The sequence below is a fragment of the Pelophylax lessonae genome, assembly GCF_965119305.1.
Source record: "Pelophylax lessonae genome assembly, chromosome: 1".
Lineage (NCBI taxonomy): Eukaryota > Metazoa > Chordata > Amphibia > Anura > Ranidae > Pelophylax > Pelophylax lessonae.
The window spans coordinates 609,344,011-609,632,368 of record NC_138768.1 but is presented as its reverse complement, the minus strand read 5'-3'; the positions used below and the strand labels follow the sequence as shown (position 1 = coordinate 609,632,368).

The 288,358-nt window shown below is 41.1% G+C and overlaps 1 protein-coding gene across 6 annotated transcripts; it reads left to right on the top strand.

Moving 5' to 3' along the window:
* The first annotated feature begins 69,909 nt into the window (after positions 1-69,909).
* LEF1 (lymphoid enhancer binding factor 1) lies at positions 69,910-240,255 on the top strand. 6 transcript variants are annotated; one of them, XM_082247601.1, is made up of 12 exons: positions 69,910-70,232; positions 73,881-73,952; positions 101,477-101,534; positions 112,409-112,545; positions 175,087-175,219; positions 182,341-182,431; positions 190,202-190,324; positions 193,178-193,340; positions 203,248-203,355; positions 209,144-209,192; positions 214,466-214,509; positions 238,658-240,255. In XM_082247601.1, the coding sequence occupies exons 1-11, from the start codon at positions 70,017-70,019 to the stop codon at positions 214,501-214,503; spliced, it is 1,188 nt and encodes a 395-aa protein (XP_082103727.1). In that variant the 5' UTR covers positions 69,910-70,016; the 3' UTR covers positions 214,504-214,509; positions 238,658-240,255. The 6 variants fall into 6 exon arrangements, with proteins under 6 accessions (XP_082103727.1, XP_082103724.1, XP_082103729.1 ...); XM_082247598.1 differs by lacking the exon at positions 214,466-214,509 and adding an exon at positions 205,947-206,012; XM_082247603.1 differs by lacking the exon at positions 73,881-73,952.
* Positions 240,256-288,358: the final 48,103 nt, after the last annotated feature.

Genomic DNA, 288,358 nt, shown 5'->3' with positions numbered 1-288,358 from the left:
GCATCTGGTGGCAGGAGACAGTGGTACCCTGCATCTGGTGGCAAGCAACCATGGCACACTGCATCTGGTGGCAGGCGACAAGCTCAGGGTTCCCAATGATTCTGCATTATGGTGAGTTAGACTATTTCAATTATATGTTACAATGTAGTAATATAAATAATGTTGTGATTTGATCATCCTGACACCAAATCAAGGATAGTGTTGGGATGATTTAAGTGCTAACACCAGCCATTCACCCAACAAATCACCTACTGCTGAATACCCCGTCAACGGGGGGAGGGGTGCCAGATATAGGATCTGCCCCGGATGCCAAATGCTCTAGGTCCGCCTCTGCAGACAATACAGTTATGATACAGGAGGAATCAGAGGGCCCTGCTCGTTAGAGCTTAGGCCAGCCATACGCGGAGCAAATTTCTTTCCTGCAACCACAGGTTGCAAGAAAGAAATTTGCTTGATTTCCCCATCAACACATACAGTTTTGATGTGGGAATCCTTCCAGCCAGGCCATTGTCTTCTCTCAATGGGGGGGAGGGGGGGCAGAGGAAGCCGTCCCCGCTGGGAGAAGATAGCAGCCGCTAGCGATAATCTGGCAGGCTGCTCCTACCCAAGTCGATCAATCGACTTGGTACATTCAGCCTGCCCATTAATACTTTCAATTTTGTCTGGTTCCTGCTGAACCGACCGAGATTCAAACTTTGTATGGCTGCCCTTACAATCTAAAAGGGAGGGTCAGGTGATAGAAAAGATAATAACTGTGGGGGGTGAGCTGATGGAGAAAATATAAGTACAGGTGTTAGGTGGAGGCAGGATAGGCTTCTCTGAAGAGAAAAGTTTTCAGGGATCGTCTAAAAGTGGACAGAGTAGGAGATAGTAAGACAGATGGATGAGAGAGGCTTGGGAGAAGTCTTGGAGGTGAGCATGGGAGGAGGTGACAATCCTGTATTATAATAATAATAATTTATAGTTGTTAGTTGAACTGGATGGACAAGTTGCTAAATGATCAATTTATTTTCCGATTGATCTCCTCCAATACGAATAACTGATCTATAGCTGACAACGCATTTGATCGATATAAGCACACACAAAGTAGATTTCAGTCAATATTTAGGATACGATCATAATTTACAATTGTAATTTATTGATTGTATCTCCGTTTTCCAACATGTAATCTCATAATCTGATCAATCAAAATATAGAATGCATGAAGAAAGTATCTCAATGCTAAATGTTTAAAACATTTCTGTCCTAGTCAGTTTGATCACATCCGATCTAAATCAAGTTTAAATTGATCGGAAGGGAAGTTATAAAGGCTATTTGTTTGCCAGTTTGATCACTTTGATTGACTGGATAGTAAAATAAAAGTGCGTTTGGCCTCCCTAATAGAATTCTTCCCCTTGAGCGTTGTCAGGCTCTGGGAAGGACGTGACGATTCGCGGTTGGTAGCGGAGGCCCGTACAGATGAGAGCGTACAGCTCAGGCTGGTGTGGAAGTTGGGAAAATCCTGCGTACAGCTCTGCTCCAACCTTTCCCTACACCCTCCCTTCCTCTCTCTCCGCCTGGCTTGGCTTCTCATTGTTGGAAGCTGTCCAGTCTTGTCTTTTTTTTTTTTCTTCTTCTTCAATCCACAGTTCAGCAGATCCAACTTCAGCCTCTTTGATCTTCGTCTCAGTCTTCTTTACCCGGAAGAAAACCCCTTTGCCCGCTCAGCTGGGAGCTTTGAGCACACGTGGAAAAAAAAAAATCCTTGCACAAGCTCCAGGATTTTTTTTTTTTTTCCTCTTCTTCCAAATTTAGTCACACAAAGGGGGCCTAAGAAAAAAAAAAAAAAAAAAAAAAGAGAGTCATGGGAGGAGGGGGAGGGAGGAGAGCAGGGAGATGAAAGAGTCTGCCGCCTGGAGATGAAAGGCTCCAGTAAGAGCCCGCCCTGGTATATGTGTGCAGGACGGCCTCTCGCTGACTGCACTCACACTGCTTCTCACGCAAGTCTGTGCTGGAAATGTGCAAAGGCCTGTGTGTGTCTGTGTGTGTGTGTGTGTCACAGGCAGTGCTAGTGCAGGGAACCACACAGCTGTTTGTCAACACCCCATGGACACACACAGGATGGCACATGACTCTGGAGACAACATGTACCAGGCCCAGCCATCCCACATTTCACACAGCGGCCTTTAAAATGCTGCTCTGCAGGGAAAGTCCCTGGCTTAGAAACACCGGTGATGCATAACAAATCACCCCCCCCCCCCCCCCCACACACACACACACACACACACACACACTATGTTCAGTTTATGTCTGCTTACATAACTTGGGAATTCCCAGGTAATAGGAGATTTTACCTTAAGAAAAAAATATTATTTTAAAATGAAGAAAATGTATACACACAGAGCTGGTAAACATCAGCAAGGACCCCGTGCCAAGTAAGTGATAGAAATGGGGGTCAGTGTAAACACTTCCAGTACACTACAGGTGCTTGGTGAAACTCCCCCATTACATTGGTGGCCAGTGTAAAGCTGCCCATAGACCAAGAAAAGCAAACAGATTCCCCAATCCACACAAACAAGGTGCATTGTGAAATCCTTCCCTCCCTCCCCTTCCAGGACATTGTTTTCTGACAGCAGCTGCTGGTATAGGTGGCATCTGTCCGTCTTGTCCGTTTGATAAAAGTTGTTCTAAAAATCGACTTCTGTCCAACAGGGAAAGCCACACACTGATCTGTTAATTTGGAGGTCAATAAAATTCCCCTGTTACATTGGGGGTCAGTATAAATTCCCCCGTTACATTGGTAGTCAGTATAAATTCCCCTGTTACATTGCTAGTCAGTATAAATTCCCCTGTTACATTGGTGGTCAGTATAAACTCCCCTGTTACATTGCTAGCCAGTATAAATTCCCCTGTTACATTAGTGGTCAGTATCAATTCTCCTCTTCCATTGGTGGTCAGTATAAACTCCCCTGTTACATTGGTGGTCAGTATAAATTCCCCCGTTACATTGGTAGTCAGTATAAATTCCCCTGTTACATTGCTAGTCAGTATAAATTTCCCTGTTTCATTAGTGGTCAGTATCAATTCTCCTCTTCCATTGGTGGTCAGTATAAATGCCCTGTTACATTAGTGGTCAGTATAAAGTCTCCTCTTACACTGGTAGTCTGTATAAATCCCCCTGTTACATTGGTGGTCAGTATCAATTCTCCTCTTCCATTGGTGGTCAGTATAAATTCCCTGTTACATAAGTGGTCAGTATAAATTATCCTCTTACATTAGTGGTCAGTATAAATTCCACTGTTACATTAGTAGTTAGTAAAAAAAAATCCCCTGTTACATTAGTGGTCAGTATAAATTCTCCTCTTAAATTGGTAGTCTGTATAAATTCCCCTGTTACATTGGTGGTCATTATAAATTCTCCTCTTAAATTGGTAGTCTGTATAAATTCCCCTGTTACATTGCTGGTCAGTATAAATTCTCCTCTTACATTGGTGGTCAGTATAAATTCTCTTCTTACATTGGTGGTAAGTATAAATTCCCCTGTTACATTGGTGGTCAGTATAAATTCTCCTCTTACATTGGTGGTCAGTATAAATTCTCTTCTTACATTGGTGGTAAGTATAAATTCCCCTGTTACATTTAGTGGTCAGTATACATTCTCCTGTTGCATTAGTGGTCAGTATAAATTCCCCTGTTACATTGGTAGTCAGTAAAAAGAATTCCCCTGTTACATTAGTCATCAGTATAAATTCTCCTGTTACATTAGTGGTCAGTATAAATTCTGCTGTTACATTAGTGGTCAGTATAAATTCCCTGTTACATAAGTCGTCAGTATAAATTCTCCTGTTACATTAGTGGTCAGTATAAATTCCCCTGTTACATTGGTAGTCTGTATAAATTCCCCTGTTACATTGGTAGTCTGTATAAATTCCCCTGTTACATTGATAGTTAGTAAAAAAAATTCCTGTTACATTGGTGGTCAGTAAAAATTCTCCTCTTACATTGGTAGTCTGTATAAATTTCCCTGTTACATTGGTGGTCAGTATGAATTCTCCTCTTACATTGGTGGTCAGTATAAATTTTGCCGTTACATTGGTAGTCAGTATAAATTTCCCCATTACATTGATGGTCAGTATAAATTCTCCTCTTACATTGGTGGTCAGTATAAATTCTCCTCTTACATTGGTAGTCTGTATATATTCCCCTGTTACATTGGTGGTCAGTACACATTCTCCTCTTACATTGGTGGTCAGTATGAATTCTCCTGTTATATTGGTGGTCAGTATAAATTTCCCCATTACATTGGTGGTCAGTATAAATTCCCCTGTTACATTGGTGGCCAGTGTAAATTACCCTGTTGCATAGGCAGTCAGTATAAATTCCCCTGTTACATCGGTGGCCAGTGTAAATTCCCCTGTGTATAAATTTCCCAGGTAACTGCTTCCTATGAGGGCACTCGTGCATGCTCTATCCTGAGCCTGGCTGTTTGCATCTATGCAGACACACAGCCCGGCTCGGATTTGTGGCAGACCTGGAACAAGGCCAGTGTACTTTCATTCACTGAAAATACCCTGGCCCCTGAGATTCTGGGGTCCCATTACATCCAAGGGAAACCCCTTTCAGTAGAGGGCCCCAGGACCTTGGAAACCCCTGTTTGCTTGAATGGGCTGGAAATCAGAAAAACAGATATGCCTTCTAGTTTAAATGTAGTTTATTTGTGGGTCCTCCAGACAATAATTACATTAAGTCTCCGTTCACACTATGTCGGATCCGACTTCGGGGCGACCTGTGAAGTCGCGTGCAGCGTGACTTCGGCGCGACTTGCACGGACTTCATAAAATGAATGTCTATACAAGTTGCCTCCAGGTCGCCCCAAAGTAGTACAGGACCCTTTTTCTAAGTCGGAGCGACTTGTGTCGCTCCTATTAGAACGGCTCCTGTACTACACAATTGGAGCGTGACAGACCGTGACTTGTCAGGCTGACAAGTCGCGGTCCAAGTCGGATCAATGTGAATGCGGTCTAAGAGCTTGAGGAGAAACGAAACCGCAACTGTGTCCAGTGGGGACACTATGAAACAGTACTCACTAATGCCTGCATGGCAGGTGGCAGCTGCAGTCATGTGAATTCAGCATTAAGGCGGTATTCCAAACTAAGAAGCAAGCTCGACAACATGCAGTTAACACCTTGTAATCTGTGGCCATACCTTTTACACTCTTGACACTACTGCACTACAGACACAACTTTGATTAGACAGCATCTTTTCCCAGGTGTGCGGCACATTTGAGACGGTACCATGACGCATGTGTAGCGTTACCCCTGCAGGAGTCGCTGGATTTATAGGTCTCCCTTTCTATGCACAGCATAGAATTTTCAACAGGAATTTTCAGCATGCACTCAGTAGACAGAAACCAATCCAAGGGCTTTGTTTTTTCGTTTATTGGGGGAATAAACTTGGATGGTGATGGGATGATATGGGATGCCCAGAACTGTATTTGAACATGACTTGATGACTTGAAAACAAATTGTCTTCGGCTTTCATAAAGATCACAAAGGCTGTGTTCATGTGGGACAAAAAATGAGAAGCCCAACTGGCAAAAGGCAACTCCAACTTCTGACTGCAGGTACTCTATCTCCGTAGAATAATGCTAAGGAACCTGGCTTCTTTTTAGGATTCCCAGGAAAGAGGTGTAGAGTAGCGGTATGGGCTTTAGCTGGGTATTGAACCTGGCTACTTCTCCTCCTACAGGCTCAGGGATATAGAATTGAAGCTACTCACTCAGCCCCTTGTGCAGATCCTGTAGCTCATGTGACTGCTGAACAGACCTCTTGCTGGGCAGGTCTCAATGGCTCCCAGGGTGATTCAGCTAAGCCTAACTGAGCCTGAAAGGGTTTGAGGCTTCCTCTGCTGCTCTCACTTTCTCTTCCTCTCTGGCTTCTTCTTTCTGGAGGCAGAGCTCCCCAGCACAGGGATCCCCTCCTAGGCAACTGGACTCTGCTCTGCCACATGGCCAGGCTCCAGAAAATGTATTGGAAGAGACCCCATAAATATTTAGGCCTTATCTCTTCCCCTCTGCCCCCTAAGTTTTACAACTCTCAGGAAGCTTCTAGAAGCCAATGGGAGTCGACAGAGCCTCAACCCTTGGAGCTCTACCAACCTAACTCTCAACAAATTAACCCTGGCTCCTCTGGCTACAATAGGAGCCCAACTAAATGTACCTACTGTACACGTGTACCAGTCTCCACCAACCCAGCAGTCCTGTCACCTCACTTCCAGTGACAATGTCTGTATGTTACTATTGGATATAGGAAACACACTTCTTCATAGCTCCATGCTTCTCCTCCTCCTTTTATATCTCTCTCTCCACAACTCCAGGCTAGGTCCCTCAGGTGCTCTGAGCCACAAGACTGGTCCCAGTATGTGGGGATCTGGTCGCCAGTGATGGGGTCAAGCATATCATCCCTTCACTACCAGAATATCTGTAACTCCTGCCATGTCAACTGTTTCATGGCTGGTTGATTGCTTTAGCAAGTGATACATGATAGTCATTAGCAACGGCAATATAACCTTCTTTGGACAGTTTTTCTGCCTGTAAGACCCATGTACCGTATCTTCTCTAAATTCTCTTCAGTCCCCTGTTGTAAGCCCTGTTTTTTTCATGCGCTTTACATGCACCTCTTTAAAGACTTCATATCAGGAAATTTAGAAGAACAAAAAACGGAATTTTTGTAAAATCTTACCTGTAAAATTCCTTTCTCTGAGTCCTCCGACAGTCGCCGCCTCTTCATATTCGCCACATATGGGGTATTAGACTTTGCTCCGAAGGAGTAGCTAGGCAACAGAATATGTTAACATTAAAGCTTTTAACATATCCCACCCTCAAGGGGTGGTCCCCTCAGTCAATACCCTCCTACTTCCTGCAACCATATCTCAGTTTTAGTGGAATAGCAGTAGAGTATACAACCAAACCCCAAAAGAGGGGCGGGGGCGGCGACTGTCGGAGGACTCAGAGAAAGGAATTTTACAGGTAAGATTTTACAAAAATTCCGTTTTCTCTTACGTCCTCCGACAGTCGCCGCCTCTTCATATTCGTCACATATGGGGACGTCCCAAAGCAGTGCAAACATGAGGGGTGGGAAACGCATCCGCGCCGAAAAGGCAACGCAGTCTCCGCATCAAAGAAAGGAACCTTACCAAAGGAAGGAAACCAGCTGGGCAACAGTAAAAAACAAGTGCTCAACAGGAGCAACAACCCAGGAAAAGACAAAAAACCAGGGGATACAAAACTTATCCCAACAGCCAGGAGTCCCCAACAAGGGACCCTAGGGAACAGCCGCACTAAGAACCTTGCGGCCAAAGGAAGCATCCGCAGATGCCTGAACATCTACTTTGTAGAATTTTGTGAAAGTGTGCACGGTCGACCAAGTCGCCGCCTTACACACCTGGGCTACAGAAGCCCCATGACGACAGGCCCAAGACGTACTCAAAGATCTAGTAGAGTGCGCCTTCACAGGTACAGGAGGAACATTTCCCTGCAAAGCATAGGCCTGTTCAATGGTCTGCCTGATCCATTTGGCGATGGTAGAGGCCGAAGCCGCCATGCCCTTCCGAGGACCCTCTGGAAGAACAAACAAGGAGTCCGTCTTTCGAAAAGACTCAGTCGATTTAAGGTAAACCCTTATCGCCCGAACAACATCCAGAGAATGCAATCTCACCTCCTTTGGATGTTTAGGCTTCGCGCACAGCGAAGGCAAGACAATATCCTCATTAAGATGGAATTCCGAAATTCGTTTCGGAAGAAAAGAAGGATTAGGTCGCAAGACCACCTTATCCAAATGAATAACCAGGTACGGAGACTTGCAGGACAAAGCCGCCAGCTCCGACACTCTGCGAGCCGAAGTGATCGCCACCAAAAAGGCGACCTTTTTGGACAACATAGACAACGAGATCTCCCTGATCTGTTCAAAAGGAGCACGTTGTAACACAGATAGAACGAGATTCAAGTCCCAAGGGGGCAGAGGATCCCTCCTAGGGGGAACCAGATGCCGCACACCCTGAACAAAGGTGCCAACCAAGGAGTTGGAAGCCACGGGACGTTGAAACAGAACGGCCAGCGCAGACACCTGACCCTTTATCGTAGCCAGCGCCAAACGCTGATCAACACCCGTCTGAAGGAAAGACAGCACACGGGAAACCGAGTACGTGCGGGGGGAAAACCCCCTGGACTCACACCAGGCAAAATAGGCCTTCCAAGTACGGTAATAAACCTTCCCCGAGGAAGACTTCCTCGCGTTGATCAAAGTATGAACGACCTCTGGAGAGAGACCCTTCTCCTTCAGGACCTCGGTCTCAACAGCCAGGCCGTCAAAGCCAGCGACTGTAAAGCAGGATGGTAAATCGGTCCTTGAGACAGTAGATCGTCTCGAAGAGGCAGACGCCACGGGGCGTCGACCGCCAGATTCACGAGGTCTGCGTACCAGGACCGGCGAGGCCAGTCCGGTGCCACAAGAATCACCGTGCTGCGTTCCGAGTGTAACCTGCGAAGGAACCTGGACAGCAACTGAATCGGTGGAAACGCGTACATCAGCCTGTACTGATGCCACGGGGCCACTAACGCGTCCGACGCGTCCGCCCGAGGGTCGCGCGTCCTTGCCACGAACCTCCTCACCTTGTAGTTGAGACGAGACGCGAACAGGTCCACATCTGGAAGACCCCACTTCGCGCACAACATCTGGAAGACAGCCGGGTGGAGAGACCATTCCCCCTGATCCAGGGTCTGGCGACTCAGATTCCGCCTGCCAGTTCTCCACCCCCGGAATGTGAACCGTCGTTATCGCCGGGACATGAGTCTCGGCCCAAGACAGAATGTCGGCCACTTCTCGAGCCGCTCGGGCACTCCTGGTGCCCCCTTGGTGGTTGATGTAGGCCACCGCCGTGGCATTGTCCGTCTGCACCCGAACCGGGCAGCCCTGCAGCCGGTCCGTCCAGCGATGAAGACAGAGACTTATCGCACGCAACTCCAGAATGTTGATCGGAAGGGAAGACTCCCCCTCCGACCAAGTCCCCTGGGCGGACAGAACGCCCAGAACTCCACCCCAGCCCGACAGGCTGGCATCCGTGGTGATCACCGTCCACGAGACAGGACGAAACGACTTGCCCCCGGACACCAACGGGGACTGGAGCCACCACAGAAGGTTTCCTCTGGTGCGATGACTCAACGAGATGTGAAGATCCAGAGATTGAGGTCGCCCGTCCCACCTGGACAGGATCTCCGCCTGGAGACCCCGCGTGTGAAACTGGGCGAAGGGAATCGCCTCGAAGGCCGAGACCATCAATCCCAGACATCTCATGCACGTCCGCAGAGACGAGTGCGGAACGTCCCTGAGGGACCTGACTTCCTCCTGGAGAGTCCTGAGTTTGTCTTCCGGCAGGAAGACCTTCGCCTGCACCGAGTCCAGAATCATTCCCAGGTAGGGAAGACGAACCGACGGACTCAGTGTCGACTTTGGAAAATTTATCGTCCAACCAAACTCCTGCAGAGTTTGCATCGTGACAGACAGGTCCTTCTCCAGACCCTGGCTGGTCGCAGACCGAACCAGAATGTCGTCCAGATACCCCAGGACAGAAATGCCCTGGGCCCTCAATAGTGCCAGAACCGGTGCAAGCACCTTGGTGAAGACCCGCGGAGCCGAGGCGAGACCAAAAGGCAACGCCACGAACTGGTAGTGATCCTCCGCAATGGCAAATCGAAGGTACCTCTGGTGACCCTCGAAAATGGGGATGTGAAGATACGCATCCTTCAAATCGATGGAGGCCATGAATTCCCCCGGAACCAGGGCAGCCACCACCGACCGCAGGGATTCCATGCGGAACTTGCGAACCCGCACAGAGCGGTTTAGAGCCTTCAAGTCCAGAATTGGATGAACCTTGCCCTCCTTCCTGGGCACGGTGAACAGATTGGAATAAAACCCCCGAAATCTGTCCCGATGAGGCATCGGAACCACCACTCCCTGAGCCCTCAGGTCCCGCACCGCCAGGTGCAGGTCCCGCAAACGCTCTGGAGACAGTTGAAGATTTGAGAGAAAAAATCTGCTCTCCGGTCGAGAGAGAAACTCGATCTTGTAACCAGATCGAACGATTTCCTGAACCCATCTGTCCCGCACACGGGCCAACCAGGGCTGAAGAAAACCGAGCAAGCGTCCCCCCACCCCAAAACTGGGTGAGGGCGCCCCTTCAGGCCGAACTGTTATGGGCTGCAGATCCGGATTGGCCGGACTTCTGTTTACCAGACCAGGGCTTCTTCTGAGAGCCTTGACCTTTGAACGGCTTGCCCTTGTAGTGCGGCCGAAAGGCACGAAAGGACCCCTGAGGGGGCCGAAAATTAGCATGCTTCTTCCCAGAAGCTCCCTTAGCCTTGGGGAAATGGGGCAAGAGAGTGCTCTTACCCCCGGTGATCCCCTTAATCAACACATCCAGGGACTCCCCAAAAAGGCGAGACCCATCATAAGGTAGATTGGCTAAGGTCTTACGTGAAGACTGGTCCACCGACCAACATTTTAACCAAACCAGGCGGCGAGACAACACCGCCACGCTGTGCACACGTGCAGCCAACGGAACCAGGTCCAGGTCCGCATCACACAGATACATGACACCCTGGTGGATTTGATCCACCATATCCAGGGTCGCCGGCGAGGCCGAGTCGGCCACTAAGACGCGCCTAAGCATCTGCGTCCAACTTGCGATCGCCTGGGCCGCCATGAGAGAAGCAAACAGAGCCTTAAGCATAGAACCCATAACAGAATAAGTATGACGGGCAAGAGACTCCAGTCTCCTATCTGTGGCATCACGGAACACAGGGGAATCCTCTGCAGGAATCGCAGTGGCTTTGTTCAAAACCGCAATTGCGTGGTCCACTGGGGGAGGCACACACCACCTTTCATCAGTGGAAGGCGAAAAAGGATAACGCAGCTTGAATCTACTTGGTACCGCAAAAGGTTTGCGCAGATTGCGCCATTGTTCCTTAACAGCGCGCTGAAAATCATCATTGCAGGGAAAAACCTGCGGCGTCCTGCGTTTTCTCTGCGTCCCATAAGCCGCCAAGGCGGCGGGGGGACACACTTCGCCCTGCAAACGCAGCGTTTGCTTTATGGAAGCAATCAACTCATCCATGATAGCAAGCTCTTCAGGCGAGCCAGGGGGAGAATTATCAACCCCTTCAACTTCAGCCTCCACCTCGGACCCCACAAGATCCAGGGAGGAGCGGGACCCCGATAAGGAGGCCCCCGCCATAACAGCCCCATCACCTTCACCCTCAGAATTAGAGGAAAGAGCAACTCTGGGCCTTTTAGTAGATTGAGCAGCCACCAGCATCTGCACCTGAGCAGCAAGGCCAGCCACAATAGTGGCCAAATCCCCCCCTGGGGGGGAAACAGCGGTCCCCTGGCTTTCCACCAAGGCTGTAGGAAATTTGCCCTCCTGAGAATCCATTGCCCCTGTAATGCCAGACAACAAAGGGTTAACTGCCCCTTTTAAGCAAGCGCGGCAAGCGCAGCCCACCGCACCACACTCAAGCACAATAAGACCCCCACAGGGAATATGCAAACTGAACACAGGCAATGGATAGCAAGAACAGAAGGATAAAACCTGAGGAGATCCTCGCCGCTGCTGCTGCCTCGATCGGTGTTCCTGGAAAGAGGAAGTGATGCTGCCAGGGCGCTCTATGTAAGCCTATGGAGGCTACAAGAAAATGGCCGCCATGCATGTAAAACATGCGGCCGGAGCGAGTGTAGGCAAAATGGCGCCGTTTGGCGCCGAAACCGCCGCTCCACAGTGCATTAAAACACACATTACATTCCAGTATCAGAATACATGTCAGATCGCCGCAGCGATCACTGTATATGCCTAAACATGCCAAAAAAACATGCCCCACAGCACACAGCTTCACACACTGACCAGGCTGACACACACAGTGTCACACAGCTCCCCCCCCCCCTTTGCAGCCCACAGCATGCAGCCGAGAGATAGGGAGACAAGCAGTGTGAATAGAGGCAGGTTACACAGTCCCAGACTGACACCCCCCCAGACAGACAGGTCCCCACATAAATACACTTACCTCACATGGCGTGGGGGACCCGCACAGGCGAACAAGCCGCTGCACATGAGGCAGGGAGAGTTGCATTCAAGACGCACAAAATGGGGGTTAAGAAACCGCACAGCGTCCAGTGAGGTAGCCACCTCACCAATCATCCCTGCACCGAACAGGGATGGGTCGTTCACTGTGCCAGGAGCGTTACCTGGCTGAATGCTCGATGGCAGACTGGGAAGCCACTGACCCACGACCTGCGACCAGGGGGATCAGCCCGAGACCCAGTCCGCATTATCCTCTTCATCAGAAGAACTAACTAACGCTGACAAAAATAACAGCTAAGTAAAGGTAGAGAGAAAACTCAAACAAAATCTTAAAAAGAAGAAAGAGTCTGGGGCAGAAAGCCCCAGCACAGAGAGAGCCAGCCACTCCTGACAAGCTAGACATTAAAACTGAGATATGGTTGCAGGAAGTAGGAGGGTATTGACTGAGGGGACCACCCCTTGAGGGTGCGATATGTTAAAAGCTTTAATGTTAACATATTCTGTTGCCTAGCTACTCCTTCGGAGCAAAGTCTAATACCCCATATGTGACGAATATGAAGAGGCGGCGACTGTCGGAGGACGTAAGAGAAAAAATCTTTTACTAAAGTAGTTGAATGAGACATTTGAGCAGTACTTGATAGCATCTTCAACACATAAATAACAAAGTTCTTTAATTGCCCTTGAATAGTGCACCATGAGTTAATCATACCTTGTTCAGGTAGTAAGTCCATACAAGAGTTCTTTTAAGTGTTTAAACCATAACTGGCAGTAAATCCACACGGGAGAGCAATAATCGTCAAACAGCAGGTAGCATAAGTCCATGTATGTCCACAGGCACCTACCCCATTGGAAATCTACACTGGGCTTCCCCCCAAGGGTCTTAAACAGACTGTATAGCAAACAAGCTGCTCTAAAAACGCAGGTCCTATTTGCCCATTGGGGAAAACTTAAAGTTTCAATAAATAGGAGGGAGGGGTGCCAAAAAAAATTAATTGGTTAATTAGTTTTATGTAAATAATCAGTTTTAATCTTTATTAAAAGTTGATATCCTACGTGTTTCAGAGTTTCCAAATCCCCCCTCAGGGCTTTTAATACCCACCAGACACTGGACTGCTGCTTCTCTAAACTATTACTGCATGGTGTCAGAATCTGCCAGGGACAGAGTTTATCTTTGCAGTAACTTCTCTAGGCAGAATGTTATTAAAGAAGAACTAGACCTAGAATTAAAAATATTGCGAGAAGGCAGTTCTTTATTGCAGAAGAGACATGCTATACTATGCGCATGCCGGATCACAAATATCTTACGGAGTTAAATGAAGCCCCCAAAAAGAGGCATTTGGTAACAACCTGAAACACTATAAATACCAATCTTTAATAATTAGAAAGAGGATGCGTTTTTCTGAAGCGCCATTAGCCTGGGCACTGCATCCTGTGATTGAGCTGTTATCAAACAGGGCAGACCACAGTCGAAATTAAGACCCAATCAAAGTGGCTCAATCACTGACCACCAAAATGTTTGTGTGTGTGTCAGGGGGAGATTTGGTGCACAGGGTTTTATGGTTCAAGTTGCTGCCACTGACCACCGACAATTTTCGAGAGGGGGGAATTATATTGTTTATTGTTTTTGTATCATAATATATACACCTGCCCAGCCACTGCCAACCAGCTGTGACCTTCCCCAAGTCCGCCATTGCAAATACTGTGTCCCCCCTCCATCCGCTGTGGTTGGTTTCTGGTTTCTAGGACTGACAGCATCCTGGTATCCAGTGGCATGTTTGCCCTGCCCCAATCATATACAGGGGAATCATACTTTCCAGACCTGCTCCACCTCCCAGCTTCCATCTTGCTGCTCTATCCATCTTAAAAAAAAAAGATATATAATGTATTTGGGTCCATTGTTACATAGCCTAGTAATCAAACTATCACAACACTGGAATAATAGCTTGATAGGGAAGGGGCATATACAGGTGTGTACTGAAGTGGATAAAGATAAAATAAGGATTTTTTATTTTTTTTTTGCCTTACTTCTTTGGGATCCACTTTTCCTGGTGCTCTTCACCTGTTTTTATTGTATATTTTATTGCTGTCTGTGACACCATTAGGAAGATTTAATCTCACTTCCAGTCCCTTCCCTGTGACAGCAGGACAAGAAATGAGGGGAGCATACTGGAGAAATTGAGCCTTTCTCTCTGTTACTATAGGAAATAAGGGGAAATCACCCTATGGTTACACAGCCTGCAATAAAAAAATTTGGACAAGAAATGAGGGGAGCATACTGGAGAAATTGATCCTTACTCTCTGTTCCTATAGGAAGTAAGCGGAAATCACCCTATGGTTACACAAGAAACTTGCAGTTTCTATCCATTCCCCTCTATGTTGATGGCGCTATATAAGTACCTGAAATAAATAAATAAAAAAATAAATGTGTAAACCTAAATGATAAATGTGTCTAAAGTCGGTCATGAACGGCTCCAATCTTAGCCGGTTCCTACTGAACCGGCTGAGATTCTAACCATGTATGGGCAGGCGGGATGTACCCAAGTTGATTGATCAATCAGCTTGGGTACAACCAGCCAGCTGGATTTTACATGTGATTATCGCTAGTGGCTGTTATAGCTGCTAGCAATAATGACTGTTTTCTCCCACTGGGGGCCGCTTTCCCTGTCTCTCCATTGGGAGCACACAATGCCTTGGCAGGAGGGATTCCCCTGTCAACACCTGTGGTTGCAGGAAAGAAATTTGCTCCTTCTATGGCCAGCCTAACTCCTCTTATAAATGTGTTTAGCTTCACAGTGTCAAAATAGCAATCTGACATTCCTGAAAGCAGGCTTATCTGTACAGTAAAAAAAATTACTGATTCCCCCTGTCCACAAATTTAATGTGGATGAGGAAATCCCTCATGTTGAGCTACTGTGTTCTGTCAGGTTGGTTGTACACAAGTCAATTGATAGATCCCCCAAGGATCCTTTACTCTTAATTTTTGGTTATTGGGACAAACAATTACAAGTATGGTCGAGCTGCTCCTCCCCATTTTCACGTACTTGGACTCTGACGTGCCTTCTGATGGCAAGAAGAGCTATTCTTGTCAATTGGATACCTCCGACGCCTCCTTCTATCTCCCAAATCAAACGGGACCTTCAACAGGACCTTCTTTGTGATCAGCTCAATACTGACTTTAACCACAAAAATGCTACAAAGCGCTACTTTACGAAATGGCAGGACTTCCTCGACTCTATCCCCAAGGAAGGCAATTGGGACACGCTTCATGATACCTTCATCTATACTGACATTCACTAAATCTCTGGTAACATTAACGTTAAGTCTGGGAATTTTCCCCCTTCCCCCCAACTCCCCCCAGCTCCCCTTCTCCTTCAGGCTTTCCGCCAGACATAGGGCCAAATGTCAACAGATTCATCCCGAGAGACTTGGAGTTTTTCTGACACGTCCTATGACCCTTCAAGACCCTCCCCTCCATCCTTCTTATGTTTTCCCCAAACACGGTATTATGGTTTTTTTGTTGTTCTGTTTTCTCTGTTTACTACAAAATAAAAATTTTGTTAAAAAAAAAAAAAAATTGATAGATCAACAACCAGCTAGCCCATACATGGATCGAAATTCAGCTGGTCCCTGCTGAACTGGCTGAATTTTGATCCATTTATGGTCAGCTTAAGTTTCATGTACTTCACAGGTTGGCAGAAAATTGACAGGTCATCTTTAATTTGGGCCTGACATTAAAATGAACCAATATTCAATTCGTTTATCTAGCGCTAACATCTTTTCCACCTGTTTTGACAGAGAGCATTTAACCATTCACATCAGTCTCTGCCTGTCTCACAATGGAGCTCACAACTGAAGGACTTTAGAATACACATACATAATATCAGGTCAGTGACAACACTGAAGAAATGAGACTTTGCTACAATGTACACTAGTGAGTGTACAACCCTTTATAACAATGTAAATTTGCTGTCCCCTAAAAGTAACTCAACACACAGCCATTAATGTCTAAACTGCTGTCAACAAAAGTGAGTACACCCCTATGTGAAAATGTCCAAATTGGGCCCAGTTAGCCATTTTCCCTCCCAGGTGTCATTTGACTCCTTAGTGTTACAAGGTCTCAAGTGTGAATGGGGAGCAGGTGTGTTAAATTTGGTGTTATCGCTCTTACTCTCTCATACTGGTCACTGGAAGTTCAATATGGCACCTCATGGCAAAGAACTCTCTGAGGATCTGAAAAAATTGTTGCTCTACATAAAGACGGCCTAGGCTATAAGAAGATTGCCAAGACCCTGAAACTGAGCTGCAGCACAGTGGCCAAGACCATACAGCGGTTTAAAAGGACAGGTTCCACTCAGAACAGGCCTTGCCATGGTCGACCAAAGAAGTTGAGTGCACGTGCTCAGCGTCATATCCAGAGGTTGTCTTTTGGGAAATAGACGTATGAATTGCTGCCAGCATTGCTGCAGAGGTTGAAGGGGTGAGGGTCAATCTGTCAGTGCTCAGACCATATGGCGCACACTGCATCAAATTGGTCTGCATGGCTGTCGTCCCAGAAGGAAGCCTCTTCTAAAGATGATGCACAAGAAAGTCCGCAAACAGTTTGCTGAAGACAAGCACACTAAGGACATGGATTACTGGAACCATGTCCTGTTGTCTGATGAGACCAAGATAAACTTATTTGGTTCAGATGGTGTCAAGCGTGTGTGGCGGCAACCAGGGGAGGAGTACAAAGGCAAGTGTGTCTTGCCTACAGTCAAGCATGGTGGTGGGAGTGTTATGGTCTGGGGCTGCATGAGTGTTGCCGGCACTGGGGAGATACAGTTCATTCAGGGATGCCAACATGTACTGTGACATACTGAAGCAGAGCATGATCCCCACCCTTTGGAGACTGGGCTGCAGGGCAGTATTCCAACATGATAACGACCCCAAACACACATTCAAGACAGCCACTGTCTTGCTAAAGAAGCTGAGGGTAAAGGTGATGGACTGGCCAAGCATGTCTGCAGACCTAAACCATATTGAGCATGCGTTGGACATCCTCAAACAGAAGGTAGAGGAGCGCAAGGTTTCTAACATCCACCAGCTCCGTGATGTCGTCATGGAGGAGTGGAAGAGGACTCCAGCGATAACCTGTGAAGCTCTGGTGAACTCCATGCCCAAATATTGACACTTTGGACCCAATTTGGACATTTCCACTTAGGGGTGTACTCACTTTTGTTGCCAGGAGTTTAGACATTATTGGCTGTGTGTTGAGTTATTTAGAGGGGACAGAAAATTTACAGTTTTACAAGCTGTACACTCACTACTTTACATTGCAGCAAAGTGTAATTTCTTCAGCTTTGTCACATGAAAAGAAATAATAAAATATTTCCAAAAATGTGAGGGGTGTACTCTTCATCACTTACTCCTGATCTCTGCTCTCTGTGTAACTCACGAATAACCTGATCTTTATATTACTTAATCCTGACCTTACTTGTGCTCTCTCTGTATTATTTCCTCCTGACCTGACAGCTTTGTAATGTATTTCCGACCTGCTTTCTGCTCTTTCTTTTGTTACTCACTCCTGACTTGACCTTCACATGACGTCTTACACCTGACCTGCCTTCTGCTCTTCTTTTGTTACTCACTCCTGACCTGACCTTCACATGACGTCTTACACCTGACCTGATCTCTGCTCTTTCTGCCTTTATTAGGTCCTAACCTGACCTCTGCTCTCTCTGCATTACTTTATTCTGACCTTTGCTCTCTTCTTGCTTCCAACATGGCTCTACGTGATCCTCTCCTGACCTGACCTCTGCTCTCCCTGTCTTGACTTACTCCTGACCTGACCATTGCCCTCTAAGGGCTAAGGGTAGGTACAATCGTATAAATATGTACTGTAAATGCCCAATATAGAAAATTTTGTAAAATGATCTTCACTTTAATAACCACTTGCCGACTGCGGGGGCGCAAACCAATCAAAATACGCTTATTGTGATTTTTGTTACCAAACATATGTAGCAAAAAACAAATTGGCCTAAAATGTTAAAAAAATTTGATTTTTACATTTTTTTTGGGGGGGGGAACTTCATATAAAAAATGTGAAAAATATTGTTATTTTTTCAAAATTGTCGCTCTTTTTTTGTTTATAGCGCAAAAAGTAAAAATTGCACAGGTGATCAAATACCACCAAAAGAAAGCTCTGTTTGTGGGAAAAAAAGGACGTTAATTTCATTTGGGTACAGCGTCGCACGACCGCGCAATTGTCTATTAAAGTCATGCAGTGCCGAATTGCAAAATAGGGCCTGGTCAGGAAGGGGGTAAAATCTTCCGGGGCTTAAGTGGTTAAGGTCACCACATAAGACACAAGGACATTTTGCAACTGTAAACAGAGGTGAAATCTCAATATATGGAAAGGGTTCTTTATTGTAACAGCTATCTTCCAAAATAATGTGTTTCTAAAAAATGTTTGGGTGCATTTCTAAGAACACAAAATGTAAACTGTCAATAGTAATTATACAATGTTGATTCAGGGAATACCTAATTGCTGCTGGAGTGGGGATCAAGGAAAACATTTTTTTGCTTGTTAGAGTAAAATGGTCTATGTTTTGTAAGGTTTTTTTTTTTTTTCATTTTCTCTGGATCAACTGAGTGTTTAAGGTTTTGAAAAAGAAAGCTTTGTTTCATGGTGTGGTTGCAATTGATAGATACCTTTTTTTTTTTTCAACCTATGCAACCCTAGTAAATCAAAATGGTGCATATTTACACCCCTGATTGTCAGATGCCAGTTTAAAGTGGCACTAAGACAGCGATCAGACAGGCAGTGGCTCTAATTTTGCAATGAAACAAATTTGAGGGGCACCTCATCTTTTACAAAAAAAAAAAAAATATATATATATATATATATATATATATATATATATATACTGTACACAGTCGCCACATAATCCATTTTGTCATTCATATATATACTGTACACAGTCGCCACATAATCCATTTTGTCATTCGCTCCTATTAAACGTTACAATTTAATTTAAATCCTCTGTCAGCAAACTGCAGTATGATTTGTCTAAAACTGTCAAATGTCCTTTGCCTGTAAGCATGGCATCCAGTGAGTGTTCTGTACAAACTCTCTCACACAACATTCATTAAAGAGGAAGAGGCTGCATGAAGAAAAAATTTAGGTGAGTATTTCTACAAAATGATAAGCCTTCAATGTAGTTTACTAACATCTCTACGTGTACATAATACAACTTATATGAAACAAAATGTCTGTTTGGTTTTTTTTTTTTTTTGTGTGCTAATACAGGAGGTGTGTTAGTCCCCGTTCACACTGGGGCGACCTGTGAGGCGACCTGGTCGCCTCACAGGTCGCCGCAGGTCGCCTCCCATAGGGAAGCTGCGGACCCGTTCTAATAGGAGCTACACAAGTCGCTCCGACTTAGAAAAAGGGTCCGGAGCTTCTTTGGGGCAACCCGGAGCGACCGTCATAGACTTCAATGTTATGAAGTCCGTGGCGGCCGCTCCGAGGTCGCGGCGCGCTGCTCGCACCGCGACCTCGGAGGTCGCCCCCCCCCCCCCAAGTCGGATCGCCCCAGTGTGAACGGGGCCTTACTGGCCAGATCATCAGAATGAAAACCCGAGGTAAAAAAAAAAGCCTAAAAAAAAGAAAACTGATGCAGCCACTACATCTAATGATTGCTAAGCTGCAATATCTTACTTTTTTGGTTTTAGGTTTAATCCGCTTTTATGTGAGCCAAGTGACCTGTCATATGCACTCATCATGAGTGCCGACTATGCCTACTCTTTCCATTCCCCTCCCCCATTCAAAGAAGCTGTATTAAAGCTTTCATTAATGAAGAACGCTCTATGACTGGAGGAGGCTGGCCTATCATTCATCCACTCTTTCCCCTATTCAAAGAGCACTTTTCATTGATGGAAGCTATAGTACAGATTCTATTATATATATATATATATATATATATATATATATATATATATATATGCAATCCATACATACAAAGTAACCAAAACAAATAAGTTAAGAAATTAAGTTATGTGTAATAAAATGGAATGGCACAGGGAAGAAAAAGTATTGAACACATGAAGAAAGGGAGGTTCAAAAAGGCATGGAATCTATCAGTAATTAGAAAGTACTCCTTCACCTTGTAAGTGCAAATCATTATCAGCTGGTTTAGTCTCAACTGATGGCCTATAAAAAGGTGTCTCATTACCAAGGTGTCACACAGGAAACATCTCTTGATAGGTAAAAGCAAAGAGCTCTGTCAAGACCTTCCCAACCTTATTGTTGCAAAACATCTTGATGGCATTGGTTACAGAAGGATTTCTAAATTTCTATAATCCGGAAGTGGAAAGAACATAATTTCACTATAAACTAGCCACAACGAGGTGCTCCTTGCAAGATTTCTGACAGAGAAATGAAAAGAATTATCAGAAGAGTTGTCCAAGAGCCAATGACCACTTGTGGAGAGCTTCAGAAAAACCTGGAATTAGCAGTGCAATTGTTTCAAAGAAAAAATAAGTAATGCACTGACTTGCCATGGCCTGTATGCACGCTCTCCACGAAAGACACCATTCCCGAATAAAAAGCATGTCGAAACTTGTTTAAAGTTTGCTGCACAACACTTAGGCAAGCCTGTGAAATAATGGGAGAATATGGTCTGGTCAGATCAGAGCAAAATTGTACTCTTTGGATGCCATAATACACCATGTTTAGAGGTCAAATGGCACTGCACATCACACTGAAAACACCATACCAACAGTGAAATTTGAAGGTGGGAACATCATGGTTGTGGGGCTGTTTTTCAGCAAAAGGTACTGGCAAACTTCATATCATTGAATGTAGGATAAATAGAAAATGTACCAAGACATTTTTGCTAAAAATCTGCTGCCGTCTACCAGGCTGATGAAGATGAAACGAGGGTTCAGCAAGACAATGATCCCAAACACAAAGCCAAGGAAACTCTCAATTGGTTTCAAAGACGAAAATAAAGCTGCTAGAATGGCCCAGTCAAACACCTGACTTGAATCTAATAAAAAATCTATGGAAAGGACTAAAGATCAGAATTCATAGAAGACTGTCTGTGTAGAAAAATGGGCCAATATCACACCAGAGAAATGCATGGGACTAGTTTCTTCATACAGGAGGCGCCTTGAAGCTGTCATTACCAACAAAGGATTTTGGACAAAGTATTAAATAAATTTCAGTTCGCGTGTTCAATACTTTTTCCCTGTGTCATTTCTTTTTTATACACATAATCTAATCTCTGAACGTATTTGTTTTGGTTTCTTTGTATGGATGGCATGGGTTGTTACCGACATGTGGTGAAAATTTCATGTCAGTAGCACCTTTAGATATATACTTACTTAGAAAAATTGTGACGTGTTCAATACTTATTCCACCCGCTGTATATGGAGGAAGGGGACCGAAAGGGCAGGCATAGTCGTCACTCTAGATGAGTGCATATGACAAGTCCCTTGGCTTTATTAATGCCCGTGGTACCAGAAGATTACCACTACAGGGGTAAGAGAGAAAGAGGACCGAAGATTTCAACTAAATCCGTAGCCATCAGCTCAAGGGACCCTTTGCATTGTTGGTGCTTACTGTCCATTGTACTGATTTAAAAATGAAAATGGTTTGACTAAACTTAGGCTTTAGGGAATTACACCTTAACCACTTTCCGACCGCCGCAAGTACATATACTGCGGCGGTCAGCCCCTCACAGGCAAAGTGACGTAGGGGTACGTCACTAGCCTGTGAGGCTCTGGGGAGCGAGCGCGCGCCGCCGGAGGCGCGCTTCCGCTCGGTCACGGACCGCCCCGCGCGTGTGCCCGGCGGACCCGATGTCCGCCGGGCATTCGCGATCGTCCGTTACACCGGGAGAAAGGCAGGCGGCTAATGTAAACAAATTCGCCTGTCATTCTTCCCTGTGTAAGAATAGTGATCATACTGTTCTGCTACGTTGATCACTGTTCTTACACCTCAAGCCACAACCAATCACAGTTAGAAGCATGCCCCTAGGGACACACTTAACCCCTCCCTCTCAAAAAAAGTTAACCCCTTCACTGCCAGTGTAATTTTTACAGTAACAGTGCATATTTATAGCACTGATTACTGTAGTAATGTCACTGGTAACCCCAAAAGTGTCAAAAATGTCAGTCTAGGGTCCGATCTGTCCACCACAATGTCGCAGTCCCGCAAAAAAAATCGCAGATCGCCGCCATTACGCATTAAAAAAAAACAACAAAAATGACAAAAATCTTTCCCTTAGTTAGTAAACGCAATAACTTTTGCGCAAACCAATCAAAATACGCTTTTTGCAATTTTTTTTACCAAAAATATGTAGCATAAAACAAATTGGCCTAAAATTTAAAAAAAATTTTAATTTTTACATTTTTTTGGGGGGAATTTCATATAAAAAAATGTGAAAAATATTATTTTTGCAAAATTGACGCTCTTTTTTTGTTTATAGCGCATGATCAAAAAATCGCACAGGTGATCAAATACCACCAAAAGAAAGCTCTGTTTGTGGGGAAAAAAAGAACGTCAAATTAGTTTAGGTACAGCGTTGCCCGACCGCACAATTGTCCGTTAAAGTCACGCAGTGCCGAATCGCAAAATAGGCCCTGGTCAGGAAGGGGGGTTCTAAGTGGTTAATTATTATCCCCTTACCTTGGCACCTCAGATGTTTTGGAACTATGTTTCCCATGATGGTCAACTACACTGCAGAGTGCCTGAGCATCATGGGAAACATAGTTCCAAAACATCTGGGGTGCCAAGGTTCACCATCACTGCCCTAGGTTAAAGGAGCATTTAACCCATGCAAAATGTGGAGGGTCCCATTGCAGGGCTATTTGATTTTCTGTTCCAGAATTCAGCTTTAAAAAAATGTACCCTATTGCTATAATTTAAATATTACATCATCAATAATAAATTCTAGCCTCTTACCTTTGTTCTGACCTGAAGTTAGCTATATTTCCTTATTTATTTTGTAGGTGACACACTATATCAGTATATAGAATTCTATCTATTTATCCTTCTTCAATAAGAGAGAAAAATGACTATTTACTGAAATGCTCAGACATTGTGTCACTAGAGAGTCATGACTCATGTGGCAGTGAGTCCTACAACACTCTTTGAAGTGATAGGGTCCCCTGGCGTTGAGTCAGTGTCAGGTAATAAAAGCTTCAGAGATTGTAACCTGATGGTGACTCAACCCCTGTATGCCTGTTGCACTAATGTACACAAAGTAAATCTGTTCAGCAATGGCTGCAGGCATTTTGTTTTAGTATTGGTCTTGTTTGTCTCCTCTCATACTTTTCATTTCTTATGGCGTAACACTGGGTCTTCTCAAAGTAAGATCTTTGTTAAAAACATTGAATTAATTTGGGACTGGGATACACAGAGCTTACTAGAAAATCCAGTTTTGATAGATAATGTATTTCAAAACTGGCCTTTTGTCTTGCAAAGCGCTAAATAACTTATGTTGGCCTTACATTATACAATTTTTCCTGTACGAATTTTCTTTAAATTTACCAAAACTATATCATAATATGAGTTCAGAACTTAACGCTTTCACTTTATATGCAATCAGGCTGGCCCTTGCACTACACAGATGAAGGTCAGAGATGTATAGTAACTACTTCACTACTGTACTTAAGTACCGAAAGGCGGTATCTGTACTTTCCTAGAGTAGAATTTTTTTCTCCTACTTCCACTTTTACTTCACTACATTTTTTCGATGATTTAAATACTTCTACTCCGATATTTTTTTTTTGTGCTGCATAGTTACTCGTTACAATTATAAAAATTACCACTGCCAGAACAGTAGATGGCAGGTTTCATGAAGCTCAAAACATGTGTATTATCAGCGCATACGAAAATAAATATAAATAAATAAATACTACTGTATGTATAAATAAAAGCTGCATTTGAAATAATAAAAAACAATATGATGTTCAAACTTTTGACTTCTTTCTTTAATAACTACATAACACAGTACTTGTACTTTTACTTTCAATACTTGAGTAGCAATTTTTTTTTCAAAACTACTGGTACTTGTACTTTCAGTACTTGAGTAGCAAATTTTTTTTAAAAACTACTTGCAATACTTAAGTACAAAAAATGTTGAATACTTTAGTACTTCTACTCAAGTCACTTTTTGATCGAGCACTTCCACTTCTACTGAAGTCACTTTTTGATCTAGCACTTGTACTTTTACTCAAGTATGGGTTTCGAGTACTTTATACAACTCTGAGAAGGTAAATCTAAAGGAAATTGAATATGAAAACTGTATTCTGTATGGCCAGCTTAAGCCAAGGATACCCTGCAGTTTTGCATTTTCCTTCTGACTTCTGTCTCTTGCATCACTAGCCAATTGTTCCCATGATAAACATTGGATGTAATAAAACCAGTGTAAAGCTAACCATGCTGTACAGTGCTGGGCGAAAACAAAAAACAGATTCCTTCATCCATGCTATACAGCGTATGGGCAAATCTTCTTCTGCTCTTAGTGTATTCTGACTGCCACTGGCTGGATGCAGCCACTGCTTGACCAAAATGTTTCTATTCAGCTCTTTTGATGTTTCAATCAAAGGATTTTGGATGGAAGTGTTGCAACAGGGCTTCCCATGGAGCAAATTTTGCCTAGTTCGTCAGGAATTAATTTCAGCCAGGCCAACAGAATTCAGCCGAAATCTGAGAACAGTATGGTCAGCTTTATATTACTGCATCATCTACGAAAGGGTTTCTAAGACAGACATAGTCTGATGTTGCCTATCACCAAATACTAGTGCAGTGGGTTGAATACAGAGATGGTCAATGACCTCAGTACATTACTAAGAACTGTTATATGCCTTAAATTGACACTAACTTCTGGTTAAAAAAAAAAACAAATTCTGTTCAAAAATATACTTTTAACTCAAATAACACCTTCTATTGCTTTCAGCTACCTCCACCACAAGGTTTTATCACCCTGAACCTCACGTGTGAATGAGCCCTAATAGTGCAGCCAGTTACAGTTCTCCGATTACTGCCACACAAGTCCCAGTGTCACCAGACCAGCATATGGCAGCAACAGTGTTTTTTATCACAGAGACATCAGTCGCAGTGTCACCACACCAGTGTAATCCAGCAATGGTGTACCTGATTGTCGCCACACCAGCCCCACTGTCAATAGATCAGTGTAAGTCAGTAGCAGTGTTACTGATTGCTGCCACACCAGTCCCAGTGTCACCAGACAATTGTATGCTAGCAACAGTGATCCTTATCCCTGCTACATCAGTCGTAGTGTCACCACACCAGTTTAAGCAAGCAATAATGTCCTTGATTGTTGGCACAACAGCCTTAGTGACACCAGACCTGTGTAAGTCAGCAGGAGTGTTCCTGATAGCTGCCACACTAGTCCCCAGTGTCACCAGACCAGTGTAAGCCAGCAACAGTGTTCTTGATTGTGGCTATACAAGTCCCACTGTCACGAGACCACTGCAGCCAGTAAAAGTGTTCCTGATCACTGCCACCCCAGTGCAGAATTGCCTCTGCTTGCCGCATATACTAACCCTGGCTCAATTATTGAACACTTTTCTGCCTGCTGCCTGGACCCATTCTTTGACTGTTTGCTGGCCATGTTTCTGCCTGCTGCCTATACTGACCCATCTGCACATTCTGCATAACACCAGTCCCAGCCATCCCCTGTGGACAACTGCTTGGAACAACAGGAACTGTTTTGTGCTTCCTTTTTTCAGCCTCCTGTACTTTCTTGCCAGTGAACATGGAAATCCAGTACCAGTAGGCTAGGCTTGCTTGGCTTTTAGGAACTGAGACTGCCATAGGTGACGCTACACTAAGCTATATTCCCTGAACACTTATACAGAGATGACCGTTACAATACTTTTTTGTTTGACACAATTGGTTGATTTGTGTGATACACAAGATAATATGTCTGGTACATAATCAGTCCAAACACTGAAAAGTCTCACACTTGGGGTATCTCCATATTTGGGAGGAGTAGCAGAATGTGTTTTGGGTTGTAAGCCTAAATATCCTTATGCTGTGTGTGAGAAATATCTTAATACATTGACAAATTTGTGTAAAAAAAAATAATTTTTATTTTCATTCCTAATTTTCCCCCCCAAAAAAATGAAGTCTTCAAAATATTCACATTAACAGGGCAGAATCAAGTCTGGGGCTGGAAACAAGGGGAGCGGAGTAGGATATAGGGTACTGGATGCAGGGAATAGGATACTTGGTGCAGGGTACTAGGTACTGGTAAAAGGTCACAGGATACAAGGCACAGAACCAGGCAGGACACGACACTCAAGTAGAATACTGAAGCACTGATCTTCATTAAGGAAGGGATTAAATGCCTTCCCAACTGGCAGTATCAGGTGCAGCCCAATTACTAGGATAAGTTGGCTGCTGGCAGACACCCACTGGTGGCCACCGGAAATGTGTACTTTGGCTCCGGGAACAACAGTGCCACCAGTAGGTGACCTAGGTCCTGACATGAGTCCTGACAAGTAATCAGGAAATTTGATGTGTAATTTATACTTTGAAACGCCTGAAGGTGCTCCTTGGATTTTTAGTCTCTCCATACATCTACTAGGTTGTGAAAAAGTCTTACACATGTGGTATCTCCATACTCAGGAGGCATAGTAAAATGTTTTTTGGGATGTAATTGTAAAGTATGCCTATGCTGTGTGTAAGAAAGAACTTGTTATAATGTCAACTTTGTGAAAAAAAATGTAATTTTAGTTTACCTAATTTACAAAAAAATTACAACTTTAAAAAAACTCATCATGCTAAGTACCATGTCTACTTTCCAAAAAAAGGGCTTATATGGGGGTATTTGTGCTGTCCTGGCATTTTTATTATTAAGTGCGATAGTGCTGAATTCTGGAAAATTGCCTGGGCAGGATGGCAGAATAAGGATATATCATTAGGTATCACTTTAAAAGGTGATATTGATGCAATTTTGAGGAACCATGCTCATTGGTGGCCAAACACTTGTACTGTGTAATTCTAGGTTCCTTGAATCTGCACTTTCATCTGTTTTCCAGACACTCTTCTCCACATGAATATCTGCCTGTACCACAACATTTCATGTCACATTCTATACAGCCCAACCCTCTGTCCTTTTTTAATTTGCTAGTTTGTGTTAATATTTGTAACTCATAGTGTCCAAACTAGATTAGAGTTCTGTCAACATACAAACAATTTCCAGCTTGATTTTCCAAGCTGCACATATGTTTGGTGTTATTTGTGACTTCTTTCCAAGAAAGGGAGCTACCTCGCCAATGTTTTTTCTTACCGCTAGACAGATGTATTTTATTAAAATAATTTCATTGGTCCGCTTTGTAGGTCTGTCCAGGTTAAAATGAAATCTGGCAAAGACTTATTTTGTGTTTACTATGTTAGCCATATTCTAAGAAAAGTTCCATCCCAACTTTGGAGGCAACTTAATCCTGGCACTGCCCTCCTGCTATCTGGTCACAGGACAAACATGCACTATGATGAAAGATGTATCCTTTGACATTGTCATTCATTGTGCTGCAAGGATTCCTAAAAGCAATAGTGGTGATTTGTATCACACAGTACTCCTTTGAATTTGTCACAGGGCAGCTACTGGCTGGAACAAGGACACTAATGAAGGTGAGAACCTTTGCTTTGTTGTGCCTCTAACTTTGCTACTGAATAAATGTTCCTACTATGGTAGAATACAAGGGGTACTCTTTAGGTCTAGAGGAAAAAAATATTTTTTCAACAAATACAGAAAGGTTTCTTCACAGTTAGAGCTGAGAAAATGTGGAATCACCTTGTATAAAGACACACTGTGCCTGTCTATCCCTATTGGATTGGATTGGGGGGAGAGTTTTGCAGTGATGGTGAGGTTTTAGGCACCAGTGAAATGATCCTTGGATATGGGGGGGAGTACCACTTAAGTACTGACAGTTGGCTTATTATTGCCCCTTTTCTTTTTTCAGACCCCTACATGTGTCTTGATATATATTGGGTGAGAAACCGGAGGCCCCTACGCTTTATTTTACCGGTAGGCTCTCTGTGAACCAGTGGGATACCAGGCTCGACACCCCCTCTTTGGGATCAGCCACGGCAAATTCCATGGGCTGTGAGCCCCCTTCGCTTGGCTCCCTGTGGCCACATGTGGTGTCACATGCATGGTCAGCGACCGAAACTCATGGCAGTTTAATACCATCATCCATCATTTTTTGTAACCTGGTGAGCACAATATAAGGTTTTTCGTGTATAAATATGATTGAATAGTTATTTATGAAAAATATTAAAATGATGTTTAGTAAATTGTTATGTAATTTTGTACTTTAATGATATATTCTTTCTTTTGTAATAGTCTACCTGGGACATTACGTGGTCTTTGAGAAAGCCTCTGGGCGAAACGCGTCAACCCCGTTCCCCTCTTGGTTGAGACTACTATGGTTACTATACATGGATGTTTTGTATACTGTATTATGAGAATTACTCTCTTTTTTAAATCATTTCTTCTTCTTTTTATACTTCAATAAACTTATATATATTTTTTCAGCATGTTGTTTATTATTTGAAATTGTGCTCACCTATCAGGAGCCCTCCTCAACAATCCATCCCTTTTTATCTTAGGGGAACCAGTGTTCTGCTACCTTCGGGGTCTGAACCTGTATCCTCTGATATAACTTTTATCAAAATGTGGAATAGACTCCCTCATGAGGTGGTTCTGGCCAGCTCAGTAGATTGCTTTTAAAAAGGCCTGGATTCCATCCTAAATGTACACTATATAACTGGGTACTAACATTTATAGGTATATTTGATCCAGGGAATATCTGATTGCCTCTCGGGGGATCAGGAAGGAATTTTATTCCCCTGCTGGAGCCCATTGGATCATGATTTGCTGGGAATTTTTGCCTTCCCCTGGGACAACTGTGAGTATAGACTTGTGTATATATTGGATTGTATGATTTTTTTCCCTTTTATTGGTCGAACTAGAGGAACTTGGGTATTTTTTCAAAAACCAGACTAACTAGGTAATTATGTTCAGGTTATAAAAACCAATTATTAGACTGGCTTCACTGTCTTAGATAAGGGTAAGACCCTAACGCTTAGCTGAATCCTAATACCCCTGTGGTCCCCTTATTGAGGACTTCAAGTGGAAGTGTCTGTCCTTTCCTTTGTTCCTTTCTTTTGCCCACTTCTCTAGTATCTATCCCCTTCTCCTCCTGCCCCCCCCCCATTTTCCCTTTTGTACTGTGCAACCCTGATTGCTCCCTATTTTTATCTGACCCTCAATTGTATCTTGTTCCCTCCTATCTTTCTCCTGTTCAATCCCTATTTCCTCTTCCCTCCCTGTCCTCATCTACTCCATTTCTACATATCCCTACCATAAAATGGAAAATGCACTTCAGAATTATTTTAAGTTCTCCTAAAGGATAAGTTCACCTTTTAAAAAAAATATAAATGCATATCTTTTCGCAGGTAAAAAAATGTGCATTATTTTTTTTTTTTTATTGGAAGCCTGTAAAGCAGAGCTCTTGCAGACTGTCAGTGTAAGCTGTCTGTTTGTACCTCATACGAGGGCAGGCATTTACACACTGACAGGAAGAATCAATTAACTACTTAGAGCACTCAACAGCATCCTGGTTGTTCATTGAGAACTACAAGTAGACAGCCGCAAAGGCTGTCGGTACTTGTAGTTTCCCATTCACAGAATTCTATGAAAGAATGATGCGGCCAGACTGTTGGCGGCCCATACAGCCACATCTTTTTTAAATTGTGACAGCAGGCACAGGGATAGGATCCCCGGCCTGCTGTCACAGCAGGGACTCAGAGGGACTTAGGGGCAGCTGCAGCAGTAACATGTTACATGTTACACCCGGAATACCGGTGTAACATGTAAGAGGTTATAAAAGGTGAACTTATCCTTTAAAGCGGAGTTCCGCTCACGAAAACATTTTTTCACTAAACATACCCCCGGGACAGTCAGGGCTAGTACATTCCACAATGGCTAGCCTCTGATCTGTCCCGGTTCGCACTTACCTGCAAGAAGAAATACTCACTTATAAAATTTCTTCTCCAGCGTTGCCATCTCTGTTGTGGGCAGCTGAAGCCGGCGCGATCCTCTTCTGCGTTCTCTTCCGTGTCTTCTTCTCCCAGAATGCGCCTGCACCGGCCCTTCTCGTCACTTCCGATGCGGGCATGCCCAGAAGCTGTTTAGCAGGGAATGCGGTGTCGCCCCGGAAGTGACGAGCAGGGCCGGTGCCATCGCATTGATTCCTGGGAGCGATGACGTTCAGCTCCCAGGAATCATTGCAAGACAGGAAGTGACGGCGGAGCCGCGGCACAGAGGGAGGAAGTGCAGAATAGGTGAGTATTTTCTATCTACAATTACAAGGTGAGTAAAAAAAAAATATATATATACCTAACTATCCAATTCCTTTTCAGGTGAAGAAGATCCAGCGGATGGGCACAAAATTGATTAGGTCGATTTTGTGCCCGGAACTCCGCTTTAAGCTGGCCAGAAATAGATGGGAATGTGTCCGGTTCAGCAGGGGCTGGCTAAATTTTGATCCTTGTTTGACAGAAGTCTGTTGTTAGATTGACTTCTGTTGAAATGTAATGTTGGAAAACGTTTGATGAACAGCAGCTGGAGCCAAATGGGCTGCAGCTGCTAATAAGTGTATTCTGACAGCAGAATAGTCCTGTTGTCAGAATACAGTGTCCCATTGGGGAGGATTCCTCCATCTACCTCTCTTGTATGGATAGAGGAATCTGTTTGAGTCATTTATGGCCACCTTTACTCTCCTACTCCCTGCTACAAACATTCTAAACAGTACTGATTAGACACACATTTCCTTTATGCCCTTGGTAAACTGATAGGGGGTCAATCTGTTTCCTCAACAATACTTTAGTTGAGGTGTATTCACCAATTGTCATGTTTACTGTTGCTATGGTAAACTGCTACATGTACATTATTATATGACTCTGTACACTGACAGGTTGTACAACACAGCACATCTTTCTGCCATGTACTATAACTAACTCTGAAGGTTAAATAAATAAAGATTTTTCTAAAAAAAAAAAAAATCAATTATATGGATCAAAAAATTTTGGCAAATGTTGCAATCTAGACCTTACCCACTGGTTTACTAGCTTTTTAAAACCAAACTCCAAAAGATGATTCAGACATTTGTCACAATCAAGTTTCTTACAAATCATACAGGTCCCTTGTCTGCACTACTAAAACTTGCCATACACAGTTATTTTTTTCACTCAGCCTGATGGACAAATGTCCCGCTGCCGCTGTTGTGTTGTGACAGCATGCACCTGTGGCTGTCAAAACACCGGAGCAGTGTATGCATCTGATTGGATCGGATTGGATGTAGCCAGTGTCCAGCTGACAAATTTTCTGTCCGGCTCAATCAAAGGATGCCAAGCAACATCCTTCAATTTTAAATCCTGTCGATCTTGTCCCAGAGACACTAGGTGGGAGCCAGGTGCACTATCAGTGTTACTGGATTGGTGGATATGTGGCATCGTTTTTTTTTTAATATATAAAATATTTTTTATATACTATTATTAAATATATAAGTAAAATACTTTACTGTAGACTTCGGACGTACTCTTTAAGTCCCTCCCAATTTTAGTGCAGTTTGGCAACACCCACCATTTGGCATGATGCACACCATTCACCATCTCATCTCCATCTCATTATGATTTTCAAAAATTCCCAGGTAAGTCCATCTCTGGACAAGGAAAGAGGAAGAAGAGGACCTGTGACAGGGAAGAACCCCCGGGGAAAAAAAACATTTTAATGTGGGGGGTTCTCACCCCATCTGAAGTTTGGTTTAGGTAACAGATCTCACTTGCTCATTAGAATTAACCCAGAGCTTAGTGAATGTGATAACGTTCCAGGATAACCAATCACATGCAAGGAAAATAAAAAAAACAGCATTTTTTGCTTGCTCATGATTGGATGATGGAAGTCAGCGGAGCTTCACCCTTTTCACTAAGCTCTGTGGAAAATCCCCATGCAAAGTGCAACCTTACTTGCAAAGTGAACAGCCTATTTATCTTTAGTAAATCAACCCCCTTGTCTTTAATGTAGAACACATGCAGAACCTCTTCTAGGCCTTTGTCTAGGTTACAACATCCCACCTCCTCATTTACAGCACAATGTATGCTTTACAAGCGTTTAACTGTTCACAGTGGTTCTTTTATTTGCGGAAGAATAGATTGGTGACATTATAATAAAGCAGGCTGAAGTCTATAATGTATTGTGATGTCTTTCTATCAAACCGAAACATACGAGTGCATGGCCATTTGTGCACAAGTGACATTTTTATGTTTTGGAAGTGCTTATTATTATTATTATTAAAATTATATAGGATTTATATAGCGCCGACAGTTTACGCAGCTCTTTACAACTTGAGGTGGAACGTACAACTACAATACACTTTATTACAGTAGGAATCAGAGAGCCCTGCTCGTCAGAGCTTACAATCCATGGAGACTTTCCAACACGTTCCCTGACAAAAATGAATTTATCTCTTTACTGTACCTAGACAGAGTGTAGTCTAAACCATTGTTTATCAACCTTTTTCAGTCAAGGCACCCTTTAAAATTATGAACAATCTCGAGCCACCCTGCTAAATATGGACAGTCATGAAGCGGCCAATTCTAAAATGTAAAAACTATTCTGATAGTTTTACATAATGCAGCACACCCAACGTTAGAGGTGATTTATTCTTCCAAATCGAATACACTTTTGCAAACTGACTAGTATTCCAATGTTTCTCTTCTCCTTTAGTTTTTCTCCATCACTCAGCTAATGAGACCCCAAAGCTGATGGAGAGAGGCAAGGGAGGGTCAAACAAGGATGGTAGGGGGGCAACTGACATATCCTTCAACTGATAATTTCATTGGTCATTAGGAGGTTGTAAGCTAGAAGGTTGTAATGGTGTACAATGAAAATCTTTGGCTTTGTGAAACTAAAAGGCAGGTTACATCCACCTATTGGCTTGTATACTATTTTGGGGCAATTTTTAGGCATTTTGACAAGGCACCCCTGAAGAAACCTTCAGGCACCCCAGGGTGCTTGGCCACCCTGGTTGAAAAAGGCTGGTCTAAGGAGAAAAGTCAGGGAAGATCCCAGTTAAAGCTGAAATTGGGGCTTAACAAAATATTGTCTAAATACAAGTTCTCTGTGTTTTCTTACTTGAATCTTGGTGTCCTTTGGGTATTTTTTCCACATCATTGCAGTAATCCAAAGGGAAATAAGTCCTGCACATTGCCTCTGTGCAGGAGCTTTCTGTAACAACTGCCAATGGAGCTCTTTCTCCTTCTGCACGGTGACTGATCTTGTATCTGCCTCCTCATATTTTTCTGCAAAAAGCCTGTAGTTGGAGGACCTGCTGGGTCCTACTTTGATTCCTGCTTTATGTACAGGTGATGTACAGCACAGTGTTGATGTCACCTGTAATATTACACAGTAATATCTGGGTTTACAAAGGCATTTGTTGCACATAAAAAGTATTTTTATTCTTTGTGGCTAATAAGGAATATATTTAAAGGAAAGTTTTTGATGCTCAAGTTCAGGTTTAAACATTCTTGCCATTAAGGGCCCATAGAATTCTACTAAGGAAAATTTATATCTAAGGTGCCTATAGACACAGAGAGCCTGGTATCCTACATTACCCTAATCAGCAGATCCCACACAGGTTTTTTTTTTCCTGGTTTACAACCTATTTAAGCCCTGTGTCCTCTTCATACAATCTTCTCTGTTTCCTAATGCTGGGTGCCCCAGTGTGTATGCTTTATTTAACCACTTGCCGACCGCCGCAAGTAGATTTACTGCGGCGGTCAGCCCCTCACAGGCAAAGTGACGTAAATATACGTCACTAGCCTGTGAGGCTCTGAGGAGCGAGCGCGCGCCGCCGCCGGCGCGCTCCCGCACGGTCACGGACCCCCCCGCGCGTGTGACCGGCGGACTCGATGTCCGCCGCTCACTCTGCGATCGGCGGGGGAGAGGGAGAAAGTCAGGCAGCTTATGTAAACAAGCTGCCTGTCATTCTCCCCTGTGTAGAGACACCGATCATACGGTTCTACTATGTAGGACCGTTGATCAGTGTAACTACAGCTCAACAGATTGCCAATCTCAGTTAGAATCGCGCCCCTAGGGACACACACAGCCCCTCCCTCTCAAATAAAGTTAACCCCTTCACTGCCAGTGTATTTTTACAGTAACAGTGCATATATATAGCACTGATTACTGTAGAAATGTCACTGGTAACCCCAAAAGTGTAAAAAATGTCAGTCAAGGGTCCGATCTGTCCGCCGCAATGTCGCAGTACCGCAAAAAAAAACGCAGATCGCCGCCATTACGTGTTAAAAAAAAAAACAACAAAAATGACAAAAATCTTTCCCTTTGTTAGTAAACGCAATAACTTTTGTGCAAACCAATCAAAATACGATTTTTGCGATTTATTTTACCAAACATAGGTAGCAGAAAACAAATTGGCCGAAAATGTTAAAAAATTTTGATTTTTACTTTTTTTTTGGGGGAATTTCATATAAAAAATGTGAAAAATATTGTTATTTTTGCAAAATTGACGCTTTTTTTTTTGTTTATAGCGCGTGATCAAAAATCGCACAGGTGATCAAATACCACCAAAAGAAAGCTCTGTTTGTGGGAAAAAAAGGACGTCAAATTCGTTTAGGTACAGCGTCGCACGATCGCGCAATTGTCCGTTAAAGTCACGCAGTGCCGAATCGCAAAATGCCCCCTGGTCAGGAAGGGGGTAAAATCTTCCGGGGCTTAAGTGGTTAAAAAAAAGCCATCTAAACCTTATTTCAAAACGCCGCTTGGCGCTCACGTGACCACCCGCCTCTCCCCTCTCTTCAGCTGACAGCTACAGCCGGGGGGGCTAAAATTTCCCACTGACATCAGTAGGGGGGAGGGGAGGAGAGGAGGAGAAAGGCAGCCGGTCACATGAGCGCCGAGTGGCACTCCGAAACGGTATAGACAGCAATTTTATAATAAAGCACAAACACTGGGACACCTAGCCTTAGAAAACGGAAAGGATTGTATGAAAATGTAAAAGTAATTTTTGCAGCAGGAGGGGGAGGGGTGGGCAATGCCATGCCTGCCAAGCTGACAGGGAGGGGGAGGGGGGGGACAAAGGAGAGCTGCGGATGACAGAGGCACGTAAACTGACCATGGTGTCAGGGCTCAGCAACCATGATAAACCGTGGTTAGTTTACAGGGGGGAGGGCAGAACCTGGCAGGATCAGCCAGATATTTTAGGTTACACAATGGGCCAAATTACACAGCACAAGCATTGTGCTGCATAACATGCTTTAAAGGAACAGGATCCTTTTTTTTTTTTTTTTTTTTTAAAGGTAACAAATGCTTTAAACACTTTGAGGCCAGTGGAAGTAGAAAATGCCATGGTGTCGGTGAGAGTGAAAGAAAATGACAGTGCCTGTGCATACCTCCCAACTTTCTGAGAGGGACACCTATTAGCAAAAGTATGTACGCAAAGGGCACACCCCTTGCCATGCCTCCCTTAACCACTTCAATACAGGGCACTTTCACCCCCTTCCTGCCCAGACCAATTTTCAGCTTTTAGCGCTGTTGCATTTTGAATGACAATTGCGCGGTCATGCAGCACTGTACCTAAACAAAATTTATGTCATTTTTCTCCCACAAATAGAGCTTTCTTTTGGCGGTATTTGATCACCGCAAGGTTTTTCTTTTTTGCTAAACAAACAAACAAAAAAAAAATAAGAATTGCAAGTTTGCGCTCCACCTGCGTTCCAGGTGAACAGAAATGACGTACCAAGGGGGGTGTTTGAGATACATCATTTCTGGGCAGCTGGAACGCAGTTGGAGCGCAAACAGGCGATCCCTATACAATACATGCTGATTCCTGTCTTCTTTGATGTAAGTGCAATACAACCTTCTTATTTAAATAAATGATTTGAAATACTGCACCATGAGAGTGTTTCTTACTCTCCCTCTCTATATGGTAACACTGGAGCTTTGAATGTGCTGCTTATATACTTATCTTATCTTACCTATATACATATTGAATGGAAGACAGCAGTGGTTTGAATTTATTTCTGTGACCTCATGCATGACATCTTGGATTTTCCCATATGCCCATTTTTACTCCCTGTAATAGGGGTCAATTAGGTCTGTTGAGTGTATAGTGAGTCTGCATGTTGGTGGAGAGGAACCTTTCCTATACTCACTGAGGACATTATTCATGTGTGGGATTATATATGGACTTCACAATTTTTATGTATTTTCTATCATTTAAATGAAGATGTATTAATTTATTTGTCTATTCACTATTGTGTATTCACTATTATGATATGTATTTTATGATGTAAGAGTGTGGTTTCTTTGTTTCTTTTCATGGTAAAGGTGTTTTTTACACTTTACAACACGCAGCTCTTTATTGTATTTTTTTTTGTTTTTTGGTTATTGATTTGTGCAGGTTTAGAACATATTGGGTTCCTATATTTTCTTTTATTCCTTTACATTTGCTTTTGGAATTTACAAATACAGCAGTTTATAAATTGGATGAAAGTTTTAGCACTGGGAAACACTTTTTGATAGATAAGTAGTGCATTTTATATACATAAAGGAAAAAAGATTGGGACTTTAAATAAGGTGTGTGAGAACAACCGGCCCTAAGTAAAACATACTCACTGACCAGTCTGCTAACAAACCGAATCAACCTGTCTAACAATGTAGGTTAAAAACAGGGGCTTAGCTAACACACACTTGCAAACACGTGTGTAAGCTGCAAGGCCCCTTCACGGCACCCTGTATTACTTGCAGTCCTTTATATTGACTTTTGGAATTTACAAGTACAGCAATTTATGAATTGGATGAAAGTTTTAGCACTGGGAAACACTTTTTGATAGATAAGTAGTACATTTTATATACAACTATATAAATCAGACCAAATGAGGGACAAAATGAAGAGGAAAGAGGGACTTTGTTCCAAATCAGGGACAGTCCCTCCAAATCAGGGACAGTTGAGAGCTATGCCTGTGGTCAGTAGTTCAGTAGGAGGAAGAATAGTGTCCCATAATTGTTGTCGTTGGAAGGAATAGTGCCCCATTGTTGGTGTCAGTGGAAGAATTAGTTCCCAATTGTGGGTGTCAGTGGGAGGAATAGTGCCCCATCTCTAGTATCAGTTTGGGGAACAGTGCCCCATCATTGGTGTCAGTGCTGTCAGTGGAAGGAATGGTGCCTCATCATTGGTGTCAGTGGAAAAAATAGTGCACTAAGGGCCAGATAAAGGCAAGCAAAGGGCCACATTTAGCCCATGGGATGCAGTTTCGAGACCACTGATCTAGTCTAAAGGTGTTCACCTAAATAAAGTCACCATTACCTAGTTAAATATAATAGGAACACAAAATGATTACCTGTCAGCTTTGTGCCCTCTAAAGACACCCTATACCCAACTGATCTTGGAGAAAGAAGCTTTGGATTTTCCTGTTCCTTTGAGAGAAGGTCTATACCAAAAATGTTTGCTCAGTTAATAAACAAGCAGTCTTAAAGCGGAGTTCCACCCAAAAATGGAACTTCCGCTTTAGGTATTCTAACCCCCTGACATGCCACGTTTGGCATGTCATTTTTTTGGGGGGGCAGCGGGTACCTAGTTTTGACAGGTACCCGCTCCCACTTCTGCTCGGAGCGCCGCGGCGCCCTGAACGGAAGTTCTCCTCTCCCCCTCCCTCCCTGCAATCTTCTGGGACATGTCAGAGGTCCCAGAAGATTGCCGGCCAATCAAGACGCGCAGCGCAACTCGCGCATGCGCAGTGGGTACCCGGCTGTGAAGCAGCAAACTGTCACAGCCGGGTGCCCACAGCAGTGATGCCGGCGTCGAGGGAGAGGATCGAGGCTTCGGGCGGCCGCATCGCTGGACCATTGGACAGGTGAGTGAAATGGCTGGAACTCCGCTTTAAGCCTCGTACACACGCACCGATTGTTGGCCGTGAATTTTCTGCCAACGTCCGATCACCCGATTGTCGGCTTGTTAGTATGATGCTTCCGACAATGGACTGCGACTTTTCGGCCGAACAAAATCTGGTGTGCATGCTATAAAATTTTTGTTGGCCGTCACCAGAACGGCCAATTGTTCTTCAGTCAGTACAGATTTCGGCAGACAAAAATGTGATGAGCAAGACTGGGCATGCTCAGAGAAGAAAAAACACACGGAAAGTAAACCAGAACATGACATCACTTCTGAAGTTCTGAAGTTGGTTTTTGTTGGCCGAGAAAATTCGTGTGCAGTCTAGAGCACATTTCAACCAACACAACAACACTGGACAAAAGACGGCCGATCGGTCGGCCAACAATCGGTGCGTGTGTACGAGGCTTTAGTTAATACTAGAATGCACCTTTATGCGATACACATTACTAGTAGATGTGGCTGTTTGATGAATAAATTACAAATTCAAATTACAAACATTTGAACAGCAGCTTGCATACAGTTGACTTCTTGTATTCTTGTTAATTGTGTGAATAAAGTTAATTGTTGTAGAGATTTTATTGCTGATAAATTTGCAGTTAGAATGAAAGCACTTTTGTTCAGATCTCTTTTTATTGGTTTTACAGTGAACTTTCACTCCTGGCTTGTTATATTTCTTAAGGATAATTGTTCATTCTTTTTCACGTACTGTATACTCGTTTTGGTCTCAGGAGATATAATAAGATAAGAATAAGTTCAGTATGTGGCAGTGTTGTACAATGTGATGATCAAATCACAAGAATTACTAATTTGCTTAGTTCCCTAAATGTATATATGCAGATCAGTCTGATATATCGGTCTGAAGTTTGTTTCACAAACGATATGATAATAGACTGCATTGGCCAGTGTTGCTTGACACAGTCCCAACGCAAGAATACGGCAATTTGCCTTATATCTTATCTCTCCAGTTCCCACCAACATGCTGCATTACCAAGACCCCTCACAGACAGGTGTTTCTGGGTGCGCCATCTGTAGAAGCACAAATAAGGCAACATTAACCACTTGTACTACAGGCCTTTTCTGCCACTTTTTGTTTACATTTAACAATCTGTATATTTTGCTAGAAAATTATGTAGAACCCTCAAACGTTATATATGTTTTTAAGCAGAAGCCCTAGAGAATAAATTGGTGGGTTTTGCAATTTTTTTATGTCACTCGGTAGTTAGGCAGCGGTTTTTCAAATACTATTTTTTGGGAAAGAAATACATATTTTTGAATTTTAATGCAAAAACACACAATACATAACCCAATTTTTTTGTAAAATATAAAATATTATGTTACACGTGCAACGGTAACAAACTGTTGATTTTAATTTTTTAATTTTTATCATTTTTATTGCTGTCACAAACATCATTGTGACAGCAATAGGCATGTGACAGGTGCTCTTTATGGAGAAATCTGGGGTCTTTAGGATCCCAGATCCCTCCTCTGCCTTGAAAGCATTCAAAACACCAAGACTGGTGATTTTGAGTGCTTTTGTTTTTCTTTTAAACCATGGCAGTTGACATCTGGGTAAATCAAAAGAGATGTCAGGTCGTTGCTTCCGGGCTACCATAGCACAGAGCCAATCAAAGCTGATTCTGGCTTTGTTCAGCTGTCCGACCAGACATGCCAGCTGATCATTCGGGTCTCCCGCTGGAATGAGAGAGCCTGAGCAAGCTGCGGAAGGCAGCGGGGGGAGGGGGGTCCCCTCCCACTGCTTGTTAAAGCAATCCAGCAGTTGGTTAGCTGCTAGAATTACATTTACAAGAGAGCCGACCACCGTCCTCCCATTATAATCACTTGAAATCCAGCAATATACAGGTATGTCTCTGGTCAGTAAGTGTTTACAGGTGGAACACAGTAACTGGTGTTGTGCAAGAAGTCAAGACAAGCTGGTGGAGTTAAGTGAGTGCTTAGTGTCTTTGAAGTCACATGTAAGGACAGGTATGAGCAGATCATGTTGCCGGCTGAGGAGGAGGCGCAGTCCCTCCAAAATTGTGGCCTCTGGCTCGAGAGTGGCACGAACCCACACTAAAAATTAAGTCAATATTGAGTGGTCATGGCTTGCAGTACCCCCGATGTTCCCTTAGGGGGGGATTTGTTGTAACCCCCACTTTACAGAGAAGAACTATGTTTAGTTCACCTAAATATTTGGAACCATCTCCCTACCAATGCCCTGCATGCATTTTGACCTGTATTCACTTCATCTACCTGGGTTAGTTTTGTGAACACTTTTGCAAATCTTGCTAAAAATTTATAAACTTTGTATCGTGTGGGCAGGTAGAGGTTAATGCTGCCCCAGCCAAGAGACAGAAAGTTGACACAGTTTCTGTGCTTTACCTGAGCTCTGCCTCTCTCTCCCTGTGCTGTAAATAAAAGTGGGGAGGGCTCTGCACTCACTTTCACATAGTCTGCATGGGAAAAGACACAGACAGCCAGCAAGATGTAACCTCCAGCTTCTGCTTCTGCCAGGGCTTTCTGCCTTTCTGGGAGTCCCTGTTTCTGCCAGAAACTTGTGTCCTAGAGCCTTCCACATAGGGGAGGAGAGGGGAGACAGTCGGACAGGGATGCTATGCCTGGTTCCATTGCCAACATCTGAATGGCCCGTAACCTGCAAAAGCTGGAGTTAAGTTCCAGATATGGCCAACATTGGACTTTTGATAAACAGGTATGCTGGGGCAGCTACAAGCTTGAAATTAGGAGCTAGAAATGTTAAGGAATGTCTGCACTTTTTTAGGACTGTTGCTTGTCATTGTCATCGTGTTAACTTATTCTTCAGGTAAAATATTTGAAACTTTGCCTTAGCCTGGTCTGAAGACAAGTAACTGGCACATATAGTTAAAACTTGGGTCAATAGGTACGCAGGGGTATGAAGACAAGGAGTTCATACACTGTGAAGATACAGTGGTTACCAAGGGTAACAAAGGGTTCTCTAGCATCTTTTTATAAGCGTGTACATGTGACAGATGGAGAGCAGTGAGAGGGATGTTTTCGGCACTTCTTTGGCAGCGATACATCTCTTATAGCAACGGAGGCAGGTCTATACTGCAGAGGTCCTTAGCCTGTGCACAGGTGTAGCTGTCATTTGTTACCCACCAATAAACAAAGATGGCAGAGTATACACCGGAGTGCCGACTTTTCTTTGCTTAAATAGGCCTCTTATGTGACGCTTGCTTGATACCCAACAAGGAGGGAAACATGGAGAATGTGACGACCACCCCATCACCCTACCCCCCTTACAGGTGAATCCCCTTGACTTCCATCAGGAGTAAATCTTGGTATTTAATTCTGGTCATTTGTAGGCCTGTTAAGCAGAGCATTGTCAAACAAACGGGAAGCCGAGTGCTGGAAAGGGGTACAGGGGCATAGATAAGGGGGGTCAGGGGGGTCCAAACCCCCTCAGAGCATCAGTCAATGTCACAGCAGCTAGGCTAGTGTAGCCTATGAGCTGAGCGAGCTTCACTGCCACTGGGAAGACCATCTGTCTGCTCTACGCTGCTCACAGGCAGGGCTCGGTCGGGACGCTGAATACCAGAATAAAATACATTTGTTCCCGGCCTGCCCACATTGTAAAACAACATGATGTATAATGTCAGGGGGAAGGGAGGCACTTATGATGAGCTTCAGCTACCCATTGGCTAAGAAGGCAGCAGGGGCGGGGCTGCTGCTTTCTCAGCCAATGGGTACACAAAGTTCATTGTCCTTCCCTTCAAATTCATCCTGCAGCCTTTCTGTCTTAGTGGGTGCAGGATGAAGAGTCTCTGATGCAGGGAGTAGCCTAAACAGAAGCTGCAAAGCTGCATGCAATGATTGAACTTGCTGAAGTGATTGAGGTGAGAGAAGAGAAAGTGTTTTGCCCCAGCAGAAATAAGTGAAAAATAGGTTGCTGCTAGCAATGTCTGTGCCCTACTTTTTTAACACTCATTGTAATGCCACCCATATTCTTTTAACATGGTGACAGCAACCTGACCCTTATGTGATAAAAGTACAGGAATATGGGTGGTATTAAAATGAGTGTTACTAGACTAAATGGCTGCACTCCAGCAACCACCTCTATCTAATATGCAAAACATCCTTACAGCAATCACAGTGAAAGTAGCGGAAAAATACTGTTGATACGTTTCATGCTGAACTTGCACTTACTCATAACACAACGTGTTATAGTTACATTATGAGTAAGTGCTAGTTCAGCATGAAATGTATTAACAGTTTTTTTCCCCTACTTTCACTGTGATTGCTGTATTTATAAGGACTGTTTGTACAATAAAGCGGTGTTCATGTTTTGGTAATAGGCTTAGTCCAAAGCTCTGAAAAGTGATCCACAGTAGAAAGCTTTTCAGAATGCAGCTAAGCAGTGTTCAGGAGGTGATCCTATCGCCCACTGAATGCCTATTTTGCTTTGCCAAGTGGCAGTGTATCATGGTGCTAATGCACCGCAACCACAAGCTAAGTGTTTGACTCAGTTGTGTCATGGCTCCATTGACTTGAATGGCCAAGTATCATAGTCAACTCAATTTACAGCGTTACATTTTCTATTGCTGTGATGCATTTTAGACTTCAGGTGGGTGGCCAAGAGGCAGTAAAACTGGGGCTCAGTCGCAGTCTATTTTGTGCCCCATGATTTTTAATGGTGACCCTGCTAACAGGACAGTGGAGAGGATAACATTGAATCACTGCATCGGCAGCCTGATTTGGCCCTACCCAGTGGCAAGGAGAAAGCATGTGGGGGGGGGGGGGGGGCATTTTGGGAAAGTAGAAGTTATTGATGGGACCCACGAGTACGAGCATGTAAAGAGAGCCGGGACTGGGGAGCAAGCGGCCAGCAGTACAGGTGAAGCAGGGTGGAGAGAGAGGAGCAGCAACAAAGAGTAGAGACTGCCATGTACAAAACAGGGTGAGGCATGAGGAGTGTAAGCCAGGGGATAAAGTAGCCGTGCAGGGAAAACTACCTGGAAGCAGCAGCAAAGACTGGGGACACACAGAGGCAAAGCAGCTCTTTCTGTACACGGTTAGGACACCATAATTAGCCAGCAGATCAATCTTAAATATAAAGAAAAGGCCCTCTGTAAACAGCCTTACAGACTCGCCTTTTTAGAAACCAGACTTTGAAGCCTAACTCCATTTTTTCTATTTGCCTTACTAACAGATGTGCCTGCTGGGGGTGCTGTATACACTGTATATAGACCACAATTTGTCACAGCATGGCAGGCATGCTAATTATTGTCCTCTGGGTACTCAAGGCTGAACCCCCCCCCCCCCAAGAGAAAAAATGATCTAAGACCCTGATGGGGTACATTAACCTTTCTCAACCATTGTGCTGCGGCACACTAAGGTGCTGCCAGCGGTCCTCAAGTGTGTCCCAGGATCATGGTAGAGACAGACTTTCAGTTGAGCCTGATCTCCCAATCCCCTGCCGAACTGTACATCGGCACTGTGAGGGAGCTCCCTCAGCCTCCGCAAAGTAAAGGGAAGGGGAGTGTGCTGTGCACTCTGCTTCCACCTACAGTGCAGTACCTGGCTGTGTGAGGAAAGGTACTGTAGTAGAACTTTTAAAAGGACTTTATACGTGTGTGTGTGTGTGTTTACGTGTACATGTGTGTGTATATATGTGTATGTGTATGTATATATGTGTGTGTACATGTGTGTGTGTGTATGTATATTTGTGTGTGTACATGTGTGTATGTATGTGCGTACGTGTGTGTATGTATGTGTGTACATGAGTGTGTGTGTGTGTGTATGTATGTATGTGTGTACATGAGTGTGTGTGTGTGTGTGTACATGTGTGAGAATGTATTTGTATACATGTGTGTGTGTACTTGTGTGTGTGTGTGTATGTGTATACGTGTGTGTGTGTGTGTGTGTGTGTGTGTGTATGTAGGTGTGTACGTAGGTGTGTACTTGCATGTGTGTATACGTGTATGTATGTGTGTACACACACGCAAGTACACACCTACATACAAGGTGTGTATTTGCGTGTGTGTATGTGTATGTATGTGTGTACATTAGGGATCGACCGGTTATCAGCAAGGCCGATATATCGAGGGCCGATATGCACTTTCCCCGATATATCGGAATTGGCCCCGGAAGTTATCAATATTGCTGATATTTTTGTGACTTTATTCTGCCTTCTTAGGCCTCCTCCCTCGCCTTGGACAGACTCCTCTGGAGTCAGGACTAGTCTCGCGGGAGTGTATCCCAGCCAGCCACCCACACCCACAGGCCCTGTACCAGCCAGCCAGCCACTGTACCAATTAGCCACAGGTACTGTACCAGCCAGCCGCCCACAGGCCCTGTACTAGTCAGCCACCCACAGCCCCTATGCCAGCCACCCACCCACCACAGGGTGCCAGCCAGCCACCCCCCACAGGGTGATAGACAGCCAGCCACCCACCACCTCAAGGTGCCAGACAGCAAGCCACCCACCACAGGGTGCCAGCAAGCCAGCAACCCACTACACGGTGCCAGACTGCCAGTCACCCACCACAAGGTGCCAGACAGCCAGCCTCCCACCACAGGGTGCCAGCCAGCCACTCACCACAGGGTGCAGCCAGCCAGCCACCAACCACAGGGTGCCAGACAGCCTCCCACCCACCACAGCATGCCAGACAGCCAGCCACCCACCACAGGGTGCCAGACAGCCAGCCACTCACCACAGGGTGCCAGCCAGCCAGCCCTCCACCACATGGTGCCAGCAAGCCAGCCACCCACCACAGGGTGCCAGACAGCCAGCCACCCACCACAGGGTGCCAGACAGCCAGCCATCCACCACAGGTTGCCAGACAACCAGACACCCACCACAGGGTGCCAGCAAGCCAGCCACCCACCACAGGGTAACAGACAGGCAGCCCCCCACCACAGGGTGCCAGACAGCCACCACAGGGTGCCAGCAAGCCAGCTACCCACCACAGGGTGCCAGCCAGCCACCCATCACAGGGTGCCAGCCAGTCAGCCACCCATTGCAGGGTGCCAGCCAGCCATCCACCCACCACAGGGTGCCGGCAAGCCAGCTATTACACATTAAACAAAAATTAACATGTTCAGTACCAGATTGTGTCAAAAATTGTCTTCATTTTTCAAAACTTTAAATGTACAAAATATCGGCCCATATCGGCCGGTACCGATATGCGATGGACAAAATATCGGTATCGGCAACAAAAAAACGATATTGGTCGATCCCTAGTGTACCAATTAGCCACAGGCACTGTACCAGCCAGCCGCCCACAGGCCCTGTACTAGCCAGCCACCCACAGCCCCTATGCCAGCCACCCACCCACGACAGGGTGCCAGCCAGCTACCCCCCGCAGGGTGATAGACAGCCAGCCACCCACCACCTCAAGGTGCCAGACAGCAAGCCACCCACCACAGGGTGCCAGCAAGCCAGCAACCCACCACACTGTGCCAGACTGCCAGTCACCCACCACAAGGTGCCAGACAGCCAGCCTCCCACCACAGGGTGCCAGCCAGCCACTCACCACAGGGTGCAGCCAGCCAGCCACCAACCACAGGGTGCCAGAAAGCCTCCCACCCACCACAGCATGCCAGACAGCCAGCCACCCACCACAGGGTGCCAGACAGCCAGCCACTCACCACAGGGTGCCAGCCAGCCCTCCACCACATGGTGCCATCAAGCCAGTCACCCACCACAGGGTGCCAGCAAGCCAGCCATCCACCACAGGTAGCCAGACAGCCAGACACCCACCACAGGGTGCCAGCAAGCCAGCCACCCACCACAGGGTAACAGACAGGCAGCCACCCACCACAGGGTGCGAGACAGCCACCACAGGGTGCCAGCAAGCCAACTACCCACCACAGGGTGCCAGCCAGCCACCCACCACAGGGTGCCAGCCAGTCAGCCACCCATTGCAGGGTGCCAGCCAACCATCCACCCACCACAGGGTGCCGGCAAGCCAGCCATTACACATTAAACAAAAATTTGCATGTTCAGTACCAGATTGTGTCAAAAATTGTCTTCATTTTTCAAAACTTTAAATGTACAAAATATCGGCCCATATCGGCCGATACCGATATGCGATGGACAAAATATCAGTATCGGCAACAAAAAAACTATATTGGTCGATCCCTATTGTACATGAGTGTGTATGTATGTGTGTACGTGTGTGTACACATGTAAGTGTGTGTGTACATGTATGTGTTTTTACATGTTTTTGTATGTGTACATGTGTTTGTACTGTAAGTGTGTGTGTGTATATGTGTCTGTATTTGTGCGTGTTTACATTTTACGTGTATACATGTTTGTATGTGTGTGTGTGTGTGTGTGTGTGTGTTTGTACATGTGTTTGTATGTGTGTGTGTGTGCATGTGTGCTTGTATTCATGTATATGCATGTGTGTGCATTTGTATGTGTGTGTTTGTACACATGTGTGTATGTATGTGTGTGTGTTTGTATGTATATGTATGTATGTATATGTATGTTAATTTTAATCCTGACCCCCCCCCCCCATTCCTGTGCTGTCAGAACTGCTTTTTTAGGGCTTGTTTGTGATAGCAGCAAGGACTGCTGCTCCTCTGAAAAGCAATCCATGCCCAGATCACTTTTCAGAGGCATTTGACAGGCGGTAAAGAGGCAATATGTTGCCTCCTCATCACCAGTTTTAAGCCTGTAAATGCAGCACCACCACACTGCAACCATGCAATGCACACCGTTGCGGGGTAGTTGCAGTGCAGCCCCATTCACCCTGGGTATACCTCCAGCTGCAGCCACATGTGGTACCCCCAGCTGCTGCCTCTGCAGCTAAAGGGGGAGCAGTCGGGGGTGATAAAACAGCTAAACCGCCCCCTTACCCCATGATTGCCAAAGTGTGAGATGCCATTAATAATAATTAATTAAGAGCAGAGCATTTGTCTGTGTGTTAGGAACAAGCACGATTTTGCATGTGTTCCTCGATACACAGTAACATGAACCAAGTCTTGAACAGGGGCCTCAAGACTAAAAATACTTTTCAAGGGTGCCTAACTGAAAAAAGGCTGAGAAACTATGGGGTACACTTAGAAATCACAGGGCTCCGTACAGCCTACCTCAACCCCCCTCCAATTCTCCAATTTATAAAGACAATATTTTCACTAAAAATACACTAAAATCATTGTTAGCGGACACAAACAAAACAGAGAACCTGTGTGAAATTATTTTTTTTTTTTTTAAATGTAAAGTTTTTTTTTTTTTTTTTTTAATGTTAAACGTTTTTACAATTCTTTTATTTTAATTTTCTTTTATTTTTATTATTTATTACAAAGTAAATTCTTAATTTTACAATTTTTTTTACAGGACAGGGAAGCCTGCAGCGCTGCGGGGGGGGGGGGGGTGTTACAGTGAAAAGAGGGCACACGGGGGGATCAGAAGCCGGCAGAACAGGGAGGGGGATCAGTGTCAGGATTCCCCAACATAAGTAAATATCACATTTGACCAATTGAAAGCTTGGTTTGACCGGGATTCCAACAAATTATGGGTGCACATAGAGAAAGCGGTAGTTTCGCAAAAAGATTTGCCCTCACTCCTAATAGCAAAATTAACACGAAAACTACTATTTTACTCTACATTTCCATCAATTGAGGCCTCATTAACTGCCTGGGGGGCATTACATGAACAAACTACTCAGAACCCGCTCCTAGTCTATAAAGATCTTCCGCTACGCTCATACGAATACCCCATGCCCTCTTTGAGAGTGAAACACGAATCTTTCACACCAGACACTACATATGCAGACCTAAAGCTCACAAACAGCTTACATCACAAACCCGAGTCCTATGCCGATATACAACTATATCACTACCACACTAAAAATCCAAACCCCTGATATGCCTTACGAACTGATGTATGGGAATACTTTAAGTTTTCCTACATGAAACGGAAAGGCCTCTCGTCTCGTGGTTTTACTCGACAGTTGACACTACAAACTAGCCAAATATCATCAAAAACCACAAGCATATTGAATTGGGAAAAAGACCTAAAAGTAGCTTACCCCTTAACTACATGATATAAAGCAATCCAATCTAGCTACAGATTTTCTCACTGCGCTAGCCATTGGGAACTAGCTTTGAAACTTCTTCACATGAGCCACTTAATGCATGCAAGACTGGCAAATGTTTTTAAGGGTTCTGCTAACCTTTGCTGGAGGGAATGTGGTACTAAGGGTACACTAATACATTAATGTGGGATTGCAAGTGTTTGAGGAGCTTCTGGAGATCGGTGTTCTCTCTGATAGCAAAACTCACAGGAATCTTTGCCCCTCCAGAAGAACCCTCTTTAGCTTTGCTAAACCTCAATATTGACCATATACCTCCACTACATCGATGTATAACTACCCATGTGCTCATAGAAGCACGACTAACTATCACTTCAAAGTGGAGGTCCTCTAATGCGCCCAACCTCACGGATGTCATTACTAGAGTCAAAACCCTATACATCTACGAAAAATTCTTTGCATATTCCTCTAACTCAATATCTCGCTTTACTGATCCGTGGCAAACGTGGGTGACTAGGTTTCCAGAGGCTCCCTAATGAGAATAATGAATCCTACCTCAGCATTTTTATATAATGAAGATCTATGATAAATAAAGGAAAATATGGTGGAATGTTCGATCCTATTCTTTTTTTATTTCTCCTCCTTTTCTACACTATGTACCACTTTGGTTCTATTTCTAAACTATGAAGATTAAGAGTGCTTCAGATGCATCAACCTGTTCATGTTTGCACTAGCCTTGCTGCACTATATCCAGGAAGCTAGAACCATTGTTCCTCATTTTTTCTCTTCTTCTCCTACCGAGTACTTGATGTCCTGACTCTACTTTAATATTTGAGCTATATATAAATATATATGCTATATATATATACATATATATATATATATATATATATATATATATATATATATATATATATATGCATGGTAGTTCATAGCAATTTTCAAATGTTATTAATGTAACAGCACTGCCAGTTTACCTCTGTACTCTGATGTTTGTCAATGCTAAAATTGAAAGAAGAAATATAAACAAAGCATATCCTTCTATAGTGTGTACTTTTCTTAACTACCTGACGACCGCCCACTGCAGATTTACTGCGGCAGGTGGCCGCTCCTGGGCAAACCGACGTAGTACTACATTGTTCGCTCAGGAGACTCTAGGGGGCGAGCGCGCACCGCCGGCGGCACGCTCCCGCCCCTGCTCATCAGCCGGGGAGCCAGTGAGTGTGACAGGCGGCTCCGACGGCCGCCGGCCACTCGCAATTCCCCCCCGCTAACAGAGAAGGACGGATGGCTGATGTAAACACAGCCGTTCGTCATTCTCCCTGAAGTGATCACAGAGGCTATGTGATCCTGCTATATAGGCTCACATGTCTCTGTGATGATCCCACAATCCCAATTTGGGTACAGCATCGCAAGAATTGTCCGTTAAAGTAATTCAGTGCCAAATTACAAAATAGGGCCTGGTCATTAAGCAGCAAAATCTTCCGGTCCTTGAGTGGTTAATGAGGAGTTCTAAGTGTTATATCTGTCTGCTGCTTCATTCCTCTGCTATCAGCATTAATCACTTCTAGCAAGTTTTCCTGAGACCAAGAGAAAAAAGGTCACAGGGGAGTGACCGCCGGCAGATTGACAGCCTCAGCTCTGTTCCTGTGGGCTGTGAGGTAGGGGGTGTGTCCCTTTCTATCCAATCAGCTCTCCGAGCTCTCTTCACTGAGCTCTGCAGAGTGTAATTTCAGTTCTCCATCCCCTTTTTCTGAACTCTCAGACAAGCTTTGTAAATGAAGTATTTTGAACGGATGTAGAAAAGAGAAGACTGCAGATAGACAGGTACAGCTTATGTAAGGGGATTTATTTCATCTCTGTTTATCACCTGAGGCCAATTACTTCACTGGATATATGTAAGGGTTTACATCTACTTTAACTGTAATTTATTTTAAGATTGTACATGCAATATACACTTTAACATCATATGCATATAAAAGAATTGCCTTTCTATTCAGACATATAGCAGCTTTTCATTTGCCAAATTCTGACACCCCCGTTCTCCAAAATACAATTAATATTATACAGGATTTATATGGCGCCGCCAACCATTTGCGCAGCGCTTTACAATATAAAGGGAGACAATACAGCAACAATACAATTTAATGCAAGAGGGTTAGGAGGGCTCTGCTCCTGGGAGCATACAATCTAAGAGGGAGGGGCTGGCGGAACAAAAGGTAGTACCTTTGAGGGATGAATTGAAGAGGGAAGTAGAAGATTCAGTTGTTAGCTGAAGGCACGATAGGCCTCCCTGAAGAGATAAAAGTGGACAGAGTAGGAGATAACCGGACAGTTTGGGGTAGTGAGTTCCAGAGAGGCTCTGGAGAAGTCCTAGAGACGAGCACGGGAGGAGATGACAAGGAGAGCAGGGGGTCTTGGGAGGATCTTAGAAAATGGTGTGATGGAATCCGGACACCCCGACTGGGTATCTCCGCCAAGAAGCGGCTTCCTAAGCTCTGGAACACGGGATCCGTGAATCTGGCTATAGTTACCCCAAGAACTCGACAGTACAAGTTTTGCAGTGAACTAGAATCAAACTGTTATTCAAACACATGCACAAAGAGATATACACTCTGGGACAACCCCTCTCCCTTAGCAGCCAATCCACATACACATATACATCCCATAATAAGTTTATCTTAAGGCTACAGAAAACAATAAAAGAACAATGGGATGCACGTACTTAACAATAACAAACCCCACCCCACTAGCAAGGGTCTATGAGACACTCCTGCAATATTTTAGCAATCTGTTAAGTCAAACAGTTTATCTTTATATATTTCCTGAGGGATATTGTCCAGAAATATTATTGTCCCAAGTGAAAGAGCCCCTCACTCTTTCAACACAAACCACACATATAGAAGTCAGGATAACCGGGGTAATACCAAATGTTGAGCCCGGTGTGGTTGTACAGCGAGTCTGATTAGTGCAGACCTGACTGGGGTTCTTGGTCACCCTGTGCCCCTAGTAGACACAGGGTGACTTACACATAAGAGGGGCTGGGGAAGCTGGACAAGGAGTCTCCCAGCCTCCCTAAAGCAATCTGGGTTCCACAAGCCCCCCAACCAAAGTGACTCACGTCACAAATGGTTTGGGTGATATTTGGAGACAAGATTGAGGCAGAGTTGAAAAATGGCTTTGTATGTTATTGTTGTAGTGTTTTGAATTTTATACGTTGGGTAATGTGAAACCAGTGGAGAGATTGTCAGAGAGGGGTGGCGGACACTGAACGGTTGGTAAGATGGATGAGTCTGGCAGCAGTATTCATGATAGACTGAAGAGGCCAAACGAGTAGGGAGTTACAATAGTCAAGGCGAGTGATAACAAGGGAGTGAATAAGTTGCTTATTATGAAATGAATCATACATTGGACAAATATAAATCATTTGGTAATTGTTCTGTTTCTCATACTAAAGAGGCCTGAGAGGGCCAAAGGACCATTGCAAATCTTCCCTCATTCCCTCGTCATTACTTCAATAGACAAATATTTTTCATCCTCCTTATTTCCTTTCCCAGCCCTATTTAGTTGTACCCTGTTATGTTATTGCTCATTTTCTCTCACTACTTTTCCATCAGGTACACAGGTGATCCTCACTTTTTTGTAATAAATACTAAAATCACTGGTAACAATCACATGGCTAAAGTTTTTTTTTTTTTAGTTGTTAATGTTTAGCTTGTTCTGAGTATGTGCTATCATGTGGTTGCTGTTAGTACAACACATTTAGTGAATGGCAGTACTGCATGCACAGATCAGGGTCTTACATTCCCGGAGAGAAGTACATTTTTCCAAGTGGAATCTGTTATTTATTTGTGATTGCAACTTATTGTTGTTTAAGTATATTTTAGAATGTTTTTGTTGTCAAATTTGTATGAAATGTGTTGTAATAAAGACATTTTTTTTTTTACCAATTTGGTGGTTGTTGTGTGCCCCTTTGCTGTGTTCCCTGCTCGCCTTTATACATGCTGCCATTGCTGCCACAGTGTCCTGGGCAACTTTCAGTTATATATACATTTGGTTAGTTAGAAAATGAGCAACAAAATTGGACAGTGCACAGGAATGACAATGTGGTATCCGGACACCACGCAACTCTCGGCGCCCCAGTGTGACGGCTCTGATATGCGCGCGCCTGTGGCGCCCAGCAAGAATCACCTTCCTGCTCCCGTTCCCTGGCCATCCATACCACCTTCGATAGGTGCAGCATTGGGTTACCCCCGAATTTGACATTTGGCATCTGTCATCCTTCAATGCCCTCACCACCATCCGGACCATATGTGGTAATGTGCCTACAATCCCTGTTTTTAATACATGTCCAATAAATCATTTTACCTATGGACCGCTGCCTGCTGATCCTTCTTTGATACCACATTGTCATTCCTATGCGCTGTCCAATTTTGTTGCTCGATTCCTTTGCATCCACATCCTATGCCTGGGACTGGCAACACAGGGATTTTTCTCTTGGACATCCAGTGTCTTCATGGGTATTCCCTCTATAGGGGTCCTATTTGATAGCGCCTGGATTTCATGTATACCATTTTGATTAGTTAGGAGACTGTGTAAATCTGCTTCTCAGCTGGCAAGCAAGCAGCGACACATTTTGACCAGATCTGAGTCTTTCTTCAATTTTTTTCTACAATAATTCAGTTAACGCAATTGGTTTTCAATGTAACACAATGCCAACCCGCAAGAAGTCAGTCAATGCAGCCACTAGGATCGCCAAACCATATCTGACAGTCATCTTGCATTTTGAAATCCGAGGGCAGAATCTGGGTCACCTATGGACACAATGTACAGCTGGCTCAAAAATCATGGTACAGTGCTTGGGCAAATGTGAGTGCTTGTACCTATAGAGATGGTGGACAATATTCTAGTGGAGGACTAAAAAATACAAATCACTAGTGAAAAAAATCCAAGCTTTCCATCCAAACATTGTCCCACAAAAAGCCCAGGCAGGGATTATCTGCCATTGTTAGGTAGTATAGTAGCAGCAACAGGTTAAATTATACATACTGTATATATATATATATATATATATATATATATATATATATATATATATACTCACTGGCCACTTTATTAGGTTCACCTGATCAATTGCTTGGTAACACAAATTGCTAAATAGCCAATTACATGGCAGCAACTCAATCCATTTAGGCATCTAGACGTGGTGAAGACAACTTGCTGAGGTTCAAACCAAGCATCAGAATGGGGAAGAAAGGGGATTTTGAATGTGGGATGACTGTTGTTGCCAAACAAGCGGGTCTGAGTATTTAAAAAACTGCCGATCTACTGGTATTTTTACACACAATCAACTCTATGGTTTACAGAGAATGGTCAGAAAAAGAGAAAATATCTAGTGAGCGGCAGTTGTTTGGACGAAAATGCCTTGTTGATGTGAGAGGTCAGAGGAGAATTGACAGACTGGTTCAAGATGATAGAAAGGCAACAGTAACTGAAAAGACTACTTATTACAACCAAGGTATGCTGAATACCATCTCTAAATTCACAACACATTGAACCTTGAAGCAGATGGCACCGGGTGCCACTCCTGTCAGCCAAGAACAGGAAACTGAGGCTAACCTCAATTGGACAATAGAAGGTTTGGAAAAACGTTGGAAAAATTGGACAACAGAAGATTGGAAAAACGTTGCCTAGTCTGATGAGTCTTGATTTGAGCTGCGACATTCAGATGGTAGGGTAGAAATTTTGTGTAAACGACATAAAAGCATGGATCCATCCTGCCTTGTATTAATGGTTCAGGCTGGTGGTGTAATGGTGTGGGGGATATTTTCTTGGCACACTTTGGGCACCTTAGTACCAATTGAGCATTGTTTAAATGCCACGGCCTACCTGAGTATTGTTGCTGATCATCTCCATCCCTTTATGACTACAGTGTACCCATCTTCTGATGGCTAATTCCAGCAGGATAATGCACCATGTCACAAAGATCATATCATCTCACCACTGGTTTCTCGAACATGATAATGATAATGAGTTCACTGTACTCCAATGGCCTCCACAGTCACCAAATCAAATCCACCTTTGGGATGTGGTGGAACGGGAGATTTGCATCATGGATGTGCAGCTGACAAATCTGCAGCAACTGGGTGATGCTATCACGGCACTATGGACTAAAATCTCTGAGGAATGTTTTCAACATCTTGTTGGATCTATGCCACTAAGGGTGTTTTCACACTCGCACTTTTGGTGCACACCCGGGTTTGATTGACGTCAGAATTCGGTTCTTTTTGATGATGTGAACACTGTCTTTGAACTCGGGTGCGCTTAAAAAGGGTGGTCTGGGGTACGGTTCATGTGAGCTCCAGTACGGTTTGCTTCTGATGAGAATGCAATCGTACCAAAGCAAGCAATTCTATCCATTTTGGCACCTTCTCGTTTACAGCGGTTGCCAAGCAACATGAGTACGCGTCAGCTGCAGCTTGATGACACAAGTGTACCGCGGTTCGGATACAAAAATCACACAGACACAGTCCATCGGGGGCAGGGGGAGGGGGGAGCAATCGAACTTGGGTTCGGACCAGTGTGAAAACACCCTAAGACTTAACCACTTAAGCCCCGGAAGATTTTACCCCCTTCCTGGCCAGGGGGTATTTTGCGATTCGGCACTGTGTGACTTTAACGGACAATTGCACGATAGTGCAATGATTTACCTAAACGAATTTGACATCCTTTTTTTCCCACAAATAGAGCTTTCTTTTGGTGGTATTTGATCAAGTGTGCGATTTTTTGATCATGCGCTATAAACAAAAAAATAGCGTCAATTTTGCAAAAATAACAATATTTTTCACATTTTTTTTTATATGAAATTCCCCAAAAAAAATGTAAAAATCAAAATTTTTAACATTTTAGGCCAATTTGTTTTATGCTATATATGTTTTGTAAAAAAAATTGCAAAAAGGGTATTTTGATTGGTTTGCGCAAAAATTATTGCGTTTACTAACTAAGGGAAAGATTTTTGTCATTTTTATTGTTTTTTTTTTTAAACGAGTAATGGCGGCGATCTGCGATTTTTTTTAGCGGGACTGCGACATTGCGGCAGACAGATCGGACCCCTGACTGACATTTTTGACACTTTTGGGGTTACCAGTGACATAACTACAGTAATCAGTGCTATACATATGCACTGTTACTGTAAAAATTACACTGGCAGTGAAGGGGCTAACTTTTTTTGAGAAGGAGGGGTTAAGTGTGTCCCTAGGGGCGTGTTTCTAACTGTGATTGGACGTGGCTTGATGTGTAAGAACAGAGATCAACGGTCCTACATAGCAGAACCGTATGATCTCCATTCTTACACAGGGAATGACAGGCGGCTTTGTTTACATTAGCCGCCTGCCTTTCTTCCGGTATAACAGACGATCGCGAGGGGGTCCATGATCGAGCGGGAGCGCGCCTCCGGCGGCGCGCGCTCGCTCCCTAGAGACTCACAGGCTAGCGACGTAGACCTACGTCGCTTTGCCTGTGAGGGGCTGACTGCCGCCGTAAATAGTCGTGCGGCAGGCGGGAAGTGGTTAAGGCAGCTCTGAAAGTAAAAGGGGATCCAACCCAGTACTAGCAAGGTGTACCTAATAAAGTGGCCAGTAAGTATATATATATATATATGTATATATATATATATATATATATATATATATATATATATATATATATATATACTGTATGTATATCTATATGTATATCAATATGTGTGTATGTTATTCAGTCAAAATTGCCCCACCTTTACAGTCAACTGCAACACAAATGAAAGCTGATTTTACCAGTTATGTAAGCTAATTATTTCAGCTTTCATGCAGGGCTTTTAGTACTAATTACGGTTTTATATTATTTAATCTCATATAAACAGTTTCAGAATAAAACCTTAAAGGTGAAGAGGAAGGATTTTTAAAAGCAATACTTTCAAGTTTTTTTGTTTTTTTTCAGAACAATTATTTAGAAAAAATTATTGGAATCTTGTATAAAAACAATTGTGCAATATCAAATAAAAATGTTTCAAATAATGTTTCATAATAAATTTTTTAATTTTTTTCAATAATTGGCTTTCTATCAAAAATGAAAATGTTTAAGAACTTTTTTGTGTGTGATTAATAGTCCCTGGGGTATGACCCAGAACCCTAGGCACTTTTTAGGGGCATTCATTGGGTTTTAGGGCTTCAAAATGGTGTTTTTTGATTACCGAAGTTCGGGTCCCATTGATTTCAATGGGGTTCTGAAATCTGGGCCAAACTTTCGGGAAGTTCGGATGTTCTGGCCGAACCGAACTTTTGAAAAGTTCAATCATCCCTAGTGACAATATCACCTCCTGCATGATTTTTAACTGCTGCTCTATCGCCCTCTGAAAAGTGATTGATTTTCAGAGGGGCTGCAAAGAGTGATTGCCTGTGTGAACAAGGCCTAAAACAGTCTTTGTAGTAACTAACATTTTTCAATAGACAAAATAAATATATTGCACCCAGCAGATTATATCTAGTAGTAACTTACATTCAGACTTGTTCTGTAACGTTGAATATGTTTCGAAAGTTAATCAAAGCCTCTTCCGTTCAGAAAACCTGAAGACGTGGCTTGGATAAGCTTTGAAACATCTTCAGCATTACAGAAAATTCCAATTGAATGTGACTAATCACTACTATACCATGACCTGGATTAATGAGAACCTTCACAGACATTATCAACTATAATAAAAGCATGATGACCATGTAACATATATACAATAAAATGCTTGAATAATGAAAAAAGAATGACACCCTTCTATGCATGAGAGTCCCATCCATTCAAGGTTATGCTGCTCATATACTCATACAGCAGTGGTTGTGCTAAGAATAAGGATATATAGATGCTCAAGGATGCCACAGTTGAGCACATCACACAAAGAGGTTGATTTACTATAACTTAAAGCAGTTGTATCCTCAAAAAACAAAAAAACAAACAAAAAAAAACCCTGCAGGACAATGGCATAATGAGCTAGTATGCATCACATACTAGCTCATTATGAAATACTTACCTTAGAACAAAGCCCCGACACGGTCGCCCGGACACCGCTGAGGCAGCTGACATCTTCCCTCGGCATCTCTTCCGGGTTCGTGAGTGGCGGGAGCCCCAATGACGTCACTTCCGCGCATGCGCATTTGGGAGTTCACTTTCCAGCAAGGAGCTCTGAAAGTCCGCCGGACCTTCAGAGCGCATGCGCGGCTGGTGTCAGCGGCTGCATGCAAAGCAAATATGTCCTAGACCGTGCAGGTTTAGGAGATATTAATTTTACCTACAGGTAAATATTATATATTATAGGCTTACCTGTAGGTAAAAGTTAAAAAGCAGAGTATACTACCGCTTTAAGAACACAAAATCTGGTGCAGCTCTGCATGGAAACCAATCAGCTTCCAGGTTTTATTGTCAATTGAACAAGCTGGACTTAGAAGCTGATTGGCTGCCATGCACAGCTGCACCAGATTTTGCACTCTCTAGTTTTAGTAAATCAACCCCAAAAGAGAACAAGATGTGCCCATGTTTAAAAAAAAAAAAATCCTACTTAACCAGATATCGTTGCATCAGTTGTTCAACACTATGTATAGCACCCATACAGTGAAAGGATTGTTCTTTTTTTCATCTTGTACATTTGTATGCAGGAAAATCTTTACAGACAAATGAACAAATGTATCCATACACTACCTAACTCTGCTAGATCATTGCTTTTTAAAACAGCAGGGCTGAATTACTAAAGCAGTAGAGGCACAACATTCAGTGCCGGTTCACACTTCAACCATGTCAGACATCGCATGTGATTCGCAGCACACTGCTCTGCACATGCAATGTCTGTGTGTTGCGAATTCAGCCATGCAGATTGTATGGCTGGATTCGCATCGCATTTGGGCCAAAGTCGCACAGGACCTTTTTTTTTGGTCCGCACCAGAATCGGATCGCATGCAATCCGATTGACGTCCAAACTGACAGTTCGCACTGCGATATGTGAACTGATCTGGGGGTGTCGTTAACTTTGTCTTGACAGCCCCCCAGCGATTCGCATATGGCAGTGGGAACTGCCTGCGAGTCGAGTACGATGCAGGAATGTTCACTGAGCTTAGAAAATAGGAAGTTGTAATCACTCCGATCAACCAATGATGTACTAACAAGCTCTTTTATTTCTCTTGCACAAAGTTGGGTATTCATAGTGAACACTTTGAGCAGGATGAAGACAAATTTCATTCTAATTCTATCAACTAATGCCTTAAGTAAGTAGGATAATACCTTTCCTGGCAATCAAATGCTTTTTACTGAACGAGTGTGCGTTATAGACACGTGCAGTTCATTTTTTCCGAATAAATATCCAGAATCATTTTTTGTTATTCAGCGATACGGATATATCCGAATCCCCGAATTACAGTACAAGCTAATTTTACTGAAATCCTTAAGATAACAAAGCTAAATTCGACTCGAATTTTACATCGAATTCCATTTGAATTTGACCTGTAAACATATAGTTGAATCAAAGGTTGTGTGTTTTTAGTGTACCGTTTCAAAATAATGCTGTTTTTGTTAAGCCGAAGGTGATTAAAAGAGTTATTGTAATCATCTGATGAAGATTTTTATTTGATAAAAAGAAACCAGTAAAATATATATATTTGAAATCATTTGTACTTTACAATATTTTTTTCTCAGCTGGCTAAAACGTCTGCATAATATTGTACATAGTAAAATGTTGAAAGTAAGATACTACTTTTAGTAATTAGAACACTTTGCATATTTTGAATAAACGTCTTACTAAGACCCCGTTCACACTGGGGCGACGATACTTGCCGGGGCGACCTCACCTCGGAGCGGCCGGCACGGACTTCATATCATTGAAGTCAATGCAGGTCGCCCCGGGTCGCCCCAAAGAAGCTCCGGACCCTTTTTCTAAGTCGGAGCGACTTGTGTCGCTCCTATTAGAACGGGTCCACAGCTTCTCTATGGCAGGCGACCTACGGCGACCTGTCAGGCGACCAAGTCGCCTGACAGGTCGCCCCAGTGTGAACGGGGTCTAATACAAACAAGACCAATGTGTATAAATAACAATCAGATGTTTGGTTACACAGCTGCCGCATATGAATAAAGAAAAAATTTTAATTCGACCGATTCAAAATTTATCGATTCAAATGTTTCGAATCGAGAAAAAAAACGGTAAGTTTAAAAAAAAATTCGAAAAATACATATAACAAATTCCAAATAGAAATTTCCAATATGAACCCCGAATACGATTTGAAACGAATCAACTGAATTTAACAAAACAAAATAACTAGACTAACGAATTTAAACATGTCACCCACCAAGGCCAATGGTATTAAAACATAACCTTTATATAAATGATGTAAATAAAATATATATGACTGTGTGTGTTTAGTATTTGTTGATTGGCAAAGTATATGAGCAATGGTCAAAATGGATACAGACACCAATGGAAAAGAAAAATAATCCCTCCTTCTCTATACTTTTATAGTTAAAACAACTACCAACCTGAAATGTTAGGGATTCTGGCTACCCGCTGGAGGTACTATATGTAATTCACCCTAAAACAAACCAGGCTATCCACTAGGAGTTCCTCAGTCTTGACTAGTACTGTCTATGATTCATGTGGCTCTGACTCTTTTCCAATGTTGGATGGTGAAAAATCATTCAGTGATCCAATTTTTTTTTTTTTTATGAAATAACCAAAAGCTATTTATGTCTTGGTGTTTTCTAGGAAAGATGATGTTATATCGAGTAAATAGATACCTAACATGTCACGCTTGAAAATTGTGTCTGCCTGTGGAATAGCAGGCAAACTATGGTGCCTAAAATTCTCCATAGGCAATGTTGTAAACCCCTTTACAGGTTACCAGTTTAGAGTGGCACAGGAGGTCTGGTGCTAGAATTATCGCTCTCGCTCTGACATTCGTAACAATACCTTACATGTGTGGTGCGATCACCGTTTACATATGCGTGCGGGAGTAACGTATGCATTCGCATTTGCACGTAAGCACGGTGGGAAGGGGCACTTTACATTTTATTATTTTATTTATTTAATTTATACAAACATTTTTTTCTGTGGATAAAACGTAATCCATAAATAGAAGCATAGGTGTGCACAGCCTATAGAGTGTGCACCCCAAAGCTCAAACACATACTGTATTCGTGTGTGTGCATGTGCATACACACTGATGGTGTCAGTAGAGCAGTGGACAGTGTCAGTAGAGTAGTGGATGGTGTCATAAGGACAGAGAATGATGTCAGTAGTTTTTATTTTTATTATTTTTTACAATTTTTTTTTCTATTATATACAATATTTACAGCTTTTTAGCAGAAAAATATGATATTTTTTTTGTTTGTTTTTTTTGGTGAAATAGTAGCAGTCTAAGCAGGGGAAATATGTTCCACAGGGGGTGATTAGGATGTGCCCAGGCACACCTGGCACACTCTGTGCGCACACCTATAGATGGACGATTGGCAGATGATTGAAAGCTAAGCTTAGGGTTTAGGCTCAGTTCATACTGCTGTGATGGCAAAGTCATACGACTTCGCCCTGCAACTTCCTTCTGACGTGATCTGACCTGGATGCTATTTAGGATCATGTACAGAGGCTACAATTGCACCCAAGTTGGACCAGAAGTGCAGAAACCTTTTCTAAAGTCCGAGCGACTTGTATAGCGTGAGTTAATACAGCTTTAATAGGGAAACATGGAATTTGACTTGTCATCCGACTTGGGGTCTCACAAGTGTGATCCCTTATTGCAGCAGTGTGAACCGAGCCTCAAAGGGTAAATCCACTTTCGTGGGAAAAAAAAACGTATATAAAAAAAAAAAAATGATATCGTGTATACATTTGCAACACAAGTCATATTATTATAGAATGTTAGTCAACGTTGCCTTTCCATTTTAATCTGTAGCTCTGTAATTTTCTGTAAAATGCAATGCAATATGGCAACCAGAAGGTGCCCCCCCCCCCCAGAAATATAATTACCTGCTTGTGTGATTGGCTCACAGATTTTCCCAGAAATCTGCACTAAGATACAAATCAGATTTTGGGCATCCTCTGCAACAAAAATGTCACTGAGAGATACTCCCAGAGGGAAGTCCTGTCCAAGGGTATGCAGACCTTGCCCCTTTCCTCCCTAATGCCCCGCATGTGCAGCAGCTGATAGACAATTCTAAAAACACTCTCACTAGATTCACTCTGTTACATGGACAGGGACAAACAGCTATTTCTTCAGAATAACAAAATGTAGGAATCTGCAACAACATTTGTTAAAATCCTTGCAATGTACATTGATCACCCATAAGGGTTAATTGTTTTTTTTTTTCTTAACAAAAGCAGAGTTAATCTTTAAAGCTGAAATTTAAGCCATTCATTTTTGCCTTTGTGGAACCCCTTCCTCCAAAAAATGGCTATGCAATGCAGGCAGGTCACGGCTGGAGGGCAGGTCAGCAGGATGCTTAAAAAATCATAACCACAACCAAACTCACAATCACAATCTTCAGTAGACTTATACAACAAAATGCCTTGATAAGCCCATGTCAGTCTAGAGGAGTAGGTGTTCCTAGGCAGGCTTCATTTGTATGCAGGCTGCCTTGGGCAATGCCCACATTCGTTTCTCACCCTTCATGATTGAAAGACCTAAAATCCACTTTGCAAGTGCCAGCATTGCAGTGCAAGGTGTGTTCTTACAATTTTTTTTTTCACCTGTTTCCTATTTAATACTGAAAAACTGAAAACCACAAAAGCTGATGACATGTTAAAGGAGTTGTAAAGTCTCAAGGTTTTTCTCCAGACCCCCCATTTTTCTTACCTGAACCTGAACCTGAACCTGAACGTTCCAGCGACAAGTATGAGCCCAGCAGCTCCAGCCGATGTCTTGTATCCTTATTGGATAGATTGATAGCAGCAGGAGCCATTTGCTCCCGCTGCTGCCAATCAAATCCAATGACACGGGAGCGGGGGGCGGGGAAGGCGGGGGGACGGGGAAGGCGGGGGGCGGGGGGGGCAGGGCTGAGTCATGCTGTCTGTGTCAATGGACGCAGCAGTGGGACTCATGAGTGTGCCCTCACGGGTGCCCCCATGGAAAGCAGCTCTCCGTGGAGGCACCCGATGAAGAGGAGGAACCAGAAGTGCCGCCGGGCACCCCAGAAAAGGAGGATTGGGGCTGCTCTGTGCTGAGCATGTAAGTATGACATGTTTGTTGTTGTTTTTTTTTTTTTTTTTATAAAACAAAGAGCATTTAGTAAATATTCCTGCTCATACCTGGCATGTTCACTAAACCTCAAGATTCAAAAAAGCAAGCATAAACCATAAACCTAATGTTCTCAAATGTTCATACTGATAAAAGAGAATACAGAAAATCACCTGATAACCAAATCAATAATTCTTTGATAATAGTTATCTGCTGTGTTCACTTCTGGTTCATATTCAGTCCATTTATTCGATGAGGGCCCCAGAATTGCAGTATACAGTAACTGTGCAGAACTTTCCCAGGTGTCAATGGCCCCATTCATGGTGATAAAATTGGCCCTAGTATATGTGTCAATGTGTGTTAGGGACCTTAGATTGTAAGCTCCTTGAGGGCAGGGACTGATGTGAATGTGCAATATATATGTACAGCGCTTAATAAATTGATGGCGCTATATAAGTACCTGTATATAAATAAACAAATAAATAAATAAATAAAATAAAGTCACAAGGCCATTGTACATGTTACTGGGCCTCTGCCATAATAAACAAGAACCCCCATTGCCCTGTTCAGCCACCAAGCTCATAAGAGTAACATTCCACATTTTTCAAAATGTATAAGCCTACTAGATCCTCAGAGAGCCGATTTGAAAGGAGAATCCTATGCAATCTATAGCTGTGCATTGGCCATGGCCATGGTTTTATTAAAAAAAAATTATGAAGTCGATGAGAAATCAATACAGAAAAGAAGAAGACAACACAGAGATGTAAATGTCTCTATAGGTGAATAAATAGGCCATACACAGTGTGACATCAATCAGATTGCAAGAAAGTATAACAGTACAGTGCAGAATATAATTGTTTTTCTAAGAATGTTAAGGCGGCTTGTTTCATATCATCATCATGTGTACAGTTCATCCATCCCAGGTATGTACTATGCTATTCCACCCTGCAGCTAATTTTTGTCTCTTCTGTATTTTGTCACAACAAGTGGCAGGGAAGAGAAATAAAAGAGATGTAAAAAAAAAAAAAAAAAAGTGTACCAGCACTAGTTAAATAAAAATGAACAATATATATATATATATATATATATATATATATATATATATATATATATATATATATATGTATATGAGCAGTATCACTTTGAGATATATTTTAATTCAGGTGCTATGAAGATTTAAAAAAGAACCGCAAATATGTTACCTTTTACTAGATCCAGTGCAGTCACTGTCATTTAGATTTAAAAAATATTAATAAAATGATTAAAAACAATATTATTTGTTTTTTATCTGAACGAGTACAGCGCGCCATATACAAATTGCTACCTTGTAGATATACAGCTGTGGTACCATATATCAGCAAGAATAGAAAAAAAAAAGAAGAAAAAAAGAATCAGAAGAATCTTGATTTCATCTCCCTATAGCTATGTTTATGTCAGGTTGCAATGAATTTAGCATTTCATTTCATTACATTGGATACCCTCTTCTGTAGCAAGACATAAAGATCATGTGCAAAATGCAAATCCCAAACCTGCATCTGCAATGTAACCATTTTGGAATATTTAATAAATTCATAAATCATGTAACAAAATGATCAAATCAGGCACAGTAGAGATTTTAATAGTGTCTTCATTTTACTTCAGAACCTTGATTGCACAAAGATATATATATATATATATGTATATACAATACATATACAATATGGATAGATAGATAGATAGATAGATAGATAGATAGATAGATAGATAGATAGATAGATAGATAGATAGATAGATAGATAGATAGATAGATAGATAGATAGATAGATAGATAGATAGATAGATAGATAGATAGATAGATAGATAGATAGATAGATAGATAGATAGATAAAATCCTATATAATAATAAATAAGGATATATATATATATATATATATATATATATATATATAAAGAGAGAGGGTGGAAGAGAGAGATGGGGGGGGATAATATGTATATCTATTAGATAGATAGATAGATAGATAGATAGATAGATAGATAGATAGATAGATAGATAGATAGATAGATAGATAGATAGATAGATAGATAGATAGATAGATAGATAGATAGATAGATAGATAGATAGATAGATAGATAGATAGATAGATAGATAGATAGATAGATAGAATCCTATATAATAATAATAAATAAGGAAATATATATATATATAAAGAGAGAGGGTGGAAGAGAGAGATGGGGGGATAATATGTATATCTATTAGATAGATAGATAGATAGATAGAATCCTATATAATAATAAATAAGTAATATATATATATATATATATATATATATATATATATATATATATATATATATATATATATATATATAAAGAGAGAGGGTGAAAGAGAGAGATAGGAGGGGGGATAATATGTATATCTATTAGATAGATAGATAGATAGATAGATAGATAGATAGATAGATAGATAGATAGATAGATAGATAGATAGATAGATAGATAGATAGATAGATAGATAGATAGATAGAATCCTATATAATAATAATAAATAAGGAAATATATATATATATAAAGAGAGAGGGTGGAAGAGAGAGATGGGGGGATAATATGTATATCTATTAGATAGATAGATAGATAGATAGATAGATAGATAGATAGATAGATAGATAGATAGATAGATAGATAGATAGATAGATAGATAGATAGATAGATAGATAGATAGATAGATAGATAGATTTTAGATAGATTTTATTTTTTATGGGGTAAAAACAAATACTTGACAAAAAAACATAAACATTTATATATATATATATATATATATATATATATATATAATTTATTTTTTTCTGGAGTAAAAACAGCTACTTGCCAAATTATAAAATACAAAAAAGGCAAAATAATGTAAAATATATACTGTATAGTTTAATCCATTCATGTTGCAATACACTGAACAGTATATTGGCAGTCCAAATATCAATAATAATTAAGTTTATCACAAGAACAGGATCAGCAAATCTTATATAAATATTTGGAATCCCTTTCTTCTACTGTACCTATAGTAGACGATTAGATGGCCCTATTCAGTGTGAGATCAAAGGGTAACAATGTACAAACAAATCCAAACACACAAGTGTCACAATTGAAATGACATCATCAGTCCCTATACAATAATGTTGTATGAAATGACAGTTCAGTCCTCTTAGTATTGCATATAAACCATTGCTCTAAGCACAAGCCATGTATTGTTACAAGTAGTAAATATTTGGATTTCTTCTCACTTCTATCATCAGCACAACTAATTTCTTGCAGATCTGACTCAAGTGCAGATGTCATTTGAAAGGAAACGGGTTAAAAAAAAAAAAGAAGTATTTTGATGTCGGTTTCCCTGCAGCTTTTTCCTTTCCTGCTCTCCTAATGATCAGCATCCTCTCCTTATCTGTGCGATCTCCTCCTCCCCCGAATATTGCACAGCGCACAGTCGTGCAGGTTTGTGTTGTCTACAGTTCAGGCTGGGGAGCTCCCATGACATAAATCATCATCCTTCTCTTCTTTATGGAATTGAAAAGTTTTCAGGACTGGGATCATCTCCAGCCCACATGAAAGGGTCCAGAGATAGGGCAGACAGCATCCCTTTTAATGAGACTCACACAGCTCAGTGCTGAGTCTAGAATAAACACACCCTGCAGTCCCACAAACTTCCTCCCCACTTAAAAGAAGCAAACAAACCTGAGATTCATTAGTCCATAGACCACAATTTAGTGCTGGCTACACACAGCTTTATCAGGGAGCTACAGGGGAGAGGGGGTTTACCCCAAACTCATTAACCACTTCCTCACCTTCCACTTCAGTCAGATGGACATCCTCTGTCATAGATTATGACAGCCAAAGAAGCTGAAGTATTAACTTTCATTAAGAAAATACCAAATCAGCTTCATCCAATCGTCTAGCCTCTTCCCAAATCCGTTCTGCATGCATGAATGCTACTATTTTTTATTATTACCGGCTGCCAGACACATGCAACAGTAAAGCTGAAATATATAGAAAATAAAGAAAAATACTGGCCAAAAGAGTATACAGGGGAAGAAAAAGATGCGAAAGGCAATATTGTCTAAATTAATCAAAACATGAATCGATAATATTCCTAATATTAAAAATACTACTACTACTACTAATAATAATAATAATAATAATAATAATGATAATAATATCTACTGGATGCTTGACAAGCCTATAAATATTGTATGTATGAATCCAATTTATACGCATGCCTCAGTATATATATCTATATTTGTGAACCCGGACACACATAGTGATGATGATGATGAAGGTGATAATATAGCCATAATGATTAAACGATGTGATATTTGGAGGTCATCCTAAAACTGTCACAGTCTTAGTTAGCTCAAGGTTTTTCTTACAAAGCAATCAGCCCTGCTCTCAGTAATCATTACACTGCACATTTATTGCCCTATCTCACAGCTTGCAATGGAGTCTGGGGCAGGGAAAAGGTGCTCTAAAAATTAGTATGTAAATCCTAGCAATTAGCATGAGGGAGAAAATAGGATTTCCATCGGCAATATGTGTGAATCTGGAGTAATGTGTCAGTAACTTACAAATCACTGACTGGCCTCTCATCAGTCATCTTTTGGAGGGCTTTGCAGAGTGTCACTGTGCAGGAGGATGGTGAAGAGAGAAGAGGAAAGAAAGAAAGAAAGAAAGAAAGAAAGAAAGAAAGAAAGAAAGAAAGAAAGAAAGAAAGAAAGAAAGAAAGAAAGAAAGAAAGAAAGAAAGAAAGAAAGAAAGAAAGAAAGAAAGAAAGAAAGAAAGAAAGAAAGAGCCTGCTATTAAAAAGAAACACAGCTATATAAAAAAGAAGAAGAAGGCAAGAAAGAAAGGGGGAAAGAAAGAAAGGGGAAAAGAAAGAAAGAAAGAAAGAAAGAAAGAAAGAAAGAAAGAAAGAAAGAAAGAAAGAAAGAAAGAAAGAAAGAAAGAAGAAATTAAGGAAGGGAGGGAGGGAGGAAAGAAGGAAGGATAACTACTATTAAAGAAGGAAGGAAGGATAGCTACTAATAAAGAAGGAAGGGGGAAGGAAACAAGGAAGGAAGGATAGCTACTATTAAAGAAGGAAGGGGGAAGGAAGGAAGGAAACAAGGAAGGAAGGATAGCTACTATTAAAAAAGGAAGGAAGGATAGCTAATATTAAAGAAGGAAGGGGGGAAGGAAGGAAGGAAGGAAGGAAGGAAGGAAGGATAGCTACTATTAAAGGAAGGAAGGAAGGAAGGATAGCTACTATTAAAGAAGGAAGGAAGGAAGGAAGGATAGATACTATTAAAAAAGGAAGGAAGGAAGGATAGATAGTATTAAAGAAGGAAGGAAGGAAGGATAGATACTATTAAAAAAGGAAGGAAGGAAGGATAGATACTATTAAAGAAGGAAGGAAGGAAGGATAGATACTATTAAAGAAGGAAGGGTAGAAAGAAAGGAAGGGAGGAAGGAAGGATAGATACTATTAAAGAAGGAAGGAAGGAAGGATAGATACTATTAAAGAAGGAAGGAAGGAAGGATAGATACTATTAAAGAAGGAAGGGTAGAAAGAAAGGAAGGGAGGAAGGAAGGGGGGGGGGAAGAAAGGAAGAAAGGAAGGAGCTACTATTAAAGAAGGAAATGGAGAGAGAAATGAGGAAATAAAGAAAGAAGCATAGCTAATAATATAGAAAGAATAGCTACTATCAAAGAAAGAAATTGCTGATATTTAAGCGAGAATAAATAACTAATATTGCGGAGTATATACAGTGCCATTGTCGGATTTTAGGTCTTAGACAAGCCTGTTCATGTAAAACTAACAAAAGTATATTTGACCAAATAAATAAAATGTAAGCATGATGGAGTGATGTGACTTTGAAGTGTGAATAGATTGTATGTATATCTCGGTGTATGTTAGGAAGGACTACACACAGGGTTGTACAGGGGGGATGGAGGTGAATCTGAGCTGCCAGGATGAATTGGACCCTTGTATATTGAGTGTTGGCCAGCGGGCTGTGAGTGGTGCAGTTGGTGCCAGTGAAGAGGGTGCCATGAACATGCTCACCTCCACATCCCAGATGCCCTTTTCCTAATAGGAGCTCCTAGACTTACCAGCTTTCTTCTCCCCCGTTCTCTCTGCTAATAATAACCTCTTGAGATCCCCGCTTCTCAGGAACGACTCTATCCTTCATCATTCAAATGGGAATCTGCTTGGTGTTATTTCTGTTTGATCTCAGCTTAGTCTTCCACCCAACATTAGAAAAGCTCTCCCCAGCTGCATGCCTCTGGGAGATGGGGGTATTAGAAGACTTGCCTATGGGGGGACAACGTGCCATCCAGATTTCTATATATCTTTTTTTGCAATCTACTTTTTTTTTTTTTTTTTTGCTAATGTCTGTTTCAAGTGTTCTTTTTTTATTTTTATTTTTTCCAATATGCGGACACTGGCTGCATTTGATGTCATTTATAAAAACTTTTGACTGTACAGTGTTACTAGGGGTGACACATTGAGGGGTGCCCGGATGACGTCACCCCTCCCTTGCTGGTTGCAGCTGATCACATGCAATGTGAACCCTGGAAAGCTTCTCAGCAAGAAATGCACACCTGCCCTACTTATTAGATTTTGCTCCTCTGTTTCCCTTAATTGCTATTATTAGGAGTATTTCATTTTGGACTGTTTGCCTCCCCCTAGTTTTTTTTTTTTCTTTCCTCTCCCTCCCTTCCACTCTCATCTTGTCCCCTCCTGCCCCTTCATTTGCTGAGCTGGTGTGTGTCTGTTTCCCTCCTCTATCAGCAAGCTGTCAATCAGTGCGGCGGCTTCTCTTTCATCTCTTTCCACCGCCTCCTCCCCTACAGCAGACAGAGAGAGAGAGAGAGAAGGGGGAGGAAGGAGAGAGAGGGAGGGGGGCACAGGAGGAGGGGGATGTTAAAGTTACATTACACAAACACACACTGCTTGCCCCTTCACATTTCACAGGGATAACCAGGCTTGCCTTCTTCCTAACCCACCCAGAGCCACAACCAAGAGGACCTGTCCCCAGATGGAATAAGTAGAGGGGGCTTTCTGGAGTTCCACCTAGAAGGGGGTCTACAGGACTCACTGTAGCCATTGCCTTCCAGGGTCATCACAAGGGGTCTCCTTGCTTTTAAGGGTCATCACAGTGATCTCCTTGCTTCCCAGAGTCATTAGGAGGGGGGACCCATTGCCTTTCAGAGTCATCACAGTCTCAGGGGACCTCATTGCCCAAGAGGACTGGAAGAACAAAGAAGGATCATATACTTTGTAACCCTTGTGGCAAGATCTTTTTTTTTTTCCTGCTCAGACATCCCTCTGGTTTACTCAGCCCTGAGTCATAGGCTGGGACAAACTTAGTCACACTAACAACAAACTTTTTATTTTCTTTGTCGCTTTCCATGGGACGCTAGAGAAAAGAAAGTTTCGATGGTAACACAAGAAGCCCCCAGGATCTGATCAGACGTGAGCCCTGGATCCGCAGGCAGGGGAGCAGAAGATCGCACCATTGCTGCTGCCTGCCTGCCCACTCTTTAGGATTTACCCTGCTTTTGGGAGGGGGGCTGCTGGCTGGGGAAGGAGGAAAGTTTGCTGCTTCGGTTGGATTTCTAATCCTCTGTGAACAGTAGTGGTGTATTCTGTCACAGAGCCATGCCTCAGCTCTCAGGAGCAGGGGGAGGCAATGGAGGTGGTGGGGACCCTGAGTTGTGTGCCACTGATGAGATGATCCCGTTCAAGGATGAAGGGGATCCCCAAAAGGAGAAGATCTATGCGGAGATCAGCCACCCGGAGGAAGAGGGGGACCTGGCAGATATCAAGTCTTCTCTGGTCAATGAGACTGAAATCCCTAACAGCAACAGCCACGAGGTAACTACAAGTCAAGTCTGGCAGGGGGAAGCCCATGGGTGGTCAGTTGTGGGGAGGGGGGGGGGGGGGTTCAGTTCATGTGCATTGTGTAGGGTTAGCTGATGCATTGTCCTAGGGATCATTCAAAGTTTACAGGTAAGAAAAACAGCAGAAATGTGACACCTACCAGCAGGGGATGGTGCCTTTACCTGCATAGGTCTTTTATGTGTGTTTTTTATATGGTAATGTCATTTTGTCTGGAACATTGCTTTTGCTGTGGTGCACACCAATGTCACTGTCTCTACTTAAATAGTATTGCCAGTCTACATCAGGCTTTCTCAGCCTTTTTATACCAGAAGATAATATAACATAATTTTCAGGTCTTGTGGAACCCCTGTTAAAGCCAGTGGAGAGTCATTTGGAAACATGCCTCTTATATTGGGGGTCAGCGGTAAACATGCCCCTTACATTTATACCAGAATATAATATAACATAATTTTCAGGTCTTGTGGAACCCCTGTTAAAGCCAGTTGGGAGTCATTTGGAAACATGCCTCTTATATTGGGGGTCAGCGGTAAACATGCCCCTTACATTGGTAGTCAGTGGGAAGAATGGAACCCTTACACTGGGAGTCAGTGGGAAGAATGGTACTCTGAAATTGAGAGTCAGTGAGAAGAACGGAACCCTTACATCGGTGGTCAGTAGGAAGAATAAAACCCTTACATTGGGGGTCAGTGGGAAGAATGGAACCCTTACACTGGGAGCCAGTGGGAAGAATGGTACTCTGAAATTGAGAGTCAGTGAGAAGAACGGAACCCTTACATCGGTGGTCAGTAGAAAGAATGAAAACCTTACATTGGGGGTCAGTGGGAAGAATGCCCCCTACATTGGTGGTCAGTAGGAAGAATAGAACCCTTACATTGGGAGTGGCAAAAATGCCCCTTACATTGGTGGTCAGTAGGTAGAACAGAACCCTTACATTTTGGGCCAGTAGGAAGAATAGAACCCTTACATTGGTTGTCAGTGGGAAGAATGGAACTCTTACACTGGTGGTCAATAGGAAAAATGGAAACCTTACAGTGGTAGCCAGTAGGAAGAATGGAAACCTTACTATGGGGGTCAGTAGGAATAGTGCCCCTTACGTTGGTGGTCAGTAGGCAGAATAGAACCCTTACATTTGCGGGCAGTAGGCAGAATAGAACCCTTACATTTGGGGCAAGAAGGAATAATAGAACCCTTACATTGGTGGTCAGTGGGAAGAATGGAACCCTTACATTGGTGGTCAGTGGGAAGAATGGAACCCTTACACTGGTGGTCAGTGGGAAGAATGGAACCCTTACACTGGTGGTCAATAGTTAAAATGGAACCCTTACAGTGGTAGCCAGTATGTAGAGTGGAACCCTTACTATGAGGGTCAGTAGGAATAGTGCCCCTTACATTGGCGGTCAGAACACCACCCTTTCAGACATGTGGGTTGATTTACTAAAACTGGAGAGTGAAAAAATTTGGTGCAGCTGTGCATGGTAGCCAATCAGCCTCTAACTTGGGCTTGTTCAACTTAGCTTTGGCAATAAAACCTGGACGCTGATTGGTTTCTCTGCAGAGCTGGACCAGATTTTGCACTCACCAGTTTTAGTAAATCAAGCCTATGGGGTCATGAAGCTGGTTTTGCACAGTGGCATTGGCCCTAAAACAATGCAGGCACCAGCCACAGTTCAAGGAAATCCAAGCAACATCTGGAGGAACCATTTGGTTCCACAGACCCCTGGTTGACAATGGTTGGTCTACATCCTTTGTAATCATTTAGTAATACATGAGTATCATGGAGTAAAACTGCAGCCATTGTTCTTATTCACCAACAGGTATTTATCTACTTCCCAAATAAATTGAGTGAAGAAGACTAAAAAAAATGGTGCTACCTCCAATAGCAGCCAGTAATAGCCTAAATCCATGATGGTGAACCTTGGCACCTCAGATATTTTGGAGCTACATTTCCCATGATGCTTATGCACTCTGCAGTGTAGTTGAGGATCATGGGAAATGTAGTTCCAAAACATCTGGGGTGCCAAGGTTCACCATCACTGGCCAAAATGGTTGCTGTGTGTAACATCATCACTTTTGCAGGATGAAGGAAAATAGTTTCTATGGACATCAGCTGCACCTTATTCCCAGTTTTCAGGAATCGTCCCCTTTTGCATCCTGAAGTGGTCACTTTTGAATGATTAGGACAGTAGAGATGCTAGCTGATTGGTTGCTATGGCTAACTGCACTTTATTCTTTGTTGTCTAATTTAGATAATGAGGAAGAGAGCCGTCAGCATGCCTAGGCATTCACATAAAAGCTATGATCTTTAGTGGCGCAGTATTTGTCATGTCACAGTTCACTTCATATTCACAATCTGTTTGTAACATGAGATTTTTTATCCTTTACAGCAAAGTGCTTTCCATGACCTCCTGTTAACTAGGTGCTCCTGTAGCCTTAAAAAAGCATCACCACCCCTTTTCATCTAAGCATTGGTATTTGTGCAAGGACCACTGGTAGGATTGTTTTATTCCATGAGTGGGCCCAAGGAACAGAACATTCTGATAGGCCCTGACACATTGCTAAATTGTTTCATTACAGAATTCACCTTATGATGAGATTTACCATTCAAAGTATGTTTTAAGCCAAAACTTTTTTTTTTTCATTCTGGACGGTTAATTTTGAATTTCACATTGGCAAGATTTTTCTTCACTTTCTGTCCTGTAGACTCAACAGGAAGTGAAATAATATCTTTTTAATGAGAGGAAAATCCCCCTGTCTCAGAAGCAAGTGTCCCTAAGGGAAATTTCCTCTCATTTTTGGTGACAACTAAAATTTTGGAATTTTCACCTACATTATTCTTGGTAGCGCAGGTGATCAGTACAGTTAGAGAGAGTGAATTTCTCCAACAAGGGGAACAGACAGCAATAAAAACATGACAGGTGTTCTAACCCCTTATCACTATCCAAATAAAAAAAAAAAAATGTTTTGCCTTTAGATATGTGTTAAGTTCTTTTAGGATCAGAGCTCTGTTAGCAATCATAAAACTTAGCAATGATTTAGAAAGGCTGGAATGATAAACCTGACATTGTATATATTTTCTTTAATGTTGCCAAGAATGTTTACAATCACAGGAATCACTAATTGTAATAATATACTTTGCTTTTCAAAACAAGGGATCTTTTCATTTCCTAGAGCTTCAGGAGGTTCAGATAGGAACTCCTTTATAGAATCCAAGTGCTAACACTTCAAAGTGTCTTGGTGGGCCCAAAGTTCTGGGGGGGGGGCTTGGGGCAAAAGGGCTTTTTGCCTGTTTAAAAATATGGGCTTAATCATGTAAACAGATACAGATAGCCAGGTAATAGAGTAGCAAAATAAATTATTTTCTCTGCATATGCATAAAAAAATGTATTTCTAGATAATTTTGAATATACATAAATGTATTATAGTTAGCACATACTGATTGATAGTAATTGCTTTATATATTGCTAACACAGTAGCAGTGAGATGGTCTACATAAGTGTTGTCATGAATCTGAGCATCGCTCTCAGCATGCGGTAGTCTATGGGTTAATATCTGAGTGATAACAAGCACCTTAAAGCATTGCAATTTTGTTAGATCTTAGTGACTGTGCCCTTTTCTCCATAGGAAAGGGATCTGGCTCTTCACTTTGTATGCACTACATCACCAAGTTGTCGGCAGATAATGGAAAATGTCTTGGTAGGTCTGAGATTTTGGCAATGACAGCGAGCTCTCTCATTGCCTGTTGTTTTATGTGACATGCATAGCAAGATTATAAGGTTACTAAAGGTTTGCCCGAATGTCTTTGTTCACTTTAAACAGCCTATCAAGTTTCAGTTTCTTTTTTTTCCCACTTAACCTGATGGGGTGTCTAAACAGAACATAGACTTGCTGGACTGGGAAGCCACTAGTAAATCACCCCAGTGTGTGTCCAGTATGTACGATTAGGCTATCAGTAACACATCCTGGCACTGTGCCATGTTGTGTTATTACATGCCTTCTTACACTGATGCCCTAACTCTCTTCTTGGCAAAATGCCTACTGACAAAGGTAACACATTTTGGGTTGATATTTTTTCCAAACCGTGGTGAATTTTCTTTCTACTTAAAATTTTTGGAAATGCAACAGTGATCATAAACCTTGAACATGTCTTATGTTTGACTGCAAGTGAATGTGAGACAAAGAGGTCTGTTCATTAAGAATCAAAGTGGAAAACTGGAAGTGCTTCAAAAGGAGGCAGTCAGATTGTCCACAGTTTAACCTGCGCTGAAAAGATGAGAGTTGACATATGATGGGTTATTGCCGCTAACTTGCCTTTTTAAATCCAACAGTCTTTATTATTTCAAATCAAAGTTGTGTTATTGACTACCACCAAATTTACTGACAGTTAAATAAATGTCATCTCAATGTCTTGTATAGTAAATATAATTTTTTTTTTTTTTTGTTTCTTTTTTTTTTTTTTAAAGGGTGACAATAATTTTGACATTTCATTGGCAATACATAGGTGTTTGTAAACTAGGTCTGAATACATGCATTCTCCCTTTTTATCCTCTAGTAGTTCAAAAAGCTCCTCGGTGACTGCATTTTGTATTAATATGTATGTAAAAATGAAAAAAAAATGGAGAAATAAGGCATAATACATGAGATATAAAATATGTCAATCATTTTGTATAGCTAATTTTATGAAATAACTGATGGTAATACATTGATATCCCCCGTCATTCCCTCCATAATGGCTGTAAAAAATTTTTTAGGTCACTTCTACGAAATGAATCCAGGGGTATAGTCAGGAAATGTTAAATATTCTAGTAAACCTGGTGCCCCAGATTTTTGTTCAATAAGGGAAAAGAAAACAGGATGCTAGAACTGACCACAGATTTACAAACCAGCTAAAGCTGACCACAGGTCTTAGTCTAACATTAAGGTCTGACAGCTTGGGTAAGGGGGTTGTCAAGTTCCAAAGATGCAAAGCTTTTGTGGACTTTATATTTATTTTAATAATTCCTTTTTTTCTTTTTCCAGCATAATCAAAGACAATAATGCAGAGTTCACACTTAGGAAGTTAAGTCAGCTGTAAAAATGTACAGTAGGGTCAATAGGAGACAAGCAGATATCTCATTGAGGATGGCAGGCGGTGAAAGATCTGCCTGTCCACAGCTTGTGCAACACTACAGACTCCTGTACAATTCAACCAGCGCATGGAACACGCTCAGTAAAAGCTTTGCTCCCTTTTTTCCATAGAAAAGAGAATTACTGACTACAGGCACAAAGCAGTTTTCCAGAATCTTTTTGTGAAATAAGGACAATTTACGAGAATCATCAGTGTTTTTTTACTAAATCTTTACATGGCTTAATTATTACAAACAATGTTTAGGTCAGATGCTGCTTTTATCGAGCTATGCATGGCCAGCCTAAGGGGTCTTTGACAACTGGATTATTCCATGAGAGGAAGCTGATGTGAGCATCTACTGCAATATTCATATTTTTAGAAGTTAACATGCAAGCATTAACTATTGCATGTTACGACTTTTTAATCATTTAAATATATAAAATGGAGAGATCATCTAGTTTACATGAGCTAAGGTATAATTGTCACTCAAACTGGGTTGAAAACTAGAAGTGGGTATGGTGGCGCAGCATTCTTGTTGCCAACAAGCAGATCTTTTAGCTGTGTCATCTCTGTTGATCAATAATCCACCAGTCTCTTACCATTCTAATTGTGGCCATAGACCAACCTCTATCACCACCCTAATGATGCCCATAGACCGCCATCTCTGACCACCCTAAAGGTGCTCATAGACCAACCTCTCTTACCACTCTATCGGTGCCCATAGACCATCATTTCTACCCACCCTAATGGTGCCCATAGACCACCATCTTTGACCACCCTAATGGTGCCCTTAGACCTTAGATGATACTCTCCAAGGCTGGCCTATTTTGGCCTGATCAAGAAACGACCCAATGTTTGAGCAAGGATTCTCAGGGGACACAGTGACTGGAAATGTTTACAAACCTTGCCCAATCGTAGTTGCTTCCAATGAGATAAACTGGCTCTGTGGCTATGTGTGCCTCCACCCTCCCTCCTAAATTGCCAGATTAGGAATGCTTGTGCTACCAGATAATTCCTGTTTAGTCCAGAAGTGGCCCAATAGACATTGCGGGGTTGATTTACTAAAACTCGAGAATGCTAAATCTGGTGCAACTTTGCATAGAAACCAATCGGGTTCCATTTTTTTTTTTTATAAAAGCTTATTTGAACAAACTGAAGTTAGAAGCTGATTGGCTACCATGCACAGCTGTACCAAAATCTGCATTCTCCAGTTTTAGCAAATCAACCCTGGTATGATAGTTGGATCATGCATGTCATCACTCCCTAATGTATATGGCCAGCATTAGCTGTAGCACACAGTGAAATGTCAACTTTAAGTTGTCATTACATGGAAATCTACAGGCTGATGCACATTATAGTAGCTAATCAACCATCATCTTATTACAGGACACCTACATCTGATTGGCTGTTACTTTGAATTACTGCACTCTGCATATCATTAATATACTTAAGATTACCTTACTGAATAAGCTCATATTGCAGCATTTGAAACTGTATATGGCTTTCTTCACTTTCAATTTTTAAGCAGGTTTGGTATTAGTTGGGTCTTCTGCAGTGCTAACTTTTCTGGATCCAAATATTATATTACCCTGTCCTACTAAGACATTACAAGGTGCTCTTCTAAGCAGTACTTCTCTCCATGTACATTGAGTATTAACCCAAATCCAGTATAATTAAAAGTCATAAGACATGTGGGAGAAATATAAAAAAGAGGAGCAGCACATGGGCGCGTCTTTAAACTGTGTAGTTGATGTAAAAAAAGAGGGGGGCTGGCCGAGACAAAGAACCCAACTTAAAGGAAAGCTTTACTAGGAGAAATGCAGAAGCTGCCATTTCTGAATTTCTCCTGAACATGGTGGTTGCCTGGCTGTTTCTGCCAACAATACTGTGAGACATTGTGGTTCTTAGATTGTAAACTGTAATGAGTAGGGCCCTCTGATTCCTACTGTATTAAACTGTACTGTCCCCGCTTATATTGAAAAGTGCTGCGTAAACTGTTGGCGCATTTAAATAATGTATAATAAAAAAATAATAATAATTATAATATTTTTTTAAAGAATAAAGGATGTTAAAAAAAATAATAATAATAATTTTTTTTAAAGAATAAAGGATGTTAACCTAGCAGAGTGAATGTTACAGAAAAAGGAGAAGTTGCGTTCACGTTGTATACCCAATTATATGCTCTTGCACACGATTGGGTATTTAAGGTGAGCACAGGTTCACCTTTTTTTACTAAAATTCACCTTGCTAAGTGAACATATATTTTCTAAAGCCAACATTCACTTTGCAAGTTGAACGGCCTCTCTTCATTTAGAAAATGAGTAAATCAACCTCACTGCCTTGAAAGAAGTATGCAGATGAGGAAAGTCAGACTGGATTTAGAACTCCTGATCTTCATACTTGTTCTGGGTCAGTTCTATTGAAAGTACCAATGCCAGTGAAGTAACATGACAGCCAGGGAGCTAATATGTTCAAGGGGAATGGTCAGCACTTGGGCTTCCAGATGTCCTTGCTATAGGTTTCTTTAAAAGCAGAATGGGTGAAGAAAACAAGTCTAGTTTAGGAAATCTGTTAGTTTGCATATTTTTAAAGCCCTCCCAGCCTTAGAAATTGATATAGGTTATATTATGTGATTTAAAGAGACTTTCTCACTTCTCTGCCCATTTATGGCAAATAAACAGAGGGGCCAATTCAGTCAGGCATTTGTAACATATTTCTGATGGCGTGGACGAAGTCAGAAGTCTTGCGTCAAATTCATTAAAACCTTGCAACATTTTCATTGTTAGTACTGACATAAATGTTGGAGTAAATTGTTGATTGTATCACATCTTTTGAAATGCACATTGTCACATCTTTGAGACAATTCTGCATCAAAAATGTTCCCAGGAACGGATATTCAATATGTTTTTGTTACTGTCTCCAAATAGCTTGCCTGCCTCTAAAACTCCACTACTTCTTAGGAAAGATGCTTGTGACAATTATGTCAGTTACATCTTATTGACGCATCCAAAATCTGTTGGAAGTTCTGCCAGTGGTCACACTACCAAGAGATGGATTTCTGATGGTGCTTTTCCACTGCATGGAACCGAACGGTTCGGCTCGCTTTTGTGCTTTTCCACTGCTGGTACCGCATGGTATGGTGTAGGAACGGTTTGGTACGGTAGCGGTACGGCGGCGCTTTTCCACTGCATGGAACCGAACGGTACGGCTCTCAAAAACAGTACCACCTCGATTGTGGTTCCAAGAGGTACCATACCGGTACCATATCCCACAATCCTTTGCATGCAGTCACTACTAGCCACTGATTGGTCAGAGAATCCCACCCACCCCGTTGTTATCCCACCCACTTAACTTTAGTACTACTTTAGTGGAAAAGCAAACCATACCGTACCGTACCGAACCGTTCCAACACCGTACCATGCGGTACCAGCAGTGGAAAAGCAAACCGGGCCAAGCAGGGCCGAGTAGAGCCGAGCCGGTACTTGCAGTGGAAAAGTGCCATAAGGGTACCTAACTGTTTATTAACTCCAAGGATAATGTCTTACTAGCCCACCTCCCGACCCAGTTATACCCACAGAATAAGCTGTTGGATGGTGTTGGAGCACATCCAGGGTTGATGATACCACCCCCTCCACCATGTGTTCTGACCTGGCTATTGGCTGCTGAGGCCTGAGCACAGCTTCATGAGAGGAAGTGGCAGGTGAGCCCTGTGAAGGTAAGTATAAGTGGATCAGAGGGTGGGCTATGAATACACTCTAGTGGGCAAAAAAAGTCTCTTTAAACAGGATTTCCAGTTATACCCACAGAATAAGCTGTTGGATGGTGTTGGAGTATATCCAGGGTTGATGATACCACCCCCTCCACCATGTGTTCTTGCCTGGCTATTGGCTGCTGAGGCCTGAGCACAGCTTCATGAGAGAAAGTGGCCGGTGAGCCCTTTGAAGGTAAGTATAAGTGGATCAGAGGGTGGGATAGGAATACACTCTAGTGGGCAAAATAAGTCTCTTTATACAGAATTTATATAGCGCCAACAGTTTACGCAGCACTTTACAATATAAAGTACAATTACAATACAGTTCAATACAGAATAGCAATATATAGTTCTTCTTTAAGGGCTAATATACCAAAGGGGTAATCTTTACTCTAGCCTGTGTTCATTACACTCCTTCAGGATCAGGAAAGTCTAAAAAGTAAACTTTTTCCTGAGCCCGATTGTAACTATAAAGTAAACACAAACTAGAAAATGACCCATTTAGTAAATCCTCTTCTTAAGGGTGCCGTACAAGGCTCAAATTTTGCTTCTTTGTCTCTTAAAGCTGAATTGGCCAAAAATCAAGCTGTGGGTGCTCCTTTCAGCACCACCTGGCATGACAAAAGTATATTGGGTGAAATATTCTCACCTAAAAAGCACCTGCAACCAATCAGAAGCAGGTTGGGTTGGGTATTCTGACATCCATTGGTGCCAGCTATCAGAATACAATAGCCCGCAGTGGGAGGTTTGTCAATCCATGCTGCTAGTATGGATGGAGGAATATATTGGAATTTTTTTATTCAGCCTATTGGCTGGGTGGGGGGGGGGGGTGAATCTGTGTATGGCCAGGGCTTTTTGGAAAACATTTAGGAAGTGTTTTTTAGACTTCTGTTTTTGTGAAATTGCTATGGTCAGGTCGTGTATGAAAAATAGACCATTCATTATAATGACAATGATCTCCAAAAAACCTTCCAACCTTCTGGAAACAGTTTGTTCATAAGAGTGTAAAAATGTACACGGGAATATCCTATCAACCAAGGAACAAAAACTTCTTATAAAAGGGTTTCTTGTGAAATAAAACGTGTTCCATTCCATTTGGAAGGAACCATTGACTTCTGCTAAAGGCTGTTTTACCATTTGGAGAAAAAAACTGATAATGAAACCATTGGGCTGACTCACGAAAGGATTTGAGAACCTTCACGCAATAAATGGCGTGAATATTCACTGCATTGATCCAATCATGTGGAAAGTAAATTTCTGTTCACTTCCATTACCCAATGAAATCTGTGAACCTGAGTTTACTTTTCACGTGATTGGATAATAGAAATTATATTCATACAATTTATTGGATGAAGGTTGTCAACTCCTTCATGGATCCAACCTCCAGTTCTTCCACCTTCTATGTATGGCCAGTGTTCTTGGGAAGGGAGTTAATATGTAACATGTAATAACTTGTTAGCCACCTTGCTGCATGTTCCAAACCTTGTAAATAAAAAGTACAATTCATTCCCAGCATCGTAAAGGCCAGTGCGGAGTCTGCCTAACGACTGGAGTCTCCATTATCTTTTGAGGCTGTATGTCTGCTTTCTTTTGCCTGTATGTAAACTTTTTGTAGCCTATCTAATCTAAGATTAACCCTTGTAATGATATAGCCATGCTGCAGCTCTTTGAATTTTGTTTGAAGGAAAGGGGACAACCTTCCAACTCCCACAGAACCTCAAGCTGTGTGTATACATATATGTATGAGAAGCTAATTAGCCAAGTGGTGATTGAATAAACAGCTTTCACTTTTTATGCAGAACAGTATGACCCCTCCCCCTTTGTAAAAGCACAAGAGGACAACAGCCAGACACCATAGAGCTTTGCCCGGACAGAAAGAAAAAGTTCACAGGAGACTTGTACCCTCCTGTGAAGTCTCAATGAGCTAAACATATGTCAGGAGTTCACTTTTCTAATTAGGCCCTTCATTGTACTACTGACCAAAATAAGACTGATCTACCCAATGAGGTTGGTTTGTTAAAGAAGAAAATATTCACCAAGCCCAGCAAAGTGTTCACGTTAAAAAAACACATGCAACTTTGAAATATAGGGCTTCACATTGCAAGCAATTAGATGAGGGCCAGTTCAAACCACATGCAGTCCAGTGCATTTTTTTTCTGCATCAAAAAGGCATGGAAAGGTTGTGAATGGTTTTTAATGGCATAGTGTGTTCAAGTTCCAGAAAAAAAAAGTAGAACATGCTGTATTTTTCCTGCACTAGACTGAACTGAAACACTGTAAAACGCAAAAAAAATACACTATAACGCACCTAAACGCACCGGAACGCACATGTCCCTATTTACCAATTAAGCCCCGAAGGATTTGGCTGCTCAAAGACCAGGCCCTATTTTGCAATTTGGCACTGCGCGACTTTAACAGACAATTGTGCGGTCGTGCAACGCTGTACCCAAATGAAATTGACGTCCTATTGGTAGCTTTCTTTTGGTGGTATTTGATCACCTGTGCGATTTTTATTTTTTGCGCTATAAACAAGAAGAGCAACAATTTTGAAAAAAATCACATTTTTTATATGAAATTTCCCCCAAAAAATGTAAAAATCAAAATTTTTTAACATTTTAGGCCAATTTGTTTTCTGCTACATATTTTTGTTAAAAAAAATCGCAATAAGCGTATTTTGATTGGTTTGCGCAAAAGCTATCGCTTCTACTAACTAAGGGAAAGATTTATGTCATTTTTATTGTTTTTTTTAACTAGTAATGGCGGCGATCTGCGTTTTTTTTTTTTTTTGCGGGATTTCGACATTGCGGCGGACAGATCGGACCCCTGACTGACATTTTTGACACTTTTGGGAGTACCAGTGACATTACTACAGTAATCAGTGCTATAAATATGCACTGTTACTGTAAAAATGACACTGGCAGGGAAGGGGTTAACTTTACTGGTGATCAAGGGGTTACGTATGTCCCTAGGGGCGTGATTCTAACTGTGGGGGGCGTGGCTTGTGATGTAATCACTGAGACATACGATCCTACATAGCAGGATCACATAGCCTCTGTCATTACTTCAGTGAGAATGACAGACGGCTGTGTTTACATCTTTAGCCCCGGTTCACACTTGTGCGTGTGCGGGGTTCGGATGTAATGTCGGAGCGACATTACATGCGATCAGCTGTGCGGTGCGAGTTTAGCCATACAAACTGTATGGCTAAATTTGCATCGCTCCCGCAGCAAACACGCACAGGAGGCATTTTTGCAGCCGCATCAGGATCGGATCGCACAGAGGTTCACACTTGTGCGATCCGATCCTGTGCGAACTGCACGATCACACTGCGATATGCGATCAAACTGGGGGTGTCGTTAAGATTACATTGACACCCCCTGCGTATCGCATATGGCAGTGTGAACTGCCGGGTGTGTGATGCGGGAACAGGCTGCGAGTTCGCAGCCTTCCCGCATCGCATCAGTGTGAACCGGACCTCACTGTCTTTCTCCCTCTCCTGCGGGAGATCGCGAGTGGCCGGCGGCCATCAGAGCCGCCGGTCACACACGCTGGCTCAGCAGGGAACGAGCGGGGGCGAGAGCGCGCCGCCAGCGGGGCGCGCTCGCCCCCTACAGGCTCGTGGCCGAGCGACATAGTACTACGTCGATTTGCCTGTAAGCGGCTGAGTGCAGCAGTAAATATACAGGAGGCGGTCGGCAAAAACACACTGGAAACATGCCAAAAACGCACTGGAATGCATAAAAAACACATCAAAAATGCGCATGCAGAAAAGCATCTGGAACGCATCCTGACTGTGTTTCTATGGTGTGAACTGGCTCTGATTGGAGAAAGTTTGGCTAGGTGACATCCTAGCCTATGTTCACTTCAAATAGCAAGTTAGGTTTCGGCAATATTTATTTTATTATACTTGGAATTTATTTGTTGGCTATTAGAGGTAAGCCCAGGCTATAGTGACATTTACATATTGATGCCAATCTCTTTAAAAGTTTTGAAAAATGTGTGTCTAAGTCAAGTGACAGTTTTCTTACTTATTGGGGTTGATTTACTAAAACTGGAGAGTGCAAAATCTGGTGCAGCTGTACATGGTAGCCAATCAGCTTCTGACTTCAGCTTGTTCAATTAAGCTTTGATAAAAAAAAAAAAAAAAAATCAGTGGAAGCTGATTGGTTTCTATGCAGAGCTGCACCCTCCAGTTTTGGTAAATCAACCCTAATAAGTAATAAAATTGTCACTTGACCGAGACAAACATTTTTCAAAACCCAAATCAACCCGTAGTGCCTAAATATTAGATGAAGAGAATATTAGAAAAATATATTGTAGGGCATTTGACTGGAAGGAAACAACTTATTGTGGGATATTATCACTGGGAATAAATATATAAGTGTCCATAAAGTGAAATTAGTGTAGAATTATTCACTTTAAGTTCATAAAAAAAGGACATAGGGATAGTCTACATTTGGAGAAAAAAAGATTTACCCTGTACATACAAAAAGGCTTCTTCACAGTAAGAGCTGTGAAATGTAGAATAGACTCCCTTAAGAAATTGTTCTGGCCCACTCAGTAAATTGTTTTAAAAAATACTGTAAATTCTGTATTGAACTGTTTTGTAGTTGTACTGTCCCCCCTTTATATTGTAGGTGCTATATAAATCCTGTATTATAATAATAATATATACTAACATTTATAGGTAATAACACCAGAGATTGTTGATGCAGGGGATACACAATTGCCTTCAGGGAATCAGGAAGGAGTTTTATTTCCTCCACTAGAGTTAATTGGACCATTGGATTTTCTTTATTTTCTCTAGATCAATTGTGGGTAAAGGAAATGGAGGTTTTTTTTTTTTTTTTTTCTGTTGATTGAACTAGATAGGCTTGTGTCTTTTTTCAGCCTGACGTAAACTGGGCATAGATGGATTGAAATTTGGCTGGTATAGCAGGGACCAATCTGTGTGTGGCCCTCCCAGTTTGACAGAAATTGATCATTAGAAAACACTACAGAACTTTTGTCAGTTAGTGGCTGCAGCCAGTCAGATCAGTATATTCTGAAAGCAGTGGAAGCCACTGTCAGAATACAGTGTGCCAGTAAAGGGGAGGGATTCCTCTATACACCTAGCTTGTATGGATAGAGGAACCTGTTCCTTTTCTTTTTTAACAACAAAAAAAAAAAAAAGGAACCAGCTATACCCAGTTTTACTATGTGATTATTATACATATATACATACATATTATATTATTATTATTATTAACCACTTAAGCCCCGGAAGATTTTACCCGCTTCCTGACCAGGGTTTTTTTTGCGATTTTTTACTACGTGACTTTAACGGACAATTGCGCGGTCGTGCGACGCTGTACCTAAACGAATTTGACGTCCTTTTTTTCCACAAACAGAGCTTTCTTTTGGTGGTATTTGATCACCTGTGCGATTTTTTGATCATGCGCTATAAACAAAAAAAGAGCGTCAATTTTGCAAAAATAACAATATTTTTCACATATTTTTATATGAAATTCCCCCCCAAAAAAATGTAAAAATCTAAATTTTTTAACATTTTCGGCCAATTTGTTTTATGCTACATATGTTTGGTAAAAAAAAAAAATCGCAAAAAGCGTATTTTGATTGGTTTGCGCAAAAGTTATCGCGTTTACTAGCAAAGGGACAGATTTTTGTCATTTTTGGTGTTTTTTTTTAAACGCGTAATGGCGGCGATCTGCGATTTTTTTTTGCGGTACTGCAACATTGCGGCGGACAGCTCGGACCCTTGACTGACATTTTTGACACTTTTGGGGCTACCAGTGACATTACTGCAGTAATCAGTGCTATACATATGCACTGTTACTGCAAAAATTACACTGGCAGGGAAGGGGTTAACTGTATTGGAGAGGGAGGGGTTAAGTGTGTCCTAGGGGCGTGATTCTAACTGTGAAGGGACATGGCTATTGGTGTAAAAACAGAGATCAACGGTCCTACATAGTAGAACCGTCTGATCTTCATTTTTACACCAGGGAGAATGACAGGCGGCTTGTTTACATTAGCCGCCTGCCTTTCTCCCTTCACCGGAGCGATCGTGAGTGACCGGCAGACGATCGGGTCTGCCGGTCACACGCACTGACTTGTCAGTGAACGAGCCGGGGCGGGCGCGCGCCCGCCTGCAATTGGCTCACAAGTCAGTGACAGGCGAGTGACGTACCCCTACGTCACTCTGCCTGGCCGGGGATGACCGCCACAGTATATAGTCGTGCGGCGGTCGGCAACCGGTTAAAGAGATACTAAAGTTTCATTTTTTTTTTTTTTAATAGCAAACATGTTATACTTACCTGCTCTGTGTAAGACCCCATTCAGACAGGGGCGACACGACTTGCTGGGGAAACCTGTGAAGTTGTGGTGCACAGCGTGCACACGACCTCGGCGCGACTTGCACGGACTTCATATAATTGAAGTCAATGCAAGTCACCTCCAGGTCGCCCCAAAGTAGTACAGGACCCTTTTTCTAAGTCGGAGCGACTTGTGTCGCTCCTATTAGAACGGGTCCTGCGCTAATCAATGGCAGGCGACCGATTCACCAAGTCGCCTGACAAGTCGCGCTAGTGTGAATGGGGTCTAATGGTTTTGCGCAGAGTAGCCCAGATTCTCCTCTTCTCAGGTCCCTTGTTCCTGCTCCTGCCCCCTCCATCCTGTTAAGTGCCCCCACAGCAAGCATCTTGCTATGGGGGCACCCAAGCCAAGCCCCAGTTCCCTGTGTCCATTCAGACATGGAGCCGCGCCTGGCCCTGCCCCTTCCTCTCCTCATTGACTGACTGACTTTGATTAACAGCAGCGGGAGGCAATGGCGCCGCGCTACTGTCTCGGCCAATGAGGAGGGGAGTCCTGGGCAGCCGAGACACTCCTGTAACATCGCCAGATCTAGATAGGACTCAGGTTTGTATTAGAGGGGCTGAGGGGGGCTTCTGCACACAGAAGGCTTTTTATCTTAATGCATAGAATGCATTAAGATTTTAAAAAAAACGTCTGCCTTTAACCGCTTGCCGACTGCTCACAGTATATTTACTGCGGCAGTCAGCCCCTCACAGGCAGAGCGACGTAGGTCTACGTCGCTAGCCTGTGAGGTGCTGGGGAGCGAGCGCGCGCCCGCGGAGGCGCGCTCCCGCTCCCGCGCGGTCACGGACCCCCCCCCCCCTGCGTGTGACCGGCGGACTCGATGTCCGCCGGTCACTCGGCGATCGTCGGGGGAGAGGGAGAAAGGCAGGCAGCTTGTGTAAACAAGCCACCTGTCATTCTCCTCGGTGTAAAAACACTGATCACAGGGTTCTACAATGTAGAACCGTTGATCAGTGTCCCTACAGCTCAACAGACAGCCAATCACAGTAAGAATCACGCCCCTAGGGACACACACAGCCTCTCCCTCTCAAATAAAGTTAACCCCTTCACTACCAGTGTATTTTTACAGTAACAGTGCATATGTATAGCACTGATTACTGTAGAAATGTCACTGGTAACCCCAAAAATGTCAGTCAAGGGTCCGATCTGTCCGCCGCAATGTCGCAGTACCGCAAAAAAAATCGCAGATCGCCGCCATTACGCGTTTAAAAAAAAACAGCAAAAATGACAAAAATCTTTCCCTTTGTTAGTAAACGCAATAACTTTTGCGCAAACCAATAAAAATACGTTTTTTGCGATTTTTTTTACCAAACATAGGTAGCATAAAACAAATTGGCCGAAAATGTTAAAAAATTTTGATTTTTACATTTTTTTGGGGGAATTTCATATAAAAAAATTTGAAAAATATTGTTATTTTTGCAAAATTGACGCTCTTTTTTTGTTTATAGCGCATGATCAAAAAATCGCACAGGTGATCAAATACCACCAAAAGAAAGCTGGGCAGGGCGCCGTTCTGTCTCCACGGGGAGCGATTCCAGGTGCTCGGCAGCAATCGTGTCTGCCAGAGCCACCTATTGGCTCTCCCTGTGGCGAATGGGGCGCACGCGCCCCCACTCCTGGTCCTGTGAAGCGGCGTACAGTTACGTCGTTTCGCGGGACAGAGCCGTCCTGCCGCACTATATGTACTGCTGGCGGTCGGCATGTGGTTAAAGGGGTTGTAAAGTCTCATGGTTTTTCACCTTAATGCATTCTATGCATTAAGGTGAAAAACCTTTTCTGCTTCAGCTGCCCCCAGAGCCCCCCTTTTTCTTTCTTGAAATCAATCGTTCCAGCAACGAACACGAGCCCGCTGTCTCAAGTCCTCATTGGTTAGATTGATAGCAGCAGGAGCCATTGGCTCCTGCTGCTGCCAATCAAATCCAGGGACACGGGAGCCAGGGGCTGAGTCCTACTATCTGTGTCAATGAATGCAGCAGCGGGACTCGTGAGCCCGCTTGCACGGGTCCCCCCAGGGAAAACGGCTTTCTGTGGGGGTACCGGATGAAGAGGAGGAGCCAGGAGCAACGCCGGGGCATCCCAGAAAAGGAGGATCCAGGCTGCTCTGTGCAAAACCCTTGCACAGAGCAGGTAAGTATAACATGTTTATTATCTAAAAGAAAAAAGGGACCTTTACAATTACTTTAAAGTATAAGTAAACTGTAAGAATACATGTTTTATTTCCTGCCTTGTGGTTTTTATACCATTGAAAGTGTTTTGTTGTTTTAATTTGACATGTCAATAAAAAACCCCTAAAACTGCCATATATCACACCAGAAATCTTGTGAGCTAATAACTTGCTGTGCTTTGGACGGTCATCAGTTAGCATTGTTCCCAGCAATATCTGTTGACTACAAAACACGTCCCCCTGTGTTTGTTATGGGGGGGGGGGGGTTCCTAACACATTCTCTTCCTAGGGTGACAGTGACAACATGCTCCTCCTAGATACAGTATGGTTGTCACCCTAGAAATGGAAGTGTGCTCCTAGCAGGATCACAGGTGAAAATAAAGAAGAAAAAAATGTGGATAAGGGGAAAAAAAACATCACATCTGAGGAATGGTAAGCTGCAGTACATTACATTTGTATTCTTGGGTTTAGAATTTACACTTTAAATGATCTGAAACCACTTGTAAACATTATAAATAGGATGTATATTTTGACATATATGGAACATAAATGTAAAATAAATAAGATTTACAGATGAAGAAAGGAAAGGAAAAGGAGGGGGAAAGGCGTATACTCCTATAAGTGTTATATAGTACAAAACCTGATGCCTAGTGCTGGGACCAAGCAGCAAGATAACTCAGAGCATGACATTTTTATAGGACAGATCATATCCATAAATGAACACTGTTTACTCCTACTAGCACTGTGTGTAGCAGTCACCACATACCTACAAAATGCAGCACCGGCATAGCTTTGCACAGAACAGTAGACAAAGAAAAGTTTCTTATCTATCCAAGCCTCCATACCTGGAGATGTGTTGTGATAACTTGTAGTGCCATATCCTAGCCAAATTTCAAAATCAGCAATCAAATCTAATATAGTGCTAGAGAAATACTTTGAATGTATGACCTCACCAGTAGGGATGATCGAACGGTTCGGGTCCACCATCGGTTCGGCCCGAACATTGGGTGTTCGAGGTTCGGCCGAATTTAGAACTTTTTGCCCAAAAAGTTCGGAATTCGGCAACCAGAACCGCCCAAAATGCAATGCTTCAGGAAATGGGCTTTAAAAGCCCGTGATTGGACCAGAACCATTAGCAAAAGCCAATTGAGGGGGCAGGAGAATGCTAGGAATGTGATTGGAGTGACTAGGGGGTCCCTAGACCAATCATTAGTGAATACGCCCCCCAGTATATAAGATCGCCCCCGCCATATTCCTAGCATTGTTATACTGGACATGGAAGAGAGTGGAAGCAGTTCTGTTAATTTTACTTTAAAAGTGTCATTTAGCTATTTTTAATGTGAGGAAAGGGATATCTAGTGTAGTTAGAGTGCTCCTTTACACTTAAGTTAGCTTCAAAAATTTAGTTTCTGTAGGGAAAGTGTTAAGTGTCAGGGGACCGTAGTGTAGTGTAGGGTTAACTGACAGTGACTGCTATGGCAGGGTGACAAAACCCTTCCATAGCAGGGTGACCGCTATAGAGAAATGATCATTTCTCTGCTTCGGGACAGGTATGTGGCTTCTCACCAGCAAGCATTTTTTAATGCTGCAGGGGCTGCCACTGCCAGTGCTTTTTTGAGGACATGTTTGATGTCAGACATGACATCTGAATATGTGTATAGGGGGAATATATAGACATATATGTCTGAATATATACCCCTAGACATATATAGGTGTGATAGTAGCAGAAATAAATGCTTGCGCTAATGAAATCATTTACAGTAATATATTTCTGCTACTATCACACCTATATATGTCTAGGGGTATATATTCAGACATATATGCCTATATATACCCCCTATACACATGTTCAGATGTTTTGCCTGCCTCAAAAGAACCCCAAAAAATGCCAAAAAAAACGCTAGCGTCAAAAAAAAAATGCCCAGGTGTGTTTTTGCTGGCATTTTTTGGGGGGTTTTGGAGGCAGGCAAAACATCAGAACTTGTGCACAGTACCACTATACACAAGTTCAGATGTTTTTCCTGACTGCAAAGAACCCAAAAAAATGCCTGCTATTAAACCGGCAAGGTGTTACAGCAGAGAAGCCATATTCCTGTGCTTAAAGTTTTCTAATACAAACAATCTTTTTTTTTATGGTTCTGGACATGCTACAGAGCTGAAACTTCACAGGTACACCTTTTAGACCCCCCAGACACAAAATCACACAAAAAAAGTTCTTAAAAATTGTCATTTTTGATAAAAAAGCCAATTATTGAAAAATTAAAAAAAAAAAAAAAAAGAGATTTTTTGATTTTTACTTTGGATTTAGTATCTGGGGGGTCTAAAAAGTGTACATGTGAAGTTTCAGCTCTGTAGCATGTCCAGAACCCCCCAAAAATTAGCATTTTCTTATAATTTTTATTAGAACAGGAATACGGCTTCTCTACGGCGCTTTTTCTTGCATTTATCGGGCATTTTTGGAGGCAGGCATGACTTTTTTTGGATTTAGTGTCTGGGAGGTCTAAAAAGTGTACCTGTGAAGTTTCAGCTCTGTAGCATGTCCAGAACCAGAAAAAAGATAATTTTTCAGTAGAGCAGGGATGGTGGGACCCCTCTTTTACACTTATATGATCTTTTTTTGGGGTTCTGGACATGCTACAGAGCTGAAACTTCACAGGTACACCTTTTAGACCCCCCAGACACAAAATCACACAAAAAAAGTTCTTAAAAATTGTCATTTTTGATAAAAAAGCCAATTATTGAAAAATTAAAAAAAAAAAAAAAAGAGAGATTTTTTGATTTTTACTTTGGATTTAGTGTCTGGGGGGTCTAAAAAAGTGTACATGTGAAGTTTCAGCTCTGTAGCATGTCCAGAACCATAAAAAAAAAGATCGTTTGTATTAGAAAACTTTAAGCACAGGAATATGGCTTCTCTGCTGTAACACCTTGCCGGTTTAATAGCAGGCATTTTTTTGGGTTCTTTGCAGTCAGGAAAAACATCTGAACTTGTGTATAGTGGTACTGTGCACAAGTTCTGATGTTTTGCCTGCCTCCAAAATTCCCCAAAAAATGCCAGCAAAAACACACCTGGGCATTTTTTTTTTTGACGCTAGCGTTTTTTTTGGCATTTTTTGGGGTTCTTTTGAGGCAGGCAAAACATCTGAACATGTGTATAGGGTGTATATATAGGCATATATGTCTGAATATATACCCCTAGACATATATAGGTGTGATAGTAGCAGAAATATATTACTGTAAATGATTTCATTAGCGCAAGCATTTATTTCTGCTACTATCACACCTATATATGTCTAGGGGTATATATTCAGACATATATGTCTATATATCCCCCCTATACACATGTTCAGATGTTTTGCCTGCCTCAAAAGAACCCCAAAAAATGCCAAAAAAAACGCTAGCGTCAAAAAAAAAAAATGCCCAGGTGTGTTTTTGCTGGCATTTTTTGGGGAATTTTGGAGGCAGGCAAAACATCAGAACTTGTGCACAGTACTACTATACACAAGTTCAGATGTTTTTCCTGACTGCAAAGAACCCAAAAAAATGCCTGCTATTAAACCGGCAAGGTGTTACAGCAGAGAAGCCATATTCCTGTGCTTAAAGTTTTCTAATACAAACGATCTTTTTTTTTCTGGTTCTGGACATGCTACAGAGCTGAAACTTCACATGCACACTTTTTAGACCCCCCAGATACTAAATCCAAAGTAAAAATCAAAAAATCTCTTTTTTTTTTTTTTTTTTTTTTTTAATTTTTCAATAATTGGCTTTTTTATCAAAAATGACAATTTTTAAGAACTTTTTTTTGTGTGATTTTGTGTCTGGGGGGTCTAAAAGGTGTACCTGTGAAGTTTCAGCTCTGTAGCATGTCCAGAACCAGAAAAAAAGATCATATAGGTGTTAAAGTTAAAGGAGGCTCCCGAACCACATCCCTGTTCTACTGAAAAATTATCTTTTTTTTTTTCATGGTTCTGGACATGCTACAGAGCTGAAACTTCACATGCACACCTTTTAGACCCCCCAGATACTAAATCCAAAGTAAAAATCAAAAAAATCTCTTTTTTTTTTTTTTTTTTTTAATTTTTCAATAATTGGCTTTTTTATCAAAAATGACAATTTTTAAGAACTTTTTTTTGTGTGATTAATAGTTAATGGGGCATGACCCAGAACCCTAGGCACTTTTTAGGGGCATTTATTGGGTTTTAGGGCTTAAAAATGGTGTTTTTTGATTACAGAAGTTCGGGTCCCATTGATTTCAATGGGGTTCTGAAATCCGGGCCGAACTTTCGTGAAGTTCGGGTGTTCTGGTCGAACCGAACTTTTCAAAAGTTCGATCATCCCTACTCACCAGCACATATTTTTCAGAACAATAATAAAGTCTAAAAATCGAAAGTCTTTTTGAACCCCAACAGTATTGCTGACCACAGATGAACATTGAGCATGAGTATGGCTAACTGCAATCAGGTAGCATGGGTTAACCACTTTACCACCGGAGGATTTTGCTGTCCTACGTCCAGGCCACTTTTTGCGATTCTGCACTGTGCGAATTTAACTGACAATTGCGCGGTCATGCAACTCCGTACCCAAACGAAATTTATGTCCTTTTTTCCCACAAACAGAGCTTTCTTTTGGTGGTATTTGATCACCTCTGCGATTTTCATTTTTTGCGATATTAATAAAAAATGCGACAATTTTGAAAAAATAACAATATTTTTCTACTTTGACAGTTAAAAAATATCCAATATATTCAATTTTTGTCATATATTTAGGCCAAAATGTATTTAGCTACATGTCTTTGACAAAAAAATTCAAAATGAGTGTATTTTTAACCGTTTTAAGACCGGGAGGGGACTGTGTGACACAGGCACAGATCGCAGGTTCAGCTATGCTGAATCCTGCAATTTGTCACTGTTTGTCACTTAGGAGATCTGCCCGCTTTGTTTACACAAGCGGGCGGATCTCTACACTCGATCCCCATTGATCGGGGAAGAGCAGCGGTGATCACCGCCGCTCCTCCCCTGGCCCGACTCCCACTGTGACTGAATACAGCGGGAGCGAGCCTCCGGCGGCGCGCCGCCCACAAGGGGAGGAGTCCAGCGACGTAGGTCTACGTCGCTGGACGATATCGAGCCACTTTGCCGCAGTAGGGTCAACATGACCGGTCGGCAAGTGGTTAAGTTTGACCGATACTTAGCACTGGGTCTGTAAAATGGGTATTCTAGCCTTGTGAAAAATCACTGTCACAGCAAATCAAGCTGGGGACCACAAAGTGTCCAATTCGATCCTTAATTCTGATTGTCCAGGATGGATCATTTGTATGCAGCTGAGCAGTAATAATTCTTATTTTTATGTCTGGGTGCTGCTTGTCATCCAGATTGGGGGGAACATTATGGTAAGCCCCAGTATTCCAACAATATCATAGAGAATAAGAGATGCCCCACCATCCATTGTCACTGCTTGATGTTAGGGTATTCTGTTAAAGTGCATCTAAAAACCTTTGAACAGCCGTCCTCAGATGTAGTGGTTGCATATGTTTTCTTTTTAAGCCGTTTTTTTTTTTTTTCTTTAAGCAGACTTTCACCCATGAAAAGCACTTCCTCGCCCCTGACTCACCCATAGTGTTAACCCCTTCCCTGCCAGTGTCATTATTACAGTAACAGTGCATATTTAAAGCACCGATTACTGTAATAATGTCACTGGCCCCCCAAAAGTGTCAAAAATGTCAGTTAGGGGTCCGATCTGTTCGCCGCAATGTCGCAGTCCTGCAGGAAATCGCAGATCGCTGCCATTACTAGTTAAAAAAAAAAACAATAAAAATGACATACATCTTTCCCGTAGTTAGTAAACGCAATAACTTTTGCGCAAAAATATGTAGCAGAAAACAAATTGGCCTAAAATGTTAAAAAATTTTGATTTTTAATTTTTTTTTTGGGGAATGTTATATAGCAGAATATTAAAATCGTCGCTCTTTTTTTTTGTTTATAGCGCAAAAATTAAAAATCGCACAGGTGATCAAATACCACCAAAAGAAATCTCTATTTGTGGGGAAAAAAAGGACGTAAATTTTGTTTGGATAAGACAGCGCAATTGTCCGTTAAAGTAACGCAGTGCCGAATCGCAAAATAGGGCCTAGTCAGGAAGGGAGTCAAATCTTCTGGTCTTAAAGTGGTTAAAGCAAAGCAAACATGTCATACTTACAGTCGTTTTGCACAGAGCAGCCCGATCCTCCTCTTTTCGGGTCCCCCACTGGCACTCTGGGCCCCTCCCCCTTGCTGAGTGCCCCCATAGCAAGCTGCTTACTGCAGCTGCGCATGCACAAAATCACATTAAAACCCCTTGTGCATGCATAGACACCCACTGAGCCTGTTAGGTCCCATATAATGGCAGAGACCTGCAGTCCCACTGTGCATGCTTGGAGGATTTATTTGCGATTTCTGCAGGTCACTGCCAGGTCCTATAGACCAGGGGTGTGTCTGCGCATGTACGGGATATTGATCCAAGATAGCGGCAAGGAAGTATAACCCATGCAAGAACTTTGCACTGGAAAAGGACAGCACTGAACTTCATTGTCTAGTAAGTATCTATTTTTTCAGTTTTTTAGCATTGTCACTCTAGGACAGGTCGTGTTTTAGGATTTAGACACACCTCCCCCTCCCCCTCCCTCTCCCCCTTCCCTTGTCACTATAATATAGGAAGAGGTGTTCTGTAGTCCACAGAGATAGCTGGGAACAATGCTAACTGAAAGCAGTAAAACAGAAGGAGCGAGCACAAGAGGTTTTCAGCTCCCAAACTTTCTGGCAGGTTCAACAGGTATTTGTTTGCATATATCAAATAGAAATAATAAAACACATTCAATGATATATTGAAAAGAGAATTATTAAAATAAAAAAACACAAACAAACATTCATACTTACCTAGATGCCTGCAGCATCAATCAAATGCTGCAGCTGTCTCCTGCCGGCTCTACATCTAGGACTAAACGATCAAAGGCCACTGATCGCTCTCTGCTCTGCCCCTCCAGTGCTGGCTGGAGTGTTGGAATGTGGAGGGGGTGGGAGTGGCTGGCTCAGGCTCTCAGCCGCACACTGAGAAGCTGAGCCAGCTGCCAGTCAGGCATCTGGGTGGATCCTTGCAGAGCCTGGACCGGCTCTGTGATGTCAGCCAACAGCAGGCTTTTGCCTGCTGTTGGCTGAATATGTCCCAATAGTGCAGAACAAAATGCATATGATCTATAGGAGAAGCTTTGGCTATACTTCTCCTTTACCAAAAGGGAGCAAATATAAAAATTTCGGTGTTAGGGTTTACATGCACTTTAAAGACTGCAGAATTTTGAGTGAGACCTGTCTGTAGTTGAACACAGATACTCAGGGATGGTTGAACGTAGAGCCCCAATTTCACCATCTACAGAAGTCTTTTAGCCAGCTATGAACTTAAACACATTTGGGTCAGATGTGTTCCTGTGTAGGCGTATGTAATAAGGAGCAGAGTGCTAGTATTTTTAGGAGGGAACAATAGGAAATACTGCCCAGTTTCTTTCCTGAGGTCTGTCAGATGGAAATTTCATACACTACCTATAGACGTAAGATAGCTGCTTTATTGACCATAATTTAATAGAGTAGGTGGCCATCATCTCATGTCTATGGAAACATTTGTGGATCCCATATCTATAGTAAAGGCCCGTACACATGATCAGAAAATTGTACAAAAAATACCGCTTCCGGAGCGATCGTACGATAATCTGATCATTAGTACACAGCTTTCGTCCGAAATTATCCAAAGGAAAAAACACAAAAAATGCTCTTGTACAATACCAGATCTTTTGATTTTGGTTTAATCAATACAGTTGTCATCTAAAAATACAATACGAATGCAATACAATATCACTTCTGAATTTTTATTCTGTCATACGAGAATTTTTGTACTTTAGTAACCTCTTCTTTGTCGATATAGAGAAAAAAAAAAAAACGGACGCTCATTTGTCCGATAATCTCATTGTGTGTACCAGGCTTAAAGCGGAGTTCCGGCCACAAAATCAACATAGTCGATTTTGGGCCATCCGCTTGCTTTTCGCCACCTGAAAAATAAATGGATAGTTACGATTTTTTTTTTTTACTTACCTTGTTATTGAAGAAAAATATACTCACCTTTCTTCCACTTCCTACCTCTGCGGCCGCGGCCCGCGCCGTCACTTCCTCTTTGCATTGATTCCTGGGAGTTGAACGTCATTGCTCCCAGGAATCAATGCGCCTGCACCGGCCCCGCTCGTCAGTTCCGGTGCGGGCGCGTCATTCCCTTCTAAACAGCTTCTGGGCATGCCATGAAGTGACGATCGGGGCAGGTGCAGGCGCATTCTTGGAGAAGAGGACACGGGAGAGGACGCAGAAGAGGACGCGCTGGCTTCAGCTGCCCACATCCGAGATGGCAGCGCTGGAGAAGAAATTTTCAAGGTAAGTATTTCTTCTAAAAGGTTAGTGCGGCCTGGGACAGTACAGAGGCTACCCATTGTGGAATGTACTAGCCCTGACTGCCCCGGGGGTATTTTTATTGAAAAAATTTTTAGTGGCCGGAACTCCGCTTTAAGTAAATGTTATTATCTTGTTAAAAAGAAAGCCTGATTGTCTGATGTGACTATCCAAAATATAAATGAGATTGCTAGCTTGAGTTAAGCCTAGTATACACGGGTCTGAATGTTGGGCGGCATTGGTCGGTTCGATAGATATTTGGGCAATGTGTACTTCAATTGGTCCGATAGAAGCCGGCTTCTGTCGAAGGGGCATGCCCGAAAAAGGTCTGCCGATCGACTCCCGGCCAATGGCTAACCCTTAGTGGGGGCAAATCTACAATTGTTTCCTACCACAATGATGTGAAAATTTAAAGAAGCAGGACAGAATTTTTTTCTCAAACAGATTTCTTACAGTGTATGTGGTTTTTGTTTGGGAAAGTCCATTCAATCCATTATTGAACACTAAAAGTAAATTTATTTTAACTACTTTTGAATGACATTCGTCAAGTCATTGCATGCACTGATGAGAATATTTGTACGAATGTTTTTTTAAAATTCTACTAGTGTATGGCCAGCTTAACCCATACACTGGCAGTATCAAACCTGCGTTAAGCCCCCGTTCATATCAGCGAGATTTGACATGCGATTCGACAGGTCAAATCACATACCAAATCACAGCCTATTGCCCCCTAATAACACCATCTCTATCGGTGCAACGCCAACTTTGCAGCATCGCTTCGATTTCGATTTCGAAGTAGATTCTGCACTACTTTTGGTGACTTTGGAGCGACTTTAATAGACATCTATGTATGAACAAGCACTGATGTCTTTCAAGTCGCCTCCGAAAGTTGAACTACATTTTTGAAAATGTGCAAATTCAGATGGAAGTCACACGATTTCAAAGCTGCGTTCAATGTAAATGAGGGCTAAACTTACTAAACTTGGTTTAAGGCTGGAATATTAAAAGCTGGGTATACATGTACAGTTTTTTTTTTTTTTCTTGAACAAAAAAAAAACCGAACAGATATCCACATTAACACAAGCAATGTTAATGCAGGGATCACTGGTGCTGTGTCTCTGTATTCTGACAGCTGCGATTTCCCCATCAGAATACACAGATCCGCGCTTGCAGCTATTGGCTGTGACCACTGATTGAATGCTGGTTTTCCAGGATTACTGTTTTGACAGAAGCTGTTTGTTAGACCGGCTTCTGGTTGAACAGACAGTGGTACACGTGTACCGGCTGAATTTTGGTACACGTGTACGGGGCCTAAAGTGATGCTAAACCCAGAACAGTAAAAATCAGTCTTTATATGCAGTAAACCATGCTTGTTATACTCACTGTATCTAAGGGGTTAATCCTCTGGATTGTGTAAAACTGATGTTTGATCCTGTCTTCTGATCCTTCCCTTTTTCCACTGTCCCCAATCCATCTCCTGATAGAACAGAGCATGGAGGGGGGTCACTCTGCACATGCTCAGTTTGGTGTGTATTGCTAGAGAGTTTTTTTTTTTTTTATTTTTTTTTCAGAGGGTGCATGTAATCAGCACTGTCCAGACAGAGGGTCAGGGGTCTTGCAGCCTCATAGGAAGTCAGAGTAGAATGAAAACTCCTCCTACAAGCTTTAACCAGACACTGATAGAATTCACAAGACTGCTATATACCGCTGATGAGGAAGGGTAATTAGCAGTTTATATTTACTAAAATATTTACATTTCCATGTCCTGTGTACTGTGGGAGACCAGATATAGTGCATGCAGGGCCCTGGGTTTAGTAACATTTTAAACATAGGAAAAAGTGATGTGGGAGGCAATTGTTTAAACTTCTCAGGTGACTCCTCGTGCATTTATTCTCATATGACTTCTCCTGTGTTTATTCTCATATGACTTCTCCTGCGTTTAGAAAAGCTAAACGCAGGCATGTCAGTGCGAATGAGGCCTAAATCTACACAGTATTCCTGGCTGTAAGAGTTGGTTCACACTATGGCGACACGACTCTGTACTACTTCGGGAGGCGACTTGTCAGTCCCGTGCACCGCGACTTCGGTGCGACTTGCACGGACTTCATATAATGAATGTCTATGCAAGTCGCTCAGAGGTCGCCCCGAAGTAGTACAGGACCCTTTTTCTAAGTCGGAGCGACTTGTGTCGCTCCTATTAGAACGGGTCCTGTAGCAGTCAATGGACCGTGAGGGCCCGCGACTTGTCAGGCTGACAAGTCGCCTGTTAAGTCGCGGTAGTGTGGACCGAGTCTAAATGAAAATCCTACAATAATATTTAGTGAAATGCTGCAGTTAAAAACAAAAACACCACAGTGCAGACAATATTTATTTTAACACATCTGGGACTTCCAATGCTCAGGAAGTGAATTAATGAACAGATACAAACTGTGTAATTGTTGTCAGATGGCAGTGCCCCTCACTTAGTAAATGCATTATCTATTACCTGGCTTCAGCACAGGAAGGAAATGCACTGCTAATAGGACACTTTTATCGCCGGGGCTTTGTCGGTGAGCATTTTAATTATATCCGTGTATTTTTTCTGCTGCGTTTGATGTGTACACTCAGGATACTACCTGTATTATAGACCTGAAACCACTTGTTTCATGCCTGGGCATGCATGTTTATGTCAATGCAACTAGGATGGGGGAATGCAGCTATGCCTCTCTGTTGTGGGCTTATCACACAGCATACTGACGATCGGCTAAAAGAAAAAAAATGCAACATGGTTAATGCCTGTTTTCTCTGCAATTGGCCATCAGACAATTTAAAATGATGCTCTTTTTTATTGATCTACATGTGTGCATTATCTGTAGAAGAAGGCTGATGGTCTGCTGCCATCTTTCAAGGCCTTTTACTTGGGTCCTTAAAGGCTTTCATGGAGTACTTTACATGGTCCCAATGGTGCATGTATGCAGCTATCATATGATGATTACTCTCATTGTCTCCTGAAAGATTTAGGCAGTTGGCACATGCATGGCTTAATCTGTTCCTGATTGGCCTCATGTGACTTGATTTGCACTAGTAGAAGTAGGTTTAATCCCCCCCCCCCCCATATTATCTTTTACTTTAAAGTGTGTTGGTGTTGGTGTTGGTGGTGGTGGTGGGGGGGGGGGGTTTCAAACACCTATAAAAAGGTGCACTGCTCTTAACACCCATAGCTATGAAGCAGATTGGACCATTTTTAGTCAAGATATTTAGCCCTTTTTATCGTCTGGGGGTCTCAAAAACCTGTAAAAAGGTGCACTGCTCTTGACACTCGTAGCTATGAAGCAGATTGGAACATTTTTAGTCAAGGTATTTCGTCCTTTTTATTGTTATAGTGTCAATTTCCTCATAGCAACCTATAAATCAGCACTTATTATACATAAATTATATGAAACAAATTGGGGCTTAATGGACAAAACAGAGTGGGTAGACTGGTGCACTCAGAATCTGATGCAGCTGTGCATTATAGCCAATCAGCTTCTAACTTCAGCTTCTTCAATTAAGCTTTGGCAAAAAAAAAAAAAAAACCTGGAAGCTGATTGGTTTCTATGCAGAGTTGCACCAGATTTTGCACTCTCCAGTTTTAGAAAATCAACCCCTACAATTCTTACTTTAGGCAGTTTGGTAAATGAGCCAACATAGTGAAGACTTTTTGGGAATTGTGATCTTTAAAATACAAGTACAACTTGCGAAATTAGATTGGACCATTTTTAATCAAGATATTTAGTCCTTTTTATGGTCTTAGTGTAAATTTCCCCATAGCAACCTATAAATCACCCCTGGTTATACATATATTATATAAAACAAATTGGTGCTTAATGGGCAAAACAGTGGGTGCATTATAGCCAATCAGCTTCTAACTTCAGCTAACTTCAGCTACTTCAATTAAGCTTTGGCAAAAAAAAACTGGAAGCCGATTGGTTTCTATGCAGATTTTGCACTCTCCAGTTTTAGAAAATCAACTCCTACAGTTCTTATTTTAGGCAGTTTGGTAAATGAGCCAACACAGTGAAGACTTTTTTGGAATTGTGATCTATAAAGTACAACTTGGGGAATTAGGCCCCTTTCACACGGGTGCCTCCATTCCACGGACTCTGCTTGCTCAGCGGGGCATCGCTTCGCTGATCCCCTATGAACAGGCGGATAACAAGTCTCTGCTCACTGTGCAGAGCCAAGATGGACACAGTCCCGCTCTCCCTTATGGGGAAATCAGGTGAAAACAGATCGCCTGTCCATTTTCACCCGATCATATCTGATCCAATCCCCCGGACAGATGGAAAATTGGACAACCATCTGTCTGGATTTGGCAGACAGGATCAGATCAGATAGCAGCAGACACGTCACCGCTGACATCTGATGTTCCATGGAGGTGAATGGAGGGTCTGATAAAGTCCGTCCAAAAAACTGATAGGTGGACCTAATCATATAGCCCATGTAAAAGGGGCCTAAAGGTTCCCCAGAGAAATAAATGTAAATGGTCCTATTTGATCTCCTAAAGCTGACCATACACCAGTAGAATGCCATTCGAATGTTCATAAGAGAATTCTGAAAAATCGTTCTTTAGAGCATTCTTACTTTCCATCATTGAGTCAAGGAATTCTGTTTGAAACCCCTTAAAATTTTCGTTTAGACTTGCTACTTGAATGGAATCTCTGGCCTAATAAACAGGTTTTATTAGTTCCTAGAACATGAACATTACAATATGTATAATGTTTCCTGAACAAAAAACATATTCACACTAAAAATTTGTAAAAAATGTCCATCCTGCTCCTTCGAATTTTCTCATCACTACAGATGAGTGTTGATTTGACCTGACCAACCATTCAAAAATCAAACATATATTCCAAAAATATGGGGATAATAGTGATACATGAATTTTAAAAAGCTGGAAAGATTTCAGATTGTTTACCCAAATGAATATGCTGTGTTCATTCCTTTGCAGTGGAATCTCTGCTGTGACTGTATCTCTTTAAAGCTATATAGTTGTAGTTGGTTATGAAATGAGCATGCTTCTGTACTTTTTTAGTAAACAATTTACTATGCCAGAATAGATTTGACATTGGGCCATTTGACATTGGGCCAAAATGAGTTAAATGGGTCCGAGCTGCTGCCATGAATGTGCAAACTAGGATGTCCATCAGTTTTCTATCTAAAGACCCAAAACTCTTTTGGAAAGAGGTTTGCATTGCCACAGGTGCCATTTACTTACATTAGTAGACCTGTTTTTTAAATAAGACCTGGAGTTTAAAAAGAAGTTTAATACTTTGCTCTTTATATGCATTTACAGCGAGTGTTTATACTATGATAAATAATAATAACTCCTTTTCGTATATTTATCAGCTATCCAGAAGAAGGCAAGACTCTTACCATGAAAAGTCTAGAGAGCACCCAGACGATGGTGAGTTCAAAGCATTTGGATTCAATCTTTTATTTTGTGTTTCTCAACCAAATATGGCACTAAATAGGCCTCATGCACATTGGACATTAAAAACACTATTTTTTGGAGTGTTGATTTTTTGGTTTTTCTGCCTCTAAACGCCCCTTAGTCTGTGTGTCCGTGCACACATAGGCATTTGCAGGCATTTAGAGGCAGAATAAAACCCACTGCCGGTGCATTCAGGAGCAGCATGGCTTTGCCAGAAAAAAAATGCTACATGCGATTAGTGCTTGAACGTTAATTCAATAAATTCTTATTTTGGCCAATTAAATTAATTAACTCCTGAGGGCTTGCCACACCTAAAGGCAAACACTGCCAGGAAAAAGACATTTAGGAGCGCTGGGCAAACTCCCAATGTGCATGTAAGGCCATATGCCAATACATTTTATTTTAAAGGGTATTTACAGTCTTTATTTATATGTATATAATGTACAAAGCTAAAACAGGTATGAAAGCACTCACAGATCTTGCAACAGACATAAATCAAAGCAACAGCATTTTATTGTCAGAGTGTTTCAGAACTCAGTCCATCTTTCACAAAGCCAAATGTATATAATGTAAATTTGGTCCAGATATAAGAACTGTGGCTCTCATACACAAAAGCACTAGCGTGGCTTATCCGCCTCCCTCTCCCCTTGGCCAGACACAGAACATTGCCTATTCTGTGAATGATTAATAGAACACACAGACTTCTGAGAATGGCCAAAGGGAGAGGAGGGGTGAATAACACATAATGCTGTGTATTCTATGAATGGTTCACAGAATGGCCAAGGGGAGAAGAGGGATGGGCAATACAGGATGTCATTTATGCTCTTAATAGTTTACAGAGTACACAGCATTCTGTGAATGGCCAAGGGGAGAGGAGAGGCATGTAAGCCACATTGGAGCTTCCATGTAGGAGAGCCACAGCTGTAATATCTACAGCAGTCCAAAAGTAAAGGACTGTACTATCTGCCTTAAAAAATATACATTTTAAAGTACAGAGTAGTGATCCGGAAATTACAATTATAGCAGAAATTAGAAAAATCTGTACTTCGAGTTCTACTTTAATTGTCACCCAAGATAAAGGAGCTTTCCTTCTGGGTCAAAACTACATCTGTGCACCTTATGCAGTTGTACTGGTCAGTCTGTGAGGGAATTTCATCTAAAACTTAGGGGGTTGATTTACTAAAACTGGAGAGTGCGAAATCTGGTGCAGCTCTGCATTGTAGCCAATCAGCTTCTAATTTCAGCTTGTTCAGATAAGCTTTGCCGGAATAAAAACTGGAAGCTGGTTTTAATGCACAGCTGCACCAGATTTTGCACTCTCCCATTTTAGTAAACGAACCCCACAGTGTCTGACCACAAAGAGTGGTTTAGGACAGTTGGTTTTCTACTGTGAAGCTCAGTTTATTACGTATTAAATGACAGACAAGCAACTTTTTGAGTAACACCTCGAGTCGTTTATGTAATATAAACATTTTCCATATTTCTTCATATCATTATATTACTAACATTTTTCCTTCTGTTTGCAGCAGAATATAAAATGTTAGTCATAGTGGCAGTTCCATGCTGAAATATGAGTATATGGTTTGGTTACTTCCTCCAAGTTTTGAACATTCTGTACCAAGAGCATATAATTCTGAGACTAAAGTCCAAAAGTTTTTTATTTTCCCTTTCATCTGGAACATTAAGCATAGAATGCTACAGAAGGCTTGTACAGTTTAGGAATTTAATTTTTAGATGGTTTTTAGCTTTTACATTGTGTAAAGCACTCTTCTGTGAAGAAGTATAGCTTCTCTGAAGCATCTCAGAACTGATAGAGCATCATTGCAGCTTCCGCAATTACATATTCACAATTGTAAATCAATAGTTTCTGCAATGATTGTACGATATCTAAACATTCTTTTATGGTGCTTAGCTTTTATTGAATTTTAATGATTCAGAAAAACCTAGCATTTGATTCCTTACAAGAGAAGTGAATGGTAATTTAGCGTGCCATAAAAGCTGAATCTATGCGCTCCACCAAGAATGGCTGTGATGGTATATAACCAGATCATGTGTGCTTGAGAGAAGTATTAAGTTTTAGTTATGAAGGTAGCCACAAAAAGAGGGTTTATCATCACACAGAAGTCAATGGGTTGACAAAAAAAGTAGCAGATGTTCACTAAAGTTGACCATACATGGAGCGAAGTTTGCCCAGTTTATGATACACCGGCTGAAATGTGAACCATGGATGACCCTGTTCGTTTCACATCCTTTGATCTGAAAATCCGGGTGGAAAATTGGGAGCCAAACAGTCATTGAATCCAACTAGCTGGTAGGGGAGGAACCTGCATTCAGGGTGTTTAGTGTCAATGGGAAAATCGATAAACTTCTCTTACGGGGATGAATGAGGAAGTCTAAAGCCCTGTACACACGCAACGATTATCGGCCGACCGATCGTCCGTCTTTTGTCCATAGTGGTGTTTTGTTGGTTGGAATGTGCCTAGACTGCACACGAATTTTCTCGCCCAACAAAAATCTACTTCAGAAGTGATGTCATGTGTTGGTTTGCTTTCTTTGTGTTCTTTCTTCTCTGAGCATGCCCAGACTTGCTCATAAGATTTTTCCCTGTCGAAATCTGTACTGACTGCACGAAAATCGGCCGTGTTTTGACGGCGGACAAAAATTTTATAGTCTGCACACCAGATTTTTTTCGGCCGAAAAGTCGGAGTTGGTTGTCGGAAGCATCATACTAACAAGCCGAAAATCAGCAGATCAGTCGTCGGACGAAAATTCCCTGCCAATTTTCTATGCGTGTGTACGAGGCTTAAGTGTGTATGGCTAGCCATAGCAAAGTGAATGTTTGCTCTGCAAAGCAAATGTTTAAAACAAGGTCAATCTTTGTTCACTTTGAATATCCAATCATGTGTGAAGGAAATTAAAAAAATTGTCAGGACAATGTTGGCTGATTGAAGCGAACACTGATTCACCTTGCTTATTAAGCTCACTGAATATTCACTTTTCTAAGTGAACAGCCTCTTCTAGTTTAAGGGCCCGTTCACACTTGCCCATACGGTAACGTTGAGCAATTAGCGTGTGGGCAGCAGACATTTTTGGCTGCAACTTTGTGCATCAGGGGGAGGTTTAATGCTTGTTTAGTCGCACAATCTGACACTTTATTCATGTCAACACACCAGCATGGTGCGTTTGCTGTGTGATGATGTGCAGGGCCATCTATAGAGATGCGATATTATGCGAATTATTGCTTTCTATGTATCATTGCAGTTACCTGCGTTTATGCATGAAGCAAAATGCAGATACCTACACATAGTGTAAATGGGCCCTAATAAATTAAATAAATGATTGTTTGCTGCCTATAAATACTGCATCAGAATACACAATGGCATAAATTGCTAACATATACAGAAAAAAAAAGTGTTCTAAAACATACATGCCTGAGACATTCATTTGTGCCTAAATATAAAGGAATTATATAGTATAGTCCAATTAAGTACAAGGCTACAAAAATGCCCCTTTTTCCTAGCTATGGAGAAACCATCAAGAGAAAGCATTAGGTTGCACTTGTATCACAGCCTGAGTTTAATTGCTTTCAACTGGCATGAATAGAATCAATTGTTCACGTGACTAGTATCATTGAAGAGGGAAGCCAGAGTAGTATATAGTAATCTAACAATGAAATGCTAGGCTTTCCCATGTAGTGGTGATATTACACAACGGTTCCTATAAAGGCCAGTGTTATGATAAATGAATAGTTGAATAATTAAAAAAACAATATTGCGTGAATAGAAAGGTGACTGTGGTTTTAGTAACGGCTGACACATTATAAATACAACAGACTAATAGCTAGTATTGCCCCATAGACAAATAGAAAAGAACTAAGCAGGGTTACTACACCGTCTATTTCCTAAAAGTATTTCTATGAACCTGGGAATTCAGTCTATTCAGATTTCAGGCCATATCACAGAATTTAACAATAAAATACAATGCCAAAAGGAAGGATGACATTTCCGGGAAAAAGATCAACAAATCAAAATTCATCTCTAAGGCTAGCCATACCATTTTTTGTAGAGAAATCTACCAGGTTATTCCATTAACGCTATTCAGTAATCTCCCTTGCTGGCTAGTGTATTCTAACAGTAGCCGAAAAATAACTGCATCTGATTGGAGAAAGTTACTATTCCACCAATAATGTTCTACCCAGTCTTTCAACCAAATTGGATTGAAACATTCATTTTTGTTGAGCTGGGTGGTGAAGACAGGGCCACCCACAGCCCAAAGTTTGCCTGATTCAGAAGAAATTGGCTGAAATTCAAGCTGTGTATGCCATATGTTACTAGAGTATATTATATTCTAGTTAGTGGCTATGGGATGTTGAACTTTTGCTAGTTGACAATACCAGGCAGATCACTCATCAGATACAATCAAAATTCATAAAGTGTCCATTTTGACTTCAATATTGGAGGGTCCAACCAATCTCAAAGCAAATAAAATTGTGATGCTGAACCAACTATACATTCACTACCCAACGTGCATTCAAACATGCTGAAATCTATTACTTCAGTTGCAAAAATTGATTAGCATATGGCCAGGGCTAACTAGGAATGGACTCGGGCATGTTCAGGATCCCACCTGCTCGATCCCGCCAGGAGGCCGACACTGCACACCGCTAATCACTGGCAGTGAGACATTTACCGGTCCGTAGCTGCACAGATCTGGAAATGTCTCACTGCCTGTGATTAGCCATGTGCAGTGTCAGCTTCCTGGCGGTATCAGACAGGTGGGATCCTGAACATGCCAGAACCCATCTCTAACTTATAAAACTAATAAACTGTTTAGCATGTCACTTGCTAAAGCAATTCAGGTCCGCATTTCTATGTGCCATTGTGCCTAGCTTTATGTGATTGCACCTATATGTGAGTGCTTGCAATTAAATTGGAGCAACGCTGTTGGTTTCTTCCCATTTTAAGTGTAGGGCACAGCTAAAATTAGATTATGCAAATCAGCTCCTGAAGGAAGGATGTAAAAGATAAATATAGAATGATAAACCCCAGCTTCCAGGGTAGCAACTAATACTTTTCCTGGCACATTTTGCCATTGTAAATATAAAATTAACATGTATTATATAATAATAGGTAGTTGGAGGGTTTGTTCAGTTGAGTGTTACATAGTTACACAGCGAGGCAGTCTATAGATGATTCTATTTTTAAGGTATTGAATTTTGAAGGAAAAAAAAAATGCTTGATTCCCCCATCAACACAGCCAGCAGGGGGCACGGGTAGCCTTCCCAGCAGGCAGAACATACTGATTACTGCTATTGGCTAAAGCTGCTGACAGTAATTGCATGTAAAAAAAAATTTCCAGGCTGGTTGTACCGATTGATGGATCATCTTGGGTACAATCAGCATGCCCATACATGGATAGAAATTTGGCCAGCCCCCGCTGAACCGGCTGAATTTCAATCCATGCATGGCTGGCTTTCGGTTGAGAAAGACACAAATCCATCTATCTAGTTCAACCAATAAACTTGTATTAAATTTTGTTCTGTGCAGTGCATGCAATCAGTGACTTTGCGTGACTGTATAGAGATTAAATTCCATGCATTTTTATCTATTTTATCTGAAATCCAAAAGAGTAGCTGCACTTACATAAATAGATTTGTATGATGTTTTATAATCCAGACACATGTACCCCACAGTAAAGTCAGAGCCTTAATCTTCCCTGCAACAGCAATTTGACTTGATCAAGGACACACCCTCAGCCGCCTACTGATTGGACAATGATGGAGCAGTAGCATGCTGACGAGTCATCATCCTTCTGCTCCTTCTTCTTGCTAGCATGTTCTTATAAATACACATGCGCGACAGCAGTGCAATTGTATAGGGATTTGAGCTGGTCATGCACTTATACATTTTTTTGTTAGGATTGCAGGCTAAATGTAACCAAATTTCAGTGTGGGTGGACAAATATACCCCCCATCCCTTGGCTCCAGTGGCTGTTAGAATATCCGAACTGTGCCTACATCTGATTTCACAAGGATGCTGTTTGAACTAAAATTTTCCCCCTGACTTTTGGCCAGATAGTGCCAACAGATTTCGTCTGAGTCTGCATGAATGAGCTGAAATTCTAGCCATGTATGTTAGTCTTTACACTAGTTGCATCTAAAATACACAATTTTAAATAAAGTAGATGTGAATCAATTTGTCATTTTTATATTTATTTTCCTGCCATTCTGCTTTAAAGGAAACATTTCAGATCAGGCAAATCTTCAAGGAAATATTAAGGTCAATCCAACATTAATGGAACAACAATTCTCTTGATTCGGCTATCTCTAGAACCTGTTGCGAAAGAAGTATGCAGCTAGAGCATCTGAAAAGTGAGAATTCCTGTCCTGCATACTTGTTTCGGGTCAGTGACTGAGTAACAATCGCCCTCTTCCCCCAGGGGACTGGATCTTTAAAAAAAAAGTCAACAGTGGCATCGCCTACATTTCTATCCTCAGTTATTCCCCAGGATACGCTTTCAATGTACATAAACACATGCTAATATTTTTAAAGGCACCCATGGAAATCCTTATGGAACACATAGGAATAAGCAAGAAGGCACATAAATCAAATCAACATAAAAAGGCAAAATATCCTTACATGCAAACCACTAAAAGAAAGCTTTCTAATTTCTGTTGCACATTTTTAGCAGCGATATCAGTTTTGGCATTGCTAGGATAATCAGGTAGTGTAATTACGGATAACAAGCTTTTGCAAGTATGCAGCATTTATCTCAGAGATTTTCCTGTATGCTGGCATATCTCTGCCAAAGAGTGTTCAAATCCTATGAATCATCTTCTTTGCAGCATAGAAAGGGTAACAATCCTCTCAATGTGCATGAGTTAAGTAAAAAAAAAAAGTCCTTAAAATTTGAAGGAAAAATGATGGCAGCTGTAGGCGGTCAATAAGGTATATAAATGTGATATGGTTTTGTTTTAGATGGAGCAAAAACAAGAGCATACCTTCAGAAAACTGTCAGTCTTTTGATATATCATGCATACCGAGAAAGACTTAACCTAATCCCTGCCCTCTTTGTCCTGTATTTGATTAGTGTTGCCGTCAGTTGTGAGAAAGCCCACAGCTGCCTTCTGCCCAGGAGGTAGTCTGCAGGACTCCATTCTTGTCTGTTTCTTTTTACTGCTCACAATTTCACTTTCCGACAACTACAATTGATTAATAATAACACAGAGGCCAGCTTGTGCAAAGGATCATGGTAGCTGTAGTTTGGCAGATAGGAAAGAAGTAAAGGAATAGCTCTGAATGCTGTTAAACTTTGAAAGGTCTTTCGTTGGGTGATATTTTTCATGCCTACTTATAGGCCATGTAGAATGTAAGATACAGTATATATTAGACCAGTGTTTATTAACTACTGGTATGTGGACTACTAGTAATAAATTGACTAGTTGCTTTAGTTTGCTGTCACCCAAAAGTTATTAATAAAAATGATAAGCCAACTTTTTTTAATTACTCTTATATTGCAAGGTGTTATTATTATAATACAGGACTTATATAGTACAGGCTTTATATAGCGCCAACAGTTTGCACAGCTCTTCACAATATAAAGGGATAAAATACAGCAATAATACAATTCAATACAAGAGGGTTAGGAGGGCCCTGCTCCTGTGAGCTTACAGTCTAACCGGGAGAGACTGGTGAAACAAAAGGTAGTAAAGCCTCATACACACGCGTCGAAATTCGGCCGGGAATTTTCGTCCGACGACTGATCTGACGATTTTCGGCTTGTTAGTATGGTGCTTCCGACAACCGACTCCGACTTTTCGGCCGAAAAAAAATTCTGGTGTGCAGGCTATAAAATTTTTGTCCTCCATCAAAACACGTCCGATTTTCATGCAGTCAGTACAGATTTCGACAGGGAAAAATCTTATGAGCAAGACTAGGCATGCTCAGAGAAGAAAGAACACAAAGAAAGCAAACCAACACATGACATCACTTCTGAAGTAGAATTTTGTGGTGCGGGAAAATTCGTGTGCAGTCTAGGCACATTCCAACCAACAAAACACAACTCTGGACAAAAGACGGACGACCGGTCAGCGGAAATTCATTGCGTGTACTAGGCTTTACTGTGAGGGATGAACTGATGAAGGAAATAGAAGATTTGGTTGTTAGCTGAAGGGAGAATAGGCCTCTCCGAAGAGATGGGTTTTCAAGGATTGCCTAAAAGTGGACAGAGTAGGAGATAACCAGACAGATTGGGGTAGTGAGTTAAAGAGGATGGAAGAGGCTCTGGGGAAGTCCTGTAGACAAGCAAGGGAGGAGGAGACAAGGGAGCAAGAAAGCAGGAGGTCTTGGAAGGAGTGGAGAGGATGGTTTAGGTGATATTTGGAGACAAGATTGGCAATGAAGCTTGTATTAGATTATAATATTAAAAAAGAGCTCCAGCCTCATCTGTTTCTGTCCCATCTGCTTTTGCCTCTGATGCCTGGTGGAAAACTGTGCTGCTCTTTATGTTTTCCCCTTCCCCTCCCCACCCTGTGCCTCAGAATTATTATGTAGGGCATTTTAGCAGGCAAACCCACAAGACTCACTTAGAGTCCTGGACTTGAAAAGCTGCCAGTCACTGCTGCTATGCCCTGTGTGGTGCATACAACATTCATAGAGTCAGTTTCATCTGGATGAGAAAAAGTTACAGCATAGCCCTTCTCTTATGTACACTGAATCCTGGGAACTGCAGATAACAGTGTGCTGTAAGTTGTTGTCTTTCTCGCTATGGGTGAAAGCAATGTTGTTTCTAAGGTCTAATTCACACTATATGCAGTAACTGGCTTTTTACTGCACTGTCAAACTCCGGTCACCACAAAGAAAACAATTTTTTTTCTCTGTGTCCTATTCACACTGCAATGCAGCCCAGGGCTGCACACACCTGTACAGTGACATGAATTGAGTGTCACTTTTGTGTACTTCAAATAAAGTTTAAAAAAAAAAAGGAAGCTGCGTGATGGGCTGAATTGCACACCACATTGCTCCCTACCACAGTCAGAACAGATAGCTGCCAGAGGGTAAAGTGCTGCGGTTTACCTCTCTGGCAGATGTCCGTTCAGTGAGAATTCTGCCTTAGCGAGTACAAATAACTGCATGTGTTTCTTATTGCATTAATTATGTGTGCTGCATTCAGGGCTGCTGTTAGAAATCGCGGGGCCCTGTACAGACTACCTGGCAGGGCCCCCCCAAGAAAATATTAAAGATATATTTAGCTAAAATTACAACAAAATCACTATTATCAGACACAAATAAAACATAACTCGCATAATTCCTGCTAAATCTAAAAAAAAAAAAACGATGTTAATTAAAAAGAAGATGAGATGAGAAAAATATACAGGCTGGGCAGTTGGAGCTCAGTGATCAGAGAGACAGAGAGAGAGAAACAAAGTTACAATTTACAAATAAACTCCCGAGCAGAGATAAGTGCTGGGAGGGGGGCCCACACAGGGAGGGGGATTAGTGAGGGACAACTGTCTCTTTCTCAACAGATAAAAGCTGATAGCAGGGAGAGGGACAGATCAGATTCAGGTGCTGGAGGAAGATTTCTGTATTTGTTGTCCATCACTAATCCCCCTCCCTGTGTGGGCCCCCCTGTGTGCTCGGGCCCCCTACAAGAGGGCTGGTGCCCCCCCCCCCCCTATCAGCGGCCCTGGTTGCATTATCCACATATACAGAAGCAGTATGGAATATGGAAGGAAAGCTCATACTACTACACTGACCTCCACTAGCTTCTGGGTCCTGTCCTAAGCGTCTGTCCTGCTGCATTGTGAACACAGGAGGTTGGCCACTTGACACGAGCACCATTCAGAGAATGCTTTTCATTTCCTCAATGAATGTAAAGCATTCTCTGGTTGGAAAACCTGGAGAGCGAGACATCACATTGTTACTTCTCCACCCCATCCAATCAGAAAATGCTATTCATTCTTTGTGCCAAGCAGTCAACTTCCTGTGTTCAAAATGCAGCAGGGCAGTAGCTCTGCACAGAACCTGGAACCTAGTTGAGATCATTGTAGTAGTGGTTCCTAGCTGGTTCCAGCTTCTAGAGGGACCCCACGGGTATGGTGTATGCATAGTTAGGGTCCTTTCACACGGCGCAGTCCATTCTATGCTCATGGGGGGATCGATCTGCCATCCTCTATGGGGAGATCGGATGAGAACGGACCGCCTGCCCTGTTCTCATCCGATCCCATCTGATCCGATCCGCCAGACGAATGGAAAATAGGGTTTACATCCGTCCGGATTTCATGGACAGGTTCGGAATCAGATAGCAGTGGGTGTCAGTGGAGATGTCTCCGCTGACATCCGCTGCCCTATAAGGATGCATGGAGCATCCGATCCGGTCCGCCCGAAAAACTGACAGGCGGATCGGATCGCCCGTGTGAAATGACCCTTACATTGGTCCAAGCTGGAACAATATAACTATTAATATCCATACCTGGAATACTTCTTTCATTTTTTGGTAGACCTTGGTGATGAACAAATCCTATTGAGTATTTCAGACATTTTTAGTTAAATGTCCACAGTTCTCCAAACATTCCCCAAATTAGAGCCCATCACATATTCCCATAGAATCTAGGGAATAATCTAGGGATATAAATACCAACATTCCAAGTTTTATATGAATACATGGATGTGGCTTACCTAGTGCTTCACAGGAAATGGTTACTCTGAGCCAAAATTTCACAGCCTTTGAAAGAACATGCTGTAATGTGTTGTATGCCCTGTTGGCAAAATTGAAAGAAAAGCTTTTTCATGAGATTACTTTTTTTTCTCTTCTGTTTTTTTTTTTCCTTTGGTGGGGTGGAATAGCTGGAAAACATCCGGATGGTGGTTTATACAGCAAAGGCCATTCGTATCCTGGATACCCAAGCTACATCATGATGCCAAATATGAATAATGACCCATACATGTCAAATGGATCTTTGTCTCCACCCATTCCTAGAACAGTAAGTGCACTGTGTCTTGCTGCAGTTGGTTTCTTCTCAGATTCAGTCCAGGTCACATTTCTGTGTAACATTTATGAGCTTTCAAATTCTGCTTGGCAGCACAAAGCACAAAATGGTTTCTTTCTGTGTGAACTGTACCGTTATTGTCTCTGCTAGTTTCTGAAGAACTGGAATACCCTCTCACACTGATTGTTGTTATACTTGCCAACTTTTCTAAAATAACAGACACCGTCATATTGTATTTTCATTTTTATTTTATATTTATTTCCTTGAAATCATAAGGTTAGGTGGAATGCACCTATTTTTTAATGCATTTAATTCCAGGTAAACATATATACGCATTTGCAATACATATATAGATACTGCGGTACCTGCCAATGGCTTTGTCACAATATAAAGGCAGATTTGTGATCTAGATTTGTAGACAACAGAGCCAGGTGCCCAATCTCCATTGTAGCAGAAGCTTGGCGAGAACAATGGGTGAAAACCTACCCCCAGATTGCTGATTGGACAGTGAAGCAGAAGAAGCATGCTGACAAGGTCATCCCACTGCTCAGCATGTTCACCATCAGCACATCTGCATGTAACAAACTCATATTGGGTCTTATTCCTGTTCTGTTCTCTCCCAATCTGGGCACCAGTGCTCAAGAAGGATGTGCTGGAACTGGAGAGAGTCTAGAAAAGGGCAATAAAGCTAATAAAGAGACTGCATGCGCCGATTGTTGGCCAACCGATCGGCCGTCTTTTGTCCAGTGTTGTTGTGTTGGTTGAAATGTGCTCTTGACTGCACACGAATTTTGTCGGCAAACAACAACCAACTGCAGAAGTGATGTCATGTTCTGGTTTACTTTCCGTGTATGTTTTCTTCTCTGAGCATGCCCAGTCTTGCTCATCACATTTTTGTCTGCCGAAATCTGTACTGACTGACGTACAATCAGCCGTTCTGGTGACGGCCAACAAAAATTTTATAGCATGCACACCAGATTTTGTTTGGCCGAAAAGTCGCAGTCGGTTGTCGGAAGCATCATACTAACAAGCCGACAATCGGCCGATCGGACGTTGGCCGAAAATTCACGGCCAACAATCGGTGCGTGTGTACACGGCTTTATTCTCTCTGGAGAGGAGACGCTTGAGAGAAGATGATAGCCATGTACAAATACTGTACTGGTGATCCTAGTATAGGGAAAACAACTTTTCAGTGAAAGTAAATGAAAAAAAAAATGGCCATTCACTGAGATTGGAAGAGAAGCGGTTTAACCTTAAAGCGGAGTTCCACCCAAAAGTGGAACTTCCGCTTTAGGTAGTTTTAACCCCCTGACATGCCACATTTGGCATGTCATTTTTTTTGGGGGGGGGAGCGGGTACCTAGTTTTGACAGGTACCCGCTCCCACTTCCGCTCGGAGCGCCGAGGCGCCCTGAGCGGAAGTTCTCCTCTCCCCCTCCCTCCCTGCAATCTTCTGGGACATGTCAGAGGTCCCAGAAGATTGCCGGCCAATCACAACGCGTAGCGCAACTCGCGCATTTGCAGTGCGTACCCGGCTGTGAAGCCGCAAACTGTCACAGCCGGGTGCCCACACCAGTGATGCCGGAAGCCGCAGAGCAGAGAGGGAGAAGAGCGAGGCTTCGGGCGGCCGCATCGCTGGACCGTTGGACAGGTGAGTGTGTGAGGCTGGAACTCCACTTTAAACTGCGTAGAGGGTTATTTACTGTCAGAGGGGTAAGGATGTGGAATTCTCTTCCACAAGCAGTTGTATCAGCAGGGAGCCTCGATAGTTTAGAAAAACTATTAGATGGGCACCTTAACAATCACAACATACAGGGGTATACAATGTACTATTGCCATAAACACACACACACACCACAGGTTGAACTGGATGGACTGGTGTTTTTTTTTCCACCTTGCCGAATATGTAACTGTGTAATCTGCAATTCGCTGTAAAGAGGATTACAGAAGACTGATATGTAGACAAATTCAGGTTGTAGGTGAATATGAAATACATTTAATGATGTTTTAAAACATTTTATTGCATTATTTGCATTTTTAAAATCTGTTTAAAGTTCAGCTTTAGGGCCGGTTCACATTCTTGCGAGTGTGGCGATCGCATGTAATATCGGAGCGCACTGCTCCTTCATTACATGCGATCGGATGTGCGGTGCAAATTCAGCCATACACTTTGTATGGCTGAAATTCGCACTGCACCCGCACAAAAGACGCACAGGGCCCTTTTTTCCAGCCGCATCAGGATTGGATCGCACAGTGGTTTACACTTGTGCGATCCGATCCTGTGCGAACTGTCAGATCGCACTGCGATATGCGATCAAACTGGGGGTGTCGTTAACATTTAATTAACACCCCCTGCATATCGCATATGGCAGTGTGAACTGCCAGATGTGCGTTTGCGATGTGGGAACAGGCTGCGAATTCGCAGCCTTCCCACATCGCACAAGTGTGAACCGGGATTCAAGATTCATTGATTTGTGCAACAAAATTTCATGGGAAAAGAAGAAATGGAATAAAAAGCAGTCATTTAGCCTGTAATCATAATTCTTCCAGATGTTATCCCATCTTTGCTACAGAGACGTACCTTGATGCTAGCAAACCCTAGTAACAAGCCATGCCTCGTTTGCATAATTATCTGAATAGGATTGACCAGTGGGTACTGCAACTGAATTAATTATGTTTCTGCATAACTGATTGCCTCGAAGATCAAAGTCCATAATCTTAAGGGCCCCCTTAGACTTCAATTGTGGTGCATTACTGTACACATTTTAAAGTGTGGTGTATCGTGCATTAGCATGTGTTGCGTCAAGGCAACCCATTTATTTAGAAAGCCTTAAAGTGGTTCTAAAGTCACAACATTTTATACCTTAACGCATTGAATGCTTTAAGGTACAAAGCCCCCCGCACACACACACACACACACACACCTCGGCTTGACTCATCGCTTCAGTGCTGTCCCCGGCTACAGCAGTTCTCCTTCACTTCCACAGGCTCCTGCTGCTCTCAGTCAAACTCCTGTAAACAGGGATCAGGGACAGGGCTTACTGGCGCTATGTGTGTCTATGGTCGCCCACAGCCACAATCAGGAGTATGGCATGAGAATTGTTGGCCCCATAGCCAACAGCTTGCTAAGGAGGCACTTGGAAGAAGGAAGAGCAGGCAGTTCCGGCGAGGTACCGCCAAAGAGGAGGTAAAGGGGCCGACTCTGTGCAGTACCCTTGGACAAAACAGGTAAGTATAACCTGTATTTTATTTTAAAGCAAAACAGTTTTATCTTTAGTATCACTTTAAAGAGTATTGGAACTGAAAAACAAAAATGTACACATTAAAGGCTTGCCATAAAAAATGTGCATTTACCCAGATATGCTTTCTTCTGTTGGATAGAAATATTTCTGTATACATTACCCTGGAGGCATTACCTGAATTCTCCCTCATTAAAGAGAAACCTCACACTCTGTAGGTACAACTAAATTCCTTCTACCTCATAATTGACCCTGTAGGTTAAGCATATGTACTAGTGCATGAAGTCCCATGTTTTCTACCTTGCAGCTGAATGCACAACTACACTGCATCTGAGCACCACAAAGCAAAAATGCTATTTAATATTTTTTTAATATTTAAAGCAAACACACCCATCCCTCCAGGTCTAAATGCTTTGTTTTGCTGAGAAATCACTTTAAAAAACTCCCCTCTAGCATTTCTGGTCATGGCCATCTTGAGTAAAGGCAGATGATTCGTGTAGCATTGACTTCCTGAAATCTATCTGCCTTTAGTTCAGGCATGCTTAGCTGAGAAAACCCCTCCTCCCCTCCAAAAGACTCCTGGGATGTATGACATAATTTGCCTAGGCAAGTAACCAGAAAGTAAATAAAGAAACGCAAAAAAAAGTTCAAAACAAGTAAATATGTTATACGTTCCTATCTATTTACTAATGCTAGCAGCATAGGGATTAAACATAGTTGATTGAGAGAATGAAGTTCCACTTAAAGCTTTCGTTGTGCCACGCTGCTTCTGCACTACCATCTTGAGACTCTCATTCAGGGAGACTTCCTGGTAATCACATGCATGTGCAGACATATCACAGGTCTTAGCCAAGTCCCAAATACTTAAAGTGGCTATAAAGTCAGAAGGTTTTTTTATCTTAATGCATTCTATGCATTAAGATAAAAAGCCTTTTGTGTGCAGCAGCCCCCCTCAGCCCCCCTAATACTTACCTGAGCCCATCTCAATCTAGCTATATTGCAGGAGTTACTTGGCTGCCCAAGACTCTCCCCCCCTATTGGCTGAGACGGCAGCGTGGTGCCATTGTCTCCCCCTGCTGTCAATCAAAGTCAGTGAGCCAATGGGGAGAGAGTGGGGGCAGGGCCGAGGCGCAGCTCTGTGTCTGAATGGATACAGGGAGCTGTGACTTGTCTCAAGTGCCCCCACAGCAAGCTGCTTGCTGTGGGGGCACTCAACAGGAGGAAGGGGCCAGGAGAACCGTAGAGGGACAAGAGAAGCAAAAGATCCAGGCTTCTGTGTGAAAATTACAGCACAGAGAAGGTAAGTATAACATGTTTGTTATGCATAGGAATCACATGCATGCGCAGACATGCTGCAGGTCTCTGCTATTGAGGCTTTGGCAAAGACCAGAAGCATGTCTGCACATGTGTGGGATCTCATGGAGCTTTCACCTTTCACTAACACCGGCCATACACGGTTTGCAGGCTGAAAGTACCAAGTTGATTAATCAATCAGCTTGGGTACAACCAGCCTGCTGGATATGCTTGCTCCCCCCCCGCCTTACCAGGAGGCAGGAGGAATTCACTTATGGCGCTTTTCAACTGCATGGAACCAAGCGGTTCGGCTCGCTTTTGTGCTTTTCCACTGCTGGTACCGCATGGTACGGTGTAGGAACGTTTCGTTACGGCGGCGCTTTTCCACTGCATGGAACCAAACGGTATGGCTCTCTAAAACAGTACCACCTCGATTGTGGTTCCAAGAGGTACCATACCGGTACCATATCCCACAATCCTTTGCATGCAGTCACTACTAGCCACTGATCGGTCAGAGAATCAATGTTATCCCACCCACTTAACTTTAGTACTACTTTAGTGGGAAAGCAAACCATACCAAACCGTACCGAACCGTTCCAACACCGTACCATGCGGTACCAGCAGTGGAAAAGCAAACCGGGCCAAGCAGGGCTGAGTAGAGCCGAGCCGGTACTTGCAGTGGAAAAGTGCCATTAATGTATGGTCAGCCTAAAACACTACCACCTGGGAGATGGACATCCTAGGAGACTATGGGGACAACCCCTATGTCATCCTCGCCTAGGCAAGGAATCAGGAAGTGGTGGGCCGCACCACTAAAACAGAAAAAAAACTTTTCTTTTTTCTCAGAATTACTGACTTTATTGTGTAGGAGGAGGGAAGGAAGCGGATGAGAGAAAGTTTATCTAATGGGTGAAGGCTTACTTTAATGCTTGTGAATTGTGGCGAATAAATGCACATAGTCAATCTCTCCTAAGACATTAAATTAAAGAGAGGACCCCAGAACTTCTCCTTAACAGCTGGAACAGCGGAACCTATGCATCTGCACTAGCATAATGTGTGCCTACCAATTTTATATGCTTATTACAGTTTACGTGCAACTATTAAAGGCCCAGACAAAAGAAGACAAACTGTTAAATGACATAGGTAGTATGTGACAGGAGGTGTGTCGTTTAACACTAACATATAAGGTGACTATTTTAACACCTCTGCAGGCTGACACTTCAGCAAATTGTTTACCAAACAGCAAAAATTGTCACATCACCTAAGTGGCGGGCTCAAATGCTAAAGCTTTTGGTGTCTGCAGGAATTCAAAGGGAGAGCCTTTGTTCTCAGATGTTTTTCATTCCTTTAAATGTTGCAGCTGTTTGATGGAAAGTGAGCAGTCCACGTGTTGCTGGCAGAGTCCGTCTAACAGGGCCTGTGCTGCTTGAAACAGCATGCAACTGAAGAGAGTTTAATCTGAGCACAAATGGGCAGACAAAATAAAAGTTTCACAATCTGCTCTTCTTACCAGAACCAACACAGCCACAAGTTGAAAGGGAAACTATAATGGGTTTGGCTTTTTTATACTTGATATTGTTTATCATCTATACCTTGTAAACCAATATTTTTACTAGTTATATAAAATCTTTATTTTTCAAAGAGGCATTTACATTGATAATACACTGGTGTCACAAAACGTGGGTGTTTCTTAAAGTGGTTGTAAACCCACTTTGATGACTTTTACCTATAGGTAAGCCTATAATAAGACTTACCTATAGGTGCTGTAAATATATATTTACATTGCATGCAGCCGATGACGTCATCGGCACATGCGCTCTGAAGAAACGTCCACCCGTGCCATTTCTTCAGATCCTTGTGCCGTAAACGGTGGCTCCCGTGGGCATGCGCGGGAGTGACGTCACGCGGCTCCGGACAATAAAACAGCCGGAGTCCGCAGACCTGGACGGAAGACGGGCAAAGATGGATTCGGCTGGCAGTGGGGACATTGCGGGCTTCGTTGCAGGTAAGTGTCACATAATGTTCTAGTATGCGATGCATACTAGCACATTATGCATTTACTTTGCAGGGGGGGGGAAAAATGAATAGTTTACTTCCTCTTTAACAGAAAGTGAAGCAGAATATTTTTTTGCTTTCAAACTGTCTCTCACAAATTAATCCTCTGTGTGTCCTCCCTGAATAGAGCAGAGAGGAAGGTAGAGGGGGGGGGGGGTTACGTGAGACCCCTGAAGTCAGTCTGCTGTGTTTGTAAATTTGAGCTTAAGCTATTGAGCTTGGTAAACAGCTGTTTTATTTCTGGAATTAGATCAGCCTTGTAAACGTGAGGAGCATACTAGAGCTATACCTGCTGACTACAGATTTTAAATATGAAACATTAATTTGCAATATTTATTATTTACCTGGCAAAATACAAACATTTTAAATATTTTATATAAGTACAGAACACAACAAACAATAAAAACACATAGAAAAACACTTTAACTTTGAACATTAAAGTGTTACTAAACCCACAACAGTAAAATCAGTCTGCATATGCAGTAAAGCAAGCATGTTATACTCACTGTGGAACCTAAGGAGTTAATCCTCTGCATTGTGTGAAAAGGCTGTTTGATCCTGTCTTCTCTGATCCTCCCCTTCTTTCACAGTCCCAAAACCATCTCCTGATAGAACAGAGCCTTGGGGACCAGCTGCACATGCTCAATTTGGTATGTATTGCTAGAGAGTTTTTATTTTTCTCTTGGGAGCGTGCATGTAATCAGGGCAGAGCCAGTCAGCACTGTCCAGACACTGTCCGCCTGACAAGTCGCAATGGAACCATTCTAATCGGAGCAACTCAAGTCGCTCTGACTTAGAAAAAGGTTCCTGCACTACTTTGGGGGCGACTTGAATTGGCTTCTATTAGAGAAGTAATTTGCCATGCTGAAGTCGCGCTGCTTGGGGCGGCTTCAGGGTCGGGCGACTTTGAAGCCGCCCCAGTGTGAACCCAGCCTGACAGCCAAATAACGTGTCTCTAGGAAGATAGGTCAGCAATGGCACTCCTTATGTTTTTCTCATGACATGTTCCACCAATTTTGGGTACCTCTAAACAATTGCATTATATACAGTTATGCGATACATAACCTAGATTCTGCATCACAAAATGAATACCAGCAACATATAACACATTGCTTTCATATGAGGGGGTAAATCTGTTTCAAATAAGGAGACATCGTGTTAGAATTCTTTGTTTTCTCTCTACGTTTGGTCCTACATAGACTTAATTTAAAGCATTCTTACATCGTGCCACATAGAGACTGTGTGAAATGGGCTGGCTCATGTTGAAAGATACTTAGAAGACCCCCCACCCCCCACCGCAAGATGAAGTAAATAGCTCTTGTGGCTTGGCAAGCTAACTGAACCAAATTCCATTATTACTTATATTTATATTAGGAGCAGCATTTTGCTTTTAAACAGCAAGTATTATATTTTTAAAGGCTAATTCCACCCAAAACGGATTTGTTTTAGATGGAGATGGATGGGCTGAATCACCCACAGGCTTTTTATGTGCCTTAGGCAGTCTCATGGTCTCTCCATAAAGAAAATGATAATTGAAAAATCTAACCGGGGGCTTGAGACCCCTTGTAATGGCTGCAGCAGGTGGTCAGGATTAGGTTCTTGAGATCTCGCAGTTAACATCCCCAAGAGATGTATGTAAGTGGGTGGATGATTCAATATGCCAGCATCTACCCAGAGAAGAAACAACACGTTGGGGTGAACTGAGCCTTTAATTTGTTTACTGTAGACCTAAACACGCTAATATTTGCTTTGATCACAATGAACATAAAAAAATAACCAAAGGGCTGTAGCAATTTGTCGGCTTTGGTGTTTTGTTTAAGAACCATTAATCTCAATAAAGCTATTTGTAACCTTTGCATATACATTTGTTAACATTTAAGGAATGTAGCTGAACTGTAGATAGTTGAGCTAAAATTGAGTTCATAGTAGAAAAATGTGGCCTTGTACATATGATGAATCTATCTCCTTTTGTATGCCAGCAGGCATTCATATATAATACAGTGCTCAAAATGTTAAGGTCCAGCATTAGCCAATCAATGGCATGCATTATAAATATGGCAAGGTCTCCACTTGTTCCAGCTTATGTGTCCCTTAAAATAGACCCATGCCTTCAATGTTTGACATTTAGTTTGCACTGTGTATCATAAACAAGTGGAATTTTTTTAGTTTTTTTTTACTGCACCCTTTTATTTTCATTTTTTTGCATCTAAGTGCTGCAGATCTTCTCCAACCACTTTTAGCCACTGCCTTTGTACATGCACTTGCTCTGGCACTGGCTGCACATTGTTGCTCAGGACTGCCTTCCTGATAGTGACAACAGTGGAATATGCTTGTGCAATATTTGCCGGCATGGCTGCTTGTAGTCTTTATCAGGTGTGCATGTGAGAGAGTGACAATGCAGGAGCACAATTAGAAGACAGTTGTCACCCTATAACACTAATGGCCGGAATACACGATTAGAATATCGCCCGATCATTCGACCACCGACTTATGAAAAAGTGTTCGTTGGTCGAAAACGTTGCCAACATACACGGGCCGAACATCGCCTGACCGTTGACCGCCGACCATCGAAAAAGTGTTCAGCGTGATGATGTTCTACAGATTTCAAATAAACGACCTTAACACCAACGTATAGAATATTGTTCATTCGCAAACGAGACAACAGAATTTTTCGTTTTTTTCAAACTGTATTTTTCGTTTACAATATCGATATCGGTCATTGATGGCTGGGCATTAATGAGTAGGATATTGGCCGAACGTGCGCTAAATTAAAATTTTCGGCCGATTTTCTTATTGTGTATTCCGGCCATTAGTGTCTAACTACGGTAAACTGATTACCTTATTTGTTGTTATGGTTTTTGCTTTATATATTACTACTAGCCTTTCTGCCAATGCTCAATATGTGTTCTATGCACAACGAAATACTAAAATCTCATATAGGCCTTTTTTGTTAATTTAGTTCTCTTTTTCTATATCTGTAGCGTTTATTAAAATATTACCTGGTGATCCTGCCATAAATGTCCTTGTTCAGGCACTTAAAGTCCCCTTTCACACATACGGTCCGTTCAGTTCATCATTTCAGTCACGTCAAAATGTATCAGTCTTTCATCTGTTTTTTTTTTCATCTGTTTTTTCATCCGTTTTTTTTACATCCACTACCAATGCAAAAACAGATGAAAAACTGACATTTTGTCCCTTTACATCCGTTTTTCGTCCGATCCGTTTTTTTGACGGATGAAAAATAGGGCATTCATCCGTTCCAAAAAACGGACATTGACGGAAGCGGATGAAAATGGATGTTAACGGATGATCATCCGTGGTCATCCGTTTTTACATAGAGATGCATTGATGTCCGTTTTTCATCCGTCAATGGATGGATGAAAAACGGACAAACGGAAATGTGTGAAAGGGGCCTTAGGGTCTTACTAATATGTTCTGATATTTTGAACAGCCACCAATCAAATTCCAACTTTCAGGGCAGGGTTAAGTTGGCCATACACAGCTCAGATGTAGAAATCTCCACTGCCAGCTTTGAATTCAGGAAGCTATGGCACCCAAGGCTGCTTTAATGCCGAAAGGGTGACTGCATATGATCTAATCCCTTTTCTGCTGGTCATTTTCTACCCACCTCATACTATTTGTAAAGAGCCTTTGTTGAGCAGGGTAATCAGGCCTGTATCTAGAGCATCTGATCTGGGGGGGAATTATAAAAAGTCAGTGGGCATAATGTTACCAATGATTCCAATGCACTATTCCCAATGCACCCGCTCCTGTAAAGATGGCTGTGTATGTAAGTGGGTGCTGCAGCGAATACATGAATAGTCAGAAAGAGAGATGTCACCAGCACACCAAGATCTCCAAAATGGGTCAAAAGCTTTATTCAACGATCACATCATTACAGTAAATCGCAACGTTTTGGAGCCACGCAGGACCCCTTAATCAGGCATGTGACCCATTTGCTGTAACAATATGATAGCTGAATAAAGCTATGGACCCATTTTGGAGATCTTGGTGTGCTGGTGATATTCCCTTTCTATAGTGTCACCAATGTGACAGAGATGCAGGTAACCAGTGTTCCTCGTTCACTCAGCGTACTTCTGTACTAAGTCACAACCCAGAAATAACAGCTAACAGGTAGTGCAGAGGCATTGCAAAAGTGAACAGGCAACTCTAGTAAGTACTGTATTAGGCTGTCATTAGATTGGGATGATTAAACAGAACCTGTGCCTCTTTATATCAAGTGTCCCTATTAGAGTCCCTCCTTATGTCAGGCGTCCCCATCAGAGTCCCTTTTTACATCAGGTATCCCCATCATAGTGCTCACTTGCATTAAATGTCCTCATTAGAGTGCTCTCTTACATCAAGTGTCCCAATCAGAGTGCCTCCTTGCATCAACTCTCTGCATCAGAGTACCGCCTTAAATCAACTGTCCCATCAGAATGCCCTCTTACATCAACTGTCCCCATCTGAGCCCCCCTTACATCTATTGTTACCATCAAGGTGCCCTCTAATATCACTTGCCCCCATTAGAGTGCCCCTTACACCAGCTGTCCCCATCAGAGTTCCCTTTAGATCAACTGTCCACATCAGTGTGCCCCCCTTTTATCAACTGTTCCATCAGAATTCCAGTTTGCATCAACTGTCCCCATCAGAGCCCCTCTTAAATGAATTGTCCCTATCAGAGTGCTCCTTACATCAATTATCCCCATAAGAATCCCGCTTAAAACAGTTGTACCCATTAAAGTGCTCCCTAAATCAACTGCCCCATCATAGCCCCCCTTACATCAATTGTCCCCATCAGAGTGCCGCCTTACATTACGTGTCCCCATCAGAGCGCCTCATGAACCACTGGATGTGCTCAAATTTTGTCCAATTTATTTACGCAGCCCTCATTGGGGATCTTTAATGCTGATTGGTGGCAGGGGAGATGTAACCCCTGTTAGTAGAAAATAGCAATCTTTAATTGTATATATCTCATATCAATGCGAGCCATCTAGATTGAATCAGCTGTGTGTAAATTGTATATATGGCTGTTCATATTAGTTGTGCACAGTTGCCATAGGGGTATCAAGGAATACATTTGCAAATTTCTATACAATCTGTAGGTAAACTGTGGTATGCAGATACCAAGCGGAGGGCTGGCAAGGGGCAATGAGAAGATGGAGGGTGCTTAAGTACTGAACATGCTTTATGGCCCGTACACACGATCCTAAAATCGGACGAAAATTAACGCTTGTGAAAGGATCGGACGATAATCGGATCGTTAGTACACAGCTTACGAGAGGCGATCACGACAGTTCACCCGATATTATCCGGTCGTGCAAGCATAAAAATTTTGATCGTATTATAACACATCGTACGATAATCGTATTATCAGTATGTTGTTCGTCTGAAAAAAATGGTGAGCAGTAGACATCATTTTCCCCTCACACGCTACAGCGTGGTTACGCATACCGGAAGCTAAGAATTATCGTCCGAGAAAATTCGTATCGTGAGTAACCTCTCCCGTTAAGCGAATATTATTGAGAGCTGCTAGAATACGAAAAATAACGGATGGAACGTCGCCCGATTTTCGGATCGTGTGTACTGGGCATTACATTGGTGAAGACACCGTAGCATTTACTGTTTATAAACCTTTGATCAATAGCCCACTGTGATACAAACAATCATTTTATCAATGTCGCTACAGTTTTTCAGAAGAGGAAACTGTCGCAACCACGAATCTCCTGTAGGAGGAAACAGCTGGAATCAAGAATATCTATCTATGTATTTTTCCACCAATTTCCTATTATCATAAAGAGCTGGTTGTGCTCCCTTGGGCCAGTAAACTCTGGTCCCCCTCTGGTTAAAGTACTAGCTAAAATAGCATAATTAGAATTATATACTGTGCTTTTGGGTGGATTTACTAAAGACATAGAGACTGTTCACTCAGCACAGTGAATGTTTACTGAAGTTGATAAATAAGATAAAGCTGTGTTCATGTTAATGAACCAATCATTTTCAACAAAATCCTTTTAGTTTTTTTTATTCCCATTGTATATGATTGGGTGTTTAATTTGAAAAAGTTTTGCTTTTTTTGCGACCATTCATTACTATTTTAACATGAACACTTTGCGAAGAGGACCTCCTCTACCGTTTTAGTAATTATTCATTTGATACATAAATGAAATGTGTGCAAATGATATTAAAGTATAACTAAAGGCAAAACTTTGTTTTAGTTTTGTATAGAGTGGAGAGGGATTAGATCCCCTGTCAGTTTTTTTTTTTTTTTATTGCTGTCTGTGCCCCCTTTAGGGAGGATCACCCTCTCTATTTGTCCTTTTTACCATTATCATTGAAAGTGAAATTAAAAGAAAATCCGAAATTATGGATTGTCCCCAGAAAAGTAATAGAGGACATTTCCAATGGGGACACTATTTTTGGTGGCCTGGGGTCCCCAAGAAATTCCCTTAAATTGCAGGGATTTCTTTTCGCTTCCTGTTTGGCTATGGGAGAGGAAGGGAAGGTAAATCTCTGCTATGGGACACAGATTGCAAAAAAATAAAAAATCGGACAGGTGTTATAACCCTCCCTTACTCAATCCAAAATGAAAAAAAAAAAAAATGTTTTTTCTATAGATCTACTTTAATGAAAGATCTCTGTATATCTGGAAATACACTGCATGATTTCCAGCTGATTCCTGCTGACTTGGCCACAATTCAAGCAGTTTATGGCCTTGTTGGAACCGCTCTGTTTGACAAAAGATGTTTGTTTGTTCAACTTTAGTCAGAGAGCCTGTTGGCCAAATATCGGTCAAATAGCACCTGCATCCATGTAGATGCAGGCACTGTTTGGGTATCCTGACAATGGACGGCGTTGGATGTCAAAATACATTAGCTCGGAAGGGGGGGATCGCCCGTCCACACTGTTAGCATGGATGGAGGGATCTGCTAGATGGCTTTCATTCAGCCCATAGACTGAATAAAAGATATCTAAATGTGTATGGGCAGCACATGCTTCAATCTCTGTCCCTTCTCCTCACTAACTAAATACAGTCATCTTTGTAGTTTTGCCACTGTTCAGAAAAGTGAGATACTCAGCTACAAGGGATGTTTCCCAGCTGGCCTATGTCTGTGGGGAAACCATGACTCATTGCTGTGAAGGATACTTTCTAAACACCATAAAACTGTGGATCCTTCAAATATTTTCTTGATTAATTACCATCTCAGACAAAACAAAAATGGTGCGGCCAAAAGGCTTTTAAATAACATTAAATCAAACATGACGTGCATTCATAATAAATTATATGTTAACGGTATTAAGAGAATGACTGTTTTTTCCAAAGCCATCATAACAGCTTTCGGTTAGTTATTCAACTTTTCTGATACCTATAAATATCACATATTTAGCCACTCTCTGAAACATCGTGGGCTACCATACCTTTTATCTCAGTGATATATATATATATATATATATATATATATATATATATATATATATATATATATATACAGATACATATATATTTATTTATTTATTTTTTCATGAGGCCTGCTGCCTCATGAAAGTGTTTCTCAGTGATAACTATATATATATATATATATATATATATATATATATATATATATATATATTTATTTATTTTCATGAGGTCTGCTGTTCCCTAATGAAAGCGTTTCTCAGTTATAACTATATATATATGTATATATATATATATATATATATATATATATATATATTTTTTTTTTTTTATGAGGTCTGCTGCCTCATGAAAGCGTTTGATACCCCAACATTTCATTTTCCTGATATGTGCCTGCTGTTTCATGTGATTGTATGAGAAAGCATCCCATTCTCTTTGTATTGCTTCATTTGTGTGTAAAATATCAGGCATTCCTGCTAGTCCCCTTACTTTCCAATTAAAAACTGATCACACTAAGCAGGAAAACACACCATGGTCAGTTCTCTAGCTATGCTGGGAACTCAGGCCCAATGATCAGACATTTCCTGACCCCCCCCCCCCGCACAGCCTGTCCCTGGGAAGCTCAGCGTACTGCTGCTTTTCCACCCCCCAGCTCCCATGCAGCTGAGAACAGAGGGAATGTGATCACTTATAAAAAAAAAAGGGAAAAAAGGTATTTATAATATATTTTTTTATATTTATACAAAAAATGTTGCCTTTCATTTCATTTTTAAACTGAATAAGTTGTTTTACAAGGTGATCCCTTACAATCACTTTAAATTAGGCAGTGCAAAGAACATTGATAATGTGCTTGACGCAGTATCCCATGGCAGACAATCACATTGCCACTATTTTTTTTTAGTTAAGGACAAAGTAGGGCTTTTAGTTAAGTACAGAGTAGGGCTTGTTAAAACTCCTGTGAGTCTATTTTTTTGTTTTTGTCTTTGTCTGGTTGGGGAGATTTTTCCTACATGCCCTGTCTTGGAGACACAAGAATTGTGGAGAAATCACTAAAAAGTGAAGGGAGTTTATCCCTAAAACAGCTGTCCCCATGGGAAGAGTTCCCCACACTTCTTGTTCTAGTGACAAATATATAATTTTGTATTCCCCATCACTTTTGATTTTGGCTCCAGTCCCTGCAGTCTCTTCTCCCTGCACTCGGGCAGTTGGATGCCCCTGATGTCACCAAGATTATTGCAGGGATTTTAGCCCTGCATTGAACATGAGGACGAAGAGAGACAACATAGAGTATGGGAGCGGAGGATCAGGTAAGTCAAAGTGCTTTTACTTTTCCAGGATTTGGGCTTTCAGGATTGTTAACATATTTCAGCCTTTCTCTACCTTTTTACCCCAGGGGAACCCTTAAAATAATTTTCAGGTCTTTACGACCCTTACTAAATCCAAAATAAAATACATCATTCTGGCATCATCCCCTGGGAATTTAAAGTGTATAAATGTACCAAGTCTGACAGGGAAAGGGATAATGGGGAAAAAAGGGAAACACTGGGAAGGGGGAGGGGAAATCCTAGCAGACGAGGAAAATGGGGATTTTGAGTGTGCCCAAAATACCAGAAAAAAAAAATGGATAAAAAGTATGTAAATGCTATTAAATATTTCACAAAAATTTAATTAAAAACAGACATTTATATATAGCATGTCACAAGTGTTACACATTTAATTACACATCATATAGTTGTGTGGATCAACGCGTTTCACTCACAAAACAAGCTTCTTCAGGATCCAATTTTGTTTCAAGCCTTCACAATGTAAGCCTTATAATAAACAGACAACATGCCATAAATATCAATACAATGTGTCCACTTCAGAAAAAAAAAATACAGTATACAAATTACATGTTAGATAAATCAGCAATAAGGAGAGCAAGGAGGGAGCAGGTAACCAGTGAAGGTAAAAAAAGGGGGGGGGAAGGGGAGGAGAAAGGGGGAAGAGATGAAAAATGGGAGAAGGAAAAGGGAGGGGGAAGGGGAAAGGAAGGGAAAGGGTAAGTGTGAGGGACCAAGTTGGAGCCGATCATTGGGGGGGGGGGCAGAAAGCAAAGGGAATAATTGGGGGAAGCCAATCTGGATCATATCCTTAACCTGAGCAAAGTCCGATCAGCGAATATCTTGGACGGATGCAAAAAGATCTTGAATCATTGACTGAATATAGCTGTTAAATATGGACATGAGGAGTCAATATGGAACCCCCTAAAAAATGGTGACATATTAAATGTCCAAAAACGACATCCATCAAACTAGATGAAAAATGACGTGAAGGAATGCCAAAACCGATTTAAAAAAAAACAAAAAAAAAACAAAACCAACATATCTAGGGACTAGAAAGTGAATTTCAAATGGTGCTGGGGATGTGAATGTATCAAAATACAGTGAAGCATAAAACCCAAAAGTGAAAGTGAGGATAGAGACAAAAAAAATTTAAAAGTGTGCTCAACAACATCCACCACGTAAATGACTAATATGTGAGACTTATTAAACCCCGTGGAAAAAAAAAAAGAAAAAAAATTATAAATGTAGCTTACCCATAAACAGTCAAAACAACAAGTCCATCTATTGCAAGTGAAGGGTATAATACAAAAAGAGAAGGGAATATCCCCCAAACCAAAACATCTAGTTTAAACTCCACAGGGACCAAAAGTCAATATCCAGTGTGGAGACATCCCTGTATATAAAGTAAAAATACATATATATGTCAATTACCAATATAGGTAAATAGCAAGGAAGATTTCAAATCAAAGTCTCATCATAGATTAAATTAACATTAATACGTAACATGCCAAAGTGTAGTAGATCCTCCGCCTGCCCGTCACACCGGGAACAGTCCGCTTTACAATGCCAAGAAGGTTTATATATATGGAAAATTGCAAGGCCACTCCTTTCCCAAATGCCTCCCGCCCCCCATGTCTCTCTGTGTGTGTCGCCAAACACTGCGTGCACTTGGAGAGACATTCCTTCGACAGAAGGTTGCACTTCTGGTGAGAGCCGGAAGTGACATGTATGCCCGGGAAGAAAAAACAAAGCAAGAGACCAGAGCAAACAAGTCTGGCCCCTCCACCAACAAAAACATGCAGGAGACACATTAAAGCTCAAACAAGCAAAAAAACACATCACATACACGATAGGGGTTTCCATATTGATTCCTCATGTCCATATTTAACAGCTATATTCAGTCAATGATTCAAGATCTTTTTGCATCTGTCCAAGATATTCGCTGATATAACTTTGCTCATGGTAAGGATATGATCCAGATTGGCTTCCCCCAATTATTCCTTTTGCTTTCTGCCCCCCAATGTTTGGCTCCAACTTGGTCCCTCACACATATCCTTCCCCTTCCTTTCCCCTTTTCCTTTTTCTCCCCTCTGTTCCCTTCCCACTTCCGGCTCCCTTTTTCTACCCCCTTCTTTCATCTCCTCCCCCTTTCAGCTCCCATCTTCCACCTCCTTTTTTTCCCCTTCACTGGTTACCTGCTCCCTCCTTGCTCTCCTTACTGCTGCTTTAGCTAACATGTAATTTGTATACTGTATATTTATTTGTTTTCTGAAGTGGATACATTGTATTGATATTTATGGCATGTTGTCTGTTTATTGTAAGGCTTTTACTGTGAAGGCTTGAAACACATCTGGATCCTGAAGAAGCTCCTTTTGTGAGCGAAACACGTTGATCCGCCTAACTATAGGATGTGTAATTAAATGTGTAACACTTGTGACACGCTATAAATAAGTGTCTGTTTTTAACCAAATTTTTGTGAATTATTTAATAAAATTAACATACTTTTTAGCCATTTTTTTCTGGTATTTTGGGAACAATCAAAATCTACATTTTTATTTTCCTCGTCTGCTGGGATTTCCCCTTCCCTTCCAGGTGTTTCCCTTATTTCCAAAATACCCCTTACTAAATCCAATTCATGGGGGTCAAATGGAAAAATGCCCACTACATTGGTGGTTGGTAGGAAGAATGCTCCTTGCTTTTGTGGTCAGCGGGAAAATGCCCTTCTTACAGTGGTGGTCAGACTGCCTCCCTTACAGTCAGCTAAAAAGATTATTGGTATCAGGTTGTTGGCTTTAACTAGTGGTGTCGGCCCTGGAACTATGTCACAGCTCAAGGAACCCCTAGCAAACTTTGGAGGAACCCTAGGTTGACTCACTCCAATGGCCAACACCCTGACTTTTACTTTGGGTTACATAAATTATCTCAGAGGTATTTTGCCACAATGCAAAATTTTATAGAAGAGGTGTAACTTGCTGGTAAATGTAAACATATAAATACCAAGCAATGACTGTTTTCTAAGTATTGGTGCATGTATACCGAAATAGGACAGTATATAATATGTGCATTCACAAGAGATGAAACAAATGTTCAGTTTGGTTGGAAATTTTAGGAAACTCATTTTGATACAATGTGCGAACAGCAAAATGTATTACAGATTAGCAGGGTGTAGCTTGGTGTGTACTTTTTGAGCTAGCTACTCAAACCCTTCCCTTTATAGGGCCCATAACTGAAAAGTGGCCACAGCACATTTCCTGAAGGCTCTTTTAGGATAGTTTGTCTAAATGAGTAGGGAGCTTCGTTCTACACTTTCTTATTTAGTGTATGATTATGTGCTTAGCACCGGAAAACTAACTGCTAAACCACAGCCTCAGCTGTAACCTGTAGGGCTACAGGATCTTTTGGTTACTTTACTTTAACTGTCAATACCTTTTCTGTCTGTGGTAAACATACAGTGCAGGAAAAGAGGTTTTTTTTTTTCTTATTTTTTTCATGGTTTACAGTCTTTGCTGTGACCGTTTACCCAGTAGTAGAATAAGCACACAAATTCTAGCCTTTTTGTTTTGAAATGAGGTATCTGAAGGTCTTCCTGTGTCTGTTTTCTATAGGTGCTGACATGCGAAATTACCTGGGGATATAATTAGTATGTGCATCATTCCCCATGGCACCTTCAAATACTTTGAAATGGCGTCTAGCTTTAATCAAGTCAAACAAGAATGTAACTGGGGAGTTACGTTTCTTGAAGAAACCACTGTATTTATGACATAGTTGGGTGTTTTTGTATAGTAGTGATTCCTTGAATTTCTGTGTATGAAGGTTAAGACTTACAAAACAGAATTCAATTCTTGCTATACTGCAAGTTTAATTTCAAATATTAATCAAGAAGGGTAATGTTTTTTTTAGCACATGAATGTAGAAAAATGAGAGATACAATATGGCTGTGGAGGTACGCACTGGGTGATGAGATTTGCCCCAAAGGTTAAAATTCATGGGGAAGAGATTCACTGTGAGCAAGGCCTAAAACTTCTGTTGAAGTTACTCATGGGCCTTACATCCCTGTTGTCCAATATCTGGAAATCTGACTACTTTAAAACTGGGCATACGTGTTAAGATTTCACTCGTTCAGCCTTGCAGGCTGAGCAAAAGAAATCACTTGATTCCCCCATCAACACCAAACAATGAGAATGGATAAGTCTGCAGTACCGGGTATTGTATTCTGTCAGTTGACACCTGCAGGTGTCAGAATACCAGAACAGTGCCCACATCTGGTTCCAGGTGCTGTTCAACTGAGATTTTTCTGCCTGACTCCACCTGGGCAACCCACAGAACAGATTTTGGTCAATTCAGGAGATATCTGCCAAAATTTTAGGGCCAGCTTTACATCAAGCTTTCAATGTATGTGGTTAAATGTAGGCCTCCTTAGGACTACTGAGTTTAGTTGCAGTCAATTACTGTACTGTATGCTCGGTAATGTGCAATATTTTATACGTTAACATGATTTGGTTAAGGCAGCCCGTTTATTTTGAATGCACTGGCAATAGACCAAAACCAGGCCTGTAGTGTTAACCATGACTTTGCTGCTTAAAGCCAGCATTTGAGGCACAGAATAAACAGCAGGGTACCCTAGCGCTTCAGGTAATGGGTATATACAGTACTTTTCTGTCCGCAACTCTATGGCTAGCCTATTCATGTCAGATTGTGTATCGTAAAACCTTAATTTACATAACATAAATATTGTGATAAGCAAATGTCCATAAATTGATAAACGTATGATAAAACAGTCTTCAAAAAATTTCCACCAAAATCCACATGAAAAGGTGATCATATAGTGAAACAAAATGTTTAATCTCCAATACAGTAGTGTACTTGAAACCACTACTTCTTATCAGAGACCTGGTGTAAATCTTCTCCAACACCACAAATCGTGCTTGTGAGTCTGCTAACCTTAATTACTTACTCCAAATTAGAGGTTTTAATGGCACCAAAGAGTTGAACACCAGCATCAACACAATACCACTCTCAATCTTAGCAAGGGACTCCTTCACAGAATAATTTCACCTGCCTCCATAAAACCCACTCCAACATATGGCGAGAAATCCTCAAAGTAAAATTATCACATCTATGTAAAGATTTTTATTGCTCATGAACACAAACAAAACACTTGTAAGTTGACCTAAAACTTGGATCTGCTTCCTTAATGGTTCAGAGGGGACAGCTACAAGCTACTGTTGCATAGGCTGTGAACTGATAGGTAGTCTGATTTCAGCTTTGATGCTAGTTTGCTTCATGTACGGGACATGTATCCCCTATGAGCCTAGGTTCACATCTATGCAGGTGCGGGACTGCGTGTAAATCCAATATGCTGCTTAGCAAACACACATTGGAAACTGCACGAAAACACATAGGGGTTGATTTACTAAAGGAAAATAGACTATACACTTTTGCAAGTGCCCTCTGCAAGAGCAGTTGCTCCAGAGCTTAGTAAATGAATGGAAGCTCTGCTGACTTCCATCATCCAATCATGTACTAGCAAAATTGCAGTTTTATTTTTTATTTTTCCTTGATTGTGATTGGGTATTCTTTGTAAAGTGAAGCTTTACCTCATTTACTAAGCTTTGGAGCAACTTCACTTGCAGAGTGCAACTGGAGCTTGCAGAGTACACAGTCTACTTGCCTTTAGTAATTAACCTCATAACTCTATGCAGTTTCTATGCAGCTGCGATTTTGGAAAAAGTTCAGGGGCCTTTACCTTGTGTTTTCCGGATGAATGAGCTGATGTGGCCACAGGGAACTTCATAGATGTGAACCTAGCCTAATGATTTAGGAGCTGGTATGTGATTCTTTGTTGCTTTCTGTAGCTATGTAAACAGAAATCATAATTTCAGTCCGTTAGTTCTCCCAACATTCTTTGGATAGAAAAAAATAACATGGCCAGACAGTGTTGCAATTGTTGTGTCATGTTTGATGAATAATAAAATATTTTAAGTAATCTCTTATCTTTTTCAGATATAAAGCATTGATCAGGTGTACACTTATTCATAGACCATTGTCTATGTCTAGTCCAAGGTTAGACAATAGTTGGAGTTATATTGCTCATTGCTTAACCGCAGTGAATTAGTCTAGGGATGGCCTTTTTTTTTCTGACGTTTTAAAAGTAGCTGTTTTAGTTGCTACTGCAATAGCTTGTAATGAAAACGCTATTGCCACAAACTATTACCCCCATATACAAACAAAATAGGGGAATACAGCAGAACAGTTTGCGGAGACAGAAGCAAAAAGTAATTTGAGTGTTATTATATAAAATTTATTTCTAAAACAAGTTTTTCCCACCGAATACCATCTGGTAATGCAAAATATTAAGATCCAGATTTAAAGCAGAGTTACGACCTGTCAGCCCAAAAGTATTTATATACCTGTGTATCACCATCATTAGTTCTGGATGGGAAATTTATGTGTTGTAAATAGAATCCAAGCAATAATAATTTATTGCACACATAAATGTATCAAACTATATTTACGCAGTTTGTCGTATTAGGTTTTACAAGTTAATTCTGAATATGCTTGACTAAAATGAGAAATAGGCTGGCCATAAACAACTGAATTCACTGGTCCACTGCAACTCTCAGGCATAAATTTGTATTTAGGACAGTGGTCTTCAAACTGTGGCCCTGGGGCTGCATGCAGCCCTTTGTTTTCCTTTATCCGGCCCTTGAGGCATTTTTCTTGCCACTCACAACAACAATGGGGCAAAACTCCTGCCGCTGACACCAACAATGGGTCATAACTCCTACCACTGACATCAACAGTGGGGCAATTTTGCTCCTACTGACACCAATGACGGGCATAATTCCTTCCAGTGACATCAAAAATGGGGCAGTATTCCTACCAAAGAGACTAACTCTTTCTCCCCCTAATGCCAAAGATCTGGCATTGGTTACTCCTGCTGGGCACAATCCAGCCCCCCTAAAGTCTGAAAGACAGTAAACTGGCCTTTTCCTTAAAAAGTTTGAAGACCCCTGATTTAAGATATAAGAGCCTATACCAAGCTATTTTGAACATCAGAAATGCTTATTTATCATTTACAGAAGTTTTTTTTTTGGAAGGAATTCTCTGTGTGATCTAACAGGTCTTTTCTCAAAGAGAGGAGGAATAGAAGATGATAACTGTGCAGGCATTGGGTCCCTCCGTCTAGCAAGTGTCCATAGATACAGCAACTGGAGCTTCAGACAATGGACAGATGTCTCCATGCATGTTGTTTTTGGGGATATATCTGCCTTTCTGTGGCTAGCCATTGTCTTACTACATTTCAGAAATATAACCAGCTAATAATAAGCCATTGCCTTATTACATTTCAGCAATATAGCCAGCCTTCTGTTTGTTTTAAACCCACTTTTAAATCGCCTTATGTTTGCTCAACCCTCCATACCCTTGTCTTTGTATTCTTATCTCATCCCATTAAACCTATTTTAATACACAGTATTTCATAAAAGTTCTATTTTTTTTTTTTTTATATGTCCAGCCATTTTTCATAGCATAGTGTGAAATCTTTAAATAAATATTTGTTTACATGAAACACAAACCTAACCCAGAGATATAGGCAGCGGGTAATAGAGGGGCACCTACCAAAACAGTATTTACTATTTTTTTTTAGAGGGAATGTATAGTATTTTAGTATTTTCTATACATTTTTCTATATAATGTTCTGGAGTAGAGAAACACATGCATACACACCAGGTAACACAGGTTACACAATTGAATAAGCCGCTAATGATAATCAATGGACAGCTTCCCCACCGCCTTCCCTCACCCCCCACCCGCTAGGAGAAGACAATGTCTGTGTTGATGAAGAAATCGAGCAAATTTATTTTCTGATGGTCGGTCTTAGAAAGGAATTTTGATTGCAACTAGCATGGCTTAGTAGCTCTGAAGTATTGTGATTGGTGGCATTGCACTTTTGGGAGTCACTAGCTGGCTTTAAATATTATTTGCTCTATGATCTTAATTAAGGCCTTTTCATCTACAGAGTTCGACTGTGTAGCCTACTCAACAGTTTAAAATGAAACTGTCAAAACTATGTAAAACACTTCTTTTGAAGTCTTTAGAACATTACTACACAGGAGACAGACAGAACACATGTCTGACATGTTATGTAGTAGCATTTACTTGTTTTGCCTAAAGAAAGAGTCACCTTTTGCACATATTTGATCTATTAGTGAGTCTGGTACATTTTCAAGAGGCCCCCACGCATTTCATGATTTCGCAGCAGTTCAGTTCTCTCATTGATGTTATACAATGATCAACATTAACCAAAAATGACTATAAAACAGCTTTAATATTATTTTCTTTTTTTTTTTTCTATTTTGTACCACAACTGTACTGATAGAGCCCACAGACAATATCTCTTCATATCTCTTCAAATAAAAACAGTAGCTTTTACTACCAAAAAATATTACAGTTTAATTCTGGTCAAACACAGCATAGCAGTAAATGGTTTGCCCATGGATAGCCTCTGTGAGCCCTGGGTAAAAGGCCAGTCCTTTAATGCTTATACATGGTAGAAAGGCTTGGAAAGGACTCTAGGATGGTCTTTCAGCCCACCGATGCTTTTTTGGCTACCACTCATCTTTGCTTGTCATTCCTGCCTGGAAGTTTAGACTACTACTATCTGCTGATGCTTGCTTGCTCATATATTTGTGTAAACTGTCAGTGCTGTTTGATGCTTTACCGGACCTGGTTTACCTTGCATGTGCTGTAAATGCTGGATGCTGCATGTGATGATTGTTTCTTGGCGTTTAGAACATTCACTATACTCTGTGACTGCGCTTGGATTTCGCTATTGCATCCATAATGGCATTTTGATGGAATTTTAATGGCAATAGGACTTAGTATGTGCATCACATTGCACTAGCACTTTAGACTGTTATGGGATTGTTTGAGATGTGTATGTCCTATGGTGGTGACTGGTGAGACAACGTTGTCACATTTGGGAGGTATTTTTATAGGGGGTTGTGCAAGTCCATGTATATGTAGCCTCATAAAGCATTGTTTTCTATAAGCATTCCATTGACCACTTCTTGTTTTTCACATTATGTTTTTCCTGGTCTTGGCTAGAGTTGGTGCATTTATACATTGTTTTCCAAATTATAATCTATACATAACTAATAATACATTTTTATATTATATTATTTTTCATATTTTTTTTTTAACACAAACCCAACAGATTAAACCCCATATATTGTGAGTTTTTCCTATACTAGACTTAAACCATACATATACATACTGTCCATGTTACTGTGCTTTGTACTGCCTTTGTCTGACTGCAGACAGAATACGCTACACCAAATTTATGCTAAATTCAGCTCATGTGCGTAATAAAAATAGACAGAGGTCTTTAGCACATGTGTTGTAGTTAATTCCTTTTTACATTTTACTTGCATATATTTTAGCTGTAAAATTGGAGCATGAAATTTCAGATTACTTTGTCAAAGTAGCGGCAAATTTGAGACATTAGAAGAAATGGACAGGGAAATGGAATGTGTACTAAGTTCTGAAAACAACAATGTCTCTGGTCAAGTTGCTGTAACCACAGAAGTGTCTAGACTAGGCAAATGTGTAAACAATTCAGACAGAACTACAAATTCTAAAATCGTCAACAGAGAATTCTGGGTTTATTAATGCACAAGCGGCAATATAACATCAGAATCCACAGCAACCAATCACAGGAACTTCTGTATAGTCATGGTAATGAAACATTGTTCTGACTGGCTTCTGTGTGATACTGGACTTGGCACTAAGTACCTACTATTTAAAAGCCAATGGTTTGTAGATAGAACATGGGCAATAAATGGGCATTCTTCTGGTAGTAAAATGCAAATTTTTCTAAGGTCCTAATATTAGATATGTAGATAAACACTTGACTATGATTCCTATTTTAACTAGTGAGCGGTTATTGTGGAGAGATATCATACAACATGTGGTAAATGTGTTTTTCTTTAAAGTATGCAAACACATCCTATGCAAGAAATACTCCAAACCATCAAAACAGCTATATATAACAGAATAGAGAAAAATTCAGATCCCTGCCCTTCTCTGGGCTCATTGTCAAAATTGGTCTATATATAATGTTAGAGTTTCCATAGACTTTAGATGACAGTTGCCAATCATCTTTGCCCAGTCTCATGTATTTTGATGGCTCCCAAGAACATCTACGATTGCCTCCAAGCCCAAGAGATTATAAAGATTATAAAACCTATCCTCACTGCTATTGTTCCTCTACACCAGGGGTTTCCAAACTTTTTCAACAGGGGGCCAGTTTATTGTCCTTCAGACTTGAGGGGGGCTGGACGGTGGCCAGCGAGAGTGGAAATTTTCCTGGCATCAGTGGGAGTAAACATCACCACATTTTATATGAGGGGAAAGAATAATGGTCCTTGTATCATTGGGAGAAAATGTGCCCCATTGTTGATGTCAGTTGGCAGAATAGTGTCTTGTATCAGTGGGAGGAATAGTACCTCAAGGTATAAAGGTAAGCGAAGGACCACATCTGGCCCCCGGGCCTCAATTTGGAGACCACTGCTCTACACAATCATAGTCAGTCCTGCTATATGATCATTCCCAGGACATTCTGCCTTTGGATTGGTCATTTTGCACCTACACATCTGATCATTATCTAAAGTCTATGGACAAACTTATTTAAATTATTGTGGCTTGTTCCAAGAGGTGGTGCATTGGTAATGTGAAAAAGCCTATAGCAAACAAGCAGATTTTCAGTCCAGTGCTGGGTAATACACTTTGCACATGTCCTTTTTGGCCATTTCAATTAAGACTTTTTACATATAGAATGTCAAGTATGATGTATCTGCTTTGCCTAGAAATAGAGGTAATCCATAGAGAGATGTTAGCAGTTGATGTTCTAGAAAGACATGCACTGTTTAATAAATGATAGTTGTCTGAAGAAGGAAAAGCATTTTTAAACAAGGACTTCACCATTAACAGAAGTGGACGACAGATTAAGCAGTCACAATGTTGTTGCAGCTGTTGGCACACAGGGCTAAGCAATACTTTCTACTCTGTCACTGTCGTCGGGCCTCACTGAAGTCTGTAGAACAGTTTCTTGGTAAATAAGCATTTGATGTTTTTACTGATGGTTACACGATAGAAGGTACATTTATCGAATGAGGGCAAGAAAGCTTGAGAGAATGTTTTATAAATAGTGTAAGAAAAGCATTAAATTAGCAGTAATAAAGATTTATTTCTTCATGTAGCTCCAGAATATTTTGCATTTTTTAAGAAAATGGGCCCCTTATTGGAGAAAATAAGCATACTCCTTTAAACCCTCTAACTATTTCCAGTTGCAATTACACCTTTGATTTTCCTTACTTACATTTTAATGAGTCTCATTCTGTTATGGAATGGCTCTTTAAAAGAGGTTTCAAAAAGTGTAACTTAATCAAATATTTTTAAACTATTTACAAATTCAGGAAAAAATATATGTAGCCCTCTTTTTGAGAAATGGCATTACCGAAACAGGATATTGCGCTAAACCTGTAAGTAAATAGGAGAATCAGAACCTTAGTTAAGTGGAAGAGTGGGATTGATAATAAAGTTGGCAGTGCTTCTACCTAGGACAGGCCTCCGTGAATAGAGCGGATTCCCTTCCTGGGAAATTAACCAGTAGCCTAACAAGTATCCTAAGCAAAGTAATTGGGACCAGAACAACTACTACAACCAGCATATAACATTAACCATAAGTATATAGATGCACACCAGTATATAAAAAATAATGCATGCTTTATATAAGAAAAGATTAATAACAGTACATACAGTGAGAGGAAAAAGTATTTGGCCCCCTGCAGATTTTGAAAGTTTGCCCACTTACAAAGAAATGAAGGCTCTATAATTTTTATCATAGGTATATTTTAAATGATAGAGACAGAATATCAACCAAAAAATCCAGAACAAACACATAAAACAAATGCTCTAAATTAAGTTGCAGTTCAGTGAGTGAGTATTTGACCCCCAAGCAAAACATGACTTACTACTTGGTGGAGAAACCCTTGTTGACAAGCACAGAGGTAAGACGTTTCTTGTAGTTAGTGACCAGGTTTTCACAAATCTCAGGAGGGATTTTGGTCCACTCTTTTTTACAGATCTTCTCTAAATCCTTAAGGTTTTTTGGCTGTCGCTCGGCAACTTGCAGTTTCAGCTCCCTCTATAAATTTTCAATAGGATTAAGGTCTGGAGACCTTAATGTGCTTCTTCTTGAGGCACTCGTTGTTGCTTTGGTGGTATGTTTTGGGTCATTGTCATGCTGGAAGACCTATCTATGACCCATCTTCAGTGTTCTGGCTGAGGAAAGAAGGTTCTCAACCAATATTTTACAATACATGGCCCCATCCATTGGCCCCTCAATGAGGCAGAGTTGCCCAGTACCTTTAGAAGAGTAACAACCTCAAAGCATAATGTTTCCACCGCTATGCTTGATTATATGGATGATGTTCTTAGGGTCATAGTCAGCATTTTTTTTCCTCCAAACACGGTGAGTCGAGTTAATGCCAAAGACCTAAATTTTGGTCTCATCTGACCACAGCGCTTTCTCTGAATCATTTAGATGTTCATTGGCATGACTGTACATGTGCCTTCTTGAGGAGGAGGAGGACTTGCTGTGTTTGACTATGACTATGACCCTAAGAACACCATCCCTACAGTCAATCATGGAGGTGGAAACATAATGCTTTGGGGCTGTTTCTCTGCTAAAGGTTTAGACCAACTCTGCTGCATTAGGTTCTAATGTATGGGGCCATGTATTGTAAAATATTGGATGGGAACCTTCTTCGCTCACCCAGAAAACTAAAGATAGGCCATGGATAGGTCTTTCAGCATGACAATGACCTAAAACCGACCGCCTAGGCAACAAAGGAGTAGCTCAAGAAGAAGCACATTAAGGTGGATCTAGCCAGTCTCCAGACCGTAATCCTATTAAAAGTGTCTGGAGGGAGCTGAAACTTTGAGTTGCCAAGCGACAGCCAAAAAACCTTAAGGATTTAGAGAAGATCTGTAAAAAAGAGTGGACAAAATCCCTCCTGAGATGTGTGCAAACCTGGTCACTAACTGCAAGAAACGTCTTACCTCTGTGCTTGCCTGTGCTTGCCAACAAGGGTTTCTCCACCAAGTTCTAAGTCATGTTTTGCTTGGGGATCAAATACTTATTTCAATTACTGAACTGCAACTTAATTTAAAGCATTTGTTTTGTGTGTTTTTTTCTGGATTTTTGGTTGATATTCTGTCTCTATCATTTAAAATACACCTATGTACACCCACTATACTTTAAATGTAATGTACAAACAGATATTATCAGCAAAGGGCCTAATTGGAGACCTGATGGAATTGTGCACATATACCCAAGTATTTATAATTTTTAATAGTGCTACCTCCAGATGAATGTTGCAGCAAAGTTCTGTTGCAGGATGATGTGCTGTCTGTTTTTGTATCAGACACCTAAAGACCCAACCAGTCTGGAACGCAATACTAGTTGTCTTGCAATAATCTTCTCTTCTGATCTGGTATTAAAAGCATGGACAGGACAAGTGTCTGAGACCTTCTCTCTTCACTTCCTCCTTCCAGGATCTTTTTCCAACAACCTTCAAGTCAGGAAGTAGAATTCTTAATTTGACATTACAGTGTGGTATTAGCAGCTGACAGAAGAGGACAGGGGATCCCTACATACTGTATATATTGGAGATTACCAGTCCTTAAATGTTGTAGCTGTATTAATTTTCCTTTTTTCAGTTTTTTTTTTACTTCCTGGTCTGGGTGACAATCCTCACTTCCAGCACTGCATTTATGGAGGAGCAGCATTGTCATTCTAGGTTGCCAGCTTCTGATTTGGCCTACAGAACATCTTCATAACATAAGTGTGAGGATTTTTGTAGTTCACAGAGGTGAACAGGAAAGTCCTGATAATATTGCTTGAGATTTCAGTGCAGTACAGGAAAAGTGTACAGGACGTTATCAATTCTCTGGATTCTGCAAAGGATCAAAGGGTATTTTTTGCACTTATAGAATGGATGGTTCAAAACAGTTTTTATTTGTATTTAACAAACCAAAACAGAGTAAAAATATAAGTTTATTGTTAGGGCTTCATGCAGTGAAAAGTGCACCAACCTAAATATGTTTGTTGTAAACCACTGCAGAAATAAATCTAACCCATCGCCTTGGTCTGCCGAACCATGCACACAGTCATTATTTATTACACTTATAAATACGTTTTTTTTTTCTATGGTATATAAAATCCTTTATAGATTCATATGATTAAATGTGCCCCATAACATTTGGAACATGCATTAACTGCATCATTATATTGTGGGCAGGTATCAGATACTGTCAAATAAATGAATTACACAGTACAGTGTGACAACAAACAATTCAAATGACACCGGTAGTTTTATGGAATGAAAAGTCATTCTCAGAAAACTGGTTTGTTTCCATTGCGTTTATGAGGTCGGAACTGCATTGCGGTTACTGTATATGTGATAGGTTTCCTGTTGCAGAATGTTACACCTTCACTTTTTAAATTGATACATTACTATCTGAGACAAGGACGTACAGTGCCTTGCGAAAGTATTCGGCCCCCTTAAACTTTGCGACCTTTTGCCACATTTCAGGCTTCAAACATAAAGATATAAAACTGTAATTTTTTGCGAAGAATCAACAACAAGTGGGACACAATCATGAAGTGGAACAAAATTTATTGGATATTTCAAACTTTTTTAACAAATAAAAAACTGAAAAATTGGGCGTGCAAAATTATTCAGCCCCTTTACTTTCAGTGCAGCAAACTCTCTCCAGAAGTTCAGTGAGGATCTCTGAATGATCCAATGTTGACCTAAATGACTAATGATGATAAATAGAATCCACCTGTGTGTAATCAAGGCTCCGTATATATGCACCTGCACTGTGATAGTCTCAGAGGTCCGTTTAAAGTGCAGAGAGCATCATGAAGAACAAGGAACACACCAGGCAGGTCCGCGATACTGTTGTGGAGAAGTTTAAAGCCGGATTTGGATACAAAAAGATTTCCCAAGCTTTAAACATCCCAAGGAGCTCTGTGCAAGCGATAATATTGAAATGGAAGGAGTATCAGACCACTGCAAATCTATGAAGACCTGGCCGTCCCTCTAAACTTTCAGCTCATACAAGGAGAAGACTCATCAGAGATGCAGCCAAGAGACCCATGATCACTCTGGATGAACTGCAGAGATCTACAGCTGAGGTGGGAGACTCTGTCCATAGGACAACAATCAGTCGTATACTGCACAAATCTGGCCTTTATGGAAGAGTGGCAAGAAGAAAGCCATTTCTTAAAGCTATCCATAACAAGTTCCGTTTAAAGTTTGCCATAAGCCACCTGGGAGACACACCAAACATGTGGAAGAAGGTGCTCTGGTCAGATGAAACCAAAATCAAACTTTTTGGCAACAATGCAAAACGTTATGTTTAGCGTAAAAGCAACACAGCTCATCACCCTGAACACACCATCACCACTGTCAAACATGGTGGTGGCAGCATCATGGCTTGGGCCTGCTTTTCTTCAGCAGGGACAGGGAAGATGGTTAAAATTGATGGGAAGATGGATGGAGCCAAATACAGGACCATTCTGGAAGAAAACCTGATGGAGTCTGCAAAAGACCTGAGACTGGGATGGAGATTTGTCTTCCAACAAGACAATGATCCAAAACATAAAGCAAAATCTACAATGGAATGGTTCACAAATAAACATATCCAGGTGTTAGAATGGCCAAGTCAAAGTCCAGACCTGACTCCAATCGAGAATCTGTGGAAAGAACTGAAAACTGCTGTTCACAAACGCTCTCCATCCAACCTCACTGAGCTCGAGCTGTTTTGCAGGGAGGAATGGGCAAAAATTTCAGTCTCTCGATGTGCAAAACTGATAGGGACATACCCCAAGCGACTTACAGCTGTAATCGCAGCAAAAGGTGGCGCTACAAAGTATTAACTTAAGGGGGCTGAATAATTTTGCACGCCAAATTTTTCAGTTTTTTATTTGTTAAAAAAGTTTGAAATATCCAATAAATTTCGTTCCACTTCATGATTGTGTCCCACTTGTTGTTGATTCTTCACAAAAAATTACAGTTTTATATCTTTATGTTTGAAGCCTGAAATGTGGCAAAAGGTCGAAAAGTTCAAGGGGGCCGAATACTTTCGCAAGGCACTGTAACTATAGCTCATGGAGCCCCATAGCAAACCTTTGATAGGGCCTCCTGGTTACCTGCCTACTGTCATTTATCTTAACATAAAGTGTGTCTAAATCAAGGACAGGTAAAAGTTGAACACTCAACATAGTCAGTACATTACTAAAGAACAGTGCTGTGGGTAGAAATTGTCAGAGAAGAGAAAGGGCATAGGTGCAGGGAATTAACTTTTGCATTAATCCATCTAACCACTCTGCCTTTATTAGTTCATCTGTGTTTTTCGGTATCTCAGATCTCAGGGCCTCTGTGTAAATTCTAAGCCTTCCTAACCCTTTCATCAGTGCGCAAGTTCTGATAGAAGTGAAGTATTGTCAGTAAAACAAAAGGAAAAAAAAAAGAGTTGTTGTAGCAATAATAATGACCTTCATAATATTTTATATCATGTAATAATTGTTAATATTCCTGCACACATTAATGCCCCTTTCACATGGATTGGATTCCATTTCGGTCAGCAGGGGATCAGATTCCCTGCTGATCGAAGCAGAGCGAGCCGATGACACATTCATGTCCACTCAGTTTCGGCAGAGCGGACATGAACAGAGCCAGCATTTCTGTATGAGCAGCCAGGAGTAAATGGACTTCACTGTCTGTTGGACTTCCCTCCCATTCAATCTGCCTAAACGGAAGAGGGAGGATCTCCTTCTCTCTTTTTTTTTAGCAGATCAAATGGGACCCAGAGGTAGGTCGGTGCAATTTTACACAAGTCTGTTTTATGCCCACCTGTCCATAGGCATGCATGGACAGACTAAACCAGTGGTGTCCAAACTTTTTTCAAAGGGGGCCAGATTCGATGAAGTGAACATGCATGAGGGCCGACCATTTTGCCTGACATTTGAACCATTAAAATTAAATATACACACGCATACATACACACATACACACACACACACATATATATATATTGTATATATATATATATATATATATATATGTATATGTATATATATATATATATATATATATATATAGGAAATAATAAGCATCAGTACTTTATGAATAAAATCACACTTAATGAAACAGGCAGTAGGATTGTAGAAGTGACATCTCCTCAGTCAACTCCACAGGATCCTTGGTCGGCTCCTGCAGGCGGCTGTGTGCGGTGAAGGAGAGAAGGCATTCTGCACTCCCGCGCAGTCGTGGGCGGCGCCGGTCAGATAGAGCCGAGCGCAGGGCGGAGCGGGACTCGGTGGGACTCGGGAGCAGCCGAGCCATCGCATCGGCATCGGGGTGGGGATGTGAGGAGGCATTGACAAAAGGCATTGACAAAAGTCAGCAGTGTCTCAGGGGGCCGTATAAAAGTAAAGGACGGGCCGCAACTGGCCCGCGGGCCGGACTTTGGACATGACTGGCCTAAACAATTGACAGTCTAACCTGATTGGATCGCCTGCATGAAAGGGGCCTTACTTTAAAACCCTACTATAAACTTCTCTGTGTGGGATTTTTTTCAGAACTCTAAACGGTTTTCAGCTAAGGAGACTATCTAGGATTTTACATCGTACAGTAAGTCACACTAAGTTAAGCCGGCCATACATGGATTGAAAATCAGCTGATTGAGCAGGGACCGGCCGCATTTCAATCCATGTATAGGCACTGTGGTTGTACAGAAGTTAATCTTCTGATTTGTACAACTGTCCTGTTGAATTTTCCCTGCTCAATCAGGAACCTGAGGCTATAGCTTCCCTGCTGTCAGAATACAATAGCTCAGGAGGGAGGATAACCCCATCCACTTCGAGTTTGTGGATGGAGGAATCGAGTCTGTTTTTTTCGTTCAATCTGCTGGTTGAACGAAAAAAAAAACAGACTCACCCATGGGCTGATTTAGACATACAGGGTCATTTCAGTGCTGGCCGGGATGACTAGTTACTCTGAAGACAATAAATTTACACTACTAAGGCAGGCCATATACGGTGCGAATTTGCATGGTTCCCACATCAACATAGATAGGGGAATCCCTCCTGGCGAGCAATTGTCTGCTCCCAGCGGGGGGCGGGGGGGAGAAAAAACATTCAAAGTTTATTATTATCATTGTTTCATATTCCTGCGTTTTATTTCTAGTTGTTATGGTTCCTGGAACAATTTTTTCGTTTTCATGCTATAAAGTGTGTATTGATATTTGATATAATATACTGTATATAATTTCTTATATGTTTTCTGTAAACATCTTTTTTGTCACTTTTTATTTTTTTCACATTTCCTTGAAGCATTTTTGTGGAAGAAAGGTGCCGCAGATATCACATTAACCATTTGTGTGCCGAACCAACCAAACTTCATGCTGGCCAAAACAACTGCTGTACAGGATGTTACTGTCTCGAAGGCATGTGTTAGATCTTTTGAGGCTGTAGAGAAAGATACAAAAAATAGAAAAAAATTACTGCGCTAACTAAAAATAAGGTAAAGCAGCTATCACCAAATCACTAAACCACAAAGTGATATAAAACAAAAATGAAAACAAAATATGTGTAGCGCTAATAGTGAATAAAATGTCCGACAACATAAGAGTCCAATCAATCAAAAAAATATAATAATAGCGGAGTGAATCCAATGTAACACAATGATGAAAAACTTGTAGTGCAGCAAATCCCAACACCAGTGAAGGAAAATAAGATTGCGCTCACCAGATGGATGGGACCCAATTACCGTATAGTAAAAAGGGTCAAACAGGCTTGTCAATGGATGGAATATCCAAATGGATTTCACCGACCAAGGGTAGAAAGCATGTCGAACTCCAAAGCTTGAAATCAGTCAGATGCTCCACTCCCACACGGTAGATGGTGAATCTTTCATAAGGGCGCATATATGAATTATTGCATTTATTATTTCTGGTTGCATTCGTGTTGCGCCCATCAAGCTGTCATTCTTCAATAGCAGAGCGGAGAGCCCGTGGTTCCGTGTCTCCGGATGTTTGCGCTCCAGCGACGTCACTTCCCCCGAGTCCCGGATGTGACGTCGGAGCGCTTCGCCTCGTTCTCATAGCTAGGCTTGGCAGCGGCTCCGCGGACCCCCGGCTCCTCCCGCTTGATTATAATGACGTCGGAGCGCTTCGCCTCGTTCTCATAGCGAGGCTTGGCAGCGGCTCCACGGACCCTTGACTCCTCCCGCTGGATTCACTCCGCTATTATTATATTTTTTTGATTGATTGGACTCTTATGACATTTTATTCACTATTAGCGCTACACATATTTTGTTTTCATTTTTGTAGAGAAAGATAGCTAGACATGATTATCCACTCAGTGTTGCTCTAGAGCCTGTTCACACTTGTCTGTTTTCCTGCACTAAAATGCATGCATTCACCTGCAGAAAAGTAGAAATCCCATCCATTGCTATGTGGCCAGTTCATATCTATTTGCTGCAGCTTGGTGCATTTTAACCACTTGCCGACCAGCCGCCTTAGTTATACTGCAGCAGGTCGGCTCTGTTACGTGAAACGACGTACCTGTACGCCGCTTTGTGTAGCAGATGGTGGGGGCGCACGCGCCGCCGGAGCTACCACACACGCCGAATGGCTAGAGAGTGAGCCAATCAGTGGGTCCAGGGGACCCACTGGGGACAGAACGGCAGTCTGCCTTTGTAGACTGCTGTTCTGTCAGTGATAAACACAGGGAACCTGTGTTCCTCCTATTTAGGAGCACGGATTTCTGTGTTCATCTAGTGATTACATCCCCCACACAGTTAGAAAGTATCCCCTAGGCACACATTTAACCCTTTGATCGCCTTTGATAACCCCCTCCCTGCCAGTGTCATTAGTACAGCAACAGTGCATATTTTTAGCACTGATTACTGTAGCAACGTCACCGGTCCTCCCAAAAGTGTCAGTTAAGTGTCCGATCTGTCCGCCGCAATGCCACCGTCTCGCTAAAAATCGCCGATCGCCGCCATTACTAGTAAAAAATAAATAAAAACAACATAAATCTATCGCCTAGTTTGCAGGCGCAATAACTTTTGATGTGTGTCTCTCCCTGGCAAACCGACGTAGGTATACGGCGGTCGCCTGGTGGCATCTAGGGGCGAGTGCGTGCCGCTGGCGGCTCGCTCCCGCTCCCGATCATCAGCGGGGAAGCCGATGCAATAGGCAGGTGGCTCCGATTGCTGCCTGACACCTGCAATCGTTCTCCGCTGAAAGAGAAGGACGGTCAGCTGTTGTAAACACAGTCGACCGTCCTTCTCCCTGGGATGACCATAGAGCCCATGTGATCCTGCTATATAGAATCACATGTCTCTATGGTCATTTCAGAAGCCACGCCCCCCACAGTTAGATTCACTCCCCTAGGCTCACATTTAACCCCTTGATCACCCACAGGGTTAAGCCCTTCCCTGCCAGTGTCATTATTAGACTAGCAGTGCATATTTTTAGCACTGATTACTGTAGTAATGTCATTGGTACCCCCAAAAGTGTAAAAAATGTCAGTTAGGGGTGCGATCTGTCCGCTGCAATGTCGCAGTCCCGCAAAAAAATCACAGATCGCCGCCATTACTAGTAAAAAAACAATAAAAATGACATAAATCTTTCCCGTAGTTAGTAGACGCGATAACTTTTGCGCAAACCAATCAAGATACGCTTATTGCAATTTTTTTTACCAAAAATATGTAGCAGAAAACAAATTGGCCTGAAATGTTAAAAAAGTTAGATTTTTACATTTTTTTTGGAATGTCATATATCAGAATGTAAAAAATATTGTTTTTTTTCAAAATTCTCTTTTTTTGTTTATAGCGCAAAAAATAAAAATAGCAGAGGCGATCAAATACCACCAAAAGAATGCCCTATTTGTGGGAAAAAAAAAGGACATAAATTCCGTTTAGGTACAGCATTGCACGACCGCGCAATTGTCAGTTTAAGTAATGCATTGCCGAATTGCAAAATAGGGCCTTGTCAGGAAGGGGGCAAATCCTTCCGGTCTTAAAGTGGTTAAGTGGTTAATACAGTATGCAGGACGTGTAGCATTTTACCTGTTAAGCAGGTCTAGTGAAATTAATCATGAACACATTAAGCCACGTGATGGTTTACATGTTTGCATTTTAGGCTTTTATGTGTTTCAAATGCTTCTGCACTGTATCATGCATCGCCTCAATTTGCATAATTTGTAAACAAAAGACCCTGCATTTTTCAAACCCACATAAACACATAGGAGGGGGAATTACTAAAAGTGGTGCACATAGAATCTGGTGCGCGTCACCTGAACTTGCACGATTTCAAAGCCGCATTTCAGTCCGACTTCGGGGGTGACTTGAAAGACATCTGTGAGGGTTCATGCACAATTGTCTATCGAAGTCGCCCCCGGAATCCCCAAAAGTAGTGCAGAAACTAATTTTGGAAATCGGTGCGGCGTTGCAAAGTCGACGTCGCACTGATTGGGACGCTCCCATTGCTGGCAATAGGCTCCGGTTTGACATGCAATTTGCCCTTCAAATTGCACGTCAAATTGCACCCATGTGAACGGGGGCTAATTGTCAAAGCTTAATTGAACAAGCTAAAGTTAGAAGCTGATTGGTTACTATACACAGCTGCACCAGATTCTGTGTACACCAGAGAGTGTTTGATCAGGGTCAGGATGGAGGTTTGGAGCAGTAGGGGCCTGCCTTACACTCTGTATCAAAATCAGGTGTGACAGATTCATAGTTTAAAGTGATATTAAAGGCAGAATTTAAAAAATAATAATAATATTATACATGTTATACTTACTAACTCTGTGCAGTTGGTTTTGCACAGAGCAGCCCTAATCCTTCTCTTCTCGGGTCTCCTGCTGGCATTCCTGATCCCTTCCTCCTGCTGAGTGCCCCCAGAGCAAGCAGCTTGCTGTGGGGAAACATGAGGAGGCTTGCTCTCAAGCCAAGGCTCTGTGTGTTCATTCATACACAGAGCCATGGCTTGGCCCTGCCCGTCCCCTCTCTCCCCTCATTGACTCATTGGCTGTGATTGACAACAGCGGGGACCAATAGCACCCGCTGCTCTCTCAGCCATAGAATACCTAAAGATAAAAAACCCTAAATATTTAGAAACACTTTATATTAGGTCTAGAATGTGAGTGTTAGAAGGAACCATAGGTTGCAGAGTGTCTGAAATGGGGGGGGGGGGGGAATGCCTGCTATGGGGGCAAAGGGTAAGGGGGGACTTACAGACTGTAGGATGACCAGTAAGGTGGGGTGAAAGGGGAGTCATGAATTGCAGCATGTCCTGTACTGGGGAGGGTGAAGGAGAACCACAGATTGCATGGAATCCAGTACGGAAAAGGGGGGGGGGTGAAGGGAAGGATTCAAGTACAAGGGGATAGTGGGGGATCACACACTGGAGGTGGGTTGAAGGGAGAGGCATTTCTGGATGTTTAGTATATGAGAATGTCATAGATCATGGGTGATAAAGCACAGTCTACCAGATTAGGAACGACAGATTGGGAAAGGGCACGCAAATACCAGCATTAGCAATGTAAGCTCCCTTTAACAGGGTGGGAGGCTGACTCACCAACCTCACTAAGGCAAGCTGCTTGGGCTGCTACACACTGTGAGATAGAGAAGGCAGAGGGCAGGCTTGCTGACCTCACACCGGTTGGCTGCTACAAGCTTTTCAAATGGGAGACAGAGGGGCAAGGTAGCTGCTTGGCCAATACAAGCTTTTGCAGGTGCCAGCAAACCAAGGACTGGAATCAGAAAACAGAAAGTGCTCTCAGGCTGGCAGAACCAGGCAGATGGCAACCTTAAAGCAAAGGGACAGTATCTCCTTAAAACCCAACTTCTAACTTATTCTTATTTTTACAGCACTTCCTGCTCCTTCCTCCTTTTGGAGCCTCCACAAAATACCCCGTGTAAGCTCTGTGTCAGAGGGCATTAGAGCTTACACAGGGTCAATGATATTTCTAATTCTGTCATGTAGCAGTGTTCTGGCCTGGTGATTGGCTTCTAATGGCTGGATATATGATGCTTCCACATACTCAGAAGCACTGGGTATTTTTCAGCTGCTATGATGGAGGAAGGAAATCCAATGGAATGTGACAAAGTTGGTATAACACGATCAGAGGGTGGGATTTAAAGAGACTCTGTCATTTTGTCTAATCGGCATTGTTAAAACTGATGTTACCTATAAAAGAATAAATACTCATCTTTTCTAGTACCCATGCTGCCTGCCAAACACTACTCTGTTCACACGTTTTTGAAGTCAATATAGTAGGTCCCCCACAGTTCTAACTGGTTCCGCCTTTTCACCTCACATCACCATTCTCTCCTGCAGTGATGTGAGGTCAGAAGGAGAAACCAGTAAAAGCTGCAGGGGACCCGGGAGATTAACGCTCCCAGAAATGTTGGTTTTCCTGTGAGATGAGTATTCATAAACAGAGTGGCACAGTCACCAGGAAAGGTGAATAAATACTGCGGTCTTTTGAAGGTAACAACAATTTCAACATTTTTTTCACAGAAGGGTCTCTTTAAACTGGCCATAGACAAAACAGGGCAGTAAGTCATTTTGGCATGATTAGACCACTGAGAAACTTTTCTTCTGTATTACTTTTCATAAACATGTATGCTGGCATCTGAAGAGCATGTTTGTTTATGCCTATGGATGAGGCAGAGCAAGAAGACACCCCTGGCGCCAGCTTATCTTCGGGAAAACAAAAGCAATCTGTAAAAAATATGTAACATGGCTGATTGGCAGTTCCCCTGAGAATGGTCAGCAAGGGATGTCTCTGGCAGTCTGCAAATACCCAGACATTGGCCAAAACTGCAAGGATCAGCTATGCCTATTGCTACCTTTCTCATGCACTTAGAGATATATGCTGTCCTTATAGCTCTGAATTTAAATGGTAGAGCTAAAAAGCTGTGAAAAGAGTTATTTTCAGCTCTATATTTTTTTTCCATTCAGAGAAAACAGCTATGGGTGATGTCAGATCGAGTACTGAAAACACAGAGAGCCCTGGCAGAATGTAATACAGCTGCAGTCCAACATGATGCTGAAATGGGGTTGTGAGAGCATAAAGGCTTTCCGTATTCCCAGGGCGCACAACTGCTTGCGGCCTTGGCTTTGATCTCTTCAAAGGCTGCTGCCTCCTCCTAGATGGGGGAGACTTGGCTGCCGTTCGCTTGCATTGAAAAAAGGCAGAGGTCTCTATTCAGGCAGAAATCAATCACTGTGCAGGAACAATTAAGTGTAATTCAACCATCATGGAACCAGGATGAGATTATGGGTTTGTTACCTGAGTGACTGTGTGGAGATGGGGAGCAGAGGCCTGCTGCTGACACACCACATTCTGATGACAATAATAGGCCCATGAGTGATGTGCAGGCGGGTGTGTGTGTGTGGGGGGGGGGGGGGGGGGATTGGGGAGACACAATGACAAATCATGGTCATGCTGTCCAGCCGAGCAGAAAATGAGGTTACAATTGAGAGATAATGCTTGCATATGTAACCGTATTTTCACAAGCTGGGCAACTTCAGGGAATGAATACAATAGAGCCCGATGCACTACCATGTAAAAAGTGAATGCCAACTTAGATAACATTGACAGTGGGTTTGTATTTAATTATGAGTTGTGTAAATGTATGTCTGTTACCCATGCAGAAAAAATAACATCAGAGTAGATTTATTAAAGGGGGTTGATTTACAAAAGAAGTCAAGACTGTTCAATTAGCAAAGTGAATGTTCACTTAGCTTATTAAAAAACGTGAAACTTTGTTCACTTTGAATAGCCAAGGTAAATGTAAAAAACAGAATTATTTCTCGTACATGATTGGATGATTAAAGCAAATGTATTTGGATTTTGCTCATCTTTAAAATAAGACACATATTTACCAGTCCGTGAGGTCCAGCACTGTCTTCCTAGCACCCACAGTCTCCACCGGTCAATAGGTTCCTGCGCTGCCATCTTGAATTCAGGAGGTGGCTGCCATTACCCGATCACATATAGCAGACCCCATACTACTCATTTGTGAGATGGCAGACTGCAGTGGTCCTGTAGCTCCAGGGATATGTGACGTGATCCCAGGAGGCAGTAGGTGGAGGTCACCGACTAAATGCAGGGAAGTGGAAGCAAATGCCTGCCAAAACAAAGTACTAAGGAGGCTATTGGGAGATTGTGAGTGAAGGTCCATGTTTAGCACTCAACAAAGTGAGCATTCACTTTGCAAAGTGAACATTTCCTGCCCCTTTATTATTAAAGCTATATTATAAAAACAAAAGCTGAGGCATACATTGTAAAGGAGGTTATTCTTAGTAGAAAATGAAGTACCCTTGTAGCTCATAATACCCAGTCAGATGATTTCATTTCACAAAATACAAAAAATATTATCAGTTGGACCCAGTTGTATTATTATAGCTGACACACATTTCCTAGCATTTGTAAATTACATCCTTTGTTCTCTAAGGGGTTGATTTACTAAAGGCAACTAGACTGTGCACTTTGCAAAGTGCAGTTGCTCCAGAGCTTAGTAAATGAGCATGTGCAAGCAAAAATGCAAGCAATTGGGTGTTCTTTGTAAAGTGAAACTTTACCTCATTTACTAAGCTCTGGAGCAATGGCACTTGCAGAGTGCAACTGCACTCTATTTGCCTTTAGTAAATCAACCCTTTAGTACCCTATACTCCTAATTCCTGGAGAATTAATCAGGTAAAAAACTGGCACATACTGTATCTCACAAAAAGTGAGTACACCCCTCACCATTTTGTAAATATTTTATTAAATCTTTTCATGTGACAACATTGAAGAAATTACACTGTGCTACAATGTAAAGTAGTGAGTGTACAGCTTGTATAACAGTGTAAATTTGCTGTTACCTCAAAATAACTCAACACACAGCCATTAATGTCTAAACCTCTAGCAATAAAAGTGAGTACACCCCTAAGTGCAAATGTCCAAATTGGGCCCAAAGTGTCTATATATTGTGTGGCCACCTTCATTTTCCAGCACTGCCTTAACCCTCTTGGGCATGGAGTTCACCAGAGCGTCACAGGTTGCCACTGGAGTCCTCCTCCACTCCTCCATGATGACATCACGGATCTGGTGGATGTTATATACAATATAAATTTACTTCCCTGACCAGATTGGTTTGAATGTCCTTTTTTATTTTCTAGCTATGGTCCAAATTGCAATTACATTTTATCACAGTGTATCTGTAAACTTTAAATAAACATTTCTAAATACTTCACAGGTTGTCACTGGAGTCCTCTTCTACTCCTCCATGATGACATCACGGAGCTGGTGGATGTTAGAGACCTTGCGCTCCTCCACCTTCCATTTGAGGATGCTCCGCAGATGCTCAATAGGGTTTAGGTCTGGAGACATGCTTGGCCAGTCCATCACGTTTACCCTCAGGTTCTTTAGCAAGGCAGTGCTAGGAGGTGTGTGTTAGGGTCGTTATCATGTTGGAATACATGCTCTGCTTCAGTGTATCACAGTACATGTTGGCATTCATGGTTCCCTCAGTGAACTGTAGTTTCTCAGTGCCGGCAGTACCCATGCAGCCCTAGACCATGACACTCCCACCGCCATGCTTGCCATCTGTGTCCAGAGATGTTGTAGAGATTTCCCTTTGCTTCCTGTCTCCAAGCCAAAATAGGAAATTAAAGAAAATCCCTTCAAATTAAGAGAAACCCTGGTTGTCATCAAGGTCACCAGAACGTGTGTCCCCATTGGAAGAGGTCACCTGTTCTGGTGACAATCCAAAATTTGAAATGTTCCTTCACTTTCACTATCAGTGATTTTGGTAAACCGGACAAACAGAGAGGGGAAATCTCCCTAATGGGGGCACAGACAGAAATAGGAACCTGACAGGGGTTCTAATCCCTCTCTACTTCATCCAGAATTAAAAAAAAAAAAGTTTTACCTCTAGGTATACTTTAAATACAAGCCTCTGCCCACCATATATTGCTTTAAACCTTTTTAAAGTCGCCAAAGTTTTTTTTTATCTCTTTGCACAAAGTAGAATATTTAATTTGCATGTACTGCTTTTACAGATCTGCTGCATGGAATGGAAATCCGTCTAGTTTAAAACTCTTTGTCAGGCAGTTTGTATTTTTGACAGATAAGAAAACGTTATCCCCTTGATATATATTATATTAATGGCACATATCTTGTCACTGAAATCCTGGTCATGCTTGTCATAATATAATGCATGGCGCCTATGTATCTTGTCTTCGCAACCATAAAAATTACAAGTAGGAAATCCTTACTAGCCAATTGTAGCAAAAAGTGCCAATTTACTCCTTTATCCCTCTAGGGAATGGCCAATTAGGAAAACAGGCTTTAGAAGCTTATTAGGTTGGCAGTGTCTAGCTGTACTCGGTATTGCTTTGTTGTGGCATGTTTGTCTCCAGTAAGTAGATGTGCAGGCCAAAGCACGAACACGTTTAACAAAGGTGGTCATTAAGCTGGAGCCATGACTGATGTTTCCTGCAATCATTACATGCGGAGCTGACACATGATCAGGTAGACCTAAAACTTTTTCTTAAGAATCCTCGGATGTCAAGGTAGCTTTACATAAGATAAAACATGTGTCATTATAGTTACAGTAAAAAACGATGACCATAATAAAAAATAATAATAAAAACTTTTAGTTGTAATACTAGTAAGTAGTATTTTGGCCTAAAGCTAAAGTTTAATTAAAAATATTTTTTTCTTAATAGCTTTAGTTACATAACTTACCTGTAATGAAGTATGTCCCATGATGTTCAGGCTGCTGGATTTTGTAAAAATCTTTACTGCACGGCTGCCATCCTCTTCCTGCTGCTGAACTTCCAGCAATGGGGGGTTAACAGCTATGGAACCCCGGTTCAGCTGCACTAAAGTCAATCCGATAGGGACGTGCCCACTTCTCCTTCCTCCTCCATTGTGAAAAGTTATTTCATTGATTACACTGCCTCTAATATATAGTTAGTTTGTCAGGTTGAAAAAATACACAAGTCCATCTGGCTCAACCAATAAAAAACAGACAAAAACAACAAAAAAAAAAAAAAGTGACCTGTGAATGTGTGGGAGAGTCTGATCAGTCACATGATTCTGTCCACCATTCACAGAACATGTTACAGGCAGCGTAATCAATGAAAAAAATAAAAAACGAATCACATTGGAAGAGAGGGCAGGAGGAGGCGGATTCACATCAGTCCCTGCCCACAAGGAGCTTACAATCTAAGGTCCCTAACTCACATTCATACATACATAGTAGGGCCAATTTTATACAGGATCCAATTAACCTAATGCAGTTAAAGCTTACATTTTTAAGCTAAAAATACCCCCAGGACAGTCAGGGCTAGTGCATTTAAGCAACGATAGCCTCTGAACTGTCCCCTGTTTCACTTACCTGTAAGAAGAAATACTTACCTTGAAAATATCTTGTCCAGCGCTGCCATCTCAGGTATGGGCTTTGTGTCCTCTTCGGTGACATCGGAGTCCCAGAAAGCCCTGCTTGTCACTTCCGGGGGAAGGCGTGTCATCCCAGAACAGCTTCTGGGCATGCCCAGAAGCTGTTCAGCAGGGAATGACAGTTGGTATCTGCCACTTTCAGAACACCAAAACAATGACTTAAGGTGATTGGCTGCAGCCACTGTTCAGCCAACAATTTTCTGCTATTCTCCTTTGACCTTTGAAGGAACTAGTCAGCAGAGTCACCCACAGATCTAATATTTCCTGATGTGCCAAACTTTGATCTTCTCCAGCTTAAAGAGAACTAGAGAAGAGCATATATATCTGGGTCTGACCTTGACTTGCAGAGGTGATACAGGTAAAATCTTTACCTATTTTGACAGGGGTCTCCAAACTTTCTGAACAGGAGCCAATTTTATGGTCCATCAGGCTTTGGGGGGGGGGGGGGGGCAGACTGTGGTCATTGGGAGTGGAAAGGGTCCAACGTCACAAAACAATGCCCTATGTTTGGTGTCAGTGGAAAGAATTATGCCCCATTGTTGGTCTCAGTTGGAGGAATTGTGCCCCATCATTGGTGTCAGTGGGAGGAATTGTGCCCCATCATTGGTATCATTGTGAGGAACTGTGCCCCTTCACTGGTCTCATTGGGGGGAATTATGCCCCATTGTTGGTCTTAGTGGGAGGAATTGGGCCCCATCATTTGTAACATTGTGAGGAACTGTGCCCCTTCACTGGTCTCATTGAGGGGAATTATGCCCCATCATTGGTGTTAGTGGGAGGAATTGTGCCCCCTCATTGGTATCATTGTGAGGAACTGTGCCCCTTCCCTGGTCTCATTGGGGGGGAATTATGCCCCATTGTTGGTGTCAGTGGGAGGAATTGTGCCCCATCATTGGTATCATTGTGAGGAACTGTGCCCCTTCCCTGGTCTCATTGGGGGGAATTATGCCCCATTGTTGGTGTCAGTGGGAGGAATTGTGCCCCATCATTGGTATCATTGTGAGGAACTGTGCCCCTTCACTGGTCTCATTGAGGGGAATTATGCCCCATTGTTGCTGTCAGTGGGAGGAATTGTGCCCCATCATTGGTATCATTGTGAGGAACTGTGCCCCTTCACTGGTCTCATTGAGGGGAATTATGCCCCATCATTGGTGTCAGTGGGAGGAATTGTGCCCCATCATTGGTATCATTGTGAGGAACTGTGCCCCTTCACTGGTCTCATGGGGGAATTATGCCCTATTGTTGTATCAGTGGATGAAATACTGCCCCAAGGGCCAAGCCAGATAAAAGCAAGCCACAGTTTGGAGACCACTGTTTTATAATATGGATGCCTTTCTATTACAGTTAAAATCTATTAATCGAATGAGTAACATTTAAAAAAAAGGCGCCTTGTCTCTACTTCTCTATTTTTTGGATTTGTGAAATAATGATCGAATAACATTTAGGTAAAGCTATCTCTTGCCTCTATAGCTTAGTTAGAATGAAAAACTGTTTTATTCTTTTTTTTTTTAACACACTGTGATTCAGGACATTTTTTTCAATGTTGGTTTAACTATCGCTGTATATTTGCCCATCATTAAATATTTATTCCCTATACTTATAAAGACAGACAATGAAACCGTTCTTAAGATTTTACTTTTGCTTTCCCAGAAAGGTAATAAAGCACTCTACGCTAAGGTTATTGGAATCAATGCGTAACTAAGAAGGGCAAATAGCAAAATAAATAAATTAACTAAAATGAAATAAAATAGTAACAGCAGGAGTGTGAAGATGCATTGATGAGGAGTTTAGTACACAGGGCTGCATTTACCTTTTATGATGTACAGGCAGAGACATCAGAGGCGTGAGAGCTGCTTTGAGTTACAGATCTTCAAACAATATAAGTCAAAACAAAAAATCAATCCCTCCGGTCCCTGGGAGCAGTTATCTGGAGATAAAAGAGAAAAATAAAGTTATGCTAAAGCAGTGAGGGGAAAGGAACAGACATGCCAAGGGTACATGGAGCATGAGCACTGCTGAAGTGGACCTTATATGAGCCAACATCAATGAATTTTTATCTCATCAAAAAAGTTCAGGCTTGCCAACTCATTTCAGCAAGGCTACAATCTGCTTCAGGGCTGCCCGAAGCTTTGGCTTTAGTAAACTTCTCTCTTTTTCTCCCTCCTATCCTTTTTTCACACTTCTCAAATATAATTCACATAGGAATTGTGATCTAAACTACTGAAGGCATGAAACTTTTACTGAAGTCAAGTTTTATAGTAATAGAAACATAACTGACAAGTGATTTATTCTCCGCATTAACAATGCATTGTGTTCCGAGGTAGTCGTATTGTGCATCTAATGTCAACACTATTCAAGAGTAGCCTAGATTCTTTGAAATGCATCTCATAAAATGTATTTTGTTTTGTTTTTTGTACATTGTATGTGTGATTTATTTTTCATTCCCAGTACATTTAAACCTTTGAGTTAGACACAGAAATAACCCGAGGAAAGATCTTAATAAAAGCATTTGATGGTTGGGTATAAGATTTCAGCATATTGTTGACACTTACTAGAGGCATGAAATATCTTACAAATGTTAACCTTTTTCTAGTGTTTATATAGTAATATTATGTTATGTAGAGTTTACGCAGCACATAAAACAGTGTCTAATCTGTTAATTATGGGTAATGACTGAATACATTTAGGGGGCCAAGAAATCCAATGTACCTGGCCATACACTACCCAATGTTTGCAAACACTGCGAGGGATTTGGACGTCACTTGAGTCATTTTGGCCATGTATATGTTAGTTCCCAAGCAACAATTGAGTACTTTCTTGCTTTCAAAATCATATTCTGAGATTTTCCAGCATGTTTGAACATTTTGGCAATCATTCAATGTTCTGTTGGAGGCTGTCACATCACATGGTGTCCAGATGGTAATATGAACAGATCTAGTACAGTCATGGTGAATCTTGGTGAGTTGGTGACCTAGATAGACATAGGCCTGTTCACCACTGTCAGACAGAGATGTTTTCATGCATTGACAATCTTTTCTGCTGAAGTTAAAAGAGAAGTATGGGGTTTTTGTTTTTTATTCAGAATCATATTTACCTAGGTGGATGCAACATCAGTCTGATGCTGCATCTGTCCCCTGCCGGCTATAAGACACCGCCAATTGTGTCAGTCATCGATGTCTGCTCTGCCCCCTGCACTCACTGGACACCGGTTGGCGGTCAAGGCATGTAGGCAGATCCTGACTTCATTGTTGCAAACTTGCCCCAGCCTTGACCAGCTCTATGACGTCACCCGACAGCGAGCTTCAGCCCCACTGTCTGCTGAAAACGGGTCTCAGGAGTGCAGAACAAACTGTTTTGGCTGTACTTCTCCGTTAATAGAAATACATGTTCCATTGGGAAACAATTTAACAAATCAAAAGATCTCTTACACTAGATGTATGCATACTTTTTCGGTATTATTGTATGGAATAAACATAGATTTTTGGGCTTCTGTTGGAAACCTATGTGAACCTGTGGGGTTGATTTACTAAAGGCAAAGGCAGAGGCGTAACTAGAACCTTCAGGGCCCTGGTGCAAGAAACCATGAAGGGCCCCCCGGACCCCTGGCCGGGGCCCCACCCTTCAAACTTGGGGCTCTTCCCACTGATCCTGGGGCCTTTTACTCTTGTTGTGGGACCCTTTTACAAGTTCTGCAGTGGGCTCCCTTCCTGCCATCGTGGGGCCTCCCCCACATTGGTGGAATGCCAGGGCCCGGTCGCAAGGTATTTTAATTGTATTATTTTTTTATCATTTTATTTTATTTTTACACAATGTCACTGACTATGACTCTGTCCATTCGAAAAAGGAAGGAGCTGGTAAATTACATATTTACTGACCCCTTCCTGGCTCTCCATTGTGACACATCCCCTGCAGCAGCTGGCAGGAGAGGGGAGGGGGCACAGTGAGGGGGGGGTCCAGGGGAGCACACAGGGGCCCATAGACAGCAGAACACAAGTGAACTGGATAGGAGGAGTGGTGGGGGCAGCATACAGAGGAACCAATCTCTCCCATTTTCCTCCTGCAGCTACAGGAGGAAAAAGGAGGACAGTGATTTCTCTACATGCTGCCCCCGCCGCCCCTCCTATCCAGGTGTACAGGGCAGCCGCACAGGCCCCCCTGGAGCATGGGGCCCGGTTGCAATTGCAACCCCTGCAACCCCTGTAGTTACGCCCCTGGGCAAAGGGCAGTTGCACTCTGCAAGTGCAGTTGCTCCAGAGCTTAGTAAATGAGGTAAAGCTTCACTTTGCAAAGTGTATACAATCAAGTGCAAGGAAAATTAAAAAAATGCATTTTTGCTTGTATATGATTAGATGATGGAAGTCAGCGGAGCTTCTAATTTATCAAGCAGTGGAATAATTGCTTCTGCAGAGTGCAACTGCACTTTGTAAAGTGCACCATGTATTTACCTTTGGTAAATCAACCCCCATGTATTTATGAATTGGATTCTCTTGAACATACATAAAAAGTTGCCCAGTCTGCACAGAACCATAACGTCTGGAATAGTTTTCTGGTTTCCTTAACTGCATGATTCTCCGCAGATCTGATAAATCCATATGTAGATATTCACAAGATTTAAAAGCAATGAATTTGTGATTCTTCTGATTTGATCATTCCTAATTGTGACCTACAGCATCTCTTCTTCAAGAAAAAGATTGGATCAGCTAAATGTGCCCACAGACAGACAACATTTTTCTGACCCTGCTTTGTATGATTGGTCCTGGGAAACATTTGTTTGTAGGCACCCCGTAACCCTGGTTGCTGCTTCCTGGAGAAAATTATTTAGCTGGAATAGATTTTTCATAATCACTATAGTTTCTTCCTAATTAAACTAAATTGTTCTAGTATGCTTTATATTACAGGGCAGCATTTTAGTCCCTGTCCAAATGTTGCTAGCCAGTAATAATTAATGTTAGTGCTCTAGTTCATAATAATGATTCATATGCTGTGCTACATTGATGTACAAGCTGGAGCGTCATGTGCAAAAGTTATGTAATACTTATAAAACCCATTTTAACATTTTTGTTTCTCATTTAAGAAACGCACACACTGACAAAGGCATCAGTCATCCAGCTTACTGACTAATTTACACAGCAACTAGGATAGCAAAACTTTGAAATCTTGTGTGTTCAGTGGCCTGCCTGGCTGTGCAAGGGTAGATGTGAGAAGATGTTTGTGGGATGGGAGTTACGAGATTCTTTATTCATGTAACAAAAGTATCTGTAGAGCAGAAATGCCTGACCTTTCCCAGGCCTTTGATCATACTGGCAAGCGGCAAGATAAGAACAGGGGGGTGAAGAAAAAGGAAGTTTGGAAAAGCCGTATGTCTTCAAGCTAATAGACTGATTTCCACATACTCGGCACTGCACAGCAAAAAGGAAGTGTGGTATCTTGTTGCTAAAGGCAACATCTCCACTTTGATTTATCCTAGTTTGTATTTTAAACCAGCACCAATTATTTACTTCGCATCAGGCAATGGTTATATTCATGCTATTTTCCATACCAGTGGCTGTCAGGCAAAATTTTTCAGTTGCCATTGTGCCAAAACTCTTGGTGAATCCAACTCTGTTACCATAGTGTGGAGTGTTCAAAGTGTGTTGGCTAATAGATATTTGGGCTCAAAATTGTATTTAAACTGTGCACAAAGTAAACGACTTGTGATATTTGTTTCTATGACCGTAATGGTCTGGCAAGATGCAGCTCTGATCTGATTTTTTTTTTTTTTTGGTGCATTGGCAGCCCATTGCTTTTAATGGGCTGCATTAACACAGCACACATCACCCGTAGCATAACATGCATTAATTCATGCATGTTAACACAATGCACAAATGTAAATTGTCACTGAGCTGATTGTAGGCACACTAGGCATTTTGTTTAAGTCTGTGGCCCCTGGCCAATACATGGCCAACATTGAGAGTCACTTTTCTTAAACTATTTAAAGTGGTTGTGAAGGCTTAAGATTTTTTACCTTAATGCATTCTCTGCATTAAAGTAAAAAAAACCTTTTAGGCAGCACTAAATACTTAACTGAACCCGATCTCAGTCCAGTACAGTGCACGAGAGCAGCAGAGCTGCTCTATCCCTCCCTCCTCATTAGGGTCAGTGAGAGCAGCAGGAGCCATTGACCCCTGATGCTGTCAATCAAATCCAGTGATGAGGCAGTGGGAGGTGGGCTAAGCCGCACTGTGTGTTAATAGATGCACACTGTGTAGCTTGGGAGAGCGCCCGCAAGAGTACCCCCCCAGAAAGTGGCTTGCTGGGGGGGGGGGGGACTCAAAACCAGGAGGAGCCTAGAGCACCAGGAGGGGTCCCCAGAAGAGGAGGATTGGGGCTGCTCTGTGCAAAACCATTGCACAGAGCAAAAAAGTATGACGAGTTTGTTATTTTAGAAAAAAAAAACTTTAATTTCATTTAAATTTGCCATTAGGGATTTTTCTTTTTTACAAACAAACTTTTTTGTAGTCAAAGGAAGGAAATGTAAATAACCAAAATAATTTATTACCATAAGGGTATCCATTTTGTGTATATTAAGAGTCCTACAACACATAATATAGCTTCTGTTATGAAAAGGCCATTCATGGTCCTACTCAATGGTGTTTTCAGACACAAGCCTGCAGCACTTCAACAAAACTAGTTCCATCCATTGGACAAGATGAGTTAAATGCACACAAATGAAGAGGGAATAGATATAAATCACCTAATGATATATTGAATATTTAATAACCATCCAAAAGAGTATAAAATAGGGGTCACAGTTGAGAAACACAATGTCTTTTGTCCCAATTAAACAAAAATTAGTATGTGACACGGATGTCAGAGTTGAGGAGTCAAGGGCCCTCCCGTGAATAATAGAACAATGGAGTATATTTGTGTCAGTGGTCAGTACCCGCTGCTTCTATTCCAATAAGTATGCAACTGATGAATTAGCTCCCTTTGTTTGTCCTTCTTCTAAGAAGTAAGTTTGACCTTTTTCTCCTGTAGCTGGACATGCTAAATATAGACCATTCATTGTCGTGCTAGAATGGAAGCTTCGGTTTATTACATCCTGTGAGGTCATAACAATAAAAAAGAGGGCAGTAAGCCCCCTGTCTTATTCATCTTCATCTTGTTCATACATTCATCAAGCTGTGCATGGCTGTCCTCGGGTCCTTGATATATGCAGGCAAAGTAAAGCCATTTGCCGATAGCTGCAATTTTTCAGAAGGCAGCATAACCATTTACAAGAAAACAGCCACTCTGCAGAAGAGTGCAACAGGTAATGAAGACCTGAAAGGAGGTAAAATAGCAGCCCCTGCCCTTCTTCCCAGTAAAGCAGAGCTCTATTTTATTTTTAATTTTATTTTGAATGCTCCTGCTGCACCTATTATTTTAAACAAAAAATCCTATTTACCCGGTCCAACACTCCAGTACTGCCCTCCACATCCTGCTTTGATCCAGCTGGCCATCCCAATTTCTCTAAGCTCAGGTTGTCAATGGATTCCCTTTAGTATAAATCCTGTGCCCTAGGCAGGCCATGTGAACAACCTTCATGAGATTTCTAGAATGGCAGAACCCAATTATGGGTTCTTCTAGTATCTTTTGATGGTGGGTGAACAGTTAGGCTGACTGGGAGGTGTTTTTTTTTTTTATTTAAAAAGCATAATATACACAGGGTGAGATTTTAATGATATGCCCCCATAAGCTATTCAGTGTTGTCTTCATGACCAAAGATCTTTGCAGCTACAAATCTGTGTACTGTTAATAAAATAATTTGGCAAAATTGTCATGTAGCTACATTTTAATAAATTACAGTAGGTTTAAAGTGGTCATAATACAAGTGCTAAGTAGGCAGAAGATATTTAGAGCAGGCACCTAGAGGTAACTACAGGTATAATCACATATTTTGTAAAGCGGAAAAAAAACCAAAGCCACCCTGTTATATACAGTAATTGTTGATTAGCTTGAGCCAACATCCTTACATTTCTAATTTTTACTACTGGCCCTTAACTATGATGAATTCACTCAATGGCCAATTATTGAGTGTGGAAGCCAAGAAGAGCAGACTCAAGTGCTCAGCCATGGCAGCATATTACTGAATGTCTTTCCTCTGTTTTCAGTACTTCTTGCAAGGTAAGTGACTACTCATGCAGCCTCCACTAGGTGCCTACTTTGCATATTTCCTAACTTTTAAAGTGACTCCAAGGTCATTTAAAATAAATATCCAATGAGAATTTTTTTTGTAGCTACGCATTATCACTACTTGTTCTGAAGCCCTATGTGCTATATTCATCCTGATAAATGTATGTTAACCTTATTGTGATTCTATTTCACTATTGTGAATAGCCACGTTGATGTTTCAATTCTATTTTCATGCATAAATTTGTCTATGTTCATGAATGTATTCCTGTACTTATTTTCTTTGAAAACCCAATAAAAATATTTAAAAAAGTAAATAAATAAATAACCAAAAATGTATGCTAAGATTTTAAAACTAAAGCATTGCCACCTTTATCAGTTTTGGCCTTCTTAGATCAGGACCTCGGTGGCTTGCAGTTATAAATGTGGTAGGCATTATGAAAATCCTGACCAATATAGCCTAAAATAAGGACATTTTGAAATGAGTTGATCAATGTTATTGCTTCTTGGACAACATATATCTGTTGGCAGTGTTCCAGCTACAAAATGGTTTCCACGCATTGGTTCAGGCGATCAGTGTTCCGTAGTGTTACTCCAGAAATCATTTCCCATCAATATGAAGCCTTTTGATTTTTTTTAACGGAGGTCTTTCTCTTTATGTCAACATTTCTCAATTCCCATCCAGTAACTGTTTTAAACTGACTCCCTCTCTCAAGTATTAACTGCAGAAAAAATCCACAGAGGAAAAAATGGATTAATTATGGAGTATGTGGAAGAAGAACAAACATTTTGTTTTGAAGATGCTTATTCTCTTTGTCTTCTTTTAACCAAAGAGACTTTGTAAATAATCATGTTGTAAGGCCTTTGCTATGACCGTTATGCACTGGGGATTGCACTTCCAGAGCAATGCCTTGAAAACTAAAGAAACACATAGGGGAAAACAGACGTGTTAATAAATCATAAACTGTTTCTACTTCGCTTTATGCAGCACATCAGAGATGGGAGCTTGCAGCTATTTTGCCAAAGGACACTAAGCTTGCTTCAATAATTACTTCTGTTTATATATCAGAAACCTGTGTAGCTGACAGTAGGTCATGGGGCAGGCCTTTCTCAACCATGTCATTCATGGTGCTTTAAGGATTATTTTGATAAAGGCAGCTTGGGGCATTGATTATCCACACCAGTATTGATTGTCCACATGCTGTCATTGACTACTTGGATGTTCATGGAAGCACAGTATGTGTCTTTCAATTAAAAAATATCCAAGAATGCTAATGAAACCTGCTGTTTTACAAAAAACCTTCTGTATAAAATTTTAAAGAAGAACCCTAGGTTATTATTATTATTTCAGGTTCTTATATAGCGCTGTCAATTTACGCAGTGCTTTACATATACATTGCACATTCACATCAGTCCCTACCCTCAAGGAGCTTACAATCTAAGGTCCCTAACTAACATTTCTACATACATAGTAGGGCCAATTTTTATACAGGATCCAATTAACCTACCAGCATGTCTTTGGAGTGTGGGAGGAAACCGGAGTACCCGGAGGAAACCCACGCAGGCACAGGGAGAACATGCAAACTCCAGGCAGGTAATGTCATTGTTGGGATTCAAACCAGCGACCCTCTTGCTGCTAGGTGAAAGTGCTAACCACTACACCACTGTGCCGTTCTTTATATGAGTAGGTGGGAAGAGGTACATAGTACTCATCTGCATATCCTCAGTCTTCCAAGACCTGCAGTTAGCTTATGTGTATATCTCCGAATGTTGCTATGCAGCTAAATACTAACAAAGCCTTGAACCTTACTCCTGCAGAATTTAGGGGCCTTCTTTAAGGAAGAGATTTTTTGGTAGAAATTTTACGTTTTCACCCAAACTGGCCTTCATTAACATGGTTGTTTAATCCAAAGAAGCACTAATAGTTACATAACTAACAGTACATCATACCCTTTGGCTGCCTTGCAATCAAGCAGATTTGTAAGATTTTTCCACATACTACAGCACTGTCTAGCAGAGCATGAAACTTGATTGTACTCTGCTGCAGTTAAATATCCCTTACAGACTTGTGCCTCCCCTAGCCTGTGGCCAGATAGTAAAACGAGAAGCAGAAGACTGATGAGCTCATCTCTTTGTCACTCTCCTCCTATCTGTAGCACAACTAAAGCGGGGTACACACTAGTAGAAAATCTGCTGAAAATTCCCGTCCGAGGTAAAATCGTAAGATTTTCGGCTAGTGTGTACACAACAGCCGATGCCGACATTTTCAACGAAAAAAAACGGAGGGACAAACACCAACATTTTTATCGTCCGTCACCAGACGACCAATTTTGGTTTAATGTGTATGCAGTACGTCCGTGAAAAGTCAGATACGAAAGACCACGCATGATCTGAAGTTGCTGACGACCCAGAAGTCTAGGAGCAAATTTCCCAAAAAAAAATCGGACGAGAAATTTCATGAACATTATGCACTGTCAACTAAAAACGGTTATGACCGCTGAGCATGAGAGAGAAAAATCAGAGGATATTTTTAGGATATTTTTTTGGGGGAATAAAGGGGATTTAAGTGATTTTGAACGTGGCATGGTTGTTGGTGCCAGAAGGGCTGGTCTGAGTATTTCAAAAACTGCTGATCTACTGGGATTTCTAAAGTGAAAGGTCCGAAAAAGAGAAAATATCCAGTGAGCGGCAGCTGTGTGGCCGAAAATGCCTTGTTGATGTCAGAGGTCAGAGGAGAATTGGCAGACTGGTTTGAGGTGATAGAAAGGCAACAGTAACACAAATAACCGTTACAACCAAGGTATGCAGAATACCATTTCTGAATGCACAACACATCGAACCTTGAAGCAGATGGGCTTCATCAGCAGAAGACCACACCGCCACTCCTGTGAGCTAAGAACAGAAAACTTAGGCTATAATTCACACATGCTCAACAAAATTGGACAATAGGAGATTGGAAAAACGTTGCCTGGTCTGATGAGTCTCAATTTCAGCTGCAACATTCAGATGTTAGGGTCAGAATTGGGTGTAAACGTCATGAAAGCATGGGTCCATCCTGCCTTGAATCAATGGTTAAGGCTGGTGGTATAATGGTGTAGGGGATATTTTCTTGGCACACTTTGGGCCCTTAGTACCAATTGAGCATCGTTTAAATGCCATAGCCTACCTGAATATTGTTGCTGACCATGTTCATCCCTTTACGAGTACAGTGTACCCATCTTCTGATGACTATTTCCAGCAGGATAATGCACCATGTCACAAAGCTCAAATCATCTCACCACTGCTTTCTTGAACATGGTTTTCCTTAAACTGTGGCTGATTGACCAACCATTTGATGGTGTCTGCAAAGTTCTGTGACCAATGCCACTTGGCAATTGGCAGAGCCAGCTGCATGACACCAATGATCTTTTTAGGTGTCTGTAAAGGTGACATTCTGCCCATCACAATAAGGGGGCATTTTTTCCACTGACCCCCAATGAATTGGTTCCCTGGGACCTGAAAATAATTTCAAAGGTTCCTCTGGGGTAAAAAGGTTGAGAAAGGCTGCTTTAGAGCAAGCCGCGCAATGATGCATGACTGCTGTTTGATTGCTTTGCACTTTACTCAGTTGGGTTGGTTAACTAAAACCGGAGAGTGCAAAATCTGGTGCTGTTCTGCAAAGAAACCAATCAGCTTCCAAGTTTTTTTGTCAAAGCTTAATTGAACAAGTTGAGGTTAGAAGCTGATTGGCTACCATGTACAGCTGCACCAGATTTTGCACTCTCCAGTTTTAGTAAATCACCCCAGTGCTCTTTAGAATGCAGAACAAGGTTTGATGAACAGAAACCTACAATCATTGTACCATGTATGGTACATGTGTAACTGTGTGTTCCAATTCTCCTTATATTTCATTGCCATCTAATGTAGCATAATAAATTATGAATGCAGAACTGATATAAATGAAAGATGTAATTGCTAAAGTGTTTGTTACCCTGACATTTCATATTCCTTATATCTGCCTGCAGTATTAAGTATTTGTATGAAAAAAACTATCCTTTTCTCTTTGCATTGCTTCCTTTGTGTGAAATCCCTGGTGTTCTTGCCAGTCCCTTTACTTTCCTAATACAAACTTACCACAGTAAGCAGGAGAGCACACCATGGTCAGTTCTCTAGCTATGCTGGAAACTCAACCTGTTCTCCTCCAATGATCAGACTTGTCCTGACACACCTCCCCTGCACAGCCATTCACTGGGAAGCCAAGTGTATAGTTGCTTCCCCTCCCCCAGCTCTTGTACAGCTGAGAACAGAGGGAATGTGATCACTTATAAAAAGGGGAAAAAGGTATTTATAATGTTATTTGTTTTATATATATGTATATATATATATATATATATATATATATATATATATATATATATATATATATATATATATATATATATACACACAAATGTTTTGCCTTTATTCCTATTTTAAACGGAAAACATTGTTTTACAACAGGATGGTTTACAATCACTTTAACATTTTATAGATAGCATATCATCCATTGGTTTCATCATAAATAAAAAGTGAAAATAGGGAACGTTCCTGTGGTTGCCATAGCGACTCGCCAGATTCCAGTTCTCATTTTACCAGTGCACTTAGACTAGTTGCTATATGCAACGCTGACCAAAGCCTTTTTTCGGTGTTTGTACACAAGGCCCCTTATATCTGATGCAGATCTTTTACTCATAAACAACAACGTTTTATAGAGCAGACTGAAACAATGTAAAAACTCTGTTTCAGACATGGTTCTGATGTGGAAAATCAGTGTCTATTGCACTTTTTGTTTTACTTACGCAGAGTAAATTTTATATTAAATGGTAACTTTAATTGTGATCATAAAAGACATTTTGAACACACGCTACTTTATGTAACTTGTGAACTCCTAAATTTCCAAGCTCTCCTTTCTAGGTGACAGGGTCCCTTTAAATGTTATGATAATATGCAAATAAATGTACTGGCAAACATTAATTATTGCCTTTTGAACCATTGCATGACAGACCCAACAAAACCGTCTTTTGATCATAAGTGCTAAAAACATTGTTTCCTGCTGCTTTCAGATGAAATAAACAAGAATAATGCCAATAAACATTTTTTTTTTTGTGAACTTTAAATCTCCTTTACATGACAATGTATGAAAAGGACAGGGAAGGGTCAAGCTGGATTTTTCCCGGTTGAACCAAACTCATGCATATTAGTGACTTATTATAAATCTTTTGTTATTTAGTGACAAAAAAGGAATCTAATGCTTGACACACCTACCGGCATTGCGTTCACTTTCCACCCGGCAAAAAATATAAGACAAGGCCACAGCTTAAATTAAAATCCTTAGGTTCTTATCTTCTTCCCACAGGAAAGCAAATCTGTGTTGAAAACCGTAAAATTAAGAGGAGAGCTAGGATGGCATAATTTAGAGAGAATTCATGGTGCTAGATTTTTTTGAGCTCTATGACTGGAGGGATAGGCCAACCGTTAATAAGATACAGTAATACAACCTCTTAGAGATTGAAGTCTGTAAGAAAGAGAAAATAAAAACAAAATCAAGGACACTATTTTATTTTGTATTGTTGTTTCTATGTATTATGTAAGTTGACTGTTGTTTCACATGCAATCAGATAATATGTTTAAACATTATTATGTATAGTGTGTGTGTTTGTGTGTGGGGAATGGAGGAGGGGGGGCATTTACATTCACAAGCATATTTTATTTATTTTTATTTTTTTATTGATTTATCCTAGAAAGTAGTATATTATTTAGAAAAAAAAATCTTTTATGAATCAATCCAGTATAATGACATTGTTTGCCTTCATTGACAGTTAAGTCGCAGAGATGGGTAGGGCTTATTCTATGGCTGTGTGCAGTTGAAGGATAAATATGTTGTGCACAGTTTGAATACTTTGTAAATTAATCCGCAATACATGCTAAAACCACTGGAATGGTTAATGGACCTGAATACATTTATTTTACTATATACTTACCCTAGCTTTTGATAATATTGCAGTAGTATGCCCAAATCCTGCAAAAAAAAAAAAAAAAATATATATATATATATATATATATATATATATATATATATATATATATATATGTATATATATATATATATATATATATATATATATATATATACACATATATGTTATATAGCAGGAATACAACTAAATTATATTATTATATTATTCATTTAATAATATTTATTTATTTGTTTTAACCATTTTTCAAAATATATATATATATATATATACATATATATATATATATATATATATATATATATATATATACACATATATATTATATAGCAGGAATACCACTAAATTATATTATTATATTATTCATTTAATAATATTTATTTATTTATTTGTTTTAACCATTTTTTAAAATCTATTTAATTACTCATCAGACTGTGATAACTGCATCTCTGCATGCATCTTAAAAAAACCCTGCTGTTTATAAAGTAACATTAAATCTTGTCATTTTTATGATATAGTAGTAAAGAATAAAACTAAATATTTAAATAAGGATAGCGATTGTTTGGTATAATGTACATAAATTGTGATTAGATAGAGGTATATAAAATTAAACTGCAAGATACAATTTAAAATAATAATTCTCTGTGTTCTTGCAGTGCCATGTGAATAAAGATAGAAAATAAAACAGCTGGAGTGGGAGGGAAACTACATTGTGCCATAGAGATCATTAATTGGTTTAAAAAAAATGATGCTTTTCTTTGTTTCTGAATATTACTATGAATTGCAGGGCTGTTAACCATTTAAAACAGAACCCCAAACTATTCTGTAGAATTATTTTGCAGTACTAAATAATATAAAGCTGTAAATGAATTAATGGGGCTAAGTAGATGTAGTCTTTCAACATATATAGAGCTGTGTTTTGTAACTAAAAGGTTTGCAAACAAAGGATCATATTGACTAGGTCCCATGTTTTGGGTGACCTATGGGTTAAGAACTTCTTCCATCATCACTACATAAGAATGCCACTAGCTAACTTATACATGGTGACACAAAAGCCCTAAGTGGCTTATTTAGCTGTAAGCTTGCTAACCCCTAAAATGCCAAAGGGTCCAACACATGCTGATACCTGACACTAAAAAACTCTACGGCCTTGTTTGTGTTCTTTTTGATAAATTAGGTGTTTGTGTCAATCACTATTGTGTTTACAATGCCAGCTGTGGACATTTGCAGAGGAAGGTAAATTTTATGGGACAGTGAAAGAAGGTATAAAGTAAAGCCATGGGAAGTGACATCACTGTGAAAATGTGAACAAACCTAGAAAACAGCAAGGCAACAATTGGTTAAAAACATGTCCTAATTTTTATTTTACATTATGTTTCACACTGAAAGGGAAGTCCCAAAGCTGAGATATAGTGGCTAAATGAGTTGAGTGTTTCCACACAATAAATTATGTGAAAAGCAAATTTCTGTTTATTTCATTTGCACATGATTGGATAATAAAATTGTTAAAATTGTGGGTAATGAGTACTTAACAGTGTATAACGCAAAAGACAAAAATCAGAGAAACAGAATTTAGTAACATAACCTTATAAAAAAAAATAAAAAAGAAAAACAATTATATATTTTCTTAGTAGTATTTAGAATTTTTTTAGAAATTTTACAGATGCACTGTGATAAAATATAATTGCAATTTGGAACATAGCTAGAAAATAAAAAAGGGCATTCAAACAAATGTGGTCAGGGAAGTGAATTAATATTTTATATAACATTCACCAGCTCCGTGATGTCGTCATGGAATAGTGGAAGAGGACTCTAGTGGCAACCTGTGAAGCCCTGGTGAACTCCATGCCCAAGAGGGTTAAGGCAGTGCTGGAAAATAATGGTGGCCACATGAAATATTGACACTCTGGGCCCAATTTGGACATTTTCACTTAGGGATGTACTCACTTTTGTTATCAGCGGTTTAGACATTAATGGCTGTGTGCTGAGTTATTTTGAGGGGACAGCAAATTCACACTGTTATACAAGCTGTACACTCATTACTTTACATTGTAGCAAAGTGTCATTTCTTCAGTGTTGTCACATGAATAGATCTAATAAAATATTTACAAAAATGTAAGGGGTGTACTCACTTTTGTGAGATACTGTAGGTTTTCATTTATAAGCATCTAATGCTATTAAAACATTTGTGTATAATTTAGGCTGCAATCAGACCTGAGATATCATTTTTGGGAACAGATGATTTCTTACACAGTTCTATACTCATATATGTGACAAATACAATTGTGTTCAGCCAGTTACCCAACAAATGGAAATAGAATAGTGAGAATTTGACAGCTTTGCAAACAACATACCTGGAAGGACTACATAAATAATTCATAGTTCATTTTCATTAAGTTCTAACTGAATGAATTATAGTCATTTGTTGTCTTTGGGAGCAATTAGAGTTAAATTAAGATCATACACAGAGTGATATAGGTTGTTAAATCTATGGATCTATGACTCTATGGGTCTTTGACTCTATGGATCTAACTAGCTGCCTTTCTGTTTTGTATTCGACAGAATCTTGAGTCGATTAATTGTTAGTCCTCTACAAAAGTTTATTTTGCAAAGGGCTTATTGTCAGCTTATGAATTATCAGCTTTACTTACACGTTTAAATCTGTTCTGAACTATGTTTAACTTCATTGGAGGAGAGCAGGCTGAGTTCCCAGCATAGCTAGGGAACTGACAATGGTGTGTCCTGCTGCTTAGTGTGGTCAGTTTTAATTGGAAAGCAGAGGGACTGGCAGGAACACACAAAGGAAGCATTACAAAGAAAACAGAATACTTTTTCATACAAGTACAGTAAAACCTTGGATTGCCAGCATAATTCGTTCATGAAACTTGCTTGTAATCCACAGCACTCTTATATCAAAGCAAATTTCCCCATAAGAAATAATGGAAACTCAAATGATTCGTTCCACGACCATTTATTCATAAGTCCTTCAGTTTATAGTCCATATAAAAAGATGATAGCAATGTGATAGGTTGTGAAACCATAAAATGTCCACCCACAAATGGCGCCTCCACAAGGGGATTAGAAGCAAAATCCAGCTGGAGCTACAGAGTATAAAAGAGAAGAGAGGCACCTCTAAGTTTAGCAATATGGTTACATTTAATGAAGGTTTAACATTCAGCAACTCTACAAGTAGCGTCATGTCATAACAGTATAAAAGAGAAGAGAGGCGCCTCTAAGTGTAGCAATATGGTTACATTTAATGAAGGTTCAACATTTAGGAACTCACATGGTTGATGATTAAAACAGGCACATCTAAGTATGCAGGCATCCGGGGTAAAGCTGCCCACATAGACCATCCTTCTCACCACCGCCTCTCACCGCTGTCAGTCTGCTGTCGTGACTGGGAAGACTACCCTGCAGTCGAGCGATCTGAAAGCGAGGCTTGGAGCACATTGTGGAAGGGTTGACGTCAATGGTGGTGAGGAGGATGGTCTATGTGGACAGCGTTACCCCGGATGCCTGCATACTTAGATGTGCCTGTTTTAATCATCAACCATGTGAGTTACTAAATGTTGTACCTTCATTAAATGTAACCATATAACTACACTTAGAGGCGCCTCTCTTCTCTTTTATACCCAGTTATGACACAACGCTACTTGTATATAAAGACATCGCTTGTTTATCAAGTCAAAATTTATAAAAAAAAAAAATATTCTTGTCTTGCAAAACGCTCTCAAACCAAGTTACTCTCAATCCAAGGTTTTACTGTACATGGTACAACAGACACAAACCAGTTGTAGGGAATGTTGGAGTAACAAACACTTGTTGTTGGATGACGTTGTTGTTGATGTTGGAGTAACAAACTAAGTTTCTGACGGCTATCTATTGCTGATAAATTTTTTGCTGTTTATCCTAAAAATTTACTTTTATTTTCTTTCTTTGATCTGGTAAAGGAATGCAAAGAAAAATACCCATTTATCCAGCCAAAAACCTTAAGCGCTTATAACCTTCTTCTCTGCCATTTTTGACTGTTCTCAGTTTTTATTGCTCCCAGTTCTCTCTGTGGACCTACACTTGCTCCTATCTTAAGGAGAAGAGGAGAGGAGCAAGTGTTCTGCAGTCCTGCCCTAATGTGACAATACAGCACTTTCATGGATACAGTCAGGTGGTAAGGTGGAGAGTGGTCACCTTAGGATAGGAAGTGTCTTACTGACAGGATCACTATGTGAAAATAAAGTCTTAAGAACACCTAAGGAATGGTCGACTGCCATATACAGTATATTACTTTTGTATTTTTTGGGTTTATACATGTTTGAAATATGTGTTATGTCCAGAAAATGGCTGCAAACAGCAGTGATTTATTTTTTTTTTAATTCCAAAGCTAAGTTTAACAAATATAAAGTATTATAATATTATTATTGAGTGCTATTCATGTATGAAAGGCTTAAGCACATTTTATTTTGCTCTTATTGTTTCAGTCAAACAAAGTTCCAGTTGTGCAGCCGTCACATGCGGTGCATCCCCTCACACCTCTCATCACATACAGTGACGAGCACTTTTCCCCAGGAGTTCACCCTTCACATATTCCGTCAGATGTCGGCTCCAAGCAAGGTATGAATTGCAGCTCTAAATATGAGAAAATGCTGCCATGTATTCTACTGGAAGAGATAGTTCTTTTTTTTTTCCGGATGGCTCCTCTCAGAAATGAGATAATTTCCCTTACATGTATAAGTCATAAGGAAACCATGTGTAGCAAGACATAGCAATTCTTCATGCTATTAGATCCCTTAGTATGTTCATTGTGGCCAAGTCACCAAGCCATTATAATTGCAGGAACCAAAACACCCTGAATACTGCTGTTTTTAAAATTTATTGTTTATCATTTTAGACTAATTAATTTGTAAGAATGTGTTGTACACCTCTCAAGCATCAAACATTAACCACTTAACCTCCCTGGCAGTATGATTGTTGAAAGCGGTACCATTATTTTGCATGTAAGGCTCCATTCACACTAAGGCGACTTGTCAGGCGACTTATCAGCCTGACAAGTCGCGGTCCCCCGCGTTCCATTGACTGCTACAGGACCCGTTCTAATAGGAGGGACACAAGTCGCTCCGACTTAGAAAAAGGGTCCTGTACTACTTCGGGGCGACCTCAGAGCGACTTGCATAGACATTCATTATATGAAGTCCGTGCAAGTCGCGCCGAAGTCGCGGTGCACGGGACTTCACAAGTTGCCCCCGAAGTAGTACAGAGTTGTGCCGCTGCAGTGTGAATGTGGCTTAATTCTTAAGTACGAGCAGCCCAAACCAACTATTTACATATGATTTTTTTGTTACTGTGCGTTCTTCTTTATAACATCTCGGGTATGATAAAGTTTGAAACACAAAATCATAAATTATAATATAATAAATAACTATAAATAAGTTAAAGTATGTATGTATATATATATATATATACTGTATATATATATATATATATATATATATATATATATATATATATATATATATACTGTATATATATATATATATATATATATATATATATATATATATATACACATATATTATATATATATGTGCGTGTATACACATATATATATATATATATATATATATATATATATATATATATATATATACGTATATATATATATATATATATATATATATGCATAAAAAGTACAGTAAAACTGCAGGAAATGGCACTGGGGGGCAAACTAATGTGAATTTATTTTATTTTGTAATGTATCAGTGTGTTTGTGTGTTTTACTATTTGAATTTGCCGCCGGTTCCACCCCCCTGCGAGCATCACGTCGCAGGAGACAGAAGCCGGGGCTCAGAGCATCAGGCGGAAGATCCGGCCGCCGCACACTGCTGGGATACATTGCTGGATCCCGGGGACAAGGTGAGTACCCTCTCTTACAGGATCCAGCGATCTCCCTAGCAGTACCCTGAGTGTGGCTCGGGGCTACCGCTAATGGCTTTGAAATTTCACCCCGAGCCACACTCGGGAATACCGCTAAGGAGGTTAAGGACCAAGCCTATTTCTGACACATGTTGTTTACAAGTTAAAATCAGTATTTTTTTTTGCTAGAAAATGACTTAGAACCCCCGAAATTTATAAACATTTTTTTACCAAAGACTCTGGAGAATAAAATATCGGTCGTTGCAATATTTTTTGTCTCGTGGTATTTGCGCAGCGGTCTTTTAAACACATTTTTTTGGGAAAAAATACATTTCACCGCATAAAAAAAAAAAAAAAACAGTAAAGTTAGCCCAATTTTTTTGTATATTATGAAAGATGATGTCAGGCCAAGTAAATAGATACCTAACATGTTACGGTTTAAAATTGCATACACTCATGGAATGGCGACAAACTACGGTACCTAAAAATCTCCATAGGCGACGCTTTAAAAAATTTTAACGGTTACCAGTTTAGAGTTAGGGAGGAGGTCTTTTTCTAGAATGATTGCTCTCACTCTGACAATCGTGGCGATACCTCACATGTGTGATTTGAACACCGTTTTCATTTGCGAGTTTGACTTACGTATGCGTTTTCATTCGTGCGCAAGCTCGCAGGGACGGGGGCGCCTTTTAATTTTTTTTCCTATTTATTTTATTTTTTTTAACACTGTTTTAAAAAAAAAAATAAAAAAAATCTGATCACTTTTATTGCTGTCACAAGGGATGCAAACATCCCTTTGTGACAGTAATAGGCAGTGACAGGTACTCTTTATGGGGGGGGGGGGGGGGTCTGGGGTCTAAAACCCCAGACCCCTCCACTACACTTCAAAGTATTCAAAATGCAGGAATCAAAATCAACTTTTTTTTAAATAGGCGCCATTGGCAGCCGAGTAACCAGAATGTGATGTCGTGACGTCGCTTACGGGTTACATGATCGGAGACCCGATCAATGCAGAATCCGGCTTTGTTTGTTGGAGACTCCAACCAGCCGGCGGATGTGCCAGCTGGTTGCTCGGGTCTCCCGGTGGGACAGGAGACACTGGCAGAGCCACAGAAGGCGGCGGGAGGGCGGGGAAGTCCCCTTCCGCTCGCTGGGATAACGGCAGAGCGGCTACTGAGCCGTATCAGTTGTTATTTCCTGAAAGCCCACTGCCGGCTCTATAAACGGTACTGAGTTGATGCTGGCGGATGCAGGCATCAGCCCAGTACAACCACTTCTTCAAGCCAACGTACAGGTACATCGGTGTGCGGGAAGTGGTTAAAAACATACTTGTGTAAAATATTCTCAATTTAATCAAGCTTTTTTTTTTTGAGAACAAAAACTTCAATACCAGTACAAAAAGAATGCCCTGGGGTGAGGACTGCTATAATAATTAAAGAGTAATTATATGTTTGCCATTTATTTAAAGTGACATGAACACAATAAGAATCTCTTCAGATTGATGGTGTACATGACCTTCTTGTAACTTTTTCAGCTTTCATACATTATACATTTCTCGTGCTGTTGTTTTGCCTTACAGGTTACTTTCATCTTACCATTGTATAGGTGGTCATTCTTGTTCTAATCAAGTCCATTTAAGCCTTTGTTGTAGATTTACAGCTAATATAGCTACAAGAACTGGGCCCATAAATAAGCCAACGCTGCTAAATTTTGCCAAAAAGTGGTTGTAAAGGCAGAAGGTTTTTTACCTTCATGCATTCAATGCATGAAGGTAAAAAACCTTCTGTATGCAACAGCCCCCCCCCCCCCAAGCCCCTCCTAATTCTTACCTGAGCCCCCTCTCGATCCAGCGATGTCCACACCCAGACTCGCACTCCTGATTGGCTTTTGGCAGCAGCACAGCCAGTGAGCCAAAAAGGAGATGGAGGGAGTGGAGCCATGGTGCGGCTCCGTGTGTGAATGGAGTATGCCTGCTTCGGTGCCCCCAGATCAAGCTGCTTGCTATGGAGGCACCCGGCATGAGGGGAGAAGCCAGGAGCACCATCATGGAACCTGAGAAGAGGAAGATCCGGGCTGCTCTGTGCAGAACCACTGCAAAGAGGAGGGAAGTATAACATGTTTGTTACTTTAAAAAATAAATAAATAAAAAACAAGACTTTACAATCACTTTAAGATCATCCTATGTGGATAAAATAATCACTTTGCACTACATTATTAGAAAACATAGAGGGAAATATTTATGTAATGGTTTTGATTAAAACAATTTGCTTGCTCTTATCCTACATAATTGAGGTTTATTTGGTATCCACAAAATGTAAGTGCTAAGCATATCACCGTAATTCCTATAAGCATATCTATGTGTATAACAAAGGCACTTGTTTGTATACCTGGCAAATATCAAGGTGTGTTCTAATTTCCAGGTTGGGAAGTGTATTCATTCAAAAGCATGTTTGGAAAAGTGAAAACATTCTTCTAAACTTTGTTCTACCTCCGTAGTTGGAGCACCTATTTAATCTTGCAAAAAAAGGGAAAAAATACTGTTATATACAATGACACCCTGGTCAAACTCCTAATAAATCACCAGACAAGGAGACACCAGGTGACGAACTACATTTTATGAAAGAAGGATATGGGTATGTGAATTCATCCTAAATGGAAAAGGTTAAAATATAGAGTGACAATCATCGAACGTGCTGGAGGTTCAGAGTGAAGTACAAAGACTGACAGTCACTGCTCTCCGCTGGTCATGTGATCTGTCAACTCTCAGTCTTAGGTCAGCCATGCATGGATCAAAATTTGGCCCGTACTGCAGAGATTGGCCGAATTTCAATCAATGCATGGGCACCCTGGTTGTACACAAGTTGATTTATTGATCGACCTGTGAACAACCAGCCTTTCAGGTTTTTCCTGAATTATTCATGCCACCAATGTGTTCCCTCTAGCAGAACACAATAGGGCCATGGTAGGCATTCCCCTATCAATATTGACTATGGTAGTGGGGAATCAAGCAATTTTCTTTCCTTCCAACCCTGGTGGAAGGAAAGAAAATGGCATAATCTATGGCCTTAGGACCAGCATTAGACAGCTGCAGTGTCACACGGATGCTGGAGTAGGGAAGTAAGTATGTTTTTTTGTAATACCCCATATTTCTCCTTTAGGAAATCATTGGGACAGATTTACTCAAAGGATACAGACTGTTTACTTAGTAACTTCAATATTTACTGAACTTAGGTAAAGGTAATGCTTTGTTCACTTCAAACAACCAATCATATACTAGTAACTATCCTGTTTTTGTTTCACTCTGGAACATGAACATTGACTTTGCTAAGTGGACAGCCTCTGTTGTTTAGTAAATCAGCTTGGCCAGTTGAGGTTATTGCCTCAAGCCGCACTCATGGACACTCTATCCTCAGTGCAAGTTTAGCCCTATGTCTTTCTTATATAATAAAATGTACAGTAAACAGATTTGTACTGGAAGTTGAATTGTGCAAGGGAAATTGCTTCAGAGCTTAGTGATCGTTATAAAGTTGTTCTTTGCAAAAAAATAAAAAATACCCAATCACGTGCAATAAAGAAAACTGCATTTTTGCTTGCATACAGTTGAAAGATGGAAGTCAGCAGAGCTTTACCTCATTCACTAAGCTTTGGAGCAAACTGCCACGTAAAGTGTCACTTTCCTTGTAAAATGAACAGTCTATTTGTCTTAAAGTGATTATTAAGTCACTGTGTCCTCTAAATATAATCCTCTCTGTTCCCTAATGATAGGTGACCCTGTGTGCATGCTTTATAAAACAAATGCCATCTATACCTTATTTCAGAGCGCCATTCGGTGCTCACGTGACTGGCTGCCTCTTCCCTCTCTCGATCTGACAGGTACAGAGAGAGTGGCCAATAATCCCCCGCTGACGCCAGTCGGGAGGAGAGGAGGAGAGAGGTGGCCGGTCATGTGAGCGCTGAGTGGAGCTCTGAAATAAGGTATAGACGGCATTTTTTTTATAAAGCACTTACACAGGGACACCAATCATTAGGAAACAGAGGGGATTTTATGAAAATATAAAAGTAAATTTAGCAGCAGGAGAGGAGGGGCGGGCACTGTCATGTGCTGAAAGGCAGGGAGGGAGAGGGTAGAGGAAGACAGAGGAGAGAGCGGATGATGGAGACACATAAATTGACCACAGTGTCAGGGCTCAGCAGCCATGATAAACCGCGGTCAGTTTACAGGGGGGGGGGGGGGGGGCAGAACCAAGCAGGAACAACTAGGCATTTCAGGTGATAGAAAGGGCCAAATTATACAGCACAAGCACATACTTTAAAGGAACAGGATCCATTTTTTTTCTTTAGAGTAACAAACGCTTTAAGTAAATCAACCCCTATGTGAAGTCCACTACCAAACTACGGTTCAAGGCAGTAAACCACCAATATTATACAAAGTATACACGACTTTAAAATTAAGAGTGCTCATGGTCTTTTTTCCCTAAAACCCGTCAATGTTCATATAATAACAGGTCTTGTATGCATTATAATTTTTGGAATTACGGAGTAGAAAGCAGACATCGACTGGGGAAATTAACAAGGTGTTGGTGGCAAGGTGTTTACTCTAGAACATTGGTGTCCAACCTTTTGACCTCTTTCGGCCACATTGAGTGTAGAGAAATTTTCTCAGGCCGCATATAAAATATATACTATAGTTAAGGTATATAAGTAATAAAACGCCGCCGCGCCCTTCCCACGCTGCTGCTCCCCCCCACCAGCTCTAATTTAACAAAACTAGTGGATGATCCCCTCTGAGGCAGCCTCTGCCTACAGTTAGTTGGAAGCCGCTGTGGCTGTGCCCCCGACTCGACTTCCTTCCTCCCCAGCAAAAAAATAAATAAATTGTCAGGGGGCAGTGGGCCGCATTGCCTGCGGTTCTGGGCCGCATGCGGCCCCCGGGCCGCAGATTGGACATGCCTGCTCTAGAACTTGCAGGGTTTACAGTCCATGAGTGTATACTGAAATATGATGTGTAGCTCTTTGTGGGATTTTTCTTTGTACTCTTTTTGTTTTACAAAAAAAAGTGCTACTAAGGCAAAACAGCTTGACCTTGCCGCCCAAAGCCGTTAGCTTGATGAAGAGCTTAGTAGAAACTGGAGTGACAGTTGGGAGCCAAGTGAATCATATCAAGAGTGAGCATTAGAAGCCTAAAAATGATTCATAATTAGTCGGTGATCCTCTGTGGTTCAAAATGGAGAGAAAAAAATTGTAATGCAACCTTTGGGGAATGTATGTTAATGGACAGACCCTAATATAATGTACCTAATCTACATTCTGTATTTTAAGCCAAGTTTTTGGCAGCTGTTTGCTTTAAACGGTATTGTTGTTTTTTCAACTTTCATTAGAACAACAATCGTGGAACTAAGCTAAAACATTACAGTGTAAAAGAACTGCTGGTTTTCTGGGAAATGCTGATCTCTTGTTGGTGCTGGGCCAGGGGTGCTAGTTGAGTTTTGAAGGGGTTAAATCAAAATCACAAATTGCCTAAGCACCTTATAAATGTAAATTTCATGGTTATTGCATTATGCATGCTGTTCATGTATATTTTTTCTCATCCATCAAAAATAGAACAGAACTGGAGGACAGTGACTAATCCATTGAGTGCTGAGAAGGAATTAATGTCCTCCGGGGGTAGAATAGCAACACTTACCACTTTTTTTTACGTTGGATCCTAACATTATTTGTTGTACATTTTTCTACAGTAAAAAAAGTATACACTGTCCTGGCATCTGTCTGTATATATGTGAGTGCTCTTCGGGCCGATGTTTGATGTGATATTTTATTAACAGGCATGCACAGGCATCCTCAAGCACCTGACCTTCCTACCTTCTACCCCCTGTCTCCTGGAGGAGTGGGCCAGATGACACCACCTCTTGGCTGGTGAGTTTATACTAACTAACTGAGATATGTGCAGATATACATCAGAAAAGTAATGACAAATGGATACGTGCAATCATTGTATAATCAGTGTAGCATGTATTCCATGTTTAGAACTACAGCTCATTTCAAGTAATGCAATCTGTACTTGTTCTTTGAGATACACTGCAGCTGTGCTGTGCATATATGTAAACCGAAACAATGTGGACATCAGTGTATGATCACCGGTCTGCACCTGATGGACACCCCACCTGATGGCCTTTCTCCCTCCATGAAGATCTTTCTAGTCTCCTTTAGCAATCAAATGCACAATTTAGGCACGCTTATCAATGCCAAACCTGGTTGAAATTGCAGGCAGGGGATGTCAGCCTTCAAAAGCCAGTGTCTACCTTTACTTTCTTTGTGGTTACAAAGTTAGAAAAACAGTATGTGACTGTATAACCCAAAAATTTTTTCCTTCTGCACCACCACCGTTTTTCGAGTAAGGTCTACAGGCGATCCATTTGACCTCTTTTGATTACAGTGGCAATGGGCTGTATCCCGCTTTTTGGAAGCAGACATAGACACCGTCCATAGCCTCCTGGTTGAAAGAATTAGCTGAAATCAATGAGATGGAAGACCTGGTGGCCACAGAATTGGGCCTTCAGAAAAAAATTCCTCTAAAAATGGTTTTACTGGCACAAATTTGTCTACTCTGGGGAGTACAAGGCTTTGCTGAATTAAACTCCTCAAGCTGAATATGGTACCATTTTGTCTGGTCCTGAAGGGATGGTGGTATGACTGGATTTCTTTTCTCTCCCTCCCCTTACTCCACCCCCTTCCCCCTCACGGATTTTCTACTTTCTTCCTTCTTCTTTCTCCTCTTTATTGTCTTTTTATTTTGCGCTGCCCTCTGGGTCTTTCTTTCATTTTCTTCTTTATAATAACGGTAATTTCTGTGCAATATGTCACGCGGGGTACAGAGACTCCCTTGCACCTGGTAATGTGGGTCACCTTTTCATACATATATCTGCCTTCTATGTATGCAATGGCTTTGTTTGTGCTGAGTTTTCCATGAACATGTTTCATTTTAGACATGCCTGTGCTGTGGTTTCTGTACTAACTGTGTGGCCACAGAATTAGACCTTTGGGAAAAATTCCTCTAAAAATGGTTTTACTGGCACAAATTTGTCTACTCTGAGGAGTACAAGGCCCTGCTGAATTAAATTCCCCAAACCAAAGATTGTACCGTTTTGTCTCCTGGTCCTGAAGGGATGGTGGTATGACTGGATTTCTTTCCTCTCCCTCCCCTTACTCCACCCCCCCCCCCCCCACATATATCTACTTTCTTCCTTCTTCTTTCTCCTCTTTATTGTCCTTTTTATTTTGTGCTGCCCCCTGGGTCTTTCTTTTTTTCTTCTATTTTATAAAAACGGTGATTACTGTGCAAAATGTCACGCGGGGTAGAGAGACTCCCTTGTACCTGATAATCCGGGTCACCTTTTCATACATACTGTATATCTGCCTCCTATGTATGCAATGTCTTTGGTTGTGCTGAACATGTTTCATTTTAGACACACCTGTGCTGTGGTTTCTGTACTAACCGTGTGTTGACTTAAAAGAAAGTATATGGAAAAAAAAAAGAAAAGCAGTATGGGTTAGCATTTTAACAGCAGCAACTCAAGATCTGATACTTTGTGGTATTTCAGTATCTAGGTAGCAGTTTGTTCAAATGAAAGTGTATTTTAAAAGCAAATAGCACTAATGAATTAGGTACAAACTGATTTTAGAGTAGAGAAGGGTAATTAGGAGTTTTTTTGGGGTTTTTTTTACTGCCTGTATGTACCACTGGGGACATTTTTCTTCACTTACTGTCCTGGAGACACACCTAGAAATAAGGGGCATCTTTCCAAGGAAATTAAATTTCAATTTAAGAGAGTTGTCACGGAAACAGGTGTACCTATATATCAGAGGATTTTCCTTTATCTGTGGTTCTGCTGTCAACTGTAAAATTTTGGATTTCTTCTAATTTTTTCTTGGTGTCAATGGTCACATGGACAAGCAGAGGCATGAATCTCCCCAAAATATACACAAATGCCAATAAAAACTTAAAGTGATTTTAAATGATCACTTTGTAAAACAACCCATTCAGTTTAAAATAGAAATGAAAGGCAAAACATTTGCGTATAGATATAAACAAAAATTATAAATACTTTTTTTCCACATTTTTTTTATGTGATTACATTCCCTCTGTTCTCAGCTGCATAAGAGCTGGGGGGGGGGGGGGGAGAAGCAACTATACACTGAGCTTCCTAGTGAATGGCTGTGCAGGGTGTGTGTGTGAGGACAAGTCTGATTATTAGTGGAGAGTAGCACTGACTGCACTGTGCTCTCCTGCTTAGTATGGTCAGCTTTTATTAGGAAAGAAGAGAGACTGGCAGGGACACCAGGGATTTCACAAAAGGAAGCAATACAAAGAGAACAGGATACTTTCTCATACAAGTACAGCAGGCACATATTATGAATATGAAATGTTGGGTTTACATAAATAAAACTAAAATAATTGTCCTTACAAAAGAAAGTTCTGCCTCCCAAATATGTGCTCATGCTTCATTCCAACGCATTTCATCACTATTGACTTTGTCAAGGACCTATGACGTTGTCAATAGTGATTAAATGCATCAGGCAGAGCCTAATCCCAAATTTGTTTGCATTGTTTATTGACCTATGTTCATAAATTATTGAGTTTTAGGAAATTCCCTATTTGAAAGTATAGCAGTTTCTTACATTGATATTAGTCACAGACTTTGTAAAGTAAGTACTATCTGTAATCTGTGAATCCAGTATAAGGGCTAGGTTCATACCTGTGTGGGTCAGGAAACTGTGCATAATCACACACGTTCCTGACCCACAGGCAAAGCATGCAGCTCTTTTGCCGATGCGCAGGTGTGCCATTAATTCTTAATGGCACCACCATGTATTGGAAAGCACAGAGTGAGCACAATTGCATGGTGTTTCAGCTACATGGAGCCAGGGACCTTTTTCCCCATGTTTCCTGTAGGTATAGAAGCCCATTCAAAATGGCTGCTGTGCCCCCGAAGACACATCCGTACAGACCCGCACAAGTGTGAACCCAGACTTAAACAAAATGGTCTTGCACTGTTATAAGACAGCACACATGAATCCATACATGAAGTTTAGATTGCAACTCTCTAACCATTTCCTATTCTGTTCATCTGACATGGCATAAGCTTAAAGGAGTTGTAAAGGTAGGAGGTTTTTTAACCTTATGCATTCTATGTATTAAGATAAAAAGCCTTCTGTGTGCAGCAGCCCCCCTCAGCCCACCTAACACTTACCTGAGGTCCCTCTCTGTCCAGCGATGTCCTCAAGTGTCTCAGCCGACCAAGATTCTCCTTCCTGATTGGCTAAGACACAGCAGCGGCGCCATTGGCTCCCACTGCTGTCAATCAAAGTCAGCTAGCCAGTCAGGGGAGAGAGGGGGTGGGGTGGGGCTCGGGCGGGGCTCCATGTCTAAATGGACACAGGAAGCTGTGACTTAGGATGGGTGCCCCCTTAGCAAGCTGCTTGCTGTGGGGGCACTGAACAGGAGGGAGGGGCCAGGATCACAGAAGAGGGACCAGAGAAGAGGAGGATCCGGGCTGCTCTGTGCAAATCCACTGCACAGAGGGGGTAAGTAAAACATGTTCATTATTTTTATAGGGAAAAAAATTTGACTTTACAATCACTTTGAATGTATGATTGTGCCAAAGCTTTACTTGCAAGGGAAATATAACTCAGATGCTGTTTGTCATTTTTTGAAGAGAAACAGTTTTGTCACAAATTATTATTACATTAATTCATGAAATTTTGTGTGAAGAAAGTATTGAAACTAACATGTAAAAGGAGGTGGAACCCATTCTGGGGACTTTTCAGTGTTCTTAATTTATGTGAAGATGACTTAATCAAATATTCCCATTATCTATGTTTGCCAAGAGAATTATGTGATTTAAACAGTTAACAATGTAGGTTTGGGTTGACTCCCAAAACCACTGTTCTTTTTTTTTCTTTTCATGAAGAATTTTAGTCTAAATAAAAACGTGTCTATCGTTTCTAATTGCAAAGTTTTTTTTAGATCTTTAAATAGATTAATTGTTGCAATTCTAACAAAAAACAACTGTTCAATAAAAACAACTTGATTAAAAAATATATATCCAATTAACAAGGGATACCAATGTGCAAACTAAATACTCCATCTACTAGGGGTGGCTGTAACTATCCCCCCCCCCCCTCATGTATATGAGTATAGTTACAGCCACTCTAGCACTAGAGCCCTATCATAAAAAAAAGGCATTTTTTTACATTTTTTTTTTGGATATTGCTTTTATATTGTGTGGTGTGATTAGTAGCTCTGTAGTGCCTAGTTCTTTAATAGCCTTTGTTTTTTTCATTTTCACATATGCAAATAATAGCGCATGTAAATGATAGCTACACTACCTATTCAATATGTGTATTTATATATAATATATATGTGTTTATTTACTAAAAATATAGAGTGCAAGATCATAGAAACCTATCGGCTTCCAGTTTGTTTTGGTCAAAGCTTAATTGAACAAGCTGAAGATAGAAGCTGATTGGCTACCATGCACAGCTGCACTCGATTTTACACTCTCCAGTTTTAGTAAATCAACCTAATAATGTAAATGGAAGGATGACAATCATTCATATTAAATACCCAGAGTGTGCTTCCATATCCTTCTATGCCAGTTTAGAATTATATATATATATATATATATATATATATATATATATATATATATATATATATATTAACTGAAACCATGGCCAGGCTATGCACATTAAAATATTTACATATTCTGAACTTGCAGTAAAAGCACTATAAAATAAGTCCCCATTTACCTCTTAAGCTATAGACATTGTAAAGGCATTAAAGTGGTTGTAAACCTCAGTCATGAAATCGGAGTAAAGCACATATATCTGTAGTGTTTACTTATCCCTCTCTAAAGCTCTAAGTATCGTTTCGCTCTGGTGCTTCGTTCCTCTGTTATCAGCATGAGCCACTTCTGAGATGTTTTCCCGACACATGATATACATTTGTGCGTGGGGGGCTGATAAACCTCAGAACGGAGCTTGTCTATTTAGAATACAGTTTTTTCTGCTGTGTGAAGGAGGGGGGGGTGTTCCTTTCCTGTAATCAGCTCTCACACAGTGTAACTGCAGCCTTTCTATCTTCTCCTGTCTGCTACTGACAAATGAAAAAATATTTTTAACATGATCTGCCTTCTTGAAGGGTTGTAGGAAAGTTAAGACAATAGATAAACAAGAAAAACCTATAAATTGAGAATTTGTTTCATCTCTGCGTATCATCTGAGGTTGTTCACTTCACTGGGTATATGTGAGGGTGTAAAACCACTTTAACCTTCAAATTATATAAAGGTTATCTATACACTAGCTGTTGTGTCCTCCTCTCCCTTTTTCCATTTGCAGAACACATTGTATTATGTGGACGCTTCACAAAATACAAAGCATTCTGTAACTAAGTAAGAGGAGAGGAAGAGTGAGCAAAAGACAGGATGGCTATTTTGTATGAGAGCCGCAAGTGTCCTGCTGAGGGCCAAAAGTATATTGGCCCTCAATAAAAATTGTGTAATTGTGAACAGCAATTCAAGAGCTGACATGTACCTGAGATTTAACCATTTATAACCCAGCACATTTTTTAAAAAGTTTTTTTCCTGGAGTTCTTGCTCTTCTGTATGGTTCTGTGTATGGACCTCTACTCAGTGGAGGTTCAGGTGAACAAGATCTACAGTCCACTTCTGCAGTCTACTAATTAAGCCAGGGTTTCCTGTACATCAGTAGAAAACATGAGAGGAAAACAAAAGGAATATAAATACAATGCCATTTACTAAAACAAATTTCGAATCACTATTAGAGCTAAGGTAATGCTGAGCAACCCAAAAGCCCAGGTTCATGGTATTGCGAACCTAAATTTCAACGTCTCCTTGTTGCCCCTTGGTTTGGTCTATCTGTCCGTAAATGCGGTTCATGCTTACATCTTACACATGGATTCACAGAATTGTCTGACACAGTTAATAATGTGCTCCCCCACATGACAGTGTGCTGAAACGGCATGCTGTTTATCCCTGTAGTACAATAGCTGGCAATCAAGACTGGTGTCTAATCTTCTACATTGGAATAATCCCAATCTTCCATTTCATGCCCATAGCCTATTCTCTCCAATAAAAACAATTCACTAAGTGCTCGGATTGTCAGGAGAGTGGCATTATAGACGCCTGCAGCTTCTAAAGCCATTTTACATGAAATCTGTCAATCAATAACCCTGTTTGAACTGAATTGATTGAGTCAAGTCGGGTAGGAATGAATCAATTATTCTGTCTGAACTATTCTTTTTAAATATGCTAATCCAGTTCAAAGTGTAAAGCAGCTCCAATCAAAAGGGAGCACAGTGTAATGTAAGCAGTTCAAAGCCCAAATAAAACAATATTACTGATTGTGTCTGTTTGTATGGTCTATAATTCTAGACATTACAAAAACACCGTTGTTTTCAGGATATGAGAAATCACTATAAGGCTATCTAAATTAACTTTTATTTTTATTCTATATGTCTTAGTTAGTATTTCCTTTTGTAGACCAAAATGTGAAAAGGAATGTGTTGCTACATTTAGGATCATCAAAATATAGTCACAAATACAATTCTTGTTGTCAATTTGTAAGCTCCAAAGACAGTTCTTATGGACAGGTTGCTTTGGGTATCTTTAGATAATGTTGCCAATTATGTCCAATTTTACATGGTGTGCTGTGGCTGTCCTAAACAAGCACAGGGAAGAATTCTTTATTCGTAGGTAATCGCTTTCTAAAGCAAAGCAACAGTTTTATTGTTACTGTATGTATCAGAACAGAGAGGGGTAAAAATAATATAACAAGCAATTTGAATCAAAGCATAATGTAACATATACACACACGCAATCATCATAGTGGCCTAAATAATAACTTTCAGTTTCAATGACACTCATCATTAACTCTAAACGTCCGAAGCAGATAAGAAAATGTTGATGTCCTCAGTTGCATATGATAGTAACCTGTAATGATTTGTCATTCCTGCTTATGGAGAGATACAGGAAACTAGGTATAGGCACTGCATAATATATCATTCCCCTTATCCTTGGTTATGATAGGCTGGTGTTCAGGAAATAGAACTTTTTTGTACGTGTTCGTGTGTGTGTGCAGAGAGCACTGCAGAGTACTACTAAGATACCAGAGATCTTCAAAATACTAGTAAATATTTGTTACACAGTTAGTATCTAGAATTTATTTAACAAAAACTATAGGAGCACAGCTAAAGTAACAGTTGAAACATACATAGCAGTAAACTGCTTTCTTGCCAAAGATCTGTAGTTCTGTTTAGTAAGTCTTGGGATTCACTTACTACCTCCCCCAGAGAGCGTAGCCAGGTCCCTGACCTCACTTTTTTAGAACTGTACTACTTAGTCTAATATATGCCCCAACCCATGATTGGTTAGTAAAGGAATAGCAGCACACGGATAACATCATCTCTATGCTCTCTATCTTTCTGCTGCGTTGGATTGACAGAACCATACAAAGACAAATTGAAGCACTTTTAAAAATAATTTGAACATTTTTTTTTACAAATTTATATATTTCCATGATATACAGTATGAGTTTTCTATATCCGTCTATAGATCTGCTCAAAGAATGATCTACTGACCTACTCTATTTTTTGTTATTTGCTAGGTATTCACATCACATGGTCCCTGGTCCTCCAGGTCCTCACACAACTGGAATCCCTCATCCCGCTATTGTCAATCCTCAGGTTAAACAAGAACACGCCCACAGTGACAATGACCTAATGCATGTGTAAGTCGAGCCTACATCCTTATGAATTGATTATGAATTATTACCTATTGTTAAGCGGAAGTATTAGGGGAAGTATTATTTTTTAATTATATATATATATATGAGAAAGAGAGAGAGAGAGCAGCTTTAAATAATCAAATGTGTTAATGATTTGACAGACCTTGTTTTGCTTGGATTTGGAGTGGAGAGGGATTGGAAACCCTGTCAGTTTTTGATACTGTCTGTGTCCCCATTAACCACTTAACCCCCGGAAGATTTTACCCCCTTCCTGACCAGGGCCTATTTTGCAATTCGGCACTGCGTGACTCTAACGGACAATTGCGCGGTTGTGCGACCCTGTACCCAAAAGAAATTGATGTCCTTTTTTTCCCACAAACAGAGCTTTCTTTTGGTGGTATTTGATCACCTGTGCGATTTTTTGATCATGCGCTATAAACAAAAAAATAGCAACAATTTTGCAAAATTAATAATATTTTTCACATTTTTTATATGAAATTCCCCAAAAAAATGTAAAAATCAAAATTTTTTAACATTTTTGGCCAATTTGTTTTCTGCTACATATGTTTGGTAAAAAAAATCGCAATAAGCATATTTTGATTGGTTTGTGCAAAAGTTATTGCGTTTACTAACTAAGGGAAAGATTTCTGTCATTTTTGGTGTTTTTTTTGTTACAAGTAATGGCGGCGATCTGCGATTTTTTTTGCGGGACTGCAACATTGCGGCAGACAGATCGGACCCTTGACTGATATTTTTGACACTTTTGGTGTTACCAGTGACATTACTACAGTAATCAGTGCTATACATATGCACTGTTACTGTAAAAATTACACTGGCAGGGAAGGGGTTAACTTATTTGGAAAGGCAGGGGTTAAATGTGTCCCTAGGGGCATGTTTCTTACTGTAAAGGGGCATGGCTTTTCATGTAACCACAGAGACATATGATCCTAAATAGCAGGCCGCCTGCCTTTCTCCCTCTGCAGCGGACGATCGCGAGTGACTGGCGGACATCCGAGCTGCTGGAGTGTCCGAGAACGAGCGGGGTCGGGAGCGCGCCTCCAGTGGCGCGCACTCGCCTCCGGCGGCGTGCGCTCGCCCCCTATTGGCTCACAGGCTAGTGATGTATATATACGTCACTTTGCCCAGGAGGGGCTGACCGCCGCCGTATATAGTCGGGCGGCGGTCGGCAAGCGGTTAAATAAATTCACCCTCTCTATTTGTCCTGTTTACCATTATCATTATAATAGAGGGGACATCTTCAAATGGGGACACTAGTTCTGGTGACCTGGGGTTCCCCAAGGATTTCCCTTAATTTCAGGGATTTCCTATAACTTCCTGTTTGGCTATGGGACAGGAAGTGAAATCATCTGACCAATTATAGATATTGGTAGCAACCAAACTATTGTTTCCAAACACACCTGGGGTTACAGTGAGGCTTATTTTTTAAAGAATTTGAAGTTACTCAATAAACTTCATGTGTTTCTGTTGAATTCCCAATTATGTGCAGATAAAAAAAATAAACAGGAATTTGCTTTTTGGGTTAAGCTTTACTCAATTTATTAAGTAAAGATCCTCAACACCTTTAGGAAATCAGTTTCTCCTTATCATCTGAAAACACTGATATTAGTATAAATGCTGGAGTTTGTTTAGTAAAGCAGTAGAGGCTATTTATCTATCAAGGGCAATGCTCAATTTGCAAGGGGATAAAGAAGGTAAAGCTGTGTTAATTTTGAATATCCAATCATGCTCTAACAAATATATTTTTTCCCTGGCACATGATTGGGTATTAAATGTAAACATAGGTTCACTTTATTCACTAACATTCACGTTGCAATGTGAACTTACACTTTGATAGGTGAACAGCCTATACTCCTTTGGTAAATTAAACCCAATTTTTTTGGGAAACGTAAACCACCTCCCCTCCCATAACTTCCTATATCTTTTGTGCACTCCAGTTTCAGTGTTTCTCCACAAAACTATCCAGTTTTTCAAACACTGTCATAATGTTGTGTTACTCCCGATAGCTTCCATATAGTCAACACAGTAGTTAAGGCACACCTGCCTTTATGCTCAGGGTATTTGGCTTAAATCCAACCAAGGATGCTCTTTGTTTTGTTTGCGTGGTAGGTTAGTAAACAGGCTACCTCCCAAACTGCGACTACAGTGTGTTGGGGATGGTAAAGCTGGCCATACACGAGTAGAGTTTTGTTTAAAATGTTTTGTCCTAAGAACATTCAATTGATTCTCCAACCATTAGTGGGAGTCAAATTGGCATTCCTTTTTGATAGTAGTGAAGAGAAAGTTCAAAGCAGCAGGATGGAAAATGTTTCTCAAACAAACCAATTTCGAACAGTGTATATATATATGTTCAGGATATTGCATTCATTCCCAAATTAAATATTAAAAGCAAATTACATTTTTAAGAAGTTTTGAACGACATTATTGAAATCATCGAATGTATGTATCAACCGTCATGTATCAACTACACCAAATGTATCAAATTATGTACTTTCCAACGAGAGTAGTCAAATCATCGAATATATCAAGTGTAACAAATATTATTCCAAATGTTCCTTTTGAATTCTTTCAGTAGATGACTAGCTTTAGGGACAGTGAATGGATCTACTGTATGTACGCTGTAAAGTGCTATACTGAGACACCTACACAATAGCTTCCGGTAGATCAACCTGGGAAGTGTGCATACAAGCTACATTTTTTTTTAATTTTCAGATATAATTTCTATAAACTACCAAAGTGATTTAAATACATTATTCTTCAAATGTCTCTAACTACAAAACCATACTTTACCCATTTTTGCATGTTGATGAACCTAGTTTGTCCCTTTCCATCATTTAGGAAATCTCATCATGAACAGAGAAAAGAGCAGGAGCCAAAAAGACCTCATATAAAGAAGCCGCTGAATGCTTTCATGTTGTATATGAAAGAGATGAGAGCGAATGTCGTAGCGGAGTGTACGCTTAAAGAAAGTGCCGCCATCAATCAGATTCTCGGCAGAAGGGTGAGCTTTGGGGCTTTCTGTTTATCTTTGCTAACACGACGTCTGCTTTACAAAACAGTGCCGACTGTCCTTCTGACGCTGCCTTATTCACTGATGGCTGTGCTGTTGCTTAGCAACCTGTAAATACAAAGTAAATGAGGAAGTGAACGTCCAGCTTTTCATTTCGGTTACTCGTCCCAGGCGATTCATTTATAACGTACCAAGAACCAATTTGCTCCAGAAAAGCCCTTTGTACATTTTCCAGCAGGCTAGCTTGTTTTCCTTTTTCAGCAGGCTAGCTTGTTTTCCTTTTCCAGCAGGCTAGCTTGTTTTCCTCTGTTGTCTATCACTGCAGTACTTTATGATACGTTACATTATGTCGAAATGCACTGCACTAAGTTGTATGTTTTTTAGCGCACACCAACCCAGTGCAGCACTGCCCTGTTATTGTGTAAGGACGAAGTTGGCCTACCAAAGCCCAATGCTACTGGTATTAACGACACCTTATTTGAAGATAGATTTGCGGTTTGCCCCGTAGTTCTTCTTATAGGGTAGATTCACTTTATATGAAATAATCACCAAGGTTTTAAAGCAGGGATTTTTGATGGTCCTGAATCCATGCGTTCAGATTTGTGCAACCTCTAGAAAGACATACAGTTTCTGCATTTTTAAATTGTGTGATTTTCTAAAGAGCTACCTGTAAATATTTTGGTCAAAGTTTATTTGAACAAGCTGAAGGTAGAAGCTGATTGGCTACCATGCACAACTGCATCATATTTTAAACTCTCCAGTTTTCGTAAATAAACCTGAATGTATAAGATTAATTTATAAAACACAGAATGTAGTACCATTTACAATGCATAGGGAAAGAATGCTATAATGTTATTTAATAGACTTATGATCTCAGTTTTGCACTGACTTGAAAAACAAAATAAAGGTTGCACCAATATGAATACTCTATCATGCCAAAAATTATTTGGTATCATGTATTTTCTTAGCAAGCACATCTATTGGAAATAATATATTCTAAGTGGTTCATTTACTAACAGAAAGTCAATTTTTCACTTTGGAAAAGCTTAGTGAACAAGGTGAAGCTGTGTTCACTATAATCCTCCAGTCCAGAAAGTGAAAATCAATTTTTACTTCTCTTCTAAATAACTGTGTATCAGAGTAAAAATATTAGATTAATAGCACACAAATCAGAAAACATAACATATTTCAGGGATTTATATGTGAAAAAAAAGTCCCAATGCATCAGTCTCTATGCCTCTTGCATAATATAACTTTATGTGTTATTTCAAACATGTCCACTCTTCTACTCCTCCACCTTGAGTGCTACACCAACACCAGTTGTGCTCTTACCTGGCATATATGACCCAAAAAATTGTAAGGTCATAAATAGTTCAGGTCCACTTTAACCACTTTAAGACCGGAAGGATTTGCCCCCTTAATGACCAGGCCCTATTTTGCAATTCGGCACTGCGTTACTTTAACGGACAATTGCACGGTCGTGCGACACTGTACCCAAACGAAATATACGTCCTTTTTTCCCACAAATAGAGCTTTCTTTTGGGGGTATTTGATCACCTGTGCGATTTTTATTTTTTGCGTTATAAACAAAAAAATGCGGCAATTTTGAAAAAAAAAATATTTTTCACATTCTGCTATATAACATTCCCAAAAAAAATTAAAAATCAAAAATGTTTTAACATTTTAGGCCAATTTTTTTTTTGCTACATATTTTTGGTAAAAAAAAAATCACAATAAGCGTATTTTGATTGGTTTGCACAAAATTTATCGCGTCTACTAACTACGGGAAAAATTGATGTAATTTTTATTGTTTTTTTTTTCTAGTAATGGCGGCAATCTGCGATTTTTTGCGGGACGGCGACATTGCGGCAGACAGATCGGACCCCTAGGTGACATTTTTGACACTTTTGGGGGTACCAGTGACATTACTACAGTAATCAGTGCTAAAAATATGAACTGTTACTGTAATTATGACACTGGCAGGGAAGGGGTTAACAGTATAGGTGATCAAGGGGTTAAATGTGACCCTAGGGGAGTGAATCTAACTGTGGGAGGGCGTGGCTTCTGAGATAACCATAGAGACATGTGATCCTATATAGAAGGATCACATGAGCTCTGTGATCATTTCAGGGAGAAGGAAGGTTGGCTGTGTTTACAACAGCCGACCGTCCTTCTCTCTCAGCGGGGAGCCGCCTGACACCCGCATCGCTTGCCCCCTAGCTCCTCCCAGGTGAGCGACGTAGATCTACGTAGTTTTTCCTGTTGGAGCCACCCTGTAAAAAGGCGGCGGGTGATCGGGAACTGGTTAAATGGAAACCTTTAAGCTCAGTGAGTTAAAGTGTTACTAAACCCAGGCTCCTGCATTCACTATATCTGGTCTCCCAAAGTTCACAGAACATGGAAATGCAATAGTTTTAGTAAATATAAACTGCTAAATACCCTTTCTCATCAGTGGTTAGAGCAGTATTGTGACTATTAGTGTCTGATTGTCCTATGAGGCTGCAGGACACCTGACCCTCTGGTCTGGACAGTGCTGGTTGGCCCTGTGCTGATCACATGCATTCTCCCAAGAAAAAAAAAAAACTCACTAGCAATACACACCAAACTGAGCATATCCAGCTTGCCCCCAAGGCTCTCAGTGCATTAAATGGGCTCCCATATGCAAACATGGAAGGTAAATATACTGTTGGTATTCAGCTATATTAAATAACACAGTTCCTGAACTTCTAATGAGTGATGACATCATCGCGATAGCCCTGTGGGGGGGGGGGCCTCCAAGGTGGAGGAGACGAAGAGTGGACACAATATAGCTATGTAAATAGTTATATAAAACAAAAGGCATAGAGACTGATGCGTTTGGGACTTTTTTACATATAATTTAGTTTAAGCCATCTACACTAAACACTGTGGAAAAAAGAATCTTCTCTGATGGATGTGCTGTGGCTGTCTAAATACTGATTGGATGCAGGCGCTATTCACCTGACAAATATTAACCTGGCTCCTTCCATTTTTCATTTGAAGTTTGTTAAGCCAACAGACAACAGGGCCACCCATGGCTTACATTTAAGCCAATTCAGCAGGAATCGTGCAAAATTTGCACCATGCAAGTCCAGCTTAAGTAACATTCATTTTACAAAGTGCTAAGTTAAAAATGTTACTTTATTTAGTAAATCAACCCCAACACATATGTAAGTATTCAAAATACTACCCAACTAAAAATATTTAAACACACATACAGCTCTCTTGAAGTGGAAACCTGCTCACTAATTTGCAAAAAGCTTAATTAAAGCCTGCACAGTCAGAGTTTTCTCTATGTTGTGTGTTGTTGCAGGCGTGTGGGTTTTTTTTTTTGGTTTTTTTTTATACAAATCTAGGCATTTATCTTAAGCAATTTTTAAGGAATTGGGGTACATGTTGTAAATTAGTGGTATTAATAAATTGTAGTTAGCTCAGTAGCTAGGTGATGCTATGTCCTGCCTGAGGAGGTCTCTTTATTATGGTTATGTGTGCCAGTGGCTGTAATAATCCCAACTTGCCAAGTTTACAAGTGATGTAAAATCAATGAATCACTGTATTTCAGGATTATTTCCTGTGACTCACGGACTTCCAGGAAAAGTTATGATGACACTATTTGTCATGTTAGGACAACCAAAAAACATGGTTAAAGTTGCACTAAATCTTAATGTTGAGATGAACAGCATTGAGGCTTATGCATTAAGGCAAAGAGTGCTTACCCAACAGCAAACTGTAACCACGTAGCATTATATTTGCCTTTATGGTCAAATAAAAGTAAAAAAAATAAGACAAAATACTATATTACACACCTTTCACAGGGCAAATTAGGAAGCTGAACTGGGAGGGCTTGAAACTAACCAATAATATTCTCCAATGGTCTGGTTTCTAAGGAAATTTCTGCCCCACAAATATATTTTCAGCAATTTAACTTTTGTTAGCACATTTGTTTTTCCTAAAGTAAACTTATGCTTAGGCTATGTACATTAAAGTATTACCAAGCTGTAAATATGCACTTTATAACAAGCTGTAATTCACCAATGTAAATAAAAGCAATGTGGATAAATTAATCTTCAAAGGTCACAACAGAGGCACTGAAATCACAGCTCTTTTTGCACTTTATTTTATAAGGAGAGCAGAAACTTGTCAGCTTGCCACCCTTTTAATTTAATCGCACATTAGGCATGTATAAATTGTTGGAAACTGACTGACACCCAACTTTGGAATCTCTTTTGACGATATTTGAGGAGGCATTACAGTACATACATAGGCTTGTTTTCGCTTGTTTTAAAGCACTTTACTGCTTGTTAAGAAGGTGTTTTGCACTTTAACACACATTTTGTCTTAAATTGACTGTTGCGAAAAATAGTCGGACATCACAAAGTTCTTGGTTCTCCGGACATTGAACCATTTTTACTCCCTGGTAAGGGAGTAAAAATCAAGAATTGAGTGCTCTGTCAATATCACTGTAATTGTGGGTTTGACGAATATAACAAGCAGAACATTCCTGCTGATATAGTAGTGGTTTGCAACGGCCTTATGTTAGATAAGTAAATGTTCATTAGAAGCTTCTTGAACTTCAACTCCATTTGGTTTCCATGTTACTGTACTGTTGAAGTGACTTCACTGGAAAAACCCTGAATGTATCAGAATTCTTTGTGTAAAGCCTCGTACACACGCACCGATTGTTGGCCGTGAATTTTCGGCCAACGTCCGATCGGCCGATTGTCGGCTTGTTAATATGATGCTTCCGACAACCGACTGCGACTTTTCGGCCGAACAAAATCTGGTGTGCATGCTATAAAATTTTTGTTGGCCGTCACCAGAACGGCCGATTGTTCTTCAGTCAGTACAGATTTCGGCAGACAAAAATCAGATGAGCAAGACTGGGCATGCTCAGAGAAGAAAAAACACACGAAAAGTAAACCAGAACATGACATCACTTCTGCAGTTGGCTGTTGTTGGCCGACAAAATTCGTGTGCAGTCTAGAGCACATTTTAACCAACACAACAACACTGGACAAAAGACGGCCGATCGGTCGGCCAACAATCGGTGCGTGTGTACAAGGCTTTCGTGAGAGAACCTTATTGTAGTTTCCATACTACTTTATGGAAGCTTGGAAGAAATGTTTCCAGCAATCCCCAGAGTATTTTGGAAGGCAACAATGACCTGTGAGGAACGTTGGTAGAGTAGGTCTTCTTAGTTGTCTGATGTTTCTCTGAACTTACAGTGACCTGTAACAGAAAAGTTTTGAAGGCTTCAGAGTTAGGTCAAATGCACAGCATGAAGTCTGTGCTTAGCCATCAATATATTCCACATTTACATGCTTTATCCCCATTTTGCTCTGCATGACTGGAAAGAACATTTCCTCTGGTTTTATTAAACGGAAGTACAAATGAGCTTTTCAGCTATGTGCATATTTTTAGACCTCACACAAACTACAGTACAAATGTATTGTATATATTAGTATAGTCATGTAAATGTCGAAACATAGTTAAATAAATAATTTGTTTGATAAATGTATACCTTTGTGGTAACTGCATTTGTATTCTTTTTTGTTTTTATTTTTTTTATTTTTTTCTGGTGATTCTACCAATACCACTTTCTGACAAAATGTATTTACTACACTGTATCTATTAAGGAGCAACGTTGTCACTGTAGACTGCTTTCCTGATTTAGACTACATACACTGCCCCCCACATCTCAATTACATTGAGGGTCATTGCTTTGAACTTCACAGAAGATAGTTGGGAAAGCTAACAGCATTGTTAGATAGATCAGTTCAATCCACAAGAAGTTATAAAAACACAAGATTAATGAGAGGCTCAGCAGACATTTCGCTGTACTTGTAGAAAATGTTCTTAGCCCGAATAAAGGAAAGTAATGCAGCCACCATCTAAGTAAAAGTAAGATATATTGAATTTTTGTTCTTGGTTTTAGTTATACCTTAAACTGCTGATTTCTCATTTAATATTGATAAAGACTAACTCAAAAAAGCAACTTATTTTGCATTTTTACTGCTGTCTGGGTTCCCAAAGAAAAATGTTCCCATTAAGATGGCTTCTGTCAAAAGGCAAGACCAAAAAAGGAATACTGATCGGAAACCCGCTCAGCACTCTTAGCCAATAGCTGTTGTGTTCTGGCGGGCGGGGGGCCCTCTCTGTGTCAGAACACAATAGCTCAGCAGGGGAGATCACTGTACTAACATCAGATCATTAGTACTGTGACTCCTTCTGAGCTCTTCAGTTTTTTTTTTGTTTAGCCTGTGTGTACCAGACTTTAAAATAAGGGAGGTTTTAACCACTTGCTGACTGCCACAAGTACATATACTGCAGCGGTCAGCCCCGTGCAGGCAAAGTGACGTATGGGTACGTCACTCGCCTGCGAGCCAATAGGGGGGCGAGCGCGCGCCGCCGGAGGCGTGCTCCCGCCCCCGCTCGCTCACTGTGATTCCCGCGCGTGTGACCGGCGGACATCGGGTCACTCGCGATCGTCCGTTACAGAGGGAGAAAGGCAGACGGCTAATGTAAACAAAGCCGCCTGTCATTCTCCCTTGTGTAAGTGCAGAGATCATACGGTCCTGCTATGTAGGATCGTAGATCTCTGTAGTTGCACAACAAGCCACATCCCTTCACAGTTAGAAGCACGCCCCTAGGGACACACTTAACCCCCTTCTTCTCCAATAAAGTTAACCCCTTCCCTGCCAGTGTAATTTTTACAGTAACAGTGCATATGTATAGCACTGATTATTGTAGTAATGTCACTGGTACCCCCAAAAGTGTCAAAAATGTCAGTCAGGGGTCCGATCTGTCCGCTGCAATGTCGCAGTCCCGCAAAAAAATCGCAGATCGCCGCCATTACTCATTAAAAAGAACACAATAAAAATGACAAAAATCTTTTCCTTAGTTAGTAAACGCAATAACTTTTGCGCAAACCAATTAAAATACGCTTATTGCGATTTTTTTTACCAAACATACGTAGCAGAAAAAAAATTGGCCTAAAATGTTAAAAAAATTTGATTTTTACATTTTTTTGGGGGGGGAATTTCATATAAAAAAATGTGAAAAATATTGTTATTTTTGCAAAATTGTCGCTCTTTTTTTGTTTATAGCACATGATCAAAAAATCGCACAGGTGATCAAATACCACCAAAAGAAAGCTCTATTTGTGGGAAAAAAGGACGTCAAATTTGTTTAGGTACAGCGTCGCACGACTGCGCAATTGTCCGTTAAAGTTACGCAGTGCCGAATCGCAAAATAGGGCCTTGTCAGGAAGGGGGTAAAATCTTCCGGGGCTTAAGTGGTTAATAGAACGAGCATAGACGAGAAATATTTCAATGGGGACAGTCTAAATATGGCTTTCCCTTACAATATTTCCTTTCACTTTCCCTTGTATATACATAACAGGAAGTGAAGGAAAATCTCCCAAATGGGGAGAATATGAACCAAAGTAAATATTATAAACCTGACAAGGGTTTACAAGTATTACTAGTACTATTTCTTACACTTTCGAAAATTAAAAAAAAAAAGTCTCTGATTTAGATATACATTAAGATGCTGGTTATCTGCACCAATTAAAAGCACTGTAAAATGATTTTCATCAAGTAAGATAATGCTAATGCCTTGTATAAATGAATACTCTTAGACCAGTCATTTCCTGGAGTGTGCTGTCTACTGGAGAAAAATATTTTTGTGATGTAGACAGATGGGACTTTTGGTGATGATGAGCTTCAAAAGCATAGAAGGCAAGAGTGTTCACTTATGCTAATAAATAAAAAGTTGATAAAACTCTGCTCACCAGGGAATGAAATAATGATATAAGCTCTTTACTACATTTTAATAGTGTAGAAAACACTCATTAATTTCAGTCATTTCTCAGGTTGTCAGGCACGCTTAGCATGAAGTATGTTGTTATACCAGATCAATAGTCAGGCAGATCCGCTCCAGATGTTAAGGAAGTGCTAATACCGTTATTAAACATCAGTATGTAATTAAAAGTGGTTGAAGCACTTCAAGAACTAATTAGGTGTCTTTTACAGAGTGGGGATAAGGCACTAATGACTAGGCGCCACTAGAGATCTTGTAGACCCGGGGCTCTTTCCATATGAACTGGGTTATTCTGGTGGCTGCAAAACTAAAACAAGCACTTATACTGCCAGAAACATAATGTATGTGACATTTTAACTTGCTTTAATTACACAAAAAAAAAACAATTTTTGTTAATGCCATTTCCTTTAATATTGATTTCTCTTCTGTATATCAGTTGCTTATATATTAACATTTCCAAAATGCATGTTGTCTGGGATAAGCATTTCGATTTACCCTTTTCAAGGATCTAATCTCCATGCCTAAGGCAATCAGGCCTTCCTCTCTTAAAACATGTACAGCCAACATAGTATTTTCCATGGCAACGTAACGCCTATTCACTTCCTGGACATATATGTCACACTGGCGGCTGGAAAGCCAACCAGAAAAATGGATTATGGTGACCCCATTTAAAGGATTTACGAGTGGTGTTCTGGTTAAAGAAAAAAACAGTATGTTAATGCAACAATCCACGTATGCAGGTCTATACATTTCAATTATGCTACAGATTTTATCAAACACACCATTGTCCTTTTTTTTTATCCTGTTTAGTGGGCTTTGGAAGTTAAGGTAACATATTACAATGCTGGCAGCAGTATCAATAAATAAAAAAGTAGTTTTACATGTCTTTATGAAAGTTTTTTCTCTAATGTTACGATGGTGTTAACACACAAAATAATTTTACATTTGGGTTGATTTACTAAGGTCAAATAGGCTGATCACTTTTCAGGAGAATTTTTACTTTGCACAGGAAATTTGCTTTTGTTGAATGAGGTGGTAAAAATTCACTTTGCAAAGAATACCCAATCACATTACAATGTGTCTACAGTATTTTTATTTTAATTCTACATGTTGTTTTAACTGAACTTGATAAAAATGCATACAAAATCACCCTTTGGTACAGTTATGTATTCATTCAAAAAACATTGCACACATTTTACCTATATATTACATTTCAATAATCAATCTGCCTGTATCAATCTACCTGTACTGAGAGTAATATGTTGGTTGTCATTGTTGACCTCTATTGTAGGGACTGCTAATTGCTTGGCTCGAATGTTGATCCTGGGTATTTAATACTTTCTGACACATAGACCTGGAACTAGCATAAAGATCAGATATTTTCAGTTTGCTTTGACTTCACTCTCTGTATGCTTATTCTTGGTCTGTGGCTGGGAGGATAATAAAGCTTGGCAGCCAGTCCTCAAGTATTTTTAGAAGGAGGTCAGCAATGGCAGCCCACATATTTCATTCACTACTGGTTGAATTGAATACTGTAAAGTAGAATGAGCTGGCCTTTCAATCTTCTACCTACCAAAACAGGGAATCTTTACATAGACTTAGATCAGGTGAGAGCACAGGAAGGAATACAGAGGTTTGGTAATTAAACATTCATAGTACACAGAATGGGGGCAGTTATTTAAGAAGCCCCTAGGTGGCAGGTTCTTTAAAGGAGTATTACCTCCCTTTATTTATGTATGTATTTCTGTAGCAATTCAATGGCTGTTAAAGGGCAATGTGTTCATGAATTGCTCATGAACACTATCAGTAGGTACATTGGTATTATAAAGAATGTTTTAAAATAGTTGGTTTCCTAAAAATGGAGAGGGCAAATTCTGGTGCAGCTGTGCATGGTAGCCAATCACCTTCTAACTTCAGCTTGTTTAATGTAGCTTTCACAAAAAAAAAAACTGGAAGCTGATTGGTTTCTTGGTTTGCAGAGCTGCACCAGATTTTGCACTTTGCATTTCATATGCAATCATTGATATGCTTAGTGTAATATTTTATGTTTTTTCTGCAGTGGCATGCTTTATCCCGTGAAGAACAGGCCAAATATTATGAGTTAGCTCGCAAAGAAAGGCAGCTACACATGCAGCTCTATCCAGGCTGGTCTGCAAGAGACAACTATGTAAGTATATACCATCTTTCCCTCAAAATGGGTGCCTGAGGCCCCAGCCTTATTGCTAGCTAGTCATTGTATAGAGTAGTAAATATCCATTTCAGAATGATCATCAATTCATCCAAGTCATAGGTCTGGCCTAGGGCTGGGTTTGTTTCCAAGAGAGCAATACGATCATTGTTCTCTTAGAAACAAACTCAACTACAGACCAGGAATATAAATCAGGCAGGGCAGTTATGTCACACCAGCACATGCTTGTACAATGTAAATATAACTAGAGGTTGTAGAATTTTTAACCATGCTAAGCTCTTGTATGAGGCTTGTGCTAGTAATTCTGTGCCTAGGAAGTCACCAGTGGTCCTTCCTAATCATAATCCACTGAACTTAATACTGTAGATGGATAGGAAAATCCAGTAGTATGTTCATTCTGCTCATCCTAACATCTCAATCTGGTTATTACCTATTCATGTATGGTCTAATTGTTAAAACTGGCCTATATGTTTTTGGTGGCCTTATTTAAATTTTTAAGGTTACATGTTTTTAAACTGATGCTTTATACCACTTTATTATTATTTTCTTATATTCTTTTATTATATAATCTATATATCATTGATCTAATAAACGTGGTAATTCTAAAAGAAAAAAAGCACAAACTTCTCTCTTTGAGACTGTCTTTTTCTAATTCAATCTATGTATGGGGTCACAGGACGAATTTGTGTAATCTGGATTTAAACATATTGGTTCTATAAAGAATTATAATTTTTTTTGGCAAGGCAGTAAAAAGCAGCCCTGTCATGAGTGACATATGGAATGGTCATTGCTGACCTCTGTACATTCTAGTAGTGGGTGCTATGCTGACCCACTAGCCTCTATACTTTCTACATTACTGGCATGTACTATGTATGTTAATCTGCCATTAGAAGTCTTTTTTTTGCATACTGATTCTAGATTAGTGATTCAAAGGACTGAAGTAAAGGGTCAGCCTGGCAGCCTAGTAATGAGCATTTTCAGAAACAGAGGTCAGTAGTGGCAGCCCCCATGTTTCACTTTTAAAAGGCTATCTGTAATGTGTGTATAGTAAACATGTAAAAAGTAACCTGGAGCTCTACCAGCTGGCTTTAAAACATTAATATAAAAAAGTGATATTACATATTTTATCTTTACCTGACTTAAAACATTTTTTATTGCATAGATATAGTACAAATTATATTGTTTTGTCTGAACTTATTAAATACAATTGTTTAGGTGAAATGCCTTTTCTGAAAAACTGGGCCCTAGGCTCCCTACCAGTACTGGTCACATGACCAAAAATCCAGACATTTGTTTTAACCTGACAAAGTTATTATTTTCCCTTTCTATTTCTTTCTAGTTATTCATTGCTGCAAGGCTGATAACACTGAGCCCAGGTCTACTTTGAGAGATGAGCAACCTATATTTGAGAAGGGTTGGGTGGCCTATTTTGGGCATATGCTTTAGCTATATCCAATTCTTCTAGCCCCGGAGTATGAGCTGATTAACAACTGACAGCATTTGCAAGGTCTTTATACTTTGCTAGTAGGGGATACATTTGGCACTGTGGATTTTTTCACAGTTAATAGTCAAGCTAATCTCAAGTCATATTGTGATCTGATATGATCCCCATGCACTTTCTATCAATTCACATTGTGGAACTAAATGAATGTTAACAGCTTGACTATTTACAAACCTGTCTATCAGAGTTATTCTGTCTAAAAGGGAGCAGTCTTCTATAAAAAAAAAATATTGACTGACAACCCTGGTTTTAATGATCTAACACCAGCTGAGCTGCTTCATTTATACTTTTTATTAGAAAATGGTAATGGATGTCATTCTTTCATAATGCCTTGAAGAGTTTGTAGATAGCTATAACATATATTTATGTCATTTTCAGTTAAATGAATGTAGGGCTGGTTAAATATAAGCTCATTTCTATACTGCAGAATGCATAGTCCAATTCATTTACTTGTACATATGTTCGTATTGAGCATGTGGTATTATTTAGTACAAAAAAAGCATATAAAAGATATATTTATCTTTTCACGCATGAGTAGAATATTGAATAAAACATAGATTGACCATGCAAAATCAGATCAATAATTGATTATTACTAGAGATGACAGATCAGCCTGTCAAAGTAAAATCATCAAATCAGTAGATTCCCACCATTCTGTGCACATTTTAATGTGTTTTTCCATGCATTATCAGCAATCACAATTTTTTATATATTAATGACTATTTTTGCTAGCAGCCTTTTGCATCAGAGCTCCTTGTGAAAAACTGTCTTAAGTTTTCACCGTAGTGTGAAAAAAAACCCATTAAACCTTTATGGTCAATAAATAAAGGTGAAAAGTAATAGGGGGGCGACAATAAAGAAGCAAAGGCGAGGGCGGAAGAAGTAAATAATATCATGGTTTCAAGTTCCTGTAGACCAGGGTCTGTAGCAGCTGTGGAACTGGGCTAGCCTCCAAACAATTTATTACTCTGCCAATAAGACAGAAGCCACCGATCTAGTGCTAAACTATGTTGTGTTGTTTGTCATTTAGCAACAAGTTGCAGCGTAAACATTTTCATGTATATTTTAGCGTCATGCAGCCTCTATCCCAGGAAAGTTTGAAGCCCATGTGGATGTGGAGTCTTTGTTTAGTCAAGTAGGTTTATCTTTTCTCTTGGGATATACCTTGGCTGACAGAAGTAACATCATTGGCAATGCTGACCCTTGTTGGCTGTCGTCCATCACATCTCTGTGATCCCCTTCAGTACAACTGCAGCTTTTCAGTACGGCTGGGATTAATGCTGGCTGCAAACCAGGCAGCAGAATGTGCACTTCTGTACACATCTCATCTTAATAAGTGGACATTTGTACCAATGACATTCCAGCTGGTTAAACATGGACAACAGAACATGTTCATGCTGTGGCTGCTGACATTAAATGTTTTTTTGGTAATTATCATTTTAGATTAAATATCCAGGTGGAAACAAGAAAGGTTATTTCATTCTGGAGCAATTCGATGTCAACTGAAAAAATATTTATTTAGGGATACTGACTGAGCCTGTGTTGTCCCAAAATGATTGTCCAGATTAAAACTGAATATTTACACTGGAAACATTTGAAGCTTTGTTTCTATGTAAAATTGGATTATTAAAACACAGATAAATGCCTTTTGGGATAATATTTGTAAGCAGTCTAGTTTACAGGAATATGTGTTATCCATTACAGGCATTTATATAGTGTAGACAATTTACACAGCGCTGTACATGCTGTACATTCACATCAACCCCTGCCTTTAAAGGTCTCTATTGCACGTGCATACATACACATTCTAGAGTTAATTTTAGACAGAAGCCAATTAACCTACCAGCATGTCTTTGGAGCGTAGGAGGAAACCTACTCAAGCATAGGGAGAACATGCAAATTCCACGCAGGAAAAGTTTAGGCTGGGATTCAATCCAAGGACCTAAGTACTGCAAAGCAGAAGTGATAGTTACATTGTACTAAAGCTGGGTACACACACTTAGTTTTTTTTTTCATTTAACCCAGTGGGCGGGACAAAAAAGACTGACAGATCACCGTACCAACACAAGCAATGTTGGTGCGGCGTCCTCCCCTGCTATGCTATTGTATTCTGACAGGGGGACTACCCTCCCACCAGAACACATTGATCAGTGCTCACAGCCACTGGCTGCGAGTGCTGATCAGGACCGGTTGGATTCTGGTTTTCCAGAAAGACTGTTTGACAGAAGCCAGTTGTGAGAAAGGGTTCTGTTGGACAGGCAGCTGTACACATTGTTCGAATGCCAGCCAGTTCCTGCAGAACCAGCCGATATTTGGATTGTGTGTACCCAGCTTATGTCACCATGCTGCACCTGGTTCTTTCCAAAGTGGGAGACACAGTATCTTCATAGAGTACAGGCTATTTCAAGATATCTGCAGGTGACAAATCAAGGTTGGCTTGAAAAAAAAGGAAGCCACTGGAAGCCATTTTTGGCCCTAATATGAATAAAGCTTTCTTGATATAGGTTATATTCATGTGTTGTGAGCTCCCACTGTCAAGCACCCAGCTGAGTTAGAAAGAGTGTACTAAACCAAAGGGTGTGTTGTACCAAGCTTCATATTGCTCCAACCAGAGCATCAACTAAGCTGGCCATACATTTTACAAATTTCTTGTTCAATTTCCTTTAGATTTACCTTCAACTATGTAGTGCAAGGGCCTGCCTGATTGTATAAAAATTGAAAGTGTTTAGGTCGGATCTCATATTATATGGTTTTGGTGAATCTAAAGGAAAATTGTCCAAGAAAACTGTGTAATGTATGGCCAAACTTACAGTGTTGAAGCTGTACCTGTCACTTAATAGCAAATGTAGCCTGAATAATATAAAAGAGCATTCAATGTAAGCACATCCATCATACAATATAAGTGTAGCAGATAGTTTTTAATGCTCCGTTTTCTATTTGTATTGAGTCAGTTTCTGGTACTATACAAACCAGCAGCCATAGCAGGTAGTGTTTACTGAACGCCATGAAATGTGTACAGTACTAAACATTGTGGGGAATATATCAAAACGGAAACAATCAAAATCTGTAGCTGATGTACATGGCAACAAACCAGCTTCTATGTTTCATTTTCAGAGCTTCACTGAATAAGATGAAGATAGAAGCTGATTGGTTGCCATGCACAGCTAATACCAGATCCTCTCTGTTTTGATAACCCCCCCACAACAAGTTTTTAAAGTAGGATCCAGTCTAACACTACCTAGTTTTAAAAAGTTTCCTCCTCCCTCCTGCTACCTGTGCCCCCGATCCTGTGTAAAAAAAAGATGAGTATACTTAACTATTTTAAGTCAACTCCGGTCTGGTCAAGTGATCCCCTATGTCAGTTAGTGGTAGCTGCAGGGGAAGGAGGGAGAACTCGACAATGTCTGGGAATTCTGGGAACTGTGAGATCACTCATAGACTCCTATGGCTCAGCTGCTGTTGGCCCTCCCTCCTTTCCCCTGCAGCAGCCACTGACTGACACAGAGGAGCCAGAGCTATGGATTAAATGACTGGATCGGAGCAGACTAAAATAGGTAAGTATACACATCTTTTTTTTACACAGGATAGGCAAGAAAGGTAGCAGGAGGGGAAGAGAACATTTGTAAGAATAGTTGGTATTAGGCTGGAATTCTACTTTAATGCTATTTCTCTGCTACAAAGTCACCCTTTTTTGTGCTGGTGACCATTGTCACTGGGAGACAAAACAATGGTAAATCCAACATTTTCAGGTGTCACGGGGAACTCTTCCAGTGGGGACGGCAGTCACAGGGGGTATTCTCCCTTTTTTGCGAGAGATTTCTACTAACTTCCTGATCTAATAGGAGGTAAAAGGAAATCTCCACATTGGGACTCAAACAGCAACAAAATATTTGACATAAGTTTTAATCATTTTCTACTCTATACAAAATAAAAATAAAAAATTAGGCTTTAGATATACTATAATACTGAATGCTCTGCAGTGTTCTGCATGCATCCTACTGGATTTATTAAGTCATGCAAATATACCAATGTCTATCCACCCTGTTGAACAAAACTTGGGGCAAATAAAACATGGATTACCAGAAAGGTTTTCCATGCACACAATTAGGTCCCAGGACCTACTACTTATGTGACCCCCACATGTTATAGATCTGGTCTTTAGCTTTATATTGTATTTTTTATTATATTTTTTTAACCGGGATAAATGGCATGTGCGTGTGTATGTTCTGTACATGCATGCTGAGAGATCTATATTTACTATTGCAGGGTAAAAAAAAGAAAAGGAAGAGAGAAAAGCTCCAGGAATCCACATCAGGTTGGTTGACATGCTTTTGTTTTTTTCTGGTTGCAGTAGCAAATTCTGTAGATCTTTCTGTGTTATCTTTTCTCTGCCCTTCTTTTCTACGTACTATATAGCAAGTACAGCTGTGGCCATGCCATACTTAAGCTTACATTGATCTTAATCATCATCATCAAACAATGTTCAGAAAAATGTTCTTCCTTGATCTATGCGAGGCTAAGTTGTTATACCAGAATCACGCCAGATGTATATTAAGTGAGGTGGTTGTGGTTTGTCACTTATTCTACAGGTGGGTGGAGTGTATGTAACTAGTACCGTCAACAACAGGTTTTCCATTGAAACATGAGGTTATTGTACTCACTGCTCCTCACCTGTGCAGCAAAATACCACAATAGTGTGGGCAGCGTGTTTATTGATTTTAATATATCACTAAGTAATAATTAAACTTGTGTCACCAAATGCATGCCTCCTTTTCAACGTATTCGTGCAAAGAGCACTGTTGGGCTGTAGCTGCTAGCAACCAAATAGAAATCTTTTATTTGCTGGTTGAAGTGGATAACTGTGTACTATTGCTCTTTGCATCATGCTTTTAATTAACAACCATGAGCACAGAGCTTGTAGTAACCAGTCACATTTTCTTTTTCATTAGTCCAGTGGGCCATAGGAGAATTTAAAGTAGAATTCCAGCTAAAGCCTAACGAGTCTAAAAATGTTCTTTCCTTCTCCCCCCCCCCCCCCCCCGCTAATGCCTATACTAACTAACTTGTGTAAAAAATTATGTAATTACTTAAACTATTTTAAGCCTACTCCGGTTCTGTCACGTGAATAAACCAGCAGCGGCTGCAGGGGAAAGGAGCGATCACCTGACAACGGCTGTAAAAGCTTGGAGCAGGGATGACACCTGTAGCTTCCCTTGGTGCAGTCATTTTCAGTGGTCTTTCCTCACCCCTGCAGCCTCTGCTGGGAGCTGAATCATGTGATCATATGAACAAACCACAGCAAGCTGAAAATAGGTAAGTATATGCATCTAACACAGGTTAGTTGGTATAGGTGTTGGGGAGCGGGGGGGGGGGGGGTTATTTTTAAGACTAGTTAAGCTTTAGTTGGAATTCTACTTTATGAGAAAATCTTATTGGTTGATATGGATGGCTAGAACTGTTTTTCCTTGCACTCACAAGTCCCCATGCTAAAAAAAAAATCTCAATTCTGCAAGCTTTGAGAAGCTTCTCTAGATTCCAAGATGACATACAGAGCCCTTTTTATTTGAAAATGAGGATCCTGTAGCCAGGGGGGTTGTATACGTCAAGGAATGTTGGGTAAAGTGTGGTAAAATGATAGTTATAAACAAGCAGATCTTGTTTGCTGTGATTGATTCCATTACCTAGTGTTACCCTTTTGACTAGCTTTGTGTGAAGTGTGTTTAGTGTCCTCCAGGCAGTCATCAAACCACCTAAATGCCAGGTTATACATAATTAAAAAGCCACATTTTACTGAATGTTCACACTGAGCATTCATCACTTTTGTCAGATACTGGCCTGCAATAAAACTCTTTTTAACACCAAGCTTGACTTCACCCTACGCAAAATGAATCTAGTTCACCATTTTTGTCACCTGACATTCAAGAACTTTCATTAAACATAGTGCAAGGAGTTATAAACCATAACTACCAGTCCCATATCCAGTACACATTCTATAGTGCCAGACTGGTAAACCCTGTCCTAACTTCACCTACATCCATTCCCAGTAACTCCTGTGAACGTGTGGTCAAACAAACAGCGCTGTCCAGTTATTATAATGAAGTGTAGTTTTCACATTTCATTATAGTTAAAGTAGAACTAAAACAGAACTAAAGGGAAATCTTTTTCCATTTTGGATAGAGTAAGTGAGGTTATATCCTTTGTTTGTTTTTTGGCATCTGTTTCCCATTGGAGAGATTTCCCTTCACTTTCTGTCCCTAGCTAAAACAGGAAATGAGAGGAAATCTCTTAAAGTGAGGGAACCCTCGACTGTCACTAGGATCACCAGATCTAGTGTCCCCATTGGAGGATTTCCCTTCTTTTCCTGTTCTGGTGACAGGCCAAAATAAGGTATTTTCTTTTACTTTCATTCTCATAAATAACAGTAAACAGGACAAATTGAGAGGGTGTATTGCCCTAAAGGGGACACCGACAGCAATAAAAACCCAAAATATATTCTAATCCCTCTCCACACTATCCAAAACTTAATATGTTTTGCCTTTAGTTTCACCCTAAATATACAAAAGCTTAAACATGAGTGGATACCAATGAGCAGAGCTGACTGATTTAGAAAAAGTTGGCTGACCAGCATTGCTCCTCCTGCCAACAGCTATCAGATCAGCAAGCCGAATAAGTAGCTCCTGCTTTGGTATCTTTTGGTACAGGGCTGGTAACACAAGTGTGATGATTTGGTACGGCTGCTTCTAGCACAGGACAAGGTAATTATACAAAATAGATTTTGATTTAGGGGGTTTAGTATATAAGATACATTAGCTTATTGTTAGGTTCAAATGTATGGTTATTCAGAAAGATGGAGCAGATTTCAACTTTTTATTTCAAATTAACTGAAAGGGATAGAAACGCATTCCGCTCCATCTGCTCCATCTTTTTGAATAACCCTGTATTATAGAATAAAGATGTTGAAAAAAGTGTTGACGTGTAAGTAAAAGGCATTATGGTGGGAGGTAAAATGTTAAGTGTTCAGGTAGGAAGAAGGTTAAGGGACAGTTCTCAATTGAAACGTGATCCGCATTCCTGCACAATTTCTATCTGACTCAGTGCATGCAGTGTGATTTTTTCAGCCTATTCATTTGAAATGGTTGAAATCGCTCTAGATCGCACTAAACATAGTGCATGCACTACTTTTCAAAACGCACTGCATAGGATCGCATGGTACTGTGGTTTCATGTGATCTGGCGAAGGCAAACAGACCGTGTTTGCTATCTGTGTTCGGGGTGTCATTAGGATCATATTGACACCTACAGCATATTGCACACCCAGTGTATTTTAAACGTGGTACAGGAAACATGCACAGAACGTGGGTTCCCCAAACCGCATTCCAATCTAAACAGGTCTATAATGTTAGTGTGAAAAGTTGTGACTGATTTACTTTAGATGAGGGACTGTTCAGTTTGCAAAGGAAAAAATTCATGAGCTTTGCCAAAAGGCGCTTTAAACATTTATTTCAAATGCAAAGGGCAAACTGCAATATCCACATGCAACCAGTCAAAATGAATCTTTATAATGATCTCACTCTAGTGATCTGTAATGTGGTTGGTTGGTATGTCTTGCTAAACTTTGCACTGCCTATAAAGTAAGTTTGCAATAGCAAAACTTATTTTGTTCTCCTCTAGTGTTGTCAAATAATAAAACGCCAAAATGTGCCATAACTGTATTACTATTGCAGTGTGGTAATTCTGGGTTACATTTTGTCTTCAATTACTATCCAGTTATGAGCAATGTTCCAGTTATGGAAAATAACAGATATTATAGATGAGGATTACAATTAACCTCACAAACATTTTGGCTACTGGTATAGCACATACAAGTAGAGCAGAGAGTTAGTGACATTTGGAGTTTTGTCCTCCTTTGACCTCCAACGTCCTTAATCTTTAACTTGGCCTTTCCATTTGGTTTGCATGTCATATTTACTGGCTGTTAATTTCCCTAGACAGCTGTCAAAAGATCCCAAACATTATGTAATATTATCAGTTCGGTTGAAAGTCACATTTGTTCCTGTGGAATGGAAAGCATTGGTCTTGAAAAAAAAAATCACAAGTGTAGCTGTGTTTATAGCCAAACTGCACAACCTATTTAGTGTATGTGAAGGTGGGTGCGCTTGATATCAACAGTGCAGGCCTTTCATATTTCACAAGCCTGCACAGGGCTGTTCGGCACATTTGTGAACTAGACTTCAATTCCTTTCCTACGTCCGGCAGCACAAACACTTCTCTGTGGTTTTGCAGTAAAAAAAAAAAAAGGCTGTTGTTTTGGCATAAAGGTATACATTAAAGGTTGATTATCCGTACAGAAGTTACATTCATAGATTTCATTTTTTTTATTAATTATTGCTATGTAGCTGATTGCAGCCTGTTTTTCAGTTAGCTGTCATTTCACCTAGGAAAGTCCTTAGCCTAGGTTTTAGCTTGTGTGGACTTTAGGCAAAACAGAGCATGCATATCTGCTTATCTTCAAGGACCAGTCCATCCAAAAATGATATTTACATTATAGATGGAGTCTGATGGTCAGTCACTGGCTTTCTTATATCTCTTTTCGACTCCAAAGCTGGTTCCAATTTTATATTTCTTGCTTCTGTTCTTATACACCTTGGAGGTTGGGGAGTTTTCACTCACTTTGATGGTAATTTGCACCACGTTTTGCCTTCTCCATAGTATAAAATAAATGAAAGCATCACTTGGAAGAATATGATCTTTTTGTAATAACCACAACAGTTATGGAACACAAACATAGAAATTTCACCATTGAAGACCTAAAAAAAAAATAGGAACCTTTGGAGGATGAGCTCCAAAGCATCTATTGAAAACTAAAATATCAATTTTGGATGGACTGACCCTTTAAGTTATCATGTGTTTTTTACATTTATGTGCCTCACTGTTGGTCAGTAATGCTGCTCATTGTTATGGGCCAGTAATGAACAGATTGGTCCATGGGAGCAAAGATGAAAAGGGCCAGACATTAGATCATGAGCACAACAGCTGGTTTTAATTTGCATAATACAGCTCCCCATAGTTCTTGGACTGCCAGGGTGCTTTAGAAGGAATATTTCTATAAATGATTCGGTCCACAAAAGTATTTCTTAATTAATCCATGCACTTTATAAAGTTCTCACAAGAAAACAAATTTACTACTTCAAATCTGGTGGTCTCATAAGCATTAAAATTATCAAAAGGTCACCAAAAGGACTACCGCCTGCAGTTTACTAACTTCACAGGCCAGATATTGACCAAATGTATAACCTTTATGCTGGCTCTATAGAAAAAGTTCACTTAGTGCAATATTAATGCTTCTAGGGTGACATTGAAGACAAACATTATCTGCAGTAATTGTGGCAAAACATACCAGGAATGAAGTACAACAAAAGATCTCTGAACTGTAAAGCCATACAATAGATAACATAAATACAATATATAGCAAAAAAAGGCTGGTATAACAACCATTAAAAGTAACAAAGAAAATGAATGTAAATCAACTTAAGAATATGCATTTTGTAATATTTCAACAATTTTGTTAAAAGACCCAAATTTTCTGCAGGTGCAGGCCCACCAAGAATGACAGCTGCCTACATCTGAAGCATGGTAAGATCATCTCTTTAGCTCTTATACTGTTGTTAGATGGGCTCTTGCTAAATAACCCTTTTGCTTTTTAAAATGCCCATCTACTGAAATAAACTCTTCACCTGCTAAAGAGAAACAGGTAGCTTCATGAGACAGAAAAGTGCATTATTAGTTTCTTAGAAACGTTAGAAGAAAACTCTACAATGGTTTTTATACCGGCTTTGTCGAAAAAATATATACGGTATATGATATATTTAGCATATTGTAATACTGCAACTGAAGGATATACCAGACATAACGGTAGAAGTACATTGTGGGCACCTTCACATACCCTATTATGAACCCTTTAATGCCCAGATACCCAGAATTCTGTTGCTCACACATGCTGCTTTCAGTTCTTTCTAATAATTGTGAGGGCTGTTCCTACTTCGGCCAAGCCTCCTACATATCTAGTTAGCACACCAGCTAGAGTTTTTGACAAATATGAATGCATGGGTTGCATGATGGGGTGGACCAGCTCCCAACACTGCCAGAAAGTATTGAAACTGCCATGTTATAGTGGATTTGAGAAAACAGCATGTTCCCAGAACTAGCTAAATTAATTAAAAACAAAGTACGTAAAAAATTTAAATATTTTAGTGGCTTCTCATCTTTCTGTGCCTTTCTATATAAGTATACACTGTACAGACATCATTCCAGGCATGGCAGATAATGGTCTAAAATCAAGTAGGTATTGAAGCAATAGCATCAACATAACAGCCAGCTAACTAGTATTTTCCAGAATAAGGTCAGCAATAGCAGGTTTACTTTCAAGAAGGGCATGTAGGACAAAAATTAAGATACAGGCCTTTAGAGAGGAAGTTAAACTCATTCTGCCCTCTGACACGGGGCTAAAAAGCATGAAATAAGTAATTTTCCAAGTATTTTCATTTGTGTTTGTGTATGTGCTAAAAAAAAAAAAAAAAAAATGAGGCTTGTGCAAGGATCCTTTTTCCATCTTCCTTCCCTTCCCCCTTTCCTTTCTTCTCGCATGCATAACAAATTAATGAATTTTCCATAGTTAAACATGCATTTAGGATTCAGCTATGCAATGGTACCTTGCTTTGAAAGATACTGGGGTTAAAAGATCGGCTTTATGAGTAAAGCAGTAATACAGAAAATTTCCAAAAACATTCAGTAAGTCAAATGTGCTCAGCTGAAGCTGAAACCTGACTACCTTAGTTACTCTAAAACAAGCCTCCATTTTGGCTAACACTTCATATTTAAATAGCCGGATAAGATTCCAGACCACTGGCTCCTGAGATCTTTACACCAGAGCCAAAATCGTGTCGATGTATGTTCCTTTTTAGCCAGGACATATTTGTAAATTTAAAAACATCATTTGCACATTTGTTTTACCGTTGTTTAAGCACTCTCCCTCTTTCCTTACCCAGTCTATAAAATGGAATCCTAGAATGGTAGGCATTTCCTTTCATTTGGCACAGTTCCATTGTTTACAGTCTGTGTGGTCTGACTGCTTGCAACATGCCACTCTTCAGAAGGGCCCTCTCGTTTTAATAAAGACATCTGTTAAGACCCGGGACAAAGACGTTCTGTAAGAGTCTTCAGTCGCTGTTGAAAACGAGTCAGCAGTGTTTGAGGATAGTTCACACAAAGCAAAAAATGCTTCGATGGCATCAGTTTTGCTTCCATTAGAAATATGTCTTTGCTTGTTTTGTGAATGTTTTCCCCCAGGTTTTCAAGAACATAATGAGCTAATTTTTATTGTCACGCTGGTTAAATTTTATTATGTTCTTGCTTGGCATGTGGATACCATGTGTATGTACTTGAGCCATTCTACAAGTGTGTGCTTTTTGTATGTGTATCTATATATTGAGGTTGATTTACTAAAGGCAAATATACTGTGCAGTTGCTCTATATCCAAGGGAAAGCTCTGCCAATTTCTATCATCCAATCACGTGCAAGCAAAAATGCTGTTTTTTTTTATTATTTTCCTTAAATGTGATTGGGTATTCTTTGCAAAGTGAAGCTTCACCTCATTTACTAAGCTCTGGAGCAACTGCACTTGCAGTGCACAGTATATTTGCCTTAAGTAAATCAACCTCATTGAATTATTTGTTAAACTTTACAACAGTGCATTACAATGCAATCATAAATCAGTTTTCATCAGTGTTCTGTAGCCAGACGAAAATATAGTATCTGATTGGTTGCTCTGCAGTACATTGTGCTCACAAAGCAAACTAGTAGGCTTGGAAAAGATGTTGAACAGGTTTATATGATGCTAATGAAGGCAGCTCTAGCTCTAGTTTATTTGCAGAGTGCCCTGATAATCAGTATTCTTTCTAAGCAAAGAGCATTTAGATCCATTAATTAACCCTTTTACAAGGATAAAGGGGCAGATCAAATTGTGACCTTGAGAGCTCTTGTCCCTGTTTCCATAACAGAAGTAACCCAGCCATTCAGGGTACTAGGACCATAAAATTAATCAGGGGCCTAGGGGATCAGTATGCTTTCACAGACAGGGCTAAGACTGTCATTAATTCTTTAAAACTACCAATCATGTTTAAACCTGCCTTAGACAATGACAAATTCTACATCAAAGAAAACAAAGCTTATTAAGCCAACAACTTCAAGAAAACCTGTGATTTGCCCAGACAGGGTAAAGCAACAGGTTCACTTTATTGGTGGCCCAACCAACTGCATATAATTAGCTTCCTTCTGTTCCGCCGCTGCTTTATGCAGCTTCATCTCTCTGCTTCAGATGGCTAAACAGGGCTGCAAGAGAGTGAAGTGGAAGCTGAGTATGTGTCGCTGTTGGGGTTGTTAATCAAGTGATCATGCATGGGCAAAGCAGGGATTCGTTCAACCACTTGCCGACCGCCCTATAGCGGTTTTACTGCTACCAGGGGGCGGCTGTGCGCAGGAACACGTATATATACGTGATCCCGCACTTCCGGGTAGTGAGCACGAATGTGCGCCATCGCCAGAGCGTTCCCGCTGTAATTATGCACAATGGGAGCCAATCAGCAGGTACCGCAGACTCGATGTCTGCCGGGACCCGCTGATCATTTGTTACATAGGCAGAATGGCAGTCTGCATATGTAAACAAGGCAAACTGCCATTCTGTCAGTACTGAAGGCATGGATCCTGCGTTTCTTCAAAGCAGGGACATGGATTTGAGCACCTCCCACACAGTACAAAAACACTGGCTAGGCACACAGTTAACCCTTTGATCACCCCTGGTGTTAACCCCTTCCCAGCCAGTGTCATTGGTACAGTGACAGTGCATATTTTTAGCACTGATCACTGTATTAGTGTCACTGGTTCCCAAAAAAGTGTCAGTCCGTATCTGATTTGTCAATATCGCAGTCCCGCTATAAGTCGCTGATTGCTACCATTACTAGTAAAAAAAAAAATCAATAATTAAAAATATCCCATAGTTTGTAGATGCAATAACTTTTGCCAAACCAATCAATATACGCTTATTGGGATTTCTTTTACCCAAAAAATGTAGCAGAATACATATTGGCCTAGATTGAGGAAGAAATTCGATTTTTTACATTTTTTTTATTGGGTATGTTTTATATCAGAAAGTAAAAAATATTGTTTTTTTTTTTTTTCAAAACTCTCGTTTTTTTTTTTTTGTTTATAGTGCAAAAAAAAAAAGCTCTGAGGTGATCAAATACCACCAAAGGAAAGCTCTGTTTGTGTAAAAAAATGTTTATAAGTACAGCATTGCACGACTGCGCAATAATCAGTTAAAGTAACACAGTGTCGTATCGCAACAAATTGCCTGGTCATAAAGAGGGGTGAATCTTCTGGAGTTGAAGTGGTTAAAGAAGGTGAACATAAACCATATATGAAACCACCCGGATTGTCCTCATTTATGGGACCTTCGGTTTATTAGACTGTACGTTACTGTTTGTCACTATGTGCAGTTTTTCTAAACAGACTGTTTTATTTTTTTGTTAAAGAGGAGTTCCAGCCTGTAAAAAAAATTGAAAGTCAGCAGCTACAAATTCTGTAGCTGCTGACTTTTAATATAAGGACACTCACCTGTCCAGTGATCCCACGATGTCGGCACCCCAAGACGATCCGTCCATTGGCTCTGGGTGCAGGCGTCGGTATCTTTACTAAGAAAAACAGGAAATGAAGCCATTCATTCTCAATGGTCCTGCTGTCTTCTGGGACCTGTGTATCTCCCAGAAGGCAGCGGTGTGGGGGGGGGGGGGGTGGATGTTAAGGGAAGGGCCGGAAATTTTGTAGATTGCCACAATTGTGCAGGAAGTAGGAGCGGGTACCTGGTTTTGACAGGTATCCGCTCCCCCCTTCTTCCCCCAAGAGGTGCCAAATGTGGCAGCAGGGGGAGAAGGCAAACAAGCCGAGCTTCCTCTTTTGGGGGAAGCTCCACTTTAAGGCTGTTTTCCTGAAGGAAATATATATTGGTGTATACATTTTGTTCTTGGGTCAGGACTGAAAAAATGCAAAGATCTTCCAGCATATTGGTGATTGTTCAGGAAACATTCATGTTTGTTCTCTGCTCATGCCCTACATGGGAACATGGGCTGAATCAGGGAGAAAAGTTGTGCCTGGTCTCAGTGGTGGGGGACCGGAATAAACTCCGTGACACACATGCCCATGTATGGCCAGCCTTAGTCATTAATTGAAACCACAATGTTTTAATTAAGTATTGATAGTACAGTTGTGTTTTAGATGAGCACTAATTATAAACAAACGCTGGCACAGTTTTACGTTATGTGGGAAGCAGTGCTGTAATTTAGAGCATTGTCCCAAGGCCAGTCACCCTGTGTTCCATTTGTCTTTAATCATAGAGGAAAGTTCCCCTCTGATTTCAGGTTTTGGTTGGGGACGCTAATGAATTCCATAATGGAATCTTAAGCCTCAATTACTTGCAGACATTTTAGAAGCGGCAGCAGTATGACTTGCTATATTTCTGTCCCAGTTTTCCATGGGATCACTTACACTGTACTTGGTAAAAGTTACACTCATTACTATGAATCGTATACATAATGTATATGGTTGTCCAATGTTCACACTTCATTTTCAGCATTTGCTTTCCCATTACAAAAATTGACTGCTGTGATTGAATCACAAAAAAAAAAAAAAAAAAAAAAAAAACCTTTTGGGAATGAAGTTTGCTTTGTATGAAGCGGTTTATGAAGTTTTGAAGTTTTAAAAATTCCTGCATATGTGGAAGAATTCAGAAAACGAAAAACATTTTTTTGGCCCCCATACCCTCAATAGCTAGTAATATTTCAGCAGGCCTGACTTGGGAAGGAAAAAAACTGAGCTCCCATTAACCAGCAGAAGTTGTCCTTCCGGTACATAAAGTGTTACTAAACCCAGGAGCCTGCATTCACAATATCTGGTCTCCCACAGTACACAGAACATGGAAATGCAATTATTATAGTAAATATAAACCGCTAAATACCTTTTCTCATCAGCTGTATATAGCAGTCTTGTGACTTCTATCAGTGTCTGGTTAAAGCTTGTAGGAGGATTTTTCATTCTCCTTTGACTGTCCTCTGAAGCTGCAGGACCCCTGACCCTCTGTCTGGACAGTGCTGATTGGCCCTGTGCCAATCACATGCACTCTCCCAATTTAAAAAAAAAAATAGCAATACACAGCAAACTGAGCATGTGCAGAGTGAATCCAAAGGCTCTGTCTTATCAGTAGGTGGATTGGGGACAGTGGAAGAAAGGGAGGATAAGAGAAGAAAGGATGAAGCAGCCTTTTTACACAATGTGTAGGATTAACCCCTTAGGTTCCACAGTGAGTATAACAAGCATGCTTTACTGCCTATACAGATTGATTTTACTGTTTTGGGTTTAGTAACACTAATATTATACTGGTGGAGGTGAGCATAAACATAGCATGGCCCTCACTTACTCCCAGTGATTTTTAATCTTGCTGAGCTAATTTAGCTCATTTGCATGTTAACAGCCCTACTAGCTTTGAAGAATGAGGGCTCATTCACACCACCTTGCACGCTAAAGTTCATGCACACACATGTACGTTGTGGAGGGGCAGTGAGGGGCGGGCAATGCATTATTGCATCATGACTTTTTTTTTTTCTTTTACTTTATTGGAAGCGTCACAAAATGACAGTACATGTCATTCAAGTCTATGCCCTACAATGAGTTGCAGCATGCTGGATTGCGGTGAGTTGCTCTGCATAAGAATGCAGGCATGCTACATTTTTATGCAGCGCATAACATCTCAGTGCAGCATTATAGTGTGAACAGGACTGCGTAGAAATCAATTGCTTTCTATGTGCCCTTGCTTTGAGTCTGAATATGCAGATCAGCAGATATGGTGTAAGCAAGCCCTTAGACAAAAGTGCAAGTAGGTTATATCTATATGTTTAAACGTTTCTGCTATTGGCTACTATAGAAACTTTTTTTTTAGATAATTTTCTTCTAGAAATCAAAAAGGAAATGGCATCAGAGGCTTGAAGATGCTAAAATGTGTTCGCATTGACAGTTGCGTGAAATATTTTACTTTAATTCTGTGCTTTCTATGGAGGCTCTAATGTATTTAATATGTATTTCCAGCATCATCAATACAGGCTGATAAACCAGTTCAAACTTTTATTGTGCTTCGTTTTTCAAATAGTGTTTTATATCCTAATGAATTACTTTTTCCAAGCAGCACTATTTATAATGCATGCTTTGTAGTTTGCTGCCACCACCTGGAGATGTTGGGTATGGTATCTACTACTGCTAGAGTAGTTAGTTATTTTTACTTGCAGAATAAATCAGAGGTAATCTATGATGGCGGCAGATGTTGGATATAATGGGTCAGTATCAGAGACTTCCCTGTTAAGGAAAATGCAGATTATATACGCAGCAAATAATGAATAGAAAGTCACACAAAGTAGAACTCATGTTTCATGCCTTTGATAGGTGCAAATAAAATGAAATGATAGATCTGGAAAATGCAGAAAACCATGTACATCAGTCAGCTTTCACCAATTCAAGAACATAAGCACAACAAAGATCACTGCTGAATGCATGGTTGGGACAATCTCAGCTTTATAAGATTTAAGAAATATACTTTAAGAATACACCCTTGTTTTGTGTCAGAAATGCTATTCGTATCATCTACGAATAGCACAATTTTTTTTTTTTTGTAATGTTTATTTAAACAGAATTCCCAATTTGGAAACGATTTTAAATTAAATCCATAGGGACATCCACCAAAAACTGATATTTTGCTTTTGATAGATTCTAAAGAGTAAATAATCCGACAGTTTCCTATATTTTCTGCAGACTGTATTGCAAGACCTCTCTGCCTTTTAGATTTAGATTTATTCTGTATTATGGAGAATACAAAGGGAAGTACTGAAACACCCAAAGGTGGACAAGAACATCCCAAACTTCCTGATGTAACAGAGAACAGAAATGATGGCCGAGGGATCTCCCTGTTTGTGTAAGAAATATAATAAAAAAACAGAGGCTCACGCTACTCATAAGATTCCACATACAGTATAACTAAAATCACTTTAGTGCAGAGTAATCCTTTTATAAATATCCATTTTCTAAGACATTTTGGGGTTGATTTTCTAAAACTGGAAAGTGAAAGATCTGGTGCAGCTGTGCATGGTAGCCAATCAGCTTCTAACTTCAGCTTGTTCAATTAAGCTTTAATTAAAAAAAAAAAAAAAAATAGAAGCTGATTGGTTTCTATGCAGAGTTGCACCAGACTTTGCACTATGCAGTTTTATGGCGCTTTTCCACTGCATGGAACCGTACCGGTTCGGCACCCTTTTGTGCTTTTCCACTGCTGGTACCGCATGGTATAGGGTCGGAACGGTTCGGTACGGTATGGTATAGGTTTGCTTTTCCACTGCATGGAACCGAATGGTACGGTACGGTACGGCTCTGAAAAAACAGTACCTACTCGATTGTGGTTCCAACAGGTACCAAACTGGTACCATAACCCACAATCCTTTGCATGCAGTCACTACTAGCCACTGATTGGTCAGAGAATCCCACCCACCCCATTGTTATCCCACCCACTTAACTTAGTACTACTTTAGTGGAAAAGCAAACCTATACCGTACCGTACCGAACCGAACCGTTCCGACCCTATACCATGCGGTACCAGCAGTGGAAAAGCAAACCGGGCCAAGCAGGGCCGAGTAGAGCCGAGCCGGTACTAGCCGGTACTTGCAGTGGAAAAGTGCCATTAGTAAACCAAACTCTTTAGGTAATGGAATTATTTGCACCAACTCAGCAACCTCAGAAATTATTAAAAAAAATAACTACATTATTGGTTTTCATGACCTCTAATTAATGAAAATCAGAGGTTCTGACTTCACTTGCTACGTATTTCCAGTTCAGCAGATTAAACCAGCAGATCTGCATGACAGCTGTAGGAAGTCAGCCTACATATTACAGGGATAGGGCTCTGCTCTGTTTATTCTTTATTTTTTTGCCTAGTCCTTACCATGAACATTTGAAGGCCACACATAAGTTCTTGTTGTGAATTTAAATGTTAAACTTTCTGTAAATGAATGTGGTTAGGATCCGTTAGGCAACATCAACTGTTGACCCTTCTCTGCTCTAGTATTGCGTAAGTTATTCTGCTTTTCCTGATCTCTTTGTATAATGAATCACAAGGTCTGTGTATGACATCACATCCGAGAGGAAAGCTCTCAAGATCTGTGGTGTTGCATAAAAAGGTGTCACCTTTATAGACCCAACTTTTTTTGGCGTGAACAGCTGTTTCTTTATGATCATTGGTTGCAATGTGTTCTGAGTAGGGGTTGCTACTTAGTAGTAAAACATAGCTAAACAGATGTTGCTTGCAAAGATAAAAAAATACTTTTTTTTTAGATTTTAAAAATATTCATAAAAGGATGCATGAAAATCTTTATTGAAGGTCACAGAAATCGCTTGTTTGAAAATGGTTTACAGAACAAGTATACAGAAATATCAGTTAATGCTCAACTGTACTCTCAGTGTAAAGCAGAATTAAACTCTGCATATACTCACCTATGTCCCAGGGTAAGATCCCTTGCCGGGTGCTGACATCCTCTCCTAGTGTTTTTTCTGGGTGCCGATTGTTCGGCCATATTTACTGCATACTTTTTATCACTTTGTAGTAATTTTAAAGTTATTTATGCCTACTGGGCACATAATAAACCTCAAAAGTCAACCATATCTAAAAGGAGAATAGTTCCTTATTTCCTGTGTAGATCTCTCCCTAAAAGTATTTTATATAATGACTACCTTCATGGTGTATGGCGTATCTATGTACATATTGACTGGTACTTCAAGATATGTTGTAATCCAAAAAAGATTTATATCTCCCTTAGGCTAACCATAATCCGATGAAAGTATTTGTATAACACATAGCATACAGTGGTTATCTCAGCCTATGTCTTCAACATGGCATCTTGTTGCACATGAAAGTTCATATATAGCAGATATGAGTAATTCAAAAAAGATTCCTCTATTCAATTGATATTGGGTTACTTGAGATATAGAATTATTTTTGTATATACGGTATCAGGTACCAAACAAGCACTTGAGAATCTTCCACTACTGTGAATAATTTAAAGTTCATATATAGCAGATATGAGTCATTTAATAAAGATTCCTCTATTCAATTGATATTGGCTTACTTGAGATATAGAATTATTTTTGTATATACGGTATCAGGTACCAAACAAGCACTTGAGAATCTTCCACTACTGTGAATAATTTAAAGTTCATATATAGCAGATATGAGTCATTTAATAAAGATTCCTCTATTCAATTGATATTGGCTTACTTGAGATATAGAATTATTTTTGTATATACGGTATCAGGTACCAAACAAGCACTTGAGAATCTTCCACTACTGTGAATAATTTAATTAGATTACAGTTTGCCTATGGGAGAGATATAAATCTTTTTGGATTACAACATATTTTGAAGCACTAGTTCATATGAACATATACCCTTGAGTGAAATTCTCAAGTAAAGTTGAAGTATTGTGTTTAGGAATAATTATCAAATATATAGTATATGGTGAAGTGTGACATTCGTCGACACAAAAAGTATTGTTAAGCTGATCATTATACCAAGTAATTTTATGCACAGGCCGGTGCAGTATATAAAGAGGGATCACAAGAACATGGAGCATAAATGGACTTTCTTGGAACCCCATGCATTAAATACAATAATTTCCAAAATAAAATACAGTTTTATTACAAAATTAATCATTTGAAAAACCAAAATAAATCAGTAAAACGTTAAAATAACTAACCATCCCCTCATATTGTGGAGAGTGTAACACATATAAATATATAGCTATGGTTTAAAAATATCAATAACAGTATAGCCAAAAGGGACACAAAATCTCCAGGCAGAATGTCGTCTTCTGCATGTTTCATGGATACACCCCACTCCTGTTTTTGTCCCTTTGGGCATATGTATATGTTAAGAGAGAGGTTTTCTTTTTAGATATAGTGGTTGATGTTTGGTATTTTTATGTGCCCTGTAGGCATAATTTACCTTAGCTAATAATAAAAAGTATATGTGTATTCTATATACGAAAAAAAATGTATTGCCGTAGGTGCCTACTCACTTCCTGTGTCAATGACCATACAGGAAGTAAGAGAAAGTCTCCTCACTCACAAGGTATCAATCTCCATGGTACAGAAAATGTACTGTGAACATTTATTTCATGATGCATTTCCTGGATGCATCTCTGTTTGGCAATAAAAATCTTCTGGAGTTTCGAACTCTTCCCTGCTTTGTGCAAAAACCTTTTCCAGGAGTTAGGCAGGAAAAGTGCAACATGTAAAATGTAATAAATAAAGAAACTAGAATGTATCTTTCATAGAAAATAAAACATTTTGCATCATCATCCTTTTACACCGCCCGATTAAAAAAAAAAAAACACAGCTTATGAGTTAATATGTGAACAGCTTGTACATAGGGTTCAGCATTGCTGAGCATTTCCACACCAACGTCAATGTGAATAAAATATTACTACGCCTTGAAAAGAAACAAGGCCTCTCTGGGAACATTTTCTGGTGTTACCAGGAAATTCACAGCAGTGGCATTAAATATGAAGCCCAACTAATAAGCACACTTTTACTGAGCACTGAGCCTAGGACTTCACATATGTAAAATGTGACTTGCAGCACTCTCTTTGAAGCCTAACCACAGCCAGGGCGCTGTAATTGCAGCCTTTGATTGTGCCGACTTTACTTGTGGATTGGGCCGTGCAGCGGCATGCCTGGCTTGGCAAGGCTTCAGCAATAAGCCCCCCAGTGAAGCCTCAGATGTGGGCAGTCCTTAGTCTGCTAGTTGCATGCCTGTGGTTTCTGGAAAAGAATCCTGATATGACCTGTTTTTCTGTCTGCTTAGTACTGCCAGAGTTTTTCTCAAAGGTGCTTCTCATTTTAACTAGGAGTCTAGCACTCACTGCTGCCTGAAAATGTGTTACAGCTTGTACAGAGTTGAGGTTTTATAGCTGCCAACAGTTTACAGTTATTTCTAGGGACACTTTGCTACTGAAGCAGCAAGTGTAAGCAGTCTGTTCAGGACAATGTGTTCGAGTACGGAGGAACTGTTACTAAGAAAATTAATGCTGTTCCTACTAAAACAGGAAAAAAAATGGACATAGAGATAAAGGAATGGGAGACATCTGCCCACTGTCAGTAGCACTGGGACCACTGATACTAACCTGCACCTTGCTCCCACTCTTCTGTCGGAGCCCTTAGGATTCCAGCGTATGGTGGCGGAAGTAACCTTCACCTCATTTTCCCAGGACAGTGCTTGAGCCTGAATGGCCAGTTGCCAGGCCAAACAAAAAAGGCAGACTCTGAGCTTACACAAGATTGGACTTAGTGCTCCTGCAGGTGAACTGCGTAGCATGGGAGTGTGGGGAAAGCAGGTATCAGTTTTTGCATTATGGGGTCTGGCTTCAGGTATAAGTGTTGACAGCTGCCATCCTCTGGATAATCACAGTAGTCTCAATGGCCAAGAGAACGGCAGAGGTTACGAAAGTTAGGCCTATAGAAACAAAGAAAAATAGATTCAAAATGGCACACAAAAGAGGGTTTATCAGAAAAGTAATAGCAGGAGCCTGCTGTTAGTCATGACTTTGTAAACATTTCAAGGGCTCACATTTAAAGTGTCATTACTCAGGTCTTAGGGATCCTATCGGATCTTTAGATTCCTGTCTTACACATTTTATTGAGAATTTGTTTGATGATGTCATTTAAATTTATTGAGAGCACATTCCCCCTGCAGCTACATGCACATTCAAATGTTTATACCTGTTGATACCATGGCTAACGTGGGGCAAGAGGTCATTGTAGATGGCACTCTTATGTGAATTTTCACTATTGATGCCTCTCTAATGGGCAACACTATAGTACACTTTATGGAACAAGTTTATTTGTAAATGTCCTATACAAATACTGTTGCGCTGTGTATATGTTTTAGTGTTAACCAATCTAAACCAATCTAAATAGAACTTTCAACAAATAAAATTCTCAGTCCCATCCAACCGATCACAATACCACCAGGAAGAATTAGGAAAATACACATTAAGAAAATTAAAATAAAATTAACACCAAATGTGAAGTCCATGAGGGCATTGTATCAACCAAAATGTCTTAGATGCATCCCTCCACCTTGTCACACACAGCCTCTTACCAAAATCCAAGACCCCAAATGATAGCTGTGTGGACCTAGTAGTCTTCACAGAGGAACCACAGGGCTCACCAACAGGAATGGAATTATGAATCTTCTGCAGTGTCACATTTATCCTAGGTGAATGGAACTACAGGGCTTCTCTTAGCTGGGAAATTAAATATCCTCAGTTCCTGGTCATAACTCACGCATGTAGGTGCAAGTAATACATCGTTACTGTGTAAAAGCTGCCCTGTCTGCTTCATTCTTCTCTCCAGCACCGGGAACAGACGCCCCCATTTATATTTGTAAATGACTTCTGATAATTACTTAAGTGGGATCAACCATATAAAGTGCATACAATTCCTATTATACCACTAAGGGATCTTTCTTTTAATTGTTTTATTTAGAAGACTGTACCTTATATACGGTTTTCTTGTAACATTTTGTGTAGACTTCAAACACAGTGAAAAAGCTTCCACTTGTTGCTACAATATAGATTATTAAAAATGCTGTAGCAGACAGAGGATGATACATTTTCAGTGCAAGCTGAGGTTAGAACTCCACCCAAAACACATGCAAACATCCAAACCAGAATCATCAAGAAGTTCAGTCCAATGGAAAGTGACACTGTTCTTAGACAAACAGTCATCTCTGTTCCCATGGTCAGGCAGATTCCTGTATTTCTCTTAACCCCACTGCATATTTCCCTTTCTAAAATATGCTGTGGTTTTAGCCACAAAGATTAAGCCTGTGTACATTCTTTGCTAAAGAACCAACATACTGAAAACTCATTTGTCCCTGTTTTGACGCGTGGCTATCGGTTATGAATGTTGCAGATCAATACAGTCTTATTGGAAGTGTAAAGTCATTTTATTGTTAATCTTGCAGAGAAAAAAACATTCAGAAATTCACTAGCCTCCACTAGTCACATAGACCAGGATATTTTCCTTTTATAATGGAGATCCTAGGGGCCTGCATACGAAGGGCATCATTTTCATATATTGAAGAAATATTATCACTATCATCTCACATACGGATGAAGAGTCCAAGTTCTAAGTGAATATGAAAAGTATTTATAGCTTTCCGTAAGTTATTGGTCTAACTTACACATCCGTAGGAGTGACTTACATATGATCTACATAGCTCCAACTGTTCCTTATAAGGAGGGGCTGGCTTTCTTTTGGAACCACATCCCTCGCCCCTCTTTCCTCTTCAGCTGTCCCTCTGTTGGGCCTGATGTTAAAAAAACTGTATTATTAATTTTGAAAAGTGTTATACGGCACTTAACTTTTTTATGCAATCCTCAATTTATTACATTTGTTGTGTTAAAAAACAGTATAGTGTAAATGTAGTGGTAAAAAAAAAAAACACTTGTCAATTTAAATAATCACTTTCTACATTTGCTTTTGTGGTCTGTGAAACTAGGTTGGATTGTAGGGGTGTATCTACAAAAAACTTTGTGTGGAAAGGTGTTCCTTTTTACTCATCTCGGAAAGTTGGAAGGTGCAATGTTTACTGCTTGCTGCGCAGAAATTCAGTTTTGAGCACCCTCAAGACACATCCAGCAGAATGACTGCAGACTAACTGGAACATGATGCAGCACACTCGCAATTTACACTTTCAAATACTAGTCATACAGTTACTAACTATATCTAGAAACAAAGCTGTAAACTATTTTGCTGATCTCTCTCCTATGTGTTTATAAAGAAAATAATAGAAAGACTATCATTTCCTATTAAATGTATCTATAGACAGATTTTTTTTTTGTTTTAGGTAGAGAAGGAAAGTGCTAAAATCCCTGTCAGTTTATTGTTTGCTGTTTTTGTATCATTGGGGAAATATCCCTACACTTCTTGTCCCAGAGACGCAAAAGTAGTTAGAGACAGTTGTCTCCAGAACAGATATCCCCACTGGAAGATATCCCATTGCCTTTTGTTCTGGGGACACTTCCAAAATGTTGGAGTTCCTTGCGCTTTCTGTTTCAGTAACAATCAGTGGAGGCTGGTGTTCCATGTGCCGGACCGCACCATACCCCCCCTTCCCGGACCACACCAGGCTGCACACCATACCCCCCCCCCCCGGATCACAGGGAGACATGAGACAGTACAGGACCCCCCGCTCACTCACCCTGCATGGATATCTGCAGCAGCAGGTGGCGGCTTCGGCTTCTTCCCCCTGTATGCATCTCCTCCTTCCTCCTCCATGCCCAATGGCATGGCTGCTCTTTTTTCGGCCAATTGGGAAACAGGTCTCAAGACCCGCTTCCTGATTGGCCAGGAGGAGGATCCGTGTGATAATAGCGAATTTTCATTCGCTATTGTCACACAACTTGGTGGGTGGGCCTACCCTTTTTTTTTAGCCTGTGAGAGCCTTTGGCTCTAGTCACATGGTTAAAAAAAAAAAGCCCCATGGAACTCCATGCGTCCGGCACCCCGCATGTAGATTAGGGGGCAGGACGCATGAATAGAGGGGGTGGCGCCCCTGCGCCCCATATGCACCAGCCGCCACTGGTAACAATAGTCATCAAGACAGACTAGTGAATGTTTACAGTGAGGACATAGGCAGCAATAAAAAAAACTTGACAGAGGGTCTGACTCTTCCCCATACCATTCAAAGATACACTTTACCTTGTTGGATGTTAGCACCAATAGGGCATGCTACCTTGTCATAGTAAGACAAAAATCGATAGTGAGATTTATAAACAAGTAAGAACATCACCATTTTAACAGTTGTCCTGTGTTTTTCAAGCTTTGATGGCCAAAGGAACACAGAATTTCCTGAGCCTAATGTACAGAATCTTTACCTGCAATAGCTACTAGGGATGGGCTGTGGGTTTGAGTCGACTCGAACATCAGCTGTTCGTGTGTTTGCTGAACACACAAACAAACTGGGCGCTCAGCGGGAAGTTCACCCGCCGATGAGCGCCCAATAATGCACTGCGCTCTTACAGTGCATTGATTGCTCATGATTGGCCAAAGCATGCACCTGACCTGTATGCTTTGGTCAGCCACAGCACAATGTACTGTGAGAGCCATTATTGACCAAAGGCAGAGTGCCTTTGGCCAATCATGGTTTAGGGGCTAAGTACACTCCCCACACTATATAAGGCTGTTGCTTACATGGCAGCCGTGTATAGTGTGTGACAGTGGAAAGTAGGCAGGTAGTTAGTGTATAGTCAGTTTAGTGCAGTCAGTGTAGTGTACAGGCATACCCCACTTTTAGTACACAATGGGACCAGAGCATGTATGTAAAAAGAAAATGTACTTAAAATGAAGCAATACCTTTATTCATTTCTCAATGCATGTACTGCATTGCAATTGTCATTTACAGGCATAACTGATTATCTAGGCAATCTGGCCACCCCCTGGATATGTTGTATTCCCCTCTCGGTGCTCCCCAAGTTTGGTGTCCCTGTCACTTATAGTTTGGGAGCAGTGCCATGTCAAACTGACCAAGATTCCCCATAGACGCCAATAAGTACTGAAAGCTGGGCAGGAACGGGGTGAAAGTGCCCTGTATTTAAGTTGTTAAGGGGAACCCTATAAAAAATGTAAAAAATAAACGGTATGGGGTCCCCTCCAAAGTCTTTACCAGGCCCTTTGGGTCTGGTATATATTTTTGGGGAACTCCACGCCAAAATTAAAAAAAAAAAAACAGAGTGGGCCCGCCACAATCCATACTGGGCCTTTTCGGGTTGGTACAGATTTTAAGGGGAACTCCACGCCAAAATTAAAAAAAAAACAGAGTTGGGTCCCCCCCAAAATCCAAACCAGACCCTTATCCGAGCATGCAGTCTGGCAGGCCAGGAAAGGGAGGCTGAGTTACTCCCCCCCCTCTCCTGAACCATACCAGGCCACTTGCCCTTTGTGGTTGTGGGGGTCTGTGGGTGGGGGGGGCCTATTCAAATCTGGAAGCCCCCTTTAATAAGGGGGCCCCCCAGACAGTCACCAAAAAAGTGTCAAAAAGTAAGAACCACAGGAAACAGTTTTGACAAGTCCTTTATTAAAAAATAAAAAAATTGTGTTCCTCGATGTAAAACCATCATCAATCACAACGCCCGCCAGACCCGAAAAATAGAAAAAGAAAAAACGCTTCCGCCTCTTGGAAGGTGTCCTGCCGTCTGCTTGATCTGTGCTTTGACAGTTCTTATGTAGGCAAGGGGCAAGGCCACCCGGCTACGTCACCCGGTGACATCACCCCTTCTGACATCGTGTGACATCTTGTAACATCAGAAGGGATCTCGGGGCCCCCAGCCCCCCCCCCCCCCACAGCCCAGGCTTGTCAGGAAGAGGCCCTTGTCCCCATCAACACAGGGGAAAAGGTGCTTTTGGGTGGGGGGCAGAGTCCCCCCTGCATCAAAGCACCCCTCCCCCATGTTGAGGGCATGTGGCCTGGTATGGTTCAGGGAGGGCGCTCACTCATCCCCCCTTTCCTGACCTGCCAGGCTGCATGCTCGGATAAGGGTCTGGTATGGATTTTCGAGGGGATCCTACGCTGTTTTTTTTTTTTTTAATTTGGCCCTTCGAGTCTGGAATGGACTGGGGGGGGGGACCCTACGCCATTTTTTTTATCTGTATTGCCATGAGCCGGCAATACATTACATAAAAATCAACAATAAGAATAAAAGAAAAGTTGCACTAAATCAATAAATATAAATCATAAAAATGTTAAATTCAGTAAGTGATATAGTGAGAAAATGTCCATAGCTCATCGATGTGAAACACCAGTGAAGTGAAGAGTATCTTCAAAAGTATTCCTCCCACAAATGTGTGGTTATCAACACCCAAAATGAAGTTCCTCCACCAGGTTAAGATGGCCTCTTACTGTAAAATGGAGACCTGTAAAGGTCAACAATACCTGTGGTATATGCCCAACAGGGCCTCTATTATGTCGAGGAAACATGGATAGGTAATCCTAAAGTAGATAGCGATACGTCCACCCCTACAATTATATAGATGTCATTCCCTATAGAAAACAACCTCTGAGATTAAGCCCAGTCGGGGTGAAATGCGTCAACAGGGCTTGGCCAATGGACAGGGACTGTAGCTGAAGCATTTACTTTCATTTTCAGAAGTGGCTAATACACATAGAATGAGGCCCAGGGCTTTGTACTACTGTGGATGGACAAAGCAGGACATTCTCCATGAGGGACCAGCACCTGGAGCAGAGAGAGAGAACCAGTGATATAGTATGTAGCAAGTTTTGAGCAGCACCATATCTGTCGAGTATTATCACAATACCATGACTGCACAAGTCAAGAGTAGTAGTGCTATAGGTTAGTGCAGCTGATAAATAAAAAAGCAAAGTACAGAGAACTGTAGCCCTTGTGGCCCAGCCACCTTTTGCCACAGCCTACGTTGACTATTTTATGTTCAAATTAAAAACGGGTTCATGTTATAAGCTTCTTGCAGTTGAGCACCTCTTCTGCCACAAGTCTTATTCAGAAAGGAAGTGATAATATACAACATTGTTACTCATATCAACCAATCACATTTGAGTTGACTGAAGTCAGATTTGTCATTAAGTAATTTCTGAACTACCCTATTGAATAAAACCAGGGCTTTTTTTAGCTGGAACTTGGTGGAATTCAGTTCCACCACCTTTGGCCCAGGCCCTCTGCTCCCTGCTCACCACTATCACTCATAAACACAGAGGTCTGACTTCCTGTGTTTTCCAAGTGCAGTATGGGGACAAAGGAGATGCCGGTGCCTGGGGTGCAGTGCAGATGCTGACACCCCCACTGGATGATCTCTCTGCAAGTGAGAGAGGCTAAGCCATCTACAGTGTGAGGGGAAGTACTAGAGAAGAAGAGGGGTGAAAGTGAGCTGTGGATGGGGGATGCATAACTAAGCAGCTGTGGAAGAAGGATTAACTCTGGACTCTGTGGATAGTCCACCCCTGAACTCTGTATGGAGCACACCCCTGAACCCTGCACTATGTATGTAGCACACTCCTGAACTCTGCACGTAGCACACCCCTGAACTCTGCACTCTGTGTGTAACCCCACATAACTCTGCACTCTGTATTTAATACCCTTTGAGACCCTTCAACTGTTAGGGAAATTTTGACCAATTTGGGGAGGGGGTTTGGGGGGTCGTGGTTGAGTTTCTGCACCTATTTTCCTAGGAAAAAAGCCCTGAATAAAACTAATTAATTTCAGCATTTTTCTAATGAGACATTTGTAGGGGTCATATGGTCTGAAGTAGAAGTAAATTTAAATGTTTTTCCAAATCAATTGAATTTGACCCTATTCTTTTAACAGTTCCTATTAAGTGCTGTAACCAATAGTAACCAGTCATAAATTAGCCTGCATAATTTAGACCTGTACAAGTGGCTCCTGATTGGTTGATGTGGGTCACTGTATATAAAAATGAGCAGAACACAAAATTCTAAATGAAAAAAAAAAAAAATACATTTTTATATTCATTGTAATGCAGGTCATACATATTAGCAGTATTGATACTCAGACTAATACTGCATATTCTTAACACTGACATTGTCAGATCAACAGCACTGCAATCTCTGAGTCTCCTAATTCAATGAGATTTCATGGCCTCAATCTTACTGCTGAGGTCTAGATCAGGCCTGCCATAGTTATTATAACCTCCTGACTTCAAAGACGGAGTTGGGAAGGAATGGTCTAAACACAGCATAGCTGTATTTCTTGGTACAGCAGACATTCCTGGCTCCTAATCGGCAGCAGCTCTGAATCACAGCTCTTGTATCGGGCTGTTGTGAACCAACGGCTTGGCGCCTCCGGGACATTCCTCAACAGGAAGCCCAATGTTTTCATGTTAGGCTGAGAGGAAAACCTTCCCAGGAAGAGCAACCTGGACCAAACCCTTTGAACGTCTGGGATGAAAAGGCTAAAAGTAAATAAGATCTGTGGGGTGCTCTCACTAACATTGCTGTGCAGATTGCTTGGATAGCTCTTAACCCTTTTTAAGACATCTGTTATCCTTGACAAGGACATTCAAACTTTGCTGCCATTTGGTAAAGTGCGGAATTACATTTTTTTTTAATGAGGGCATAAAAAAGATAGAAAAATACTTGTCCTCACATATTATATGCATTATCAGCTATGTATTCTACCGTGGATTCATTTAGTATTAATTATACAAGGCAGATTGCAGCAATAGGAATCAGTTTGAAAAGGATATCTAAATAAGTAGATCTTACTGCACATTATAGCTCATTATTTAAGAGCATTGAATGCCTTCTGTGTGCATTCAAGTAAAATTATAAATTGAACAAGTTATAAGGGAACGGCAGGCAGAATTCAATAATACTGTATATAAGGTAATATATTTGTTTCTGAACACATCTGACAGAAAAAAAAACATATGGTAAATTCAAATCTGGCAACTCCCAACTATACTTTTCCGATATGTAAATGCTTGCTTTAGGTGCTGTGGAGAGGTTTGTAATGCTCAGTCTAGGTACTGCTATGGATCTCAGAAATGGAAAGACGTAAAGTATAACTGAAGGCAAAACTTTTTTTTAGTTTCGGATAGAGTGGAGATGGATCTGAACCCCTGTCAGTTTTCATCGCTGTCTGGGCCCTCGTTTGGCAGATTCTTCCTCTCTATTTGTCCTGTTTACCATTATCATTGAAAGTGAAAGTAAAAGAAAATCCCACATTTTGGGTTTTCCCCAGAAAAGTAATAGAAGGGAAATCTTCCAATGGGGACACTGGTTCTGGTGGCTTGGGGGTCCCCTAGGAATTCCCTTAACCACTTGCCGACCGCCGCACGACTATTTACTGCGGCAGTCAGCCCCGTACAGGCAAAGTGACGTAGTACTACTACTAGCCTCTAGGGGGCGAGCGCGCACCGCCGGAGGCGCGCCCCCGCCCCCCGCTCGTTCCGTGACATGTCCGCGCGAGTGACCGGCGGTTCTGATGTCCGTCATTCTCCCTGATGTAACAGCAGAGATCATACGATCCTGCTATGAAGGATCGTATGTCTCTGTGGTTACATCACTAGCCACGCCCCCTTTACAGTTAGAAGCACGCCCCAAGGGTCCTATTTAACCCCTTGATCACTAATAAAGTTAACCCCTTCCCTGCCAGTGTAAGTTTTACAGTAACAGTGCATATGTATAGCACTGATTACTGTAGCAATGTCACTGGTACCCCCAAAAGTGTCAAAAATGTCAGTCAAGGGTCCAATCTGTCCGCCTCAATGTCACAGTCCCGCAAAAAAATCGCAGATCGCCGCCATTACTAGTTAAAAAAAAAACAAAAAAATCTTTCCCGTAGTTAGTAAACACAATAACTTTTGCGCAAACCAATCAAAATACGCTTATTGAGATTTTTTTTTACCAAACATATGTAGCAGAAAACAAATTGGCCTAAAATGTTAAAAAATTTTGATTTTTACATTTTTTTGGGGAATTTCATATAAAAAATGTGAAAAATATTGTTATTTTCTCAAAATTGTCGCTAGTTTTTTGTTTATAGCGCAAAAAGTAAAAAAAAGAAAGCTCTGTTTGTGGGAAAAAAAGGACGTCAATTTCATTTGGGTACAGCGTCGCACGACCGCGCAATTGTCCGTTAAAATCACGCTGTGCCAAATCGCAAAATAGGGCCTGGTCAGGAAGGGGGTAAAATCTTCTGGGGCTTAAGCGGTTAAATTGCAGGGATTTCCTCTCACTTGTTTGGCTATAGGACAGGAAGTGAAGGGAAATCTCTGCAATGGGACACAGATGGTGAAAAAAAATCTGACAGGGGATATAACCCTCCCTTGCTCTTTTCAAATGGAAATAAAAAGTTATGCCTACAATTTAACTTTACAGAGGTTGTAAACCTAGTTAAAAAACAAAAATCCTGTAAGACAAAGGCATAATGAGCATCGCATCGCATACAAGTTAATTATGAAATACCTTAGAACGAAGCCCTCCCAGTGTCGCCTGCACACACCTGACACGGCCGACATCTTACCCAGTGTTTCTTCTAGGTTTGCGGGCTCCGGTGCTGCTATTGGCTGCTGAGGTCACTCATGCGTGGGAGCCGCCATTTACAGCACAGGCTCTGAAGAAACGGCACGGGCGGCCGTTCCTTCAGAGCGCATGCACCGATGACGTAGTTGGCACGGTATATAGTAAATATCTCCTAAACGGTGCAAGTTTAGGAAATATTTACAGTACATATAGGTAAGCCTTATTATAGGCTTACCTATAGGTACAAACACACAAGGGGAGTTTTACTTCCTCTTTAATGCATCTAACTTGATATTTTGTGTGTTTAGTTTAATTATTCTCAAAACCACTCTACTCCTGCAAACCAAAATTCACATAGTGTTTGGTATTTATCTCTGTAAGTAACAGGCTAAATCTAAAGCTTTATTCCTAAATTTGAATGGAGTAGAAAATATTTAAAACCCATATGTTTTTGTTTTTGTGTCCCTTTGGGTAAAATTCCCTTCATTCCTGCCCTGAAGATGCAATAGAAAGTAAGAGTAAATCCCTCCAAAGTTAGTGGTCATTAGAACAAATGTCCCCATGGAAGATTTCTGATTTACTGTTTCCATGACAACTGTAAAATTTTGGATGTCCCCTCTCTTTCTGCCCAGTGACAATTCTCAACAGGATAGATAGAGAAGGAGAAGCTTCCCAGTGGGGACCTGAGCCACAGTAACAACCGATGTTCTAACTCTTCCGCCCCTTGATCCAATACTTAAAAAAATGGTGGTGAAAATACTTTAAAGTCAGCCCGATAAATATGCAAAAGCCTGAAGTTCCACCTTCCACCAAGATTTAAATAGTGGATACAAATATTTTTGATTTATATGGCTAGAAAATGGAAAATATATTTTGTTCTAAATATAATACAAAGAATATATACAAATCATTATACATTTTTGTTTAGGTAGATTGGAGTTTCTTTTTAAGAGATGAGTTATGTAAACATCTCTACTGGAAGTTGTGTATGATTTGAGGCTTTCTGTATCTGATCTATTCACTATATTAAAAATTAACAGCAGTAGTCTGCAAATATGTATTGCGGTTTCTGCCATAGCTTAAATATTTATTTTGCATAGCATTGCCCTTGGTCTGTACCATCCATAAAACACAGCTATAGAATGAGTTGCCAAGATGTGTGCATTTTTTATGTGTGAGACACAAAAGAGTTATATTCTCTGAAAAACAGTTTCTATTTTTTTTCCAGAATATCACTGTATGGCAAGTAGATTCTTGACTTTACCAATGCAGTCTATAATGCAATGTTGTGCTGCCTATAATTAGCCAGTGCATTCATTAACAGGATATAAGTGCTTTTAAAATAAACTGTTACTTGAGGAATATTAGTCCTCAAGTTTAACGTAAACCTGTGCTATGCCCATGATGAGAATATTTCCTTTATTTTAATTTGGTGATCCTGCCAATATACACAACTTCCTTTCCTAGGATTACAAAGTTCACTCACTGTACTGTAAAAGTATATTGGACCTACAGAACATTGCCCACATAACACAAGGGGTTCTGTAGTTGACAGAAGAAATCTGGCAGGGTTTACAATGTTTAGGTGCAGAACAGGCATAGAGCACAAGTAAGGAGCACTGTCACATACCTGATCTGAGTTTGATTTAACGGGGGGGTTCCCTTGCGGCTAAGTGCCAAGCACCCCTGAAGGTGCAAGGCTCCCATTTAGGTAGGTCTGCTGGAAACAGCTTGCAGCACAGCGGAACTGGATAGCTGTCAGCTGGTCTGTCAGGGCAGATGGCAGGACCTCCGTTGTCCCAGGTGTGTAGCGGAACCAGAGCAGCAACCACAAGCAAGGTGGCACCTGAGGAAGAAGCAGGAACAGGCTGGCAGGACCAGACTGAAGAGGCATAGTCAGGATGGGAGTCAAGGTCATACACAGGAAGGCAAGCCAGGGAGAATGCAGAAGGATAATCAGGAGCAAGCCAGAGCAGGAGAAGCAGAATTCATAGAGCAAGCAGGGGTCAAAACCGGGGATCAGGCAGCAGAGAAGTCCAGAGCAAGCTGGGTCGATAAAAGGTAATCAACAAAATACAGGAAACACAGAAGCAAGGAGTACTGGTAGCCGAAGATCATCCAGCAAAGTCTAAGTGCAGCCATTGACCTTATATAGGGCATTTGGCGCCAGTTCTGGCAGCAGGTGTGGGTGAATGCGCACCAGTGCGAACATGTGCGCATGCGCGCATTTATACGCAAACAAACACCACCATATAAAGTATTGACAACTATACAAGGTCTTTTCCTCAGCACCTCCTTCTGTCTCCTTTTCAGCACCTGCTCATTCTTATTCTGAATAGCACCCTGACAAGCGCACTGGATTTCTGGCAGGGTTGACAGCTGTTGTTCTGTATTTGCAGTGTTTTTAAAGCATCAAAACATGTGAAAATATGTATGTATTGCAGAAAAAAACAAAATATATTTTTTTTTAATATGCCCAGACATACATTTTAAATTTAGTAGAAGGGTATACTTGTAAAAAAACAACACTATACTAAGGATGACCGTGTTTTCTTTTACTTTACAGGTGGAAAAAAGAATTCATTCTCAGCGTGCAAAGCAAAGGCAGCAACAACAACAGGAGGACTTCTGGAGATGGAAGCTTGTTAAATGTCTTTAGCTTCCTTACAACCACCACATTTTTTCAAGGAGTCCGTCAATGACATTATATGCCACTGCTAGAGACACTGTACCGTATAGACAATCACTGCCTGATGTTTGGCACCACTGGTACCACGGGCTTTCATGTAATGCAGCTATGTCCCTAGAAATAGAAAACATTGGAGGAATCATTAGGACATGTTGTAATCCAAAGTTTTCATACTTCCTACCTGCAGCGTTCAGTGCATACGTGAAGCTCCTAAACCAGACACAGACCAAACAGAGTGCTAATTTTTGACATAAAAACATGGACAAGACAAACCTCTTTTATTTAAAAACGGAGCAAAAGGATCAAAATTTGTGTTTTTGTTTCTTTTTTTTTATCATTGTATTGTTTATTCTCCATAAAACTTGAATGCTTTTATATATCAGATTTAGGGTTGATTGATGTATATTTTATTAGTCAGGGTATAAACTAAGCCCTCTCCCTTTTCCAGCAAAAAAAGATTTCTTTTTGTTTCGCACAAATATATGGCTTTTTTTTATTACTTTTTTCCCATTCTGTTTTGGTTGAATGAGCAGCCTTCCACATTTCAATGGTTGAAAGTGCGGGAATTCTTGTCTAAGACTATGGCCACCATGGAACCTGTACTGTTTGAGATGACATCCTCCTTGTACTGTATCTTGGAAACGTCCATTATGTTGAATAGTACAAAGTTACAGAAAAACAAGTTTTATTATAAAGGATGATTACAGTTTAAGGCATAACAGTTAAAAGGCATAAGAACACTGTAAATTCTGTGTAATAATCTGTTGTTGGCCAAGAAAAACAGGTAGTCTACTTGATCAAGAAATGATGTAACAAAGTTCACCAGTTCATCTTATAGACTCATCAAGTGAAACTAGGTTCTTCTAGTTTATTTTATTGTCCTCTTTTATAATTTTGTGCAGTAGGGTGGATTTTAGTGCCATATTACATAAATCCTTATGAAAGGGTTTACACCTTTGATTGGCAGATTTTCTCAATTAATCAGCTTTGCCAGCAGTTAAGTGATTCTTTATTTTTACATAATTTCAGTGTTTCCTCCATTTGTGTTGTCAAATGCCTATATTTAATATAAACCTACTTTGTTAGGAAGGCTTGAAGAGTCTTACATTTGGCCTATTTGGAAACATCTCCCATACGTCCCAAGGAAAAGGTTATACATTTTTGAGTATTCTCTTTCCACATGTTGTGAAAAAAAAAAAGAAGCCCAGCACTTGGATTCATTGTAACAATGTAAATTGTTCTGTATTGTATTTGTATTATTTTCTTCTGCTATCCTATAGTGGGATTTGATGCCAGTTGTTGGGGAAAAAAAGCATTGTGATGTCTCCCTCTTACTGATGGCAAAGTGCAGGCTTTGCAGAAAGAAAACTGTCAGTTTGTTTTTTTTCTTTTGTCATTCCAATTTGAGTTAATGTGCTGAGCATATGTTTTTAAAAAAAAAAGCTTTGTAATAAAACAGAAAAAATGTTATACTATTTGTTGCTACGGAAATATCTAGTGTCATCTTCTTTGCGTCATAAGAAATTAATATTGGAGAATGTGTATTTTATGATGTGATTCATTAATCCTCTATTATTACCTATGGGATCATAATACATAAATCAACAGTCAGAAGTGTTTGCTTTAAAAATAGTTAATATGCCATTTACATACAAAATGGAATGTTTTTATTTCACAAGAACTTTGCACTTTTTCATTTTGATGTTTGTCAATTACAATGGCAAAAATGAAGAGAAAGCACATCTTACGCCTTTAGACCACTGTCTGTTGGGAAGCTGGGGAAGGGCACAATGGAGCACTGAAAAAAAAAAAAAAAAAAACAAACATAGTAATATTACCCATCACAACCTGTCATATATTTTTCCTTTTCAAATTTTTTATTATTATTATTGTACAGGATTTATATAGCACCAACAGTTTGCAAAGTGCTTTACATCATGGGGAGAGACAGTACAGTTACAATACTCAATTCAACACAGGATGAATCAGAGGGCCTTCCTCGTTAGAGCTTACAATCTAAACCTTTACTAGAAAATTCACAACTGCCATGGGAAATGCCTTCATTGCCTTATGCTACAACCTTACAATGATTCAAAATACTGCAATTTAAATCAGACCCCTAAAGATCTTTTATTATCATAATTGACCAAAACACACAAAAAGATTCACATTGGAGCTGTGACCCAGTCAATGCATGTGTACAAAAAAACAATAACAATAATGGAAACTTGTATGGATAGAATATAGAGCTTTGTTGACCCATTTGCTAAAATTTAACTTCATAGCACTATTTCTGGCTCCAATTTAATTTGACTTCTCAGGCTGACCACTGTGGTTTCTCTAGCTGACCCCTTGTCAGGGCCAGACTGGCCTGCCGGGATAACGGGAAATTTCCAGGCAGGCTAGCAAGTCCACCTGGGGCCGCTTTGAGGGTAGCGGCGCCTTTAAAGAATACGGCTGCAGGCAACTGTGCATGCGCCATTCCGAAGATTGCCGGGCTCGGGAAACCTGTACATGCTTCACCATTTTTGGGCAGATGGCACATGTGCAGTGACATAATGGCACCGGGCGGCGCCATTTTTAAATGTGTTGCATTCAACTTGGTGGTGGTGGTGCACGCTGGCCAGCTAATAGGACTGGACCCCCTCCTGTCCTGTTTCTCTTTCTATCCTGTATCATACAATGTGCAGCCTCTGACCACCTGTCCTGTTTTGCTCTCCTGTACCATGTCCCCACAGCCTATGATGACATCTGTACCATGTCCACACAGCCTATGACATCTCCTGTATGATGTCTGCACAGCATATGACATCTCCTGTACCATGCCCGCACAGCCTATGAAATCTCCTGTACCATGTCTGCACTTTTACCACTTTTAACCGGAATTTGTTCTTAAATATATAAAGCCCTATGTGCTTTCATATCTGTCTTATCTATATATAATACACTCTTCAAATGTGCTTTAAAATGCATAGTTTTCCCCTTAATGAACAAGAAAATAACGAGGTGATGCTGTTTGGCTGGTGTAATAATGCTATAGGGCTGGTATTAAATTATTTTCTGGGCTCATTTTTATTTCCAGTCTGAGCCCGGGCCCTTGTCACTGCATTGATGTAGGAGTCATTAGGAGGGACTACATCAGACGATAACTAGCCTTTGCAGCAAGGAGCACATGGAAGAGAGACCCAAACAAAAATTCCCAGCTCACTTACCAGCCAATCTGTAACAAACCAAATTGACCCTGTCTAACAGTTCATGTTAAAGGTAAGGGGATGCACTGGGTACCTTCGCTGCCATTGTGCCATTTTGCTAGGTGTCCAGTGCATCCCTATACCTTTAAGGAAGGGTGGGCTCCCTCCAGGCATACCTGCCCTTATTCTATCCATTATTATGTACATTATGTGCTCCAAATTGGGTGCCGTGGATGCTACAGCTTCTGTATATTTTTGCAAATATGTACAAACTAAACCCCTTGTTTTTAATGTGAACTGTTAGAGAGGAACCACATCAGCCAGAGGGGTTGTCTCCCTCACAGGCTAGCTATTTTGTGACTTTGCCCTCTAACAGGGTCACTTTAAAGTGCACTGGCAGTAAAGGTGAAAAAAATAAACTACCATGGGGCATAACAGAATTTGTTGTCTTCTACAGTGTCTAAAAACTCTTAAACCTAGGGTATTCTATTAGGTTGTAATTTTGCCCCACCCTGCCTACTATTTTTCCTTTAACAGACATACAGTACAGTGAAGCATAAGAGCTGGTATTTGCAAAAAAAGTAACTGACAAGAGTGTTTTAATCATAACATTCCCTACACAGAATTACAATTCTTGTCAGGTAAGACAATTCAAATATGTACAGCTCAAGCACAAAATGGGAGACTGTCCTGTTTAAACCTAGGGGGGTCTCTTGTCTTCCTATGTCACCACAGTGTTCAGTTGCTCCTTTCACCAGAAATCCTCCTTTTCTGGTGAGGCCACTCCATAAAATCTTCCCTCTGGGCAATTTATAAAGGTGAGACAGATGGTCTAAGACTCGGTCTGCCAATAATATAGGGCCACATTGAGATCAAGATGGAAGTATTCAGGTATGCAAGAATTAAATCTTCTGGTGAAGGAGCCCTCCACAAAAAGTCAAATGCAAGAAAACAAAAGAAAATGATGGATATGGGCTCTACCTATCACCACCCTCCTACGGGGATAATAGAAGAGTAACAAAAATGTTGCTATAATATGTGAAATATTTTAATAGTCAATTCTAAGCATGTATCAGTTCCTGATTACTAAAAATTAATCAATAACTTTATTTCATATATGTTAAAAAATACTCTATAGACAACACAAACGTACATTAGTTAAAACCAAGCTGCTGTTCTTACCCACCCAATTAAACTATAGTATTATTTGTATCTGCATCTATCTTTTAGAGACAACCAAATACAAAGCTTCAGATTGCCACCAAAGTCACTGCTCCACAGTAGAAATTAGATTTATTAGCACTTTTTAAAGGATTTGCAGTTTTGATAATTAGGCCCTTTTTGTTGGTTAAACTGTATCAGATTTTCTCTTCAATGCAAGTAGATACTTTGAAGGTAAAGCTGTTAGTACTCTCTCAATTCATATTGCTGTGAATTCTATAGATAATTATTGTAAACCAGTTCTTAAAACTGAATATGCATCCTTCATATACAATGCCACATATATCTGGGATCCAACATCAAAGATATAAGTCCCTACAGTTCCTTGTAGGACTGGTGGATTCACCACACCATGGTCTGGAGGAGGTGACTCAGGGGGATGGAGACACACACAGGGGACAGTTTACTCATCCATCCTTACTGCCAGTTGCCCGTTACTCAATAAACAGTCCAGTGATTTGGTTTTTGGTATTTATTGTGGAACCTAGTGGGATACTTCAACTTGAACTATTCACAGTAGATAAGGGCAACTCTCACTTGGCCTCACCAAGTTATTTGTGGAAGCATACACACTGCTTCTTTAACCAGAGGAAGACGTTCTAAGATTGCTGTCTACAGTGAAGACAAATAAGTCACAGGGTCCTGATGAGATACACCCAAAATTATTAAAAGAGTTTAGTGGTGAGCTGGCAAAACCATTAACAGATTTATTTAACCAATCATTAGTAACAGGAGTCATCCCGGAAGATTGGAAATTGGCAAATGCCGTGCCCATTCACAAGAAAGGTAGTAGGGAGGAATCGAGAAACTCTAGACCAGTGAGTCTGACATCAATAGTAGGCAAATTAATGGAAACCCTATTAAAGGATAGGATTGTGGAACATCTTAAATCCCATGGATTGCAAGATGAAAAACAACATGGGTTTACTTCAGGGAGATCATGTCAAACAAATCTTATAGATTTTTTTGACTGGGTGACTAAAATAATAGACGGTGGAGGTGGAGTAGACATTGCATATCTAGATTTTAGTAAGGCTTTTGACGCTGTCCCACATAGAAGACTTATCATTAAACTGCAGTCATTGAGCATGGACTCTCATATTGTTGAGTGGATTAGGCAGTGGCTGAGTGACAGACAACAGAGGGTTGTAGTCAATGGAGAACATTCAGAACAAGGTCATGTTACCAGTGGGGTACCTCAGGGATCTGTACTGGGACCAATTTTGTGTAATATCTTCATAAGTGATATTGCAAAAGGCCTCGATGGTAAGGTTTGTCTTTTTGCTGATGACACAAAGATATGTAACAGGGTTGATGTTCCTGGAGGGAAACGCCAAATGGAAAAGGATTTAGGAAAACTAGAAGAATGGTCAGAACTCTGGCAACTGAAATTTAATGTGGAAGATAATGCACCTGGGGCGTAAAAACCCAAGGGCAGAATATAGAATATTTGACACAGTCCTGACCTCAGTATCTGAGGAAAGGGATTTAGGAGTAATTATTTCAGAAGACTTAAAGGTGGGAAGACAATGTAATAGAGCAGCATGAAATGCCAGCAGAATGCTTGGATGTATAGGGAGAGGTATAAGCAGTAGAAAGAGAGAAGTGCTTATGCCGCTGTACAGAACACTGGTGAGACCTCACTTGGAGTATTGTGCGCAGTACTGGAGGCCATATCTCCAGAAGGATATAGATACTCTAGAGAGAGTTCAGAGAAGAGCTACTAAACTAGTACATGGATTGCAGGAAAAAACTTACCAGGAAAGGTTAAAGGACCTTAACATGTATAGCTTGGAAGAAAGAAGAGACAGAGGGGATATGATAGAAACTTTTAAATACATAAAGGGAATCAACTCGGTAAAGGAGGAGAGCATATTTAAAAGAAGAAAAACTACCACAAGAGGACACAGTTTTAAATTAGAGGGGCCAAGGTTTAAAAGTAATATGAGGAAGTATTACTTTACTGAGAGAGTAGTGGATGCATGGAATAACCTTCCTGCAGAAGTGGTAGCTGCAAATACAGTGAAGGAGTTTAAGCATGCATGGGATAGGCATAAGGCTATCCTTCATATAAGATAGGGCCAGGGACTATTCATAGGATTCAGATATATTGGGCAGACTAGATGGGCCAAATGGTTCTTATCTGCCGACGCATTCTATGTTTCTATGTTTCTATGTTTAACCATACTGCCACTTGTATGGAAGAATTAAGTCCTCTTGCTCTCTCTTGCAGCAGACTTGATGGAACTACATTATCTTCAGGACACTCTCTAGCATCCCCTTGACTGACACCTGTCCACTGACTCTTCAAGCAGAAGGGGTGTCCTTCTCAAAACAGGCCCCACGACACAGATCTGTACTCACTGTAGGCAGAATCAGATTCTCTCCAGTGTCTCTCTTTCAGTCAGCTCTGCAGGACATCTGGGTTCAGCTCCTCTCTGACTCTCTGGCCCTCAGGTCAACCCCCTGAGGCCGCATAGTAGCTTCTACAGTGGAGAAGCAGCCACCCCCTCCCTCTGGAACCCCGCTCTCCAGCTGAAAGACCCCGAGCACATGTGCCCTTGGCATTTATACAGTATCCCAGCATGCACCGAGGCACTTTCCTCTGCCAATTACCAGGGCTGTACTAAATGCCTGTGCACTCATTTGTCAGATTTCCTCCCTCTGTCCAATATGCCTCCCTATTGGACCAGTGTGAAACACTTCAGACAAATGAGCTGCACCTGAGAACCATGAACAGACCTCACTAGCAGATCCTGCTCTCTGGTAGGCATAAAGAAAATTAAATTTACCTGACAATCTTTCTGGTAAGCAGAAAAGAGCCAAAAACTATATTCTCTCTACTAGCACCTACCTAGGAGGGTGCTACACACATATTGACAAATCATATTCATATATCTTTTTATAAATGACTCTTTTCGACTCTTTTTGACTCTTCTCCCTCACAGGGTGTCTGCTTTCTTCTTGTACTTGATTTTTAAAGATACAATTGTCAGATTTTCACAGTACTCACAGCACTCATCAACAAAAAATATCAAGGATTATTCAGCACTGAGAATCCAAAGTATTCTATAGAGTCTCTGCTATATTCAAACATCCATATACTCTAATACGTCCAGTGTATGATAGTTCAAGCTCTGGTGGCTCAGAAGCCATTAGCCGCTATAGATATGCAACACAAAATCTTTGCCATAGATCAGTTGGATACCATCAGTCAATCAGTGGGTGGAGATAGGCAGCAGGATAACCATATCTAACCGGTTTCATCAATAAACTGGTTGCTTTAGAGACAAACACAATGTGGCATGATTTTCCCTATATATTCACAGGCAAACAAGAAAATGGGCGCTTATGGTGCAATCGCGCATGTAAGGTGTGCGGTGACGTCACGATACACAGCGTGATGATGCACCTAAAGTTGTGATGTCAAATGCAGCGGCCATTTTAAGTTAATATTGATTTAATCCAAAATGAACATAGGGATGAGAGGAGAGTTTACTAGGGGATATAGATAAACAAAGTGCCATACCAATAGGCGTCACCAGATGTCTCTCCAGCACATCCAGAGACATACAGAGATACGAATTCTCAATGCAAATTAAGTAATTTTTCCCCTTATTACAGCATTCATATCTCCCAATCCCCTCATGCCACATTTACCATCAATGATATGGATAACACTCAAGAGCTGATTTTAAAAATAGTGTATCTTTTTCAAAAACACAATCATTTATTTTGCATTCCATTATTTTTAATTATTCATTATTTTGAAAAGTTTTCAATTTGGTCGTAATATTTTTATAGAAAAAAAAATGAAAAAAGAGGAACAAATCCTTTTAAGGCAAAAATGGGGTGAAGCTTAAACTATTATTGAAGCCAGGTGGCTTAGTCGCTTCCAACTCTAAAATCCACCTGTTTTCATGTTGCAAAAATATACGATTGTATATTGTTGCACTGAAGGATTGTGCCTCTGTATGTCTCTGGATATGCTGGAGAGACAACTGGGGGCACCTACTGGTATGGCACTTTGCTTATCTATATCCCCCTCTCACCCCCTATGTTTATTTTGGCTTAAATCATTATTAACTTAAAATGGCCACTGCATACGACATCACAATGTTACATGCGTCATCACGCTGTGAGGCATGACGTAACCACACAATGCACATGCACGATTGCACCACTGACATTTTCTTGTCTGTGTATATATAAGGAAAATCATGCCACATTTTGTCTCTAAAGCAGCCTGTTTACCTGAAAAAAACGGTCAGACATGGTTATCCTGCTGCTTATCTCCAACCACTGATTGACTGATATATTGGAGCAGATGACTTGTACACTATATGATAAGTATCCAACTGATCTATGGCAAAGATTTTGTGTTGCATATCTTAGCTGCATGTGGCTAATGGCTTCTATGCAACCAGAGCTTGAACTATCATACACTGGCCATATTGGAGTATATGGATGTTTGAATATAGCAGAGACTCTATAGTATGGACCCTCAGTGTTGAATAATCCTGGATATTTTTGTTGATGAGTGCTGTGAAAATCTGACAATAGAAATCTTTAAAATCATATACAGGAAGAAAGCAGACACCCTGTGGGGGAAAAGAGTCTATGCATTTTTAAAAGGATATATAAATACAAATTTATCAATATGTGTTTACAGATCTCCTCTGGACCAGGAATGTTTGTCTGCACACCAGACACACACCTGTACTCAATCAGTGTCCACCATCAAGTGGATATAGGAGGAGTCCCCTGTAGTGCATTTGCACATCCTTCCCAGCAAGGAGTATTATCTCCAAGGGTTAGGCTGGATTCATCTCTTTTTCATGGATAGTGTAGGACCCACTGATAATGGGGTACTTTGACGCAGTAGTGGGCTTGAGCACGATATGGCCATATGGTGGGACCAAACCCCCATTTTTATTTATGGATTGTCTTCAGATTTGGTAGTTATTTCTTTTGCATTTGCGCGCTATTCTTTTTTAATATACATGTCTTTTGGTTCATAGCTGCAGCAGCTTTAGAAATACATGGGTATGCTCCCCCAATTTTTTGCCTGTTTATTATGTATTCTGTCTGACCAGACTATCGAGGTTGAGCAACCCTCCCCACACCCCCACACACACCTGTACTCAATCAGTGTCCACCATCAAGTGGATATAGGAGGAGTCCCCTGTAGTGCATTTGCACATCCTTCCCAGCAAGGAGTATTATCTCCAAGGGTTAGGCTGGATTCATCTCTTTTTCATGGATAGTGTAGGACCCACTGATAATGGGGTACTTTGACGCAGTAGTGGGCTTGAGCACGATATGGCCATATGGTGGGACCAAACCCCCATTTTTATTTATGGATTGTCTTCAGATTTGGTAGTTATTTCTTTTGCATTTGCGCGCTATTCTTTTTTAATATACATGTCTTTTGGTTCATAGCTGCAGCAGCTTTAGAAATACATGGGTATGCTCCCCCAATTTTTTGCCTGTTTATTATGTATTCGGTCTGACCAGACTATCGAGGTTGAGCAACCCTCCCCACACCCCCACACACACCTGTACTCAATCAGTGTCCACCATCAAGTGGATATAGGAGGAGTCCCCTGTAGTGCATTTGCACATCCTTCCCAGCAAGGAGTATTATCTCCAAGGGTTAGGCTGGATTCATCTCTTTTTCATGGATAGTGTAGGACCCACTGATAATGGGGTACTTTGACGCAGTAGTGGGCTTGAGCACGATATGGCCATATGGTGGGACCAAACCCCCATTTTTATTTATGGATTGTCTTCAGATTTGGTAGTTATTTCTTTTGCATTTGCGCGCTATTCTTTTTTAATATTAATTGATTCACCTGTATGACGGAGATGACTGGGGTTTAACAGAATGAACTATCTTTGATGATTTGTGGACTGTGTGTGTCCCCATCCCCCTGAGTCACCTCCTCTAGACCATGGTGTGGTGAATCCACCACCACCAGTCCTACAAGGAACTGTAAGGACTTATATCATTGATGTTGGATGCCAGATATATGTGGCATTGTATATGAAGGATGCATATTCACTTTTAAGAACTGGTCTACAATAATTACGGTATCTACAGAATTTACAGCATTATGAATTGAAAGAGTACTAACAGCTTTACCTCCAAAGTATCTACTTGCTTTAAAGAGAAAATCTGATATAGTTTAACCAACAGAGGGCCTCATTAATAATACTGCAAATCCTTTAAAAAGTGCTAATCTTATTTCCACAACGTGGAGCAGTGACTATTGGCTATCTGAAGCTTTGTCTTTGGTTATCTCTAAAAGATAAATGCAGATAGAAATATGCAGATACAAATAATACTATAATTTCATTGGGTGGAGTAAGAGCAGCAGATTGATTTTAAATAATGTATGTTTATGTGTTGTCTATGGAGTATTTTTAACATATATGAAAAAATAGATATTGATTATATTTTTGGAATCAGGAGCCGATACATGAAAACGAAAATCCAAATAAAGGACTCAATGAATATAATAAATACAAGTGCTCGCAGTGTCCAATCATAAAAGTGATATCCGTGGAATAAGTGACTCGTGAGATAGAAATCTTCACATCTGTGATCACCACTGCAACTCCATGATGTGCTCAACTTCACCACCACCCAGAAATCAAAGCCTATCACCTTTATCTCTGATCCAAGAATCACCCCGGGTCAGAGGCAGCCTTACCCCACAGGGGTCAGAGGGTGGTATGAGGGATCTCCAATAAGACACCTACAGGTTCCCCAAGGACGGGTTCCACTCTCTCCAGAAGCAGATACCAGGCATAAAACGAAAGGCACAAAAAAATCTAATGCTCTCCGTATGGATGAATACAAATATTATTTAATAAAATCATGTACTCACAACGAGCACTCAACAGTGCATGTGAACATGAAAAGCTCCGCACAGCTGAGAGGATATGACGTCCCCCTATACGTGTTACTTAGTCGCAAATGAGCGGTGACTTCTACAGTAGCCGATACATGCTTGGAACTGAGTAATTAGAACATTTCACATATTATAGCAACATTTTTGTTACTCTTCTATTATCCCTGTAGGAGGATGGGGATAGGTATAGGCCATTTCTTTGGTTTTCTTGCATGTGATTTTTTTTTTGTGGAGGGCTCCTTCACCAGGAAATTTAATTCTAAAATAAGTGATTTAGGACCTAGTAGGGTAATTTTTGGGTTATTTTTGGTGTTTTCAGAGTGAAGTGTTCAGGTATCAAAAAGCAGACATAATTGTTAGATTTTGTAACTTCCCTGAGCCACCACATGCCATTTGAACATTTGGCTTATGTGTGCAATGGGTAAAAATTCTGCATTTTCTTAATTAAAAATATATCCATCTTGTTAACTGACTCAATCAATATTTTCCTCTGGAGACATAAACACATGGTTGTATCCTATTTTATATGTCTATGTCCCCTTGTATTCTATTAAATGTTATTTTTATTCCCTTAAGTTGAGAGTGTGGCTAGGGGCTAATACAGTGTCCATGTTCATAGTCGAAGCCCCTGTTTTCTTCTGGGAATGAAAATCTCTCATCCCTAAAAAAACAAAACAAAAAAAAAACTTTTTTTTTTCTGTAAGAGAGATCTTTAAGGGTCTTCGGTGGCCACAGTCATCCCGTTTGATATTCCTATTCTGGCAAGATACAACACTGGTAATATAATGTATATGGGAATTTTTAACCATAATCCTACACCTTAAAATTATACATCCCATTACCCCTACTCTTGTAATTCCTGTACTCTCAGTAGGGACGCAACACAAAGGATCAAAAGAACAGTGTTCCTTCAGAATAACACCTAATGGGTCTGAGCTATAATGCAGACTTTGCTGATAGCTGTATTCATTATGTGTGGTTACTGGCCACTTCAACAGAAACCTCTCCAACAAGAAGCAAGGCAAGAAGGTATATAATACCCATGACCACGTTTTCCAAAACACTGAAATGATATCCTAAGCAGACAGAGCAACACCTAATAATACACAGCTCCTCTGACCCAAGATGAGGCGTTTAGAAGACTAAACATTACAAATGAATGTCATCTTTTACTGGGTATCCATAAAAAGTATGAAAATTAAACCTAACCTCTAGCTACAAACTTCAGAGTAAGAACGCTCTGTGGTTAAGAAAACTGGCAATGATTTCCCTTGCCAACTCATTGACTGTCAGATGATAACCACAGTTCTCAAATAAAAGAAGACTTCGGAAACGGGACAGAAAACTGCAAGTCACATGAGGTCCAAAACAAGCAGAGAACACTGACTGGAAATGAAAATGCTTTGCTTATATCCCTTTGGCATAGAAATGGCTGACCAAGTTAAAAAAATGCACTCCTCCAGCTAAAACAAACAGCTATTTGACAACTAAATATAGTGCCTGACCACAAACTCATGATAAATTCACATGGGCCACTTAGTAAGTATCCAAAATAATCAGATATGTACTAAATGTAATTTGGATGTGACTTGCTCATTGAACAAACCTGCAAAGCAGGTGTTATGTACTAGACTTCATTACTTCCCTAAAGCCTAAGGTTACCATTTTTACATTTTCATCTTTAAACAGTTTTATTTACTTGTCTTTCCCCCTTTGCTTCCATACAATATGTCCTTGTCAGCACAACTGTGTCGCCAAGCGTAAAGTACAAAATGGATGCTGGACTTACATGTTTATAACTGTTAGTGATGCAAAATAAACAGATTAGAGAAGCATGCAGTGATATTTGAAGACGTCAACATGTTTATACCACTGCACAAAACCCCAGAGAACATTGTATTTAACATGTTTGTATAGCTAAAACATACTGTATTTTTATAGTTTTTGATAGAGTTTTTTACTGCCCACGTACCCCTGGGGAGATTTTACTTCACTCACTCTCTAGGAGACTTATAAGAGATGTATGGGGTTTCTTTTTTTCTTTTTTTAGATTTATACTTACCTAGGTGGATGCAGCATCAGTCTGATGCTGCATCTGTCCCCCAGTGCCTCTACACTGAGAACTAAGCGATCCAACACCGACGATCGCTCGGTTCTGACAGCTCCGTGAGCAGAGAGCTGCTGACTGTCAGTCAGTAGTTCTTTGCTCTGCCCCTTTCTCACTCACTAGAGCGCTGAGCTGTGGAGGGGGCAGCGGCCGGCTCACTGAGAGGCTGAGCTGGGTGTCGGTCCAGGCACCTGGCGGATCCCGACTTCCATTGTCATGATGACACAGTGCCTGGACTGACTTCTGTGACGTCAGCAGAGAGCAGACTTCAGCTCCCTCTCTGCTAAAAATTAGTTACAGGAGTGCAGAACAAACTGCACTCCTGTGACCCATTGGAGATGTACAGCCAAATAGGCTTTGGCTGTACATCTCCTTTAACAGAAAGTGTGAGGCAATCTCAGCAAAGCGAGGGGAATTTTCATCTCAAACAGTTATAACCTGACTATTTCTCCTTATTAGAACATTTTCTTCCTCTCTTGCCTTCATAACTCTAAAATTTAGTAGTTCTTCCTACTTCCAGTTGTGACAATGGTCACCAGGACAAATAGAGGGATGAATCTCCCCAGCAGAGACATATAAATTAGCAGAGAGTCTAAACAAGGGCTTCTCAACCAGGGTTCCTTGGAACCCAAAGGTTCACCCAGAGGTTGCTTGCGTTTTCCTGAGCAATGAGCAATTTCTGCCTCTCAGATAAGTTCCCACTGACACCCTTGAACTTTTTAGATATCTTTAAGGGATGAATTCTTCCCAATGACCACAGTGTAAGGAGCATTCTCCCCACTGACCATCGAACCAATGTATCATGGGTTGCAGGTATAGTGTTTTTTAACATGGATTCCATGGGACTGTGAAGTTATTTCAGTGGTTTTTCTGTGTAGAAAAGGTTGAGAAAGGCTGGTCTAAAACTTTTCCATTTTTAAACAATATATACCTTTATATATGCTTTAAAGAATCAAGATGGGAATGTGCAATAATAACATCTTAATGTATACATAAACCTAATTTAAATGCATCTAAATGCAATGTATATGCACATAAGAAGCAACTATGTATACTTACTGAAATTGAATATCACTTTAAAGTGCAACTTTCACCTCAACAAAAAGTAGTAGTTGATGAGCAAATAAACCCAGATCCACAAGCATGTGATTACTAGTTATGTCTGCAGTTGCTAGTAATGTTTTTACGTACCCCAGACCAGACACTTAAGTGAAAGCAGAACTCAAGTCTAAAAGATTTTCTTATTTTGTCCCTCCCTACTCCCTTTTACACAAATGCTAAAAAAAAAAAAAAAAGTATTACATTTTCTATTGTTCATTTTTGTGCTGGAAGGCATCTCTTCCTAGTTTCTGGCAAATGGCAAACTGTGTACATGCACAATCCGCAAAGAAATGGCGACCAACACCCCCTTTAAGAGCGGATAGCCACCATCCCACGTGCCTAAAAGATGGAATTCCAGTTGGGCAATTCTTAAGGATCAAAAGAAATTGCACTAAATCAAGTGATTACCGAAGACATGGAATCTCTCATGGAAAGATCCAAAAGGCTAGATGTAGAGAAGTGAGTCACAGCAGAGAAAGCCTTCTGACAACTAAACCAAGCAACGAGATCGAGGAACAAGCCAAACCAGATCCAGTGAGGTTGATAACACCATTTGCAGCACAATAGAGCCAAGTGCATAGAGTCCTTGAATAGCATTGGGGGATACTGACCAATAGCCCAGGTTTGGCTGACATAATGGGCCTACTCCCAAAATAGTAGCCGAACAGGCTAAGAACCTGGGGGATTTGCTGATACATTCAGAATTTACAAAATAACCCAACCCAACTTGGTTGTCTGAATACCCCAGGACGAAGGGGATGTTCACATGCAACAAATGTCAGATCTGTCCATTTGTTGACGGGACCAATCTGTTCACTGATGCTGTGGGACAAAAGAGTTATGAGATAAGAGATCTGATTAACTGTTCCACAACGAGAGTGCTCTATATAATTATATGTCCCTGCCCAAAAATTTACATAGGCAAAACCAAGAGACCTTTAAGGTCAGGATAGGAGAACACCTAAGAGAAATTAAAGAAAAAGACCCAGAGAAACCACTAGCAAACACTTTGCTTCATGCCAAGGAGGGAGAACTCATGGCATGAAAGTGAAAGGGATCCTTGTTCTTAAACTACCTCAGAGAAGGGGTGATTTCAACCGTATATTACTCAAGAACTCAAGTGGTGGATATCTAGGTTGAAATCCCTCTCACCACTAAGCTTAAAAACTGAGATGAATCTCCAGGTTTTTTTTTTTGAGAACTAAAATGACCCTAGGGTCATATCTGTGATCTCTTGGTTAAGCCCTATACTGATAGAATATGTTTCATGTTTGTTTTGTGTCTTTTGTCTTTTGTTTTGTCTTTATGCCTGTGGTCAAATGTGATATTTAACTGTACTCTATGAATTTTTATCCCTCCTCCCCAACGCACTAATAAGAAAAGGATACCTGTTTGAAGGATCTACAATTGCTATTGGTGGCCTTTATTTAATGTTATCCCAAAAACAGGCAATCATAAACATCCTGTAGAGAACTTAAAAGGATTACAAATAAAAAGCAGTCTCTTGTCCCTTTAAAAGATTTAGAGAGGCAGTACCACCATGTTGAGAACATTGTTATAAGAGACAAATGGATTACCGGCCTCCCCCAGTCCAGACAAAGCTACGTTATGTCTTTAGCGAAACGTGTTGAGGTCATCGGCGTCACGTGATGCCACATGTTGATTGCCCTGTCGATTGGAGCCCTTCGGAAGCCGGTCAAGCCGCATAGCAGCGATATCTGAGGACCCAACTATCTGATGAAAGGCGAACAGATAGCTGGGGCAACTGTGCTAAACAGGAATACACAGGGGAAGGCTACACACGGGAATGTACAGGACGGAACGAGAAGCCTACAAGAGCATGTTATTTCAATGCGCTTCACCCAGTTCCCTGAAGTCTATATTTTAGATATGATATGTTATGCACTATGCAAAAGTGGGGAAGGGGTGTTGAAGACAACACGTGTCTTAGCTCACCTGCATACCAGTACATGTTGCCCAAGTCTGCAATGATTAGCTGCTGACAATTACATAATTGTCTCACAGAATTGAGCTAACTGTCAGCAGGGTAGCCACATACTCTTTGTCATCACCACTGATCCAATGATATACCCTGTCCGCAAATGACTTTACATTTATGCTGGCTAAACTTCAGTACGCAGCAATCACAGACCGGCTGATGAACTGCCACTTCACCATCTAAAGTCGGCAGCTTATTTCCCACTGATACCTTTACTATCAACGCTTCCCTAAACGGCTCCCAGAAGCAACCGAGAACCCCACCACTGTTCAAGTAGCGTAACAGACTTCCCAAAGTAACCTTCATGCTCTTTGGTCACCTACATCCCACCGAGCAATTACCCCATAGGGGAGGGTACCTCTTAGCTCTAATCCCCACGGGCTTTACACACATTGGCTGTTACTTTTTATATTGGTTTTGTACCATAACTACTTCATAAGCGATATTTCTCACGCAAAAGCCAATGTGTGTATATACATCTTGGTGTCTGGACGACCTATACTGTATGTTATATGTTTTTGCGTCTTTTTGTTTGTGAGTCCTGTGCACACTATCTGTCATGGTGATTGTCACTATTTTGATTGATTTTGTGATATTGGTTTAACATTTTTCTTAGAATGTTAAACACTGAAATACAATCCTAATAAAAGTTACAATTGTTCAGTAATGAAATCCCTAAAATGGCCCTTCTGTTACCATAGCAACCCCTTTTTGCTTCCCAGGTAGTCTGTTATAAGGGTTTTGCATTATATCTTCCTAGTTTCTGGCACATGCCTCCTAGGATTGCCAAATTACAGTGAATTACTAAATTGCAATTTTGCAGTGCATCTGGGCACAGGCAGTTGATTTGCACGCATGGGCACAAATGTTACCTATAGTGCTGATCTGTTAGAAGCTGCCGCCGCCTGTGTGCATGCCTCAGAAACCCACCATATGTGTGCACATGTGTCTCTGGTTTCTACCAGCTCTACCAGGTTTATTTTTAAATGGAAATGTGGAAGATAGGTGTGGAAGAGAGCATTCAAGTGCATTAAAGTGCCTTAGTGCTGCCAAAAATGCTGTCACTGACTAATTTTTTCTCACTCAAACCTTAGGGCTGTAGCCTTAATTTGTATAAAAAAAAAGTTTCTGTCTTTGCCTTGTGTTTTTGAAATTAGACCTGTGGTTCCACTGGCCACTTTCTAACCAACCATATCCAAGGGCTGTATGATTTTCATAGAATAACAGCTGCCTGTGCCTGCTGCCCTCTACTATCTATATTTGTAAGTGGTAGTGCTGGGAGTTATTATGTACATTGCTTCATGTCTCTGTCGGGATAGGTTAACCACTTCTGGACCGCCCTATAGCCAAAATACGGCTTCAACGTGGTTGTCCAGTTCTGGGAGAGCGTCCATGGATACCCTCCCAGAACTGAACCCCCAGGTGTTCTTTAGAAACAGCTGATCACAGATTAGAGTAAAGGGTCAATCACAGTGGCCCTTTACCATGTGATCAGTTGTGTCCGCACCTGATCATATGTACACAGCATAAGGAGAGGGGAGCCAGTAACCGGCAAGTGTGACAGTGTCCTGATTATCAATGCAAGATTTTTTGTTAGAACCTATCACTTAGTACCCAGTGTTTGTGGCCATCATCCCGATAGATAGATACAAAAAGGTACCCCCAATGGTAAGGGACTTTACATGCCACAAAAACACTGAAGAAAGGGTGCAACAATGTATGTATGAATCAAATTTTATTACAAAAAACAAAAAACAAAGATATTAATACACAGACATTTGTATGACTAGCACAAGACTAGACATATGTGAAATTTAAAAACCTGCAAGCAAGGACAGACCAGCATCTATACAGAAGACTCTTAGGTACCATTGGTGGAAAAGAACCGGACAGGACCCTACGCGTTTTAGGTATAGAAACCCTTCTTCAGGGGTCAACCAGAATTCTATGCACAATGTTTACCTATGTATAAATATAAGTTGCATAAAACATTTAGAAGTGAAAAAAATATTCAAAGTAAAAAATATTGAGAATACAATTCATATTATACAGGCTATATAGGATGTCATAATCTTCAAATGTAAGTACCTACCAAGAGGAGTCTTTTTTTGTAGGGATAACTGGGCTGTCAATTAAAATCGGTATTAACCGAAAAAGAGGTGTCTGTTCTCGTTAAAACGTAGTTCACTGAGAAGAAAGATGATATAGACAATAGCTGGTAATTGACAAGATCGTGGGCGCCACGATAAAATAAGGGACAAGTGCTCAAGTGGAAAGGTGTCGCAGTATACTCACCCACGTCCTATCTGTATGAGAAAAGACAGCCTCTGCATGTATTGAAAGTAATCCGCCCGCTATAAGGCGTCTGTAAAGACGCCGGCGCCTGCGCAGTAAGGCAGTGCATTCTGAACCTTGCCGAGACTGGACCAATTGGAGCACTTGCCGTCAGAGCGCAGCGCCCGCCCCACCTGGAAGGGGAATCAAACGCTGCGCTCCAATGGCACCGACGCGGGAAGGCACTGCGTCATCACACCCGGAAGTCAGGGAGATCCCCGGGCGGATGAGCTGCCAAGTAACTGGGGACGTCCAAAGGAGGGGCGCCCCATACCCGTGCCGGGGGAACCCACAGATCACGCAGAAACCAGCCAGAGAGATACTAAACCTAAGGGGGAAAAAAGAAAAGGAGGAAAAAAGAGGGAAAAGAATGAGAGTTGGAACAAGGAAAACTCCGAGGATTAGGTGTCGGTCATAAGGCAATAGGAAACTAAGAATCCTAGTTAGCCCATTCCCTCGAGGTACCATGTCGGTTGTCTGGAGAATCCTTATTCCCACAATGTCCTAGGAGTCTTCGGGTTTACATTAAAATAGAGAAAATTAATCCCAGTACATGTACATAATATGGGAACACACATGTCAAAACATTGTACAACTGATCAATGATAGATGTTAGCCACATAATAGCATTGGGTATTACGTGAGATTTTTCTGTCCACATTGCCCCGTTCTCATATTTAGAAATTAGGGTGGACTGGATAGCCCAATAATGTCAGGTACAGATCTTTCCACTAATGGGGAGTTTAAATATTTTAAGGATATATGTAAGTTGGTTTATTGTATATCCCTACCATATCAGGGTACTCACAGCTATATAGACATATATGAAATATATCCACGCACGTATACATATATGTATATGCACATACACATGTGTATGTCTACATATGCATACGCATGCACATACATGAACAAAGGAGATAAAAGATTTCTGATGATCACCATGATCACATGATCACCGCCGCACCAGTTATAGTGCCTATGATCACCCCCACCAGTCCCAGTGTCCCTGATCACTGCCACACCAGTGCAGTGTTGCCTCTGCCTGCTACCTCTACAACTCCTGGCCTATTTATTGAACATATTTCTGCCTGCTGCCTGGATTGATCCTTTGCCTTCTTGCTGACAATGTCTCTGCTTGCGCCTGAACTGATACATCTGTAAATCCCACTGACTACGTTCCTGCAAAACACCAGTCCTAGCCACACCCTGTGAACAACTGTAATCCTGGAACCATTGGAACTCATTGGACCATCAACCTCAGAGTTGGATAAGCACACCCACAGACTGCATCAAAACTAGGACCTGTGATGCAGGATTCCTGTATGAAGGTGTAAATGGGTAACCAACAGTGGGGTAGTATGTCCAGTAGTTGGGGTACAGCTGGACATACTACTAGTGTTCTTGCCGCAGCATCTATTTTGTTCGTATATATTCTTTTTTACTACCCTATTCCTACTATAGCCATTGCTTAAAGGTATGACTTCAATCCCCCCAAAAATCGGGCTGGACGCTCCATGCTTCCTGTGCTTTGTTATACTCTCTTTTTTTGGCAATCTCCTGAATAAGCGTGGTCGGCGCAAAACATGTTGAGCTAAGTTGTACCCCAACTACTGGACATACTACCCAATTGTTGGTTACCAATTTACACCTTTATATAGGAATCCTCCATCACAGGTCCTAATTTTGATGCAGTCTGTGGGTATGCTTATCCAACACTGAGGTTGATGGTCCATCAAAGTGGTGGGATAATGATATAGTTTTTGTTACGTATCTGTTTTACTGATTGTCTTGTTTTTAATGACAAATAATAAAATGTATATTTTAGATAAATCTAGCCTTGTGTAAGGTTGTATTGTGCCACCAAAGCCCATTTTCTCTGCACTTTCGTTACTATATAATTATAGGGTGAGGCACAGAACTACATATTAGTGTCCACAGTGCCACTCTGGGGTGACACTCAACACTTTATGTACATTGGTTTTGACACAATTGGTTGATTTGTGTGATAAACAAGATACAATGTTTCCTAAGCAATCAGTGCAGACATTGAAAAAGTCTCACCTGTGTAGTATTATCATACTCAGGAGGAAGAGGCGTAAAATGTTTTTTGGGGTGTAATTCTATGTATGAAAAATATCTTAATAAATTGCCAACTTTGTGTAAAAAAAATATATATTTTCTTTTTGCATTTCCTAAAACTTTTGGCAAAAATGAAGTCATAAAAAACTCACCATGCCTGGTGTTTCACCACGCATGGTGTCTCTCCAAAAATGTTAAAGGTGGTTGTGTAATTTAGGCCTCTAGAAAGCCTGAAGGTGCTCCTTGGATTTCAAGCCCCTCTCTGTGGCTAGGCTGTGAAAAAGTCTCATACATGTGGTATTGGAAGGAGTAGCAGAATGTGTTTTGGGGTGTATTTCTAAGTATATGTATGATGTGTGTTAGCAAAGCAATATCTTATTGTTGACAACATTGTGTACAAAAAATAAATTTTCATTTTCTTTCCTGCATTTTCCAAAAACTTGTGGCAAAAAAGACACTTTGGGGTTTATTTACTAGGGATGTGCAAAATCAGTCTCACTTCTGCAGAAACCAATCCGTTTCCAAGTTTTATTGCCAAAGCTTAATTGAAAAAGCTGAAGTTCGAAGCTGATTGGGTTTTCTGTATATGTTAGACTGATTTTGCACTCTTCAGCTTTAGTAAAAAAAAAAAAAAAACAAACATCTTCCTAAAATTCCTTGGAGTGTTTGCCTTCCAAAATAGGTGTTGGTGCTTCCATTGTCCTGGTACTCCAGGGCCTCCAAAAATGTGATAAGTAGACAGGAAATTAGATGTGTTATTTTTTCCCTTGGAATGTCTGAAGGGGCCCCTTGGATTTTGGGCCCTTCTATGCATCTAGGTTGTGAAAAAGTCTGACACATGTGGTATCCCTATACTCAAGAGGTGTTTTGGGGTGTAATTGCAAGTATGCCCATGTTGTGTGTGATAAATAACTTATTAAAATGAGAACTTTGTAAAAAAAAAAAATATTTATTCTCTTTATTTTCCAAAGAATGATGACAAAAAAATGAAGCTGGGTACACATGCTCAGCGTCATATCCAGAGGTTGTCTTTGGGAAATAGACATATAACTGCTGCCATCTTTGCTGCAAAGGTTGAAGAGGTGGGGGGTCAGCCTGTCAGTGCTCAGACCATACGCCGCACACTGCATCAAATTGGTCTGCATGGCTGTCATCCCAGAAGGAAGCCTCTTCCAAAGATGATGCACAAGAAAGCCCACAAACAGTTTGCTGAAGACAAGCTGACCAAGGACATGGATTACTGAAATCATGTCATGTGGTCTGATAAGACCAAGATAAACTTATATAGTTCATATGGTGTCAAGCGTGTGTGGCGGCAACCAGGTGAGGAGTACAAAGACAAGTGTGTCTTGCCTACAGTCAAGCATGGTGGTGGGAGTGTCATAGTCTGGGGCTGCATAAGTGCTGCCGGCACTGGGGAGCTACAGTTCATTGAGGGATGCATGCATGCCAACATGTACTGTGACATACTGAAGCAGAGCATGATCCCCTCCTTTCGGAGACTGGGCCACAGGGCAGTATTCCAACATGGTAATGACCCCAAACACACCTCCAAAATGACCACTGCCTTGCTAATGAAGCTGAGGGTAAAGGTGATGGACTGGCCAAGCATGTCTCCAGACCTAAACCCTATTGAGCATCTGTGGGGCATCCTCAAACGGAAGGTGGAGGAGGGCAAGGTCTCTAACATCCACCAGCTCCGTGATGTCATCATAGAGGAGTGGAAGAGGACTCCAGTGGCAACTTGTGAAGCTCTGGAAAATAATGGTGGCCACACAAAATATTGACACTTTGGGCCCAATTTGGACACTTCCACTTTGTGATTTAGACATTAATAGTTGTGTGTTGAGTTATTTTGAGGGGAAAGCAAATTTACACTGTTATACAAACTGTATACTCACTACTTTACATTGTAGCAAAGTGTAATTTCTTCAGTGTTGTCACATGAAAAGATATAATAAAATATTTACAAAAATGTGAGGGATGTACTCACTTTTGTGAGATACTGTACCTTGGACTGTCTACTTTCCAAAAAGGGGTAATTTGGTGGTATTTGTACTGTCCTGGAATTTTTGAGCCTCAGGAAATGAGATAGGCAGTCAATACATCAAGACTAATACATTTTCAGATATATAGCATAGTTTGTAGACTCTATACAGATTAAATATTATACACCGATTTGGGTTATTTTACCTAAAGAAATGTACCAGAATATATTTTGGCCTAAATTTGTGAATAAAGAGTTCATATGGCTCCTGCCCTCCTGCGGTCTAGCAGTCTGGATCAGTGGACTGTTCCTGACGTCATCACGCCCTTAGACCTGCTCTGGACGTGAAGACGTCATGAGCAGTCCACTGCTGGATCTTGGGGGAGTGCTGTTTACCGCTGGAGCAGAAATTCGGGTGAGTAAATAGTTTTCTGGTTGAACCTTGGCAAAATGAGCAGGTAACCCATACAGTGCGGGCAAAGCCCCACTGCATGGAGAAAAAACATTGCCCGGAGTTCAGGATCATGGCTGTTTAAATACAATATTAGGAAAACCAGCTTTACTAACTTTAAAAAAGTGCACATGGCCTATTATATATTTTTAGTTTATTGATATCAAACACTCCTTTTCCTCCATTTAAAAAAAAGGAATTCTCTGTTTCTCACTAAAGAAGTGTGAGACATGCAGTTGTATATATTGTTACTTTACACAAAATTAAACCAATATGAGTTATTTGAAACCTCTTAGCTTCTTTTGAAAAGCAGTGAGATATTTTATTGTTTAATCTGTTTTTAATTTTAACACATATCCGCTTCCCATTCTGTGTCCTCTTAAATAAAACAAAACCATCTGCTGTTCAAGCATAGGTAGTTTATGCTACAGCTTTCCATGCAGTCTCACATTGTTTTACTGACGTTAATGCGTTAGATAATGGGTTACATATTGTTATACTTGTGCTTTGAGGACATAGGGCGGGCTCATTCCATACACATGAAGATTGTTTTACATTTAGAATAATACAATCATTTTATTTAATTTATTGTTTTTATTTGTTGCTTTCTTGCAATACTGCCTCACACATGACATGCTCTTTCTGTTCTTTTATTCTTGGAATTCAAAAATAAAAAAAAAGCACACTATTATGAATATCACTAATTGGAAATGGTCATACAAGCTAGTTTAATAGTTGGTTGAACTTGATTGACTTGTCTCCTTTTCCATTCTGACTATAGGGTTGATTTACTAAAGGCATATAGGCTGTTAACTTTGCAAGGGAATTTTCCTGAGATCTTAGTGAATGAGTAAAGTCCTTCTGACTTCCATCATCCAATGTTCAGTCAATAATGCAGTGTTTTTCTTCCGCTCCACAATGTAGCCCAGTTGAACCTTTGCCACTATAATTCCAGTCAAATTTGATCAGACAGCATCGGACAGAGGAGAAACAGAAGACTTCCATAGTGCAGTATTTTAAAATAATATAATTTTATTGTAAAATAAAGGTGCTCAAAATCAAACATATGTAGAGACAAGCCTGTAACACAGCACCTATAAGCCTACCGGGCTGGCACGATGGCATCAGCACTAGGCTTTTCCCGACGCATTTTCTCACCAAGGAACGTCATCAAGGGGCTTCCTGCCTGAATATATTGGAATACCAGACAATGAAATAAAATGTAAAAAATTCAAGCCCGGCACATGGCAAAAATGTTTAAATATAAAACAGCTCATCAGGCAGTAGCTTAAAATAAAAAAGTAACTCAGAATGAAATACTTACTTCAAGCTGTCCACTGCAGTTATCACTTTCCCCCACAGGATGTCTTCAATCTTCCAGGGTTAATAATGTTTAGCGCTGTCCAGCTCGGAAGACTGAGAAGATATTGTGAGTGCAGGGCATTGTGGACCTGTCTTCTGAGAGGGTGTCACTATGGCGCCCTCCGTTCAAAGAGTAGCACTGATATTATAACTGAGTGCTACATTTAGTGGTGAACTTACAGGTCCCCTGTATTTTATATAATACAAAATATGGAAGAGCAGCTTGTAAAGAGTAAATGGCACATAAAAAATCAGCTTACGGTAGACACTGCTATAATGTCTCAAAAGATGTGCTCATTCAGAAAAGATATTACTTCTCCTTTATGACTGGATGTCAAATACCTGTATGCGGAGTCCAAGATGATGCAGGTGACCTCTTGCACAGTTCCCATCTGAGCACCTATGGAAATTGAGACAGGGTGTGTAGAGGGGATGAAAGGGTACATGTTCCAGGGTGCAGATACTGAAGACTGGAACCTGGAAGGGTCTATAGAGGCGATGGAAGGGCACATGTTCCAGGGTGCAGATACTGAAGACTGGAACCTGGAAGGGTCTATAGAGGCGATGGAAGGGCACATGTTTCAGGGTGAAGATACTGAAGACTGGAACCTGGCAGGCTCTGTAGAGGAGATGAAAGGGCACATGTTCCAGAGTGCAGATACTGAAGACTGGAACCTGGCAGGGTCTGTAGAGGGGATAAAAGGGTACATGTCCCAGGGTGCAGATACTGAAGACTGGAACCTGGAAGGGTCTATAGAGGCGATGGAAGGGCACATGTTTCAGGGTGCAGATACTGAAGACTGGAACCTGGCAAGGTCTGTAGAGGGGATGAAAGGGCACATGTTCCAGGGTGCAGATACTGAAGACTGGAACCTGGCAGGGTCTGTAGAGGGGATGAAAGGGTACATGTTCCAGGGTGCAGATACTGAAGACTGGAACCTGGAAGGGTCTATAGAGGCAACGGAAGGGCATATGTTCCAGGGTGCAGATACTGAAGACTGGAACCTGTAAGGGTACGTAGATGGGATGAATGGGCACATGTTCCAGGGTGCAGATACTGAAGACTGGAACCTGGCAGGCTCTGTAGAGGGGATGAAAGGGCACATGTTCCAGGGTGCAGATACTGAAGACTGGAACCTGGAAGGGTCTGTAGAGGGGATGAAAGGGCACATGTTCCAGGGTGCAGATACTGAAGACTGGAACCTGGAAGGGTCTATAGAGGCGATGGAAGGGCACATGTTCCAGGGTGCAGATACTTAAGACTGGAACCTGGCAGGGTCTGTAGAGGGGATGAAAGGGCACATGTTCCAGGGTGCAGATACTGAAGACTGGAACCTGGCAGGGTCTGTAGAAGGGATGAAAGGGCACATGTTCCAGGGTGCAGATACTGAAGACTGGAACCTGGAAGGGTCTATAGAGGCGATGGAAGGGCACATGTTCCAGGGTGCAGATACTGAAGACTGAAACCTGGAAGGGTCTGTAGAGGCGATGGAAGGGCACATGTTCCAGGGTGCAGATAATGAAGACTGGAACCTGGAAGGGTCTATAGAGGCGATGGAAGGGCACATGTTCCAGGGTGCAGATACTGAAGACTGGAACTTCGAAGGGTCTATAGAGGCGATGGAAGGGCACATGTTCCAGGGTGCAGATACTGAAGACTGGAACCTGGAAGGGTCTGTAGAGGCGATGGAAGGGCACATGTTCCAGGGTGCAGATACTGAAGACTGCAACCTGGAAGGGTCTATAGAGGCGATGGAAGGGCACATGTTCCAGGGTGCAGATACTGAAGACTGGAACCTGGCAGGGTCTGTAGAGGGGATGAAAGGGCACATGTTCCAGGGTGCAGATACTGAAGACTGGAACCTGGCAGGCACTGTAGAGGGGATGAAAGGGCACATGTTCCAAGGTGCAGATACTGAATACTGGAACCTGGCAGGGTCTGTAGAGGGGATGAAAGGGCACATGTTCCAGGGTGCAGATACTGAAGACTGGAACCTGGCAAGCTCTGTAGAGGGGGTGAAAGGGCACATGTTCCAGGGTGCAGATACTGAAGACTGGAACCTGGAAGGGTCTATAGAGGCGATGGAAGGGCACATGTTCCAGGGTGCAGATACTGAAGACTAGAACCTGGCAGGGTCTGTAGAGGGGATGAAAGGGCACATGTTCCAGGGTGCAGATACTGAAGACTGGAACCTGGCAGGCTCTGTAGAGGGGATGAAAGGGCACATGTTCCAAGGTGCAGATACTGAATACTGGAACCTGGCAGGGTCTGTAGAGGGGATGAAAGGGCACATGTTTCAGGGTGCAGATACTGAAGACTGGAACCTGGCAAGGTCTGTAGAGGGGATGAAAGGGCACATGTTCCAGGGTGCAGATACTGAAGACTGGAACCTGGAAGGGTCTATAGAGGCGATGGAAGGGCACATGTTCCAGGGTGCAGATACTGAAGACTGGAACCTGGCAGGCTCTGTAGAGGGGATGAAAGGGTACATGTTCCAAGGTGCAGATACTGAATACTGGAACCTGGCAGGGTCTGTAGAGGGGATGAAAGGGCACATGTTCCAGGGTGCAGATACTGAAGACTGGAACCTGGCAAGGTCTGTAGAGGGGATGAAAGGGCACATGTTCCAGGGTGCAGATACTGAAGACTGGAACCTGGAAGGGTCTATAGAGGCGATGGAAGGGCACATGTTCCAGGGTGCAGATACTGAAGACTGGAACCTGGAAGGGTCTGTAGAGGCGATGGAAGGGCACATGTTCCAGGGTGCAGATACTGAAGACTGGAACCTGGCAGCGCTTGAATCAGATGGGAGAGGTACAGCTGGTGGATATGCCAAGTTCAGTTGTAATCTGATTGATAAGTTGGGTCCAGTATTGTAACAGCTGATCAAGAAGGCAGCATATCATAGGCAGTATTGGAGTCAGGAACAAGCAGAGGTCTCTCAGGCAGCAGGATACAAAGTCAATGGGCAGAATCTTGGTCAGAAACGCAGGCCAAGGTCAGTAACGAAGACTGGCAGCAAATATAGGTAGACAAGAGCAATCTGAAAGCAGGTCAAGTGGAAGCCGGATCAATACCATGGTCAGAATAGCTTCAGAATCAGGAACACAGTAGAAAGGACTGAAAGACCATTTGGCAATGATCTTTTGTAGAGCTCAGGTTCGAATAGCCCACTTGGTGCCAGTGGATGATCATGTTCCTATACACCTGCGTGTACGTTGTGATGTTCACATGCAGTAGCCTAATGGTGGGCACAATGTTCTTGACACTAGCTTTAGAGCTGGAGTCCTCTACGGATTTCACTATGTTTCTTTCATGCAAACTTGCTTATTTTATGCTTAGTTTTCACATGTGTTTGGGGGGGGGTAGTAAAAATAGGCAGTTGAGCTGTGTTTTTACCAATTTCTTAACTATCCCCCTTTAAGTTGCAAAAGGAGCTTTACAGGGGTATACACACAGTGTGGCCACGATGCTTTGGGGCAAAAATTATCCCCTCTGATCCTATCAAACCAATTTTCTGTTGTGTTCTCATTTTAGTAGAATCAGTGTCCAATCCAATTTATGAGTTATTTCTAATGATGCAGAAGATGAATCACGTGTAGGTCCCAAACCCTATGTAGCAGCCCTGGACAAGGGTGCTACACTTATGACATCTGTATAGCTCAGCAATGTTCTATTTTCAGTTAGGGACACAATACACACTCATCAGTAACCAAGTACAAAATGACTTCACATGTGAAGGAATTACAAGCAGGTGAAATGACTTCCAGCTGGCTATAGTTTTGACCTGAAACAAATTAGATAACATATAGCGGAAGCCCCTTTTATTAGAACTACATGATAATCAATCCAATCAACAAAAACATTGCTTCACTATGCAGGCCAGATGACTCCAATTTTTTTTACCAAGTCATTGTTACACTGTGGAAGGGAACTGAAGCGAGGCCTGTGCTAAGAAGTCATATTTATTAATGCCTTACCAGAAGAAAATATGTCATTTTGTGTCATTTCAATAAAGTTTAAAAATTAACCACTTGCCAACCAGCCGCCGCCTAGCAGGGAACCAGAGGCACGGAGCAGGCGATTGCCGCCGGGCACCCACGATTACTCCCCGTGGAGAGAGAACGGCAGTCTGCTGTTGTAAACACAGCAGACCGCTGTTCTATCAGTAATCATCACAGGGCTCCTGTGTTCCTCCTATTTACGAACACAGTTCCCGGTGATGATTCCATAAGCCCATCCCCCCCCACAGTTAGAAAACACCCCCTTGGACACATATTGATCCCTTTGATTGCCCCTTGGTTAACCCCTTCCCTACCAGTGTCATTAGTACAGTAACAGTGCATATTTTTAGCACTGATTACTGTAGTAATGTCACTGATCCCCCCCCCCCCCCCCAAAAGTGTCAAAAATGTCAAAAATGTCAGTTAGGGGTCCGATCTGTCCGCCGCAATGTCGCAGTCCCGCTAAAAATTGCTGATCGCGGCCATTACTAGAAAAAAAATAAATGAATAAAAGAAAAATTACATAAATCTTTCCCCTAGCTTGTAGACACGATAACTTTTGCGCAAACCAATGAAAATACGCTTATTGAGATTTTATTTTGAAAAAATATGTAGCAGAATACAAATTGGCCTAAAATGATGAAAACATTTGATTTTTATTATTATTTTTTTTTTTTTGTGAATATTATATAGCAGAAAGTGAAATATATATATATTTTTTTTTCAGAATTGTCGCTCTTTTTTTGTTTATAGTGCAAAAAATAATTAATTAAATAAATTATAAGGAATAAAGATTCAAACAAAAGTAATACATTATATAAAATTACAGTTTTTAAACAAAACTGACACAAAACCACCACTGTTTCCCAAAAAGAGTTATTTGGTACTAGGATTGTTCTCTAGGAATGTATGAGGATACCATGATACGATGATGTGGTATGGTGATTGAACACTTCTAACAATTGATGATGCCAAAGGAAAGGAGAGGAATACCAAGCACGTATATAGTAGCCTGTAATTACAGTTTAGTCCTCATGCACAACAGATTTTGTTGTTCTTATGTGGGCTGAAATCACAGGTGCACCGTCCAGCCCTGCTGCCGGAAGCCTGTAAAACTCTTTGTCAAGCTGGCACAAAAACAGGGGTGCTTATGCCCACGCACCTAAAACCAATAGGAGAGCAAAAAAATGTACACTATAGTTTTCATAATGGGAATCAAACATGTGTTGTGTTATGTAGGATGGAGTACATATGTATTGGAGATATAATAAATCGCCAATAGTAAAAAAAATGGAGGTAATTGTTCAAAGGAAGGGCTCATTGACTGGCCAATTACTGTGGCATGGTGTCATACATCTAAACCACCCGTTGGTCTCAGTCAAAAAATACATACAACTTCAATGCTGAGAAGTTCAATATTGTTATAAGACCTGCCTTGCTACTGCACAGTATCCATATCATTGTGCTTAGTGTTGATTAGGCACTCTTTGAATTTTTTGGTTGTAAAAAAAAAAAGTAGCTTTCTGGCTTTATTGGAAGGGTTCAGGACAACCATAAGTCATGCTGTAATACAGAGAATAGATGTGCTGTCTTTGAAGGCTTGTAATGATTATCCTTGCTATTTTATTCTTATCCTCATGATGGCACTACAAGTCGTCCACTCTTTCATAGCCTTTACAGAGAGACATCAACTGCAATCCCTATACCTCCCAATAGAGGACGTGTGGGGTTTTTAACTACTATTGTAACGGCAGATTATTTTCTGCCTATTCAACAAACGCAAATATATGTTCACCATGCATGCGCAAATGCTGGTACGCGATGGTGTAATGGCGTATGCCTAAATTGATGTTGCGTAGTGACGTCACTGCGCGATGACGCATGGTGGCCATTTTACCTATAATAATATAAATATAGGAGGACCAAACAAAGGGCAGCCATTTTCTTCTTCATTCTTTACTATGTGCTTATATTTTGGTTTTAGTGCACATAATTATTTCTCCTGACTAAGCTCATTTTTATAAGCATCTCATTAATTTAGACCAATAAGATATTCTAATGTATATTAAAGAAATTGATCAGTTAGTGAGATATTGATATATTACAGGAGCAAGGAAGAGGTCCTGCCACCTAAAAGAGTTAGGGGGATCTATTTTTTACTGAGACCAACGAGTAGTTTGGATGCATGACACCATACCACAGTAATTGGCCAGCCAAATTTCTATTTCTTGCTTTGTATGTACATCCTCAGTGATATATACATTACGCCATAGGAAGAGGCCAGTCAGATACGGATACTGTGCAGTAGCTAGGCAGGTCTTATAACAATAATGAACTTCTCAGCATTGAAGTTGTATATATTTTTTGACTGAGACCAATGAAGAGTTTGAATGGATGACACCATGCCACAGTAATTGGCCAGTCAAAGAGCACTTCCTTTGAACATTTACCTCCATTCTTATTACTATTGGAGATTTGTTATATCTCCAATACTTATGTACTCCATCCTATCGGTAATCACATAACACAACAGATATTTGATTCCTATTATTGAAGCCTATTATTGAAGCCATAGCGTAAGTTATTTTGCCCTCCTATTGGTTTTAGGTGCATGGGTATGCGCACTCCCATTTTTGAGTTTTTCATCTAATTCTTGCCAGCTTAAGAGAGACATTGTTTTACAGTGCATCCGGAAAGTATTCACAGTGCTTCACTTTTTCCACATTTTCTTATGTTACAGCCTTATTTTCCTCAAAATTCTACAAACAATACTCCAAAATGACAATGTGAAAGACGTTTGCAGAATCTTTGCAAATTTAAAAATAAGAAACAAAAAAAATCACATGTACATAAGTATTCACAGTCTTTGCTCAGTCTATACTTTGTTGAAGCATCTTTGGCACCAATTACAGCCTCAAGTCTTATTGAGTATGATGCTACAAGCTTGGCACATCTATTCTTGGGCAGTTTCTCCCATTCTTCTTTGCAGGACCTCTCAAGCTCCATCAGGTTGGATGGGGAGAGTTGGTGCAAAGCCATTTTCAGATCTCTCCAGTGATGTTCAATCAGGTTCAGGTCTGGGCTCTGGCTGGGCCATTAAAGGACATTCACAGAGTTGCCCCATAGCCACTCCTTTGTTATCTTGGCTATGTGCTTAGGGTCGTTGTCCTGTTGGAAATTAACCTTCACCCCAGTCTGGGGTCCAGAGTGCTCTGGAGCAGGTTTTCATCAACAATGTCTCTGTACATTTCTGCATTCATTTTTCCCCTCAATCCTGACTAGTCTTTCAGTTTCTGCCGCTGAAAAACATCCTCACAGCATGATGCTGCCACCACCACGCAGGGATGGTATTGGCCAGGTGATGAGCAGTGCATGGTTTCCTCCTGTCATTCAGGCCAAAGAGTTCAATCTTTGTTTTATCAGACAAGGTCATTTTGTTTCTCATAGTCCGAGAGTCCTTCAGTTGCCTTTTGGCAAACTCCAGAGGGGCTCTCATGTGCATTTTACTGAGGAGTGGCTTCCATCTGGCCACTCTACCATACTGGTCTGATTGGTGGAGTGCTGCGGAGATAGTTGTTCTTCTGCAAGGATCTTCACTCTCCACAGAGAAACGCTGAAGCTCTGTCAGAGTGACCATCGGGTTCTTGGTCACCTCCCTGACTAAGGCCCTTCTCTCCCAATTGGTGGTTCCAAACTTCTTACATTTACGAAAGATTCATTTTTCTGTACCCTTCCCAAGATCTGTGCCTCGATACAATCCTGTCTTGGAGGTCTACAGCCAATTCCTTGGACTTCATGGCTCGGTTTGTGCTCTGACACTGCACTGTTAAGTGTGGGACCTTATATTGACAGATGTGAGCCTTTCCAAATCATGTCCAATTAACTGAATTTACCACAGATGGACTCTAATCAAGTTGTAGAAACATCTGAAGTATGTTCAGTGGAAACAGGATGCACCTAGGCTAAATTTGAGTGTCATAGCTGATTTTTTTATTTTTAATAAATTTGCAAAGATTTCAAACAAACTTCTTTCACGTTGTCATTATGAGGTATTGTTTGTAGATTTTTGAGGAAAATTATGGATTGAATCCATTTTGGAATGAGGCTGTAACATAACAAAAGGTGGAAAAAGTGAAGCGCTGTGGATACATTCCGGATGCACTGTATATATAGTATAAGGCAATTTTTAAATACTATCTATGTGAATCTGATAGCATCTGTGGGTGGATGGTGTACTAAGCAGTACTAATGTTTAGAACAGTATGCACCCAGGGACAAACGCCTGGAACATATGAAATCTCTCCTAGACTTTAACAGGCTACCAGCAGCAGGGATGGACAGTTTGCCTGTGCCTTCTGCCTGTGCTAAAATACCATAGTCTCATGTGAAGGGGCTAAACGCCCAGTGTATATGAGGACCACTGTGCTCTTGTGCAACCTCTGCACCTTATTTTTAGGCTCTCGCAGCTTTAACCCTTGCAGCCCCCTGCTGCTTTGGCCCTTAGTCTTAGAGCCTCAATCTGTTCCGTCACAGACTAGACATGCACACTCTGGCTGCTCCCTTATAGCTTTACAGACTCTTGGGGAGGGCTCGCTGGTATGTCAAACAAAACCATAAAAATTCCCAGCTCAACTTACCAACCAGCCTACAACCAACCAAATTATCCTGTCTAACAGTATGCATTAAGAACAGGGGTTTAGATTGCACACATTTTCAAATACATGTGTAAGCTGCAGAGCCACTTCACAGCACCCCAGTATTATACATTTTTGAGAGCTTCCATAGTAGAAGCCCATGCATTATAATGGATAGGCAGAGGACAGGTGAGCCTGGAGGGAGCCCAACCCTCCTTAACCACTTTCAGACTGGAGGATTTGGTTGCTCAATTACCAGGCCCTATTTTGTGATTTAGCACTGCGTAAATTTAACGGACAATTGCGCAGTCGTGCAACGCTGTTCCTAAACGAAATTGATGTCCTTTTTTTCCCCACAAATAGAGCTTTCTTTTGGTAGTATTTGATAACCTGTGTCATTTTTATTTTTTGCACTATAAACAAAAAAAGAGCGACAATTTTGAAAAAAAACAAAAAAAAACACAATGTTTTTCACATTTTGCTATATGAAATTCTCAAAAAAAAAAATTTAAAAATCTAAATTTTTTAACATTTTAGGCCAATTTGTTTTCTGGTACATATTTTTGGTAAATAAAATCGTAATAAGCGTATTTTGATTGGTTTGCGCAAAAGTTATTGCGTTTACTAACTACGGGAAAGATTTATGTCATTTTTATTGTTTTTTTTTTTTTTTACTAGTAATGGCGGCGATCTGTGATTTTTTGCGGGACTGCGACATTGCGGCAGACAGATCAGACCCCTAACTGACATTTTTGACACTTTTGGGGGTACCAGTGACATTACTACAGTAATCAGTGCCAAAAATATGCACTGTTACTGTAAAAATGACACTGGCAGGGAAGGGGTTAACAGTACTGGTGATCAAGGGGTTAAATTTGTCCCTAGGGGCGTGATTCTAACTGTGGGGGGGGCATGGCTTGTGAAGTCATCACAGAGACATGCGATCCTATAGAGCAGGATCACATGATAGCTGTGATAACTTCAGGGAGAAGTACGGACGGCTGTGTTTACATCAGCCGTCTGTCCTTCTCTGTCAGCGGCAGGAGATCGCGGGTGGCCGGCGGCCATCGGAGTCGCCTGCCACATGCACTAGCTTGGCAATCGCCCCCTAGCTCCTCCCAGGCGAGCACTGTACATGTACAGGCTTTTGCCTGGGAGCGCCAGACTGCCGCAGTACATCTGTGGCGGCTGGGGCTAAAGTGGTTAAAGGCACAGTGGCACACTGGACACCCAGCATTAAGCGCAATGGCAGCAAAGGTGTCCAGTGCATCCCCTCACCAGTATTTCAACAGTACAAACAAATTGCCACTGCCCCACCTATAGCTGGCCTTCGCAGCAAGGAGCACATGGAAGGGCAACGCATTTCAAACAAAACCAGAGAAATTCCTGGCTCAACTTACCAACCAGCCTGCAACATTTGCTGCCATTGTGCTATGTGTTTGGTGTCCAGTGTGCCCCTGTGCCTTTAAGGAGAGGGCAGCAAGATATACACTCTTAACAGGAGGGCAGTTTTTCTGCTGGACTTTGGAGAGAGAACTTCCTGTGAGAGGACCTGAATGTGCACATTGCCATCCCTGAGTGCACACTAACCTGCTACAAGCCTGCAGCTTGAGACACCAGAGCACTGTTAAAGGGTAACTCCACTTTCATGGGGGGAAAAAAAAAATCAAATAAAGAAAAAACAATATAGCTTATACCAGGGCTTCCCAAATTTTTTTGGGCCGAGACCCACTTCTAAATACAGATTTTTTTCGGGACCCAATTGCTTGTAATTGAATACTGTAAAGCGCTACAGAATTAGTTGGCGCTATATAAATGCAAATAATAATAATAATATTGCATATTTTAAAGGGAGGGGGATGTTTAACCACTTCTGGACCACAAGGATTTGCTGCATGGATTTAACAGCCACTGCATTTTTTTACATTCTGCATGCACCTTTTTTCAGCAGAAAACGCAGGCATAGAAGCCCATTTAAATCAATGAGCTGCTATGCCTGTGCAAATGTGGGTCGCCAACCCGCATACATGTGAACCAGGCCTAAAAAAAAGCCTTCAAGCAGTGTCTGGCCTACCTGGTGACTGGTCCTGGTGCTCAGCTCCGATCCAATGGCCTGGTCATTAAGGGGGCAAATCTTTGCGGTCCAGAAGTGGTTAAACCTGCAGGGGGACCAGTGTTTTTATTTGTAAATTACTTTACTACTGTTTTAGGCCTGGTTCACATGCGGGTTGGTGGCCCACATTTGCACAGGCACAGCAGCCCATTTATTTAAATGGCCTGCTATGCCCTCGTTTTCCACAGAACGAAGATGTATGCAGCATTTAAAAAAATCCAGTGGCCTTGAAATCCATCCTGCTTTTGCACCATACGACTTGCCTGCAGTTCCTGCACTGGCAAACTTTTTGCGTTTTTATATACGTGGGACCAGCATTTAAAAACACACTTTGTGTGTGCAGGAACTGCAGGTAAGTCGCATGGTGCAAAAGCAGGATAAATTTCAAGGCCACTGGATTTTTTTTCAGCGGAAAACGCAGGCATTCAAGTGTATGGTCTGCTATGCCTTTGCAAATGTGGGTCACCAACCAGACATAAAATAAGCCATCAATCAGTGTCTGGACTCTGTTCAATATTTAATAAAACAAACATGAACAAATTAAAGAGCAGCTTAAGCAGGGCATGTGAAACACAATAATTAAGACGTTACAAAATAAAACATGCAAGTTAGAGACACAGTTTGGTCAGCTATTAGAGATCTCATGGGAATAATGGCCTACCTGGTGACTTTCTGGCGCTCAGCTCCGATGCGATGCGCACTCTGCTAACGGTTCCACTCCGCCTCCCATACAGAACAGCGTGCATGGCAAGGGGTGGGGTTGGAGCATCAGTGGAGCTCTAGGTCCCGCCCATCTGCCTGGCCCACCTGCCTGCTCATAACACAGTGTGGGCTGCTGCTGATGCCTGGGCAGCTCACTGCTCTCTGACTGCTCTACCGCCGGCGACCCACTCAGATGCGGCTCGCGACCCACAGTTTGGGAAGTCCAAGTTGAATGTTATTAAAAATGACCTTTCCTTTTCAATCTGCAGCCTCTGTAATTTTCTGAAAATGCAATGCAATATGGCTACCTGGAGCTGTTTCCACACCCCAGAAACATAATTTCCTGCTTGTGTGATTGTCTCACCAATTTTCCCAGAAGTCTGCCTAAGATACAAGTCAGATTTCTGGCACCCCCAGAAGATACTCCCAATAGGCGGCACAGTGGTGTAGTGGTTAGCACTTTCACCTAGCAGCAAGAGGGTCGCTGGTTCGAATCCCAACCACGACACTACCTGCCTGGAGTTTGCATGTTCTCCCTGTGCCTGTGTGGGTTTCCTCTGGGTACTCCGGTTTCCTCCCACACTCCAAAGACATGCTAGTAGGTTAATTGGATCCTGTATAAAATTGGCCCTACTATGTGTATGTATGAATGTGAGTTAGGGACTTTAGATTGTACGCTCCTTGAGGGCAGGGACTGATGTGAATGTGTAATGTATATGTAAAGCGCTGCGTAAATTGACATCGCTATATATAAGTACCTGAAATAATAATAGGAATATGTCTAAAGGCATGCAGGCCCAGCAGCTTTCCTCATTAGAGCCATGCAGCTGCCACAGCTGATAGATAATTATGAAGCCACTCCCATTTGACCCACGAAGCACAGAGGAACAAACAGTGATTTCTGCAGAATAACAAAAGGTAGGAATCTGCAAACAAAGTTTGGTAAAATCCTTGTAATGTACAGAGATCATCCAGAGGGGAATGTTTTTTTCTCAACAAAGTGGAGTTAAACTTTAAACCTGTGTTTTGAGAACTGGAGTCACTCTAGGTAGATTGATAAGTGAGCTGACATCTGAACAACGGGACCAAAGTTAGTGTATCACAGGGACTGGTGAGAAGACATTGCTGCCATTGATCTATTGTTGCTAGCAGAGTACATAGTGACTGGCCATCTAGCAGCCTTATTCACTGCTTGCAGGCTTTACTGGGCCTATACTTACAGTATGTGCACCAAGGACGTGAGGTAAGGTCAGTGGCTGGTGAGGCCCTGGCTAATATCAGAGCCAGATACACACAGGTTACATATTCACAAGTTACGTATTCCATTCTCATTATGTAGGCGACTGCAGCTCTACTAGTTACTGTATAGTCATTTAACAAAATTAGTTACAAACGCTGTCCTTTAAGATGTTTTTCAGTCACCTATTTTGTTGATGCTGGAAACTAAATTACTAGGAAAGATGACAATAAAGAATGTAGAAAAAATAAAACAAGTCTCTTTATTTTCTGAAGCCAGAAATATAACAGTAATATTTAGTAATAAAAAAGTAAACAATAAAACGTTTAGTGTCGGTTCATACTTATGCGATGCGGGAAGGCTGCGAATTCGCAGCATGTTCCCGCATCGCAACAAACGCACCCCTGGCAGTTCACACTGCCATATGCGATACGCTGGGGGTGTCAATGTAATCTTAACGACACCCCCAGTTTGATTGCATATCGCAGTGCGATCTTACAGTTCGCACAGGATCGGATCGCACAAGTGTGAACCGCTGTGCGATCCGATCCTGATGCGGCTGCCAAAAAGGGTCCTGTGCGTGTTTGCTGTGGGTGCGGTGCGAATTTAGCCATACAAAGTGTATGGCTAAACTCGCACCGCACAGCCGATCGCATGTAATGAAGGAGCAGTGCGCTCCGACATTACATGCGATCGCCGCAGCCGCACTAGTGTGAACCGGCACTCAGGGTTATTTTTTTAAAAAGGTGAAATGCAGGAGAATTTAAAAAAAGCGATAAAACAGTGAAATAGTCCAACTAAAAAATATATATAATGTTTGGGGGTTCTGAGTAATTTTCTAGCAAAAAAAAAATGATGATTTTTACATGTAGGAGAGTACCATAAGTAAGTAATATACAAATAATTATTATATATTGTTTTTAAGATAATTTACTATATTTTCAAAAACTGTACTCAAGCAGGTGACTTAACGGACAAATTACTGAAGTTTTAACTTCAAACCAGTAATTTCAAAGTAAATACACTAATAATAAGTTATGTTATAACATATAGCATAATAATATATTATTTTGCTTGATTAAAAAAGTACCTTTTTAGCAGCAGCAGATTCCCCCTCTTAAATGTGGGAGAAAAACATGGAATTATGGGTAAACCTTATACCCATAAACCCATGTTTTTTCCTTGTAGTCAAGAGGGCTGGGCTGGAAGGGAACATTTGTCTTTTAGACACATGCCCCCTTCTATGACACTGCAGTGAGAGGAGAGCCTCCACTGCAGCATTTTTATTGGACAGCTTGGCCCAATGGTGCTTTACTATTGGTTCAAGGCTCCAAGCTGTCCATTGAGCTCAGTGCCTCTGACAAGGTCATCCAGTGCCCAGGGCAAAAATGGCAACCCCCTCCCCCAGGTGGAGGGGGCGGGGCTAAAAGCAGGGCATGGATAAAAAGGCTCCATTTACGCCTTTTTGTGTTCAGAGCCATGTATAGCCCATCAGCAAGCCACTCCCATTTCCCTCTTCCTTTCTGCAAGTGCCTGAGGGGCTGATGCATGCGCTGTCTGCAGTGTCCCCGTGAATCTGAAGCACCACAACTTGGAAGTTCAGGGAAGCTGAACCTGGAGCCAGCAGCAATAACAAAACATAGGTGAGTTTGGGCAGACTGGAGACACTGGGGCATGTAAAAGCACCCTAATAGTAAGAATGCATCAGGTTAACAAAATGCCTAGCCTTTAGTACTAGTTACATTTTTTCCACTAGGTTTTTTCCACACCAGAAAATGACTTTGGAAAGATAATGCCTCTGGATGGGCAAAGTAAAACAAAGTAGCTACATCATATTGTAGATCTAGCATATAGAGAAAACTATTCAGTCTCAGGTCATTAAAGAAGACGTGGCAACTCAATGAAGTTAGATGAGAAGAGGTTTAACCTTAGACTGGTAGGGGGTTCTTTACAGTGATGTCAGTAGGAAGTGTCGATAATTTCAAAAATCCTTTTAGATGGGTGTCTAACTGAACACAATATACAGGGATATGTAAAGTGGTAGAGATATAAATACACACCCAAACCCAGGTTGAACTGGATGGACAGGTGCCCTACCAACTATGTAACTACATATTGGTGACAAGATGTCTTCATTAACCGCTTGCCGACCGCCGCACGACTATTTATTGGGGCGGTCAGCCCCTCACAGGCAAAGCGACGTAGTACTATGTCGCTAGCCTGTGAGATTCTAGGGAGCGAGCGAGCGCCGCCGGAGGCGCGCTCCCGCTCCCGCGCGGTCACGGACCCCCCCCCCCCCGCGCGTGTGCCCGGCGGACCCGATGTCCGCACTCACGATCGTCCGTTACACCGGAAGAAAGGCAGGCGGCTGATGTAAACAAAGCCGCCTGTCATTCTTCCCTGTGTAAGAATGGAGATCAGACGGTTCTACTATGTAGGACTGTTGATCTCTGTTCTTACACTAGTAGCCACAGCCAATCACAGTTAGAAACACGCCCCTAGGACACACTTAACCCCTCCCTCTCCAATACAGTTAACCCCTTCCCTGCCAGTGTCATTTTTACAGTAACAGTGCATATGTATAGCACTGATTACTGCAGTAATGTCACTGGAAACCCCAAAAGTGTCAAAAATGTCAGTCAAGGGTCCGATCTGTCCGCCGCTATGTCGCAGTCCCGCAAAAAAAAACGCAGATCGCCGCCATTACTTGTTAAAAAAAAAACAACAAAAATGACAAAAATCTTTCCCTTAGTTAGTAAACGCAATAACTTTTGGCAAACCAATCAAAATACGCTTTTTGCGATTTTTTTTTACCAAACATATGTAGCATAAAACAAATTGGCCGAAAATGTTAAAAAATGTTGATTTTTACATTTTTTTTTTTGGGGGGGGGGGGTTTCATATAAAAAAATGTGAAAAATATTGTTATTTTTGCAAAATTGACACTCTTATTTTGTTTATAGCGCATGATCAAAAAATCGCACAAGTGATCAAATACCACCAAAAGAAAGCTCTGTTTGTGGGAAAAAAAGGACGTCAAATTCGTTTAGGTACATCGTCGCACGACCGCGCAATTGTCCGTTAAATTCACGCAGTGCCGAATCTCAAAATAGGCCCTGGTCAGGAAGGGGGTAAAATCTTCCGGGGCTTAAGTGGTTAATGATTTGCAATAGTAAATATTTGGGGGCAGATGATTATTAGTGTGTCTGGAGTTCAGCTTTAAAGCAGAATTCCAGCCAAAAATACCAAAATAAACACGAATACCCCAAAGAAATAACAGCAAAGCCAGCTCTCACTGCATAATTTATTGTCAATTCAAAAATTTCCTCAGCAATATTTTTTTTTTGGCACTATATGTCTTCAGTCTGATGTCCAGCATTACTCAACCAACTTCCTCTAAATTGAGGTGGTCTTGGACCCTCCCCAGCCTGTAAATGGACAGTGAAAGGAGAAGCAGCACAATGATGGGGGTCACCTCTTTTCAGCATGTTTATTGTCAGCACATGATTGGCTGCTTCTGCTGCTTCTTCCGCTCGCTCTACAACCCTGCTGTACAGAGATTGCAAGAGGCTAATATCTGATCACATTCAGGTACTTACAGAGTTGCATTAATTTGGATTTAAATATCTGCTTAGAGTTCAGCTTTAACACCTTCACTTTACATAAGACATCTGATAATCAGTGACACGTGATTAGGGAGACGTGTCACAAACAAGAAGAATTGTTTCAGCAATCACAGGAAGTGCTTGTTTTCCTGGACTGGACCTTCTAAGGACAGGTGCTGTTCATACTAAGTCACTTCCATAAACATGAAACACCGTATTGAAAGTTTAAGCGGCTTCATGTGGAGTTTCCTTCCTTGTACTGTTTTCAAGAAGCAGCAGGTAAGGTGCGAGTCATTGCTGTCTGACTTCTATTTATGGCTGTGCAGAGTTCCCAATGTCTGGGTTTGGTGGGCTTTGACAGACAAGCAACTCTTTCTTTTTTTTCAGGTACATTATTACATTATTTGAAGCATTCCAAATGACCAGTCTATCATCATGTATTTGTACACTCACTGGCTACAAAAATGAAAACCCTAGTGTCTAAAGATGGATGAATGCTGCCTTCAGTATTGGCTCAGTTGGTACGCAGTAGGCACATCAATAGGAGAACAGGGTGATACTGGCTACCCCTGTCTATCAACAGATAGGGCAGTAGGTATGCATAGGTACAGGCCTGGACTGGGACAAAAAATAGGCCCGGGCATTTTAGACTTAGCAGCCCTAAGCCCAGGGGGCCCTTCCCTTGGAACCCAGTGGCAGAATACCAGGGCCTGGTCCTAAGTGCAACCTTTGTGACCCTGGTAGTTCTGCCACTGCTGTCAGTAGTCCTCTATGTGCCCAGCCATGCCCCTAGTCACCTCCAGCACCCCCAACTGTAAATTCCCTCAGATCACACTGCCCTAGAGACCCAGCCGGTTCAGACCTCAGGTCCCCCTTCCTCCCGTCAGCATGGCTCCAGCCTCCCCCACCACACAACGCACTCCTCTCAGCTGTAACTGCACCTTTCCCTCCTGCAGACCAGCGACATCTCACCAGGGGAACCTGGAGAGGACAGGTGCCCAGGGCAGCAGAAAGAAGATGGGGGGGTGGCGTATAGAGAGGGACCGATCCATCCAGTTATCTTATGCAGCCGCTGAATGCCTGCAGGAGGGAGGGGAGGAGAAGCATGCATTTAGTGGCAGCAGGAGAGAAATGGACAGATCACTCCTCTCTATGTGCTGCCTGGACCACCCTCCTATCCAGGCAGCCCCGGCCCACCGGGAAAATGCCTGGTGTGCTCTATGGCCATTCCGGGCATGCGTAGGTATATTAGCAAGGCTCCTGAGGACTTTCATTCTCTGGGCAATTCAGAGGGTGTTATGCCCCTTAAAGTAAAGCTGAAGTCAAAAGTGTTTTTCATTTTTTTTGAATTGATTAAAAGGGGGTTATAACTCCTGTTAGGTTTTTTGTATACGATTTGTATCCCATTTGGATTTGCCTTCAGTTCTACTTTAAGGTCTTATTCCACCCCTTTTTTTTCCCCGGCAACCATCCTGGCTGTTATCGGCCCTAGTAATAGGCTTTTTAGGGACAGGTGGGTGGGGTTGGGAGGGAGTAGTAGGACCTAGGACGAGAGTTTACCATCTTCTTAGAACTAATTAAGCACTGGCGTACTTTGAGCAAATTATGTCTCATCCTACCCTAAGCCCCCCTCACACCGGTGCGACTTGTCATGCGATTTTGCAGGCTTAAATCGCATGACAAGTTGCACTCTATTGTCGGCAATGAAACTTTTCAAATCGGTACCGCACTGATTTGAAAAAGTATTTCCTGCACTACTTTTGGTGATTTCAGGTACGACCTGCATAGACATCTGTGCATGCAGTCACACAGATATCAGCCATGTTGCACCTGAATTCGCACTGACACGCGCCTTTGAAATCGTGCGATTTCAAGTAAAGTCACACGATTTCAACGTTGAACTTGATGTGAACAATGGCTAAAGGTAATTTTTTGCCATTTAAATGGAAAAGAGAAGAGAAGAAGCCATCCTTTTGTTTATTTACCACCTTCTGGAGTATAGCCTAAGTTTTGACAGTCTTTCCTTAGTGCCAGGATGAAGAAGAGAGTGTATGGGGTGTTCTGCACTGGTTGAGGGGGTGTCGTGCAATGAGGGCTGAAAAGGTCTTGTCCCTGCTTTGACTTCGAGAGCCGTAAAATGATTGACCCAGATTTCCCTCATAGGCTATGCTTTGGTTAATGGGGAAAAGGGGTCCTTGCAATGTGTGTAGAGGGAACCAGTGGAAGCCAGCCTAAGGACTGCAGAGGTTGTCCTGGGGCAAGGGGCTCACCTCCAGTGCCAGGAGCCTATTTTTAAAGAGGATCTTCACACTCCTTCCCCCATTTTTTTTCTTCCCCTCGCTTACCAGATGGTGTGTTGACCTTTCACATGCTTACCCAGCGTTGTCCTGCTGAGATCCTCTCGTCTTTTGCAACCACTTGGTCTTGTAATGTTGTTTATTACATTATCTCGAGGAGCTCCGACCATCAATCCCAATGTTATGACTGACCATATCAATTCTTGAGGCCCTAAAATGCCAGGACAACACAAACACCCCCAAAATCACCCATTTTTGGAAAGTAGACATTCCAATGTATCACGTGACAATCTATCTTTACCAAAACTACATGATCTGAGTGTTGCAACTCCAATATCACCTAATGCATGTAAGTTTACCTGTGAAAACATCTTATCCAAAATGGGATGGATGTTGCAGGAGATTCCTCCAATCCAGCTTAAAGTTCTGTGCAGAAACGCTCAAAGATATGCAATAGTATATATATATATATATATATATATATATATATATAAAGTTTACACATTAAGCCCCGGTTCACACTTGTGCGTGTGCGGGGTTCGCATGTAATGTCGGAGCGCACTGCTCCGACATTACATGCGATCGGCTGTGCGGTGCGAGTTTAGACATACAGTTTGTATGGCTAAATTCACACCGCAGCCGCACCAAACACGCACAGGGACCCTTTTTGGAAGCCGCATCAGGATCGGATCGCACAGCGGTTCACACTTGTGCGATCCGATCCTGTGCGAACTGCAAGATCGCACTGCGATATGCGATCAAACTGGGGGTGTCGTTAAGATTACATTGACACCCCCAGCGTATCGCATATGGCAGTGTGAACTGCCGGGGGTGCGTGTGCGATGCGGGAACAGGCTGCGGATTCGCAGCCTTCCCGCACTCGCATAAGTGTGAACCGGACCTAAACGAACTTCAGATAATTCCTGATAAACAGGCTGAATTCATCCCCATGGGTGGCTCTTTTGGCACCCACCCGACATCATGCATCTGAATTGAAATTTAAAGAGCTGAGCGAATAATTGTCAGCTGAACAGCGCTTGTATTTTGACAGACAGTGGCACCAGCTGTGAGAATATAATAGCCATAGTTGGAAATTTGTCCATTTGTGCTGTTTAGTGTGCATGTGAGTCATTCAGCCTGTGGTAGATGGACAGCTTATAGGGATAGCACCTGTACATATTAAACTGTTATCATGGTTAGAAGAAAAGAAAAACTAGACTTCTTGACATATTTCCATAGTTAGTCAGGTTGAAAAAAGACACAATTCCATCTAGTTCAACCAATAAAAAAAAAAAAAAAAAAAAAAACAACACCATACGATCTCATATACAGAATCCTATACCCACAGTTGATCCAGATGAAGGCAAAAAAAAAACCCCCAATGAAGCATGATCCAAATTTCTCCAGCAGGGGAAAAAATCCCTTCCGTATCCCCTGAGAGGCAATAAGATATTCCCAGGAACAACTTTACCTATAAATGTTAGTATCCAGTTGTATTATGTACATTTCAGATGGAATCCAGGCCATTTTTTTAAAGCAATCTCCTAAGCTGGCCAGAACCAGCTCTAGAGGGAGTCTATTCCACTTTTCACAGCTCTTAGGGCCCTTTCAGACGCGCGTTCCGCGTGCCCGTATATCATCCTATTTTCTTGCAGATGATATACGGACATAATGTATGTCAATGGCATTGCGGATGTCAGCGGATGACCATCCGCTGACATCCGATTTGCGTCCTTTCAGTTCTGTTCCGTTTTTTTGGAACGGAACCGAACCCTATTTTTGTTCCGTTTAAAAAACGGAACGGATGCAAAATCGGATGTCAGCAGTGTCACCTGCTAACATCCGCAATGCCCATAGACTTACATTATGTCCGTATATCATCCGCAAACGGATGGGAGGATATGCGGACATACGGACACGGATGACACCGTGTCCGTAAAATAAAAAAAAAAAGTGCCGGAGCGGATCGCAATGCGGTCCGCTCCGTGTGAAAGAGCCCTTACTGTGAAGAAACCTTTCCGTATTTGGAGATTGACTCTCTTTTCCTCCAGCTGTAGAGTGCTCCCTTGTCCTCTGTGATGACCTTAAAGTGAATAACTTAACACCAAGTTCACCGAGTTGACAATTTTTTACAATTTAAAGTGGTGGTAAAGTCAGAAGTTTTTTTTATCTTAATGCATTCTATACATTAAGATAAAAGGTCTTCTGTGTGCAGAGCATTCCCCCTCCGGACTCTTCCTCCTGATTGGCTAAAACACACAGTGAGCACTATTGGCTGATGCTGCTGTCCAATGAGGAAAGAGAGGGGACGGGCCGAGCCACAGCTCAGTGCCTGAATGGACACAGGGAGCTTTGACTTGACTCAGGTGCCCCCATAGCAAGCTGCTTGCTGTGGGGCAACTCAGGAGGAGGGTGGAGCCAGGAGCACCGGCGAGGGACCTGAGAAGAGGAGGATCTGGGCTCCTCTGTGCAAAACCACTGCACAGAGCAGGTAAATATAGGTAAATATAACATGTATGTTATTTAAAAAAACAAAACAAAAAAAAACAAGACTTTAATATCACTTTAATCTTAGAATATTATTTAGCAAAACAGTTGATGCAGCATTTAGAAATGTGCTTTAAAAAGTATATTTATATATTTTATACCAAAAGTGGCATTTTCTTTTATGTACTACATCTGAATAATGTAGATCTTGAAATCCAATAAATGGCATCCTTCTAGTGTTAACACCAGACATACACTCTCATGAGGTTTAGATAGGATTTAATGAGAGGGGCGTTAAACTGATGCTTGTAATCTGCTGCACATCAATATGTGATTTATACATCAAACAGCCCTATAGGTGAATCAAGGCTGCAGAATTCCCTATACTCCAGTTTTCCCAAACCACGGGCCTATAATGTTTCCAACGTCTGCTTCACAGCTGGAGGAATACCCAAAGCTCTGGAGTTCATACCCTCAACTCTACTCAAATCTATGCTGACAAATCTAATTAGCAGACCCATATCGACTGCCCTTCTATATAATCCATTAAGTGGTGCGATATAAACAGAACATTTAACATGAATAGCTCTCTACTTTCATATGGCACTTTACCATAAAGGGAACATCAATACTGTGTCACACAGCTAATAACCATAAGCATGAAAACGTCAAAAACAAGCTTTATCTAGGAAGATGGTATTGTATGCCCCCTAGTGGCTATCAATTAGATGACATGTAGAATAAAAGACTGCTACTTTAAAACTAGGGGACATTGGGGGCGATTTACTAAAACTGGAGCACTCAGAATCGGGTGCAGCTATGCACGTTAGCCAATCAGCTTCTAAATTCAGCTTGTTCAATTAAGCTTTGGCAATAAAACCTTGAAGCTGATTGGTTTCTGTGCAAAGCTGTACCAGATTTTGCATGCTTCAGTTTTAGTAAATAATCCTCATTATATGATAAGCTCCTCAAAGTTGATCCCCAGGCAAATAGCTAAACCCATATATAGAAGTGCGGTTTTTCCTGGCACGGGATTGATATACAACACACCTTTCGTTACCTGACCTTTCTATGCTGCATTCTTGCATTCACTTACAAGTCTTCTTCCCAACTCCACCCTGTGACTGGTTGAAAAAAAGAGAAGTAGCATGCTATCACTCTGATCTCTCCTTCTGTCAGTATGCTCCAACTGCTGGCTCTGCTGTATAGGGAATGCAAGAGACTGATTCCACCTCAAATTCAGGTGCTTACACTGCTTGCATTTAAAAAATGTACACTTTTCAATGAAGGATTAATGAATACAGAGCTGAATTATTTTAACACTTTTAAAAGTTCAGACCTAAAGTGATTGTAAAGTTAACCACTTGAGGACCAGAAGGTTTCCCCCCTTAATGACCAGGCCATTTTTTGCGATTCGGCACTGCGTTACTTTAACTGACAATTGCGCGGTTGTGCGACACTGTACCCAAATAAAATTGATGTCCTTTTTTTCCCCACAAAAAGAGCTTTCTTTTGGGGGTATTTGATCACCTCTGTGCTTTTTATTTTTTGCACTATAAACAAAAAAATAGCGACAATTCTGAAAAAAAAAACATATTTTTCACTTTTTGCTATATAACATTCCCAAAAAAAAAAAATAAAAATAAAATTTTTATAAACATTTTAGGCCAATTTGTATTCTGCTTCATTTTTTTGGTAAAAAAAAAAATCCCAATAAGCGTATGTTGATTTGTTTGCGCAAAAGTTATCGTGTCTACAAACTAGGGGAAAGATTTGTTTAAATATTTGTTAAAAATGTCATTTTTATTTATTTATTTTTTACTAGTAATGACGGCGATCAGCGATTTTTAGTGGGACTGCGACATTGCGACAGACAGATCGGACCTAACTGACATTTTTGGGGGGACCATGGACATTACTACAGTAATCAGTGCTAAAAATATTTACTTATACTGTACTGACACTAGCAGGGAAGGGGTTAACACCAGGGGTGATAAAAGGGTTAAATGTATGCATAGGGGAGTGTTTTCTAACTGTGGGGGGGGGGGTTGAGCTTATGGAATCAACACAGAGACCTGTGTTCCTAAAAAGAAGGAACACAGGAGCGCCCTGCGTTGATTGCTGACGTAAACACAGCAGACCGTTGTTCTAACAGCAGACCACGGTTCTGACTGCACAGGGAGCTATCACGGCCGCCGAGCCCGCAGATCAGCTTCCCCACTGGCGAAAGGGCGCACATGCCCCCACAATCGCTCCCGCGAAGCGACGTACGAGTACGGCGTCTCGCAGGAACCTGCCGCTGTATTTCTGCGGCAGCTGGTTGGGAGGTGGTTAAATTAAAAAACCAAACATTTCTAAAATTACCTGCTCTGTGCAATGGAATTGCACAGAGCGGCCACGATCCTCCTCTTTTCGGGTCCCCCCGCCGGCGTTCCTGCCCCCAAGGAATGCATTAACCACTTTACCACCGGAGGATTTTCCTGCTTTACGTCCAGGCCACTTTTTGCGATTCGGCACTGTGCAACTTTAACTGACAATTGCGCGGTCGTGCAACGCCTTACCCAAACAAAATTTACATCCTTTTTTTTCCCACAAACAGAGCTTTCTTTTGGTGGTATTTGATCACCTCTGCGCTTTTTATTTTTTGCGATATTAATAAAAAAATGCGAAAATTTTGAAAAAACAATATTTTTCTACTTTGACAGTTAAAAAATATCCAATATATTACATTTTTTGTCATATATTTATGTCAAAATGTATTTAGCTACATGACAAAAAAATTCTCAATGAGCGTATTTTTAACCACTTTAAGCCCCGGAAGATTTTACCCCATTCCTGACCAGGCCATATTTTGCGATTCGGCACTGCATTACTTTAACGGACAATTGCGGGGTCGTGCGATGCTGTACTCAAATTAAATATGTCCTTTTTCCCCACAAACAGAGCTTTCTTTTGGTGGTATTTGATCACCTGTGCGATTTTTACTTTTTGCACTATAAACAAAAAAAGAGCGACAATTTTGAAAAAAATAACAATATTTTTCACATTTTTTTATATGAAATTCCCCCCCCCAAAAAAATTTAAAAATCAAAATTCTTTAACATTTTAGGCCAATTTGTTTTCTGCTACATATTTTTGGTAAAAAAAAAAAAATCGCAATAAGCGTATTTTGATTGCTTTGCGCAAAAGTTATCGCAGCTACTATCTACAGGAAATTTGTCATTTTTATTGTTTTTTTTTTTTAACTAGTAATGGCGGCCATCTGGCGGCGATCAGCCCTTGACTGACATTTTTGACACTTTTGGGGGTACCAGTGACATTACTACAGTAATCAATGCTATAAATATGTAGTTACTGTAAAAATGACACTGGCAGGGAAGGGGTTAACTTTTATTGGTGAGCAAGGGGTTAATGTATGCCTGGTGCTTACTAACGTGTGTGGGGGGAGGGGATTGTGTGACACAGGCACAGATCGCACGTTCAGCTATGCTGAATCCTGTAATCTGTCCCTGCCTGTCACTTAGGAGATTGTGTAAACAAAGCGGGCGGATTTGTACACTCGATCCCCGACGATCGGGGAAGAGCAGCGGTGATCGTCGCCTCTCGTTCTCTGGCCTGACTCCCGCTGTGTCTGAATACAGCAGGAGCGAGCCTCCGGCGGCACGCCGCCCACAAGGGGAGGAGTCCAGCGATGTAGGTCTACGTCACTGGACGATAACGAGCCACTTTGCCACAGTACGGTCAAC

What these genes read in the sequence shown, in the direction of transcription:
- LEF1 (XM_082247598.1), top strand. Translation starts at nt 70,017, where the DNA reads ATGCCTCAGCTCTCAGGAGCAGGGGGAGGCAATGGAGGTGGTGGGGAC. An exon ending in AGATAATGGAAAATGTCTTG is followed by an intron (nt 73,953 to 101,476) that starts GTAGGTCTGAGA and finishes TATATTTATCAG; the next exon opens with CTATCCAGAAGAAGGCAAGA. An exon ending in GGTCTGCAAGAGACAACTAT is followed by an intron (nt 203,356 to 205,946) that starts GTAAGTATATAC and finishes TGTATATTTTAG; the next exon opens with CGTCATGCAGCCTCTATCCC.